The sequence below is a fragment of the Diabrotica virgifera genome, chromosome 7 (assembly GCF_917563875.1).
Source record: "Diabrotica virgifera virgifera chromosome 7, PGI_DIABVI_V3a".
Classification (NCBI taxonomy): Eukaryota; Metazoa; Arthropoda; class Insecta; order Coleoptera; family Chrysomelidae; genus Diabrotica; species Diabrotica virgifera.
The window spans coordinates 111,511,855-111,800,212 of NC_065449.1; the positions used below are offsets into that span (position 1 = coordinate 111,511,855).

Here is a 288,358-nt window from a genome sequence, read left to right on the forward strand (position 1 = left end):
CCTTGAGAATAAGTACGGATTTGGTGTCTAGGTGGAGGATCTTTATAAGGCGACAGGTACATTACACAGATTTTTTTTCTTTAGACACTCTGTTCCTTTCACACTATACAGGGTGTCCAGAAACTCTACCGACAAACGAAGACAGGAGATTCTTCAGATAATTTTAAGACAATTTAGCTCAATTCGCCTGTCCGAAAATGCTTCCTAAAGGAGCTAGAGCTCTTTGAAGATGGCTTCTTGTAATTAGTTTTTCTTAAATACCTCCAGAACGCTTCAATTTAGAAAAACGAAAATCGGTACGTATATTTATATTTCAGAGATAAATCGATTCCATCCATTGCCAATTTCTAGTACCGATCATAGGCGTCCGTTTTGGGTAGGGCAACGGTTATTTTATCACATAACTTTTTTGTATTTAACTTTTGAGCATTTTTGACACTGGATTATTAAATTGTGAGGTATTCTAGTACTAAAAGGTACTCTTGGTTTAAGTCCGTAGGACACACGGTTTTCTAGAAAAATCGAATTGAAAATTTTTCGTTTTTTAAATTTGAATAAAAATTGAAAAAAATTTTCAAAAAAACGGTGTATTTTATCAACTTAAAGCAAGAGTAACTTTTAGTATTAGAATACCTCATAACTTAATAATCTAGAGTCAAAAATGCTTAAAAATTAAGGACAAAAATATTATGCGATAAAATAACCGTTGACCTACCCAAAACGGACGCATATGACCCGTACTAGAAATTCGCAGTTAATGAAATCGATTCATCTCTGAAATATAAATAAACGTACCAGTTTTCAGATTTCTAAATAGTTTTTTTTTTAATTTTTTTTTGGAAATTCAAAAGAAAAATTTTTCAAATCGATTTTTCTAGAAAACGGTGTATCCTATCGACCTAAAACAAGAGTACCTTTTAGTTGTAGAATATCTCACAATTTAATAATCCAGAGTCAAAAATGCTCAAAAGTTAAAGATAAAAAAGTTATGCGATAAAATAATTGTTGCCCTACCCAAAACGGACGCCTATGATCGGTAATAGAAATTCGCAATGCATGGAGTCGATTTATCTCTGGAAGATAAATATGTGTACCAATTTTCGTTTTTCTCAATATAAGCTTTCTGGAGTTATTTAAGAAAAACTACTTACACGACGCCACCTTCAAAGAGCTCTAGCTCCTTTAGGAAGCATTTTCGGACTAGGTGAATTAGGTTAAAATATCTTAAAATTATCTGAATAATCTCCTGTCTTCGTTTGTCGGTAGAATTTCTGGACACCCTGTATATGTAGAAAATAATTTCATTTTAGTGGTATGACAAGACATGGCCTCTTCACATATCGCATGTCGTCAGTTAAAACACATAAGTATTAAAGAATAAAACCGTCTAGTTTCCTTGTTATTAAAGATGTCAGAGAAATTAAAAAATTAAATATTCGCAAAATATGAAACTACAACATAATATCGATGTATACACACCTTTGTGTCTTTTCCTCCCTACAAGGCGTCTCAAACTTTTGTTTCGGTTAAAACATAATATTATGTTAAACTACAAAACCGTATATTTTCTTTGTTTCAAGATATCAGGGACATTCAAAAAACAAATAGTCCATTCTTTAACGGTAAAATATTGCAAAACCTCTAAATTTTAAAGAACCGCTTGGATTGACATGAAATTTGGCATACACATAGCTAACAAGTCAAAGAAAAAAAGTGATATTGTGCCGATATGTGCTTTTGCCCCGGGGGTGCTTTTCACCCCCTCTTGGGGGTGAAAAAGTATTCGTCCAAAGTAAGTCCGGAAATTGATAAACTGACTAATTTTAAGTAACTTTAGTTCTATAGAGTTTTTTCACAAAGTCAATACTTTTCGAGTTATTTTCCAGTGAATATGTTCATTTTTTCAACAAAATAACCACACTTTTAGATGGTTTTTTGCAAATAACTCAAATAGTACGTATTTTGTCGAAAAAATATTCATAGCAAAAATATAGCCTGTAAAAAATTTAAAAAAATGGTGTATATATCACGTTTCTATACCTAGTAGAAGCAGAGTTATAGCTAATTAATAGTAGGTTCATATTCGTCAAATTCCAAATGGAATATTTTAACGTGAAAAAAACCAAAAATTATGCACATTTCGGGGAAAACTCATCACAACTTGTTTAAAGTGTTTAAAAAAGCTTCATTTTTGTTTTATAAAAAAAATTTCTAGCATCAAAAGTAAACAAGTTACGCTCAAAATAAAGTTATTCCCTTTTTTTTTGGTAAAAAAATCGGGAAAATCACCTCCTAATTAGTATTTCAAATGAACTTAATCGTTTCGACTTCAAAAGTTTCTTGACCCGTGTATGTATTGTTTATATGATCTGTAAGTTTCATCGGTTCAAAGTCCTTATTTTTGAAAGGGCTGTAGTTAAAATGTGTTGGACGGGTCACTCATCACGAATGTATGCAAATTTAGAAACACCAAATCTCAATCAATTTTTGTCTAACAGAAAAACAAGAAAATACATGATATTCAGAAAAGCAATGCTGACTTTTTTTGTTTTTAGAGGTTTTTGGTATCTCTAACAATTTTTAAGTTATTTTGAAAGAAAGCATATTTTTCAAAATTAAAATTTTAAAACCAAATTTTTTCCAAAATAAGCACTTTAAATCGATGAAACTTACAGATCATATAAACACAACATAAGTAAAATAATTTGTGAAGCGGTAACGATTAATTTCATTTAAGTGGCTAATTAGGGGGTGGTCGTCCCGATTTTTTTTTGCCAAGACAAAAGCGACCAACTTTATTCTGAGCGTAACTTGCTTAAATTTAACGCTAGAAACTTTTTATAAAAACGGAAATAAATCTTTTTTTAAACACTTTAAAAAAGTTTTACTGGGTTTTCCCCAAAAAGTGCTTAATTTTTTGGATATTTCACTTCGAAATATTCTATTTGAAATTTGGTGAATATGAATCTATTTTTCATTGGCTATAACTCTGGTTTTACGAGGTCCAGAGACCTAACGCGTACACCATTTTTTTTACTTTTTTACAGGCTCTATTTTTGCTAAGAACGTTTTTTTTCGACAAAATACTTACTTTTTGAGTTATTTGCGAAAAACCGTCTAAAAATGTAGTTATTTTGTTGAAAAATGAACACATTCACTCGCAAATAACTCGAAAAGTCTTGACTTGGCGAAAAAGCTCTATAGAATAAAAGTTACTTAAAATTAGTCAGTTTATCCATTTCCGGACTTAGTTTAGACTTATATTTTTTCACCCTCAAGAGGGGGTCAAAGTCACCCCCAGGGCAAAAGCAAACATCGGCACAATAGGCACAATATCACTTTTTTCTTTGACATGTAAGCTATGCGTATGCCAAATTTCATGTCAATCCAAGCGGTTCTTTAAAATTTAGAGCAAAAACCGTGAAAGAATGGACTAAAAATGTTCACAAAATATAAGACTACAATATGATTCTTGTGAATACTCACATTTGTACTTCGTCCTCCCTACAGGGCATCTCAAACTTATCATAAGAAAAACATGTCCCTTCTTCCACCCTGTAAGTAAACATTTGCGCAACGGTGTAAATACTAAAGAAAAATCTAAAATAATAAAAAAATTAGCGGAATCCGTTAAACTGTTCTCGAAAAAATCAACTATGAAAATGAGAATAATTTTCTATATCCCTAACTTTCGACGAGCAGTTTATTTTAGGTGTCATACAAGATAAAATAATTGACGGTTTAGATAGAGCTATTGGTACGAAATACGGAACAGTAAACATACTTTTTTCAAGAAATCAAATAAGAGAATGAAAAGAGAATTTTCTTAATCTCGAAAATGTTCCAAACGTTATGCTGAATGAAGGCGCGTTGTTTAATCCCCGTTTAGGTCTATGTCTCTTCAGGGTAGACGTTACGCTGTCTCTAAAAGAAATTATTTAAATAACTATTTTAAATATATCAGATTTTTTTATTTTAATTACGACAATATAAAAATAATAAACTTTAAAATTAAAAAATGACGTCTTATTAAACCTAATTTAACAAATTACGACATTTTAAATAGCTGATCGGGGTTTGACTAGTCAAACCCCGATTTCATAAAATTAAATTCCGATCTTTGCCTGACCAACTTAGTCTCTCCTAGGTTTGACTAGTCAAATGCCGAAACTGTAATTTATTTCGGACTTTGACTAAGACCGTCGGTCAGACCTGAGGATTGCCTAGTCAAACCTAGGAGTGCCTGAAATTCGGGCTTTGACTATAACATACAGGGTGAGGCAGATAACTGGCCTATTAGAAATATCTCGAGAAATAAAGGCAACAGAATAATGAAATTTGGAATACAGGGGTTTTGAAGGATGATCTATTAAATGAAAATATTTTTATCTCTTTGCAACTTCCGGTTATACCGGAAGTTGCTTATAACTTCGTTTTTTTAAATCGGACACCCTGTATATTTTTACATTTTTTGGTTCTCTTCGATGTCTTCTTTCTTAAAATATGAGGTTTTGTAATGTTATACAGGGTATTTTAAACGATAATTACGTTTTTTTTTTATTAATTTCGTAGCAATATTCACACCCTGTAGAATTGTAGTAGTTTGACAACTAAAACTCTACTTACGTTCAAATGATTTTTAATATAGTCTACTATTGTTAACAATCATTAGCACAGCTATATTTTCAATTTTAGGATACAGGGTTGGCCGAAACTCGGAATGAGTATTTTCTGAGTTTTCTTAAATGGAACACCCTGTATTTTAGTATTGTAATGAAATGATATTTTATGGTACTTTTTATTTCTCAAGCATTCCCTATACCTAACTGCTTTAATTTGTGCTTAATTGTTAATCGCACCAACAATCTTAACTACGTAGGTATTTTGATAGCTAAACCATTATTGGTAATTTTAAGAATCAGTCTGGATTAAAATGTATTTATTTCTGAAAAATTATTAATAATTGAATATTTTCACGGCCAACCTAATAAAATTTTACGTATTTTTTTGTTGCAATTAATGTTTAGCTTGTATCACCAATAACTCACAAATTAAGGCAGTTAGGTATAGGGAATACTTATAAAATAAAAAAGTACTATGAAAAATCATTTCACTACAATACTAAAATACAGGATGTTCTATTTAAGAAAACTCAAAAAATATTCATTCCGAATTTCGACCAACCCTGTATACTAAAATTTCAAAATTAGCTATACTCATGATTCTTAACAATAATAGACTATGTTAAAAATCACTTGAACGTAAGCAGAGTTTTTAGTGTCAAAATATTACAATTCTACAGGGTGTGAATATTGCTACGATATTAATAAAAAAACGTAAATATCTTTTAAAATACCCTGTATAATATTACAAAATCTCATATTTTAAGAAAGAAGATATTGAGGAGAATCCAAAAATGTAAAAATATACAGGGTGTCCCATTTAAAAAAACGAAGTTATAAGCAACTTCCGGTATAACCGGAAGTTGCAAAGAGATGAAAATATTTTCATTTAATAGATCATCCTTCAATACCCCTTTCTTCCAATTTTCATGATTCTGTTGCCTTTAGTTCTCGAGATATTTCTAATAGGCCAGTTATCTGCCTCACCCTATATACACTCCTGGCCAAAAAAACTGGGACACCTTAAAAATGGGTCATTTTTGATCTGTCGAATCTCCTAAACCTGTTGTCCGATTTTAGTGAATTTTTTAATATGCTATTATAGCCTTATTCTCTAAGAATATTGATGTAGTAATATTGTTGCTGAACAGGTAAACGTTATTGTATACCGGGTGTAACAATAATACAGTGTTTTTTCCTAAAAGTTCGTAACACCCTGTGGAATATTCTAGCATTTAAAAAAAATTATAATTAAAACTCAATTGTAGCCTTAGCCTTTCTTAACATTCTGTTTTTGACTCATTCACTTATGTTGGATAATGAAAAAGTTAGGTACTTTGACAACTAGCCAGGTTCTTCATCAATACAGGGTGTTTCTAAATAAGTGCAACAAACTTTAACGGTTAATTCTACATGAACAAATAATGACAGTTTGCTTTATAAACATATGTCCCCAAATGCTTCGTTCCGAGATACGGGATGTTGAATTATTTCTTACAAACTGACGATTTATTTATTGCTTTAAAACCGATTGAGATATGCAAATGAAATTTGGTAGATTTTAAGAGGTAGTTATTTCACATTTTTTGACATACAATTAAAAATTTTATATTTGCCATTGGCGCGCATACAGGTAATATGACCGGGTAATATGACCCGAATGCAGGCCAATTGTGAATATAAAATACATAATTGGATGTCAAAAAATGCGCAATAACTGACTCTTACAACCCACCAAATTTCATTTGCATATTCGAACTGGTTTTAGAGTAATAAATAAATCGTCAGTGTGTAAGAAAAAATTTAACATCCGGTATTTCTGAAACGAAGAATTTGCTTCTGAAACGAAGCATTTGCAGACATATGTCTATAAATCAAACGGTCATTAATTTCATGCAGAATTAACCCTAAGGGCCGGTATTTCAATAGCTACTTAAGCTTTTGCTTAGCTAAGCCTATGTCAAAAGTTAAGGAGAAGCTTAAGCTGGATGCCGTATTTCCATTACTTCCTTAACTAAACTGATGCTCAACTGTAAAGTTAATTGGTTTGGTACCTCTGAATACGTCAAAATGCCAGAACTAAACTGTTCTGAGGTAGAAACCAGTACTGTTGACATTTAATTTTATCTTGTCATCTGTATCAATGTCATTTACTTCACTTAATTTTGTGTGCATGGTACATGTGTTTTTAGTTTATTGTCTATATTTTCTCTGGTTATATTTTTATTGTTATGTTGCATATGCAATAGATCCGTCTTTGTAATTTTGTTTATTGCATATATAGGAATATAGGAAATGTCAAATTGGAATGTAAGTTTATTTTTGTAAAATAAATATACCTACCAAGCATGGTAGAAATAAATAATTTTTATGTGCCTACACCTTCCAAAAGTAGTAAGAATTCTATTAATCGTTATTACGATTAATACATTAATAGATTATTAGATTATTATTTAATAACCTAATAATAACGTTACTACTCAAAAGTTGGTTTTCAAAATAACTCTATAATTGATAATCAATAGAAATAACCTCAAAAAACAGAAAACAAATTTTAAGCAAAGGCTTAAACCAACTCCCGTGCGAGCTTAAAATTATTTGGTTTAAGCATAGGCTTAAGCCTCAAATTGAAGTGGAAATACAGGCATTTAAGCTTAAGCAAAGGCTTAAAGTAAGCTTTGGCTTAAGTGAGGTTGGAAATACCGGCCCTAAAAGTTTGTCGCACTTATTTAGAAACACCCTGTATTGATGAAGAACATGGCTAGTTGTCAAAGTACCTAACTTTTTCATTATCCAACATAAGTGACTGAGTCAAAAGCAGAATGTTAAGAAAGGCTAAGGCTACAATTGAGTTTTAATTTCAATAGGTTTGTTATAGCAAACAGTCAAACTAGTCAAAAACCATCAGCAAACAGTTGGTCAGTGAGAAAACATAATACAGTCACCAGTGCTATCCCTCTACTCGCGCTGGTCCACTATTCGCTGATGGTTTCAAACCGTTTGAAACTGATGCTAGAACAAGCCTAATATTTTTTAAATGCTAGAATGTTCCACAGGGTGTTACGAACTTTCAGGAAAAAAACACAGTATTGTTGTTACATCCGGTATACAATAACATTTACCTGTTCATCAACACTATTACTACATCCATATTTTTAGAAAATAGGGCTATAACATATTAAAAAATTACTAAAATCGGACAATAAGTTTAGGAGATTCGACAGAACAAAAATGACTCATTTTTAAGGTGCCCCAGTTTTTTTGGCCAGGAGTGTATATATGCTATTTTAAATTACAAATAATATTAATAATACATAGATATTATATACATAATACAACAATATATAATATGTACTAACTCGATATGTTACTGACTTACTAATCGTGGTATTTTCTTTCTATTGACTTCCTCTTTCAGTATGGGTAGCCACATCCTACTGCATTCTACTGGGGAATTTGCGACACAATTACTTTCATTTAGCATAATTAGAGCCGCTTCTTTGATTTTTCTCTTTTTACTATCTGTTTCTTTCAGGACTATACTTGATGTTTCACCTAAATAAAAATGTTCGCATTCAAAAGGTATTTTATAAATCCAATTCTTTGTTCTTTCTTGTTCGTTGTTAGGTTTAGTTTTAGATAGAATAGATCTCAACGTGTTTGTTGTTTTGAATGTTGTTGAAATGTTGAATTTATTTCCTATTGTTTTAAATTTCTCGGATAGTACTTTTATCTTATATGTCCAAAATATTATAAACGATCAAGAAGGGACAATAAAATTTAAAATGGAAAAGGAATATAATAACACTCTGCCTTTCCTCGATGTTTTAGTCTCAAAGAAGGATACCGAATATGAGACTAAAGTGTATAGAAAACCAACACACAACCAACAGATATCTCAATTACAAATCAAATCACAACATCAACATAAAAAGGGAATCATTAAATCTTTATATGATAGAGCCAAAATTACTTGTTCTAACGAAAATTCAATGTTAGAAGAAAAACAATAATTGTTAATATCTGTTTTATTAAAAAATGATTATCCTTTATCGTTTATAAATAAGAAAGTTTCAAGATTGGATCTAATAGAATAGAACAACGTAGAACAGGATCCTATAACAGCCACAAGAAATAATACGAGGATAATATCAATACCATATATAAAAGGACTATCCGAGAAACTTAAAACAATAGGAAATATATTCAACATTTCAACAACATTCAAAACAACATACACGTTGTGATCTATTCCATCTAAAACTAAACATAAAAATTAACAAGAAAGAAAAAATAATTGTACATATTTATAAAATACCTTGTGAATGCAAACAATTTTATTTAGGTGAAACATCAAGACCATTAAACGTTAGAATAAGTGAACATCAGTCTAATATTAAAAATAGAGAATTTGATAGAGTTTAAATATGTTAACACGCATGGGATAATGAACATAGAGTTCAGTGGAGAGATTCAAGTATAGTCCTGAAAGAAACAGATAGTAAAAAGAGAAAAATCAAAGAAGCTGCTCTAATTATGCTAAATGAAACCAATTGTGTCGCAAATTCCTCGGTAGAATGCAGTAGGATGTGGCTACCCATACTGAAAGAGGAAGTCAATAGTAGTATGGTATAGTTAGACCCAAACCCAGACATCCAAAGTGAAAGTTATCCTCCAACACCGAATTGTTCTATATGGTCCACATAATGTTCAGAAAAAAGTCACACCATTTTGAGCGTCGGGTTTGGGGGGGAGAGGGGGGAGAAATCTGCAAATTCGTAGTTTTTTACGTTTTTCGTCAATATTTCTAAAACTAAGCGGTTTAGCATGAACAACCCTCTGCATAAAATTGTTCTACATTAAATTTGAAATAAAAAAGTCCCTGCACATAACCCTTCTAAAATGAACGGTTCCAAAGTTACGGAGGTAGTATAGTATAATTGGTCCAAAAAAAGGCCTAACCCAGACATCCAAAGTAAAAGTTTTCCTTCAACACCAAATTGTTCTATATGATCCACATATTGTTCAGTAAAAAGTTACACCATTTTAAGCGTCCGGTTTGGGGAGGAGATGGGGGAGAAGTCGGTAAATTAGTAGTTTTTTTTACGTTTTTCGTCAATACTTCTAAAACTATGCTTTAGCGTAAGGAATGTTCTATAGAAAAATGTTCTACATAAAATTTAAAACAAAAAAGTTCTATACATAATTGTTATAAAATCAACGGCTCCAGAGTTACGGAGGGTGAAAAGTGGAGATTTTCGATAATTTTTATATTTACCGATTTCTCCCCTCTCTCCCTCCCAAACCCGACGCTCAAAATGGTTTGACTTTTTTCTGAACATTATGTGGACCATATAGAACAATTTGGTGTTGGAGGATAACTTTCACTTTGGATGTCTGGGTTTTTGGTATAGTTATATCATAAATATTGCCCAAAAAATAAAAAAAGTATTAAATACTCGACTTTTCACCCTCCGTAACTCTAGAACCATTGATTTTATAACAATTATATATAGAACATTTTTGTTTTAAATTTCATGTAGAACATTTTTGTATATAAAATTGTTTACGCTAAAGCATAGTTTTAGAAATATTGACGAAAAACTTAAAAAAAACTACTAATTTACCGGCTTCTCTCCCATCTCCCTCCCAAACCGGACGCTCAAAATGGTGTAACTTTTTACTGAACAATATGTGGACCATATAGAACATTTTCGTGTTGGAGGAAAACTTTTACTTTGGATGTTTGGGTTAGGCCTTTTTTTGGACCCGTTATACTATACTACCTCCGTAACTTTGGAACCATTCATTTTAGAAAGATTATTACGCATAGGGCCTTTTTTATTTCAAATTTAATGTAGAACAATTTTGTATAGAGGGTTGTTCATGCTAAACCGCATAGTTTTAGAAATATTGGCGAAAAACTTAAAAAATTACGAATTTACCGATTTCTCCCCCCTCTCCCCCCCAAACCCGTCGCTCAAAATTGTGTGACTTTTTTCTGGACATTGTGTGGATCATAATATGATGAACCATTTGGTGTTGAAGGATAACTTTCACTTTGGATGTCTGGGTTATGCCATCTTTTGGATCAACTATACTATATTATAGAAAGAAAATACCAGGATTAGTAAGTCGGTAAGATATCGAGTTAGTACATATTTTATATTTTAGTACCTATTATCTACATAATATCTATGTATTATTAATATTATTTATAATTTAAAATAGGATATACCTATATATTAAAGTCGGAATTTGGTATTAGATTTGAGAGTAAACTAAATGTAAGACCAAATACTTACGATATCGGGATAGTATCACGAGGTTTTTCCTGGTTTTCCCTCGTGATTGACTATGGAGTCTCTAGCGCGAGAATTTTACTGCCACCGTTGCATGTGGTTGTCTTTTTAAAGACAGATCACATGCTATGATTTTTGTGGCGGATGTTATTGAGTTGGGTTGATTTCATGTAATCAAATGAACTATCTTTTAGCAAAGTCGTCCCAGGATCGCAACTCATCAATATTGGCCATATCATTTTAAAGTCTTCTATATAAAAGTTTTCTTCTTTAAAATGTATAATACATGTCTGAATTTCCGATATAAATGAGTGAGATTAAATAAATTATTAGAATTTTTTACTAAGCAACACCATTTTTTTTAATCTAGAATTATTTAGTATTTTGACAACGACACCCGACTTGGGCGTCGAAAAGTTAATAAACTCATTTTTTTTGTAAAATTGTGGCTTATTTGCCATTGAAAACAGTTGATCACAAAAGTCTTCTTGATATTTTGATTCTAGATATTAGGTTTTTATCAGAGGCACAATTTACATTTAACTAGCTGCTACGGTAGGCACTTAAAATTTTTTACACGTCCTATCTACTCTCCATTAAGAGAAAGTCAATCTTGATCTACATTATTCTTTCCAACTGCCGTCCACTTTGTCTTAAAAATATTAAATTTAAAACATCTTACGATAACTTGATTCACTGACCAGATTTACTACTATCTGGAGATCTTGTAAATTTTCTGTAAGATCGATTGTATCGTTAGCGTATTTCATATTGTTGATTATTTTTCCACCTAGTTTTACTCACTTCTGTCTGACGTCCAAAGCCCCCTTTAATATTTTCCAGAGTATAGATTAAAAATGTGTGGTTAAAAGACTATCTCCAATTTGGATAGAAGCTACTTGATTTTAATATAAGTGGTATTTTAGCAGTCTTATATCAAAGTGGTATCCTTTTGCCTACAGGTAGTCGAAGAATGTATTAAGTAGTACTCGTTCGAAAGCCTTCTCGAAGTAGATTAAACAGGTGTACACGCTTTTTCAGAACTCACAATTTTTTTGTAAGAGAACGCGCACACAAAATAGTGCCTCACAGAAGGAAAACTCAGCTTTGTATAATTCGTAAAACTATCTTAACTGTGTGGCTCATAAAACTAATTAGTCTAAGGTCGCTGCATTTAGTAGGCCTGCTTTTCTTTGGTAATGTTATAAACAGTGACAGTAACCAATCATCTAGTATTTTCCTTTTCTTCCAACGACAATGGAGTCGGTTGGAAGTACGATTGATCATGCAACGGACAGGTGTGGCTTGCGGCTAAGCCGATGCCGCACTGCAGGATGCTGGATGGTGATTTGGAGGGTGGATTTTAAAGGTGGATGGTGGAGGGGCGCTGCATCCTGGACGCAGTGAAAGAGTGAAATGAAGTCAGAAGTCGGTATCCAACTGACTGCTGAGGAATCGTTTGTTACGTTACATTTGGTTTGTTTTTTAGCATATCGTAATATTAGAGGTAAAACTCACTCACTACACTTTTCAGAAAGTGGAGTAAAATCGACTTAAAGGGACAAATTGTTTTTTATATGAGGGGATTAGATGCTAAGAGGTACAGGTGACAAAATATTGTAAACTGAGTTAAGCGCATAAAATAATACTAGATAGTACTAAAAATTTAGTGGCAAAGAGATAAAGGTAAATTAAACTACTGGTGGCGACATATCGCAGGTTCTAGTTTGACTACTTACGAAATATTTAAAAAAAATTAGCTGCAAATAGGTATAACTCCACTTGTATCTCTTTGCCTATAAGGTGTTTGATATTATTTTAGTGAATCGTTTAGCATCTTTGCACATCAAGATCTTAAATAAGTATAAAATTAACAAGTAATTTTTTATAATTAAAAACGTTTAATTTTTACTTAATTTTTCTTTTCTTTTGCTTTAAGAAATTCCTAAGGTACTCAAGTAGTAAGTAGCAACGAGAAACAAGAAACAAGAGCAAAATTTGAAGCAAAGAGGTACAAGTGCGAAGGTTTTTTCAAAATTCCAAATATTTTAGTTGAAAGACTGATAAGTTTGTACTAACTTTACAGAAGCTTTTACAATTAGATAAATAAAATGTACAAAAGTAATTTAAAGTAAGTTCATAATAGCTCAGTATATGAACGGGAAATTCGGCGATACCGTGTAATTTTCAGGGGCAACTCCGAATTGCATAAAAATTTGGATTTAGGTTCTATTTACCCTCCACTTCAAAGTTGAAATTGTGCCGTTGGTTGCTTTTACTTAGGGGGTGACAGTCAACCCTTCTCGGGGCGTGAAAAAACATACGTTTAAGATAAGACCGGAAATGGATAAATTGACTGATTTTAAGCAACTTTTGTTCTATAGAGTTTCTTACGTAAGTCAATATTTTTCGAGTTATTTGCCATTGAAAATGTTGATTTTTCAACAAAAAAAAACTACGTTTTCAGACGGTTTTCGCAAATAACTCAAAAAGTAAATATTTTATCGAAAAACATATCTTTAGCAAAATTGTAGCTTATAAAAAACCCAAAAAATGGTGTATCAGTAAAGTCTGTCAATCAAATAAAAACAAAGTTGTAGCTCATGAAAAATACATTCTTATTCGTCTAATTCCAAATCGAATATTTCAAGGTGAAATCACCGAAAAATTAGGCACTTTTCGGAAAAAACCCGTTTAAACTTTTTTAAAGTGTTTATAAAAAGCTTTGTTTTGATTGTTAACAAAAGTTTTAGCATTCAGAGTAAGCCAGTTACGCCCAAAATAAAGTTGGCCCTCTTTTTTCTAGTAAAAAATTATGAAAATCTCGCCGTGTTTAGCTCTCCAAATGAAATTAATCGCTACCGCTTTACAAACAATTTACTTACCTATCTATTTTTTATATGATCTGTCAGTCTCACCGGTTTAAAGTGTTTATTTTTGAAAGGGTTATAATTGAGAAAGCTTGAATGGGTCACTAATCACGAGTGTATGCAAATTTTGAACATCCATATCTTAATCAATTTTTGTCTTACGGAGAAACAAAATGAAACTGGCATATTTATAATAGAAAAACCTACATTTTTGTACTCTTTAAGATTTTTATTATCACTAATACTTTTTAAGTTATTTTGAAAAAATAAAATTTTTCAAAAATTTTTAGAAATTTTTTTTTAAATTTAAAACCAAATGTTTTATAAATAAGCACTTCAAACCTCAAACTTATAGATCATATAAACAATACACATACCGTTAAAATATATGGTAAAGCCAAACGATTAATTTTATTTAGGGTGCTAAAAAGAAGGAGGTTTTCACGATTTTTTTTACCAAAAAAATATTTTTATTACCAAACTTTTTTTTTCAGTGTAACTCGTTTATTTTTGATGCTGTAGACTTCTGTAAAAAACAAATAATAAGCTTTTTCGATACTTTAAAAATGTTAATAAGGTTTTCCCGAAAAACGCTTCTTTCTTCGGTGATTTCGCGTTGAATTTTTCGATTTGGAATTAGACGAATAAGAACGTATTTTTCATGAGCTACAACTTTGCTTCTACTCAATTTGTAGACTTTACTGGTACACCATTTTTCTTTGTTTTTTTATAGGCTACACTTTTGCTAAAAATATTTTTTTCGATAAAATATTTACTTTTTGAGTTATTTGGGAAAAATAGTATGAAAACGTAGTTATTTTGTCGAAAAATCAACATTTTAAATCGAGAATAACTCGAAAAGTATTGACTTACGTAAAAAACTTTATAGAAGAAAAGGTGCTTAAAATAAGTAAATTTATCCATTTCCGGCCGTATTTTAAACACGCGTTTTTCACCCCCCGAGAAGGGGTAAATGTCACCCCCCAAGTAAAAGCAACCAACGGCACAAATTCAACTTTGAAGTGGAGGGTAAGTAGAACCTAAAGCCAAATTTTCATGCAATTCGGAGTTGCCCCTGGAAATTACACTCCAAAACGATCATTTATTGGGTTATAAGTGGTTAATTCGCTGTAGCATTTGCTATGTAAATTTAACTTTGATTTCGTTTTCCTCAACTAAACCATTTTATCACTTGTACCCCTTAGCATCTAATCCCCTCATATTCGACTTGAATATTGGATTTTTTTTAATACAACTGCAAAGAATAAATAAAACAGATATGTTAAGCCATGTTTCGTCACATAGGGGGTTTGCTGGGTCCCAAATTGGCCTTCTTTTATACATAGCACTTATTACGCTTTCCTCCATAGCCAGGCTACCCGGATGGAATATCAAACACGACTGATTAGGGTGGATAGATGCCTGGCGGACCACCGGATGGTTAGATGGTAGCGGGTAGGGATGGCGGTTTTTGACAAAACACCGGTTTTCGGTTATACCGGTTTTTTTTGCTTACGGTTTAACCTGGCGGTTATACCCGGCCAAAAAAAACCGGTTTTTGGAAAAACCGGTTTTCGGTTTTTTTAATCCAATAGGTTACAAAGTTACATTTACAATACACTTTAGTTTGCGATACTCCATTCGACTCGATATCAATTATGATTAAAATTAGTACTAATCGAAATTTTAGCACGTTTGTATATTTGTAGAATAGGTATATTTTAACTCATTTAATACTTCCTGTATGAGTATATCGTTTTGAAAACGTAGCGAAATTCTTGGAGATTCGTATTCGTAATCAGTAATTCGATATTAGCATTATTTTTGGTAATCAGAAAAAGTCATTCATCCACTTTCAATGTCAAGAGTTAAGTGTGAAAAGTAGATGATGTTTGCATCTAATTCAACCAGATACTTCTTATGTAAATATTATGATTACAAATACCTTTTCAAGGAAATATTATAATAAAACTTAATAATTGTTTCTGGGTGATGAGAGATTGCACTTTTAGTTTGCTTCTGTATTTTATAAAATAAAATTTGAATTATAGTTTTGTTTGGAATAATTACTTGAGAATAATAATTATGATTGGGATCCGAAATAATACCTAACCTAATCCTAATCACCGCAAAAACCTAATAACCGGTTTTTACTTTAAAAAGAAAAAACCGGTTATAACCGGGACAAAAATACAACCGGTAAAACCGGTTATTGCGAAGTAAAAAAACCGGTTTTAGGTTTAAACCGGTAGGTTTTTCCCATCCCTAAGCGGGAGGCCACTGCGGCTACTGTCATTTTGTTATTCGTGGTATAAGTAGCTGGATGGTCGCCAGGCAGGTATCTACCATCCACCATCCTACCACACTTCCTGCAGTGCGGCATCGGCCCTAGGGATTGCCATCCAGCAGCATTTTCAATCCAGCTGGATTTATGCAAGATTGGCCTAAATCCAGCTGGATAAAGCGCGGTTCCAGCAAAATGTGAAATCAAAATAAAAACATAATTTTAATTAGTTTTTTGTCTATATTCTAAATTTCTAAACGACAGAAACATGAATTCATTATTGCAGAATATATGTAATTCGCACAGGATTACACATATAGCCGGTTGCCGAGAAAACCTTTTCGGCCTCTATGCTGGTCCATGTTAGGGACATCAAACAGTTATAGACCATGCACAAATGATCGCCTTTTACTTCCTCTGTCTCATAATCGACCATTTTCTTTTCCAAATTATTTTCGTAATAGGAGAGGACTAAGTTTTCACTCTAATTAATATGATAGATTTGATCCAAAAGATGGCATAACCCAGACATCCAAAGTGAAACTTATCCTCCTACACCAAATTGTTCTATATGGTCCACATACTGTTAATAAAAAAGTCACACCATTTTGAGCGTCGGGTTTGGGGGGGGGGGGAAGAGGGGAGAAATCGCTAAATTCGTAGTTTTTTACGTTTTTCGTCAATTTTTCTAAAACTGTGCGGTTTAGTATGAAATACCCTCTATACAAAAATGTTCTACATTAAATTTGAAATAAAAAAGGTCCTATACATAATCCTTCTTAAAATGAACGGTTCCAAAGTTACGGAGGTAGTATAGTATAATTGGTCCAAAAAAAGGCCTAACCCAACCATCCAAAATAAAATTTTCCTTCTACAATAAATTGTTCTATATGGTCGACATATGGTTCAGTAAAAAGTTACACTATTTTGAGCATCCGGTTTGGGGGGGAGATGGAGGAGAAGTCGGAAAACTAGTAGTTTTTTTACGTTTTTCGTCAATATTCCTAAAACTATACTTTAACGTAAACAATGTTCTATAATACAATTTAAAACAAAAAAGGTCCTATACATAATTGTTATAAAATCAACGGTTCCAGAGTTACGGAGGGTGAAAGTGGAGTTGTTCTGAAGCTATTTCCTTGTGGTATTTTTATAATAAACTATTTTTAATGGGAAATAAGCCACAATTTTACCAAAAAAATGATTTTATTAACGTTTCGAAGCCCGAATCGGGTTTCGTTGTCAAAATACAAAATATTACTGAGACGTTAATACAATCATTTTTTTGGTAAAATTGTGGCTTATTTCCCATTAAAAATAGTTTATTATGAAAGTGGAGGTTTTCGCTACTTTTTATATTTTTTGGGCAATTTGATGATAATTTTGGGTGGTGAGGTTGACGTTTCTTCAAGGGCTTATCACTAACATACCATCGGCCACTGAAATAGCAAATTTGATTTTTAAAACACAATCCTGTTAAAGAAAATCAGTAGGGAATTGCCCAAAAAATATAAAAAGTATCAAAAACCTCCACTTTTCACCCTCTGTAACTCTGGAACTCTTGATTTTATAACAATTATGTGTAAGAACTTTTTTGTTTTAAATTTTATGTAAAACATTGTTGTATAGCACACTGTTTACGCTAAAGCATAGTTTTAGAAATATTGACGAAAAACTTAAAAAAACTAATAATTTACCGATTTCTCCCCCATCTCCCCCCCCCCCAAACCGGAGGCTCAAAATGGTGTAACTTTTTACTGAACAATATGTGGACCATATAGAACAATTTGGTGTTGGCGGAATACTTTTACTTTGGATTTTTAGGTTAGGCCTTTTTTGGACCAATTATATTATACTACCTCAGTAACTCTGAAACCGTTCATTTTAGAAGGATTATGCATAGGGCCTTTTTTATTTAAAATTTAATGTAGAACATTTTTGTATAGAAGGTTGTTTATGCTAAATCGTATAATTTTAAAAATATTTGCGGAAAACCTAAAAAAAAGTACGAATTTACCGATTTCTCCCTCCTCTCCCCCCCAAACCCGACCTTCAAAATGGTGTAATTTTTTTCTGAACATTATGTGGACCATATAGAATAATTTGGTGTTGAAGGATAATTTTCACTTTGGATGTCTGGGTTTGGGTCTAGGTATACCATACTAAATGGTATGTAAAACAACATAATGTTACTCTACATCCCACCAGACTGAAAACAATGGGAACCTTCTCTGGTTACACCTCCGAGGCTTCTACAATTTGCAAGCCATACTGATGCTGAGACTAAGAAAGATGAGGGAATTTTACAATTTATAATTCACGTCCCATCTGCTCAGCGCGGTAAAGTTCCAACGAGAATGGTTCCCTTCGTACTCCAATCAGAGTAAAATGCAAATCAAAAATGAATAACCATTTTCATTTTCATTGCAAAACGAAAATACAGCCGCATCATATTCTAGTTCAATCAGAGAGTGCAGCAAGCACCTCTACCGGTTTCGGAACTTATTAGTCTCTCATCAGGAGGCGCATATGCTGCTCTCTCTGATCCAACCAAAACAAGCCCCGGCGTGCAGTCCCGGATTGCAACGAACGAAACGGCATAGATGCCCTAGCGGCAACTGCTAGCGAAAGACTAAGTTTTCACTCTAATGGCATGTAAAATAACATAATTTTACTCTACATCCCACCAAACTGAAAACAATGGGAACCTTCTCTGGTTACGCCTCCGAGGCTTCCACAATTTGCAAGCCATACGGATGCTGAGACTAAGGAAGATGAGGGAATTTTACAATTTATAATTCACGTCCCATCTGCTCAGCGCGGTAAAGTTCTAACGAGAATGGTTCCCTTCATACTCCAATCAGAGTAAAATGCAAATCAAAAATGAATAACCATTTTTAATTTCGTTGCAAAACAAAAATACAGCCGCACCATATTCTAGTCCAATCAGAGAGTGCAGCAAGCACCTCTACCGGTTTCGAAACTTATTAGTCTCTCATCAGGAGGCACATATGCTGCTCTCTCTGATGCAACCAAAACAAGCCTCGGTGTGCAGTCCCGGATTGCAACGAACGAAATGGCATAGATAAACTGCTAGCAAAAGATTAAGTTTTCACTCTCATTGCATGTAAAACAACTTAATATTGTTCTCGTTGGAACTTTACCGCGCTGAGCAGATGGGACGTGAATTATAAATTGTAAAATTCCCTCATCATCCTTAGTCTCAGCATCCGTATGGCTTGCAAATTGTGGAAGCATCGGAGGCGTAACCAGAGAAGGTTCCCATTGTTTTCAGTTTGGTGGGATGTAGAGTAAAATTATGTTATTTTACATGCCATTAGAGTGAAAACTTAATCTTTCGCTAGCAGTTGCCGCTAGGGCATCTATGCCGTTTCGTTCGTTGCAATCCGGGACTGCACGCCGGGGCTTGTTTTGGTTGGATCAGAGAGAGCAGCATATGTGCCTCCTGATGAGAGACTAATAAGTTCCGAAACCGGTAGAGGTGCTTGCTGCACTCTCTGAATGAACTAGAATATGATGCGGCTGTATTTTCGTTTTGCAATGAAATTGAAAATGGTTATTCATTTTTGATTTGCATTTTACTCTGATTGGAGTACGAAGGGAACCATTCTCGTTGGAACTTTACCGCGCTGAGCAGATGGGACGTGAATTATAAATTGTAAAATTCCCTCATCTTTCTTAGTCTCAGCATCTCAGTATGGCTTGCAAATTGTAGAAGCCTCGGAGGTGTAACCAGAGAAGGTTCCCATTGTTTTCAGTCTGGTGGGATGTAGAGTCACATTATGTTGTTTTACATGCCATTTAGTATGGTATACCTAGACCCAAACCCAGACATCCAAAGTGAAAATTATCCTTCAACACCAAATTATTCTATATGGTCCACATAATGTTCAGAAAAAAGTTACACCATTTTGGTGGTCGGGTTTGGGGGGGGGGGGGAGGAGGGAGAAATCGGTAAATTCGTAGTTTTTTTAGGTTTTTCGTAAATATTTTTAAAATTATACGATTTAGCATAAACAACCCTCTATACAAAAATGTTTTACATTAAATTTTAAATAAAAAAGGCCCTATGCATAATCCTTCTAAAATGAACGGTTTCAGAGTTACTGAGGTAGTATAATATAATTGGTCCAAAAAAGGCCTAACCTAAAAATCCAAAGTAAATGTATTCCTCCGACACCAAATTGTTCTATATGGTCCACATATTGTTCAGTAAAAAGTTACACCGTTTTGAGCGTCCGGTTTGGGGGAGGGGAGATGGGGGAGAAATCGGTAAATTATTAGTTTTTTTTTAAGTTTTTCGTCAATATTTCTAAAACTATGCTTTAGCGTAAACAGTGTGCTATACAAAAATGTTTTACATAAAATTTAAAACAAAAAAGTTCTTACACATAATTGTTATAAAATCAAGAGATCCAGAGTTACAGAGGGTGAAAAGTGAAGGTTTTTGATACTTTTTATATTTATTGGGCAATTCCCTACTGATTTTCTTTAACAGGATTGTGTTTTAAAAATCAGATTTGCTATTTCAGTGGCCGATGGTATGTGAGTGATAAGCCCTTGAAGAAACGTCAACCTCACCACCCAAAATTATCATCAAAGTGCCCAAAAAATATACTTGGCAACTATAATACAAAAAAATATTATGGAGGAATACTTTTACTTTGGATTTTTAGGTTAGGCCTTTTTTGGACCAATTATATTATACTACCTCAGTAACTCTGAAACCGTTCATTGTAGAAGGATTATGCATAAGGCCTTTTTTATTTAAAATTTAATGTAGAACATTTTTGTATATAAGGTTGTTTATGCTAAATCGTATAATTTTAAAAATATTTACGAAAAACCTAAAAAAACTACGAATTTACCGATTTGTCCCTCCTCTCCCCCCCAAACACGACCCTCAAAATGGTGTAACTTTTTTCTGAACATTCTGTGGACCATATAGAATAATTTGGTGTTGAAGGATAATTTTCACTTTGGATGTCTGGGTTTGGGTCTAGGTATACCATACTAAATGGCATGTAAAACAACATAATGTTACTCTACATCCCACCAGACTAAAAATAATGGGAAACTTCTCTGGTTACACCTCCGAGGCTTCTACAATTTGCAAGCCATACTGATGCTGAGACTAAGAAGGATGAGGGAATTTTACAATTTATAATTCACGTCCCATCTGCTCAGCGCGGTAAAGTTCCAACGAGAATGGTTCCCTTCGTACTACAATCATTGTATATGTAAATCATAAATGAATAACCATTTTCAATTTCGTTGCAAAACTAAAATACAGCCGAACCATATTCTAGTCCAATCAGAGGGTGCAGCTATTTCACACTTTTACATCATTTTCATAACAACTGAAATATTCAGGTAGCTGACTACTTTTTTAATTATTGTAGACCTATAGGAAGAAAACCTACCCGTGTCCTGTCTTAGAGTTCGCGTCCGTTTTTTTAATTATTAACAATTTAATTTGTATGTAATTTCTACATACATTACATTTATGCAATTTTATTATAAATGTATTAATTAATAAAGGGTCTACTTTGTTTAAACATTTCTTGAAATAAATATTTTTTTCCAAATACCTATTTTCTTAATCATATCATTATAATACGGTATAACTAGATCCAAACCCAGGCATCAAAAGTGAAAGTTATCCTCCAGCACCAAATTGTTCTATATGGTTTACATAATGTTCAGAAAAAAGTCACACCATTTTGAGTGTCGGGTTTGGGAGGGGGGGGGGGGGGAGAAACCGGTAAATTCGTAGTTTTTTACGTTTTCCGTAAATATTTCTAAAACTATACGATTTACCATAAAAAAGGCCCTATGCATAATCCTTTTAAAATAAACGGTTTCAAAGTTACGGAGGTAGTATAGTATAATTGGTGTCCAAAAAAGGCCTAACCTACACATCCAAGAGGTTTGGGGGAAGAGGGGGGAGAAATCGGTAAATTCGTAGTTTTTTAAGTTTTTCGTCAATATTTCTAAAACTATGCGGTTTAGCATGAACAACCTTCTATACAAAAATTTTCTACAATAAATTTTAAACAAAAAAGGTCCTCTGCATAATCCGTCTAAAATGAACGGCTCCAAAGTTATGGAGGTAGTATAGTATAATTGGTCCAAAAAAGGCCTAACCCAGACATTAAAAGTAGAAGTTTTCCTCCAACACCAAATTGTTCTATATGGTACTATGATATTATTCAGTAAAAAGTTACACCACTTTGAGCGTCCCGTTTGGGGGGTAAATAGAGGAGAAATCGGTAAATTAGTAGTTTTTTTATGTTTTTCGTCAATATTTCTAAAAATATGCTTTAATATTCTATACAAAAATGTTCTACATTAAATTTAAAACAAAAAAGGTCCGATACATAATTGTTATAAAATCAACGATTCCACAGTTACGGAGGGTGAAAAGTGGAGGTTTTCAATACTTTTTATATTTTTTGAGCAATTTATAATATTTTTACTGATTGAAATAAATTTTCTTTAACATTATTTGCTATTTCAGTGGCCGATGGTATGTTAGTGATAATCCCTTGAAGAATTAAACGTCAACCTCACCACTCAAAATCATCTTCAATTGCCCAAAAAATATAAAAAGTATCGAAAACCTCCACATTTCACCCTCCGTAACTCTGGAACCGTTGATTTTATAACAATTAAAGATAGGACCATTTTTGTTTTAAATTTTATGTAGAACGTTTTTGTATAAAATTTTTACACTTAAACATAGTTTTAGAAATATTGACGAAAAACGTAAAGAAATAACTAATTTACCGACTTCTCCCCCATCTCCCCCCAAACCGGACGCTCAAAATGGTGTAACTTTTTACTGAACAATATGTGGATCATATAGAACAATTTGGTGTTGGAGGAAAACTTTTACTTTGGATGTCTAGGTTAGGCCTTTTTTTTGGACCAATTATACTATACTACCTCCGTAACTTTGGAATCGTTCATTTTAGAAGGATTATGTATAGGACCATTAATAAACGTCAAATACGGTTGCATCTAAAATAGCTCCAGAAAAAATTAATTTTTTAGTAGTTTAACTTAAATTAATTTTATAGTGGTTTTAATTATCATTGATAAGAAGTTTCAGTCCTATGGGTTAAACAGCCTAGGCTTCTTTTCACGGTGTTTAACTTTTGTGTGAACAGTTTAAAATTTGGCCATGGTTAAACGTACCTAAATATTGACATTCAGCTCGCAGTTTTTGTGACAATTAAAACATTTAAATTTCATCGTGGGTAAAAACATTTACATATTGTAGAATAGTGATACAAAAGTGAAAATATTCTCCCCAGATGGGGGAGAATATAAAAAAGACGCCAGTGTGCGAACTAAATACTGCTGAAGTTATTAGTGATAGTAATCAAGACATGGATACAGGAACTATCACCACAAATTCTTCTGCTACAAGGGAGGTAAAACTTTTTAATATTAATTGTAATAGTTACGACTTTCAAAATTGTTGTGTTTATGTTGAGAAGACCAATGATCAGAATATTTCCCGTTTGCATCCAATGGTTGTTGCAGATATTTTACATCAAAAATTAAAGATTAATAATATTAAGCAAATTAAAAGTATAGGAAGAAACCGTGTTAAAGTAATCCTCAAATCTATTTTGGATGCAAACAATTTAGTCAATAATAGTCACTTAAAGGACGATAATTTAAAAGCGTACATTCCAAATCACCTCTTGGAAATCAAAGGACTGATACGCGATGTTGATACCAAATATAATATTGACTATTTGAAAAAACATATGAGCTCTAGTTTACCAATTATTGATATTAAAAGAATGCACAGGAAAGTAGAAAAGGATGGAAATACAGAATACGTCCCTAGACGTAATGTTATAATTACTTTTGAAGGCAATTGTTTGCCAAACTATGTTGTGATAAATTATGTATTTTTCCAAGTGGAAAAATTGTTGGGTAAAGTGACGCAATGTTATAAATGCCTCAAATATGGACATATTTCTAGACAGTGTAAAGGTACACAGGAATACTGTATACAATGTGGACAAATTAAAAATGACATACATACATGTGATGAAACAAAAAAGTATTGCATACACTGTAAAACTGATAAGCATATATCGATCTCTAAAAACTGTCCTTTTTTCGAACATCAAAAAAAAAATAAAAAATATCATGATTGAACATAAAATCTCATATTTGGAGGCAAAAAATTTGAGTGACTCATCATTTTCTGGTCTTATTTCTAATAACAGATTTGAAATATTGTCAAATTCAGACAAAGAATTTCCAAAATTAACTAACTCCTCTGAAGTTAGTACATCTCCTTATTTCAAGCCATTGAGGCCTCACCTACAGAAACCCAAAAGTTTTAGCCAACCAAGCTGTAGTACATCAAGCACTGAGTATAGTGCAAATAAAAAAAGAAAAGTATCATCTCCAACTTCCGAAGATCCTACACCATATCTCATCCCTTTCAGATTTGGACCGTCTCAACCTTTACCTCCCTTAAATAAGGAAAGTTTTCCTAATACAGACAATGATAAAAATAAGTTAGTAGATTCCTTAGTACTTCTTTTCTCAAGTTTTATTCAAAATATTAATTGTTTAGAAGAGGCAAAATCACTTGACATGAATTTGTTAGCCAAAGGTATTAATAATGTTCTAGATAATATTTAAAAAAATAACTCATCTAATGACGAACAAATCTAAACTCAAAATAATACAATGGAATGCTCGATCAGCTGTTGCTAACAAAAACAGCCTTATTAACTTTTTAATAACCGAAGATATTGACATAGCTTTAATAAGTGAAACTTGGTTTAAACGGGATGTTGTATATATTTATAGAGGTTATAATGTGATACGCGAAGATCGCGATGACGGCTATTCTGGAGTTGCTATTTTAATTAAAACTGGTATTCCTTTTGAGCGCATAACAATTAAAAAAAATTATATTCAAGACTTGCTTGCTTGTGGTATTAAAATCAACTATAAACAAAGTTATTTAAGTTTACTCTCTGTATATAGGTGCCCAAAAACTAAAACCAAAACCGAAGATTGGGATAAGTTATTTTCTCAACTAAAACACTCTTGTATCATTGGAGGAGATATGAATGCACATAATTCTTTGTGGGGCTCATATAAAAATGATAATATAGGCCATCAAATTGTGGAGACAATTCAGAATTTAGATTATGTAGTAATGAATAATGGACAACCAACTTGCCAAACGAGTCCAGGAAACTCAGATTCCATGATTGATGTCACGTTTTGCTCACCATCCCTTTTTGATAAAACTTCGTGGTCTGTAGATCTTGATACCTTGGGATCAAATCATTTCGTTATAAAGGTTGTGATCGATGTCTTGGGAACTAATGCTAATACCATTTATCCCAGTACTAAGTGGAATATTAAAAAAGCAAATTGGTCATTATACTCTCAGCTTGTTGATACCTTATTAAACGAAAAACCTCACACATCCTTAAATACCCAAGAAAAATATAATTTCCTTATTGACTGTATTAATGAAGCTTCTAAACAATATATTTCTGAATATAAACCATTTAAATGCAAACGGACTCCCCCTCCGTGGTGGGATTCGGAATGTGATCAATCCGTTGCAGAAAGAAAGAAGGCATTAATAAACTATAAAAACAATTCTTCTCCTGAAAATTTTTGTAAATGCAAAGAAGTAAATGCTCGTGTCAAAAAATTCCTGAAATTAAAGGCCAAACAAAGTTGGGTTGCATGGTGTTCAAAATTAAATAAACAAACTCCATCTAGTCTTATTTGGAACCAAGCAAGAAAAATGAATAGGAAAAAAGTTAATTTTTCATTACCTCTAAGTAATTCATGGGTAGACGATTTTTTCGATAAAATAGCTCCACCTTACGTAAATAACCAGTTAGATGTTATTAATTCTAAAACGCTTCCATCTGATCAGAATCATTTTCTCCTTACACCTTTTTCGAGAACTGAATTAGAATTTGCCCTTGATAATCGCGTTAGTACCTCACCAGGATACGATGCAATCAAATATCCTATGATACAACATTTACCAGATAACGAAAAACAATTACTTTTAAATATATTTGACCAGATAATTATTGAAGGCAACAGCATAGTAGATTTCAAGCGTATTATAGTCGTTCCTATTCCCAAACCGGGGAAAGACCCTAAATTAGCTGAAGCTTACCGACCGATATCATTATTATCATGTATATTGAAGACTCTCGAACGGATGGTTAAGATTAGGTTGGATTGGTGGCTAAGGGATCAAAATCCTTTACCCGCTAACCAACATCGTTTTAAAAAAGGTTATGGAACTTTAGATTCCTTAACAACTCTTGTTGTAGACATTCAGAACAGTTTTTCCAGGAACAGTTATGTGCCCGCTTTATTTTTAGACATCGAAGGTGCTTATGACTCTGTCTCTCTTTCAATTCTCCAAGAAAAAATGATTACATTTTTTAATATTCCATCACAGTTTGCTTCTAACATTGTAAACCTGTATAAAAATAGAATAATTTATTTAAAAAATAATCATACTCTTATAGGCCCTAGACTTAATAATAAAGGATTACCTCAGGGCTCCGTTTTGAGCCCTATTTTATTTAACATTTACACAGCAGATCTACACAACATCACTATTAACAATATTGCATTTAATGTTGTACAATATGCTGACGATTTCTGTTTGTACACAGAACACAAGAAATATCAGCAATCCATTGAAAACTTGAATAGTGTCTATGGTCTCCATAAAAAATGGTTTATTGAAAATGGCTTTGAATTATCATGCAGTAAATCACAAGTTTGTTTATTTACCAGACATAACTTTCCTAATATTAGCACAATCACCTTAGGTGGGCATAAATTTTCTTTTAAAAATAAAATTAAATATCTTGGAATGATACTCGACCAAAAATTGACCTGGAAGTTACATATTGACGACATGTTGAACAGGTGTAATAAGGGAATAAACTTTCTTAAATCAATTAATAGAACTTGGTGGGGATCGGATGTTGAAGTAAGTTTATTATTTTATAAAGCTTACATACGATCTATTTTCGATTACGGCAGTGTTTTGTATGGATCAGCAAGTAATGCACTACTAAACAAAATCAACGTTTTACAGAATTCAGCCTTACGAATATGTCTAGGAGCTATGAGATCCACTCCAGTACAAGCTTTATATTTGGAAGCCTTGGAACCTCCTTTAAATCTAAGACGAAGTTTTTTGTCCAAAAAATATTTAATGAAAGTATACTTAATTAACCCTCTTCTATACCAAAAAATAGTGACTTTAAGTTGCCATGATCTAACCAATAAATATTGGCAAAAAAAGAAATCTCCCTTACTGTGTGAAGCTTATAATCAAAATATAGTACTCTTAAAAAATATAGATAAAACGAACGACTTATTCAAAAACTACGCGTACTCTTCTTTCTTTTCTCCTACAGATATTATTGTACCAAATTATAGTGAAAACATATATTTAAATAAAAATATTCTTTTATCCATAACGAATAGTTACAATGAGTCAATAGCTCTATATACAGATGCGTCTAAATCTGCAGATGGAACTGGATGCGCCTTTTTTATACCATCGGGACATATAGAAAAGAAATTCAAACTGAAACCGGAGACTTCGATTTATACAGCAGAGGCTATTGCAATATATGAAGCTTTACTATATGTAGCTGAATTTGATTTCGCCCATATTATAATTTTGTCTGACTCCTTAGCAGTATTGAAATCTCTTGGTAAATATGGACCCCCAAACATCCAAGACTGCCCATACATTTATAAAATTAAACATATTAAACAAAATCTTTTAACCAAAGGAATCAATGTACATTTTATCTGGATTAAAGCACACGCAGGATTTGAACATAATGAGTATGTCGACTTATTAGCCAAAGAAAGCGTTTCATCCGATACCAGTATTCTACATAAAATAACACTGACTGATAGTATAATCTCTTTCAAGTCAACACTGCATCGGGAGTGGAGCTACCAGTGGAAGGAATACTCTTTTTTGAATCAAAATAGATACTCGTTAATTCAGCCCGATATTCCCAAATTTCCTTGGTACAAGTCTTGTAGAGCTTCTAGAAAGTACATAACTTCTATTATTAGAGTACGATTCGGGCACGCATGTTATCCAAAGCATTTATTTAAAATACAGGTTTTGGATAATGATAAATGTGAGCATTGTGAAGAGGAAAGTGATTTAGATCATATATTTTTTGGTTGTTCTAAAAATACAATTTACTCATCTAAATTAATAAATGATTTATTAAAATGTAAAGTAGCAACTCCTTGGAATATACTATATTTATTATCACTTGGTTCTGTAGATGTATACAACTCTTTAATTAACTTTTTAAAAGACAGCAAATTATCATTATAATTCCCTTAAACATTTTTAATTAATACCTTTGGTAGTTAGTAGTTTTAGCTGTTAAGCTTAGTGTTACTTAATACCTTTTAGTTGTTATCTTTGTTTTAAACCTGTTTTGTATAACTTGTATTCCTTATGTGTCTGGCAGTATGACGGTAAGTCTAAGCCAAAATAAAAAAAAATAATAAAAAAAAAAATGTATAGGACATTTTTTATTTCAAATTTATTGTAGAACATTTTTGTATAAAATTTTGTTCATGCTAAACCTCATAGTTTTAGAAATATTGACGAAAAACGTAAAAAACTACGAATTTACCGACTTCTCCCCTCCCCCCTCTCCCCTCCCCCTCTCCCCTCCCCCTCTCCCCTCCCCCCTCTCCCCTCCCCCCTCTCCCCCCAAACCAGACGCTCAAAAAGTGTACCTTTTTTCTGAACATTATATGGACCATATAGAACAATTTGGTGTTCGAGGATAACTTTCACTTTGGATGTCTGGGTTATGTCATTTTTTGAATCAATTTTATCATACTATTAATGATCACAGAAAAAGTTAAAGTATTGTTCTGAAGCTATTTTCTTGTGGCATTTTTATAATCAAGTATATTCAAATTGGAAATAAGCCACAATTTTACCTAAAAATGATTTTATTAACGTTTCGACGCCCAAGTCGTGTGTCGTGGTCAAAATACAAAATAATACTTAATAAACAAAAATGTTGTTGCTTAGTAAAAAATTCTTCTAATAATTTATTTAATCTGACTCATTTATATCGGCCATTCAGACACGTATTATACATTTTAAAGTAGACGACTTTAAAATGATATTACTAATATTGATGAGTTGCGTTCCTGGGACGACTTTACTAAAAGATAGTTCATTCGATTACATGAAATCAATCCCAACTCAAGAATATCCGCCATAAAAAATCATAGCATGTGATCTGTCTTTAAAAAGACAACCAAATGCAACGGTGGCACTGAAATTCTCGCGTTAGAGATTATTAGCAAATATTAGCAATATCATTTTAAAGTCGTCTACTTTAAAATGTTTAATACGTGTCTGAATTGCCGATATAAATGAGTCAGATTAAATAAATTATTATAAGAATTTTTTACTAAGCAACAACATTTTTGTTTATTTAGTATTATTTTGTATTTTGACAACGACACCCGACTTGGGCGTCGAAACGTTAATAAAATCATTTTTAGGTAAAATTGTGACTTATTTCCCATTTGAATATACTTGATTAAGTTAAAGTATATTTTAATAAATAAATTATTTTTATTAAATAATCATTTATTGAACATAATTTATTCATTAAAATATACCTTAAGTTTTTCTATGATTAATAATAATAGTATCATTACAAAAAATGGATTTTTGAGGAAATATTATTTTTTCAAAAATTATTTAAAAAATTAGACTGTTTATTATTTATTAAGTGTCTAGGCAAATTGCATATTTGTAATTTACACCAAAGTACATACAAATTAAAAGAAGAAATATCAAAATCCATTGAGTAGATCCCAAGATATAGAAAATGGTAGTAGTTTTAAGTAGCTTTTTTAGTTTTTGAACTCGTGCATTTTTCGGCTCCCGCCTGGTAGCTGACAACTGTTTTAATTATTGTTGACCTATAGGATGAAAACGTACATGTTTCCTGCCTAGAGTTCGCGTTCGTTTTTTAATTATTAACAATTTAGTGCAATCAACGCAGAAGCTCCCCCTTCACTTACTATGACTAATCATCATTTGAACTACATTTTTAAAAATTCGGGTAAAATATCAACTTTCCGAATACCTATGTAAGAAGATGTTTTCTACGGAAAAAATTTTTATAGTTATTGTAAATGTTTATAAACTAATATTTATTATATATTATATATATTTACTTTTTTTTTTTTTTTTTTTTTTTTTTTTAATTTGATGGCTTTGGTAGGGACCAATTAGCCAGACAATTTTTTCTTTAACTATAACAATTCTTTTTGTTTTTTATTTTTTTTTTAATTTAAAACTCATCCTTCCTCACGATTACAATGCTCAAAATATTAGTAAGGTAAGATTAATGTGTGCAAATTTTTCTTTTGTTTTCTTTATAATTTCATTTTTACTTATCTTTTTATATGTATAATTTATTTTGCTTTTTTTTTTCTTTATATTCTTTTTTACTATTGTTTTTTTTTTGTTTTTTTTTATTATTTTTTTTTTTATTTTTTTTAAATTTTTTTTTTTTTTTTTAATTTTAATTTTTTTTTTTTTTATATTTTTTTTGTTATATTTTTTCGGTGCACACGTACAAAATATAATTAGTTGCAGAATTGCTAACAAAGATGTGGTTAGTAATTTACAATTTCATTTTGCACCTCTTGGTGTGATTATATAAGAAATACAATATATTATTATTCGTATTGAAAATTATACAATTTAAATTTATGGGTAAAAAAATGTTGTTATTAACTATTTCATTATAGAATTTATCAGTGCTTGCACTATTTAATGAACACCCGAGTATAATATGAGTTAAGTCTCCCAGTTCACCACATAAACATGAAGAATCATCAATTAAACCAATTTTAAATTTATAAGTTGGTGACATTGCATGATTTGCTCTTATTCGGTTAATGGTAATAATAAAGTTTCTGTTGTTTTGGTTGTGGAACCATCTTAGCCTCGGGATCTGGACTTGACATGATTTGTAATTTAGTCCTGTTTGTTTGCTGTTATACAATTCTTGCCATTTGGTTTTGAGCTGAATTTTAAGTATGGAATTCAAATCGGTATAAGGAATACGCTGATTAATACACTCTCTGTCTAAGTCTGACGCAGCCTTTGCAAACTTATCGGCAATTTCATTTCCTTGAATACCCGAATGTCCTTTTATCCAAACTATTATCACCTTTCGTTGTGAGCTACGTATTTCGTAATTGGTCTGTAATATTTCTACTTCTAGATGATTTAAGTTCTTCGACGCACCTATATTCTTTAGTCTCTCCACGACACTTTTGCTATCTGTAAACATAATACTTTTCGATCTATCAGTCCTAAGTATATACTTTAGAGCTTCACTTATTGCAAACATTTCTGCTGTATATATCGTTGCCTCATCTGGTAATCTGATCTCTTCGTGATATTTTGTGGTGTGATCGTAAAAAGTGGCGCCTGTACGAATTTGTTTTGATCCATCGGTGTAAATCTGGTTGTAGTCGGGCCATCGTTGATTAACCGTTTCGAGAAAGTGGTGTTTGTCGATCTGAAATGTCTTGATTTGTTTAGAAAACAGAATATGTGGACGTTCTGAAAATATTGGTTGGATTTTTGATGTGTATAGTGACAACCTGTATTGAGAAAGAGTGGTGTAACTTTCACAGATAAGTGGAGTTTTCTTTTTTAGCCAATACGACTGAGTGAGTACTGAAACTGAAAGTTCATGGATAAGTGTTATATAACTTGCGGATTTGGAAAATGCTTTCGTGATGAACTTGTTACTAATTAGTTGCCTTCTCAGTTGTAATGGTGGTTCTACGGCTTCTGCTTCCATAATATTTATTGGAGTTGACTTGAGATATCCAAGACATATTCTCAAGCTTTTGTTTTTTTGGTTTTCTATTTTATCTAAATGCGTTTGTGCCGCTGATCCATACAAATGGCTACCATAATCCAGGATTGATCTTATCATAGTTCTATAAAACAACAAGGCAATATTTGGGTCAGCTCCCCATTTGGTATAACAGAAAGCTCTCAGTATGTTAATAGCATTCTCAGACTTTTTAGTTATTTGATGTATACAGTCTTTCCATAGCAGTTTCCGATCTAGATATAATCCTAAGTATTTCACTACATTTTTTATTTGGAAATTATAAGGTCCCAGTTTTACATGATCCTGCTCAATGTTTCGTTTTCGGCTAAATACACACACCTCTGTTTTTTGTTCAGAGAGTGTAAAATTATTTTCATTCAGCCACTCATTAAAGATGTCATAGGTTTTGTTCAGTTCATATTCACATGTTTCAAAGTTTTTCCTGGTACAATAAAAAACAATATCATCTACAAATTGTATTGTTCGTATATTTTTGAGTTTAACACTGGCATCCATTGTATATAATATAAACAAAAGTGGACTTAAAATGCTGCCTTGGGGGAGTCCAAGGTTCGTGATTCTAGGTTTGGTGATTTCTTGATTTATTTTTAAATGAATTTTTCTGTTGGTGTACAGGGAAGTTATAAAGTTCGCTAATTGTTTATGAAATCCAATTGAAATCAGTTTGTTCGTTAGAACATTTAGGTTAACGTTATCAAATGCTCCTGTAATATCGTTGAAACCTGCCATAGTCATACAGTTACTAGAAAATCCAGCTAAAGTGTCTGTTACTATTACTGTTAATGCCTCCAATGCTGACCTAGATTTTCTGAAACCATATTGTGTGTCAGGCAGAATATGTTCTTCCTCTAACCATTGCTCAAGACGATTTTTGATAAGCCTCTCGAAGGTTTTCATTACACATGAAGCTAATGATATGGGTCTATAAGAAGTTGGAATGGAATCCGGTTTATCATATTTTTTTATTGGGATGATAATATACTCCTTCCAGCTTTCAGGGATTGTTGTTTGTCCTGTCCATATTGCATTATATATACTTAAAAGATATTTTTTCTGATTCATTGGCAAATTATAAAGCATGGAATATGAAATATTGTCTATACCAGGAGAGCTATTGTTGGTATGTTTCATACATCGTTCCAGTTCCCACATAAAAAAACTATCGCTTAGATTGGTCATGTTCCTTGGTACTGACGAAATTTGGGGATCATATGCAACTTGGTTGGTTGGTACCCATGGCGGTGAAATTTTGATGTGAAATTCTTCTATCCAATTCGCATTTGGGTCTATTGGTAGTCTATTTTGGACTTTCCGATTTTTATATGAGTTTACCTTTTTCCAAATTTGTGAAATTGGTGTATGATGGTTTAAACTTTCACAGTACTCAATCCATTTTTGCCTTTTTGTGAGTTTGAAAGTGCGTTTGGCAAAAGCGTCCATTTTTTTGAATTCTATTAAATTTTCACGATTTGGAGTTCTCTTATATTTGATGAAAGCTATTTTTCTTTGATGAGCAGCGTTGTTACAAGTTTCGTTCCACCAAGGCTTCGGACAGTGATTACGGTGCTTAGTCTGACTAGAGACTTTTCTTGGGATGGAGATTTCTGCAGCTTCATTAATCATAGAAAGGAATTCATCATAATTTTGAGCTATATCTCTGGATTCAAGAATAGCTACATATAGATTCCAGTTTGCATTTTTTAACTGCCATCTGTTGTGCTCCGAGGATACAGCTACCTGATGATCATCTTCCACATCGAGTGTAATTAATATGGGTAGGTGATTTGATCCATGTGGGTCCTCAATTGTGGTCCATGTAAAAAATTGTACAATATCGTGAGAGCATAGAGTTAAGTCGATTGCGCTTTTACAACTTAAAGGAACTAATGTTGGAGATCCGCTGTTTAGATAAACAAGGTTACATTGATTTATTGCATCAGATAAAATATTCCCATATGTGTCATTAAAATCGCAACCCCAAGAAACATGGTGGGCATTAAAATCACCTGCTATTACAAAAGGTTTTGGTACATTATCAAAAAATTCAGTCCACTCTTGCAGCGCTATCTTCTTTCTTGGCTCAATATATAATGAAACTATATGAATTGTTTTTTTATTAGGTAAAAGCTTAAGAGCAATGCATTTATGAGAAAAATTGACTTTAGTATTTATTATTATTTCTTTATATAAAATGTTTGCTTTAATTAATATTGCTACCCCTCCAAATCCGTCTGGGCGATCCTGACGACAACATTGTAATTTTTAAAGTTATAATACTTTCCTTGTTTGAACCAAGTTTCAGATAACACTGCAAGAGCAGCATCATACTCGTGAAGAAGGAATTCCAAGTTCTCTTTATTTGAAACTGCTGATCGGCAGTTCCATTGAATTATATTTATTTTTTGTATTGTATATGCGAATTTAATGTGTTTTCTGATGAGTCTATATTTAATTGTTTACTAATTATATATTCTAGTTCCGTTTTTGAAATATCATAATTATTGGTTCTCCTAATTGTTGAGATAATGTTTGCCACTAATTCTAAAATAATTTTGACATTTTCTGAGCCTAACCCTGAATGATGAGTTGAAAAATCTGAGGTGTTTAAATTCTTAACGTAACTGTTATTGGTTAAAATATTAGAATCTGGCCCTAGAGTCCTAGGTTGGGAAACAATATCTCGATGTGCTATTTCTATGGGGTCTGGGCTATTTGGCCTCAGCCTTTTAACTGGTTTGTGAAACGTACCAGTTGATTGTTTATGATGAACTTTACTGTATGTTTGTGTGTGGTGTGAAGGGCTTTCTCCGAAGATGTTATAGTTTGGAGGAGGTCGAGTTGAACATGAGGGTAGAAGCTCAAAACGGGTTGGAGGTGGGATGGACATATTTTGAAAGGTCATGTTTTTATTTGGGATGTTGCTAGTGTTATTTGAACGATTTGCAGTAATAGAAGCGTAGGTGTTTCTAGGGATTTGTTTATTAGCATCATGATAATTTAAATTTGTTGATGACATAGTTTCTTTGATTAATTTTTGTCGGTGAAACTCCGGGCAATCTTTCAAATTAATAGTGAAATGATCTCCCATGCAACTGAAACATTTTGGTGATATTTCTTCTTCCGTACACTCTTTTGAATTATGATCCTTATTGCATTTGAAACAGCGGGGATGAGACTTACAGTGCCCCCCCAGGTGCCCGTAACGCAAACAATTGAAGCAAAGCAATACTTTTTGTTTGTATGTCTCTACCTCTTTAATAACTTTATTGATAATTACATATTTGGGTAATATTTGTGTTTTGAAACTGACAACACACGATTTGGTTGGCACAAATTCTGTCATTTCATCTTTTGTAACCTTACGATTTATTCTCTTAACATTTAAAACCTCGAAAGGCAGATGATTATCATAAGATTTAATTTTATTTTTGAGATACTCTTCAGAAAATTCCGTCGCAATATCTCTTATTACTCCTTGCCTGACAATAATAAATTTAGGAACATAAATATCTAAATTGTTGTCGATAAATACTTTAGCGTTTTTGTTACTGACAAGATAATTAGCATTTTTTGGGTCCTTCATTTTTATTCGAATTCTATTGCGACCTATTGTATCTATACTTAAAATTTTATTGTCAAGTTCAGGAAAATTTGATAAAATTAAATCCCCGACTTTTAATGAATTTAGCCTACCCGAAAAGTTCGTTTGATTATTTTCAACATATAAATGGTAAGGTCCTTGATCGTTTGATTCATACTTAAATACCTGTTTCTCCCTTTGGGGTTGTAATTGGGAGGTGTTTCCGTCTTTCAAAGGATTAGTTTGCTCGATATTTGAAGAAATTGGTGTACTTACGTTTTGATTTCCCTGTGTATTGAATATACCTGAATCCGTAACTTGCATATTAATATCTTGCGGTTCTGTAGAATCGATTGGAGGATGAGTGGGGGGTCTTTCCCCCCCGAATTGACACTCATTGTGTGTCCCTACACTACCACTATTTCAGTTTGTTTTTTATAGAAATAATTTAACAAGTTTTAATACAAATCTGTTGACTATTAAGCACTCGATATCACCGGCCGATGTAAATAGATACGTGTGGTTCTCTCGAAGATCCGTACCATATATTTACTATATTAGATAATTTTTTATCTTTTCTTAATACATTTTGATAGGATCACTTTTCTACTTTCATTTGGCATACGCAGAATTGTCCTATCTTCATTATTTTCTGTCATTTGTTATTGCAAAACAAAGGTCTCTGGGATAAACAAATAGAATACCTAACTTTTAAACTAATTAATGGATCGGTCTCAAATTTTGGGAGTTTGTTATGTACCCCAATACCCAACTTTGAGTAAAGCGAAACACTACAGCTCTAAGTTAGTTTTAGGAAAACTTATTAATAAATAACGATTTTCAGTTATTTTGCAGTTTACGAAGCTACAAATTAACTTTTTGACTTTCAAAAATCGTCATTTTGAAGGTTTTCAATCTTCTAAAAAAATAAATTTTGTAATTTTATGTCAACTATTTAGCTTTTTAATTAAGTGCAAAAAATGGAAAAAATCGTGTTGATTGCACCAAATTGTTAATAATTAAAAAACACGAACTCTAGGCAGGAAACATGATGGTTTTCATCTTATAGGTCAAGTCCACAATAACTAAAAAGTAGTCAGCTACCTTGATATTAATTTCATTGTCCTGAACATGGTCTATTTCTTGCTTATTTCCCTGGCTGGAGTATTATATCAGTGCGACGACACGAATATTATCTCCCTGTAATAATTCAGTTTGAAAATCCCAACTCTAACTCGATTTCCTACTAGTAATCTTTAGTTTCTGCAATATGTGCAATATTGATGTGATCAGTCAATTCACCGTCTTTGCGAAGCTTCTGGCGGCCCAATAATCACTAAATTTATGACTTCCGTTTTTTTTTTGGATGAATAGTGTTTAAGGTAACAGAATGTTATGTTTGTTTTATTTTTGATATGAATGCAATTTCTTTTATTTAGAAACGAACGCCCACTTATATTTCATTGATGGATGAATGATGAATATACATATTTGTTATTCGATTTTAATTTTTAAATACAAATATTTTTTTGTACAGTATTTTTGCCGCTCCAGGGGCGTCATTTGATAGGGTTAGGGGAGGCAGTTGCCCCGTCCCCTGAAACTGAAAATGACTGAAATTTACAAAAAATACTTTCAGTTTTCATCATTACATCATATAATATAATGTATTGTATATTATATAATGCTTGCCCCCCCCCCAATCAAAATTTCAAGCCCCTGTGCCGCCCTCTCACAATTTGCCGCCCTAGGCAACTGCCTATATTGCCTAATGGATAAAGCAGCCCTGATGAGCACATTGTGAAATGTTATGAAATAAGGAGTTTAATGCTCATAATATTTTTTAGGGTTTTATTAGCTACAATTTGTGAGCGACCGGTTTCGGTGTTTACAATTTGTACGCCATCATCAGGCCCTTAGAAACTGAAAAAAGCTTAAAAATAAATGACGCTGTGTCAAAATGCAATTGCCCTTATTTCATAACAGTTTATTAAAAAGACTAAGTTTTCACTCTAATGGCATATAAAACAACATAATGCTATTCTACACCCCACCAGAATGAAAACAATGGGGACCTTCTCTGGTTACACCTCCGAGGCTTCTACAATATGCAAGCCATACGGATGCTGAGACTAAGGAAGATGAGGGAATTCTACAATTTACAATTCACGTCCCATCTGCTCAGCGCGGTAAAGTTCCAACGAGAATGGTTCCCTTCGTACTCCAATCAGAGTAAATGTAAATCAAAAATGAATAACCATTTTCAATTTCGTTGCAAAACTAAAATACAGCCGAACCATATTCTAGTCCAATCAGAGAGTGCAGCAAGCACCTCCACCGGTTCCGAAACTTATTAGTCTCTCATCAGGAGACACATATGCTGCTCTCCCTGATCCAACCAAGACAAACCCCAGCGTGCAGTCCCGGATTGCAACGAACGAAATGGCATAGATGCCCTAGCGGCAACTGCTACAACAAGACTAAGTTTTCACTCTAATGACATGTAAAATAACATAATTTTACTCTACATCCCACCAAACTGAAAACAATGGGAACCTTCTCTGGTTACGCCTCCGAGGCTTCCACAATTTGCAAGCCATACGGATGCTGAGACTAAGGAAGATGAGGGAATTTTACAATTTATAATTCACGTCCCATCTGCTCAGCGCGGTAAAGTTCCAACGAGAACAATATTAAGTTGTTTTACATGCAATGAGAGTGAAAACTTAATCTTTTGCTAGCAGTTTATCTATGCCATTTCGTTCGTTGCAATCCGGGACTGCACGCCGAGGCTTGTTTTGGTTGCATCAGAGATAGCAGCATATGTGCCTCCTGATGAGAGACTAATAAGTTTCGAAACCGGTAGAGGTGCTTGCTGCACTCTCTGATTGGACTAGAATATGGTGCGGCTGTATTTTCGTTTTGCAACGAAATTAAAAATGGTTATTTATTTTTGATTTGCATTTTACTCTGATTGGAGTATGAAGGGAACCATTCTCGTTGGAACTTTACCGCGCTGAGCAGATGGGACGTGAATTATAAATTGTAAAATTCCCTCATCTTTCTTAGTCTCAGACAGAATAGACTTAAACTCTCCGAACAGAGAATAAACTCTCATGCAAAAATCAGACTGCTATTTATCACCTGTCATAATTCGTGTCATTTTATATACTCTACATGTTCCACTCATTATAACGCCCATTTAGTGATAATTAGCAGTCTGATTTTTGCATGAGAGTTTAATCTCTGTTCGGAGAGTTTAAGTCTGTTCTGTCGGACAAAACACATGTGCCGTTTTCGTGGTCTGACCGTTCCAAATTTTTAACCTCTTCCATAATTAAAACTTCCCCTGTTCCAGTGTTCCCATATATCAAAGTTTGTTCCATAATTAAAACTTCCCCTGTTCCAGTGTTCCCATATATCAAAGTTTGTCCAACTAGACACCCTTAAGCTATGAACAAACTTTCAGCTTGCTATTAATCAACTTTTTTTTTTCATACGCGGGATCCAGACTTATGAAAACTTAGTCTTTTGCTAGCAGTTGCCGCTAGGGCATCTTTTTTTTTTTTTTTTTTTGGGAGGTGAGAATCTTCTAAAGACCGTCTGGGAAGGTGTCCCAGGTGTGTTGGATTCAATCCGCCACGCTTCACCGTGCCGGATCGCCTACCAACTAAACTCACCTCCTCTTTCTCCAGGACGAGTCCGGGACCACTCTTAGCGAGTATATACACTGACCCGTCGACCTTACTCTTAACTCCCCCCTGGCACTTTTCGCGTGCGTTCCGCAGACTAAGTGACCCCCTAGTTGCCGCACCCCACACACACCTCGCAAAAGATCGGTCAGTGGAGGCGACCGTCCCATGCAACCCATGTGTGGGTGAGGCAAACCGGGGTGCCCCCCATCCAGCATGAAACTAGCAAGAAGATACCAGTCGGCAATTACGAGTAACTCCAAGCATTCATATTTTCATTCACTCACACTCACTCTCACACTCATACCTTATAAATTATTACGTAAATAGACTTCCCTATGAGAAATAATGAAAAACGATTATAAAAAAATTTTGTATGGATAAAATTATGGTACGATATTAAATAAAATAAATAAAATTAAAAGGTAAAATCGATAAAATATTTGTATACATAAAATTAAATAAACAAATAAATAAAATAAAGTAAAATAACATGGTAAAGCAGTCAGTGTAGGTTGGATGTAAAAGGTCCTCCCACCCTGGCTGCCCTCTACAACACAAACACGTTAAAATAAATAAAATAAATAATAAGGGTCATCCTGCTTGCAGTCGCCTCTCTTTTTCCTCTTTGTGCTTCATTGTTTTTGTAACAAAGGCAATGACCAGGTCGAAGTCACTCTTGCTACTGATAGCTTTATCCATAAGCTCGTGAGGCTCGCCTAGAGGAGACCCCAGACCCAGCTGCAGCTCGGTACGCCCCGTACGGTATGCCGGGCATACGAATACGACATGTTGCGCGTCATCCACCACTCCACACTCGGGGCATAGATCGTCCGCGGTCTTCTTTATACGATAGGTATATGATCTGAACGATCCATGTCCCGTCAAGAACTGTGTAAAGTAGTAATTGACGCGCCTGTGCCTGCACCCGCACCACCTTACTACATCCGGAATCAGAGATCTCGTCCAGGCTGCCTTTTCGACCTCGGCTGCCCATTCCCTCTGCCACATCTCTAAACTTCTGTTTCGCTCTTGAGGTCCTGAACCAATTGCCCCGTTACCCCTCTGATACATTCGGACTCTTTCTCTGGCCAGAATGTGCACCGGCACAGAACCAGCCACAACCTGTAAGGCAATAGTTGATACGGTTCTGTACGCGCTGCACACCCTGCTCAGAGGTTTTCTCTGTACTCTAAGAAGCATGTCTTTATATTTCTTCTTCTCCAGGGCCTCGTGCCATACTGGGGCCCCGTACAGTGCGATGGATAAAATTGACTGCAATATCACCGCTCTTTTATGAGATCCAGGACCCCCTATATTTGGCATTAACTTGGTTAGCGTGGAGGTCCTTTCTTCCGCTTTCCGACATGCCTCTTGCACGTGTGGTCCGAATGTCCGTTTGTCATCAAAAGTAATTCCTAGATATTTAACTGTCTTCTGGGGTCTTATTTCGGAGCCTTTATACTCAAATACTATATCTTTTCTATCTCTCGGTCCCCTCAAGATTATCGCTTCTGTTTTCTCTACTGCTAGCTTTAGGTCATTTCTTTCTATCCATTCCGCGGTTGTCTTGATTGATTTGTTTACTCTCTCTTTTATACCCCAATTCATGTCGTCTTCTACTAGTAGAGCCAGGTCGTCCGCGTATGCAATTGCTCTTACTCCTCTCATCTTATTTACTTCTAGTACCCCGTTGTATAGTATGTTCCATAGTGTGGGTCCCAGGACCGACCCTTGGGGTACTCCCCCGGTCATTTCCATCTTCTTTTTTTTTGATATGCATACGGTTCTCTCGGACAGATAGTCCTTTATTATGTTGGACACATAATCTGGAGCCCCAAATTCGACGATTCTGTCTACTATGAGGCCCCAGTTTGCTGAACTAAAAGCGTTTTTTATGTCCAACAGAACAAGGACCACCCATCTTTTTTTGCTTGCTCTAGCCGCGTCTCTTATCCAGGTCGCGGCATCGACGGTCGATCGACCTTTTCGAAATCCGTATTGTTGTTGTGATAATACTCTCTCATTTTCCAACACGCCTTCCAGCCTCTTCTTGATAAGTCCCTCGTAGAACTTACCAAGGCAGTCCAGGAGGCATATTGGCCGATAAGAGGATGCTGAATCGGGGGTTTCCCAGGCTTTAAGAGCAGAACAAGGTTCGTTTCTTTTAAGTCCCTGGGAAACTCTTGCTTCTGCAGTAGGTCGTTGAATATTCTTCTGATCAAACCTGGTTTCTCCGTTGCTATTATCTTAATTGCCTCTGGTGGCAGCCCGTCGGGCCGGGAGCTTTCCCCGTCTTCATCTCCTGACCAGCGGTTTTTATTTCCTCTTCCGTGAACTCCTCCACCATCGTTGGAAAGATTTTTATAAAAGTTTGAATGTCCTTAGTGGGGAAGAGGAGTTCAGCCGATTCCATCCGCTGGTCCTCGTCCAGTTTATATGGGGCCATTATCCTTAATGACTTCATGGTAATTTTGTAGGCATCACCCCATATATCCTCATCCAATGCTTTTATCAGGGTCTGCCACTTTTCCTTTTTTTCTTGTTTTATTTTTTTATTCAGTGTTTTCTTTAGTTCTTTGTAGATTTCTTTGAGCTCGAGGTTGCCCTGGCTTCTCGTCTAATTCCTTCGAGCTCTGAGGCATCTTTCCCGTAGACCTTCTATCTCATCCGTCCACCAGTAGGGGGATTTTTTGTTATTCTTTTTCTTCACGGTGGCCAACTTTGCTGCATTTTCTAATGCTCTTCTCAGTTGGCCAAGGTCAGAAATCTCTTCCTCATTGATCTTTCTGACCTCCGATAGGTATGTGGTTTTGTTAAAATAGATTTCGGTGTTTCCTATCGGCCGTCTTAGTTTCCCTTTCATCTTAACCTCGTACTGGATGTAGCGGTGGTAGGTAAATAACTGGTCGTCGAGGACATCCCATCCCTGCATTCTTTTGGATAGCCCTTCAGTTGCGATAGTTACATCAATATGTGTCTGGCTGGCCCCTCTTACGAAAGTTGGTTTATTATTATTTAAGACTTGGAGGCCAGCCTGGGCTATCCATTCGTTCCAAAGTTCCCCCTTTTTGTCATTTATGGGGGAACCCCATAACCTCGATTTAGCATTGATATCCCCGGCGACCAAGATTTCTTTTTCGCTTGTGGCGACGCTCATTATCTCATCTACAATAGTCTTGTATCTTAACATAGGGATGTTCGGTGATATGTAGCATGCCAGGAGGCTGAAATCCCTCAGTTTGATGAGTATGTGATTTCCGCCCCTGACAATGCCCCGCACCCCTAGATCCCTATTTCTCATGAGCACCGCCACATTTTTTCCTTTATCTTGTACCCATCCACCGTCCGATGTTATTTTTTTGTTTGGTTCGGGGACGATGAGCAGGTTAGTTTTCAGCTTGCAAGCTTTTAAGTGGACAAGATTGTGCGCTCTACGTGCTCTGCCCACGTTCACCTGTAATATCCGTATACCAGGTTGATCCTTGAGGTCCGTTTTGGTTCAGTTCCCTAGAGTCGTCCATGCATCGGATTCGCCTTTTTTGAAAAATTAAAATAGTTAAAAACTAGAATAAATAAATAAATAAGTACAAATAAAATGAATAAATAAAATAAATAGGTGAAATGTGTATAAATAAAATAGTTAGGTAAATAGAAATAGTTAAAATAGTAATATAAAGTTAAAATAGGTAATGTAAATAATAAAACAGATCTATAAAATAATAAATTAGTAATTTTAAAATTTGTATAAATACAATGCAACCTAGGTGGGCTGTATATGGGCCCACCCTCGTTTTCCAGGAAGTCTATTTTGTTTTTTTTATTCGTTTCTTGGGGGTTCTCCCTCATCCCCCCTTCCGTACACTAGGGCTCCATAGGTTGGACAGGCCATCCTGTCCATTCTATGCCCTTCCTCTTTGCAAACTGAACAATATGCTTTATTGTTACAGTTTGCGGCAGTGTATCCTGTCTTCAGGCAGTTATAACAGCAGGCCACCCTGCTCTCCTCTTTACACTCGTAGGTACTGTGGCAAAACTTTAGACACTTAAAGCATCTCACCGGGGCGTACCTCTCCATTACCGGGCATCTTGTCCATCCGATCTTAATTGTGCCGTACCTCCTCAGTTCTTCTGCTTTGGAGGGTCGTACGGCTATTGTGGCCACCTGCTCCCCGTGTTTGTTCGTCCTCAGTACTTTAATGTCAATTTCTCCTTCCGGGATGCCCGTATAGCTTTTGATCCCTTCTCTCAGACTTTTCTCACTCACTCCTGGGTCTAAATTAGCTATAGTGAAGAAATTTTCCTTTCTCCTTATCGTTGTATTTATTCCTTCCATTTTGTTGTTAAGTTCTGCCCTCAGTTTTTGTGCTGCTCCCCTCCCCTTTAGCTTTACTAGGAGATCCCCCCCATTTGTTCTTTTTAACCTGTCTACTTGGATCCCCATCTTTCCTATATCTATCTTATTCTTCATCTCACTTAATACCTCGTTGTATTTTTTTCCTTTGTCCATTTTTATAAGGAGAGCTTCCTCTTGTTCCACTTTTCTCTCTACACCGAATTCCTTGCCTCTTACTAAAATCTCCCAGGATATAGTTTCTCCATGTCCTACATATTCGAGGGCTTTCCTTATAGTCTCTTTATTCAGGTCGTTTGCGACTACGACCCTCATGACCTCTGGGATTTCGTTTGTTTCCTTCCTTATTTCCTTTATCGCCTTTACTGCCATATCGCATGCGTCTCCCCCCTGTTCTTTTTCTAATCTGGCAACGAAAGTATACCATGTTGTTTTTTTATTTGCTTTTCTTCTGATGTTCTCCAGGTAATTTATTTCTCCCTCTTCTATTTCTTCTAGCATCTCCGCTAGGTCCTCCCCTACGTCTTTAATTGTGTTTTCTACGCCTTTATCTTTCGCGTCCTTTTTTGTAAAAACTAAACAGTTCTTTTTTTCTACTGTTTCCAGTAGACCCGCTTGTTCCCACTTTGTCTTTTCATATAGTTTCTCTTCCCATTTAGTGTCGCATATGCTCATAAAAGTTTTTTTCCCTCTCCCCATATTTAAGGCTCTTTTGATTTTTTCTTGTTCTTGTTTCTGCCTCTCTTGCTCCACTTTTAATTTACAGTGGTCACATTTTAATTCGTTTGGTGTTTTTTCGTTTGTACTATCCTCCTCCTTTTTATTGTTGGTGGATTTTATAATCCCTATCAATTTTTTTACATCGGTGTCCATCTCCACCTTTTTTTAAGCTGCTCGCTTAATTTATTGAACATTTCTTCGAGTTTTGTATTTAATTCCTCCAATTTCCTATTTATTTTTTCTTGTTTGGATTCATTTGGAAACCGTATGCTCTCCTCCAGCCTTTCCCTCTTGAGGTCATTTATCCTCTCCATGCTTTCAGCTTTCCTTTTTTTGTTGTTTATGATCTCCCCATCCTGATATTCATCCAGGAAGATTGTCGCCAGCACACTTTCTTCGATACTCTGCCATCCTTCTTTAATGTTGTCTACTTCTTCTTCCTGTGATTGTTTCTCCCCTATCTGTTCTTCCTCGTTTTCACTATATTCTTTCATTTCCTCCTCTACTAATGTCGACTGCTTTGCAACAGTTCACCTATTCATTTTTTGTTGCCGATCGTGTCTTCTTACAAGTTCCCTCTCAAAACTATTCATCATCTCTCCTTCCAATTCTTTTATTAAGTCGTCTTGCGACTGTTCTTCCCTATTCTTTTTTTCAGTTTCCGTTGCATTGTCCATATTATCTCGCGGATGGTCGTCATTGTTGTCACCTGTCAGTTTTGTTTTTTTATATTACTCATAAATGGTCCCACGAGCCGGGACGTGCTATACGTCTGGCGCGGCAGTGCGCCCTTACCGCGCTAAGGCTTAGATACTTCGGGAGGTCGCCAGGTATCCCGAAGGGATCGTTTGTGATGCTCTAACCCTCGCATCTCTCATATCTTTGGCACGATGCCTTCCACCGTGATAGTGGGGATTATTTTATTGAGGTTTACTCCTCTAGGCTTTTTATCACGGTTGCCTCCGGATGCAGTGGCAGTCTGTATTCACAGGCTACCTGGAGTTTCCGCGTAACTGCTGCCTGCCCTGTTACGCGGGATTTGGGATGGATGTGTGGTGGAAAAGGTACATTGGTGGGGTAAGACATGGCGGCTACACGCAGTGGGTAGGTCGAAAAAGTTTTCAAATAGAGGTTTGTGATCGAAGTCCGACGGCGGAGGCCCCCGCGATGTGTTTGGGTCCCACCATCGACCCTCGGTCACAATGCTGAGGTGGACGAGATTAACTTTTAGGGACTAGAGTAGCCGTAGGGAAGTTGGAGGGTGAGATACAACTGCTGAAGGCGAAGGCGTCGCAGGCTGCTCGTCTCAGTTGCGACGCCTTTTAGCATCCAGCGGCGGTGTCCGGCGCCCACCCGGTGCACAGTCGCTGGACGCTGGGACTGTTCTTGGTTTCACCGATCGTGCTCCCCTCACAATTTTAGGGACCACGACCGGTTACTCGGCTCTCCCACCGTCGTCGAGGTAAAATACAATCCCAGGGAGAGCCAGGAAATACTTTACCGCGCTGAGCAGATGGGACGTGAATTATAAATTGTAAAATTCCCTCATCTTCCTTAGTCTCAGCATCCGTATGGCTTGCAAATTGTGGAAGCCTCGGAGGCGTAACCAGAGAAGGTTCCCATTGTTTTCAGTTTGGTGGGATGTAGAGTAAAATTATGTTATTTTACATGTCATTAGAGCGAAAACTTAGTCTTGTTGTAGCAGTTGCCGCTAGGGCATCTATGCCATTTCGTTCGTTGCAATCGGGGACTGAACGCCGGGGCTTGCTTTGGTTGGATCAGAGAGATCAGCATATGTGCCTCCTGATGAGAGACTAATAAGTTTCGAAACCGGTAGAGGAGGATTTTTTATTTTTTTTATTTTCGTAATCTTTTAGAGAACCAGTTTTTTTGGTTATAACAGTTTTCGTTTTCTTGTTTCAATTCAATCTCAAATTCTTGTTCCAAATTAAAATTCACGGGCTCCGAATTTGTTAGCCCATCTTCTTTCATTATGTCCTCTTGCACTGGTTCTACAATCACTTGTTTATTTATACGACTCAACAAATTTTTCATCTTTTGTCGCATTGCATTCTTTTCCGGCATGGGGAAATAACCAGTATTGTTTAGTCCTTCGTCACACTTTTTTGGATCCCGCAATTGCAATCTATACTTGCGGCATTCACAGGACACGGTCCATTCCTCTGTCGTAGAGTCGTCCGGCTGTATGTTCGTAGTTGGATTTGAAGGCTGTATTATAGCTGTGGCTGGCTAAGCCTTTAATCGTAATAAAAAAATTTATAGCAAATATCACTCAACCTGTCGACCATAAACTAAGTGTGCGTGAAGAGGATCCACAAAAAATGCAGTCACGTGTGTGTTAAATTATTGAATGATTTTAACGTTTGAAATTTTCGGATCACACTATTAAGTTCTATTGTTAGACACAAGAAATGCGGATGTCATCAGCTAATAAGGCCGCAAAATGTACCATAGTAGGAAAATTATGTAGGAATATGATTATTAGGTTAGGTAACGCAACAAATGCTTTTTATTAATTTTATTACATCAGGTACAATAACAATATAATTTTAACTCATAATCTGAAATACAAGCACTTTGTTCGCCATATAAATTTAACCTGCTAATTGAACCAACAATACTGTAACTTTTAAATTCTGACATATACCTTACGGTTGCTTCAAACGAACCATTTCCAGGAATTGTTGTAAAACTTATCATATAATCTAATACATGATGATCTCCTGTTATTTCTTTATTATGTTCCATACGTCTTGCACTTGATATGCTACTTAAATTTAGATGTGCACATTGAGAATGAGCAGACAGTTGCTTGTTAATATAGCTAACAGAGAAATCAGCTACAGCTTTAATATTTTTATCGTCTATATCAACTTCTACACTTTTTTGACAGGTGCACCAGTGGCTTACAATGCCTATATCATCACAAGTTCTATGTTCACTAATTTTTCTTAGTAAACTTACACCTCTAGACTTATCGGAACTATCATTTTTAGTATTGCTATTTTCTATATTTAACAAATGAACAAAAGTCTCATATAAATCAAAAGGTGTTGTTAAACGCAAAGAATTTTGTTTTAAATTATTATATTCCTGATGGTATCGTTGTTTATACCAATCTGGAAGATATACAAATAGTAACGGTAATCTTTCTTCCATCATGCCTTGGAATGTACTTCTTATTTTACCAGTTCTTATTCCATGATCGCTCATAACGAAGAGAATTGTATTATTGAGATAACCATTTTTCCCAAAATATTTAAACATAGAGTAGTAATGATCATCACCTATTCTAGGTAAATTTAGATCATCATGAGATATACTGTTCTGCCAGAAAAAGCCAAAATACTTTAGTAAGTTATCTTCCATCGTTCGAACGAAATTGGATAAGTAGTTCAAATGAACTTTATATACCCACCTTGCTCCTTGACAAATTTCAACAGTTTCCAACCCAGTATTTCCCAGTAATCTTATAGCCTCAAAATCAAAATAGTTGAAAGCATAGTCCGTTGGTTGTTTTTTGAAACCGTTTTTTATATGATTAAATGTTCCCACCCAAGAAGAGTCTTCGTCGAAAGCTGTTACATATCCTAAAATAATAAACTTATATAAGATATTAAGACCTCTTCGAACCTTAAAATTATGTGGGATGGAATTTTAGGAAATGAGTGTTAAAGGTTAGCTATTATCGATATACATTAGGTAGGAACTTTTATAGTAGTAGACAGTAGACACAAATATTTTTTACTACCAGAGAACGGCAGTTCTAGCCAGTAGCGCACACCCACACCCCCCTACAAGCGAAATTATATATACACGAAATTTTCGATTTTCTAAATCTGAAGGAATTGAAAATTTTGGTAACTCCCATCTTAAAGTTCAGAAAAAGATTCATCCATTCATATGTCAACCATCCATTTTGGTCTAAGGATGTGGATTTTACGGCCCTTCCTATTTAGGGCCTGTTTTTCGTTCTCGTCCCCAAAACTCCCAAAAACTTCGAAAATTTAAGTACCACCTTTGCGGCTTCTAATAATACTGACCATTACCTTTCCAACGCATGTCTAATTTTGAACATCGGTTATACCATTCAAAAGTTACCGAGCTCAGAAATATGACTCAATGTCTAATTAAAAAAAGGAAAATATTTGTGGATATGTATGTATGTATGTATGTATGTAGGTATGTATGTCACTGAAAAAGTTAAACCGATCTGAATTTTTTTTCTGTTTGAAGAGAGGGTCAGGGCCGTTTCAGAACCGGTGTAGTCTGTGACTTTTGACCACCCATAAGCCAGCTATAGGACTTGGTAGGTACAAAACGGCATATTTTTGGGGGTATATATCTTCGGTTCAAGAAGAGACAAATTCCTTAATTCAAATTGCTTAAATTAGGTAAAATATCTTAAGGGTGACTACAGCTAGAGAGGATGAACTTTACAACTAGTCTGTGCCAGTCTAACTGACAAATACAACTTTGGTTTATTCGAGCAAGGAGGCCATGTTGCTCTTTAAGTATATCAAAATCCGTTAACATCCACCTAGGCATTACTAATTTTAAATATAATCTATAACCATATATTTTTGATGTCACAAATTTAAATAGTGTGCTAGTTTCGTTTACTACACAAAATGCACTGAGGATGATCTGATTGGATCAAAAACGTACTGTTTTATTCCATTTTGATGACTTTTTAAAAGTTATATTAGTTATTAACTATTTAATATTACAAGTAATTTTAATTTATCCATGCCATCTGCTAGATATTTTTTTTTATTACCTTTTGAAGAATGGCATGGAACTTTTCAATTCTTTTTAATGTATAATACACAATATGTATTCTAGTGTTTTTGCATAATAAGAAATTGAGTAGGTAACCCTTCTCTTTTCGGTAGAATTTCCGGAATCTGAAGCCTCCTCAATCGCCGGCGATACCACTACCAACCAAGATGCATCTAACCAACAACATCTAACCAACCAATGCAGTCAATGCAACCAATGCAATGCTGCAGGTTAAGAACACCAACAACCAGCAGTCAAGACATCAAGAAGCTGCCGACTGATACAAAATGCCATAAGTGTATTCTTGAACTTTTAGCTTTCGGCGAGATTTTGTATATATCTTTGAGTTAATTATATCTCATAGATCATTTTCTTTATATTTTTAATGAAAATCAAACATTATTAATTAACTTGTCTTTATTTGCCTCAATCTAGTTCTTCGTAGTTTATATTTTTGATTGAGACAAGTCGTACTCACAACTTGAGATTGAGCTAGGCTGGCATAAACGAGGACTATCATAGTAAATTGAAATGATATTTTACAATGGTATTTCAATTTTCTGTGGTAGTTTATTGTTACACATTTACTGGAGTATCTCAACTTTCACTGGATTTCGGGCTTTCAGAGTAAAATATACAGGGTGTCCAGAAACTCTTCCGACAAACTAAGACGGGAGATTCCTCAGATAATTTGGAGATAACTAAACTCGATTCACCTAGTCCGAAAATGCATCCTAAGGGAGCTAGAGCTCTTTAAAGATGGCGTCTTGTAATTAGTTTTTTAAAATACCTCTAGAAGGCTCCTATTTAGAAAAACGAAGACTGGTACATATGCCTATTTATCTTTCAGAGATAAATCGATTCCGTTAATTGTGAATTTCTGGTACCGGTCATAGGCGTCCGTTTTGGGTAGGACAACGGATATTTTATCGCATAATTTTTTTCTTTATCTTTTAAGCTTTTTGACTCTAGATTATTAAATTATGAGGTATTCTAATACTAAACGTTACTCTTACTTTAAGTCAGTAGGATACACCGTTTTCTAGAAAAATAAATTTGAAAATTTTTCGTTTTTTGAGTTTGAAGGAGAAATTTCACAAAAAAGCTATTTTAGAATAATGAAAACGGGTATGTTTATTTATCTTACAGATATGAATCGATTTCATCAATTGCGAATTTCTAGTAGGTACCTATCATAGGTGTCCGTTTTGGATAGGTCAACGGTTATTGTATCGCATGACTTTTTTTCCTTTAATTTTTAAGCAATTTTGACACTAGATTATTAAATTATGAGGTAGGTATTACAGCACTAAAAGTTATTCTTGCTTAAAATCGCTGAAATACACCGTTCTATTTTGAAAAAATTTTTCTAACTTTTTCCAATTCAAAAAAAAAATTTCAAATCGATTTTCCTAGAAAACGGTGCAGTCTTCTCCTTCGACTTACATTACCTATCTCAATTTCATCGCTACTTTGATATCAGACTACCACATATTACAGTCTCTCTAATTTACTATGTCACATCAATTAGTACAATTAAACCATCAACCCCCCTTTTTAATTCGTAGCAAATTGACAAGATAAGAATCTTGATAAGAATTTTGCTATTTTTGGCAATTTTCACTCGTAATATCGATAGTTTTTATTATAATAATACCTATATGTTATGAGTATTTTAGAGACATGAAAATTGGTGCGGAGACAGGGGATAAAAATAAAAATATCTCATATCTTTGCCGTAAATGGGGGTCAACTTTGACCGGTTGTATCTTAGGAACCACTCATCACAATTAAACGTTTTTTCTTTTAAAAGAAGAATCCTGCAGCTTTGTTTCCAATACCGTTTTCATGATTTAATTTAATGTAATATTTCCCGAGATATTCTATTTGCTTATAAGCCAAAAAATTGTTTATAATTTTAAAATATTCCTGAGGCCGCTTAAACAGTCCAATTTCAATTCTGTAAAGTAGGTACAGTGTCTTTTTATACAAAAATCATAGTTATTCTTATGTATAATAATTATTGTGGTTATTATAGCGACCGTAAATTGTTAATTAAATTCACTTGTTGCTAAACTGTTTATTCAATTTCCATCGGCTTCTGAAATTATAATCTATACGAAAAAAGCTTTTAAATTACCAAGTTATTTAATTATTGATATACAATTACTTATCTAAAATTTTAGTTGAAAATTAAAGATTTTGTTGGAAAAACCCGCATTTTCCGGGGGAAATTTTCGTCGAAGTAAATCGGGAAAAACACGTCTATGTGCATAATTTATGTACGGTCAATTTTTATTTGCGTGATTTTGGTGTAAAGTTAAAGTCTTTGGAGTTATAGAGCAAAAATTATAAAAAAACACGATTTTCGGGTGCCATTTTGTTTATAAAAAAAGTAGCACACTATCTGCGGACTTTGCATACCTATATTATTAATTATACAATCATAAGATTCGATTCTAGCCATACAATTTATGGAAAATACCTTTTCCCAAAAATGGCCTATTCTCCGATATAATCTGTCCAGACACGCCCGGTTTTGATAATCAACTTAAAGTGAACATTAACTAAAGTTCACTTTAAAGTTGACATTTACCCATATATGAATTGCATTGATAAAGGTACCAACTTGAAATTTAACAAGTTGACGGACAGAACGTCTATAGACGTCTAATTTCCATTGATGTAATGTGACACAACGTGTGTAGACGTTGCATGTTCCCCTATTCCCCTTTGCAAAACACATATAGTGTCACAACACTTGCTTATAAATTTGACTATTTGACACACTCTCCGTCAACGTGTTACAGTCCACTTTAACTGATTATGAAACCGGGCGTTAACGTGTAATCGAGAAACATTACATCATCCATTTAATTTATACAAAACTTGGAAAATCTCCTGATATAAGAATAAAAAATCGCTAAACGCCGCGCCGTAAAAACAGCTGATAATAATATGAATATTACGTGGCGCGAAAATGTATTTTTTTACGAGCGTGCAAAAATGTCTACTTTCGCGCACGCATTTTAGTTTAGAAAGTTTCACTTTTCGGCACTCGTGTTACTTTTCCGCACTCGTGTTACTTTTCCGCACGCGTATTACTTTTCCGCACGCGGTTTTTACTTTTCCGCACGCGTGTTAATTTAGATATGTTAATATGTCCTTAAAGTAATTATAATACATGCAATAAACTAATATTTAGATATTATTTACTAATTTATTTAAAATATATCTTATTGTGTTATTGTTTTAATGAAATTAACGCGACAATTCGATGAAATAAAATTATTTTGACATAATATTCGAAAGTCAAATCGGTAGACAATAACAGTCGTTTTGAATCATCGTCATGGAAACCGAGATCGTCGTCATGCTAACTAATTATATTGAAAGTTTGGTGTTGACAACCTTTTCAAAGAATTAATTTGTGTATGTATTTTCATATTAATTAAATTAATTGATTAATATTTGGTAATTTTTTAAAGACTCCTAGAAAAAATATTGTTCCTAACTCTTGCAGAAAGTCTCTTTTTCGCACTCCACTGCTTGCCAAACTCCCGCTTCGCGTCGTTCGGCAAATTGCAGTCGCGTGCGGAAAATAATGATTTTCTGCACTTGTTAGGAAAATAACTATTTTCTACGAGCGTGCAAAAGTCTACTTGTCCGCACGCATTTTAGTTTGGAAAATTTTACTTGTCCTTACTACTTTTCCGCATCACTTTTCCGCATTACTTTTCCGCACTGAATTTAGATATTTTAATATAGCCTTAAAATAATTATAATACATGCAATAAACTAATATTTAGATATTATTTACTAATTTATTTCAAATGTATCTTATTGAGTTCATGTTTTAATGAAATAACCGCGACAATTCGATGAAATAAAATTATTTTGACATAATATTCGCAAGTCGACTCAGTAGACAATATTTGTTCTAGCAAACAGTCAAACTAGTCAGAAAACAGTTGGTCAGTGAGAGGAGAGAACATAATACAGTCACCAGTGCTATCCCCTCTACTCGCGCTGGTCCGCTATTCGCTGATGGTTTCAAACCGTTTGGAACTGATTCTAGAACAAACCTAATAACAATGGTTTTGAATCTTCGTCATGGAAACCAAGATCGTTGTCATGGTAACCAATTATATTGACAGTTTGGTTTTGACAGCGTTGTCAAAAAATTAATTTGTGTATTTTCCTATTAATTCAATTAATTGATTAGGATTTGGGCATTTTTTAAACGCCCGTAGCAAAAATATTGTTCCTAACTCTTGCTGAAAGTCTTTTTTCCGCACTCGACTGCTTGCCGAACTCCGCTTCACGTCGTTCGGCAAACTGCAGTCGCGTGCGGAAAAGTATGACTTTTCGCATTTGTTAGGAAATAACTATTTTCTGCGAGGGTGCAAAAATGTCTACTTTCGCGCACGCATTTTAGTTTAGAAAGTTCCACTTTTCCGCACGCGTGTTACTTTTCCGCACGCGGTTTTTACTTTTCCGCACGCGTGTTAATTTAGATACAGTAGGAAAAATGAAAGAATACCCATGAACGAACATATAAAACACGCTGTATTTTCCTGTCACCGTGTCACACAAAAAATTGGCCAGCGCAAGTACATGTAATAATTATTGTTACATGTACTTGCACTGGATAATTATCTTTGTGACACAGTGACAGGAAAACACAGCGTGTTTTATACAATGTTCGTTCATGGGTATTCTTTCATTTTTCCGACTGTATGTTAATATGACCTTAAAGTAATTATAATACATGCAATAAACTAATATTTAGATATTATTTACTAATTTATTTCAAATATATCTTATTGTGTTCCTGTTTTAATGAAACTAACACGACAATTCGATGAAATAAAATTATTTTGACATACTTAATATTCGAAAGTCAAATCGGTAGACAATAACAGTCGTTTTGAATCATCGTCATGGAAACCAAGATCGTCGTTATGCTAACTAATTATATTGAAAGTTTGGTTTTGACAACCTTGTCAAAGAATTAATTTGTGTATGTATTTTCATATTAATTAAATTAATTGATTAAGATTTGGTAATTTTTTAAAGACTATTAGAAAAATTATTGTTCCTAACTCTTGCAGAAAGTCTCTTTTCCGCACTCGACTTCTTGCTGAACTCCCGCTTCGCGTCGTCCGGCAAACTGCAGTCGCGTGCGGAAAATAATGACTTTCTGCACTTGTTAGGAAAATAACTATTTCGCCCCACGTTATATTTATATCAAATATTTTGTAGCTGGAATATTGTTGTATGCGTCACTCATTTTTACGGCGTTTAGCGGTTTTTTATTTTTCTATTTATTAAACTGTGAAATTCAACGGTGAACAACTACTAAGAATCAAGTTCCTAAAATTTTATGTGAATCTTATACTACTATATTTATGTGAAACCTAAATCATGAAATTTAATATGATGGTAATTGGTAGAAAGACATATTCATTCATGAACCCGAAAATTTTGTCAATGGACTGACTTATCAGCAGATGAATTGTTACATACCGCGCAAGATCGGGAACAATATTGGCAAATTTTTGTGGTTAAAAGTTCATAACTGAGTGTATTTACACAAAGATTTTACTAGACCATTTTTTCGTCACTGTCTATATTATTTCCCTACCTCAGTTTGTACTGCCACATGTCTGAGCTAATTTTGTGTACTCACCATAAGTAGGTTCATTGTAGTGGTTCTGTTTCAAGGGCAGCCAGATCTACAGATCTATATCCTCTTGATTTCTGTTGTTAGGAATGAACGGAAAAGTTTACGCAAGCATTAAAGATTAAATAGAAATTATTGGATTCGATTTACGAAGCTGCTTAAAAAAGGCGAAAACGGAATAGAACGCGTTACCACTTGTATAGAGTTAGGAGCACATGTGTCACAACCACAGGGGAGAACATTTTGAAAATTTCCCAAATTGAGAGAAGCTACCTGCAATATAATATAATATAATTAAGATTTTGTTTATTAATATGCTTGGATATACAATTTTTCTCTATGTAACCAGGAAGTAAGCTAAAATTAACATACAACTTTGGTGTTTGTTCGTATTGAAATTAAACCTTCATTAAATTGGATGAAAGACTGATAAGTTTGTACACACTTGAATGAATAAAGGAAAAGAAAATGTAGTATGTCAAAGTGTGTAAATAATTTATTTCTTTAGCTGAGCGCTTTCGACATAAACGTCATCATCGGAGCTAATGCTAAAGTAAAAAAAGGAGATCTTGTAAGAAAAAGAAGTACAAAAGTCTTTTTTTACTTACGTCAAATAGTACAAAGTACCGCCACAATTGAGGTGTAATCATGTGCATCTTATGAATATAAATGTGATTTTTGATTGCAAATGTTAACTTCTTTGTCCTCCATACAACACCAAACAGTAAAAAACAGAAAAACGGCCACATACACGTTGCACAAAAACATAAAGAGTTTTTTCATGGTATGGGTGTAGGCATCACCCATCCATTCTTGGCCTAGTAGAGACAGCTGACTGACAAAGTCGGATATTCAAATCTGCTTTTATCTGTTCTTCGTTGACGTTCGACGTTTGACAGCTGACATTAAAATATGAATATTTTTAACATATTGAAAGGAAAATTGAAAATTTTACAATGAAATTGATAAGGAAATATACCTTAGATGTTTGTACTAATCAACTAATAAATTACTTGATAACATGATTAATTTTAAGACTAATTGGCCCAACCTACATACACACTGTGTTAGATTAAAAAATAAAAACAGAAAATAATGAGAAAGATCAATTTTAATTGTGAGATCTCAAATTCAATATTTCAGAAGTTATTAGAATATTGAAATTATAGATTGAGATAATATTAGATTGTTGTTATATATCATCTTTTTGTCAATTATGTAAGTCATTGAAATGACCTTGACTGGGTGTATGGATATTTTATTAAGTTGAATCCCTAATGTTTATAGTAGAAATATTAAATGATTTTATTAAATGTAAGATGTTAAAATGGGTGTAGGTATTCAGTTTCTGCTGTTGTAAGACATTGATAACTAATTAACCCTGTAAGCGCGCATGATGCTCTCAAGCAACGTTGACTTCAAACTCTAAAATTTCGATATACGTCGAATTTTACCACAGTAGGACGGTGTGGTATCCAAGCGACAACCGTTCGTCTATGATTCCGGCATGTGCGCCATCTGTATTAAAAATTTTTAACTTAGTAAGCATCATTTCGAGTGTGAGGTTTCAATGGAAGTGTTGTAGTGCCGACGTTGCTAGTTAAATATAAACAAATCGGTAAGTAAAAACACGTATTTTGCTGTAATATTTTTAGAATATATTTAGGAAAGGTTTATTTATAATCTAAAACATACATCTACTTTGTACTTTGAGTATTTTTAGCAAAAACTGCCTAAAAAGTATGTTGCTTAGAATCAACGTTGACGCTAAGTGGTAATGGTAAAAACTAAGCTAAATTTTCTTTTCAGAAATATGGACATCCCTCCTGTTACGTTTTATGAAAAAAAAAACGATCTACATACATAGTTCCTGTTAGAGCAGATGTATCAGATACAGAGAGTATATCCGATGATGAGGACATCGAAAGTAAGCATTTGGATGAGTGTTTAGTTGCAGATTCGGGAGATGAATATGATGAAATACAAATAGGTAGCCAAAAATAGATAGCTACAAATAGGTAGCTAAAAGTATAACCAATGCATTTAAAAAAATTTTAAATGGACATAGCTGAATCTTTTCACCAAACAGGTAAAATAAAAAAGAAGGGGCGGCCTTCACTGAACGAGACGGTCGAAAAAATTGTAACTCATACGAAAAGTCGACCACATGACATCACTAGGAAAGACAACGTGGGACACTGGCCCATCTATGGACCAAAAGGAAGATGCCGCTTTTGCAAGAATGGCTACATGACAATTATGTGTCAAAAATGTGACATGAGATTATGTTTTACACCGGGCAAGGATTGTTTCTTTAATTTCCATGACTCTCCATAAATTTTTATCTTTGTTTTTTCTTGTAACTGTGTAAGTAATAAAGTTCATGTTTGATTATTTTTGTAGCTTTTTCTAAATATTGTAAGCCCTAAAAAAATTACTTTTTCCGCAAATCGCCAGGAAATTTTGACATTCCTGTCAAAATTTCTTGAAGAAAAAGTCAGGACTTCCTTACTGTAAGGAAATGTCATTTCCTTACTGTAAGGAAATGATATTTCCGTACAGTTGTTAGTGTTCTACATAAGTGATAGAAAACACATTGCTATTAAAACCTTGTAAATTACCTTAATCATTAAATTTTCTTTATCTGGAGCTTCCTGGATAAATTTTTCAATTTCTTCCTTCGTTAAAATCTTAGATTTCTTTGCCCTATAACCTTGAGCTTGCCGTTTCAATAAAGAACGAAGTTTTGAGTATGTAGATATATCTACATTGTGTTTAAGTGCAAGGGTTGACTTCAGCATTGAATAATTGGCCCATAATGTTGAAGATTTCATCTTTAAACAAAGGTCTAGGAAGTATGCCATTACAACATTTTCTGAGAAAGAACTCGTATTTTTACTCATGCGATAATCCATAAAACGTCTGTATGCATTTTCGTACTTTTCTCTTGATTTCTTTGGCAATCATTCTAATGAAGCAATATTCACTGCCTCAACCAGCTGTGGAGGAGTCCCAGGAATGGAAATTTCATCATCACTTATCATTTTACTTTCGAGAACACCAGAAATTAAATTTATAAGCGTCAAGTTTGACAATTCAACCTCAATACGTTTCCATAGTAACCCAAGTAATTTTATTAGGAATTTCAAAGCACCATTTATTTGGGAATAAAATTATCGCGTTTTTTTTAAATCAATCAATATCTGTCGAATTTTAAACGATTTGCGGAAAAATAGTATGTTTACCTCGTAGGAAAAGTCTCGGCTTGCGCCTCGACTTAGCAATCTTCACAGTCGTCCAGGAATGTTAAGCTTTTCCTACCCGGTAAACAATGTACTATTTTTGATGGTGATTCCTCGTTTGCACAATGCAAAAATTTTAACCTCAAACTGATACTGATGCTTTGGAGCAACGTTCTCATTATACCACTAATGGACAATGTTACTTGAGGGCAACGTTTCCAAACTCCACTTTTTATACAAAAATTGCATATACCAACCCCACCGATACGTTCATAGCCGCTTAAAAAACGCCCACACAAATTTTTATAATTTTATTTCAATGAATTTAATGTGTGACGGTTACAGGGTTAAAAGGATAGTGTTTAGTGGAATTCAATTCTTAACAAAATAGTTTCGAACACTTTTGTTGTTAGGTGTTTTATTTCTAAAGCTCTCATTACTTGTTAATAGAAGTATATTGTGTAAATATCTGTAATACAAAAATGCATATATAAATCTGGCCAATAGTCACATGTTTTCCTTATTTCAAGTTATAAAATTAAATGTTAAATGTAAATACAATAGTTTATATATATATTTAAGATTGTATGAGGTTACTACTCCACTGTCTCCCAAAGATACTTGAATCAAGGTTTATAATTACAATTCAAATTGATCTGAGTATTAACACAAAAATCAGGATTAGATTTCATCTCTCTTGAAATCTCCAGGTCCTCCAACAAATTCATTAAAATCTATAATTTTTAGATGGAATGTTATGCAAAATTTGGCTGTCTTTGGTGGGAGAGAAGGAATGATTGGTAGATTTAACATGATAGCCAAAGTTTGATTTTTCTGGAGTTCTGACATGCTCCTTGATTCTTTGAGAAAGGGTTCTCATTGTCCTTCCTACATAGGTGGTACTACACTCACCACATGATAGCTTGTATATGCCACTCTTATTTAATTTATCTATTTTGTTTTTGGTTTTGCTAAACAGTGATTTGATGGAATTTTTAGTTTTAAATGAAATTTTGAGGTTCTCAACTTTATTTGATATTACACTTGAAAGTTTATGTCTATTAAGCTAGAAAGACCATTTCATAAGGGAGCCATGAAACACACCCCATATTTTTTTGCCATTTTATTGCTAATTTATTACGCAAATTAAAAATTTATTGCTTCATCCCCTTCAGAGAAACAGGTGGCCATTCCAGCTTAATATTAAGCTAGAAAGGCCAACATTCATATATCCGGAACGAAAGTAGATAGAGAGTTGCTTCCGGTGGCCTATTTTATTGCTAATTAATTGCTAATTTATTACGCAAAACAAAAATTTATTGCTTCATCCCCTTCAGAGAAACAGGTGGCCATTCCAGCTTAATATTAAGCTAGAAAGGCCAACATTCATATATCCGGAACGAAAGTAGATAGAGAGTTGCTTCCAGTGGCCTATTTTATTGCTAATTAATTGCTGAAAGATTGAGTTTACAAGAACTTACAAACTCACCCCCTTCAACCCCTACCGATATCATCGTTCCCCGGAATCCACAAAAAGTGAAAATAACCAGTTTAAAGAGCTAAAACCAAGTACGTATTTTTTGCTTATTCATTGCTACAGGTCTAAGCCAAAAATTAATTTTTTGCTTCCTCCCCTAACGAGCCACAATGGCTACTGCGGTTTAATACTTAAGGCTACAATACTCAACACTCCTATTTCAGGAAATAAAGCAGATAGAGGGTCGTTTCTGGCGGCATATTTAATTTTTAATTAATTGCTGAAAGATGGGGTATACCAGAATTTACAAACTCACCCCCTCCAACCCCTACCGTTATCATCGTTCCACGGATTTCACAAAGAGTGAAAATAATCACTTTAAAAACTTAAAACCAAGTGAGTATTTTTTTCTAATTAACAGCTGCAGGTCTACGCCAAAAACCAATTTTTTGCTGCATCCCCTAACGAGAAACAATGGCTACTGCGGTTTGATCCTTATGCTACAATACCCAACACTCCTATTTCAGGAACGAAAACAGATAGAGGGTCGTTTCCAGCGGCATATTTTATTGCTAATTAATTTCTGAAAGATATGGTATACAACAATTTGCAAACACACCCCCTCCAACCCCCACCGTTGTTCTCATTCCCCGGATTTCACAGAAAGTCAAAATTACTAGTTTAAAAACCTATAACCAAGTGGGTAATTTTTCCTAAGCAACTGCTGCAGGTCTACACCAAAAACGATTTTATTGCTTCATCCCCTAACGAGCAACAATGGCTAATGCGGTTGAATACTACAACACTTAATTCTCCTGTTTCAGTAACGAAAACAGATAGAGCGTCGCTTCTGGCGGCCTATTTTATTATTAATTAATTGCTTATTTATTACGCAAATTACAAATTTATAGCTTCAACCCCTTCAGAGAAACAGGTGGCTATTCTAGCTTAATATTAAGCTAGAAGAGCCAACATTCATATTTCTGGAAAGAAAGTAGATACAGAGTAGCTTTCGGCGGTATATTTTATTGCTAATTAATTGCTGAAAGATTGGGTATACCAGAATTTACAAACTCATCCCCTCCAACCCCTACCATTATCATCGCTCAACGGATTTCACAGAAAGTGAAAATTACCAGTTTAAAAATCTAAGACCAAGTGGGTATTTTTTTCCTAAGCAACTGCTGCAGGTCTACGCCAAATTCGATTTTATCGCTTCATCCCCTAACCAGTAAAAATGGCTACTGCGGTTGAATACTTAAGCTACAACACTCAATTCTCCTATTTCAGTAACGAAAGTAGACAGAGGGTCGCTTCCAGCGGCCTATTTTATTGCTAATTAATTGCTTGTTTATTACGCAAATTACAAATTTATAGCTTAAACCCCTTCGGAGAAACAGGTGGCTATTCTAGCTTAATATTAAGCTAGAAGAGCCAACATTCATATTTCTGGAACAAAAGTAGATACAGGGTAGCTTCCAGCGGCATATTTTTTTGCTAATTAATTGCTGAAAGATTGGGTATGCAAAAATTTACAAACTCACCCCCTTCAACCCCTACCGTTATCATCATTCCTCGGAATCCACAAAAAGTGAAAATAACCAGTTTAAAGGCCTAAAACCAAGTGGGTATTTTTTGCTTATTAATTGTTACAGGTCTACGCGAAAAAGGAATTGTTTGCTTCATCCCCGTAACGACCAACAATGGCTACTGCGGTTTAATACTTAAGCTACAATACTCAACACTAATATTTCAGGAACGAAAGTAGATAAAGAGTCGCTTGCGGCGCTATATTTTATTGCCAATTAATTACTGAAAGGTGGGGTATAGAAGCATTTACAGACACTCCCTCTCCAACCCCTACTGTTATTTTCATCCCCTTAATTTCACAAAATGTGGAAATACCCAGTTTAGAGGTTTAAATCAAGTGTGCATTTTTTTGCTAATTAATTGCTGCAGGTCTACGCCAAAAATGAATTTTTTGCTTCATCCCCTTACGAGCAAGAATGGCTACTGCAGTTTTATAATAAACCCACAGTACCCAACACTCATATTTCATTTATAATTTTCTTAAATGCTCATTAAGAATATCTGTACAGTTCAATATTGATTTGTAGAGTTATTTATACTTTAGAGTCTATGTTAAATTGTGGATATCCATTATCACATATCTGTGTAGCACGTGACCCAATGCTCAGATTTTGTATATCGTTTTTTAATAACTAAATGGTAATATTATCAGATATTCTAAAATCTGTACATTTAAAATAAAGTATGAAACGTCCTTAAAAAACGAATATACTAAGACAGTTGACCATAATTTTTGCATTTATGCGTGCTAATAATAAGCTGCGAAAGAATTTAAGCATGGGTACCAAAAAATTAAAGCAAGTGTTGTTTATTTAATTTTAATTTATTTTATCTTTAATGTACATTAATAATCTGAGCGCTATTTGTTTTTGTTTCTTTAACGAAAAATGATTTTTCTAGTAAATCATCGAAGCCCATCCAAGATGTGTTTCCTCTTCGATAGGTATAGGTTATGTAGTGAACACCTCGATTTTCATTAAAATCAGGCAAACTGGTTCCTCCTACACCAGTGTATCCGATAGCACCCATTAATACTAGCTGGTGATCGTCGTCGTGAAGTATGTTTAAATTTTTATGGAGTGTCTTTAATAGTATGGTTTTAATTTCTTCATGTTCATTACAGACTTGAAAAACCACAACATCCCCTGCAATGAATGTAAATTAATTAACTTTTGTTTTTTATAAAATACCTGTAGAGAATTTGGAATGAAATTCAGTACAAAAAAGATAAAAAGGGTGGTCATTAGCAAGCACCTAAACAGAAGTGTGAAGGTCAATGTCGACAAAACATTGACCTTCACACTGTGACAAAACAAAGATCTGGAAGGAGTGAAGGAGTAACAAGAATAACGTGCCTTAGAACCAACCTTGATGAAACTTTGTACCACTTACTGGAAGTAAGAACACATCTGGAAAAGGAACGTACAGTGTTTTACGAAATGCAAAAAGTTGTATGCAACCTCCAGTTGGATATCTCATTGAGAACTAGAATACATAAGTGCTATGTTTTCTACATCTTCCTCTATGGGGTTGAAGCCTGGACAATGACAGAAGTAACACAAAAAAAATCCAAGCATTCGAACTTTGGTGCTACTGTAAAATGCCCAGAATGTCCTACATGAGCCATACGACAAATGCGGAAGTCTTTCGGAGGGTGAACAAGGAAACAGAGCTTATGCTTATAAGAAAAAAACGGAAAATACAATTTTTTTTATCGTAAGAAATCAAAAGTATGAACTGCTCCAACTTAACGAAAATAATCGAAAGCAAAATCAATAGCAAAAGGGTACCAGGAAGAAGACGCAACTCTTGGCTTAAAAAACTACGACAATGGACGAATATGACCTCCACAGAACTATTTAGGATGGCTGCAAATAAGATTAAATGGGAAAATGTAATGGTCAACGTCCTTAAGGATAAGGCACCGTAAGGAGAAGATAAAATATATGAGTAATTCCACATAAATTCTCTATATTTCTGTCACAGATTGTGGATTTTTTGAAATTTAGGGGCATGCTTCTGAAACCCCTTTTTGTTCGTTCTTTAGGACCTGAAAGTTAAGCTGTTTTGGGAATTGAAATCGAAACTTATGTCAAATGTCCGAATTATTTTTCCTATCCTTGTTTGCATTCATTAAATGCTATTTTGTAAATTGTTTGTTACAATATATCAACACTGTCGATGTAAACTTGCACGTTAAAGCAGATGGCCTTAACAGAATTTGTCTAAAGTCCAAAGTAACGTTTCTATTACCTATTTTTGAAAAAGAGACAAGTGTATTTTAGCATGTTTTTAAAGCGAAGAAACATTCCTACTAGCTATTTTTAAACAAGCGTATTTTAGAATTTTTTGCGTTTTTCTCTACTCCGACTATAATTTCAACACAAAAAAAAGATACAAGAAACATTTCAATATGGCATAAACAGAATTTACCTAAAACCGTAAGGAACTATCCTACAAGCTATTTTTTAATGAGACATTAGAGTATTTTAGCATGTTTTTTTTCATTTTTATGCATTTATTTGTACTCGGGCCATAATTACAACGATAAAAAAGTAACAGGTCGGTAACATTTTCGATGTAAAATTTTACACTGAAAAACGTGATACTAACAGAATTTAGCTAAAGCCTGAAGGAACTTTCCTATAACCAATTTTGGAAGGAGAGATTAGAGACAAGTGTAGTTTAGCATCATTTTTCATTTTTATGTATTTATTTGCACTCTGTCCATAATATCAACCCTAAAAAAAGGATCAGGTAACATTTTGGATTTAATATTGCAGGATAAAGAAGATGACGCTAATAGAATAATTAATACAATGCTCGTAGGAACATTCATAAAAGCTATTTTTAAAGTAGATGTTAGTGGATTTTTTCTACAATCCATCTTCATGTGCCGTTCTCGTGATCAATTGATTTAAAAATAATACTTTTATAATTAAAAGTAATTTAAGAGAATACCCTTACTGTTCTTAATATTGTATTCAGCTAAAAATCTCAAACTAAATCACCACCAAAATGGCTCATCAAAACGGATTGTAGAAAAAGTAATTAAGCTTAAAAAACATCTTAAAATCCACTAATCTCTCCTTCCAAAATTGGTTATAGGAAAGTCCCTTCAGGCTTTAGCTAAATTTTGTTAGTATCATGTTTTTCAGTGTAAAATTTTACATCGAAAATATTACCGACCTGTTACTTTTTATCGTTGTAATTATGACCAGAGTACCTACAAATAAATGCATAAAAATGAAAAAAAAACATGCTAAAATACTCTAATCTCTCATTAAAAAATAGCTTATAGGATAGTTCCTTACGGTTTTAGGGAAATTCTGTTTATGCCATATGGAAATGTTTCTTTTTTGTGTTGAAATTATAGTCGGAGTACAGAAAAACGCAAAAAATTCTAAAATACACTTGTTCAAAAATAGCTAGTAGGAATGTTCCTTTGCTTTAAAAACATGCTAAAATACACTTGTCTCTTTTTCAAAAATAGGTAATAGGAACGTTATTTTGGACTTTAGACAAATTATGTTAAGGCCATCTTCTTTAGCGTGCAAGTTTACATCGAGAGTGTTGATATATTGTACCAAAAAATTTACAAAATAGCATTTAATGAATGCAAACAAGGATAGGAAAGATAATTCGGACAGATTTCGACATAAGTTTCAATTTCAATTTCCAAAAAAGCTTGACTTTCAGGTCCTAAAGAACGAACAAAAAGTGGTTTCAGAAGCATGCCCCTAAATTTCAAAAAATACACAAATTGTGACAGAAATATAGAGAATTTATGTGGAATTACTCATATATTTTATCTTCTTCTTACGGTGCCTTATCCTTAAGGCCGTTGACCATTACATTTAACCATTTAATCTTATTTGCAGCCATCCTGGATAGTTCTATGGAGGTCACATTTGTCCATTGTCCGTTTTTTTATTATAATCATAAGCTCTGTTTCCTTGTTCATCCTCCGAAAGACTTCTGCATTTGTCGTATGGCTCATGTAGGACATTCTGAGCATTTTACGGTAGCACCAGAGTTCGAATGCTTGGATTTTTTTTGTGTTACTTCTGTCATTATCCAGGCTTCAACCCCATAGAGGAAGATGGAGGAAACATACCACTTATGTATTCTAGTTGTCAATGAGATATCCAGCTGGAGGTTGCATAGAACTTTTTGCATTTTGTAAAACACTGTACGTTCCTTTTTCAGATGTGTTCTTACTTCCAGTGAGTGGTACAAAGTTTCATCAAGGTTGCTTCCAAGGTACGTTATTCTTGTTACTCCTTCACTCCTTCCAGATCTGTTTCGTCGACATTGACCTTCACACTTCTGTTTAAGTGCTTGCTAATGACCACTCTTTTTGTCTTTTTTGTACTCAATTTCATTCCAAATTCTCTAGAGGAATTTTATAAAAAACAAAAGTTAATTAATTTACATTCATTGCAGGGGATGTTGTGGTTTTTCAAGTCTATAATGAACATGAAGAAATTAAAACCATACCATTAAAGACACTCCATAAAAATTTAAACATATCCCACGACGACGATCATCAGCTAGTAATAATGGGTGCTATCGGATACACTGGTGTAGGAGGAACCAGTTTGTCTGATTTAATGAAAATCGAGGTGGTCACTACATAACCTATACCTATCGAAGAGGAAACACATCTTGGATGGGCTTTGATGATTTACTAGAAAAATCATTTTTCGTTAAAAAAACAAAAAAAAAATAGCGCCCAGATTACTAATGTACATTAACGATAAAATAAATTAAAATTAAATAAACAACACTTGCTTTAATTTTTTGAAACCTATGCTTAAATTCTTTCGCAGATTATTATTAGCACGCATAAGTGCAAAAATTACGGTCAACTCTCTTAGTAAATTCGTTTTTTAAGGACGTTGCATACTTACCCTCTATCTACTTTTGTTCCGGAAATCTGAATGTTGGCTATTCCAGTTTAATATTAAGCTCGAATAGCCACCTGTTTCTCTGAAGGGGTTGAAGAAATATATTTTTATTTTTCGTAATAAATTAGCAATTAATTAGCAACAAAAAAGCCACCGGAAGCAACTCTCTATCTACTTTCGTTCCGGATATATGCATGTTGGCTATTCTAGCTTAATATTAAGCTGAAATAGTCACCTGTTTCTCTGAAGGGGTTGAAGCAATAAATTTTTATTTTGCATAATATAGCAATAAAATAGGCCGCCAGAAGCGACCAGCTATCTGCTTCCGCCCCTGAAGTAGGAGGGTTGAGTGTTGTAGCTTCAGTATTCAACCGCAGTAGCCATTGTTGCCCTTCATGGGATGAAGCAAAAAAAGCGTTTTTGGGGTAGACCTGCAGCAGTTACTTAGGAAAAAAAATACCCACTTGGTCTAAGGGTTTAAACTGGTAATTTTCACTTTCTGTGAAATCCGGGGAATGATAACGATTGGAGTTGGGGGGTGAGTTTGTCAATTGTTATATACAACATATTTCAGCAATTAACTAGCAATAAAATATGCCGCTGGAAGCGACCCTCTATCTGCTTTCGTTTCTGAAATAGGAGTGTTGGGTATTGTAGCTTAAGTATTAAACCGCAGTAGCCATTATTGCTCGTTAGGGGATGAAGCAAAAAAATCGTTTTCGGCGTAGACATGCGTAGAAGTTAATTAATTAGAAAAAATACCCACTTGGTTTTAAGTCTTTAAACTGGTTATTTTTACTCTTTGTGAAATCCGGGGAACGATGATAATGGTAGGGGTTGGAGGGGGTGGGTTTACAAATTCTGGTATACTCCGCCTTTCAGCAATTAATTAAAAATAAAATATGCCGCCAGAAGCGACCCTCTATTTGCTTTCTTTCCTGAAATAGGACTGTTGGGTATTGTAACCTCAAGTATTAAACCGTAGTAGCCATTGTGGCTCGTTAGGGGATGAAGAAAAACATTCATTTTTGGCTTAAAACTGTAGCAATTAATAAGCAAAAAATACCCGCTTCCCTCTATCTACTTTTGTTCCGGAAATGTGAATGTTGGCTATTCTAGCTTAATATTAAGCTGGAATAGCCACCTGTCTCTCTGAAGGGGTTGAAGCTATAAATTTGTAATTTGCGTAATAAATAATCAATTAGTTAGCAATAAAATAGGCCGCCGGAAGCGACGCTCTATCTGCTTTCGTTACTGAAACAGGAGAATTGAGTGTTGTAGTTTAAGTATTCAATCGCAGTAGCCATTGTTGCTCGTTATGGGATGAAGCAATACAATCGTTTTTGGTGTAGACCTGCAGCAGTTGCTTAGGAAAAAAATAACCACTTGGTCATAGGTTTTTAAACTAGTAATTTTGACTTTCTGTGAAATCCGGGGAATGATGACAACGGTGGGGTTTGGAGGGGGTGAGTTTGCAAATTGTTGTATACCATATCTTTTAGAAATTAATTAGCAATAAAATATGCCGCTGGAAACGATCCCCTATCTGCTTTCGTTCTTGAAATAGGAGTGTTGGGTATTGTAGCTTAAGAGTTAAACCGCAGTAGCCATTGTTTCTCGTTAGGGGATGAAGCAAAAAATTGGTTTTTGGCGTAGACCTGCAGCTGTTAATTAGAAAAAAATACCCACTTGGTTTTAAGTTTTTAAACTGATTATTTTCACGCTTTGTGAAATCCGTGGAACGATGATAACGGTAGGGGTTGGAGGGGGTGAGTTTGTAAATACTGGTATAACCCATCATTCAGCAATTAATTAAAAATTAAATATGCCGCCAGAAGCGACCCTCTATCTGCTTTCTTTCCTGAAATAGGAGTGTTGAGTATTGCAGCCTTATGTTGAGTATTGCAGCAAAAATACGTACTTGGTTTTAGCTCTTTAAACTGGTTATTTTCACTTTTTGTGGATTCCGGGGAATGATGATAACGGTAGGGGTTGAAGGGGGTGAGTTTGTAAATTCTTGTAAACTCAATCTTTCAGCAATTAATTAGCAATAAAATATGCCGCCGGAAGCTACCCTATATCTACTTTCCATCCGGAAATATGAATGTTGGCCTTTCTAGCTTAATATTAAGCTGGAATGGCCACCTGTTTCTCTGAAGGGGATGAAGCAATAAATTTTTGTTTTGCGTAATAAATTAGCAATTAATTAGCAATGAAATAGGCCACCCGAAGCAACACTCTATCTACTTTCGTTCCGGATATATGAATGTTGGCCTTTCTAGCTTAATATTAAGCTGGAATGGCCACCTGTTTCTCTGAAGGGGATGAAGCAATAAATTTTTGTTTCGCGTAATTAATTAGCAATTAATTAGCAATAAAGTAGGCCGCCGGAAGCAACTCTCTATCTACTTTCGTTCCGGATATATGAATGTTGGCTTTCTAGCTTAATATTAAGCTGGAATGGCCACCAGTTTCTCTGAAGGGGATGAAGCAATAAATTTTTGTTTTGCGTAATAAATTAGCAATTAATTAGAAATGAAATAGGCCACCCGAAGCAACACTCTATCTACTTTCGTTCCGGATATATGAATGTTGGCCTTTCTAGCTTAATATTAAGCTGGAATGGCCACCAGTTTCTCTGAAGGGGATGAAGCAGTAAATTTTTGTTTTGCGTAATAAATTAGCAATTAATTAGCAATCAAATAGGCCGCCGGAAGCAACTCTCTATTTACTTTCGTTCCGGATATATGAATGTTGGCCTTTCTAGCTTAATATTAAGCTGGAATGGCCACCTGTTTCTCTGAAGGGGATGAAGCAATAAATTTTTAATTTGCGTAATAAATTAGCAATAAAATAGCAAAAAAATATGGGGTGTGTCCCATGGCTCCCTTATGAAATGGTCTTTCTAGCTTAATAGACATTGAAAGTTTATCTGAAATTGGTCCCAAATAAGAAATAGATCTGTAAATACAGTTTTTGGTATTGTGTTCATCTGTGTTAAAGGCTTGATTTAATTCTATTTTGAGCAATTTCTTTCTTATAATGTCGTCTATTATCAAAGGAGAGTAACCATTGTTGACTGCTAACTGTTTTAGTATAGAAACCACATTATGGCAGTTGTCTTTAGACATAGGGATGTTCAACAGTCTATGTATGTAACAGTGAAAAGCTTTTTTTTTTTTTGTTTTTTTTTGGGAGGTGAGAATCTTCTAAAAACTTCTGGGAAGGTGTCCCAGGTGTGTTGGATTCAACTCTCTACGCATAACCGGTAGCAAGCCGCCTACCGACTAAACTCACCTCCTCTTTCTCCAACCGGCGGGCCAGGAACCCACCTTAGCGGGCATAGCTCTGACCCACCAGCTTTGCTCGTCACCCCCATCTCGCAATCTCTGCGTGCGCTCTGTGACTGTCATGACAACCCGGTTTCGCTACCCCATCCACGCATGCAGCCAGCCAGGGTCCGTAAGGCAACCGACATATCTGCATGATAATGGGTGAGGAGGCGCGACCACGCTATCATCCCATCCACCGTAAACTGGCAAAGAATTACTAAACAGCCAGTGAGAACAACTAAACTTTCATTCCCCACCCCCTGTAGGAGTGGCCCATTCATCTATACACTCACAACACAAGATATAAACACATGAAAAACAAAACATCTAACATTTACTAACACTAGGATTAAGATTCTTTTATTTTAAAGGACTCTGCCCCGGCAGAAGTGGGAGTTGTATATTGGCTACTCACCCCGGTCGGCGCAAAACGACACATGTTAAAAAGAAATACAAACAGATTATCTTTGTTGGAGTCTCCTCTCTCTTTCTTCCTTATGCTTCATCGTTTCAGTGACAAATCCAATGATCAAGTCAAACATTTTTTCATTCATAATGGCTTTATGCATTAATTGTTGGGGCTCACCCAGAGGGGACCCCATCCTCAGCTGCAGCGAGGTTCGCCCTGCATGATATACAGGGCATACGAATATCACGTGGTACGCGTCATCCACCACTCCACACTCGGTACACAGATCGTCCTCAGTGTTTCTTATACGATATGTATATGCCCGAAAGGATCCATGCTCCGTCAAAAATTGTGTGAAATAATAGTTAACGCGCCTGTGTCTGCATTCATACCACCTCGCTACATCAGGGATAAGGGTCCTCGTCCAGGCGGCTTTGCCTGTTTCTCTTGATCACTGATCCTGCCAACTTTCCAGGCTTCTTCTTCTTTCTTCTGGTCCTGAACTTATAGCTCCGTTACCCCTTCGATGCATTCGTACCCTCTCCTCTGTCAGAATGTGCACCGGCACAGCTCCGGCCACTACCTGTAGAGCAACGGTTGATACGGTTCTGTACGCGCTGCACACTCTGATCAGGGGTTTTCTTTGTGCTCTGAGAAGCATGTCTCTGTATTTGGCTTTATTTAAGACTTCATGCCATACTGGAGCCCCGTATAATATTATCGACATTATGGATTGTAGCATTACTGCCCGTTTGTGTGATCCAGGGCCTCCTATATTCGGCATTAACTTTTGTAGGACTGAGGTCCTTGCCTCCGCTTTCCGACATGCTTCATGTATATGTGGGCCGAATGAACTTCTGTCGTCGAAGATTATTCCCAAATATTTAAATGTTTTCTGGGGTTTTAGTTGGGAGCCTCTGAACCGAAAATTAATGTCTTTTCGATCCCGCCGTCCCCTCAAGATAATTATCTCAGTCTTTTCTACTGCCAATTTTAAATCGTTGTTCTCTATCCATTTCGCGGTTTTTTCTATTGCTGTGTTTACTTTATCTATGATGCCCCGATTCGTGTCGTCCTCGATTAGTAGGGCTAGGTCGTCTGCGTATGCTATTGTCCTTACTCCTTGTGTTCTATTTACCTCTAGTACCCCATTGTATAATATGTTCCATAATGTGGGTCCCAGGACTGACCCTTGGGGTACTCCAGCAGTCATATTCATCTTATTTTTTTTTCGATATGCATACGCTTCTTTCCGATAGGTAGTCCTTTATTATATTGGACATGTAATCCGGGGCCCCCAGCTCGACAATCCTGTCGATGATGAGGCCCCAGTTCGCCGAGTTGAAGGCATTTTTAATGTCCAATAGAACAAGTACCACCCACCTCTTTCTACTTGTTTGTGCCGCATCTCTAATCCAGATCGCTGCGTCTACTGCTGATCGACCTTTTCGAAATCCGAATTGTTGACTGGATAGAGCTCTCTCACTTGCCAATACCCCTTCGATCCTCTTCTTCCCAAGAATTTCATAAAACTTGCCAAGACAGTCTAGAAGGCATATCGGCCTGTAAGAGGATGCCGAGTCGGGGGGTTTCCCAGGCTTGAGTAGCAATACCAGATTTGCTTCCTTTAATTCCCTGGGAAACTCTTGATTCCGCAGTAGATTGTTAAATACTCTTCTGATCAAACCTGGTTTCTCTGTTGCTATTATCTTCAGTGCCTCGGGTGGCAGACCATCGGGGCCGGGAGCTTTACCCGATTTGATTTCCTGACCAGCGGCTTTTATTTCTTCCTCCGTAAACTCCTCCACTACCGTGGGGAAAATCTTCAAGAAAACTTGCTCCTGCTTGGCAGCAAAGAGAAGTTCCGCAGATTCACGCCGCTGGTCTTCGTCTAGTCTGTATGGGGCGATAATTTTGAGAGACTTCATTGTTATTTTGTATGCGTCTCCCCATATGTCATTTTCTAGCGCGTCTATCAGATTCTGCCACCTTTCCTTTTTCTCTTTCTTTATTTTGTTGTTTAGATTTCTCTTCGCTGTTTTATATATCTCATTGAGCTCGGGGTTGCCCTGGCTTCTTGTGTAATTCCTCCGAGCTCGGAGGCACACTTCCCGTAGCTTTATTATCTCATCCGTCCACCAATAGGGGGTTCTTTCGTTATTTTTTGTCTTTTCTGTGGCCAACTCAACGGCAGTAGCGAGTGTCTTCCTGAGTTGGACGAGATCTGTAATTGCATCTTCGTCGATTTTTTTAATCTCCGACAGGTACCTGTTTTTGTTTAATATTTTCTCTCTTCGACCTATCGGTTTTCTTAGAACCCTCCCTTTAACCATCAGCTCGTACATTATGTAACAGTGGTAGGTGAATAACTGTTCGTCGAGGACATCCCAATTTTTTATGCATCTGGATAGCCTTTCGGTTGCAATGGTTACATCAATATGTGATTTGCTAGCCCCTCTTCCGAATGTGGGTTTGTTGTTATTGAGTACATGGAGGCCAGCCTGGGCTATCCATTCATTCCAGAACTCTCCCTTCTCATCATTCATGGGAGAGCCCCATGACCTAGATTTTGCGTTGATGTCCCCGACAATCATTATTTGCTTCTCTCTTGTAGCGATGCTCTTTAATTAATCTACTTTTTGTTTGTAGTCTCTGATGGGTATGTTTGGAGATATGTAGCATGCCAGGAGACAAAAATCCTTCATCTTAATGAGAATATAATTTCCGCCCCTGACTATGCCACGCACGCCAAGATCTTTATTTCTAAAGAGCACCGCCACGTTTTTGTTTGTATCCTGCACCCAGCCACCGTCCGACGTTATTTTTTTGTTAGGTTCCGGGACGATGAGTAAGTCTATTTTTAGCGTGCAGGCTTTCGCGTGGACGAGATCGTGTGCCCGTTTTGCGCGGCCCACGTTCACCTGCATTATCCTTATACCAGGTTGATCCTTGAGGTTCATTTTTGGTTCAGTTCCCTAGAGAGTTGACCCATATCCGTTTGTATATATTGAACACAATAAATATAAATAAAATAAAGGTGTAAATATAAAATGAATAAATAGGTAAATAAATAAATAAAAGATTAAAATGGTATACTTGACAATACACAACACACTAAGATTTTTAAAATTATATGTGAAATTACATTTTATATAAATAAAATTTATATAAATAAAATATGTATAGATAAAATTTTCAAATAAATAAAATAAATAAATATAAATATGTATGATTAAAGTCTATAAATTTACCTCATGAAAGGTGATTTCCTGTTTCACTGGTGGGCTGTATAGGGGCTCACCTACGTTCTTCAGGAAACCACTTCTCACCCTTTCGCTTTTGTTTCTTTTAATGCTTTATGGGTTCCCTTTCCCCTCCCCTGCCGTACACCCACGCCCTATAGACTGGGCATGTCATGCGGTCCATTCTATGACCCTCTTCCTTACAAGTTAAGCAGTACGCAGTGCTGCTACACTGCACCGCTGTATGCCCGTTTTTAAAGCAGTTGTAGCAGCATGCTAACCTGCTCTCCCCTGTGCACTCATAGGTGCTGTGACCATAATGGAGGCACTTATAACACCTTATCGGCGTATGGCGTTCCATTATGGGGCATATAGCCCAACCTATTACTATCGTTCTATACCTCCGTAGCTCTTCTGCTTTTGAGGGGCGTACGGCTATGGTCGCCACCTGTTCCCCATACCTATTTATACGTAGCGTTTTGACCTGTATTTCGTCCTTGAGGATACCGTTATATGTTGTTATCGCGCTTATTAGTTGTTCTTCTGTAAACCCAGGGTCTATTGCCGTGATGGAAAAATAATTTTCTTTCTTCCGAAGAGCCATGCTCATTCCCGTTATTTTACTGTCCATCTCCTTCTTCAGTTTCTCCGCTGCTCCCTTCCCCTTTAGTTTTACGAGGATGTCTCCCCCTTCTGTTCTTTTAGCCTATTTACTTTTAAGCCAATCTTCCCTATATCAATTTTCTGATTCATCTCTTTTAATACATCAGTGTATGATTTTCCCCCCGTTTTGATTAGGAGCGCTTCTTCCTGCTCATGCCTCTCCCCTTTATCCATCTCCATACTATATTTTCTTTTCTCCGCACAAATTCGAGAGCTTTTCGCACATCTTCCTTATTTATCTCATTGTTAACGATGACTCTGACGGTTTCCGGGGGCTTCTCCCTTTTTTTTATTATATTTATGGCCTTTACAGCCATTTCATACATTCCCTGTTCACCCACTTTGGTTATATATGTGTACCACTGCCTCCCTTGGTTGGCCATAGAGCTTTTCTTTACATTTTCTATGTACTCTATGTCGCCCACTTTGCATTCCTCAATGATTTCTGCTACTTCTTCCCTGAGCGTTCTTATGACGCCCTCTACCCCCCGTCTTTTATTTCGGTTTTAGTTGTTATTATGCATTCTTTTTTTTCAATTGTCTCTTGCAGTCCCCCATGTTCCCACTTCGTTTTTTCAAGCACCTTGTCCTCCCATTTCTTCTCGTGGATTTGAATAAAGGTGTCTATGTCTCCTCCCTTGTTTACAATTCCTATTATTTTTTCTGTTTCTTTTCTTTGTCTCTCTTGCTCGATCTTAATTTTACATTGTTCGCATCTTATATTTTTCTCCTCCCCTTGTGTTGTTTGATTTGGGCTAATTTTTCTGTTTTGTATGGAGTTGATTTCCCCTATGAGTTTTTTCATTCTTATTCTTTCGTCCTCTATTGGGCCTTTTGTATTAAGTATATCGAGTATTTTTTTCATTTTCCGTTGGACCTTTTCCCTGTCGGTTTCTTCTGGATATTTTTTGCTTTCTTCAAGTTTTTCTTTTTTGAATTTTTCATTTATCTCAAGGCTGTCCCCTTTTCTTTTTTTTATTTGCTGCATTTCTCTTCTGTCCTCTTCGTCGAACAAGAAGGCTGTTAAAACACTCTCCTCTATATCTTCCCAAGTTCCTCCCCTTTCTTCTTCCGTTTTTTCTTCGTGGCTTTCTGTGAAAGCTTTCGCTTCCAGGATTTTCACCGAGGGATCTTCCTCTTCTTTCTCTTCCTCCTCTTTTTCTTCTTCTTCTCTTGTATTAATTTCTTCCCCTACAAGTGTCGAGTGCTTTATGGCACCCGACCTGTTTAGTTTAGGCTGTTGATCGTGCCGTTGTAGCAATTCCCTCTCAAACTTTCTCAGCTCATCTTCATCTATTGTGCCGTCTTGCGACTGTTCTTCCCTATTATCAATTTTACTAATTAATGCCTTTGTCGTCATTGCCGTCATTGTCCTTTTGCCTTTGGTCGTCGTTATTTTTCCCTTTAGGTTTTTTTGGGTTGGTTTTATTCATACGAATTCCCACGAGTCGGGACGTGTTACGCGTCCGACGTGGCAGTGCGCCCTTACCACGTTAAGGCTAGGTTCTTCGGGAGGTCGCCAGGTATCTCGAAGGGATCGTTTGTGATGCTCTAACCCTCGCATCTCTCATGTCTTTGCACGATGCCTTCCACCGTGATAGTGGGGATTATTTTATTGAGGTTTACTCCTCTAGGCTTTTTATCACGGTTGCCTCCGGAGGCAGTAGCAGCCTGTATTCACAGGCTACCTGGAATTTCCGCGTAACTGCTGCCTCCACTGTTACGCGGGATTGGGAGTGGATGTGTGGTGGGAAAGGTACTTTGGCGGGGTAAGACATGGCGGCTACTCGTTATGGGTATGTCGAAAAAAATTTCGAATAAAGATTTGTGATCGGAGTTCGACGGCAGAGCCTTCGCATGGTGCGTGGGGCTCCACCATCGACCCCCGGCCACAACGCTGGAGTGGGCGAGATTAACATTAGGAATTAGAGTAGTCGCAGGGAAGTTGGAGGGTGAAATACAACTGCTGAAGGCGAAGGCGTCGCAACTGCTCGCCTCAGTTGCGACGCCTTTTAGCGTCCAGCGGCGGTGTCCGGCGACCACCCGGTGCACAGTCGCTGGACGCTGGGACTGTTCTTGGTTTCATCGGTCGTGCTCCCCTCGCAATTTTTTAGGGACCACGACCAGCTACTCGGCCCTCCCACCGTCGTCGAGGTAGAATTAGAGTCCCAGGAATCAACAATAGTATTAACTTTTTAGATCTAACTATTGAAAAGACACCTTCTAAACTGGAATTCTCAATCTTCCGAAAACCTACACAAACTGACCACATTATCCCAAATTCATCTAATCATCCATACAAACAAAAAAGGTCAGCTTTTCACTGTTACATACATAGACTATTGAACATCCCTATGTCTAAAGACAACTACAATAATGAGGTTTCTATACTAAAACAGTTAGCAGTCAACAATGGTTACTCTCCTTTGATAATAGACAACATTATAAGAAAGAAATTGCTTAAAATAGAATTAAATCAAGCCTTTAACACATATGAACACAATACCAAAAACTGTATTTACAGATCTATTTCTTATTTGGGACCAATTTCAGATAAACTTTCAAGTGTAATATCAAATAAAGTTGAGAACCTCAAAATTTCATTTAAAACTAAAAATTCCATCAAATCACTGTTTAGTAAAACCAAAGACAAAATAGATAAATTAAATAAGAGTGGCATATACAAGCTATCATGTGGTGAGTTTAGTATCACCTATGTAGGAAGGACAATGAGAACCCTTTCTCAAAGAATCAAGGAGCATGTCAGAATTCCAGAAAAATCAAACTTTGGCTATCATGTTAAATCTACCAATCATTCCTTCTCTCCCACCAAAGACAGCCAAATTTTGCATAACATTCCATCTAAAAATTATAGATTAATGAATTTGTTGGAGGACCTTGAGAGATGAATTTCAAGAGAGATGTAGTCTAATCCTGATTTTTGTGTTAATTCTCAGATCAATTTGAATTGTAATTATAAACCTTTATTCAAGTATCTTTGGGAGACAGTGGAGTAGTAACCTCATACAATCTTAAATATATATAAAAACTATTGTATTTACATTTAATATTTAATTTTATAACTTTAAATAAGGAAAACATGTGACTATTGGCCAGATTTATATATGCATTTTTGTATTACAGATATTTACACAATATACTTCTATTAACAAGTTAATGAGAGCTTTAGAAATAAAACACCTAACAACAAAAGTGTTCGAAACTATTTTGTTAAGAATTGAATTCCACTGAACACTATCCTTTTAATTAGTTATCAATGTCTTACAACAGCAGAAACTGAATATATCCATTTTAACATCTTACATTTAATAAAATCATTTAATATTTCTACTAACTTTTTAATCTAACACAGTGTGTTTGTAGGTTGGGCCAATTAGTCTTAAAATGAATCATGTTATCAATTAATTCATTAGTTGATTAGTACAAACATCTAAGGAACATTTCCTTATCAATTTCATTGTAAAATTTTCAATTTTCCTTTCAATATGTTAAAAATATTCATATTTTAATGTCAGCTGTCAAATGTCAAACGTCAACGCAGAACAGATAAAAGCAGATTTGAATATCCGACTTTGTCAGTCAGCTGTCTCTACTAGGCCAAGAATGGATGGGTGATGCCTACACCCATACCATGAAAAAACTTTTTGTTTTTGTGCAACGTGTATGTGGACGTTTTTTCTGTTTTTTACTGTTTGGTATTGTATGGAGGACAAAGAAGTTAACATTTGCAATCAAAAATCACATTTATATTCATAAGATGCACATGATTACACCTCAATTGTGGCGGTACTTTTTACTATTTGACGTAAGTAAAAAAGAGTTTTGTACTGTTTTCTTACAAGATCTCCTTTTTTTATTTTAGCATTAGCTCCGATGATGACGTTTATGTCGAAAGCGCTCAGCTAAAGAAATAAATTATTTACACACTTTGACATAATACATTTTCTTTTCCTTTCTTCATTAAATTTCCATAATTTCTACATTCATCTATACAATAGTAGGTACGCCCAAGCGACAATTTTTGCAGTAACTCGAGCGCGTCAGTTTAGCATATGGGGAGAAACCTTGTACCCTGTAAATGTACCTCTACCATATTTATATTGGCTCTTAATACAGGTGAGTTCGTTAAAGGGGTCAAAAAAAAAACATCTATCCTTAGAAAAACTCGAAATCGTCAGATTAAGATAAGGTAAGTTAAATATGTGCAAAAGAGTGTATATGTAAAAAAATCTGACGATTTGAGCGGGGCGTAAGGAAATGGGCGAGTCACAAGATTTCACAAAAAAAAAGAGAATATTTCGCGAAATGAACGTCAAATCTAAAAACTAAAAAATACTTGTTCAATATTTTTCAAAAATCTATCGAATGATACCAAACAAGACCACTACAGAGAAGGTTGGGGGTGAATTTAAAATTTTAAGTACGAACCCCGCGATATTTCGCAAAATGAACATCAGATCGAAGAACTGCAAAGTACACACGTATTCAATATTTTTCAAAAATCTATCAAATTTCACCAAAGACGACCCCCTAGGGAGGTGGGGAGGGGGTTACTTTAAAATCTTAAATAGGAGTCCCCAAGTTTTATTGCAGATTTGGATTCTTTACGTAAAAATAAGCAACTGTTATTCGAGACATTTTTTCGAATTATGGATAGATGGCGCTATAATCGGAAAAAACGATTGTTGGAAATGGAAAATTGAATTAAAAAATAGAAAGTCCCCACTTTATGGAAAGCTTTACTTAACTATTTTTGGTTATACGACCTACTCTTCACAACCCAATGGGTCTCCATAACGCTCGAGTAACTGCAAATTTAGCATACTTTCCTCCCCTACTACAAGGTTGTGTCTTGGTATGTTCAAATTTTGGGAATAACTCAATCTAGGTTTAGTTATAACCCAAAGTGACGTAGATATATGTTTTAGAATAGGTATATTTTCTGATAAAAACAGTACCAATCCGCGACCAATTCTCCTACGGTTTTTATCATATAAAGTTAGAAGAAGTGCTTTTGATAGGAAAAAAATGTTGAAGAGTTCCGGAATAAGTATTAAAGAAGATTTAACCACTACTGCTAGTAAGATTTTGAGGGCGGCTATGGAGAAATACGCGAAACATCGAGTTTGGACATTGGATGGAAGAGTTTATGCGTTAATTAATAATATAAAAAAGTGTCTTTCTGGTCATTCATTCAACTAATTTTAAATGTTAATAATTACTTTATCGAACAGGTACTACTACTAGTTTTAGTTTCAATATAAATTTGTTTTAAACATGAATCAATTATTCTTAATGGGTTTTGTGTTTTATTAGTGATAAAAAATATATGGGTTTATTTTATGCTCGTTATTTTAACTGGAACGAAATTTCTGCGTATTATCATTGTATTTATTATAATATTTCTTTTTCAATACTAGTTATTTATTTATTTAGGAACTATGATGGGTATTTTGTCAGGAGCAGCGTGCTCATTTTATTTGTTATATTTAATAGATTTCATACAATTTTTTTTGTGTTGTTATTTTAGATATCAGGTACTTTTATGAAAAAATTTTCTTTTGCTTTCTTTAACGCAAATTCATTATGTAATAAATTTAACGAATTTAAATCTTATGTTTTAAGAGAGGAATATGATGTAATAGGTATTGGGGAAACTTGGTTTAATCAGAATATTACTTATCATTTTGTGCACATTGACGGATTCAACCTTATAAGAAATGACCGAATTACAAGAGGGGGAGGAACTGCAATATACATTCGATCTTCACTTAATTATAATATTCTTTGTGATTTTTCTAATACAGATTCTGTTGAACAATTGTGGATTAGTTTCAAATTACATAATACAAAATACGCATTTGGAAATATATATAGACCCCCGGATAAAAATTTTTACTTCGGCAAAAATTGAGTGAGCTATTGACAATTAAAACTTGTAACAACATGCAAAAACCACCTTTACCAACCCTTTCAAAGTCAGCTCTTTTTGAGACTAAGAATTTTAAAAGGATTTAATAATAATAGCGTTATAGATGTTGTAAAAACCTACAAAATTATTTTTTACTAAACTTAAAAAATCAATATATTTTTTTGAAAAAAAAAAAGGAGAAATCCAATTGGAAGCATAATAATGTAAGTTGGCGCTGTTTTTAGTCATTAGCCTTATTCGTTCTTCTTTATTTATGCATTAATAATAGATTCTAGAAGTTTGACTGGCTTAGAATGATAAATTTTAAAAAAACAGGAGTTAAAAGCTAATAAGGAATTTTTTAATTTTTGTAATTAACTAAAAATTATAACTACTTTCAAACCAAAAAACTGTCAAAAATTTTGTTGTAAGTCATTGCTCATATTGTCATCACCATGACAACGCGAAAGTTAATAATATTTGATTTTATGAAAGTGTGCAAAAAACTCATTGGAAGTGTGCGAAAAAGTAAATCCCATTTCAAATACATTGTTACTTCACGCACACTTTAAACCCTTTACGCACTGCTATCTATAATGACAGTTTTCACAAACTAAAAACTTATACATAATACGACATATAGTAGATAAATGCAATTTTTTGCACTCCATACGAGCGTTAAAAATGCTACTTTAAGGCACTAGTACTTTAAAATATTTTTAAGGCGCTGCAGTTCGTATTGACCGTATAGGCAATTTTGATGCAATGTCAAAAAAAATATAAAAATGGAATGTCAGTCAAGTTCAAGTAAAATTTTTTGTAGATATTGTCCTGTAATTACGTTTGTAGAAAAAATATTGTATAATATGCGTGTTAAAAAGTACATTTTTAAGGCACTCATGTGAATTGCAGAACTCGCAACCGCTAATTCTGCAAACTTTCACATGCGTGCCTTAAACGTGTACTTTTAACACTTATATCATAAATAACTATTATCTACTCTATGTCATATTATGCATAAATTTTTAGTTTGTGAAAACTGTCATTATAGATAGCAGTGCGTGAAGGATTAAAAGTGTGCGTGAAGTAACAATGTATTTTAAATGGGATTTACTTTTTCGCACTGTTTTAACTTTCGCGTTGTCATGGTGACAATTCTTAACTTTCGCGTTGTCATGGTGATGACAATATGAGCAATGAATTACAACAAAAGTTTTGACAGTTTTGTGGTTTGAAAGTAGTTAGAATTTTTAAATGTCAAAGTTCTAAAAATTGTAGAATAGAAATGAATTCCAGTGACGAACAGTAACGGCTTTTTTTAGTTGCTTATCGTAGATAAAATATTGCATAAAACTGTGCGTGAAGTACTTTTTGCGAACTTACGCGATTTATAGCACTCGCTCCGTTGTCGCTCGTATTCTAAAAGTCGCGTGCGTTCGCAAAAAGCATACTTCACGAACTGTTTAATAAATAACTATTAAATATGAAATTGTAGGTTATTTTATTACCCAGAAATTGGTTTGAAAAAATTTTTCTACGGCAAAAATTCAGTGAATCATAAATGAATATAATAATATCGAAAAACATTGATTTTTTCGATATAAAACTAACACTTTCGATAGCGAATAAATCGAAAACGGTGAATTTTATCAAAAAAATGTATAGAACATTTTTTGCTTAGAATGAATGTGTTTATCAACTTTTGTGGTCAAAATATTATAAAAAATTTCCACCTCCGAGATTGGGTGGCAACCACCCCCATCGTAAAAGCGCCTTTCGTTATCATATAGATTTTGATGCTTAGACTATCCACTACTTATTTTCAAATTTTCAAGCAAATCGATCCATTCTGTAAAAATTGCGAGGTGAAAAGCATCGGTTCCTGTATGGTGGAGTCGCTGAAGGTGGATATGAGCTATTACCTCCGATTTCGTTCAACCTCTATCGATTTGCATGAAAATTGGTGAGTGGTTAGAGGATATCTCAAGAAGCAAAGGTGACATGAGCCAACTTGCGATTTTATCCTGGGGGTGGATGCCACCCCTTCTCGGGGTGAAAATTATTTTATTAAAATTAACTCTATAATTAGGTAGGGGGACAAATTCTAAGCAAAATTTGTTATATAAAGTTATTAAAATAAATCAAAACTTTTTGAGTTAATAAAGATCAAAAATTTTAATTTTTCGTAAGAAAAATGCATGTTGTTAACGGATTTTTCATAGATAACTCAAAAACTATAAATTTTTACAAAAAAGTTATTATTACTAAAATTGAAGCTAATAAAAAATTAAATAAACTCCTTACTAAATAAACCTTTTAGTATTAACTAAAAGGGAGTTATAGGTAATTGAATGCATATTTTTTTCGGCGAGTACCGAAATCTAAGTATCCAAGATCAAATAACGGGAAAATGATGCATTTCATAACATAAACTTATTTGTGAAATTACTCAGAAATATCTATCAAATGAGATACCGGGCAAGTTAATAGCATTAAAATTTATGCTCCAAAAATTTTTTAGACTTTATCTTTTAAAATTTTTTCCAAAAAATGTTATCGTTTTTTTTAATAACCGTTAATTTTTAAGATATCAGGTTCACCTAAAAACGGTTTGAAAGGTAATTTCAAAGGCTATTAAAAAGGCGTTGGATTTAATCTTTTAAACTTCTTACTTTTTTAAAAATCAAAGATTAAATCAAAAGAAAATGAAATCAAAGAAATTTAAACATTTCATTGATTTAAATCAATTTAAAAATCAAAGAAAATGAAAATGACGAAATTTTAAAAATTCTGATTTTTTTAAATTAAATTTTTTTTCAAAAATATGCAGTCTAAATCGGTGAAAATTGTTATAATCATTACTTATGCTAATACAAAGAAATTGTTGTAAGGATTACTATAAATTTTAGTTTTTGTGGAAATGGCGTATGCTTTATTTTTCACTTTTTCCTAATAAATTCGAAAGGGTTCTCTTAGTTTCATCATAACTTGCTTAATTTTGATGCTATTAACTTCTTCTGGAGCTCATTTGTTAGGTATTCTGAAGTACTTTGATAAGAGTTTAACAGGTATATTTTATAAAATGCATCGTTTTCCCGTTATTTAAGCTTGAATACTTAGATTTGAGTACTCATCGAAAAAAATATACATTCAATTACCTATAACTCACTTTGAATTAACATAAGTTTAGTACTTTGAGTTAATAGTGTATTGAATTTTTTAATGTCTTCAATTTTGGTAAGAATAACTTTTTTGTAAAAGCTAATAGTTTTTGAGTTATACGTGAAAAACAGCTTTAAAACATGCATTTTTTACGAAAAAATAAAAATTTTTATCTTTAATAACTCAAAAAGTATTGGTTTATGTTAATAACTTAATATAACAAATTTTACTTAGAATTTTTCCCTCTATCAATTTATGGTATTATTTTTAATAAAATAATTTTCACCCGAGAAAAGGGGTGGCATCCACCCCCAGGGTAGAAGCGCAAGTTGGCAACATATCACCTTTATTCCTCGAGATATCCTCTAACTGCTCACCAATTTTCATAAAAATCGATGAAGGTTCAACGAAATCGGAGGTGAAAACCTTCAGTGACTGTACTAGTACTAATTTATTATTATTAAACACAATAAAGGCTTTAATAGACACATTCAATGGAGTAATCTTTGCTAATAGCTAATAAAGTAATTTGACTAATGAAGGAGTTACTAAAATTACTAATCATGTATGAAGTCATAAAGAGGGTCAATAAAGAAAGACGACCCAGAAAGCGGAACAATGAAATTAAAATTCTCTCTTAAGACTAGTTCAAAGATAGTTCATACAGATTTTACTAGTACAAGAGCAATAGAGTTAAACATTATGCGTAATCAGTAAATAATCAAAGAGAAGCATACTTGAAATCGATGGAGCTAGAAAAAGAAGTTCACCTTGAAAAGGAAGTTTAAGTGCAAAGAGCAAATAGATTAGCAGTACGTCCTAATAATAATATATGGCTTAACCGAGACATTAACTGTGACATGAAACCAATAATATATAGGGCCGGTATAAGACCAATAATGACTTACACATCAAAAACCAGACTCGATATAGCCAAAATATAGAGAATGCTGGAAACGACACAAACAAAAATATTCAGAATTACAGGAAACAGGCTGGGAGACTGCCTAAGGAGTGAGGAAATCAGAGCAAAATCTAGAAAAAGGTTGTAATCGCATCCGTAGAATAGCCGACACACTGAGTTTTTAAAGTAGCAAGGGACAAATCACCATGTGGTAGAAGTAGAAGAAGAAGAATTGGCCGGCCTCGCAACAATCCGCCAATGAATAAGCAAAATTGCTTAGATAAAGGAAGAAGAAGAATATATTTTGTATTTGAAGAAAAAGTAATGCTATTTTCTTGTTTTTATAAACCTAGCTTAAGATGTAAACCCATCACTAGGAAGAAACGTTATAACATCACTTATAAACAAAAATGGAGGGGGCAAATCGACCCAAGGAAAAGGAAAACTAATTATATGACACAAAAGAAGAGCCTGATAATAATCACACAAAAAAAATCTAAAAAGAAAAATTAAAAATGTCAACTTTGAAATTCTACCAGATATAGACGTACCTACCTATATGAAATCGAAACCGCCCTATCTCAAATGAAAAAGAACAAAGTTGCCGGTCCAGACGGTATCCTTGCTGAAATGCTTAAGGAACGTAACCAAGCTATTATAGAGGATCTAGAATCCCTATTTAATCGATGTCTACACAACGCAGAAATAACTCACGATTGGAATGAGAGTACTCGCATTCCAATACTGTTATTCAAAAAGAAGACAAAAAAGACTTCAAAAATACAGACCTATCTCATTACTGTCACAAATTAGAATTATAACCAACAGACTAACAGAAATAATGGACAGTTATCAGCCAATTGAACAAGCAGGTTTCAGAAAAGGGTTTAGTACCATTGATCATGTCCTCACTATGAAAATATTGATATGGAAGGCAAACGAATACAACCTAGAATATGTTTAGCTTTTGTAGACTATGAAAAAGCGTTCGATAATACGAGATATGGACGATAGAGAAAGTTCTAAATAACAGAAGAATAGACTCCAGGTAGAGGCAACTCTTACATACCATCTATAAAATAGCAACTATGACAGTCTAATGGGAAAATAGGACTAATCCCATAGCAATGCGTAGAGGTTTATGACAAGGAGATGTAATATCCCCAAAACTCGTCACCTTAGCTCTGGAAGACGTATTTAAAGGACTGGAATGGGAAGCCATGGGTATCAACATAAACAAAAAGAAACTAAATCACCTCAGATATTGTGTAATGCTGTTCTTATTACAACCAACCAAGAAGAACTTGCCAAAATGCTGACTCAACTAGCACAACTATTAGTCTAAGAGCTGGGAGCGGATTTTGTGCGTGATAAGTAATATGGAAAAACTATACGGGGATATGTTGAATTAGTTGTGTACCTGACTTTCCCCAACTACCGGAAACCAGAGTGGGGGACGAGGGTAGTTATAAGAGGTCAAAGTCGCGGTTTTTATTATTTTTTTTGTGACGCTCATGATCGAGAGAGTGCACCAAAATTTGGGAATAAGTAGGTCATGATGTAACTAAGTAAAATTTCCAGGGGTGGAGTGCTGCGTGGCCGACAAAGTGGTGGGGCAGGGTAAAAGCATTTATATTTAAAGAATTACATTAAGACAACTCAACCGTGCACTTCGCCGTACTCTAGTTTACAGTGCGCCAATGTTTGTGAGAAAGGTGACTTAGCGTTATAAATAAAAAATTATAGAAGCTACCGCTTTAATTTTAGAAAAATCTTTATATAAGGTTTTTTTTGTAAAATTTTCTGAATTTTTTAATGGCCTAGTCAGTTTTTTTCAAAAATTTATATTTTCGGAGGTATTTAAAAAAACATCTATTTTCGCAGTTCATTTGTTTAATAAAAAATTAAGCACCCACTTCTCGAGTAGAACTTTTTGATATGTTGTTTATTAAACACTTCTTAATGAAATTGCAAAAAGTTCTATCTTGTTTGATTTTTTCCGAAGTGAAAATCTATATGCACTCCCCTATTGTGGCATTTTTGCAATTAACTAGTTTGATGGGAAATAAAAATAAGCCACAATTTTACTAAAAAAAAAATGATTGTATTAACGTTTCGACGCCCAAATCGGGTGTCGTTGTCAAAATACAAAAAATATTAATGAATTAAACAAAAATGTAGTTGTTTATTAAAAAAATCCTTCTAATAATTTATTTAATCTGACTCATTTATATCGGTAATTCAGACGTATATTATACATTTTAAAGTAGAAGACTTTAAAATGATATTGCCATTATTTATGAGTTGCATTCCTGGGACGACTTTACTGAAAGATAGTTCATTCGTTTACATGAAATCAACCCCAATATTTAAATATTCTTGAGTTGGGGTTGATTTCATGTAATCAAATGAACTATCTTTCAGTAAATTCGTCCCAGGAACGCAACTCATAAATATTGGCACTATCATTTTAAAGTTTTCTACTTTAAAATGTATAATATATGTCTGAATTGCCGATATAAATGAGTCAGATTAAATAAATTATTATTAGAAGAATTTTTTTACTAAACAGTAACATTTTTGTTTAATTCATTAATATTTTTTTGTATTTTGACAACGACACCCAATGAGGGCGTTAATAAAACCTTTTTTAGTAGAATTGTGGCTTATTTCTCATCAAAACTAATTAAAAACGGTCACTGTTCTACTTGGACCTTGTAACGTTTATTTATCACTTATAATCTTGGAAAATATGGCAATGAAGTCTTTAAAACATACGCAGACGCTACCTCGAAGTTTGCAACTTTTTAGGTTTTTGGTATAAATCACAGTTTCCTTGTTCGGGAGGCACCTTTTGGTGAACCACAGCTAGTCGAAGATGAAATAAACCTGCCGCTGCCTTTTAAAACACAATGGCTATCTGAAGACACATACATGGCAAGCCTCTTATTTACCTATATCCAAGCCATCGTCTGATGCTAGCAACTGCACCATCTAGGCCAGGGTGTAGTTCCTTTTAGCTCTCTTATTTTGAAGATAATCAATAGCCTACCGCGATATTTGATAGAGATCACATCTTGTGAACCTCATAAATTGGAGGGCCGTCACTTTTCCGGTCGATTGGACAGTCTTCGCCCTCCGCGGAGCACGTTCCCGGGGTGATATCCACTGTATCGACTGTTCCTTGCCCAAGTAGCAATTTGTCGACGCGACAACGTTGTCTATCGCGTGGCAACGTTTTGTTACAACGTTGTTATTGCCTAGAAGACGACCCAATTCTGCACTAATTTGGTGGACGATTTTTGAGTTGTCTTGACGTTGCCTAGGCAACCTTAAGCGTTGCATAAGACAACTGAAGCGACTATAAAAAGTGCCTGCGTGCAATGGTTGCTCAAAGAGTCGGACTGGTTATGTTTTTTTACCTATATAAAAAGTAAACTATTTTGACATCATATCAGGTATTTAAATTTATATAAATACATAAATAAGGACTTAAACAAAATTACCTGATGTGAAATTTATAAACGCATCTCAGATTACCGTCAAATATGGATATTCCACCTTTAAAAAACACACGCGCTCATTTTTATCACCTTTTTAACAAAAAATATGTAAATTTAAAAAATCTAATTTTAATATAAAAGTCAGAATTTATGTTAAATATGTTTTGTATAAATTTAATGTATTGATGGTGCTTTTAAAGGTATTAGAAAATGCCTGCATTTTTTATATTTTGTGTTTTTATTTTCTTTACATCCCAAAAAAACAAAATGGTGCATTAAACAACATTACCAATATTACTTAAAATATACCTTATAACCAACCATAGACGGATGAGACAACCGATAAGTCCAATCGCCGACCAAACACGGCCTGGACCGACTATCCCAACCAAGGTCCCTATACCATAGGTTGTATGGTAACTTTGACATTGACAAATGAAATATTGTCATCGTGACGTCACCCAGACGATCAATTTTACGAATTGTTTGTAAACATAATAGGATACGGGGTTTGGAGGCTATATTTTGTTATTAAATATCGTTATTGTTTTAATTTGTGTTTATATCTTGAGATATAATGTATCTATAGATATCGTTAAGTGTTTTTAGTATAATAACTTAAACCCAAAACTCTTTTACAAGTGTTAAGATACATTTTAATGTGTTTGTATTAAGTACCTACTTACTTACTGGATTTTCTTTCTGCTGTATTGTATAGTAAAGGACATTCTTGTATATAGACATTACAGTTCTGGAATGTCTCTTGCAGTTCTTCAGCTTAGACTGCTTAGACTTATTGAACAATATATCTAATTAAGTCTAAGTAATAGATCTATTATATGTAATTGTTTCATATAAAATTATAACCAATATTGCAGCCATCTGAAGATCGTTTGAATAAACAATTATAAACTAAATGAATATATAAAATGGGGAAAATTCCCTTTATTGCACTGAAATTGTATTTTTTTATAATTTACTGTTAATGTAAAACTTCACAGGTACCTATTGAATGGAAGCATAATGTTTTAATAGTTTTAGATATTATAATCCAGTACCTAACGTAATCAGATGCTCTTATGTTAAACTTAAGGGAAAAACTACTAATTTTGATACATAAATCTTTAGTTGAATCTCTTTTTCACCATGGTTTACATGTTAGGAGGAATTTATAATAATGTACTACATGCATTATCCCCAATTCAAAATTATTATATACCTACTCAATCAAAATCATTTAAAAAAGTAAATTGTATTCATCCCATTACTAATATACCTAGGATATTTGAATGATTTAGTCCCATATATACACAAGAAAGAATCTCCTTCTGCTTTAATTAAGTAGTAATGCTATTCTACTGCATATATTTAATTGCAATTATATTCTATGATTTTTGTACCACATTTTTTTAAGAATATATGAAATAAATAGTCATTAAAAATCCAAACGTATTTTTTTTAAATATACACATTTTCAATACATTCCTACTTTCCGAGTTCATTTCAATGAGTGAAGTGAATGAATTTGAATGCAGCATTCTGGGTGACGTCACTCCCGCCATTAGATTCTCGACGCTGATTGGTGGAAAGTTACCATGCAACCTGTCTATTTATGAACCTTGTATCCCAACCACTTTAGAACGCACCCTCTTATTGGGTGACAGAGGTCATGTGACCAGTGCAATGAAGTGCATCATTCTCCTTAACAGCGTTGCCACATTTAGTAGATATCTACTGTTTTGGTATATTTTTGATATTATTTAAAAAATTCTAGTAGGCAATGTTTTTATTAGATGTTAGGTAGATTTCAATATTTTGTTATCACTAAAATAAAATTTGCTTTTTAATAGTATTCACCCCATTTCTAAATTAATTTTCAAACATTTTGTTACAATTTCCCAATGTCATTACCGAAAATAAGATTCAGGACGTAGATGATGATAATAGATGGACAGAGAAATGAAACTGGTAAATACCAGATCTAAATAAGGAAATCTTCATATAATTGGTTTTAGTCCAGTAAATGAACGGGAAATTCGGCGATACCGTGTAATTTTCAGGGGCAACTCCGAATTGCATGAAAATTTGGATTTAGGTTCTACTTACCCTCCACTTCAAAGTTGAAATTGTGCCGTTGGTTGCTTTTACTTGGGAGTGACAGTCATCCCTTCTCGGGGGTGAAAAAACATACGTTCAAGATAAGACCGGAAATGGATAAATTGACTAATTTTAAGCAACTTTTGTTCTATAGAGTTTTTTACGTAAGTCAATACTTTTCGAATTATTTGCCATTGAAAATGTTGATTTTTCGACAAAAAAACTATGTTTTCAGACGGTTTTTCGCAAATAACTCAAAAAGTAAATATTTTATCGAAAAAAATATTCTTAGCAAAAATGTAGCTTATAAAAAACCCAAAAAATGGTGTATCAGTAAAGTATATCAATCAAATAAAAACAAAGTTGTAGCTCACGAAAAATACGTTCTTATTCGTTCAATTCCAAATCGAATATTTCAAGGTGAAATCACCGAAAAATTAAGCACTTTTCGGGAAAAACCTATTTAAACTTTTTTAAAGTGTTTATAAAAAGCTTTATTTTAATTGTTAACAAAAGTTTTAGCATTAAAAATAAGCGAGTTACGCTCAAAATAAAGTTGCCCTCTTTTTTTTTGTAAAAAATCATGAAAATCTCGCCGTGTTTAGCTCCCCAAATGAAATTAATCGCTACCGCTTTACAAACAATTTACTTACCTATCTATTTTTTATATGATCTGTCAGTCTCTCCGGTTTAAAATGTTTATTTTTGAAAGCGTTATAATTGAGAAAGCTTGAATGGGTCACTAATCACGAGTGTATGCAAATTTTGAACAGCCATATCTTAACCAATTTTTGTCTTAGGAGAAACAAAATGAAACTAGCATATTTATAATAGAAAAACCTACATTTTTTTACTCTTTATGATTTTTCTTATCACTAATACTTTTTAAGTTATTTTGAAAAAATGAAATTTTTCAAAAATTTTTAGAAATTTTTTTTGCACTATAAAACCAAATGTTTTCAAAAATAAGCACTTCAAACCAATCAAACTTACAGATCATATAAACAATACACATACAGTTAAAACATATGGTAAAGCCAAACGATTAATTTCATTTAGGGTGCTAAATAGAGGGAGGTTTTCACGATTTTTTTTTACCAAAAAAAAGGGGCCAACTTTTTTTTCAGTGTAACTCGTTTATTTGTGATGCTGTAAACTTTTGTAAAAAACAAATAATAAGCTTTTTTCGATACTTTAAAAATGTTAATAAGGTTTTCCCGAAAAACGCTTCTTTCTTCGGTGATTTTGAGTTGAATTAGTCGATTTGGAATTAGACGAATAAGAACGTATTTTTCATGAGCTACAACTTTGCTTCTACTCAATTTTGTAGACTTTACTGGTACACCGTTTTTTCGTTTTTTTATAAGCTACATTTTGCTAAAAATATTTTTTTGATAAAATATTTACTTTTTGAGTTATTTGGGAAAAACAGTCTGAAAACATAGTTTTTTGTCGAAAAATCAACATTTTAAATCGCGAATAACTCGAAAAGTATTGACTTACGTAAAAAACTTTATAAAACAAAAGGCGCTTAAAATAAGTCAATTTATCCATTTCCGGCCTTATTTTAAACACGCGTATTTCACCCGCCGAGAAGGGGTAAATGTCACCCCCCAAGTAAAAGCAACCAACGGCACAAATTCAACTTTGAAGTGGACGGTAAGTAGAACCTAAATCCAAATTTTCATGCAATTCGGAGTTGCCCCTGGAAATTACACTCCAAAACGGTCATTTATTGGGCTATTTGGAGAATTTTCAAAATTATTGTAACGCTCGGTTTCATAATCGGTTAAAGTGGATTTTAAATTTTAAGTAAGTTGGTACCTACCTTTATCACAATTCATATATGGGTAAATGTCAACTTTAAAGTGAACTTTACTTTGAGTTGATTATGAAACCGGGCGATTTTGACAGGTAACCGTTAACACAGATTTTACTGTATTTACAGGGCCTAAAAAGAATCTACTGATTTCTATTGATTTTTTGAAAGCAAAACTACTATCCGCTGCAAGATAATTCGGATGGAATTCAGACAAAATATGTACAAAAAGTACATATTTTGTCGGAGTTTCAGCCAAATTATCTTGCAACGGATATAGTACTGAAAGAGTAAGAACTGGCCTGGCAACCCTGTCTAGCAAAGCTGATACAAAGATTTAAGCTTATCAAATCTACTGATAAAACAATGGACAATGGAGAAAACAGCTAATAAAAAACAAATAAACAGGTTGTTAAATAAATCGAAAATTTCCAGCAAAATAAAATATAAAATAATAAGAAAAAAGTAAGGTTATAAAGTAAATTCTTTTTTTGCTCCTGAAGTTGCCGTAAACGTGTCACACATCTATAGAACTATACGTAAAAGCCCTGGGTCGTGAGAGACAACTACCTAGTCGGCCAGAAAACCCATGGGCGTAAATTAGTTTAGCATTATAACGTTTTTAAGTAGTTGCGATTGTTGAAAAAACTTAACTGTGATATGTAGTTGTCACAATAGTAATAACTTAGTTGCCCATATAACTAAAGATATTACTTAACGTTGTAACATCGTAATGTCAGTCGGGTTAGGGGTCGTTGGCCGAAACAACTGAAAGTCCACTGTGGCAACGTTATATACAGTGCATTTGTTTGTACTGACAACCAATGCGTCGAAAAACTGCTACTTGGGTGGTCTTAACTAGTGGAACCATGACTTGTCGACGGTTATTAAACAACACAGAAACTCATTTGGATTACGCTTAAACCCCCTTAGCACTGCTCTGAATTGGTTTCATAGTTGCGCTTACCCCCTGGAGTGAGCAAACACAGCACTCATAGCGCCGACAGCTTTCTTATGCAAAATATTTCATGCAGGGCATGACCCACGCCATCTTTTGAGATGTCTACTGTCTTAGCCATGGACGTATAAACACAGATGGACTCAGTTATTTACATAAAATTATGAAGCCAAATTTTTTTTTAATAGATTACAATCTATTCTCCTTCACATGTTGTCACGTTTTTTTTTTATTAAAATTTCTTATTCGCGTATCGCTGAAAATGTTACTCCTTATTTTATACTCTACAGATGCTATCAAACTAAAATAAGAATTTTTCAGTTATATTAATTTTACATATTGAATTGTAATTAAAATATCAAGTGTTCATATCATTGAATATTAGATATCAACCAATTATTGCACAATATGTAGAAGCACTGAAAAATATTTATAAACGGCAACGGTGTTTACATTTCTCTGACTTACAAACGTCTTGAAAGTTGTCAAAAGTTTGTTTACTTTCTAAGTTAGATGAGGACGGGTTGTATTTCACTATTTTTGCTCTATTTTGAGTGATTTTTTATTCATTTCACTAATTTCTTTAAATCCAGGAGAAATATTAAATTAAAAAGCTACTAAACAGATTTTTTTAATCAGATGATGTTTACTTACAATTTAAAAATGTCCATACTAATTTAATGAACTAAAATCTTGTTCAATACAATAATATGAAGGAACCCATTGGTACGCCTATGAAAGATATATTTTTAAAATGTAAACAAACTTCCTCATCTTCTATAACGTAAATAAACAGTACTTACAAATGAAATGATATAAATATTTCGTTTTCTTGCAAATGCAACACTGTTGGACAATAATTATTATGATATTTATGTTTATTTCACTTTTCACAAATTTTGTGATGATATTTGTTTAATTAAATTCTTTGAACGTGTTTCTATAAATTATTACTACTTCCAATTATTAATGTCTGAATAATTATCCCCGAGTAAAAATTCAAAGCACGCTTATGCTCATTGAGGAAACATCACATTCTATCGAAGCTTCAAAACAGTGTGTGTTCAAGTTATCTTATTGCTGGGTCCATCTGTGTTTATACGACCATGGTCTTAGCTATCTCGCGCACCTTCAGTCGGCAATCTGCGGGGTAGCCGTTTTCGAAACACCTGGACGTGACTTAGGCTGCACCTACATTGGATCCGTATTTCTCCGATCCGATCCTACCTCGGATTTAAAAACAAACTCATGGTATTAAATGGCTGCGCCTACATTGGATCCGTATTTCTCCGATCCGATCCGATATCGGCCGACGTCGATATGCACCATAATTAAGAGTACATTGGTATACGGATCCGAAAGATGGAGAATAAAGCAACATCAAAAAAGAAAAATAGAAGTTACTGAGATGAACGCCCTAAGAAAAGCAAGTAGAACATCGAGATTAGACCGGGTTAGGAATGAGGAAGTAAAGCGAAGAATGAATTTACTGCAGAGGGTTGTAGAATGTATTGAGAAGAAACAATTAACGTAGTTCGGACATGTTCAGAGAATGGGGAAGGAAAGATTGCCAAAGAAAATTATGAAATGGATATCTACAGAAAACAGGAAAAGAGGAAGGCCAAAAACGACCTGTAGGCCAGGAACAAAAGCTTTTTACCTCGCAATTTTTACAAAATGGATCAATTTGCTTGAAAATTTGAGAATAGGTAGTAGATAGTCCAAGGATCAAAATCTATATGATGCCGAAAGGCGCTTTTATCATGGGGGTGGTTGCCACCTCATCTCGAGGGTGGAAATTTTTTATTATATTTTGACAACAAAAGTTGATAAAAACATTCATTCTAAGCAAAACATATTCTATACATTTTTTTGATAAAATTAATAGTTCTTGATTTAGAGAAAATCAATGTTTTTCGATATACTCCTTTACGATTCACTCAATTTTTGCCGAAGAAAAAAGTTTTTCCAGCCAAGTTCGTGGAAATTAAATAACCTACATCTACAATTTTATATTAAAACATTTTTTCGTATGTCTGATGCTAATCTTTCTATTCTGAAGAAAATGGCATTTTTTACCAAACTACACAAACTCGTTATTCGCTTTTAACTCCAGTGTTTTTAAAACTAATCATTCTAAGCCAGTCAAACTTCTAGAATCTATTATTAATCCATAAATAAATAAGAATGACTAAGGGCAATGACTAAAAACACCGCTAACTTAGATTATTATGCGTCCAATTGGATTTCTCCTTTTTTTTTTCAAAAAAATATATTGATTTCTTAACCGTAATTTTTTATGTTTTATACTAGAAAGTTTGTAGGTTTTTACAAGATCTATAAGTCTGTTATTATTAAATCTTTTTAAAGTCCTCAGTCGCAAAAAGAGGTGACTTTGAAAGAGTTGGTAAAGTGGTTTTTGCATGTTATTACAAGTTTTAATTGTCAATAGCTCTCTCAATTTTTGCCGCAGAAAATTTTTTTGAAAACCTTTTTCTTGGGAATTAAATAGGCTACAATTTCATATTTAACATTTTTTAGTATCTCTGATGCTAATCTTGCTATTCTGAAGAAAATGCCATTTTTTCCAAACTGCAAAAATTTGTTATTCGCTTTTAACTCCATTTTTAAAAAAATAATCATTCTAAGCCGGTAAAACTTTAAGAACCTAATAATACATAAATAAAAAAAGACCGAAAAAGGTCAATGACTAATTTAATTAGGGTGGTGATTAGGGGGTTGCTGGCGATCACTTTTTCGCTGAAAAATATATGGACTGACATTCTTTTCATTATAAGTAACTTAATTTTTGAGCTAGAGGCTTTTTTTATTTCTGGACATAGATATTTTTAAGTACTTTAAATTAGTTTGAACAAGTTGTCCTCGAAAAATGCATAGTTTTCCCGTCTTTTGAATTTGAAACTACAATATTTAGCATTTGACGAAGAAGAGACAACATATTATAAAGTATAGCTCGATTACTATTGGTCTTAAAGAAAATTAAAAAAAAACGGTTTTGTTAATTTTTTCAAAATGTACATTTTTGTTAGGTAAAGTTCTTTTGACAAAAGAAAACTTTTGGAGTTATTAGCAGAAAACTTATTAAAAACATTGATTTTTTCGATATAAAACTAACACTTCGGATAGCGAATAAATCGAAAACTATCAATTTTATAAGAACGTTTTTTGCTTAAATGAACGTTTTTATCAACTTTTGCTATTAAAATATAATAAAAAATTTGCACCCCCGTGGTGGGGTGGCAACCACCCCCATAATAAAAGCGCATGTCGGCATGATATAGATTTTTATTCTTGGACTATCCACTACTTATTCTCAAATTTTCAAGCAAATCGATCCATTCTGTAAAAATTGCGAGGTTTTGTCCTATTTTAAGCATCATTACTTGGACTAATGGATACAAGGAGTAAGACGATCAACGAGTGTACGAGGATTAGAAGATGAAAACTGCAATGACAGAAGATATTGGCAACAAGGCATCGAACAACGTCGGAGGACGTTTTGAACCCGAATTTATATATATAAATTTTTTTTTGGTCGCCATAGAAGGAGAAGACTTAACCGTAGACAGGATTTAAGCGGTCTTTGATTTTGATGAGAAATGTCCCTTTTAAAAACAGGAGTCGAATCACCGACCGATATAGCTCTTTTTTATTTTTCTAAAATCTTCAGACACACTTCCTTCCACACGCGGTCAAAACAAAACTATAGGTTCGATTCGGCTGAAATTTTGACATTAGCCGTATACAAGAATCTATTACACGATAGCATATTTCGAAGAGGCGAAGAGGCTATCAAGTACTTAAAGGACCACAGTTGTAATTTTTAAATACCAATATTACCTTTTTGTTTGTAGCTCTTCCATATGAACGGACATTTATCAAAATGGTGTGTTTTAGTTGGCCAGCAATCGTTCTCGATTTCCTTTACAGTTTTTCCTGTTAATGCTGGAATTAGATTGGGAAATGTATTGTCACCAACCTTATTATATCCCATCATTTCTACGGCTCCAATTTGTTCTAAATAACTTAATGTCTTTGGCATTTGTCTATGAAAATTTAATCTTGAAATAGCATCTAAGCCCAACACTAAAATATTTAAAGAGGACTCGTCTTGGATCAGATCGTTTTTCACATTTTCCGATAGGTTTTTTACAGGGACAAAAGCAAATAAATCAGTATAAATATCACGATTGTTGTAGCTGCATGTAACTTTTATAAACTCTTCTTTTACTTCAGTCGTATTAACAAATGCTTGACAATCTTCACTGTATCTTACTTTATGGTCTGCAACATCATCATCAGGATCTTCTCTCCAAAATGTTTTGTAACAACATGTCAGATTATTTATGTCAGTTACATTATAAAAGGGCAACGATTCTTTTATAACTCTTATGGATTTCCTATCTGATTCAAATAATGCTGGTGTACCATTATTACAAACATATGTGGCTGGCTGCTCTATAAAATCTAAGATACTTTTATCATAAGGATGCAGATATGGAATTGTACAACCAGGGGTATTAATAGTAAACAGTCCTGAGTCAGACTTTTTCTCCACTACCGTAAATTTTGGTTCCTTTCTACAAATTTTTTCTTCAATTTCGATTCGGGCAGTTACATTACCTTGTTGATATACACATACCAATATTGTAATACATATTAGGACAAGTATTAAATATTTGAAGTCCAACTGTTTGCCCCTGAAAAAAAAAATAAAACAAATAAATAAAGTTAAGAAAATATAACTTAAAGTGAAGAAAAAACTCCCTGGTTAGTCCAGGGTAATAAGGTTTTTTCCATGACACTTCAACAGCCAGGGTACTGAAGCGTTTTTTCGACAGATAATACCTATAATAATAAATTGTAACTATTTCCTGCGTAGGATCTAGCGGACATTTTTATTTATAAACAATTTAGCGTCAAAAAACGGCCTTTTTCTTTTTTTTTCAAATTAATGGAAAACAGGAAGACCTATGGGTTTCTTAGTACAAAGATCTTCGAGAGAATAGAAAAAGCTTTAAAATGACGTATGACAAAGTTTAATTTCATCATTTATTGTTAATATAATTGCGAAAATATGTTGAAATTTCCAAAAAAATTAATTTCGCAATAACTATTGTAAAAATAAGTGTACATCTTTGAAATTTGTGTCAAATAAGGGTTCTGTGGTTCAAACCAAGGCTAAGACTATGTAAGGGTGCGTTCACTATGGAGACCAAAGGATGGTATCCTCGCCTAGAACAGAGTATCCTACTCTTTATATTCGATAATATAGTTTCGATCGCCAGGTAAAATAAATACATTATTTTAAATACGAGAATTTACGAATATGAAAGGTAGGATACTCTGTTCTAGGCGAGGATACCATCCTTTGGTCTCCGTAGTAAGCAAACCCTTAGGATAAGGAGGGGCACATACTCAATACAAAAGAAGAAATATTGAAAAGGTGGGTGGAATACTATAAAGAACTACTTACCATCGAAGTAGAAGATCCAAATCAACCAAACCCAAGAGCAACCAACCATACACCATTAGAGCCTCCATCAATTCAAGAAGTACGGGATGCAATAAAACACCTAAAAAATAATAAATCTCCAGGAAGTGATGGTATATCCGCGGAATTTACTAAATATGGAGGCGCTACTCTGAATAATCAAATATATAAAATAATACTGAGAGCCTGGAATGAGCAACAAATCCCGGAAGAGTGGTGTATTGGAATCGTTTGCCCGCTACACAAAAAGGGTGATCAATTGGAATGTAGAAACTATACGGGAATAACCCTTCTTTATACAGCTTACAAAATATTTTCGAGTATCTTATAATAAGGTCGTCTAAGTGTACATTCAGAGGAGCTGCTTGGAGAATATCAAAGTGGTTTTAGGCCTGGTCGATCAACAACAGACCAGATCTTTGTGCTAAGGCAAATACTGGAAAAAACCAATGAATTCAATATCGACACATACCATCTTTTCGTAGATTTTAAATCGGCCTAAGATAGTGTTCTAAGAAATAAATTGTATGAAGCCATGAATGAATTCCACATCCCTGATAAACTGATAATATTGGTTAAGGTTACAATGCGTAAAGTCGTTTGCAAAGTCGAAATACAGGGCGAACAATCACAGGCATTTGAAACAAATGTTGGGCTGCCAGAGGGAGATGCTCTGGTGTATCTCCTCTTCAACATAGCTCTGGAAAAGGCGGTCAGAGATGCACGAATAGACAAAAGAGGAAATATTTTTAATAAATCATCCCAAATTTGGCATATGCAGATGACGTGGACCTAGTTGCCCGCACAACACGCAAACTAGAAGAAATGTATACCACCTTCTCAAATGCCTCAAAAAATATGGGCCTGAAAGTAAACGAGGAAAAAACTAAAATGTTGGCATCAACACTCAACAATAGAGCCAGAAATATCGGTCTCCAATTCACTGTTGATAACTCTACCTTTGAAGTGATCACCAAAGAGAACGTCATGACGGAAGAAATCAAGCGAAGGATAATCCTAGCGAACAAATGCTATTTTGGACTGAGTAGACATATGAGAAGCAGAAACTTAAGGCAAAAAAAAATAACCATATACAAAACCCTTATACAACCAGTGTTGACATATGGATCGCAGACATAGACCATCTCCAAGGCAGACGAAAACCTTCTGCTTATATTTGAACGAAGGATCCTGAGAGGAATATTCGGTGGCATCTGTGAAAATGATATTTGGAGGAGGAGGTACAACTACGAGGTATACCACAGATATAAACATATATTTGGTGGTAAAGACGTAGTATCTCTTAATAAGAATAGGAGGACTCAGATGGGCAGGACATCTAGCAAGATCACAGCATAACAACCCTCCTAGAAGAATCCTTATTTCATAACCTATGGGAAGTAGAAATAGGGGTAGGCCAAAATTTAGATGGAAGGATGGTGTAGATGAGGATGGGAGAAAAATAGGCGCAGCAAACTGGCAACGGTTGGCAATGGATAGGACTGACTGGCGTAATAGACTTGGGAAGGTCGAGGCTCCTTCATAGGGCTGTAGCACCATTGATGATGAAGGGTTCTGTGGTGCTTAATATGTGACAAAAATTTCAAAGCGATTCATTCAATTGTTTAAAGGATCTGCCCTTTGCAATACTGGAAGGTTAGAAAAAAATACTTACAATTTATGGAAAAATCCACGGGTTTCCTGTGAAAATTAGATTTTTCATGAGGAAAAAAATGGTGAGTTGCGATGACCTTCTGAGTCCTGCCATATCCATAGGATGAGAGGATACTATCAATTTTATGAAGAAAATATTTGGGGCAGGAGGGTTGCAAAAGAACTAATGGAGTATATAGATATACAAACATGTAATGTAAATAATGAAATTTTCATATTTTTCTGAGTCCTGCCAACTTAATCAATTAAACAAAATTATTTGAAAATGATCGAAAAAATGTTGGCATGACGTCTCCTAATGTTTAACTGCATTTGTCCCTTTTAAAATTCTGTGGAAAATTTTCACCCTGGTTCCATGATTTTCTGAGTCATAAAATAAATTTTATTATAAAATAAATAATTTAAGTAGACATTTAAAATGGCAGGATGTTTAGTTACACCTTTTTTCCTATACATACATAGTTAAAAAATGTGTAAGAAAATTCGTGGAAAGTTACACGATTTTCTGAGTCATACCATTTGGCACATATGTCAAGAATGTTAATATAAAGCTCTTTACAAAGAGGCAGGATGGTTGTGTAGTTATTTCGTATATAAAAATAAAATTTTAAGCCCGTAAAATTATTGCTGGTTGTTATACAAACATATTCATATCACCACAATTTTCTGAGTCTTGGCATGTCAAGTATCCTTAAAAACACTAATCTAAAACCGTTTACAACGTGGCAGGATAATCACAAAGATATTGAATAAAAAAAAATTATTTTTACATCGTTAAAACAATCGTACGGTATTAAATATTATTTTCCTGAGTAAAGTCTCGGATTTTTACACACCTTTCAAATCTAATACCAAACTGTAAAATCTTTTTTTTTTTGAGCGATTAGATTATATTTGTATCTAAGTAAACGTAATAAAAGTAATAGGAAGAAAATCAATAATTTTACAATTAATTGGTTATAGTAGGGATTGTACCTATTATACAGGGTGTCCAAAAACTCTTTCAACAAACGAAGCCCGGAGATTCCTCAGATAATTTTAAGAAAATTTAACTCAATTCAGCTAGTCCGAAAATGCTTCATAAGGAAGCTAAAGCTTTTTAAAGATGGCGTATTGTAATTAGTTTTTTTTTTTAAATAGCTCCAGAACACTTCTATTTAGAAAAACGAAAATTGATACACCTATTTATCTTTCAGAGATAAATCGATTCCATCAATTTGACAATTTTTACTACCGGTCATAGGCGTCTGTTTAGGGTAGGGAAACAGATATTTTATCGCATAACTTTTCTGTGTTTAACTTTTAAATATTTTTGGCACTGGATTATTAAACTATGGGGTATTCTTGTACTAAAAGGTTCTCTTGCTTTAAGTCGGTAGGATACGCCAAGTTCTAGAAAAATCGATTTGAAAAATTTTGCGTTTTTTGAATTTGAAAAAAAAAAAATAAAAAAAAACTATTTAGAAAAACGAAAACTGGTACGTTTATTTCTCTTCCAGAGATGAATCGATTTTATTAATTGTGAATTTCTAGTATCGGTCATAGGCGTCCGTCTTGCGTAGATCAACGAAATCTCATAATTTGCTTTAATTTTTAAGCATTTTTGACAGTAGAGTATTAAATTATGAGGTATTTTAGTACTAAAAGTTACTCTTGCTTTAAGTCGATAAATACACCGTTTTTTTATTTTTTTTTATTCAAATTTTTCTTAAATTCAAAAAACGAAAAATTTTAAAATTTACTTTTCTAGACTTAAAGCAAGAGTACCTTTTTTTTTATATTTCATTCTGGCCTTGGTTCAGAACCTTTAGCCACGTAACTACATATTATTATACAATTATTATTCGTTCATAAGTATAAAATTGTCCAGTATACACTTAAAAATAAAAAATAAAAAAAATAAAGCTTACAAATAACAATGCCTACGTACTATGTTAATAAATACAACTATATTATTTTTTTTTCTTTTTCACTACGGTAAGAACTAAAAACATACATAGGTTACAAAATAATATAATTAATTACAGTAAATATCTCATTCATACATTACATAATACAAAAGAAATACCTATTCATTCAAACGATTAGTTTTACATTCACACTTTTAATTTAATTTTTTGAAGAAATGTCATAATTAGTTTAAAAATTTTAATGTTATCCACACTTAATAGCACATTTAAGTCTAGGGGAGTACTTAAACCTGCTTTCAGCAATTCTTGTAGCAGCCACATACTTGCATTGAGATTTAAGGGACAGTTAAAAAATATATGATTTAGATTACCTATGCTAGTTCCACAGTCACATCTGCCTGTTGGGAGAACTCCGATTTTATGTAGATGCTTCGGGAGTACCTTTTAGTACTAGAATACTTCACAATTTAATAATATAGTGCCAAAAATGCTTAAAAGTTAAAGACAAAAAAGTTATGCGATAAAATAACCATTGTCCTACCCAAAACGGACTCGAAATAGGTACTAGAGATTCGAAATTGATGGAATCGATTTATCTCTGCAAGATAAAAAAGCGGACCAGTTTTTATGTAACGAAATGGAAGCGTTCTGGAGATATAAAAACACTAATTACAAGGCGCCATCTTCAAAGGGCTCTAGCTCCCTTAGGAAACATTTTTAGATTAGGTGAATTGTGTTAAATTGTCTTAAAATTATCTTAGGAATCTTAAAATTATATACAGGGTGTTCCATTTAAAAACAACATAAGTTTGTGTCGCCCTGTCAATACGAGTAGCCCTGTATATTAGAAAATATTTTTAAATTATGATCCTATCTTTGCCCAAAGCTTTACCTAAATAACTTTTTTTCGTATCTCTTACGACAAACGAGTAATTGGACTTTGTCACACTAATGCCCCACCCTGTATACGAAATAACTATAAAACCATCCTGCCTCTTTGTAAATAGACTTATATTGAGATTCTTGAAACTATGTAAAATGGCATGACAGAACATCGGGGAATTTTTCACGAATTTTCTTACAAATCTAGGACTCCTGCCGTCTTACTAGAACCGTTTAACCTTCCTGCCGAGTACCGAAAAGTACTGATTGAATTTGAGTATTAAAACTTTTGAAAGGCAGGACTCAGAAAATCACGGAATCAGGGTGAAAATTTTCCGCAGAATTTTCCAAGCGACAAGTATACTTAAACATTAGGAGACGTCATGCCAATATTTTTTTTTGATCATTTTTAAATAAATATGATTAATTTATTTAGTTGGCAGGACCCAAAAAATTTCATATTTTCCTTACATATTTGTATACATAAATATATACTCCGTTAGCCCGTTTGCAATCCTCCTGCCCAAAAAATTTTCTTCATAAAATCGATAGTATCCTGTCATTGTACGGATATGGCAGGACTCAGAAATTCATCGCAAAACCCTATATTTTTTATATTTTTTGGGAAAATCTAATTTTTACAGGAAAATGTCACAGGAAATTTGAGGATGTTTCCACAGATTGTAAGTACTTCGTCTACCCTTCCAGTATTGCAAAAGGCAGGACTGAGAAAATCGTGGCTGAACTTCTGTATAATATCTCCCGGTCTATATGGAAAAGTATTCCCCGTCAAATTTAACAAAATTTTGGTCAATGATAGTTCTCAGTGAGTAGAATAAAAAAGTCCATCTCTTTTTAATACAATACAGTTTAACTATTTATGAAGTAAGTTTGATGACTACTTTTTTTTATTTTCATATTGAAATTTTGTTTTTTTTTATTTTCTTACTAATTTACTCACATTTTAAATATTGACGGTTATCCAGTATTATTGATCCTTTTATTTTACTTACATTTATATTTTATTATAATATTTTATATGTTATATTTTTTATATTTGGTATACTTAACGGCAATGATAAGCTTTACTAAGTAATTGCAACTTCGAGACACTAGGCCATACTATTGGGTAACGTAGTCAGGCCAAGCCGAATTTATGTTCGAGGAAAGATTTCAACGTATTCTGGAAGATATAACTACATTAAATAGGAATCGCACAAAAGACACTATAGAACGAAGGAAAAATAAGCTAATCACAGACAAATGGGTGTAAAAACTCAGGACTATCACGGAACAGCTTAGGACGGTGCGCATAAAGTATACAAAGTTGACAGCTGTAAGGCAGCGGAAGACAAATTTATTGCAGATATTATTGCAAAAATTAGAGAAAAAATCGAAAAAGTCCAAACAGAACTACGGAAAAGGCAATTGGAACATAACAACGACAAGATGGGAGAGAAATTCGAACTGAAAACAGCAGGGAACCTGATCCCTCACATAGGGAACACCGAAGAATCAATAAGAGCATTCATACACGCAATTGAACTGTACGATTAATTTTTAAATAATGAGGGAACACCGCAAAGCGAATCGGTCAATAGAAAAATTTGGAAGAAGTTTAAAGGACCTCATGGCAAAATTAACAATCGCACAAGCAGATGGAAACAGAGATGCAGAAAAAGTGCTGGACAAAAAAGTCGCAATAAACTTGTTTACTAACGGTTTAAAAAAATGACGAGATAAAGACAGTAATGAAAGCCAAGAACTTTAGTACCTTAGCAGAAGCGATCACAAGCGCAAAGAACGAAGAATCGCTAACTCGAACGGAAACTGCAGGAATGTACCACATGAATAAAACATATAGAGGCGGAAGAAGAAATACAACAAACGGATACAAAAATAGTTTTGACAGAAGAAAAGAAGGTAACAAGACATATAATAATAGGAATACAAATGGAAACGAAATAAGACAATATCACAACAGAGGTAGGTCTCAAAGAAACAGAGGAACAGGACATGTTCAGCGAGGGAGAAATAATAATAATTGGTCGCAAGGTAGAAACCCCAGCAACAGAAATTCACCAGGAGCATATTTCGCAACACATGAGCAGCCTTGCCAGAAGCAGCCACACACAAGCACAATACAAGAAGTATATTTTTTTCGTGGCCCATTGAATGGAGGCAGATAATTCCACAGCAAGTGGATTAAATTATATTTAATGTTTATTACTGAGGAAAAAGCAAAAAATTATTAATTGACACTGGCGCAACAGTCAGCGTTTTATTTAAAGAATGTTTAGATAATAACTACACTGACATAAACAAAAACAGACGGATCAGCTTGCAAGGTGTTACGAGAAAAACTGTATTCACAAGCGGAACTTTATTGTGTGACCTAGAAATATTATATGACTCGAAAAAGATAACATTGAGACACGAATTTGCAATTATGAAAAGTTTTACAAATAAAGTCGATAAAGTACATTGGCAGCGATTTTTTATCCCAATATTTTGCTACAATAAATTACGAAACTTAAAAATTACGTCGTTGCATGTAAATAGAAGGAATGAGAATAGCAAGAACCCCACCTACACCCAACCAAAGAAAATTCACAAACGACGAAAACATTGATCTAGAAAATAAAGCAATGCATATAAACACTGATAAAGCACAAAACAAACGCACAATATCCCAAATCTCTCCAACAGCTACCACATCTACAGAGGAACCTACTTTCATTACACCAAAAAATTAAGAGACAAAATAAAATCAGATCAAAATATCACACAAAAAAAAACACTGGAGGAAATGCTAAGTTACACTAAAATATTATTTGATAACCCAAACTCCAACTACCCTATAAATTACGAAGAGTTATTAGTTACATATTAGACTTTTTGAAAATTGTGAGAACCCACCAGCCCCTTTGAGTATCGCAAAAATGTATACAGAAGAGACAGAAGAAGTCACAAATATATTATCTGAAATATACCCTTACCTGAAGGATCGAAAAATTAAAGTCAAATGCACTAGAATAGCTAGTCCCTAGCTGGACTGTTTTCTCTGTTCTTTGCCCACTGACATGGAAAATAAGACAGCAGATGTTAATCAGCCTTGTTAAGCTCCATCTTTGACTGGAAAAGATATCAACAAGCTTTTCTTGGTGTTGCATTTGGTACCTGAAGCTGCTAAATTGTCCTACGCCATCTATATAATCTATAAGGTATTCTACTGTTTATCACTTGCAACCAAATCAGCCCAGGATTGTTCCGAGCCTTAGAATCCCCAGTGACCAGTCTAGGTTGCCAGGTTTTAGGTTGTTGGCTTCTATTAACCTAAAGGTTCTTTCCAGAACGATTCTAAGATACATCTAAGGTAGCAGCAAGGCACTATCTCATCACAACTGATTCTTAGGCAATCGAGTCTGCCCTTTTTGTAAACTCCTTACAATCTTTCGCTGTCTTATTTTACTCTAACAAATATATAAATATGACCAATAGGTAATTTTAGGTTCCACACTCGATATAAAGATAGTCAGTAGTTTGATATAACTTCAGACTCGACTGACAGAGATTAGAATGCTGAATTTTGAAAACTGAAGGGGTCAGGCCATGGAGTTGGAGTATCTACATTGTAAAAATTTCGTGTACCCCATCCTCCATACTATGGCATGCTGGACGAGCCATACAGTCTGTAGTCAACACCCCGAGGTATGAGCGGAAACACAAAGTGTATCAATACTCTTACGCTTATGACGCGCACCTGGCGGGCCTTCACATTTTACTCTTTTTCAGCTTGTCTTGAGTAAAATGCCTTTAATCTTTCCTATCAGCCTCTCTTGGCTAACTCTTGTTTCTTCTGACCCCGAATGGCGATTAGGTTTCCGAAAGCAGACGGGTCACTATATTTCCTTCTACTACACCCTCTAGTAACCGAGCGATTACCGGTATAAGTAATCCCCCATCTACCGGCCAACGGCTTCGGCCGAATGAGCTGGTAAATGGCAGGGCACTCTGTTGTCCTGAGACTGAGAAATCGGTCTCGAAGGCGGAGGAACCAAGACAGTGGTCAACGGCATCAGGATGCAGAAGGCAACGGGAAACCACTGCATTAAATATCCAAATGGATTCCCTTGTAAAAAACCATCAATGGCAATGTCCAAAATGAAATATTCCGGAGTAAAATGTTCCCCAATCGGATCTTCGGGGGGAACAGTGGCGAAGGAAGTCGTGAAACTTAAAAATAAAGTTATGAGAATAGCTACTTGAAATGCAAGAAGCTTGTATGCAGCCGGAAAATTAATAAACGTAACAACAGAAATGGAAAGACTACATGTGAAAATACTTGGTATAGCGACGTACAGTGGAAAGGATCCGGCAAATGTCCAACTAGAAACTGCATGTTCTACTATTCGGGAACTGATGATACAAACCACCGTTATGGCGTCGGAATAATAGTCGAAAGGGAAGTCAACAAATCGGTACTAAGTTTTACCCCATATTCAGAACGAATCATAGCAATCCAACTAAATTCGAACAAAGGAAAAATTAACATTATTCAAGTCTATGCACCGACAGCAGAGAAAGAGGATGAGGAAATTGAAGAATTCTACAAGCAACTAGAATACATTTTGGAATCGACCAACAAAGAAGAGGTCACCGTAATCATGGGCGATTTCAACGCTAAAGTTAGTAAGGTGAAAACTGATGGATGCACTGGTGAATTTGGACTTAGACAACGAAACGACCGAGGTGAACGTGTCGTACAATTTTGCCAAGAATAAGAATTTGCAGTAATGAACACAATGTTCAGATTGCCAAACCGTAGATTGTACAGGTGGACATCACCAAGGGATAATGCAGACAACATCGTCAGGAATCAAATCGATTATATACTAATCAGAAGCCGGTTTAAAAACTCCATCACGTCTACAAGAACCTATCCAGGCACTGATATAGAATCGGATCAAAATCCGGTGGTGGCTGTATTAAATATAAGATTCAAGAAACTACAGAAAAATGCAGCTAAACAAAAGATAGAGGTTGAGCAACTGAAAGACGCAACTATACTGGAAAGGACAAGAGAACAGGTAAACAACAATCTTAGAAACCTCGCTGCAAAAAATAGGAACACAGGCAATGTAGAGGACAAATGGATGAAGATAGAAAAGGCCCTTATGACAGCTGGTGAAGGCTCCTTAGCTCTAAGCAAAATTAAGAAAAAGGAATGGATGACAAACGAAATTTTGTACCTCAATGAGGAAAGGTGAAGAAATAAAACCAACAAGACAAAATACAAAGAAGTGGACCGTGAGTGTTCGCTGCAATATTTAATGAAATGTCCTGAGACGGCCCTGCTTGCGTGCAAATATGGCTTATTAACGACAAGTTCATTTTTTCATCAGTCTGTTTGTTGTCTGTTGTCTTCAAAGAGTTCACATGTCTTAGTAATAAAAATATATAATACAGTCCATTAAAGTCAGCAGTTTTAATCATTTCGGAACAAGGTTGCGTGGGCAGCCTAACATTGGTCTATTCGAGACAGATCAAGTTTCACTATAGTGCCGATGTATATTGGTCAAGGGAGCAGTTAAGTTTTTAATTAGAAGATTAAATACACTAATAAGACATACTACTGTACATCGTCAACGTGGTGACGGTGACGCAATAAGTTTTGGTTCAAATTCGGTGAAGTCAACAAGTGGGACTCAAGACGGTTAAGTGTTTTTGCTTTGTAAGTTCAACGGAAAACAAAGAACATAAAGACGGGAGTTGGAATCAGCGGATCAGGTTTCAGCTAATAGCGGCATGGTATTACGACGATAATAAAATTAACAGTGGATGAGCCAATATCCTACTTATATTTTCCTTAATTACATTAGATTAAAAACAGCATAATTTGGTCTGTGTTTATTGCATGTTATTCATTTGCCATAGGTATAGGCTATTGATTATATACAAAATAAGATAGCTAAAAGGAACTACAACGTTAACGGGGTTTTATTATTTCATATGGTCAATGGACATCTATATATGAAAAAACCGCGGAGTGCTACCATCTAAAGGGGTGCGTTTTAAGAAATGGGTGAATTAGTCCCTGGGCACAGGTTCCATTAGGGTGAGTTCTATGCACTTTTAGTAGAAAAACGTCTACATAAAAATTGTTCCTGGTTAAATTTGCTATCTAAATATCACTTTTTAAACTCAATGATACTTTTTTTTACAAAAATATATTCAAAATAAAAAGCACAAAGAAACCTGAAAGAAAGAAATTTTGTTTTTTGTCCCATAACTTTTGTCCACGAGGATATAGGTATAGACACTGCTTTACAGAAAAAAAACCTACATATTTCTTCTTTAAAATGTTGTTTAGTAGAGGTAATTAGGATTTATAGTTTTCGAAATATGATTTTTCAAAATTCGCCACTCACAGCAATTTTGGGCAATTTTCCTTCTTATTTTGCAAATACTGTTCTGTAACTTTTTTCTACGTAATTTAGGTATATGCAATGGTACAAGTAAAAGGAATAGAAATCAATTACCTTTAAAATGGTCTACTGTATAACTTTGTACGACTTTTTTTAAAGAGATTATGGTTTTTCAAGGTTTAATATTTTAACTATTTTTTATAATATAATATAAAAATAAAATAATATTATTATATAATATATTATATATTATATAATATATATAATATATTATATTTTATAGAGTATATATAATATAATATTATATATTATATATTATATAATACCTAATATAAAAAATATTATTTTTTACATTTTTTACGGTTATTTTTGAAATTTCTCATTATAACTTTTTTTTCTTGTACATGAATATACTACCTATATATTGCTCAATAAAGAGGGCTTACTTTCTGTTCTTTAAAATGATGTATCATCTATATTTAAATACATAATGGAAACCGAGTGATTCTTTGATATTTTTTTACCTGTATTATTTAAAATTATTTTTTTTTACAAAAATTACATAAACATTATTCTTAGAAAACATCGCTTTAGTTAAAATTATTTAAACGTTGACATTTAAAAATTTTCAAAATCAAAATCCATCTCTTCGTTAGCATTAGCTTCAATATCTTCCTCTGACACCACAGTTATCTTAGAGTTCCCACAATTAGTACCCATGCACATGCACCCTTTGCAGAATATTGAACAACTATTTCCTATCTTTCTACAACCGCAGTTTTTTGTACATCCTTTGGTACATTTACAGGCTATTTTTTCAATCAAAGTTTGTGGTGCAGGAGCTTTGACAGTAAATATTGGAATTATCCATATTTTGAAGTTTGCCCGACCGAGTCAAGTGGATCCAAAGTATTACCTATAAAAAATAAGATTCAATCATAACACACAATCACATAAAAAAGTTATAATGAGGAATTTAAAAAATAATCCTAAAATTAAAAATCATTGCAAGTACTTATCACATTTTGAAAAAGCATATCTTATTCAAAAGTAATCTTAGAATTTTTTATAATACACTATTTTAATGTAAACAGAATAAGCTTTCTTTTTTGTTATATAATATATACCTAAATGTAGAAAAAAAAGTTATAATGGGAAATTTAAAAAATAATCGTAAAAAATATAAAAACTCGTTAAAAGTATAGTCTTAAAAAAGATAACCTCTTTAAAAGAAGTCGTACAACATTATACAGTAGAACATTTTAAAGAAAATTCCACACCTGTAATTTTGAACCAATCAAAATACGTTATTTTGACAGATCACCATGGCAACGGAGGTATTTTATCGGAAATTTTTTGCTCGTGGGGTACCCAACAGCGAATTATAGTGGAAATTTTTTGACGTTTAGAATAACAGAACATTTTTGACAGACTGGTTTTTATTTGTTTACATAATTTAGTTTTGATTCATTTTCTATCACTTGTAGTTACTCAAAACTTATGTAAAATTGAAGAATATACTACCTTGAACTATACTATCTTGAAATGGTATTCCCATGCAACTACAATGAGTAGAAATTACGAATTTGAAAGCCTAAATAATTGCTGACAAAGCTATGGCGCGCTATTAATCTGTTCATGCAGCTTTGGATTTTCAAATGCAAATTTGGTGTGGAATTTTCTTACCGAATACCACGCGAAGTCAAATTAATATCCGGAAATTTTTTTTTGATCATGAATATTTTTAGAAAATTTCCCTCGTCTGCGACTCGGGAAATTTTCAAAATATTCGTGATCTCAAAAAAATTTCCGGAAATAATTTGACCTCTAGTGGTATTACTAGTGATAATTGATTTCTATTCCTCTTACATGTACCATTGCATATGCCTAAAGTTACGTAGAAAAAAGTTACAGAACAATATTTGCGAAATAACAAGGAAAATTGCCCAAAACTGCTGTGAATGGCGAATTTAAAAAAATCATATTTCGAAAACCTTCGTAAATCCTAATGACCACTACTAAACATCATTTTAAAGATAAAATATGTAAGTTTTTTTTTCTGTGAAGCAATGTCTATACCTATATCCCCGTGGACAAAAGTTATGAGACAAAAAACAAAATTTCTTGCTTTTGGGTTTCTTTGTGCTTTTTTTTTGAATATATTTTTGTAAAAGAAAAGTATCTTTGACTTTAAAAAGTTATATTTAGATAGGAAATTTAACCAGGAACAATTTTTATGTAGACGTGTTTCTACCAAAAGTGCATAGAACTCACCCTAATGTAACCTGTACCCAGGGACTAATTCACCCATTTCTCAAAAACGCACCCCTTTAAATGGTAGCACTCCGCGGTTTTTTCATATATACAGATTCATTGACTATATAAAATAATAAAACCCCGTTAACGTTGTAGTTCCTTTCTATAGTACATAATCAATAGACTAGTACTAAATTTTGATTTTAATTACTTTTATTTCGAAATTTATAATTGGAGAATTTAATTTGATAATACATTTGGTTAATTATTTAACAAATGTTGGTTAATTAATTTTCGTTTATAATGGATGATCTAGCAGAGTTAGTTGCTAGAAGGGGGGTTGCTAGAAGGGGGGGAATTACGTCTTCGGAAATCGAAATGTGAAGAAAATTGGGATCAATTTGCAGACATTCAGTCAAAAATTGAAATGTTAGACGGTTCAGGGAAACAATTAGATGAAAGGGTTAGTTTCGAAGATAATTATATTAGGATTATTGCTTTATCTGAGGGTAAATTACAAAATTCATACGATGGTTCTAAAAATGCGGGTATTAGCAAAAACACGGAAAATCGGGCTCCAACGGAAAGAGGAAGATTGGTAAAAAATACGGATAATCGGGCTCAATCGGAAAAGCGGAATCATAGGGTAGAAAACTGTACTATGCCAGGTTGCAGTGCTTGTGGTAGAAAATTTAATGTTCTGCCACAAATTTCAGGGAATTTCGGTAGAAATAGTTCGAATTCGGTAAATACAAATGTGGTTGGTCGCGGGACACCACAAACGGAAAATAATACGGTACCTGTTTTTTTCGGGAACATGTTACGGAATACGGTTTACGGGAAATACGGTCACGGAAAATGAGGTTACGGAAAATGAGGTTACGGAAAATGAGGTTACGGAAAATACGGTTACGGAAAATGAGGTTACGGAAAATACGACTGCGGGAAATGCGGTTACGGGAACCCGGGTTAATAATAACAATACGGCAAATAATACGGTAAATCGGATTAACTAGGGTAATAATAATGATAGGGAAGACACTGCTAAAACGGCACATAATACGGGAAATCAAGTTAATAATAACAACATGGCAAATAATACGGTAAATCGGATTAATTCGGGTAATAACAACAATAGGGAAAGCACTGTTAACACAGCGGATAATTCGGGAAATAATTATAATGAAAAATCGAGGGCTCAAGGAAATATAGAAGGTACGCGGACCTGTGAACAGGATATTGTTCACAGTTACAAATCTGTGAGGATATCGGAAAATACGGATTCAAGGGAGATTTTATTATCTACGTAACAGTTGCAAATAATGGAAAAATCGGAAAAATTAAGTGACTGTAAAGCATTATTAGACGGTGCTTCAAAATCAAACTTTATGACTAAAGAATTATGGGAAAAGACAGGACTAAAGTCCTTTAAACTAAATATACCGGTAAAAGGGATATAGTACAATTATTGCGCAAGCATAAGAGATTCGGTTAACTTAACGGTCTGGTCTAAATGTAATAGTTTTCAAATGGATGGTTGTTTCCTAGCCATTGATAAAATATCTGACGGTCTACCATCACATAGCATGGATTTAGTAAATACTTTTAAAATTTCGGAAAATGTTACTCTAGCGGATACTGAGTTTTGGAAAACAAATAAAATAGATTTGCTGCTTGGAGCAACTGTATTTTGGGACTTAGTTTGTACAGGGCGGTTCAAGTTGAATAAAGAGGGACCTTTTATTCAAAAAACCAAATTGGGTTTGATTGTATCGGGGCTAATACCAGGGGTTAGTGCCCAGCACAAAAAACGAAGTTGCAATTTTACGGAAAATAAAAATATTGAAGCACAATTAGAACGGATTTGGAGCTTGGATGCATGTGAGGAAGCTACACCTCATACAGCGGAAGAACGAAGATGTGAGGAACTATTTGAAAATTCTAGGGAAAGAAACTGGGAAGGCAGGTTTGTTGTGAAATATCTATTTAAGAATAATGTGGATAAGTTGGGCCAATCTTATGACACGGCGTTAAAAAGATTTAGTCGTTTGGGAGGGAAATTAGAAAGGAACGCCGACATGAAGCAGCAATATAATGACTTTATGAAGGAATATATCCAGTTAGGGTACATGTCCAAGATTGAGGATGTGAATCAAGTGTCACAAGCGGCTCATTATCTTTGTCACCACGGGGCGCTCAAGGATTCTTCTATCACTAAGAAATGTAGGGTTGTTTTTGACGCGTCTGCGGTTAGCGATTCGGTAATCTCGCTAAATGATAAATTAATGACGGGTCCTAAATTACAGGATAATTTATTTAATATTTTGTTACGGTTTATGGAACATGCGGTAGTCATTTTAGCTGATATAGCTAAGATGTACCGGCAAATTTTGATTTATGATCCAAACGGGGAATTTCAGGGAATTCTATGGAGATTTTCAACGAAAGACGAAGTAGGAGTTTATAGGTTGAACACGGTCACCTACGGGTAAGCTCTATCTAGTTATTTAGCGGTTCGATACTTATTACAGTTAGCTAGGGAAAAAAGGGATAAATATCAAAGGGCAAGTGAAGTTATACTTCGTGATTTTTATATGGATGATTTAATAACGGGTACAAACACGGTCGAAGAAGCTAGAAGTTTAAAAGGGGAAATAAGTAGTATTTTGGATTCAGGATGTCTTCCATTAAGAAAATGGAAGTCAAATCATCCAGAGGTTCTTATGGATGAGTTTAATTCAGAAGGGGATATAGAACATTATCTAGCGCAAGATGGGATTAATAAAACACTTGAATTATTATGGAATTTAAAGGAAGATGAATTTAGAATCACGATTGGTACAAGAAAAGATAAGAAAGGCATTCTATCGGTCGTAGCTCAAGTATTCGATCCACTGGGCCTAGTTAGTCCAGTGATGATAAGGGTAAAATTAATAATACGAACATTATGGCAGATGAAATTGGGATGGGATGAATCATTACCTCAGGAACTTTACTCGTCCTGTAGCAGGCTCAGGGATAAAATAACGGCTCTGGAAGAATTAAAAATAAATCTAAAATTTTATTGGGAAAAATCAACGGATGTTAACGGTATGGATAATGTAAATTTCGTTTGTTCAAAATCTAGGGTGGCTCCTTTGAAGTCTGCGTGTTTGCAAAGACTGGAGCTATGTGATGCTTTTTAGGAGAAAAATTGACTAAAGAGGTAATTAAATCTTTAAATATTAGGTTTACCAAGGTAAGACTCTGGACGGATTCCACGATAGCATTGGCATGGATACGGGGAGAACCGTGTCAATGGAAAACTTTTATAGCGGATAGAGTAGGGGAGATTCAACGGTTAACGGATAAAAATTCTTGGGGACATGTTAGGTCAGAGATAAATCCAGCGGATGTTTTATTAAGAGGAATAGAACCAGAGCAATTAAAGTATTTTAGATGGCGGTGGGATGGTCCTAATTTTTTAAGACTGCACGAAGAAATGTGGTCTGAAACAGAATCAAGTGTTAAAGTAGAGGAGCTGCCAGAAATTAGAAAGCGGAAATTGGTATTTTCTTCAATTGTGGTACAGGACATATTAGGTAAATATTCTGGTCTTAAACGGTTAAAAAATGTAACAGGTTGGATATTTAGATTCTACAAAAATTCTAAATTAAAAAGGGAACAAAGGGTTTTAAGTAAGGTTCTCTCAAATGACGAACAGGAAACAGCTTTGAGACGACTAATAATATTATCGCAGAAACGGAGTTTTTATGGAAACTGGCAAGCTCTGAAAAAATCAAAAGGGGTTTTAAATTCAAGTAAAATAATATGTTTAAATCCATTCTTGGATGATTCGGGTATAATAAGGGTATGAGGAAGAATACAGAATGCTGAGGTAGCGTACGACCAAAGGCATCCGATTATACTTTCGAAATCACATAAGCTAACATGACTCATAATACAAAACGAACACTATCGGAATTTTGCATGCGGGTGCGAAAACGTTATTAAATATTTTAAGATTAACTTATTGGCCTATATCGGGTAGGAGCGTGGTTTGGGATATATTACGTAAGTGCATAACGTGTTTTCGGGCAAAGACGTTGCACCTTAAAAACAATGGGAGATTTACCGGGTAGTAGCAATAGTAAACTTTTGAACGGTGTGGAGTTGACTATGAAGGTCCGTTTCATATAAGGGCTCATAAGCTTAGAGGGCAAAAAATTATTAAGGGGTATTTGTGTATTTTTGTTTGTTTGATGACAAGGGCTTATCATTTGGAGTTGGTCAATGATTTAACTACACAAGGATTTTTTAATTGTTTTAAAAGGTTTATATCCAGAAGGGGTTTACCACGGGATATATATTCGGATAATGGTAGTAATTTTGTAGGGGCTAACCACCAACTTCAGGATTTATTTAATTTTTTACGGGATAGGGCAAATCGAGGTACTTTTGCTGGATATTTTTCGGAATTGTCTATTAACTGGCATTTTGTACCAAGCTATTCTCCTCATTTCGGTGGTTTTTGGGAGGCAGCTGTAAAATCGGCAAGGTATCATTTGAAAAGGTTTGTTGGGGACATTAATCACACCTATGATGAATTGAATACGGTAATTGCGCAGACTGAAGCCTGCTTAAATTCCCATCCTTTGACCCCTCTTTCTGAGGATCCTACTGATTTTAATGTTCTCACTCCTGGGTATTTTTTAATTGGTTGTCCATTGGTGGCGTTACCTCAAGAGAACATTCTACATCTGTATCCGGGTCGTATTCAAAGGTTTCAATTGGTAACTCTCCTAATAGGAGAGTGGGGTACCACCCATGAAATGGCCTTTGGCAAGGGTAATGGAGGTGCATCCTGGAAAAGACGGTATTGTGCGGGTAGTGACGCTCAAAACGAATAATGGACACTTTATTAAGTGTGTGGTGGCAAAAATTTGCGTGTTACCGATGGATTATTAGACATAGGGGAAAGAGAAACTTTCGTTTGTTTTAGGATATCATTTTTCTTTTTAGGTTATATTGTTGCATTGTTTTGTTGGTATAATAGGAACTTTAGTTTTAGTTATCTTGAAAGACGGTGCTTTCAAGGAGGGCGGCATGTTCGCTGCAATATTTAATGAAATGTCCTGAGACGGCTCTGCTTGCGTGCAAATATGGCTTATTAACGACAAGTTCATTTTTTCATCAGTCTGTTTGTTGTCTTCAAAGAGTTCACATGTCTTAGTAATAAAAATATATAATACAGTCCATTAAAGTCAGCAGTTTTAATCATTTCGGAACAAGGTTGCGTAGGCAGCCTAACAGTGAGATTAAGAGAAAAATTAGAGAAGCCAAAGAGAAGTGGGTTCTGGAAAACTGCAAGGAAATAGAAGAATATGAAAGAAAGTACGATAGCTTTAACATGCATAAAAGATCAAGGAAATAACAGGTAAAAAGTGAAACAAGCATCCATCGTAAAGGACAAAAAAGGTAAAATAATTACAGATTTAAATGAAAAACTGGCAAGATGGACAAAATACATTGAAGAACTTTTTGCAGACGAAAGACCAGAAATAGCAGTGGCAGAAACTACAGACGACACAACAGGGCCTCAAATCCTAAAAAGCGAGATAGAATATGCTATAAGGAACAAAAAAGGGGGTAAAGCTGCAGGACCAGATAAAATTCCTGTAGAATTGTTGAAACTTATAGACGACGACACACTTGAAATAATGGTGAACCTCTTTAACACAATTTATAGAACAGGCATCATACCAAATAAATGGCTCTCCTCTACTTTTGTCACAATTTCGAAGACGAATAACGCCAGAGATTGTTCAGACCACAGAACTATTGCATTGATGAGCCACACACTAAAAGTATTTTTAAAAATAATTCACAAAAGAATATTTAATAAATTAGAAGAGGACATAAGCGCCACACAGTTTGGATTCAGAAGTGGACTGGGAACACGGGAAGCTTTGTTTGGTCTGAGTGTGTTAATGCAAAGATGTTTGGATGTAAACCAAGACCTCTACGTAGGTTTCATAGATTTTGAGAAGGCCTTCGATAAAGTCAGACACCAAAAGCTGGGTCTAGGACGTTTCATCGCCGCCGTTTCGATGCCGCCAGTTCGATGCCGATGCCGGCCGATTCATCGCTAGTCAATTAATCGCTATCTGATATATTTCCGAATTTTCGACAGTTACAATTATTAGTTATTTTTAGTATTAATTAGGAGTTCTAGAAATTGCGAGATATGACGGCGATGAAATGGACTGGCGATGAACCGGCGGCATCGAAACGGCCGGCGATGAACCGGCGGCATCGAAACGTCCCATTCCGCCAAAAGCTGTATGAAATCCTAAGAAGCAAAAACATTGACAGTCGCGACAAATTGAGATTCGTCGAGGTGTGCGTTAGGGTTGTGTGCTTTCTCCACTACTACTCAATATATATATATATATATATATATATATATATATCAAACAAATGAAATAGAGAATGTGGAAAAATCCCCTTACGAACAATTCACACATCCACCATTTCAGGTTGGGAAAAATTTCTTGAATAGAATCAAAGATCCAAACACCTGTTCTTAGAAATGTGTTTCGCCCTCTTAGAAATTTTTCCCAACCTGAAATGGTGGATGTGTGAATTGTTCGTAAGGGGATTTTTCCACATTCTCTATTTCATTTGTTTGATTTAGTTACGTTTGGTCGGTAAACCAATAACTTAGATCTTTTGATCACTGAGTGTGTTTCAAAGATTTACATCTTTTGTGTTTTTGTTTTTCAAATATATATATATATATATATATATATATATATATATATATATATATATATATATATATATATATATATATATATATATTGATACATGTATCCATGTGACTTCCAAAGTAGATTCTCGTAATACGTTGTTACTTCATATATACCGTTATGACTTCCGATTTCGGAAGTCACAACGTTTTGCCTATATTTTTACGAATTTGGCTACTAGATGGTATCAGAAGGCTTATATTAAAAATTTCGCTGGAAGTCATATCGTATCTAACATACTCATAAGATCAGATTTTAGTTCGACGGTATATCACCAGCGCTAGTGTCCCTCCCGTGCTACTATACAGGTTATGTACACAACGCGTAGCGTCTTCCGTATACCACACCGCTCGGTGTGACTTCCGTTTTTTGGCAACCCTGTGTAACGGTTTCCAGACATTTATCTGTTGTAGATTCGCGGTCCTAATCGTACTTAGTGTTTTGTGTGCCTTTTGTTTTTAAACATGAATAATAGCAGATCTGCTTTACTTTTAAAGTTTTACTTTTAAAGTACTTAGTAAAGCAGATCTGCTTTACTAAGTACAATAAGTGATTATATATCTCTATAATTATATATTTTCTGTACTTATTTCAATCTATAATATTTACTTACCTATTTACTTATATAAATTCATTTTTCTCGTGTTTTTGTTTACTTCCTTTTTTACAATGAACTTCTAATTTAATCTACACTCACCGGCACGAAAAACGGGCACCCTAAAAAAATGGGTAATTTTTGATGTCTCGTATCTCCCAAACCTTTGGTCCGATTTAAGTAATGTTTTTAATATGTTATAGCCTTATTATTTAACAATATAGCTATGATAACATTGTTGATAGACAGGTAAATTTTCATTGTATACCGGGTGTACCAATCAAACTGGGTTTTTTTCTCAATTTTCACAACACCCTGTGGAATATTCTAGCCTTTATAAAATATTTAAATTAAAGCCTAACTATAGCTCCAGGTTTTATTAACATTCTGTTTTTTTATTCATTCGCTTACGTTGGATAATAAAAAAGTTAAGGACTTTAACAACTAGCCATGTTCTTTATCGATACAGGTGTTTCTAAATATAAGTGCGACAAATTTTAAGGGGTAATTTCTGCATGAAAAAATAATGATCGTGTGGCAAAATAATTTTATATTTGCAAGCATTTGCGGACATAGCTTTATCAAGTAAACGATCATTATTTTTTCATGCAGAATTACCCCTTAAAGTTTGTTGCACTTATTTAGAAACACCATGTATTGATAAAGAACATGTTTAATTGTTAAAGTCCCTAACTTTTTTATTATCCAACATAAGCGAATGAATAACAAACAGAACATTAAGAAAACCTGGGGCTATAGTTGGGTTTTAATTTCAATATTGTATAAAGGCTAGAATATTCCACAGAGTGTTGTGAAAATTGAAAAAAAAAACCAGTTTGATTGGTACGCCCAGTATACAATGATAATTTACCTGTCTAGAAACAATATTATTACAGCGATATAGTTAAAGAATAAGGCTATAACATATTAAAGAAATACTTAAATCGGAGAATAGGTTTAGGAGATACGAGCCATCAAAAATGACCCATTTTTTGGGGTGCCCGTTTTTCGTGCCGGTGAATGTATCTATTAAATAATCTAAATTATTTTTAAAAATCTTATTAAAAGCTTAAATACAAGAAATGTAGGTAAATGTTCTCATTTAACGAAATTTCCGAAAATTGTGTATTTTTTTGACCCAAGTAGGCTGAAAAATCGATTTTATAGTTATTGTTATTTCGAAAGTAATAAAACGTGTAAAAATTACAAAAAAATTGAATGTACAATTACAATTGAATGGAATTAAATACACGATAAAATGAATCAAGAGCGATAAAAAGTTTAAAGTAATAAATTCTAGTAATAATATAAAATGCAGTAAACTCTCTCTTAAGGGGGTAGGCGCAAAATCTCTGTCCAATGCTATTTTAATACATTTATTTTTTTCGAATCCTGAGAAAACTAATAAATATTTTTTAAAACATACACCCAGAATGAAAGATAACATTATTACGGGGGACCGAAAGTCCCTTAGAATAAAAAAAAGTTTCTTTTGAATGAAATATTCGAAATTAAAAATCACACTAACTTTTCTCTTGTTTTTTCATCCCATTATCTTTATTAAAATAAACATATATTAGGTATATAAGTTATTAAAATAAACATTATATAAGTTTTCAGGGACTTTCTGCCCTCGGTAATAATGTAAGCTTCCATTCTGCGTTTAAATTTTTCAAAAATACTTATTAGTTTTCTCAGAATTCGAAAAAAATTAATGCATTTAATTAGCACTGGACTAAGATTTTGCGCCTATCCCCAACGAGCACCTCCTCTATACGGACGGTATTTAAAACAAAATTAATTTGCCGATATATTGAGCCTGTACTCTTCCGGACAATCCCTTAAAATGATGTGTACCTAAATGAAAAAAAAAATACATAGATATTTTTTCCAAATATTTTAGAATACAAAACTACACTATTTATATTTTATTATTTCAAATTAACATAGAGATGACAACGAGTGATATTTAATAACTCTTTACCTTATCAGCAGTAGGTAATAAAAATCTGGTTCTAGTGGGGATCCGTCATTAAAATATTTTGTGTGTCGGTCATTAAAAGAAATGTGACACCATAACGCGTTGCTCTAATAATACTTTAACATTGATATTATGTTGTGACTAAAAATGTTAACGGAATGTCTGCTTGGCAAAAGAAAACATCGGCACAATATCAATTTTCTTCTTTGATATGTTACCTATGTGTATGCCAAATTTCATGTCAATCTTAAGTGGTTTTTTAAAATTTATGGGTTTTGCAATATTTTACCGTCAGCGAACGGACTAATAGAAGAGGATCCGATATAAGGCCGATCTGCATCGATCTATTTAATGGATAACAATAATTATTGGATATGTAATTTAGTATGTTAACAATTATAAAAAACAAGGGGTGCATGATCTAATTTTCTTCTGACTATAATCAATTAATAATTAATAAATGACTTTTATCTACTCTATGTCATATTATAATTGATAAATTTTTAGTTTGTGAAAACTGTCATTATAGATAGCAGTGCTTTAAAGTAAGCATGAAGTAACAATGTATTTTAAATGGGATTTACTTTTTCTCACTGTTTTTGACACACTTTCATATAATTAAATATTCTTTCTTAACTTTCGCGTTTCATGGTGATGACATCTTCTTTTTCTTCAAGTGCCATCTCCGCGAAGGAGGTCGGCAATCATCATAGCTATTCGGACCTTGGAGACGGCTGCTCTGAAAAGTTCGTTTGATGTACATCCGTACCATTCTTTCAGGTTGCGCAACCACGATATTCTGCGTCTCCCTATGCTTCTTTTTCCTTGAATCTTTCCCTGCATAATGAGTTGGAGCAAGTTGTATCTCTCTCCACGTGTAATATGTCCGAGATATTCCAATTTTCTGGTTTTAATTGTATTTAAGACTTCCATTTCTTTATTCACCTTTCTCAGAACCTCTTTGTTTGTGACGTGTTCTGTCCATGATATTTTTAGAATTCTTCTATATACCCACATCTCGAATGATTCCAGTTTTTTCATTGATGCCGCATTCAAGGTCCAAGCTTCCATTCCGTAAAACAGAGTCGAGAAAACGTAGCACCTAGCCAACCTTATTCTTAGCTCTAACCTTAGATCTCTTGTGCAGAGCACAAGAGAGGTGATGACATAATGAGCAATAAATTACAAAAAAAAATTTGACAGTTTTGTGGTTTGAAAGAAATTAGAATTTTTATATGTCACAGTTCTAAGAATTGTAGAATAGAAATGAATTCCAGTGACGAAGAGTTACAGTATTTTTATTTGTTTATCGTAGATAAAATATTGTATGAAATTGTGCGTGAAGTACTTTTTGCGAACTTACGCGATGTATAGCACTCACTCCGTTTCATAAATAACTATTTTCATATATTAAAAAAAAAATGTTTCGACCCGGGTAGATATTATTCCAGATTTTCTGATTTGGGCACAGAGTTGGATTGTTGGGGCATATATGGAGAGCAGGTAGCACAACAACTATAAACTCAATTTTACAATGGAGACCAGGAGTTAGAAGGAGACGCGGAGGAACTAGAATAAATGGTTACAGGAATTAAAGGAAGATTTATATAGGGCAGGAATTAGAGACTAGCAGAAAAACAAAAGAGGATAGAAAGAAATGGAGAAGCATAGTCAATAGTATCGAGTAGCAGATTGGGAAAAATCTGCTCGAAAAAGATGGATCTAGATAGCTTTTTAGCGGGTAATCCCCACCTGGAGGGTTTAGCCATTTAATTTTTTATTACATATTATTATTGGTACATCAAAAATTAAAAGGACGGTGCCTGTAATAAAATCTAAAATATTAAAATTTTCTATAAGTTCAAATTTATTTATTAACATTTTTGATATAATTTTCGTAAATAAATGACTTACTATTAACACTTTTTTAATTAATTCCAATAAATCCATTTTACAGCAATAATAATATATTAGTATTTTTGTAAAATAAATATCAATCATATTATCATAAATAACACAGGTTTACAAAAAAAACTAAATTTCGGACAATTTGACGAAACCATATGACAAGGGGGTTTTTGGAGTGGCTGATCACAAATCCGGGGTCTGCTCACCTCTATCGCGTCAGGTAAAGGTCATTTCAAGGTCAAATCAAGATAAATAGACAGTCGCTCTGAAAAAGTATATTAGGGGGTTCTTGGGGTCGCTGAAGATGAATCCGGAGTCCGCTGACCTCTATCTCGTCTAGTTCAACGTCATTTTAAGGTCAAATCAACATAAATTGACACAATTGCTCTGAAAGTATAGGGAGTTTTGCGGTCGCTGATCATGAAAACTGCGGTCCGTTGAGCTCTACTACGTCATGTAAAGGTCATTTCAAGTTCAAATCAGGAGGAGTTAACAAAATTGATTTGACCTTAAATGGCCTTTACCTGACGTGGTTGAGCTCAACGGGCCCCAGTTTTGTGATCAGGGACCCCAAAAACACCCTAATATACTTTTTCACAGCGATTGTGTTGATTTATCTTGATTTGACCTCGAAATGACCTTCAGCTAGACGTGATAGAGGTCAGTGGATCCTGGATTCGTTATAAGCGACCAAACCCTCCTAATATACTTTTTCAGAGCGACTGTCGATTTATCTTGGTTTGTCCTTGAAATAACCTTTACCTGACGTGATAGAGGTTAGCGAACCCCGGATTCGTAACCAGCGACCCCAAAAACCCCCCTAGTCATATGGTTTCGTCAAATAGTCCGAAATGTATTTTTTTGTAAACCTGTATAATCAAAAGAATATCAATATTTTAATTTAAATAGACAACTTTAAAACACAGACAACTGTATTCACAGTAAAAGTTTCAAAAGATCACACATTACGCTCAAAATAGGAGGTAAATCTAGCAGACGAGTCGTTGTGACTTCCAAAATATGACAACACCGCTGGAAGTGACAACGCGCCTTGAACTACCCTATATATGGAAGCCATAACGTATGCTGTACGCTTCGGTATATACGTATATATATACAAAATTTATTTTGGTAAATCCTTTCCCCTCAATAGGTAGACCCATTTTATAAGCCCCCCTTTTACCAAATACACAATTTTTTAAAAATAATTCCTAGTAGAAAAGGTGGAAGTCGGACAGCCTCTTCTGTATACCGGAAGTCACAACTTAACGTGCATCAATATATATATATATATATATATAGCGAAACAATATGTTAGGAAGCGCTCCTAGAGCAAAACATTGGTATGAACATTAACGGAGAGTTCATTAACAATATACGATATGCTGATGACACGCTAACAGTAACAGATATCCTAGAAAATTTACAGTATTTGATGGAAAACATAAACACTCATACCAATAAGTATAGTCTTAAACTGAACATCAAAAAGACTAAATTCATGATTGTAACAAATAAGCTATACACCAATGTGAATTTAACCATAAATATACAGCCAGTTGAAAGAGTTACGTCCTACAAATATTTAGGGGGTTGCTTCACTGATACTAATGACCAGACAATAGAAATCAAGAGGCGAATGGAGATAGCGAGACAATCGTTTGTCAAAATGAAAAAGTTCCTATGCAGCCGGGACATAAATATAAACTTAAGAACGAGAATGCTAAGATGCTATGTTTTCTCCGTTCTGCCGTACGGCATGGAAGATTGGACACTGAAAAAGATAAGCATCAAAAACATTGAGTCATTCCAGATGTGGTGTTACAGGAGAATGTGGAAAATACCATGGACAGAAAGAGTAACAAATCAAGATGTTTTGCTGTGGGGAAGTAATGCGAAGTCATAAAAACCATACAAACGAAAAAACTGGAGTATCTAGGCCACATAATGAGAGGAGAAAAGTACTCTATGTAAGTATCTAGGCCACATAATGAGAGGAGAAAAGTACTCTATGTTAAGACTCATAATCCAAGGAAAAATCTAGGGAAAGAGAAATGTGGTACGTAGGAGGATTTCATGGTTGCGAAATTTAAGGGAGTTGTATGGGTGCAGTTCAATAGAGTTGTTCAGAGCTGCAGCCAACAAAGTTAAGATTGCTGTGATGGGAACCAACCTCCGATAGGAGACGGTACTGCAAGAAGAAAGAAGAAGCACTAGAATAAGAAAACAAATATTAAAGCAAGACATTCACACAGACTTAGACAGCGATGCAACTACAGAAACTTATTAGTATGTACATCATCTTCAACTCTCTAATTCAATGGAATATAAATGGGTATTATACCCATTTAAAAATGTTAATATTATTAATTTCAAAATATAAACCTAGTTTAATATATTTACAAGAAACCAATTTCAAAAATAGCGGAGCTCACAACTTAAAGAACGTCAATTGTTTCTTTAGAAACCAAGAAAATGCAAAAATTGCCAGCGGAGGGGTCGCAATCTACATAAAAGATAACTTTGACGCTAAACCAATGAAACTCAGAACAAGCATCGAAGCAGTTGGAATTAGAGGCACAGACACAATTTCATTTTCAATTTGCAATATTTACATTCCCCCCAATAAAGAACCAGATTCAAAGGAAATTTTAAACCTATTATCAACTACTTGCTCCACGGATAATAGTTGGAGATTTCAATGCAAATAACCCGTTATTGGGTTCAACAAACTAGCATCTCTATGTCGAAAAATAAAAAAAATAATAAAAGAAGTCAACCTAAATATCCTTAAGGCCATAGGTACATAATTCGCAAATATTTTACGGGTATCCCTACTTAGTACGGTGCCAGCCACCGGAGGAGCAACACGTGCCAGCCAGCGGAGCGGAAGAAAGCCGAAGAGTAGCCGAAGGGGTGGGAGTGACTTTGACTGTTGAACTTCTCAGTTCAGCTACGAATGTAAGCGTAGCAAACAGTCGGGCGCTTCTCACTGTCTGAGGCAAGAAGAAGAGGCAAAAACCAATCTACTGGATGTGGTGAACTTAGGGAGTTTGATTTTTATTGTATTCTCTGAGACGCCACAGCTAGAGATTGATTAGCGGAAAAAGCAAAACGGGCTCGACGCGAGCCCGTTACGGGATTTCTACTGTGCCTCCGTAAGGGTATTGACACTGCAGGGTGTAGTTTTTAGAAACCTACATCGGGCAGCCCCAGCCCCTTGGGTCAGTGGAACGAGAATCAGCAAGAGGAACCCTAATCCAGTTCTGTCTGGGTTAGTGATCAGCCGCGATAGGTCCAGAGAAGCCGACACTGAAACCGTGCTGGCACAACGGGCCAAATGGCTGAAAAAAAGGCTCGTAAAAATTAGGACAGTCCGTCCCCAGATGACTGATCGAGCTAGGTCTCGATCACCTCCCCTTTCTATGGCCACTCCGCCAACCTATGAAGATTCACGTAAAGTGAATCTTAACCGGTTTCAGGAGTTAAGTTCCAATGAAGCCGACGGTTATTAACTGTGGATGACAAAAGTGAGAGAGACGGGGATTTTAAACTCCCTAGCAGTGAGAAAAGTCTAAAAAGAAGAGAGAGGAGAAAAAGAAAAAAAGCGTCGAGGAAAATAAATTGGAGGAAAAGAAGAAAGATTAGGAAAACCTGGAAGTAGAGGCCACGGAGGAAGAAGTCCCCGACGAGGCAGGCAGAGGTACCATCAAAAGGGCTAGGACAGCAAATGAAGCGAGTGACGAAGAAAACAATGACAAAGAAGAGCTCCTAAAAGAGCTAGCAGCCCAAAAAGAACTGATAAGACAGCTGTTCGAAGCCTCCAATACCAGAGAAGCCCAGTACGAGGTACGGCTGGTGAAAAAGGATGAAGAGATATCCCAGCAGAGGGCCGAAATAGCGGAGCTGAAGAAAGAAATATTGGAGATTAAAGACGCGATGGTCAAGTCACAAAAGCAGGTGGTGGACCGGTTAGACGTGCTAATGAACGTGCAGTTTCGAAAGAAGAGGCGACGGCATGGGACCTTCAAGCAGACAACGCTATAAGGGCTGCTTCACCCCCAATACAGGACACTCTCAACCTGCCCCAAGGACCAGCTCCACCAATCCACCCACCTACGATCACGGGTGGAGATACGCCTGCCCCGCGGCGTCCTAGCGATTCAGAGACTGAACAAATGGAGACAAACCAACAAGAAGACACCACCGTATTGCCCGAAAAACAGGCAACACCATACCAAAAGCCGTCTTTAATTAAATTACAGACCGTCAGCGAAACAGGGGCCATCCTAAACATAGCCCAAAAGGAAAAGGTATATACAGTCAACAATATTTACAGGAGTGGTACAGAAACCCTCATTCAGGCAATAAGCCCTGAAGACTACAGGAAAATGGTAAGGATAGTAGAAGAATATGCGAAGGCATATGACGCCAAAAATAAAACCAAGAGACTACAATGGATAGCCTTCCCGTTAGACGAGGACGTAAAACCCAGAGTCGTTTTAAGAGGGTTGCCCACTAACACTACCGAGAAGACAATACAAGAAGAAATGGCAGCACAATATAATCGGGGGGACATCGAGGAAGCAAAGCGGATCACCAACTTGTGCCATATGAAGGTCGTGGTTGAGGACCTACGGAAGGCAACAGGGCCTACGCAGTGTTTCAACTGCCAAGGCTATCACCATGCACAGAACGCGTGCCACAAAGATCCCAAATGTGTGAAATGCGGAGAAGATCACCCGACGAAGCTGTGTAAAAGACCGAGAGAAACCAAGGCAACCTGCGCCAATTGCAACGGAAGTCATCCCGCACATTACAGAGGATGCCCGAGCTGCCCAACCTGGGGATGACCACCACCAAAGAGGCCACAACAACAGACGCCCAGACGAAAACAAGCAACTGGGGTTTCATACGCTTAAGCTACGCAAAACAACCAACAAACGCAGACCAACACAGCGATCCCCCAAGACGAAGACTACCTAGTCAGAATGGTCACCAATATTGTGACTAAGGTAGTCCAAGAAGTGATCTTAGGCACCAGGCAGACACAGTAGTAATGCAGGCAGACAGGGGATCCTTGAGGATAGGCTCCTGGAATCCGGGCGGCATATCAACAAATCAGAACATCATGGATGAACTCGCCAACAGATACGAGATGGACATCTTAGCAATACAGGAAACCAAGCTTACAAACAACTTTAACCTAAAGTTTCCTGGGCACGATGTATATAGGAACGACCTCACAAGAAGATTAAGAGGAACGGCTATCCTAGTCAAGAAGGGAATTAAACACACAACATTTACGACCCCATCACTTGTAAACAGGGAGTCAACAACAATAGAAGTGAAAATGAGGCAAGGCGTAGTCAGAATAACATCAGCCTACGTAAGACCGCGAGACCCATTAATGGACGATGACCTAGATACGTTCCTAAACATCGCTGAAACATCGATAATAATAGGAGACCTGAATGCAAGATCCCCCAACTGAAACGATAGAGCTACGAACAGAAACGGGCGACTACTAAATAACTATATAGAAAATAACGAAAACATAGTGGCAATGGGCCCAAAAGAACCAACATTTCCCAAGAAATAGACTTCCCACCCACATCGACATCGTTGTGGCTAAAAACCTAGGACTACAAGCTGAACTAATCACCCTGAACGAAGGAACAACAGATCACAACCCCATTCTACTAGAACTAGGAACATGGGAACAGACAAACCCGCCGAAAAGAATAAAAAAGAACATAAAGTGAACGAATTACAAAAGATTAGTGAGTGAAGGAATAAACATAGTGCCAGTTACAAATAAACCTAAACAAATAGAAGAAAAAGTCCTAGAGCTAGAAAACATCATCCAAGAAGCAATCAGAAACAGCACAACAGAGGAAGAAGTCAAGATCCACACGGGAAGGTTCAAAGACATACCACAAGAAGTACAAGACTTGATAAGGGAAAAAAACAGAGCGAAGCAAATAGCCAGAAGAACAAGAAACCGAGTAGACAAAACCTGGGCAAACACATTAAACAGAGAGGTCAAAACGGCCCTTCGACAACACCGCAGTGAAAAATGGGACAACTTCGTACAAGAGATGGAAGAGCTAGACTCAAACATGAAAAATGTCTGGAATCTCCAGAAAATGATGAGAAGTGACAGAAAACCCATCCCTCCATTACATGGAGAAAACGGCATGGTGTATACCATAGAAGAAAAAGCAGAGGTGATGAGGTCTACACTCGAAAGAGAATGCAGGTTAAACTTCCACCAAGACGAGGAAGAAATCAAGGAATATATATGAAACAGTTCAACGAGAAAAGCGCCTGGTCTAGACGAAATAACAAATAGAGCCCTAAAGTATTTGCCTATAAGGGCTATAGTGTACTTTACAAACATAGTGAACGCGATATTAAGATACAAAATATTCCCGAACAGATGGAAAGAGGCCCATGTCATCATGATCCCAAAACCTGCCAAGAACCACACATTCCCGCAGAACTACAAGCAAATCAGCTTACTCCCAGCGATCAGCAAGATAGTGGAAAGAATTATTCTCAGCAGACTGCAAACGGAAACAAACAGATTAGAGATATTCCCAGATGCTCAATTCGGATTCAGACCAGAGCAATCCAGCGAGCTACAAGTACTCAGGTTAACTGAGTACATACATAGCAGCTGGATTCAACGACAAGCAGTACACTGGAGCAGCATTCCTGGACGTAAGCAAAGCTTTCGACAGAGTATGGCACAAGGGGCTCATATACAAAATGCGAGGTTATGGCTACATCGGAGCGATGACGAGGCTGATCTCCTCGTACTTAGGCGGCCGAAGTGTCAGGGTTCGGATAGGACAAGTCCTGTCCGAGCTCGGAACCCCGGAGGCTGGAGTGCCGCAGGGAGCGGTCCTGTCACCTCTGCTGTACACAATATACACCGCTGATGTACCTAGAACACCAGGTACCCTAATGAGCCTCTACGCCGACGATACAGCGATAGCGGCCAAACACAGAAACGTAGACATCGCAGTGACCAACCCGCAAACAGCGTTAGAAGACATCGAGGAATGGTGTATAAAATGGAAGATAGCCATCAACTCCGAAAAGACGCAAGCGGTACTACATAAGAAAGGAAGACAACAGCCAGAAGAACAGCTGACGGTGCTGAATAACCCCATCGAGTGGAAAAATGAAGCTAAATACCTGGGAGTCATCATGGACAAAGGGTTAACCTTCCAAAAATACGTAGAAGTCACAGTCCAGAAGGCTAACATGGCGAGAGCAAGATTAAGAGGACTCAGAGGAAGAAAAAGTAAATTAAAACTAAAAACGAGGTTAAGACTAATAAATAGCATGATATTACCGGTATTAACATACGCATGTCTCGCATGGGGACAAGTATGCAACACCCACAAAAAGAAGATACAAGCGGTCTACAACAGCAGCTTAAGAGAAGCTGCCAGAGTCCCAAGATACGTCGCAGAAAGATTCATGTTCAGAGAACTTCAACAGGTGAGAGTCACCGAAATGATGAGAGATAAACAAGGGTCAAATTCGCGGAGCTGGCGCACCACCCAAGTCACATACTGCGAGAGATGCTAGGATATGACGCGTTCCACTGATGAAAGCACAAACGTCCTAAACAGCAAATAGTGGATTAAAGTAAATCGAATAAAGCAAACAAAGAGTCACAAAGTAAAAGAAAAAGTAAAAGTGAAAGTAGTAGTCAGTTCGTAGCTCGAACCACCTAGTGCCGAAGAAACACGAAATCCAAGCGTAGGTCCAATACCACGACTAGGTAAGTCAGCTAATAAGAAAATGGAGGAAAAAGCGCAAGCCAACAAAAAAACACAAACAAAAAAAAAGGCGTAAGCCACCAAAAAAAAAACACAAAAATCATAAACTTCTTGAGCACCAAGCCATTGGACCGAGCTCAGTGGGACTTGGTACAGCGACTTGGGGCCCAATCAAGCAATTTTACTACCGCGGATAAGTAACTAGAAGATAAAGGCATAGAGCGCTTCACGCTGGCCTACTGTTGTAATTCGATTAGGGCACCACATTGGAATCTTATTACCCAGGATTCCATTGTGAAGAGCATTTGGCTACGATAGTTGTGCCCCCATCGCGCATCAGCGTGCTATGGGGGGAAGGGATGGCCTGGGGCATTGGAGCGAGGTGGGGTGATCCCTGTTTTTACTCGAGTCAAAACACCTCGCCCCAATGAATTGTTACACCCGAATGTACTTTTTCGATAGGATGGAAATCTCCCACAGGTCGGGTTGAATCAAATTGCTTGCTTGCTTGTGTATCCCTACTTGTTCTGTCTTTACACGGCAAATTACGTGTAGTAAAATTCACACTGGTATGGATATGTAAACATTACTAGAATGTCATTCTACTTGAAAATGTCATCATTAATTTAAAGAGATGGCTTCTGAATGTTCTTGGGTAACTGTTATTTTTATTTTATAATTGCAAATTATTAATTAAGTTAATAAATGTGATAATTTTTTCACTAACTATGTATTCAGTGATTGTAATAATTTATATGTACAACAAAAACTAATACTCAATCGAGGAAAGGGGAAAAGTGTTTAAGTGATTTTTTAATAATATATTGTTACTATGGAACGCTTACAATTTTGAACATCTTTAACGACAAAATACTTGGATCACAGAATATATTATGCTGATGTATTCTCTGCTTGGATCTTCTACAAATAATACACAATAAATAACTTTTTATTAAGTTCACGTCTTAAATCAATTATTTATCAAATACACTATATTATCAATATTATTTAATCAACAACTCAAAATATTCCCGATGCCATGTCAAATATTTAAAATTGTTACTGATTGTCACTGTCTGCCTGACAGTATGCTCACAATATTCTATTCGACTGAGTGCGTTGTATGACAAAGATAGATTTGGAAATATTACTACGGACATTGTGTTCATTTTTTTCGAATCCTGAAAGAACCAATAAATATTTTTGAAAAATTTAAACGCAGAATGAAAGACTATATTATTACCGAGGGCCGAAAGTCCCTTAGAATAAATATAAAGTTTATTTTGAATGAGATATTTTAAATTAAATATCACACTCAATTTTCTCTTAGCTTTTCACCCCTGTAACTTATTAAAATAAACATTATAGAAGTTTTCAGGGACTTTCGGCCCTCACCAATAACGTTATCTTTCATTCTGCGTTTAAATTTTTCAAAAATACTTATTAGTTTTCTCAGGATTCGAAAAATATGAATCCCCATTTGAATAGCATTGCACCCGAAAATACGTACCCATCCTCTTAACGACGGACAACATACGCGCTTCGATATAAGAACAGGTGAGGACTCCATTATAGATCTAAGTATATGTGAACCATCAATAGGGCTTTTCATTCACAGACATTTGTTTCGAGCTTCTGTCACATGCCGTATAATCCGTGTATATAAATATTATACACAGATTATACAACATATGACAGAAGCTCGAAACAAATGACAATCGATGAAAAGCCCTATGACACATGCTCTTACTTGGGATGTGTTACCAGACCTATATGATAGCGATCACTATCCTATTATAATAGGGCTTTTCATCGATTGTCATTTGTTTCGAGCTTCTGTCATGTGTCACATAATATTAATATATCTACGTCATACGTTTTTGGTTTGTATTATGGTATATACCAATAACGTATTTCGTAGATATATTAATATTATGTGACTTATGACAGAAGCTCGAAACAAATGACTGTGAATGAAAAGCCCTATAAGTAATGAATCGCAATCAACAACCCCACAACAACCCAAATGGAACTTAAAAGGTGCAAAATGGACACAATTTCAAAATTATGTTGAAAATAATCTGAAAATTTTAAATTAAAATGCAGATACAGTAGAACGTCGATAATGCGGACGTCAAAAATGCGGATCGTCAATAATCCGGATATAATAGAATAGAATAGAAATATGCTTTATTGCCATGAAAAATTTTACAATTTTATCGACAAAGCTTATAAATAGTAAAAAAAAAACAAAACAGTAACAATCCAATTTACTAAAATTACATAAATCGTCAATAAGTTAAATAAAATAAATAAATAAATCGAAGTTAAAACAGAAATAATCAATTGCAAAAATTTAAATAAATTGCAAATCCATAGTCTACCTAATAATTAATAAAAAAGGTTTAAAAGTTAAAAAATTAAAAAGTTAAGCTGCTGCATATGACACCCAAATATAGATAAAAAAATAATAAAAATACTACTTGTGCAAAGGGTACTGTAATTTCTTAGTTATTGACTAAACAAATCTTCTACTGAATAATATGGTCTTTCAGACAGGTAGGCTTTTGTCAGTTTACGGAATTTGGGAAAAGATGGTGCAGATTTTAGTTGTAGGGGGAGATGGTTGTACATTTTTTTTGCGGAATATAATATCGATTTCTTTACTAACTCCGAGGACGGGGTCGGCAAATAGACGTCAAACGTAGAATTTCTCGTGAAGTAGTGATGATTAGGTCTTGGTGGAAAGACATGTAGATGTTTACGAATTAAGCAAACAGTTTCTAAAATATACAAAGATGGAAGGGTTAAAATTCCGTGATCTTTGAAGTAACTTCTGCAGTGTGTTGTTCTTCTGAGGCCAAACAGATATCTTATAGCTCTTTTTTGTAATTTGAAAATAACATCGAATTGGGCAGCTGTACCAGAACCCCAAAAAGGAAGACCATAACGAAGATGTGACTCGAACAAAGAAAAATATATTATTTTGGAAGATGCTAAATTGAGTTCATTCGAAACAGATCTTATAGCATAGCAGGCTGAAGAGAGTTTCTTCCGTAACAAATCGATATGGAGGGACCATTTAAGGTTGCTGTCTAAAAAAATGCCAAGAAATTTTACAGAATCAACGGTACTGATCTGGCTGTTATTAAGAGGTAAGGGTTGAAGAGCTCCTTTATAAGACAATGCTACTGTTTTATCTACGTTAAACGAGAGTAAATTTGAGTCAGACCAGGTTTTTATTGTAAGTAGATCAGAAGTTATAGTAGCATGAAGAGTTGCAATATTTGAGTTGCTCCAAGTGATACTGGTATCATCAGCAAAAAGAAAGATGTTTCCATCGATTTTTAAATTAGTGATGTCATTAATAAAGATAAGGAAAAGTAGAGGACCCAATACTGAACCTTGAGGTACCCTACATACAATGTTTTTGAGACTAGAGTCTTTATCATTTGCTCTAACCAGTTGTTTCCTATCTTCCAAGTAAGATTGGAACCAATCTAAAGAAATGCCTCTAATTCCGTAGAAATTTAGTTTTTTTATCAAAATGTTGTGATTTACACAATCAAAAGCTTTGGCATAGTCACAAAAAACGGCAGTGCAAAGATTATTGTTCAGTGCTTGATATACCTCATGTAGTACAGAAAACATGGCATCAGTGGTGCATTTATTATTTAAAAAGCCAAACTGATTTTGTGATAAAATGTTGTTTTCAACTAGAAAGGACATAAGTCGGGCTTTTATGAGTCTCTCAATAATTTTGGAGAGTACGGGTAGTAGTGCAATAGGTCTATAATTGTAGGTATTAGATATTTCACCACCCTTATGAAGAGGAATAATGATGGCTGTCTTCAGGCACTCTGGAAATTTACCTTTCTCAAAAGAATCATTAATTAGTGAGATGAGGACTTCTAACACATTTTCTGAAAGATTAGAAAAAATTTTGATCGATAGACCATCAGTACTACAGGAAGATTTGCTTTTGATACTGTTAATTGTTTGGATTAGTTCAGATTTAACGACTGGTTTTATAAAGAATGAATTCGAGACCTTTCTTGAATTAGGGAGATATGAAATGGGATCTTGTTGTGGCAAAATAGTTGATGTAATATTTTTACTCACATTAACAAAGTATTCATTTAGATTTTCAGGGTCTGGAAGGGAAAATGTTTGAGCAGTGTGGGTTTTATTTCGAAGATCGTTTATTATGGACCAAGTTTCTTTTGCAACACTTTTGGAGCTTCCCAGGTGGTTCTGGTAGTAGACTTTTTTAGCTGATTTTATAAGTTTAAGATAGGTTGCCCTGTACTTGATGATATATTCAGTGAGAGAGACGTTGGTAGTAAATTTCTTGATATAGAGAAGAGAACGCATATTCTTGGAAGATATTCGGATACCTTTAGTAGTCCAGGGTTTGTGATGTTTTGGCTTAATTGCAATTAAAGGAAATGCTTTATTGAAGATACAAATAAGCTTATCTAAGAATTCACTGAAATTATTATTCACGTCCATGGCAGGAAAGCGCCACTCAGAGGTTAAGCATAAATTTTGGAATTTACGAAAGTTCCGGGTGGAAAAAATCCTGCCTAAACGTCGGGTTTTCGAGGAGGGTTTGCTGGAGATATTAAACTTCGTATAAACTGCTTCATGATCAGATAGTCCAGCATTAATAATTGTAGAGTGGACATCAAGTGGTGAGAAATCTGAGACTGTATAATCAATTATGGTAGATGAAGTTTTTGTAATCCTTGTAGGAGAATCAACGTGCATTGTTAGACCATACGATTCAAATATGTTGACCAAGGATATTCGTGTAGCACAAGCAGCAGCATAATCAATGTTAAAGTCCCCGCATAAAATTTTTCTACTTTTATGGGGCAGGTCATCTAACAAATTTATCAGGTTCTGAAAAAATAGTTCCACGGAAGAAGCAGGTGATATATAATTGCAAATAATATAAAGATTAAGATTCTTATTGTAAACTAACGAAAACTCAAAGGAGGCTTCACTTAACAGAAAGTCATATTTTGTTACCAAAGAAAAATCATTACTCGTAGACAAAATTAGTGTGTAAGCTGAGCTTGGACGATCATACCTAGCAATTGTGGTGTATTTATCTACAAACAAAGGCTCGTTGACTTCAAGCCAGTGCTCTGTAACCGCAACTACCGGGGGAAACCCTAATTCCTCTAGGAACAAAAACAATTCATCAGTTTTGTATCTTATAGAACGAATGTTAATCAGAACCATGCTAAAGTAGTTATCACTAAAACAATTTGAGGATTCTAGTCCCTCAGAACACGTCGTGATGTTTAAAAATTTAGTTTTGGAGAGGCAGCGGAATAGTAATTTCGGTGACATTCCCTTGATTTTTGCAGGTGGATAATTCTTTCAGAAGTGAGAAAGGACCTATAAGCATTAAGATCAGCTTCCACCTCATCTGGACCAATTCCATAGGCATTGTTGAAGTCTAGCAGAATTTGTCGTAGATCTTCTGTCTTAGTGGGAAGTCCCTCGGAAGCCAAAAAAAGTTTAACGCTTGTGTTGGTAAATCCATCGTAAAACACTGAAGCTGGTTGGTCATGTAGATAAGAAAGATGAAGTTTAATGGCTTTTAAGATATCCGGTTCCCTTAATCTGGCTAGAAGATATCGACTATTGGAGTTATTGGTTAATCGAACTCTTGGTGGGGTCAAAGGATCCAGATTTATCGATGGTTCTAAAGTATCCTTCTTAACGAAATTTATTGGCGAATGGAACGGATTCTTAGATTTACAAACTTCGATGGCTTGCTTGTCTGTACGTATGTTTGTGTTTTCTACTTCATCCTTGTTCTTGCGAAAATTGGTAATTGGATTTTCCAAGGTGACAGGGCTCCTGAGATTCTTCGGATTCTTATGTGACTGAGATGAAAGCGTTGGTTCAGAATAGGAAGATTCTATAGACCATTTAATGTTAACACCATGTGGCCAAATTTCCTTATTAAATAATAAGTTAATAGATGTTTTAGATTTTATACCTATTTTGAACGAAGAGCCAGTTGTTGTGTCGGCATCTTTAAGGAGTGCGTAACATCTAATATATTCCTTAATGCCTAGCCTCTCTTTAATATAGTGCACCACTTGTATAGGGGTGTACGTTGGGGACAAGTTACTAATAACTACAAAGTGACATTTATCTTCTGTACTTTTTAACTTTTGCTCTGGACTTGGTTCTAAATGTCGGGACTCTTCAGTTTGGGTACTTGCGGTGGTATAAGATATATTTTTCTTCAATATCTCTTTTTTAGTTGGTATAGTAGATATATTTTTAGTAAGACTGCTCATTTGATTTGAAATTTCACCGATATTTGAAGAGAGTTTTTCTAATCCCAACTTAATCTCAGTTGAATTTGTGTCTTGGATTTCAACCTTGATAGTCTCGTCTGAAGAGCCGAAAAAAACTGACGATATATTAAAAATGTCGTGTTCCATCTGTCTTAGCGATTTTAAAACCTTTTCAGGATTCAGCACGTTGTTTAGTTTGTGGATCTCGTCAATTTTTTTCGTAAGATAGTCCAGTTTACCGTCATTTTTAGTTAATAGATCATAAGTCTCGATGAAAACAGGCAAATTGTCATTTAGTTTTTTAGTAACTTGAATTAAGGCCTCAAAGTTCTCTAAAGGTATCTGATTTTTTGATAAATTTGTAATTTTGTCGTTTAAATATCTTAAACTTGGAGAGTCACATATTGTACAAAAGAATCTAAGATGGGAAAACTTTTGGTCCAATAGGGCTTTAGTAGTGGTTTTATTTAGTCCCGTACATCTCATACAAAAATTTCTTCGGCAATCTCCGTTACATCTTAACTGATTGTATTTATCTGAGTCAGAATATTGGGTAAGACAATGTTCACAAGTATACGTCATTTTCAAGGTTAATTGATTACGATGTGCAAAAATTAACTAGGTCGATGTGATGGTACTAATAAAAAAATTGAAACACTTACAGCTAGTATTCACAACACATAAATCAAAACAAATAACAAAATGTGTAAACACAAGAAACAAATCAAAACATACATCCGTACACTTCCACTGCTGGAAAACGAATGGATTTATATCTAGGATTATAATTAAGGACTTAGCTGCGAAAAAACGAACCACTACAGCAGTTCAAAAACCTATTACACATTTTTTTAAAGCTCAAATAGTGTCTGATGTTTTCACTAATAATACCACTAGAGGTCAAATTATTTCCGGAAATTTTTTTGAGATCATGAATATTTTGAAAATTTCCCGAGTCACAGACGAGGGAAATTTTCTAAAAATATTCATGATCAAAAAAAAATCTCCGGATATTAATTTGACTTCGCGTGGTATTCGGTAAGAAAATTCCACACCAAATTTGCATTTGAAAATCCAAAGCTGCATGAACAGATTAATAGCGCGCCATAGCTTTGTCAGCAATTATTTAGGCTTTCAAATTCGTAATTTCTACTCATTGTAGTTGCATGGGAATACCATTTCAAGATAGAAAATAGTATATTCTTCAATTTTACATAAGTTTTGAGTAACTACAAGTGATAGAAAATGAATCAAAACTAAATTATGTAAACAAATAAAAACCAGTCTGTCAAAAATGTTCTGTTATTGTAAACGTCAAAAAATTTCCACTATAATTCGCTGTTGGGTACCCCACGAGCAAAAAATTTCCGATAAAATACCTCCGTTGCCATGGTGATCTGTCAGAATAACGTATTTTGATTGGTTCAAAATTACAGGTGTGGAATTTTCACTAGTAATACCACTAGAGGTCAAATTATTTCCGGAAATTTTTTTGAGATCATGAATATTTTGAAAATTCCCCGAGTCGCAGATGAGGGAAACTTTCTAAAAATATTCGTGATCAAAAAAAAATTTCCGGATATTAATTTGACTTCGCGTGGTATTCGGTAAGAAAATTCCACACCAAATTTGCATTTGAAAATCCAAAGCTGCATGAACAGATTAATAGCGCGCCATAGCTTTGTCAGCAATTATTTAGGCTTTCAAATTCGTAATTTCTACTCATTGTAGTTGCATGGGAATACCATTTCAAGATAGAAAATAGTATATTCTTCAATTTTACATAAGTTTTGAGTAACTACAAGTGATAGAAAATGAATCAAAACTAAATTATGTAAACAAATAAAAACCAGTCTGTCAAAAATGTTCTGTTATTGTAAACGTCAAAAAATTTCCACTATAATTCGCTGTTGGGTACCCCACGAGCAAAAAATTTCCGATAAAATACCTCCGTTGCCATGGTGATCTGTCAGAATAACGTATTTTGATTGGTTCAAAATTACAGGTGTGGAATTTTCACTAGTAATACCACTAGAGGTCAAATTATTTCCGGAAATTTTTTTGAGATCATGAATATTTTGAAAATTCCCCGAGTCGCAGACGAGGGAAATTTTCTAAAAATATTCGTGATCAAAAAAAAAAATTCCGGATATTAATTTGACTTCGCGTGGTATTCGGTAAGAAAATTCCACACCAAATTTGCATTTGAAAATCCAAAGCTGCATGAACAGATTAATAGCGCGCCATAGCTTTGTCAGCAATTATTTAGGCTTTCAAATTCGTAATTTCTACTCATTGTAGTTGCATGGGAATACCATTTCAAGATAGAAAATAGTATATTCTTCAATTTTACATAAGTTTTGAGTAACTACAAGTGATAGAAAATGAATCAAAACTAAATTATGTAAACAAATAAAAACCAGTCTGTCAAAAATGTTCTGTTATTGTAAACGTCAAAAAATTTCCACTATAATTCGCTGTTGGGTACCCCACGAGCAAAAAATTTCCGATACAATACCTCCGTTGCCATGGTGATCTGTCAGAATAACGTATTTTGATTGGTTCAAAATTACAGGTGTGGAATTTTCACTAGTAATACCACTAGAGGTCAAATTATTTCCGGAAATTTTTTTGAGATCATGAATATTTTGAAAATTTCCCGAGTCGCAGACGAGGGAAATTTTCTAAAAATATTCGTGATCAAAAAAAATTTCCAGATATTAATTTGACTTCGCGTGGTATTCGGTAAGAAAATTTCACACCAAATTTGCATTTGAAAATCCAAAGCTGCATGAACAGATTAATAGCGCGCCATAGCTTTGTCAGCAATTATTTAGGCTTTCAAATTCGTAATTTCTACTCATTGTAGTTGCATGGGAATACCATTTCAAGATAGAAAGTAGTATATTCTTCAATTTTACATAAGTTTTGAGTAACTACAAGTGATAGAAAATGAATCAAAACTAAATTATGTAAACAAATAAAAACCAGTCTGTCAAAAATGTTCTGTTATTGTAAACGTCAAAAAATTTCCACTATAATTCGCTGTTGGGTACCCCACGAGCAAAAAATTTCCGATACAATACCTCCGTTGCCATGGTGATCTGTCAAAATAACGTATTTTGATTGGTTCAAAATTACAGGTGTGGAATTTTCACTGTAATACACATGTTGCTATAAATATATTACAATACAGTGTTTGAACATAAAAAATGTTTTGATTAATTTCACCTCTAGACTATTCACAGTAGTATAGATTCACGTACCTAGGAATGGATCTGGTTGCAAGCAATGAAGAAGAACCGGAAATAAATAGAAGGCTTGTGCTGGCAAATAAAGCCTATTTCGCGATGGGCCACATATTCAAATTGCGAGACGTACACCGGAAAACAAAACTCCGGGTATATAAAACAATAATCAAGCCCATAGTAAGTTATGGCTGCGAAACATGGGTGGTGACACAGAAATCTGTCAATGCATTAGATGTGTTTGAAAGAAAAGTGTTACGTAGGATACTGGGCCCAATAAGTGAAAATAACAACTGGCGAATTAGGTATAACAGAGAAATATACGAGCAATATAGCGAACCAACTCTAGCACAATACACTAAACTGCAGAGATTACGGTGGGCAGGGCACGTGGTCCGCATGCATGAGAATAGAATCCCCAGAAAATTACTGAATGCAAGAATGCAGGGAAGAAGACCTGTTGGAAGACCTAAAAAGAGATGGGAAGACGAAGTCGATGAGGATGCCAGGAACTTCCTGGGAACGCGTTCATGGAAAAGAACAGCGGTAAATCGAAATGATTGGAGAAGCTTGTTGAAGGAGGCCAAGGCTCGATTTGGGCTGTAGTGCCATTGGATGGATGGATGGGTTCAACTGTATAAGAGAAAATATAAAAAAAATTAATGTTTGTTGTAATTAAATGTGTATACTGACCTTTTTAAAAAGTAATTTCGATAATCCGGATAATTTGATAATCCGGATGGGGTCTGGTCCCAATTAATCCGGATTATTGACGTTCTACTGTATAGACAAAATAATACATTCTCTGACAAACCTAATCACTAGGTCGCGGAATATTTGTAAGTTACGACTGTTAGACGATGCATTCAAGACACTTTGACAAAAATCTTTTTGTCAGATGCCATTCCATTAAATAAATTTGTGATTTTCTTATCGGGTGCTGCCCCATATACAGGGTGTGGTAGTGAATGGGCCATAGCTTAACCTTAGATTCCTTAGCTTAAAAAAGTCGATTAAAGCTAAATACCTTACCTTAGTACGAAAGTTGATAATAACCGAAATACAGCGTGTCGAAGTTAAACTTCTATTTTATTTATTTAAGAATATTAATTTCCCGACAGATATAGGATAACCACACGAAATTTTGGAAGCGGGGATTTTTTGGGACGAGAAATCTAAATTTGCCACCAAAAATAATGTGTTTCCCTGAGGGCGCTACAGACGTCTTTCAGCGCTGATTTAATACGTTCAATTTTTTTTATCCCCCACTCTACATACTTTTTGAATCAAAACTTTTATTCTCTTAATATTTTTACTTTAAAAAGGTATACTAGATTCATCTCGCTAAACTAAACTATTCTCGAGATAAACGTGTTTTAAATCTACGATGCAACATAATTTTCTGAACAATATTTTTGTGCACAATATTTTTTCGGTTGTAACTAAAATGATACTATGCAAAAAAATAAGTTGCATCGCAGATTTAAAATGCGTTTATCTCTAAAACAGTTGAGTTTAGAGAGATGAATGTAGTACACCTTTTTTAGGTAAAACTATTAAAAGAACAATAGTTTTGATTCCAAAAGTATGTAGAGTAGGGGATAAAAAAATTTACTGAGGTAATACATCATTTTTGGTAGCGAATTTAGATTTCTCGGCCCAAAAAAACCCCGCCTACCAAATTTCGTGTTGTTCCCCCATGCCTACCAGGAAATATTCGAGAATAAATAAAATAAAAGTTTAACTTTGACACCCTTTATTTCGGTTATTATCAACTTTCCTACTAAGGTAAGTTAGCTTAAATCTACTTATTTTAAGCTCAGGAATCTAAGGTTAAGCTACGGCCCATTCTTTACCAAACACCCTGTATGGTTTGGGGCAAACTTTAAAATATTTAAAAATGAAAAAGGTTCCGCCCCACCTATATATAGAGGTGAGGCAGAATATTTTTCATATTATAGAGCCCAATTTCCTCTTGTGAGCGAATTAATTAGCAACGTAAAGAAGGTGTTCCTTAAGGCTCCTTTGCGAGTTCAATTAAGTATACAAAGAGGGGCTTCGCGACGTACCGCGACCTCCCCATCCTGTATTAACTCGATAGGGAACTTGGCTAAGTGCAGCTATTTTTTACGCTGAAAATTATGATAGAATAAAGGACGTAATAAAGGACATATAAGACTCTTTACAGGCTGTCGCATCATCAAAAGCAGTTTTTGATAATAAGGAGGTGCGTAAAAGTCGTTACGTTACATACTAGAAAAGAAGTCGCAACTTTTAGTTTATGCTGTTGAACTACTTAAAAATTTTCAGATGGAATGCCAAAAAGTAAAAGGCGACATTGGTACAAAAGTTTTGGGGAAGCTTAAGCACGTTTTGGAAAATAATGAAGGCTTCAAAGCTATTCAGAATATGTCATACAATTTTAAAGGCCATTTTGACATAGAAACGTGTATTGCTGGAAACCTGTTGCAAAAATTAAAATATGCCCCTATTACCTCAGTAGATGTGGAGCGAAGCTTCTGTTTATATAAACACATGTTTTCTGATAAAAGACAAACCTTTACGCTAGAAAATTACATTTTTTATAAATTTATTTATTACATATTTTCGACGAATGTTTACATATATTTTTCTACAACCGTGTTAAAAATGCAATTTTTAGCACTCCATACGAGCGTTAAAAATGTTATTTTAAGGCACTAGTGCTTTAAAATATTTTTAAGGCACTGCAGTTCCTATTGACCGTATAGACCATTTTTGATGTAATGTCAAAAAAATATAAAAATGGAATGTCAGTCACGTTCAAGTAAAAGTTTTTTTAGATATTGTCCTGTAATTACGTTTGTAGAAAACATATTGTATGATATACGTGTTAAAAAGTACATTTTTAAGGCACTCATGTGAATTTCAGAACTCGTTATCGCTCATTCTGCAAACTTTCACATGCGTGCCTTAAACGTGTACTTTTAACACTTATATCATAAATAACTATTAAAAAAAATCTTTACATGTATGTGTACCTACATATTTTCATAAATTTTCATACATATAATCCTTTACTAATCACAGAATCAGCAAATAAAATCGTTGGGACAATTAACTACGATCACAAACATCGGTTGGTACCTTGGTGGAATCATGATTGCAAAGAAGCATTAAATCAATCGAAAAAAGCTTTTAATAAATTCAAACGATACAAAACAAAAAAACTCAAGAATATTCTATTGACTTTAAATAATTAAGAGCAGTTGCCATATACACTATTAGTCTGGGCTGATTATCGGAGAATAGGCCATTTTTGGGAAAAGTTATTTACCAGCAATTTTATTGCTGGAATCGAATTATAAGATCCTATATATCGATACATCAGTATCAGACTGCACCAACTCAAAATTTTTCAATATTGAGATAAGTATGAGGAAGTGGTTAAAATATGTTTATTTATCAGTTTCAAATTACACCATCTCAAAATTCCCACCCCATTGTAAAAATTTTGACTTGTCAACATGCAGAATCGAATATCTTTTTACAACGTCCTAGTTTCATACCGCATCAATTTGAGTTAGTGCATGATGAAACTTGATCGGTAGAACTGTTGTCAGCTACTAACTCAAAATGGTCTGTGAAAGCTGCTTGCACTGACCGTTGCTAAATTAAATGTTCGAAACAATTTAGTGATACAGAAAGAGAGGAACTGTTAAGTAACTACTGGAGTCTTGGTGATTTAAATAGGCAGCGAGATTTTATAGTTAACAATGTAATGCCGGTTAAGCCAAAATATCAATATAAGAAAGAAGGGAGTCATAGAAGCGAAAATAAAACTTATTACTTTAGAGTATGTAAAGTTTTCTTTATGAATAATTTAAACATTTCGAATAGGATAATAATGAAAAAGCATGCACAGCAATTAAAAAAAAACAGAGCTAGGGTTTGTACAGCATGACAATCGCAGAGAAAAAAAAATGCTGGGCGACCAAGGGTGCTAGATGATGAAAAAGAATTCGTGAGGTCCTACATCAAATCTTTTCCAGTAAATGATTCTCATTATTGCGGCGGAGCAAGAAAAATCAAATCTCTAAACTTAGCCACCGTGTACAGACCGTACCAAGAAAAATGTAGAGAACTGAAAATTCCCGTAAAACTCCATTATTACACCAAGACTTTCAACAGGGAATTTAATATTGCCTTTTTTCAGCCAAAAAAGACCAGCGTTGTAAAAAGTATTACAACAACTTAAGTATGATGCACACATCAGAAAAAAAGTTAGATTCGGTTAAAGAAGGAGTTGGATATCAAGGATTCAAAGGAAGATGACAGTACTGTAGTCTGTTGCTTTCATCTCCAAGTTGTATTATCACTACCAAATGGAGATCGAAGTGATTTTCTTTTTGCATGAGATGTCTATCATGTTACAACTTCACTATATTTGATATTTCTCACAAACATAGCTATAGTTTTTTGTGGCACGAACGTATCGCAAGCAGAGGTGTTGGTGAAATAAGTACGTGTCTTTGACAGTATCTAAAGAACCATGGGACCTCAATATGAGCACATGTTTTACTCCGATAATTGCCTGGGCCAAAACAAAAACAAGTTCATTGCTTGCTTGATTTTATATTGCTGTCAAAACTTAGCAATAAAAAGCCTAACATACAAATGCTTAGTAGTTGGACATACTCAAAATTGAGGGTGATGCGATGCATGCCCTCATGGAAAAAGAAAAAAAAAGATACCTAAAAGGAAACCCGCTCTATATTTTATCGCAAATGGTACCGATAATAATTAGCCTGGCTAAGAAAACTTCCAAAAAAATATCTGAAAAGAAATGAAAGGCAGAATTTACAAAACAGTCACCAGACCAATAATCACATACGCGGCAGAAACACTACCCGACAGTGCCCGACACAGAGAGGACAAAATGATTGCTCGAAATAGCGGAGATGCAAACCCATCGAAAAATCGATGGTAAGACTCTATGGGACAGAGATAGAAGTACAGATATACGACGGATATGCAAGGTGGATAACATTAATAACTGGGTAAGAAACATAAGAATAGAATGGAGTGACCACATAAGCTGAATGACAACAAATATAGTAGTATAGTAGACAACAAATATAGAGAAGAATAAAACTGGACGGCCTGATACGCTACAGAAGAAATTGCCGAAGTGTATGAAATTTACAAAAAATTGGGAACATTTTTAATATAAATGAAGCCGGAGACAAAATAAAATGGAGAGAATCTAAGAGTTAAGAAAAACCAGCAACACAAAATAATGTAAAAGAAGTCTTATTTTGACGAAAATTATAATGACATAAATATTCGATAAAACAGAACGAGCATGGCTTATTAAGAACCATCTCTCATCTTCTCCAATAAACCTCTTGGAGTGCCACCACTTAAAAAATGTTATTTTTTGTTGTCGCTCTGCTCCTCGGGTGCAATACCCAGAATTCACTGTGAGTTTTTCCAGAACTTACCAACTTCTGCCGCTGCTGAAGAAAGTGACAATTCAGAATTATTTTGATTTTATTATATTTTTTCATAACAAGGAAACAATAATGATATTATAAGAAAAAAAATACTTAAATAATTTTATTTGATTTCCATGCAAATACCCTATACAAAATGCACTAACTGTTAAAAAATCATGTGTCAACAGTTTCATAGTGCATTAACTCAAAAAAACATCTGAATTATTTAAAAAAACATAAATCAAAAATTATCATCTAAAAGAACCATAAAATAAACATCTAATTCCAAAATTTTGTTCCATTTGAAAAACAAATGGACCATTTAAAACAGATTAAAAATATTTGCTCCCAGAAAAAATAAGTTAAAGCTGAGTTGTGAAGAACTATGTTTTTTGAGTTGGTGCACTCTGATACTGATGTATCGATATTAATAATCATCATCATCATCATTGGCTCGACAGCCCTTTCTGGGTCTTGGCCTGTTCCAGGCTTCTTCTCCACTGTGATCTGTTTCGTGCTTTTTTTCTCCAGTTTTTTATTTTTAAGGCCTTTATATCATTTTCTATTTGTTCTAAATATCTCAGCTTCGGTCTTCCTCTTGTTCTTTTTCCTACTGGCATCTGTTTGAATATTTTGTTTAGTATTTCGCCTTCTTCCATTCTTTCTACATGTCCCATCCAACGCAGCCGTAATATATTAATAATATAAGTATGCAAAGTCCTCAGATAGTGTGCTACTTTTTTTATAAACAAAATGGCGCACGAAAATCGTGTTTTTTTTCAATTATTGCTCTATAACTCCGAAGATTTTAACTTTACAACAAAAACACTCAAATAAAAATTCACCGTGATTAAATTCTGCATAGAGACGCGTTTTTCCCGATCTGCTCCGACGAAAATTTTCCTCGGAAAATGCGGGTTTTCCCAACAAAATCTTTAATTTTCAAATAAACTTTTAGATAAGTACTTATCTACCAATAATTAAATAGTTTGGTGACTTAAAAGCCTTTTTGGTTTAGATTATAGTTCCAGAAGCTGATGAAAATTAAACGAATATTTTAGCAACAATTCAATTGTTAATTAATAATTTACGGTCGCAATAATAACCAAAATAATTATGGTACACTGATCAAGCTTTGAAATCTTATAAAGATGAGATGCCTATTTAATATTTTGTGGACAAAATATGAATTTTTTATTTTTTTGCATAATCTTTAAATGTTTAAAAAAATAGTTATAAACAAATTAACGTTTCTCAGAAAGTTTTTATTATACTATAATTTTAAAAAATACCTAAAATGCGCATTTTAAATATCTTTAAAATGAATGCTTTAAACCTTTTTTGTAACCATTTGTAAAAAAGTTATGAAACAGCAAAATAAACATACAATTACTACTGTCTTTATAATTTTTTTTAATTCTTTCAAAGCGTAGAAGTGAGTTTAACGTACAAGCTAATTATTTACAAAAAAATATCGATTATCAGTTTAATGGTTATATTTTAATTATAGATTATAAATATATTTTTTTGTAATTTACACGCGCGAAAGTAGAGTAACACAGTACTGTAGCTAAAACTTTCACTCGGAGCGACGACCGGCCGCGTGATGTACACTTTTAATAAATAATGCATGCTGCGTGTCAGTCGTTTCGAGTGAACATTTTAGCTCCGACTCTGTATCAGGCCTACGTTTGCGCTAAAAATTACAAAAAAAGTATATTTAATCTTTGATTAAAATATAACCATTGCACTAATTTTTGACATTCTTTGTGAGTAATTAGGTTATACCATAGACTCACTTTTAAGCTTTGAAACAATTAAAACAAATTATAAACAACGGAGATTTGGTATATTTACTTTGCTGTTTCATAACTTTTTTGCAAATGGTTGGAAATTTTTTTAAAGCATTCATTTTCAAGACCTATGAAATACGCATTTTAAGTATTTTTTTAAATTAGAATATAATAAACAATTTCTGAGAAATGTTAATTTGTTTATATCAATTTTTTTTAAACATTTAAAGATTATGCAAAGAAATGAAAAATTTATATTTTGTCGACAAAATATTAAGTAGGCATCACACCTTTATAATCTTTCTAAGTTTGATCAATGTCTTATGATTATTTTGGTTGTTATTGCGACTGTAAATTGTCAATTAACAATTGAATTGTTGCTAAAATATTCGTTTCATTTTCACCAGCTTCTGAATTTATAATCTATAACAAGAAAGCTTTTATTTCACCAAGCTATATAATTATTAATAAATAATTACTGGCCCAAAAAATTTATTTGAAAATTCGAGATTTTGTTGGGAAAACCCACAGTTTTCGAGGAAAATTTTCGTCTGAGCAAATCGGTAAAAACATGTCTCTATGTAGAATAAATTGGGGTGAATTTTTATTTGAGTGTTTTTGGTGTAAAGTTAAAATCTTCGGAGTTATAGAGTAATAATTGAAAAAAATACGATTTGTCGGCGCCATTTTCTTTATAAAAAAAGTAGCACACTATATGCGGACTTTGCATACCTATATTAATAATATATAGGATCTTATAATTCGATTCCAGCAATAAAATTGCTGGTAAATAACCTTCCTTTGTACTTTACTAATTAGACCAGCGTATTATAATTTTTTTTTTTCAAAATTTAAAGATTATGCAAAAAAAAGAAAAATTTATATTTTGTCGATAAAATATTAAATAAGCATCTCATCTTTATAATTTTTATAAGTTTGATCAATGTATCATGATTATTTTGGTTATTATTGCGATCGTAGTTTGTTAATTAACAATTGAATTGTTGCTAAAATATTCGTTTAATTTTCACCGGCTTCTGGAATTACAATCTATACCAAGAAAGCTTTGATGTCACTAAGTTATTTAATTATTGATTATTAATTACTTACCTAAAACTTTATTTGAAAATTAGAGTTTTTGTTAGGAAAACCCGCATTTTCCGAGGAAAATTTTCGTCGGAGCAAATCGTGAAAAACATATCTCTATGCAGAATTTAATTGCGGTAAATTTTTATTAAGGTGTTTTGGTTGTAAAGTTAAAATCTTCGGAGTTATAGAGCAATAATTGAAAAAAATACGATTTGTCGGCGCCATTTTGTTTATAAAAAAAGTAGCACACTATCTGCGGACTTTGCATACCTATATTATTAATATATAGGATCTTATAATTCGATTCCAGCAATAAAATTGCTGGTAAATAACTTTTCCATGAATTTTGCTAATTAGCCCAGAGTGTATTAAAAAAGCCAAACGCGACTTTTGGAAAGGATATGTCACCCCAATAGACAGTTCAACCCCTATAACAACTAAATGGGAAAAAGTCAACAAAATGTCTAGATCGAAACCTCATAAATCAATCAAGTTTTTAACTCAAAATATCATCATTTATAAAAGCCCACGAGAAATATCCAACATACTAGAGTCTACTTATGAATATAACTCAAGTAACTTAAATTATACCACCAATTTCTTCAGTATCAAAATAAAAGAAGAAGAGAAACCTATAGAATATTACGATCAGAACAATAACGATCTAAATATACCTATAATAGAGGAAGAATTAGAAAATGTACTTCAGAATGGTAAGAAAACTTGTCCTGGACCCGATAATATACCGTTTATATTTCTTAAAAATTTAGTAGACCCACAAGCTAACCAAAATCTACTCAAATTTTATAACATAATCCTATCCAGGAACGTATTTCCAAAGTCATGGAAAAACTCAATCATAATACCTATTCCAAATCCAACTAAATCAAAATCAGATCCACAGACATACCGACCGATATCACTCATATGTAGCATAGGTAAAATATTAGAAAAAATAATAAGCAACAGACTTACGTGGTACTTATAGAATCAAACAAGTTAATTATTCCAGAACAATGTGGTTTCCGAAAACATCGCTCAACTTTAGACAACATTGTTGATTTAGAATCAGAAATTCACGAAGCATTCGCAATAAAACAGCACTGTGTTGGAATATTTTTTGATAAAAGCAAAGCATATGACACAGTTTGGAAATATTCAAGCATTAAAGCTCTCAGCAACTGGTTAATAAGGGGTAACATATTAAAATACATTTCAAACTTTCTTCAAAACAGACAATTTCAAGTCCGAGTTGACGGAACATATTCTCAAACAAAAATTTAACAAAATGGTATTCCACAAAGGTCAAACTTAGGCACAACTTTATTCTTAGTAACAATTAATTCGATCTTAACAAAAATTGAAAACCCAGTTAAATCTAGATTATACGCTGATAACCTAGTTATTTTTTGTAGAGGAAAAAACATAACAACAATTCACAATCATATTCAAAAAGCATTAACACACATTGAAAATGGTCAGCCACAAATGGTCTTCAGTTTAACACTTCAAAAACAAAAGGAACACTTCAGTTTCTCAAAGAGAAGTCAAATCCAAATAAAAGAATTATATCTAAACGGACAAAAACTCGATTATGAAGAAGAAATCCGATTTTTGGGTATGACTTTTGAAAAAAAGTTAACTTGGAAGACACACTTTCAACAGCTAAAAAAGTCCTGTCTACCTGGTATAAATTTACTACGACCACTTGCCTACAGAAACTGGGGTGCTGATTATTCAAGTTTAATAATTATTTTCAATTACATAATTAGATCAAAACTCGATTATGGATCCATTGTCTATAATTCTTCAAAAAAAAAACATTTAAAGTCACTGGATACTATCCAAAATACTTGTCTACGTATTTTTTTAGGCGCTCACTATACAAGTCCTATTCAAAGAGTCTATTGGGAAACTGGAGAATTTCCTCTTTGTTTTAGAAGACAATATCTGAGACTATCTTATCAAAACTGTTCAGTTTTGAAGCTATTAACAAGTATACCCTTTTTTGTTGAAATATCGTATCTTTAATATTTTATCAGAAAAATGGTGTTAACTCGAAGAGCAAAAAAGTTAAGCGCAAATTTATGTCAAATATGTGGCATATGTGGCGTCCTCTATGAGATACATCAAAATTATGCATCAAATTATAATTCCTCATACTCAAAACCTCTACTTATAAATTTTTGTAAATAAATCTCCATAAACATGAAAGTTATGGCGAAAAATTAAATTTCAACTTTACCACCCTGTATCTTTCTTAATATCAACATTTTATTAAAGTAAGTTGGGTTAAATCGTAATATTTTAGAGTGTAGAATCTACTTTTTCTTTTTGTACAATTACTTAAGGACCACCCTGTATATAGGGTGTAACAAAAATACAGGTCATAAATTAAATCACATATTCTGGAACCAAAAATAGATCGACTAAACTTAACTTACCCTCTACAATTACAAGTACAAATGTGCATATAAAAAAAGTTACAGCCCTTTGAAATTACAAAATGAAAATAGTTTTTTTTTAATATATCGACAACTATTAGAGATTGTTCATTGAAAATGTACGTGTGGCATTTTTATGACAGGAACATCTTAAAACAAATAACAGTGAAATTTGTATACTATGTACGCCCCATAAAAATTTTATGGGGTTTTGTTTCCTTAAACCCCCCAAACTTTTGTGCACGTTCCAACTAAATTATTATTATGGTACCATTAGCTAAACACAATGCTTTAAAAACTTTTTTGTCTCTTACTATTTTTTCGATAAGCCAGTTTTTATCGAGTTGCGGCTTCTTTTGTAATATATTTACATATTAATTTTGTGGGATATTGTTCCTTTAAACCTCCCAAATGTTTGTGTTCCTTTCAATTAAACTAATATTGTGGTACCATTAGTTAAACATAGTATTTTTAAAATATTTTTGCCTCTTAGTATTTTTTCGACAAGCCACCTTTTATCGAGATGTGGCTTCTTTTTTAATATCTTTCAAAATATACTTAAAAATGTAAATTATAAATTTTCCATATTATTAACAGGTCTTTATAATCATACTTAACGGGACATGCGCAAAATGTCGGCTGTCAAAATGTTCAATGTGTTTTAAATATATTCATTTTTTGCGAATCCTAAGAAAAGTATTTTTAAAAATGCAAAAGCAGAGTGAAAGGTGACGTTAATACCGAGGGCCGAAAGTTACTTAGAATAAATAAAAACTTTCTTTTGAATGAAATATTTGCAATTAAAAATCACAGTAAATTTTCTCTTTTATTTTCACCCTTGTAACTTATTAAAATAAACATTATAGAAGTTTTCAGGGACTTTCGGCCCTAGGTAATAACGTAATATTTCATTCTACTCCGGTCAACTTACCCATCCGAGGTTACAAAAATTACCATCAAGCTGAAAATTGGCAGGATTGTTTAAAATACATACCAACATAAATGAAATCTAAAAAGTCCTCATAAATCCGACCCGAGCTAAAAAATTTACGTGGGGTCAAAGGTCACAAAATATCGTTTTTAGCGATTTTCAGCGGAACGGTAAGTTTTATCATAAAATTAGTTTGAACAAAAAATGTAGAATTGATAATTATCTATAATAAATGTCTTATTACTTTTTTTTCCTAAGAGCCACCGTTTTTGAGATACGATTCAAAAAGTTATAATCGTCATAATATGCGCAAACGTTTCCACACCACCTTTAAGGTAGTGTACTTAGCGCGTTTTTTAACGTGGTTTCCAGTAGGCCTACTTCACGGATCTATTTAATTTGAAGCTATTGATATTGGCAAGGGTTAAAAATGATAAAAGTTATAAAAAGCGGTATAAATTTAAAAAAGGGAAATTTATCCAACTGGTTCATAACTTTCTAATACTTCTGCTTCCTCTTCTCCTTGTTCTTCTTCATCTTCACCTTCTAGTTCTTCTTCTTCTTCTTCTTCTTCTTGTTCATTGTGCGTGCAAGTATATTGCCCAACAATGACACATCGCATGGCTCCGCGATAGAATCAAATGAATCCTCAAATTATTGGTGATTCAACATTGGAGCACGACCAGTTTTTACAAGTAGTGAATGCTACCGAACAGACCATTCCAACTTTTTTGCAACCACATTTAGCTCTACATTCCTTTTTACAGTTGCAAAAAAAAATTTTTTTTAAGTTGAAAAATCGAAAAGCCCCTTGGAAGGATGGAATAGCAAATTTACTGAGCACTATACTGAAACTCACAACAAAAATACTTATGGAGAAAATAATGGCGTGCATAAATATATCGGATGAACAACATGGATTTAGAAGTGGAAGATCATGTAACGATGCAGTTTATGTGATAAGGCAAATAGCGGAGAAATCATTAGAATATAATAAACCAGCCTTTTTCTGTTTCATAGACCTAGAGAAAGCGTTTGATAGAATCCAATTAAAATATGTGATACACCTACTATATGAGAAAAATTTACCACTGGATATCATAAAACTGATAAAAAACATATATGTAAGAAATAAAATAGAAATGAAAGTCAATGGAATAATAACAGAACCCATAGAAACAAACACAGGAATTAGGCAAGGAGATTCACTAAGCCCTCTACTGTTTAACATAATATTGGATGCAATAATAAAACAAGTGAAGAAAAAAGAGGTTCAAAATTGGCAATATAGAGATAAAAATACTCTGTTAAGCTGATAACACCGTGTTAGTAGCAGAGTGCGAAGGCGACCTACAAAGATTATTGCACGAGTTCAACATTTACTCAAAAGAAATGAATATGAAAATATCAGCCCCAAAAACAAAAAGATTAGTGATTGCCAAAGAACCAATTAGATGCAAATTGGAGTTAGACAATCAAATTATACAACAAGTAATGACTTTCAAATATCTGGGAATTAATCTATCAGCCGACACCAATATCGAAGAAGAGGTAAAAGAACAAATAATTAAAGCCAGTAGAAACACCTAAGATTGGAAACAAAGGCCCGAATATATAGGTCAGTTATTAGGCCAGTTATGACTTACATGGCCGAAGCAAGGCCAGATACAAGCAAAACACGAAGACATCTGGAAACCAACGAAATGAAGATCTTAAGAAGGATTGCTGGAAAAGGACTACAGGAGAGGGTAAGAAGTGAGAAAATCAGACGCATATGTGGGGTAGACAATATAAATACCTGGGTAAAGAACAGAAAAGAAGAGTGGAATGAGCACATAAGCAGGATGTCTGAATCAATGATAGTAATAATAGCCAGGGACAAGTCACCGTTAGGCAGAAGAAGTATAGGACGCCCAAGAAAAATATGGAATGACAACTTAGGGGCAAAATAAAAGGCACCGTTGAAGAAAAACAGGCAGTACTGCCTATATACAATAAGAAGAAGAAGAAGAAGAGAAAAAAAAAAAAAGAATGTGTGTGTACTTTGTACGCACGTAAGAAGTTATACTTCTATTATATGATTTAAACGAAATTAATATACTTTTTATTTATATTTTGTTTAAATATTAAACTAATTTATACTTACTACTTCTCAAACATGCATATCGAAACTTATCTAAGCACGTAGTTTTTTTACGCGCTCCAAGCATAGAGAGAAAAAATCTTATTCCGTTGGAAATAACTTTTTGTGGAGTTGAATTAGTTTTTTTAAAAACTTCAGCACATTCAAATAATCTTGTTTTTAAACATTTTAAAACCAGTCATTTTACCCCTGCCGATGTCGTATCACAGCCAGTTATTGCGTGTAAAAATAGTACATTATGATTTTGACACTTTGCAAAATTAGATTATAAACTTTTCGATGAACATATTTCCGATTGGTGTTGAGCTTTACCAGGTTAAAAAAAAAGATAATTTTTTCGATTGGAGTTCGAGCAGTGAGTAATACGAGCTACGAGCAAGTCTACATCTTCACCTACAACAATAGTTGTATTTGTTAAATTGAATTGCTCTATGGCTGTCTCAATTACCATTACGTCGTCCACCTGAAGGATTTCGCCACCCAGGAAGATTACGGTGTAATTTGCATAATAGTAAACAAACTAAATTTGCATATTTATTGTATAATTAAATGTTTCAATAGTACTTAGCAATAAACATTTTCATGTATATTCCGACAAAACCCATCTTTACAAATGGAATAAGACGCATAAGTAAGACGAATTATTATAAGTTAATACTTTGTCATATCAAAATACTATTTTTGTTGGGAATAAGCCGTAAAATTGAAATAATTCTTATTATTTTCGCGTTAAATTCACTTTGTAAAAATTTTTTTGTTGGCACTGTAATATAATACAGCTTATACATTGCATCCCACGGTACACCGCAAGCTGTATGGTAGAAACATTATCATATATTTATAATATCTTATATTATTATGTGTAATATAAGTTAAGTTGACCGATAGAATATTAGTTTTACTTGTATTATAGCTTCAGTGATACGTCGTGTACTAATACATACATATTATGACGATTAGAACTCTTTCAACTCTTTGAATCTCAAAAACGGTGGCTTTTAGAAAAAAAGTATTAAGATATTTTTTATAGATATTTATCTAATCTACATTTTTTTTAGAATCAACTTTATGATAAAACTTACCGTTTCGCTGAAAATCGCAAAAAACCATATTTGGTGAACTTTGACCCCGAGTAAGTTTTTTAGCTCGGGTCGGATTTATGAGGACTTTTTAAATTTAATTTATGATGGTATTTTGAACAATCCTGCCAATTTTCAGCTTGATGGTAATTATTGTAACCTCACTCCTATTTTTGAGTCTGACTAGACCGGTCTATTCTGCGTTAAATTTTTTCAAAAATACTTATTAGTTTTCTAGGATTTGAAAAAAATGACTACATTTAAAACACAATGAAAAATTTGAAGGCGACATTTTGCGCCGTTTTCCTTAACCATTAAACATGGTGGATTTGAAAAATATTCAAAGTATCTCGATAAAAACTGGCTTACTGAAAAAGTACTAAGAGACAAAAAAGTTTCAAAAACGTTGTATTTAACTAATGGCAGCACAATAATAATTTAGTTGGAACGTACACAAAAGTTTGGGGGATTTAAGGGAACAAAACCCTCATAAAATTTTTATGGGGTGTACAAATTTCACTATATTTTTTAAGATGTTCCTGCGATAAGAATTCCACCAATATAAGAAGCAAATGACTGTCAATCTGAATGAATGGTAAAGTGGACAGTGGAAAGGAATGAAAAATCTTTTCACACTGTGAAGCTTGTAGATATCAATCAAAAGAGAGCATGAAAATTTTTATTTTTTTTTATTTTTTTTTATTATTTTAATATATATGTATACTTGCTTCACATCTAAAAATTGTGACAACAATTCTCACATAGTAAGTATACTATTAAGAAATCATCTTTTGTACCTAATTAGCATCATTGCAACTTTCCCTGAACATGCCTATGAAAATAGGCGATATATATATTGGAATTGTATAAAGAGTACTCTTTTGTCAATATTCAGCTGGTTACCCAATTATCTACTCTTAAAAATTTAAATTTGAGTTAGCTGTTATTCAACCAAGTCTCGTGATGCATATTATATATTATATTATTATAATACACATACATATAATTTACATACATTATAATATACCTTACCTACCGTAAATAAAATGAAATTCAGATGACAAAAGATTTTATAAAAAGAATAATATAATTAACAAAAACTTACAACATGAGGATAGTCCGTAAGTCCATAAAATTATTAACACCGTATATTGTAGAATTGTGCAGCGTGCAATTTCTGTTTAGTTAAGTAACACAGTAAAGTGGCGCCAAGTGCCAAGCATAAACAATAGAAAACTAGTTAACGACAACACGAAATATAGTAAACACGAGCAAATGTACCTACAATTAGCAACGCGACTAGTGATAACAAAAAACTTAATAAGCCACAAAAAAAGATAAACAAATGCAATTACCTGACAGAACTCCAAACATCAACAGCGACTTAAAATTAATTTTATCGCCAACCGTCACTAATAGGGCTTTTCATTCACAGTCATTTGTTTCGAGCTTCTGTCATATGTCATATAATCCGTATATATTAATATTATACACAGATTAGAAACATATGACAGAAGCTCGAAACAAATGACAGTCGATGAAAAGCCCTATAGTCTAGTCGCAATATAGGGGGTCCCGTGGACACTTTTAGTTCGCCGCGATTTGATTGTGGTATTATAGGTTTTTTGGGTCGCTGAATCCAACGGAAGTGGTCTGGAAGCCCAAATGTGGTGCGTTTAATTGTTATTAACACATTATGGTAAAATTAGGTGTTTTTCAGGAATTATTAGAGGCACTGTAAATAAATTAATAGTGTTAAGGCCTTATCTGCTGTATTTTTGGTCGCTGAATCGAATGCGACTAGTCGCGAGTACTCAAAATGTGTTCTTATTTTGTTAATAACAAAATAATTGTTTATTCGCCGAAAAGCTGGAAATGCGTTATCTACAGCAAGTTTGTAGTCTTTTTCATAGTATTTTTATACGCTAAATCGATTGTCACTAGTCGTGATAGCTTAAACCTCGTTCCGACTTTGTTATTAATAAATATTGCAAAAGTAATTAATAATAATATTTTGCTCTATATTTAAAAAAACCACTTGGAATGACATGAAATTTGGCATGCACGTACCTAACATGTCAAACAAAACAAGTGATGTTGTGCCGATGTGTGCTTTTACCCTGGTGGTGAGTTTAACCCCTTTTTGGGGGTGAAAAAGGAAACCTTTAAAATAAGTGCGGAAGTGGATAAACTGCTTAATTCTAAGCAACTTTTGTTCTATACAGGTTTTTCACTAAGTCAATACTTTTCGAGTTATTTGGTTTTTTTGTTGAAAAATGAACATATTATTCACTCGCAAATAACCCGAAAAGTATTGACTTAGTAAAAAAACTGTATAAAACAAACGTTGCTTAGAATTAATCAGTTTATCCAATTTATTTTAAAAGTTTCTTCTTTCACCCACGAAACGGGTTGAAATTCACGCCCAGGGTAAAAGCACACATCGGCTCAATATCACTTGTTTTGTTTAACATGTTAGGGACGTGTATGTCAAAAGTCATGTCATTCCAAGTGGTTTTTTAAAATTTAGAGCAAAAACCGTGAGTAAACGTACCTACTATAAACCGTTACTTTTGCAATAATTTATTAATAACAAAGTCGGAACATGGTTTAAGCTATCACGACTAGTGACAATCGATTTAGCGTATAAAAATACTATGAAAAGACTACAAACTTGCTGTAGATAACGCATTTCGAGCTTATCGGCGAATAAAAAATTATTTTGTTATTAACAAAATAAGAACACATTTTGAGTAATCGCGACTAGTCGCATTCGATTCAGCGACCAAAAATACACCAGAGAATACCTTAACACTATCAATTTATTTACAGGGCTTCAAATAATTCCTGAAAAACATCTAATTTTACCATAATTTGTTAATAACAATTAAACGCACCACATTTGGGGTTCCAGACCACTTCCGTTGGATTCAGCGACCCAAAAAACCTATAATACCACCATCAAATCGCGGCGAACTAAAAGTGTCCACGGGACCCCTATGTTGCGACTAGACCAGGGGCTCTCAAACTTTTTGAGTCATGTACCACCTACAGTTCTTTTTATTATTTTTCGTACCACCTATATTTTTAGATTGTATTATCAAGACTTACTAAGCACTACTATTTTAATTTTTTTTGTGTCTTGTGTACCACCGCAAATAATGAGATGTACCACCAGTGGTACATGTACCACAGATTGAGAACCACTGGACTAGACTATAAAGTAATTCAGTATTGTACTGATTTGCCTCATTTGCGACAGTAGAGTAACACTTTATTGTACTGAAAGAAGAATTTTACTTTACCTGCCGCGATTAATAAACAAATTAACCGAGATTGAATGTAAGTGGTCGATGGCAGTAATCGATTTTATTTATTTGAGTGAACTTAAAATTTATTTACTTTAATTATTACAAATATTGTATAACATTTACGTTATTATTATAATAGAATAGAAATATGCTTTATTGTCATAAAAAATTTAACAATTTTATAGACAATTCTTACAAGAGACATAAATAAAAACAATAACAAATACAATTCACTAAAATTATATAAATCGTCAATATAAGTAAAATAATATATTTAAGTGAAACAAACAAACAGTAACAATCTATTGCAAAATTAAAAAAAAATACGAAATTTTTAAGCAAACAGTTTCTAAAATATATAAAGAAGGTAATGTTAGAATCCTGTGATTTTTTAAGTAGCTTCTGCAATGTGTCGTTCTTCTGAGGACAAACAGACTTCTTATTGCTCTTTTTTGTAATTTAAAAATAACATCGGATTGGGCAGCTGTACTAGAAACCCAAAAAGCAAGACCATATCGAAGATGGGACCCTAATAAAGAAAAATATGTTATTTTGGAAGTGGATAAATTAATTTCCTTCAAAACAGATCTTACTGCATATCAAGATGAGGATAGTTTTTTGCTTAACACATCGATATGAAGGGACCAGTTAAGGTTGCTGTCTAAAAAAATATCAAGAAACTTTACAGAATCAACGATACTGATCTGGCTGTTATTAAGAGGCAACGGTTGAAGAGCTCCTTTATAGGATAATGCTACTGTTTTATCTACGTTAAAAGAGAGTAAATTAGAATCGGACCAGGATTTTATTGTGAGTACATCAAAAGTTATAGTAGCATGAAGAGTTGCGATATTTGAGTTGCTCCAAGTGATACTGGTATCATCAGCAAAAAGAAAAACTTTTCCATCGATTTTTAAACTAGTAACGTCATTAATAAAGACAAGGAAGAGTAGAGGACTAAATAGTAAACCTTGTGGTACCCCACATACAACATTTTCGAGACTAAAGTCTGTATCATTTGCTCTAACCAGTTGTTTTCTATTCTTCAAGTAAGATTGAAACCAGTTCAAAGAAATACCTCGAACTCCGTAGAAATCTAGTTTTTTTTACCAAAATGTAGTGACTTACACAATCAAAAGCTTTGGCATAATCACAAAAAACAGTGGCAGTGTGAAGATTATTGTTTAATGCTTTATAAACCTCATGTAGTACAGAAAAAATGGCATCGGTGGTACATTTATTATTTGAAAAGCCGAACTGATTTTGTAATAAAATGTTGTTTTTAACGAAAAACGACATAAGTCGGGCTTTTATGAATCTTTCAATAATTTTGGAGAGTACCGGTAGTAATGCAATAGGTCTATACTTGCAGGCATTAGGTTTTTCACCACTCTTATGAAGGGGAATAATGAAGGCTGTCTCTAGGCACCCTCGAAATTTACCTTTCTCAAAAGAATCATTAATTAGAGAGATAAGGACTCCTAACACATTTTCTGGGAGATTTGAGAAAGTTTTTATGGATAGTCCGTAGTTTTTTTGAGATGATTAACTCCGAAAAAAAAAACGACAAGACAGATCTTAATAATCCTTTGCATTCTATTCGTGAATGCGCCAGGAAACTTTGTGACCCCTAGCCATGGGATAATATTAAAAAACTGTATACAAAAAATGCATTCTTAAAGTGCATCTCAAACAGACAATAAAAAAATTCAGAACTCGTCAATTATCGACTAAAATGAGTTCAATTTTGTTAATCCGGGTTTTGGGGTCGCTAAAAACAAATATGATGTCGAAAGTAATCTCCTGAGTACCTGGTGCCCAGGGTACCTACTGTTAACCTCGTCTTATGGAGTTTTCGGCAAATTAATTAAAAAATTAGTAAAAAATCATTACTCGGGGGTTTTTGGGGTCGTTAATGAAGAACATGACATCGGAAGTGATCTGCGGAGTACCTGGTGCCCAGGGTACCTACTATTCACCTCGTCTTGTGAATTCACCTCGTCTTGTGAAGTTTTCGGCAAAAAATTTATTAAAAAATTAGTCAAAAATCATTACTTGGTGGTTTCTGGGGTCGCTAACGACTAACATGACATCGGAAGTGATCTCCAGAGTACCTGGTGCCTAGGGTACCTACTGTTTACCTCGTCTTGTGGAGTTTTTGGAAAATTCATTAAAAAACTAGTCAAAAATCATTAGTTACGAGATAAAAGGTAGGTGCCCTGGGCACCAGGTATTTCGGAGATAACTTCCAATGTCATATTCGTCGTCAGCGACCCCAAAAACTCCCTGAGTAATGATTTTTAATTAACTATTTCAATGAATTTGCCGAAAACTCCAGAAGACGAGGTAAACACAAGGTACTTTGGATAGCAGATAGCAGGTACTCCAAAAATCACTTCCGATGTCTTATTTGTTATCAGCGACCCCAAAAACTACCGAGTAATGAATTTTGACTATTAATTTTTTAAGGAATTTGCCGAAAACTCCAGAAGACGAGGTAAACAATAGGTACCCTGGCTACCAGGTACTCCGTAGATCACTTCCAATGTCATATTCGTCGTCAGCCACCCAAAACCACCAAATAATGATTTTTGACTAATTTTTTAATGAATTTGCCGAAAACTCCATTAGACAAGATAAACAGTAAGTACCCTGGGCACCGGGTACTCCGGAGATCACTTCATATTCGTTTTTAGCAACCCCAAAAATCCCCAAGTAATAATTTTTGGCTAATTTTTTAAAGAATTTGTTGAAAACTCCAGAAGACGAGGTAAACAGTAGGTTCGATGTGCACCAGGTACTCCGAAGATCACTTCCGACATTATATTCCTTTTCAGCGGCCCCAAAACACCGAAATAATGATTTTTGACTAATTGTTTAATGAATTTGCCGAATACTCCATAAGACGAGGTAAAGACAATGTACTTTGGATACCAGGTACTCCGAAAATCACTTCCGATGTCTTATTATTTGTTGTCAGAGATCCCAAAAACTACCGAGTAATGAATTTTAACTATTAATTTTTTAAGGAATTTGCCGAAAACTCCAGAAGACGAGGTAAACAGTAGGTACCCTGGGTACCAGATACTCCGGAGATCACCTCCTATGTCATATTCGTCGTAAGCGACCCCAAAAGCCCCCAGGTAATGATATTTGACTAATTTTTTACTGAATTTGCCGAAAACTCCATTAGACGAGATACTCCGGAGATCACTTTAGATGTCACCTTCGTCGTTAGCGACTAGAGTTGCAAAAATTTGACTTAAATTTTTGAAATTGAGTTGAGTTTGACAATTTCAAGTCAAACTCAAGTCAATCCTTCTGACAAATAATTCAAGTCAAGTCAAACTGGCCAATCGTACAGGTTTGAAAATTCAAACTGTTTGTCAAACTAGTTTGAAAGAGTTTGAAAAATAATTTTTTCTACGAGCGTTCAAAAATGTCTACTTTCGCGCACGCATTTTAGTTTAGAAAGTTTTACTTTTCCGCATGCGTGTTACTTTTCTGCACGCGTTTTACTTTTCCGCACGCGTTTTACTTTTCCGCACGCGTGTTAATTTAGATATGTTAATATGGCCTTAAAGTAATTATAATACATGCAATAAACTAATATTTAGATATTATTTACTAATTTATTTCAAACATATCTTATTGTGTTCATGTTTTAATGAAATTAACGCGAGAATTCGATGAAATAAAATAATTTTGACATAATATTCGAAAGTCAAATCAGTAGACAATAACAGTGGTTTTGAATCGTCGTCATGTAAACCAAGATCGTCGTCATGCTAAACAGTTATGCTGAAACTTTAGTTTTGACAACCTTGTCAAAGAATTAATTTGTGTATTATATGTATTTTCATATTAATTAAATTAATTGATTAAAATTTGGTCATTTTTTAAAGACTCGTAGAAAAAATATTGTTCCTAACGCTTGCAGAAAGTCTCTTTTCCGCACTCGACTGCTTGCCGAACTCCCGCTTCGCGTCGTTCGGCAAACTGCAGTCTCGTGTGGAAAAGTATGACTTTCTGCACTTGTTAGGAAATAGTATATTGTGCAACAAGTGCAGAAAGGTACTAATTTCTCACGAGTTTGAAAAGTTGCGGTACGAGCGCAAGAGAGTGCCGCAATTCAAACGAGTGAGAAATTACCTTTCTGCACGTGTTTCACACTATACTTTTTCTACAAGCACAGTTTTTCCTAAAAATAAAAACCACAATTTCCAAACGACGATTAATTATAATAGGTACCTATGTGAAAAATTTAAAACTGTATTTAATTAATACCTACTAATCAATTTAAATTCCTTATAACTAAATAAATTGCGCAGAAATCAGTTAAAAAATTAATGCACTGCCTTAATTTGTTTAAATTTAAACAATTATTACACATTATTGACATTATATTTATGCAGTCACGGATTTACACAAAACCTACTTCATTCGAAGTCTCTTGCACAGGTTGCTAAATCCTTATTGGTTATTTGATAATTATAAAATGTTTAATAAGAATAAAATTGTAAAATAAAACAGTTGTAACATCCATAATTTAGTTTCTATGCTATAGTTAAATATAATAATTGTCTTATAGGTTATATATTTGTCTAAAGTTTAACCACGGATGTAAACAGAATATAACGTTACTCAGAATGCGGTAGTCCACCGATGTAAACAGAATATAACGTTACTCAGAATGAGGTAGTCAACTGTGCAGAAAAGAACTTTGCGGCACGGAAACGTCACTTTGCGGCACAGAACGTCACTTTTCTGCACACTAATGTCAAATATCTTATACTGTGAGAAAATATCAAGTTTGAATACCACTTTGAATAGTGGTTGTAGAAAAATAACTATACAGGGTGAGGCAGATAAATGGCCTATTAGAAATATCGCGAGAACTAAAGGTAAGAAAATCATGAAAATTGTTATACAGGGGTTTTAAGGTGTGAACTATTTAATGAAAATATTTTGGTCTCTTTGCTACTTCCGGTTATACCGGAAGTTGATTGTAACTTCGTTTTTTTAAATGAAACACCCTGTATATTTTTACATTTTTGGATTCTCCTCGATGTCTTCTTTTTTTAAATATAAGGTTTTGTAATATTATACAGGGTAGGTTAAAAGATAATTACGTTTTCTTATTAATTTCGTAGCAACATTCACACCCTGTAGGCTTGTAGTAGTTTGACATAATAAACTCTATTTATGTTCAAATGATTTTTAATATAGTCTACTATTGTTAGGAATTATGGTATAGTTACATTTTTCGTTTTAGTATACAGGGTTGGTCGAAACTCGGAATGAGTATTTTCTGAGTTTTCTTAAATGGAACACCCTGTATTTTAGTATTGTAATGAAATGTTGTTTTATGGTACATTTTAATTACTTAAGCACTCCCTATACCTAACTGCTTTAATTTGTGAGTTATTGGTGATTCAAGCTAAACATTAATTGCAATACAAAATATGTGAAATTGTATTAGGTTGGCCGTGAAAATATTCAATCACAAATAATTTTTTGGAAATAAATACATATTAATCTAGACTGATACTTAAAATTGCCAATAATGGTTGAACTGTCAAAATACCATCAAAGTTAAGATTGTTGGTGCGATTAACAATTAAGCACAAATTAAAGCAGATAGGTATAGGGAATGCTTAAGAAATAAAAAAGTACCATAAAATATCATTTCATTACAATACTAAAATATAGGGTGTTCCATTTAAGAAAACTCAGAAAATACTCATTCCGAGTTTAGACCCACCCTGTATACTAAAATTAAAAATTTAGCTATACTAATAATTGTTAACAATAGTAGACTATATTAAAAATCATTTGAACATAAATAAAGTTTATTGTGTCAAACTACTACAATCCTACAGGGTGTGAATATTGCTACGAAATTAATAAGAAAACGTAATTATCTTTTAAGCTACCCTGTATAATGTTACAAAACATTATATTTTAAGAAAGAAGAAATCGAGGAGAATCCAAAAATGTCAAAATATACAGGGTGTCCCATTTAAAAAACGAAGTTATAAGCCACTTCCGGTATAACCGGAAGTACCAAGTAGATGAAAACATTTTCATTAAATAGATCAGTCTTCAAAACCCCATTATTCCAATTTTCATAATTCAGTTACCTTTAGTTCTCGAGATATTTCTAATAGGCCCTTTATCTGCCTCACCCTATATTTAGTAGATATGTTACAGTTCATGTTGATTCTCAGTTAGAGTTGACTATGCCTAGTTCAAGTCAAGTCCAACTAAAACGATCAGTAAAAGTTGATTTGAAAAATTTAATTCAACTTTTACTAGTTGGAGTTGACTATTCCTGGATCGATTCAGTAAATCCACAGAGAACGACAGTTCTCACCAGTGGCGCACAACACCCCTACAAGCGACACTATATATACACGAAATTTTCGATTTTCTAAACCTGACTGAATTGAAAATTGGGCCAAATCCCATCTTAAAGTTTAGGAAAAGACTCGTCCATCCATATGTTACCTCTCCATTTTGGTCTAAGGGTGTGGATTTTACGGCCCTTCCCATTTAAAGCCTGTTTTTCGTTCTCGTCCCCAAAACTCCCAAAAATTTCAAAAATTTAAGCCCGACCTTTGCGGCTTCTGATAGCACAGATCATTACCTTTCCAACGCATGTTTAATTTTGAAAATCGGTTATACCATTCAAAAGTTATCGAGCTCAGAAATATGACTCAATTTTTATTTAAAAAATGGAAAATGTTTGTGGATATGTATGTATTTATGTATGTATGTATGTGTGTGGAAAAGTTACACCGATCTGAATTTTTTTTTCTGTGTTTCAAGAAGGTGTGAGGGCCGATTCAGAACCGGTCTAATTTTTGACTTCTGACTACCCGTAAGCCAGCTAGAGGACTAGGTAGATACAAAATAGCATATTTTTTGGGCGTATATATCTTAGGTTCAAGGAAAGACAGGAAAACCGCAAATACACCAAATCAATAGGGTTGAGTTAAGCTTTCAAGTGGCGCCTAAGCGATCAAGCTGAGACATACACACTGCTCGCCATAGCCAAAAAACTGAAAAATTAAACTTTGAAAATTTTGGTTTTTCGACAATTACTCAAAATTTCAACCTACGAATTGCACCAATAACTGAGCGTTTGTAGAAGGACTCAGGACGCGTCTAACGGTGTATAACTCATATCTGGGAAAATTCGAATTTTTAAGTTATAGGCTTCATAAGTATAATCAAATCTATTTCTTACGGGAAAAACGGTTTTTCAAGCTCAATAATTCCTGTAATACGTTCAGTTATCATACTCGATCTTGGATGCTGGTCAGATACTACTTGTCAATACGTTTCAAATTCATGTTTAGTGATCAACATCAGGTAAACCGTTCAGAAGTTATGGAGCTCCAAAAGTATAATTAGTCCAGGAACTGAAATTTTTCACTTCGCAATTTTTACAGAATGGATAGATTTGCTTGAAAATTTGACAATAAGTAGTGGATAGTCCAAGGATCAAAATCTATATGATGCCGAAAGACGCTTTTACCATGGGGTTGTTGCCACCTCATCTCGAGGGTGAAAATTTTTTATTATATTTTGACCGCAAATGCTGGTAAAAATATTAATTATAAGCAAAAAATGTTCATTATACATTTTTTTGATAAAATTAATAGTTTTCGATTTATTGGTTATCGAAGCTGTTAGTTTTATATCGAAAAAATTACCAGAGAACGGTAGTTCTCGCCAGTGGCGCAGAAATACGCCCCCCTACACGCGACACTATTATATACACGAAATTTTCAATTTTCTAAATCTGACTGAATTGAAAATTGTGCCAACTCTCATCTTCAAGTTCAGAAAAAGACTCACCCATTCATATGTCAACCATCCATTTTGGTCCAAGGGTGTCGATTTTACGGCCCTTCCTATTTAGGTCTGTTTTTCGTTCTGGCCCCCAAAACTCCCAAAAACTTCAAAAATTTAAGTCCGGCCTTTGCGGCTTCAAACAGTACTGATCATTACCTTTCCAACGCATGTCTAATTTTGAAAATCGGTTATACCATTCAAAAGTTATAGAGCTTAGAAATGTGACTTAATTTTTATTTAAAAAAGGGAAAATGTTTGTGGATATATATATGTATGTGTGTTTGAAAGTTAAACCGATTTGATATTTTTCCTCTGTGTTTGAAGAGGGGGTCAGGGCCGATTTAGAACCGGTGTAGTTTGTGACTTTTGACCACCCATAAGCCAGCTATAGGACTTGGTAGGTACAAAACGGCATATGTTTTGGGGGTATATATATTCGGATCAAGAAGAGCCAGGAGAACCGCAAATACATCAAATTAATAGTGTTGACTTAAGCTTTCAAATGGTGTCTAAGCCGTCAGAATCAAACATACACACGGCTCAGTATAGCCGAAAAACTGAAAAACTAAACTTTGAAAATTTTGGTTTTTCGACAATTACTCAAAATTTCAACCTACGAATTGCGCCAATAACTTAGCGTTTATAGAAGTACACCAGACGAATTTAACGGTGTATACCTCATATCCCGGAAAATTTGAATTTTTTAGGTTATAGGCTTCATAAGTATGATAAAATCTATTTCCTGTGGGAAAAAACGGTTTCTCAAGCTCAATAATTCCTGTAGTAGCTTCAATTTTCATACTTCACCTTAGATCCATCAGATACTACTGGTCAATACGTTTCAAACTCATGTTTACTGATCAAAATCGGTTAAGCCGTTTAGAAGTTTTTAAGCTACAAAAGTATAATCCAATTTACGATTATTCCCGAAATGGTTTATGTAGTTGTAGTGGTTACGACGCTAAATTTGATCTGGCAACGGGCAATGCGACTTCATTTACCGGCCATCTCAATTTTTTTTCAATCTATTTCGAATAAAAAAAAATCTAGTGTACATTCGATGGACACTAGATCATTTGGGAGATAATGCAACAAAGGTGACCATTTATAAAGCTTGACGTGTAATAGAGGAACATTGCATTCAACTTCATACATTTAATTTATAAATAACTTTGAAAAACTCCTAATACAAGAATAAAAAACCGCTAAACGCCGTAAAAATGAGTGGCGCATAAAATATTCCAGCTACAAAAGATCTGATATGAATATTACGTGGCGCGAAAATGGATTTTCATTTGATGCAAAACAAAATTCTAGTTTTATTTTAAAGATTTTTCCATAATATTTGCTAAATTTGAAGTAAACGCGCCACAAAAGAGTTTCAAAATTCAAACTGTATCAAAGTTACTCTTTTGTGGCGCGTTTACTTCAAATTTAGCAAATATTATGGAAAAATCTTTTAAAATAAAACTAGAATTTTGTTTTGCATCAAATGAAATCCATTTTCGCGCCACGTAATATTCATATCAGATCTTTTGTAGCTGGAATATTTTATGCGCCACTCATTTTTACGGCGTTTAGCGGTTTTTTATTCTTGTGTTGATTATACGAGTATAATCTCACGTGCTTTTTTGATGACTGCGTCTCTTTGTTTTGACCGTGTCAACTACATACTTATAATGATTTGCAAATATAGGCCAGTAAATGAAGGTGAAAAATGTCAAAACCTCGCAATTTTTTCTTCCAGCATCGATTTGTATAAAAATTTTGGGATTAGACTAATTTTACCCTCTAGTTCATTTTCTATATTGATCCGTTGTACACTTTTGGTTTTTTAAGGGTGATAACTTCCTCTAATTGTAAAAAAAATTATAAAATAGCATTTTAAACTTTAATATGGTCAACATTTGGTTTCATTAGTTAAATAATGATTGTTTTATGCTTTTGGATATAATATCATAATATTTCAACTCTTAAAACCACCCTTGTTGGAGCTATATATATATTTTATCTTTAAACTCCAATTTTTCTAAATTTTAAATAGATCAAACTTCTTGGGTGTATTGATAATACATATACAGTGCACTGGAATAAGTGTTAACCCCCTTACTAACTTATTAATCTTGCAAAGCGCTTGGACAGTATCTCAGTTTCTATTGGTTGTAGAAAAATTATAAAAAAAGGATTTTGTTTGTGTTTCTAAAAGATACAATTTTTAAAGCTCCAGTTTTTTTATTAAATGTATATATATGTATATATATGTTTTGAGTTATTCTCAAAAAAAGTCGATTTTTTCGTCAAAAAACTGTTACTTTCAACTGCGAATAACTCAAAAAATACTAGTTTTACAAAGAAAACGTAAGAAACATGTTTTTGTTAGAATTACATTTTCCATCGATTTCCAATATAATGAGAAATTCTCGCCCCGAGATGGGGTGGCAACCACCGCTAAGGTTTTAGCGTATAGTGGCATGATTTAGAAAATGATCCTTGAACTATTCCCTACCTTTTGTGAAAATATCAAGTAAATCCATGTGGGACGAAAAAATTGCGAGCCAAAATGCTTCATTTCCTGGCCTAAGTAACATTTATTTAATTTCTAGAATCGGTTGTTTGTGTGAATCAACTTTTACTAAATGACATTGGGAAGAGTATACTTTAACTAGTTGGAATCTACTTTTACTAGTAAAAGTTGAATAAAAATCTTCATTTTATATTTATAATCAACTTTTACTGGAACCCGCCGTTTGAGATGACTCGAACTGGGAATAGTCAACTTCAACTGGATAATCAATTTGAACTGTAAAAGATATAGTTTTTTGTCGAGATAGACATGTTAGTTGCCAAAACAGATAAGAAAATTAATAATACAATGAGTGTCATATAAAAGTAACTTGATACAAGAAGCGATTATAATCAAAATATGGTCGTAAATTTCTTGAAAATGATTTCTGTATGCTTAAGGTGTATGATAATCAAAGCAAACACGAATGAACGAACGAATTCGTTCGCTAGCTTTATTGTATTTGTACAACGAATCGAGCACAACCGAACGAATTTGTTCGCATCTGCACATGTTCCAACCGATGTCGGTAAGTGAGCGAATCATCAAAGTAAATCGTTGTTGTTCTATGTGTACAATGGATAAACGGTAGCAAACGAATTTGTTTAGAAGTGTTGATTTAATTTATTTACAAAAATTATTGTGTTTATTGTGTAGTCGTGAAAACATAATTTCGCAATATGGAATGGACCAATGAAAAGATACTTCAACTAATTGAGTTATATAGAAATAAAGAATGCCTGCCTATGGAGTCCGAAATCGCAGGTATATAAAATAATAAATAGAAAAACTGATGCTTGGAATAAGATTTCTTCAGAAATGGATTGTGATGTCTCTGAACTAAAAAAAAAAAAATGAATCCGTTTCTGGCATCATTTAGACGAGAAAGACAAAAAGAGGGCTCTTCAAAAACGTCAGGGAGTGGTATTGACACTTATAATTCTAATTGGTTTGCTTTTAAAAGCCTAATGTTGTTATTGGATAAATTTCAACCCGGAAAGTCTAATAAGGTAAGCAAATCAAACTAATAATAATTGCTAAAATGCAAATTTATTTTGATACACCAATTTTACAATTTAGATATTATTTGAACAAGTAGTCATAATAGCAAAACAAGAACAAGCAACTTTTTAAGTGCAAACAAGGGAAAAACCTTCTCAGGATTCAGCAGGTTTTTTAGTTTATGGATATCGTTAATTTTTTTCTGTAAGGTAGTCCAGTTTGTCGTCATTTTTGGTCAACAAATCGTAAGTCTCAACGAAAGCAGGCAAATTATCAGTAAGTTTTTTAGTAACTTGAGTTAAGGCTTTAGAATTCTCTAGGGGTATTTAATTTTTTGATAAGTTGGTCATTTTTTCATTTAAATATCTTAAGCTTGGCAAGTCACATATGGTACAAAAAAAATCTTAGATGGGAAAATTTTGCGATTTTAATTTTGCAAATTGCAAATAAAAGGTACAGTATTCTTCTATATGTAAAAAAATTTCAACTTGCTACCTGTTTTATTTTCAGTCCTGCAACATTTTGAAAAAATGAATTTTTTTTACGAAAGCTGGATTGCAAAATTTATTCTGCAAAATCTGTTAAACCTATCATAATGAAATTTACAGAACTATTTTATTATATGATATAGTTTTTCTGGATGAAATATGAAGGTTTTAAGGTTAGCATAAATGGTTGAAAAACGTAAAATTCCAATACTTGTTTTATTATGTTTTTTTTTGCAATTATTGATATTTTGCAACAAGGGTGACAATTTTGAAAATTTTTAGCTAATCTTATATTGTAGTAAATTTAATTACGCAACTTTTATGTCAGTACAGTTTTCTCGAAAATTACTGCTTTTAAAGTTATAATCAAAAAACGAAGAAAAAAATCGAATTTTTCCTTCATTTTTTGACATTTTGATTATTTAAACAATGTTCCGGACCTTTTTGAGTGGGAGGATAACTCAAATATTATTATATGAGTTATTTTCAAGCAATTTCTACAAAAAAATATAAGTCACCTCTCAACATCCAAATGTACTAATATTTTTACAGATGCGCTCTGGTCTAATTAGTTAAATTACATATAGACCAGTAAGGATCTGTGAAAAAAGGTCTATTTTTGGATGTGAGAGGTGGCATTCGGATTTTTGCAGATAAAGTTAGGTGACACCTTCAGTAATAATAATTGACTTATGCTCCTTCTCAAATATGCCCGGAACATTAACAAAAAAATAAAAATATTTAAAAATTTCGAAAAACGTCGATTTTTTTCTGCTTGCTTTGCTCATAACTTTAAAACTAGTCGTTTTGGAACAAAGTCGTACAAAAGTAAAATAAAGACAATTGAAATTTTGTATGATATACGACTGATCAAAAATGTCTTAACGTATTACCTTTTCTGCAACTTTTCTGCAATATAGCAATAAATACAAAATAAAGGGGCAAAATACGCCTGTTGTTATTCAATGTTTTTAACCACTTACTTTGGTGGCACTTAGGACCTTATTAATTCACTTAGGAAATTCTCTGTAACATACTTAAACCGTGTACCAAATTTCATTAAAATCTACTTAATAGATTTTGTATAATAAATTTGCAATCTAAATGTTTTTAAAAAAGTTCAAATTTTTTAAAATCTTTCTGAACAAAAAGTAGACCATTTAAAACTTGGCTAATTTTTTTACATATAAAGAGGTGCTCTACCTATCTAATACACCTTACAGAATTAAAATCGGATTATTAAAGGGGCCTCAGCAATGTTTTAAACTTATAAACAATTTTTTGGCTTATAAATAAATAGCTTTGTTTAATAATAAAAAAATTATTTTTTAGCAATGCAAATAATTAAAACCGGTATAATTTGACTTAAACTTTCAAATGCTGTCAGCAGAATTGCTATTTTATTTTTTAATCAAAAGTTATTCGCGTTCAAAAATTGCAATTTTTTCGATTTTTTGAAAGTTCCACTGCGTTTATCTCGAAAACTATGCATCCTACGAAAAAACTTGTAGGAACATTTTTTGCTTAGAATTACCCAAGAAATACAAAAAATGTTTTATTTTGCGAAAAATCGATGTTATGTAATTCCTCAAGTTCTTTGTTTATAACAATCTTGTCGATATCCTGATTAATTGTTACCCAAAATAATCGTGTGCTACGGGTCAAAAAATACATAAAAATCTTGGGTAAGTCCATCTAAATAAAGGAGCCCGTAGCACCCCCTCCTGGCCACAGCACTAATTTGTTTATAAGCCAAAAAATTGTTTATAACTTTAAAACATTGCTGAGGCTGTTTAAATAATCCGATTTGAATTCTGTAAAGTGCATTAGATAGGTGGAGTGCTTCTTTATATGTAAAAAAATTGACAAATCTTTGCATGTTCTATTTTCAGTTGTGCAAGATTTTAAAAAATTTTAATTTTTAAAAAAAAAGTTTAGATTGCAAAATTATTATTTAAAATCTAGTAAGTCAATTTTACTAAAATTTGGTGTACGATTTTATCACATTACAAAAATTTTCTAAGCGAATTAGGAAGGTTCCAAGTGTAACCTAAGTGATGGAAAATCATTGAATAAAGACAGGCTTGTTTTGCCCCCTTATTTTATATTTATTGCTATTTTGCAGCAAGGGTGATAAATTAAGACATTTTTAACCAATCGTATCTGATAGAAAATTTAATTATCTTTGTTTTATTCCTATTCGACTTTGTTTCAAAATGAATCGTTTTAAAGTTATAAGCAAAAAAATAGAAAAAAATCGAAATTTTTTGAAATTTTTAAATATTTTCTTTTTTTTATTAATGTTCCGGGCATATTTGAGAAGGAGCATAAATCAATTATTATTAACAAAGTTATCACCTAACTTTATCTGCAAAAATCTGAATGCAACCTCTCACATCCACCTAAAAACAGATCCTTACTAGTATAATATTCTATTCTATTACGGTACATAAATGAACTGTATTGGTGTATGAGTTGTAAGCGAAATTTTTGATTACGTATTGAGTAAATGTCTACACTGTTTCAGTCATGTAAGTAAAACTGATCAAGTATTTACTTAAGGGGATAGGCGCAAACTTTCGGCTTCAATGCTATTTAAATGGGATTAATTTTTTCGAATCCTCAGAAAACTAATAAGTATTTTTGAAAAATTTACACGCAGAATGAAAGATTACGTTATTACCGAGGGTCGAAAGTCCCTAACTTCTATATTGTTTATTTTAATAACTTACAAGGGTGAAAAACTAAGAGAAAATTTAGTGTGATTTTTAGTCAAATACCTTATTCATATTTTTATTCTAAGGGACTTTCGGCCCTCGGTAATAAATTACTATTTATTCTGCGTTTAAATTTAAAAAAAATATATTTATTACCTTTTTCAGGATTCGAAAACATGAACACCATGTCCGTGGTAATATTTTTCAAATCGGACATTCGCTATCTTTGTCATACAACACACTCAGTCGTAATGTGCTGACAAGACAGTGACAATTTTAGATATTTGACACGGCTTCAGGAATATTTTGAGTCCTTTATTAAATAATATTGATAGTGTATTTCATATATAATTGATTTAAGACGTGAAATTAATAAACAGTTATTTATTGTTTATTATTTATGGAAGATCCCAAGCAGAGAATACACCAGGATATAAAACATTCTCTGATCCAAATATTTTGTTGTTAAAGATGTTCAAAATTATCTAAGCGTTACATAGTGTTTTAACAATATATTATTAAAACAGTCACTGTATCACTTTTCTTATTTTCTCGATTAAGTATTAGTTTTATTGCATAGTATTTAGGGGAGATCGGGTACAATTGTAACGTGGTACAAATGCAACATTGCTTCTAAACATCTTGTTTCTGGTCGACTAGAGCTGGCAACGCTGCATGTGAGAAAGTATTTAGTGGTGTAATGTTGACCGTGGTTTGGCGATGTTAAGTGAGGTGGTTACGTTGTTAGACGAAAATATTGGTTTTTACACCTGACGAGTAAAATTAATTAAATTTTGTATTTTTTGGATAATTGCTCTAGTTTTAGAGTTATTGTTTAGAAAGGGTGGTACAAGAATTGTGTCATATTATACATTTATAAATATATTTATTAAATTGAGATTAGATTTCGTGATCTGTTATAAAATTCTGACAAATCATTGGCATGTCGTTGTGGTACAATTGTAACCCTAGCAACGGGTACATTTGTAACGTATATTTTCCATACCAGTATATACATACATATTACATAGTATGTGTGTGTATCACTATGTGTGTATACATAGTATGTGTGTGTATATATAAATATATACATAAATATATTTATTATTAATATATATGTATATATTATATCATAAATGTGTGTGTCTGTTTTGGAAAACAATTTTGATTTATATGTTTGATTTTATTTCAAGTAGTACCTAGTAAGTAGGTCTTTATATAATATTTAATTCTTTATTGATTTGCAAGACACCTGTTTATAAATATTTAATTTGAGAATAAGTTGGATAAAATTTCATGATTTCGTTCGACATTGTTACATTTGTTCCCTTTATGTGTTACAATTGTCCCTTGAATGAGTACAGATGTAACACTTCTTGTTAAGTTAAAATTATGCATTTTTCTAGTTACTTAACTAGTCAATAAAACTTGCAAAATTAAATTGGAAATTGAAGTCAAATGTTCAACCTATAGTCCTCTATGTTTATATCCCACCTATATGGAACCAATTTTTAAATAAAAAATTACAAGTAAAAATTGTTACAATTGTACCCGACCTCCCCTACCTAAATTATTATAATCACTGAATACATAGTTAGTGAAAAAATGATAATATGTATTAATTAACTGAATCAATAATTTAAGCTATTATACAAGTAACAGTTCTCCAAGAACATTTAAAAGTCATCTGTAAATTAAATGTGACAATCTCATTGTCAAGTAATGTTTATGTACATATCCATACTAGTGAGAATTTTACTACACGTAATTTTCCGTGTAAAGAAAGAAAAAGTAGGGATAGCCGTAAAATATTTGCGCCTGCGCTCTTAAGTGGATTTATTTTATATCATAAAATTTATTTATTTTTGAAAATTAAAAATAAATGAATACCTACTAGTTTACGAGTATATAAGTTATGAGCACGCTAATAACCAGTCAATTAACGCAAAACATAAAAGGCATAAGACATTGTAAAATCAGAAGGGATGAAACTTATAGAGGTGGAAATTATCGATATAAACGTATAAATTAACAAAAATCCACGAGGAAAAAATTTTTCCTGTAGTTGGCTGTATACCATTTATTACAAATAACCATGAAATCCTTTATAAAAGGTATATTTGTTAAAATCCCTATACAGGGCTACATCATAAAACGAACTAGTTTTCAATCGGTTGACCGATCATCATCAGTGTTTCCTAAAAAGTGATAAAATGATGCAAAGTATTTAACATTTTGACTATGATTTTAAAAAGTTATAGGTTATACTTACTTGAATCATACATGCTAGCCACCAAAGTAAAAATATTAGGGCGAAAACCCTTTAAAATTAATCCGTCATAGGAACATATAAAATTGATGTGATTTTACATATGGATGTACAAAATATCCAATGTTTCACGCTCTAGGTACCATTGAGCTAAATATGACTTGTTCATATCATGGCTGTGTAGAAGCAAGTGACTTTGATAGTGGAAGTCCTGAATAGTGACCTGACAGAAATGACAGTTCCCAGGAAGTTAAAATTTCCGTTGGTTTTGTGATTCTAAAGTTTGTTAAATTATTAACAATAAAAACAGTCGCTCCCACTGTGGTAAATACTCTGTTACCATAAAAGATCACAATGGGGGAGACACAGATGTAGAAATGTCTCAAAATCAGGGAGGAATGTATAAGATCAGCTCATATTCATGCGACCATTTCCCAAGGTCCATGCAGGCTACCCAATCAGAACTCTAAGGGTTCGACAAAACAGACCGTCATATGATATAGTCAACCATAGGAGAGAGGGTTGAGTGTTGAGGAAAGCCTGTAAAGGAGTCAGTAGAACACTTCATAGGAAGAAATCTGAAATTAGAGGTCAGACTGAGAGGAGCGGTGAAGATCGGCGACCAAATCTTTGTAGCAGAAATGGAAAACCTAACGGATAAGATGAGTGTACTAAAAAACAAAGGAAAACTGAAAAATCTACAGGGACAAAAGGTGTATATAGAATCAGATTTAACAAGAAAGGAAAGGGAAATACAAGCAAAAATTAGGAAAATGGCAAAAGAAGAAAAAGACAAAGGTAATACTACGAAGATAGTATATATGAAACTGGAGATTAATGGAAAGGAGTGGAAATGGGACCATAATAAAGAGAAACTTATACTAACTCACAGAAATATCGGGGAAGGGACTTCAAAAAACTAAAAGAAAATAATGAGACCGGACCCACAACAATGACAACCAAGGCAATGAATGGGAAAAGCGATAGGGAAAAAGATGATGCAAAGGTAAACAAGGATGAAAATAGGAAAAAGGGGAAAGCTAGATTGCAGAAAAAAGGAGAGATAAAAAATGGGAACATGGAATGTGAGAAGCATCAATGGAAAAGAGGAAGAACTGGTAGAAGATATGATAAGACAAAAAATAGAAATACTAGGAATAACAGAAACGAAGATGAAAGGAAAAGGTCTTAAGAAAATACACAAAGGATATTGGTTACTTTGGGTAGGAGCGGATACAAAAGAGAGAGCAAAAGAAGGAGTCGGGATAATAATTGCACCGAATAGACTACAACACGTTATAGAAGAAACATATGTTAACCAGAGAATATTATCGGTGAAAATTAAACTGATGGACGAAGAAATATGGACAATAATAACAGCCTACGGAGTAAATGAAGATGCAAGAAAGGAAGAGAAAGATAAATTTTTCGAGGAGCTCCAAATGCAAATTGATAATGGGGAAGAAAATATAATTGTAATGGGAGATCTAAACGGTAGAGTCGGAAACAACAACAGCGGAATAGAGGAGTGCATGGGAAAAGAAGGAGAAGAAATGCTAAACAGAAGTGGTGAAAGAATAATAGAAATATGTATGGAGAATAAACTAGTTATAACAAATACAAAATTTAAACATAAAGAAGTACACAAATACACGAGAGTACAAGACAGCAGAAACGAAAAATCAATCATAGATTACTTTTTGGTAAGCAGCAACAAATGGAAAAGAGTACAGGATACGAAAGTGAAAAGAGGCTCGGAGATTGGCAGTGACCACCATCTAGTAATAATGAGAATGAGAACAACAGAGGAAAAAGAAGAAAAGAGAAGAAAGGTAGTAAATGAAAAAATAAAAAGTTACAAATTAAAAGAGGAAATATATAAGAAGAAATTCCAAGAAAAATTAGATAATACTTTGAAAGGTAGGGCAAAAAATACAAATATAGAAAAAAAATGGGAATATCTAAAAACCAGCATAATCAAAGCAGCTGAGGAAACTTGCGGGAAAGCAAAAATAGCAAACACTAACATGAGGAGAACAGAATGGTGGACGGAAGAAATACGAGAGAAAATAAAGAACAAAAAAGACAAATGGAAAAGATACCTAAGCACAAAACACCCGGAAGATTACGAAGCATATAAAGAAAAAAGGAAAGAGGTTAAAATAGCGGTGAAAGCAGGAAAGGAAAGGTCATGGGAGATATTTGGACAAAAAATGACAAAAAATTATAGGGAATACCAAAAACTCTTCTACGGCGCATTAAAACAACTCAGACAAAAGAAAGAGCACACGATGCCGAATATAAAAGACAAGAATGGAAACGTACTAACAGAAGAAAAACAAATAATGGAAAGATGGAGAGAACATTTCAAAGAGCTAACTCATGTAGACAAGGACAACATAGGGGAGATACAAGAAAGGAATGAAGAACAACAAGTGGAATCCATAACAAGAGAGGAATTAGAGAAAGCAATAGAAAGAGTAAAACTGGGCAAAGCACCAGGCAAGGATCATATCACCCCGGAAATGATAAAATTCATGGGGACAGAGGGAATGGATAGCATGAAAGAACTAATGAATGATATCATAAATAGAGCAGAATTACCAAAGGACTGGAAGAAAGACATTATATTACCAATACACAAAAAGGGAGACAAGAGAAACTGTAATAATTACCGAGGTATCACCATATCAAGTATCCCTGGGAAGGTATTAGCAAGAATACTAGAGACAAGAATAAAAACACAAATAGAAACAACTATGGAAGACACACAGTGTGGATTCAGGAAGGACAGAAGCACGCAAGACCTAATATTCACATTAAGACAAGTAAGTGAGAAGGTAATCAAGAAAAATAGAGAGATACATATGTGCTTCATTGACCTGGAAAAGGCGTTTGACAGAATCCGAAGAAAGGACGTTTGGAAGACACTAACAGAAAGGGGAGTCGACAGACACATAATAGAAGTAATAAAGGATATGTACAAAAATAATACAAATACAGTAAGAACCAATAAAGAGGAATCCAGAGAATTTTCTACAAGTCAAGGCGTCAAACAGGGATGCGTGCTGAGTCCACTGCTATTCTCAGTGGTACTGGATGAAGCGATAAAGAAAGCCAAGAGAAGAATGAGAAAACTAACATTAGGATACTGGCAAATGAAACAGACTCAACTATCGGAGCTACTATTTGCAGACGACATGGTATTGATAGCAGAAAACAGAGAAGACTTACAGAACAATCTTGAAATCCTAGAAGAAGAACTATCAAACATAAATATGAAAATTAATACAGAGAAAACAAAAACAATGATAATTTCAAATACGAGGAAGACACACGCAATAGAATTAGACGGGAAACAACTAGAGCAAGTGGAATATTTTAAATACCTAGGAGTAATAATCGAATCAAATGGTAAACAAGACATGGAAATAACCGAGAGAATGGGACGAACAGGAAGCTTATTTAACACTATGAAAACAACATTTTTTGGGAAAAAAGGGATACCGGAAAAAGTAAAAACGGCAGTCGTTAAATCAGTAGTTAGACCAACAATCATGTATAGCAGCGAGACATGGACATTGACGGGGAGACAAAAATCCAGAGTAAATGCTATGGAAATGAGGTTCCTGAGGAAAATAGCAAACAGAAAAAGGACAGACAAAATACGAAACGAAACAATTAGACAAAACCTAAAACTAGAACCAATCAATGAAAAAATAGTAGAAGGACAACTTAGATGGTTCGGGCACGTGTGTAGAATGTCGAACGAGAGGCTAACAAAACGAGTGTTCGAAACGAGAGTGCAGGGGAAAAACAAAAGAGGGAGACCAAGAGTTATGTGGGTAGATGAAATCAGGAAAGAAGTCGAGAAGAAGGGATTGACATTGGAAAGTGCAAGAAACCTAGCGCAAGATCGGAAAGCATGGAGACTACAATGCCAAACTCAACTCCACCAGCCTTACACCTAAAGGTAGAAAGGCTTAGGACTAAGTAAGTAAGTAAGTAATTTTCCGTGTAAAGAAAGAAAAAGTAGGGATAGCCGTAAAATATTTGCGCCTGCGCTCTTAAGTGGATTTATTTTATATCATAAAATTTATTTATTTTTGAAAATTAAAAATAAATGAATACCTACTAGTTTACGAGTATATAAGTTATGAGCACGCTAATAACCAGTCAATTAACGCAAAACATAAAAAGCATAAGACATTGTAAAATCAGAAGGGATGAAACTTATAGAGGTGGAAATTATCGATATAAACGTATAAATTAACAAAAATCCACGAGGAAAAAATTTTTCCTGTAGTTGGCTGTATACCATTTATTACAAATAACCATGAAATCCTTTATAAAAGGTATATTTGTTAAAATCCCTATACAGGGCTACATCATAAAACGAACTAGTTTTCAATCGGTTGACCGATCATCATCAGTGTTTCCTAAAAAGTGATAAAATGATGCAAAGTATTTAACATTTTGACTATGATTTTAAAAAGTTATAGGTTATACTTACTTGAATCATACATGCTAACCACCAAAGTAAAAATATTAGGGCGAAAACCCTTTAAAATTAATCCGTCATAGGAACATATAAAATTGATGTGATTTTACATATGGATGTACAAAATATCCAATGTTTCACGCTCTAGGTACCATTGAGCTAAATATGACTTGTTCATATCATGGCTGTGTAGAAGCAAGTGACTTTGATAGTGGAAGTCCTGAATAGTGACCTGACAGAAATGACAGTTCCCAGGAAGTTAAAATTTCCGTTGGTTTTGTGATTCTAAAGTTTGTTAAATTATTAACAATAAAAACAGTCGCTCCCACTGTGGTAAATACTCTGTTACCATAAAAGATCACAATGGGGGAGACACAGATGTAGAAATGTCTCAAAATCAGGGAGGAATGTATAAGATCAGCTCATATTCATGCGACCATTTCCCAAGGTCCATGCAGGCTACCCAATCAGAACTCTAAGGGTTCGACAAAACAGACCGTCATATGATATAGTCAACCATAGGAGAGAGGGTTGAGTGTTAGAAGTTTATGAGATTATAATGGAAATGTGACATGAAGGGGACCCAGAGAGAATAGTGAGACTGTTGAATTTGGTTATAATGTGAAACGATGGGGTGAAGATAGTCATAGACAATTATGGATGAAAGTTTAGAGATGGAGATGTATGTGGGTGATGATAGCAGATGTTAGTTTGTATGTGTATCATTGGACAGATGATAATGGTTAATGGGTAGAGATGAATAAAAAAGAAAATCATTATAGATTGTGCCAAATCAACTGTAGATGTAACTGTAGGAAAGTGATATTGTACTTAAGAAGAAGTTAAGAAAATACTTGTCGATGAAGTGGATGGAAGTCCCGGTTGAACGAAACATGGCGGTTGACACAATTTGGACTTTTTTGTTTATATTTAACTATTTCTAGGTCCTCGTACAAGTCCAACTTTAAGAAGTCTCTCTGTGGGATGTTGTGTAGAAGAGAGACGTCATCTGGGATATTCAGGGTATGATTTTTCTCTTTAAGATGTTGTGAGAAGGTAGAGGTGTTCTCTCTTTTAGTCCAACTTTAAGAAGTCTCTCTGTGGGATATTGTGTATAAGAGAGACGTCATCTGGGATATTCAGGGTATGATTTTTTTCTTTAAGATATTGTGAGAAGGTAGAGTTGTTCTCTCTTTTAGTGTGTTCAAGAGAGCAAGAAGCAAGTGATCTATAACTTTTTCCTATATAAGGGGCATCACAGTTAGAACATTGTAGCCTATAAACACCACTACGATTCATATAGTTGATAATATCTTTGGAGTTGGATATGGACTGTCCTAAGTTGTTGGATACCTTAAAAGAAATTTGGATATTATCAACTGATCTTTTTATAATATTTCAAATATCCCCAGTCTATCTTAATGGAAAGGTATGGAAGCATAATTATTAGGTTTGGTTGTCAAATCCCTAGGGAACGCAGCATGTCGTAAAACCTTGAACTGTCTTTTATGAATTAGCATACTTATGATGTGTGGATAGTATCAGTTATTGTAAGCTATTTGACGTAGTATACTTAATTCTTTCTTGTAGTTGGATTATGATAAGGGGATGGTTTCAAGAAGGTGTATGTAACTGTGAAAAGCAGCAAGTTTGTGTGACATAGTGTGGTTGGAAAATGATGGAATAATATGGTCGGTCTGTGTTGGTTTAATATAGATACTGAGTTCGAAGTGGTCATTTGATCTGGTAATAGTAAGGTCGAGAAAATTTATTGATTTGGAAGACTCTAATTCCATGGTGAATTTAATATTGGGGTGGATTTGGTTGATTCTAGAAAGTAATAGTTCAGCTGTATTTGAGTTACCTGAGATGATGAGAAAACAGTCATCAACATACCGATACCAATGGAGATTTTCAGGATTTTTCATGATATGTACGGATTCTAAATGATCCATAAAAATGTCAGCTAGGAGAGGAGATAGGCAACTACCCATGGCTAAGCCATCAGGTTGTCTGTAATATTTATTGTCAAATACGAAGAATTTGCATACAAAACAAACTTTTTTAGATAATTTTTTTTCTTTAGCTAGGCATAAGTTCCTAATCAAAATCAGAGGTACAGGACTCAGACTCAAAATTCATGCTGACCTGTATTATATTTTTAATTTCGATATAGTTTTAGAATTTTACGAGTGTTTGCGGGTTATTGAGGAGTTAATTACTAGCGGGTTGTTTTGGTGCTTCATTCCTTGTGCTTTGAGATTTTAGCATGATAAGTAACATATACGGATACATGTAAGTAGGGAAACCTGTTTGTATCTGCTATTAATAAATAAATAATTCCTTAAAAACCGACATTTAAGCGAATGCATTATATTCTTTTATAGCGACATTAAATTCTACTTCGCAGCGTAAAACAAGGAAGACTACAAGCAATTATTTGGAGAAGAAAATGCATGAGGATAACTTAGTATCAAAATAGCAAGGGAGTTTAAAGAGTTAAGAAACTTACCTCATTTATGTCTTAACGTCACCGACTATTGAAAGTATAACTATGGATTACCAGAAAAACTTTTCCTATACAAACGTTATTACAAGCGATGTTTACTATTAAATGCCCACTAAATATCATTTGTCAAAATATAGATTATGTCATTCTGACATAATCTGTTTTATTTTGCACGTTTGATGATCCTGTTATTGTTATTTGATATTTGCATTACCTAATTACCAGAAACAAAATATTTTCGATACTGAAACTAATATTTATAAATATGTTACATTCATACTTTAAATTAATTATTAGTTGATTAAAAAAACCTTTATATTAGGTATATTTTTATTCAAAAGACCACTTTCGAGCTACATTACAAAACGTTTTCGGAATGACAATTTCATCATCGATGCTGCTTACCGGGAATAAGTATAACCATTTTAATTAAGGCAAAAATATCAATTCAATTTTGACTTTTGCAGGTTGTAAAACATGTGGTTTATTACTTATAAGGTATGCATGGCCGAGCCACTTAAAATATATGGGTGAAAACCCTATAAATGGTATAGTTGTTATTATGTTACATCTTAATAGATAATATTATAGTAGGGGAGGCAAGGATGCTAAATTTGCAGTTACTAAAGCGTTATGGGGACCTATTTGGTTGTGAAAACTAGGTCCTAAAACCAAAAAAGTTAAGTTTTCCATTTAGTGGAGACTTTCTATTTTTAATTTAATGTTTCATTTCCAACAACCGTTTTTGCCAGTTATAGCGCCATCTAGCATAATTCGAACAAATGTCTCAAATAGAAGTTACTTATGTTTACGCAAGGAATCCAAATCTGCAATAAAAAAAATGATCCAAATATGCAATCTATTCAAGATTTAAAAGTAGTAATCCTCCACCACACCCCCGTGGGGGGGGGTCGTGTTTGGTGTCATTGGAAAGATTTTTCAAAAATATTAAATACGTGTATTTTTCAGATTTTCGATCTAATGTTGATTTCGCGAAATATCGCGGGATTTCTATTTAAAATGTTAAATTTCATTTCATTAGCAATTTTGAAGAGTCGATTAACTTCGCTCTATCAAAAACGACATAATACCTTGGTGCCCAAGAACCTTTGGGTTTATATCACGTGAGCCATTTTTAGGGGGGGGGTCAGACGTGAAGGTGTTGCACATTACATTTTGTATAGTTTTATATGGCTACGAACACTAAATCCATTTGCCAAGTGCTAACCATAATCTAAGAGACTATCTTAAATATGTACATAATATGTATTATATAGAAAGCGCCAAGCTAGCAGACAGACGGGTACCTACTAATCCGGCCCGTTCCTACCTGTGACTTTCATGTCTGTCATGTCATGTGAATGTCATGAAACTATTCAAAATAATTGTTTTTCCATGCAAAAAATATGTTACTTAATAGAGTTACTTAATGTTCACAATGAGGGGATGGCATTAGATGAACTTTTTGCCACAGATATTTTCTTGAAATGATGTAGATTGTAAATAAACATAATTATAAAAAAAACACCAACAATATTACAATACATTATAACTTTTACAACTTTAACAGAATGACAACTATAAACTTCAAATACAACTACTGTTATACAAGGTGTAACAAAAATACAGGTCGTAAACTTAATCACATATTCTGGGACCAAAAATAGTTCGATTGAATCTAACTTACTTTAGTACAAATGTACACATAAAGAAAGTTACAGCCATTTGAAGTTACAAAATGAAAATCGATTTTTTCCAATATATCGAAAACTATTACAGATTTTTTATTGAAAATGGACATGTGGCATTCTTATGGCAGTAGTTTCTTAAGAAAGAACTATAGTGAAATTTGGACACCCCTTAAAAGTTTTATGGGGGTTTTGTTCACAATGTTTTAAAAACGTTTTTGCCTCTTAGTACTTTTTCAAAAAGTCAGTTTTTATCGAGATATTTTGAAGATTTGTCAAATCCACCATATATTTGTAAATGGTTAAGTACGACTATGGAGACTTGGTAGTAATATGAAAATTTATTTATGATTTACATTTTTAGGTATATTTTGAACCATATTAAAAAAGAAGCCACATCTCGATAAAAGGTAAATTATCGGAAAAATACAAAGAGGCAAAAAAGTTTTAAAAACACTGTGTTTAACTAATGGTACCGCAGTAATAGTTTAATTGGAACGTACACAAACATTTGGTGGGTTTAACCGTTAAACGCCCAAGGGTGGGTAAAAAATGTCCACCTAATGCTTATTTCCTTGTAACATATTTATTTCGTGTTTAAAAATTTTTAAAAAATTATTTATTGTTAAAAAGACAGCCCTTTATCGAATGTTAATTTGGCTCTACCGATATTTTTGAAAATAAAAGTAGCATCTTGAGTTAAATATGGGTGGGCATAAAAAGTACACCCTTGGTAAAACGTGTTACTAAAGCTGTCTATATAATTTCTCGTTGGTAGGAAGATAATTCATATAATTATCGACGTATAATTACATAATCTACATAATTCCCCGCCAATGAGGAGGTTGAAAGGAAGAATGTGGAGAAAATCGACAAATTTGAATTACTGGCTTTTACTGGTATGTTAATTTTGATGTACATTGTAATTTTGTTGTAAGGTTTGTAAATTGTTTATATTACTATTTTAGAAGATGCTGTGTTTATTAAGCATAAGATTCTTAAGTTTAATTCATTTCCAACAATTCTCAATAAATATATTGGCTATTTTCGAGGTGGACATTTTTTACCCACCCTTGGGCGTACATGGAACCTAAAAAAGGTTGGGCGTTTAAGGGTTAAAGGAACAAAACCCCCATAAATTTTGTATGTAAAGATTTATAAAAACAAGCCGCATCTCGAGAAAAACTGCCTTATCGAAAAAATACTAGGAGGTAAAAAAGTTTTGAAAATATTGAATTTAACTAATGGTACCACAATAATAATTTAATTAGCACGTACACAAAAGTTTGGGGGGGTTTAAGGGAAGAAAACCCCATAAAATTTTTACGGGGTGCACAAATTTCACTAAAATTTTTTTTAAGATGTTCCTGCCTTAAGAATGCCATATGTCCATTTTCAATAAAAAATCTCTAATAGTTTTCGATATATTGGAAAACATCGATTTTCATTTTGTAACTTCAAAGGGCTGTAACTTTTTTTATGTGCATATTTGTACAAGATTAAGAATCAGTATGAAAGTTACGCTCAAGCTTCAGCAAATAATCAGAACAATAACGAAGATACAGCGAGTATACTTACCAAATTTCTAGAAGAGTTTAAAAATTTATTTAACCAGCTAATGCAAAAAAACAGTATGGTGCTCAACATGATTTCCATGCTAGTAAATAAAGTAAACTAACAATGTCTAAGTGCATAAGAATTGCCCAATGGAATGCCAATGGTCTTCCTAATCATAAAGAAGATATAAAACTATTTCTGGAACAAAATTTCATAGACATACTACTAGTAAGTGAAACCCATTTTACAGACAGAACCTACTTCAAGATACCTAAGTATAAATTATATTACACAAATCACCCAGATGGTACAGCCCACGGAGGTTCAGCCATATTGATAAGAGAAACTATAAAACATTATGAAATGCTAAAATATGAGACAAATCACATTCAAGCAACATCGATAAAAATACAAACTCTTCCATATGATATAACTGTCACAGCAATTTATTGTCCTCCCAGGCATAGATTTACAAAAGAAAATCTTCTACCCTTTTTCAAACTCTGGGGCCAAAAACAACCACTAAAGGCAGAGAGCTAACAAAAGTTATCCAGGATAAAAGCTACTCATTCCTATCGACGGGATCACCGACATATTGGCCAACCGATCCAAATAAAACACCAGACCTATTGGATTTCTTTATTACAAACGGAATATCTCAATCATATACAGATGTAGTACCAAGTTTTGATTTATCATCAGATCATAGTCTCATAATTGCCACAATTAGCACAACGGTGATAATCAAAAAACCAACACCTCGACTGCGTGACCCGTCAAAATAGCCCGGTCAAAAGAGCCCCGTCAAAAAAGCCCCGTCAAAATAGCCCGAACACAAAATAGCCTCGACAAAACAGCCCGCCAACAAAATAGCCCCGTCAAAATAGATCGCACACAAAATAGCCCCGGCCAAAACAGCCCCGGCTAAAATAGCCCCAGGCAAAACAGCCTCTTATAACCAATTACATAATTATTTATACAAGGTGTCCAAAAACTTTTTTTTAATTTAAATTGTTTGACGAAAAGGAAGAATGTATTTAATTTATTTAATTTAAAATGCATTTTACTGTTGCCCGAAAACAGAAAAAAATGTTTATATCATAAATAAACATTGATTTTCGCTTAACTTAAATGTTCAAACTTCCAAGAGGCAGGGAAGACAGGACTCGAGTTCTCTGAAAAGACCGTTTTTATTTAATGTGGTTAAGATAAACATCTGAACAGAGGATAATTAAATTACCATTTCCGAAAAAATGTATTTTTAAGGAATTATTTCATGATGAATTCTGAAAGGAGCTTTTTTGTCGGGGCTATTTTGTCGGGGCTATTTTGTCGGCGGGCTATTATTCCGCGGATATTTTGTCTGCAGGCTATTTTGTCGGAGCTATTTTGTGTGCGGGATATTATGTCGGGGCTATTTTGTCGGAGCTATTTTGACGGGGCTATTTTGACGGGGTACCCCTCGACTGCATAGCTTCAAAACAAACTGGGACACATACCGGCTAATCATAGAAGAGGAAGTAAATCTACTAGTGAGATTGCAAACTCCCGAACAAATAGAAATAGAAACTAGTAATTTAATCAACTTACTTCAAAATGCTGCCAAACAGTCTACCCCTCAACCTGGACAAAAAAAATTTTCAACCAACATTCCTCTTGAAATAAAAAGACTTGTAGCAGAAAAACGAAAAGCCAGATCAATTTGGCAAAGAACTCACAGACCAGACGACAGGACAATTTATAATAACAAAACTAGAAACTTAGAAACAGCTCTAGAACAGATGAGAAACAACTCATTTGAAAACTATGTATCAAACCTTTCGCGTCAAGATAACTCTATCTGGAAACCAATCAAAAACAAAAATAAACCAATAAATACTTCACCTTCAATTCGGAAAAACTCAATACCACCAGGACCATGGGCAAAAAGCAACAAAGAAAAAGCTGATTTATTTGCTGAACATCTAACTGAAGTCTTCAAGCCACACGACAATGACCAAGTACAAGAAGTAGAGCAGGAACTAGCCTTACCAATTAATCAACGAGAGCGACTAGCTTTAATTACACCGAAGGAGATCAAAGATGAAATTAATCATTTGAATGAAAAGAAGGCACCAGGCACTGATCTTATAACAGCAACAATGCTAAAACAACTTCCTAAAAAAGTATAATGAAGTTATTGTACATATTAAATGCAATATTAAGACTTAATTATTGGCCTATATCACTAAAAATTGCCCAAGTAATTATGATACCGAAACCTGGTAAAGCTTTAACGGATGTTTCATCATACCGCCCAATAAATCTACTGCCAATAATGTCAAAAGTTCTTGAAAAGCTGTTACTTAAAAGAATTATGAGCGACCTAGAATTCCAAAACTGGATCCCGGAACACCAATTTGGATTCCGGCAAGGTCATTCTACAGTGCAACAATGCCATCGCATATCAAATGTAATTAATAGAGCTTTGGACAAAATAAGTATTGCAGAGCAGCCTTTCTGGACATCAGCCAAGCATTTGATAAGGTATGGCACCCAGGATTACTTTATAAAATCAAAAAATCCCTACCCAACAAATACTTTGACTTATTAAAATCATATCTAAATCACAGAGAAATTGAAACTAAAGTGGAGGATGAACTATCAAACCGTAAAAAAATTCATCAGGAGTCCCACAAGGTAGTATATTGGGTCCACTTCTTTATGTACTGTACACATCCGATTTACCAACCTCTCCACAAACCACCATTGGAACTTTCGCTGATGACACAGCAATATTTGCAACTGAAGAGGGTGCAAGAGCTGCAGTATTAAAACTTCAAGAACACCTAGACCAAATTGGACAGTGGTTAAAGAAATGGAAGATAAAAGCTAATGAAACTAAGTCAACACATATAACTTTCACACTAAGGAAAGACCAATGCCCAAATATTAGCCTTAATCAAGTCAACATACCACAACAGAATATCGTCAAATACCTGGGGCTTCATCTTGATTCTAAATTAAACTAGAAACAACACATTTTAAAGAAGAAGAAACAAATTGATGTTGAGAGTGAAAGAAATTAATTGGCTTATAGGTAGAAAATCTCGACTCTCAATTGAGAACAAACTTCTGATTTATAAAACAGTCATCAAACCTATATGGACGTACGGTATAGAACTATAGAGTTGTGCCAGCAAATCAAACACAAAAATTATCCAAAGAACTCAATCAAAAATTCTACGCACCATCGCAAATGCCCCGTGGTACATTTCCAACCAAACCCTTCATACAGACCTAAACATCCCTTTAGTCAGCACAGTAATTCAAGAAAGAGCCAACAGACACCACGAGAAATTGGAAGGCCACCCCAACCAATTAATATTACCACTACTGCAGCCACTAAATAACAGACGATTGCGAAGATTATGGCCCATAGATCTTCGCTGAAACTGAGGTGAAACCGCTGGGTGATGTACCTCATAACGCCATTTTAGTGTACAATACTACAGTGATATAAGTTATTGTACTTGTTATCAAATTAACTCATAGAATATGTAATTCTGATTGTTAATAAATGCTTACAAAAAAAAATCTGTACATATTATGTATTTTTTTTTAATTTTATTATGGCCTTGGTTCATAACCTTTAGCCACGTAACTACATATACAATTATTATTCGTTCATAAGTATAAAATTGTTCAGTATACACTTAAAAATAAAAAATAAAAAAAAATAAAGCTTACAAATAACAATGCCTACGTACTATGTTAATAAATACAACTATATTAATTTTTTTTTCTTTTTCACTACGGTAAGAACTAAAAACATACATAGGTTACAAAATAATATAATTAATTACAGTAAATATCTCATTCACACATTACATAATACAAAAGAAATACCTATTCATTCAAACGATTAGTTTTACATTCACACTTTTAATTTAATTTTTTAAAGAAATGTCATAATTAGTTTAAAAATTTTAATGTTATCCACACTTAATAGCACATTTAAGTCTAGGGGAGTACTTAAACCTGCTTTCAGCAATTCTTGTAGCAGCCACATACTTGCATTGAGATTTAAGGGACAGTTAAAAAATATATGATTTAGATTAGCTATGCTAGTTCCACAGTCACATCTGCCTGTTGGGAGAACTTCGATTTTATGTAGATGCTTCGGGAAACATCCATGATCTACTTTTAATCTTAGGATGGTCGACACTGTATTTCTACTTAGTGCAACAACTTTGTAAAATTGGTTAACAGCTACTGTTGGTTCTAATTTAAACAAATTAGTGCCTGTACTTTCACCGAACTGAATCCAACGTTTATCCCATTTACATTTAATATGCTGTTTAACGTATGCAAAAAGATCACATGTGTTAAGTTCTTCAATCAATATTTGAGGGTACTTTAGTGGATTTTTAGCTATTGAATCCGCAATACTATTACCTAATATGTCTGAATGTCCCTTAACCCACACAAATTTAACACTATATGTTGAAGCTGATAATTTTAGTAATTGTTGCAATATTTTTAATATAAATATATTGCTGTTAATTGTGACTCTAAAGTTTTGTAATGCATTTAATACTGATAGTGAATCACTGCACACAAAAATTTTGTTCCATTGTTTCTCACAACACCATTCAAGAGCTTTATATATAGCACATGCTTCGGCGGAAAAGATGCTGGATTGAATATTTAGAGTAAATACTTTTTTTTTATTTATTTTTGGTACAAAGTAAGCACTTGTTGTACAGTTTACTGATTTTGACCCATCTGTATAGATCGTGGTGTAATCTGAATAATTACTTAAGATTTCCTTGAGAGTATTATGACAAAATTTAGTTTGGTATTTAGGGATAATAATATTTGTAGATAGAACGCTTGTTAAGTGTGGTATATCCAATGATTCCCAAATAAGTTAGCAAGGAGAGTTTGTTAAATTAAGTTCATGGCAAGTTACAAATGCTGTCACTAGTAGTGGAGAATTCTTTTTTGCAAAATGTGTAGATGTTAAATCAGTTGTATTTAATTGACTAATTATTTTTGCATTATACGTGCAGCGATAATGTTGGATTAGGAAATATTTGCTTGCCAAATATTCTCTACGTAATGGGAGTGGATTTTCAGATGCTAGAACTAGTGTAGCTTCATTTGGAGTGCTTTTCATCAACCCTAACACATTTTTCAAAGCTTTCAATTGGATTCTATCAAGTTTACTTATATAATATGTATTATATAGAATAAACGGTGACTTCCGTTCCTACCTGTGACTTTCATGTCTCTCATGTCATGTGAATGTCATGAAACTATTCAAAATAATTGTTTTTCCATGCAAAAAATATGTTACTTAATAGTATTGCTACTCTGCTTTAAAAACGCTTTACTCAAACACCAGCAATCAACTCCTCTTACTCTACACAGTCGATATACCAGAGTCTCATAATACTAAGATCTCTTCCTTTGCTGATGACGTAGCAATACTAGCTGTAAATGAAGATCCCATACAAGCCTCAAAAAAACCTGCAACACCATCTGGACAGACGCAGTGAATGGTACACAAAATGGCGAACAAAAGTAAACAAAACAAAATCATCTCAAATAACGTTTACCAACCGCCACAACACATCACCATCCAGCCTCAAAAGTCCACTGCTGAACATAGGCCTCCTCCCCTCGTTTCCAACCCCATCTATTCTGCGCCGTCCTCATCCAGTTTTTATTTACCTTTCTTAAGTCGTCAGTCCATCTTGTAGGCGGTCGACCGACGCTTCTCTTGTCTTCTCTTGGCCTCCATTCCAATAACCTCTTCGTCCATCGCCCATCTGTCATTCTGGCTACGTGTCTTGCCCATCTCCACTTCAACCTGGCTATCCTCTCGATGACGTCAGTCACCTTTGTTCTTCTCCTGATTTCTTCGTTTCTGATTTTGTCTCGCAGAGTTATTCCTAACATTGACCGCTCCATTCTTCTCTGCGTGACTCTTAGTTTGGTAGCCGAGGCTTTAGTTAAGGTAAGTGTTTCTGATCCGTACGTCAAGACTGGGAGGACGCACTGATCGAATACCTTTCTCTTTAGACATGTGGGTAACTCACTTTTAAAAGTTTCTCTCAGTTTTCCAAATGCTGCCCACCCAAGGCCGATTCTTCTCTTCAGCTCATGAGTCTGGTTATCCCTGCCAATCGTAATTTCATGTCCCAGGTATTTATATCTATCTACGAGTTCTATTTCCTTCCCACCAATACTGATGTTCTGGTTGGGTACCAAATTTGTCATTATTTTTGTTTTTGAGATGTTTATATTTAAACCTACATTTTCTGTAGCTACAACGAGTTCTTGTACCATCTCTCTTGCCATACCTAGATCCTCAGCTACTATGACTATATCATCGGCGAAACGTAAGTTGTTTAGGTATTCTCCATCTATTTTTATTCCCTTTGTCATCCAATCCAAACTCTTGAAAGCATGTTCTAAGACCGTATTAAAAAGTTTAGGTGACATTGGGTCTCCTTGTCTAACCCCCCGTTCTATTTTTAAGCGATTACTGTTAGTATGTAATTTGACAGTGGTTGTTGCCTGTAAGTATATTTTGTGTAATAACTTTGTATACTTATAATCTAGCCCAGGGCTTCCCAAACTGTGCGTCGCGACGCCCTGGGGCGTCGCGGCTTTGTTCCAGGGGCGTCGCGTGTCAGCGCGTACTTTTATTCGATATTTTAAACTGATATTGACTGAAAATAATATTAACTGGGATAACTGTGTAGGCGTGTGTACGGATGGTGCCCGAGCGATGCCTGGACAGTATGGAGGAATACAAGCTCTCATCAAAACCAAGGCTCCAAGTGTAAAATAGACACATTTGTCATACATAGAGAGGCCTTAGCAGCAAAGAAATTACACCTGAATTAAGTGTTGTGATGGATAGCATTTAGTGGTGAACTACACACGACCCGTGAAATCAAGACTTTTCAAGAACTTTGTGAAGAAATACCTTTAATTTATTAATGCAACTCTCGTTGGCTGTCCAAAGGCAACGTACTCGCACATGTATACGAATTAAGAAATGAATTTTACATAAATCTACCTACAGAATCGCATAATATTGCGCAAAACTTTATTAATTCAGAGTTTATAATAAAATTAGCATACCTCTGGATATATTTAAGCAATTAAATGATGTTAATAAGTCTTTGCAGGGAAACAATACTCATATCCTGCAACTGGAAGATAAAATTACTGGGTTTCAGAAGAAGCTAGACTTTGAGAAATATTTTGCCGAAGATCGGGAGCAATATCACTGGGTCAGAAACCCTTTCCAGTCATCCACACAATCGACACTTTCAACAGAGTAAGAATAACAACTGACAGAATTGTCCTGTGATTCTAGCCTAAAGCTTTTGTATCTTAGTTTCTCATGAATATCATGCCATCAGTACTTCTGCATTAAAGGTTTTATTACCATTTGGGACTTCGTACTTGTGCGAAACGGGCTTTTCTGCAGTTGCAGTAGTAATTAAAAACAAGTACAGGTCAAACATAAACGTAGAAAAAGAAATGAGAGTGGCAATTTCCAAACTGAAGCCCCGGTTTTATAAGCTGTACTCAAAAAAAGCAAGCACATCCCTCATCCCTCACATTAACCAGCCAGTTACATAAATAAATATCCCTTTTTATTTTTGTGCCTATGTTTTGATTTCGTTCTTAATTTCTAAAAAAATTAAGTTCAAAAAGTGTTTTTTTTTATAACTACTCGTATAACCTGTTAGTAGGCTAGTACTAAAATTTGTAAATATTATTGGGGGTTGGGTTCAGGAGCGTCGCAAAAAATAGCAGAGTCCCAAGGGCCTCACAGTACGAATAAGTTTGGGAAGCCCTGATCTAGCCTGCATTCTTTAAGCGCCTGTAATATTTTGCTAAGTTCAACTGTGTCAAAGGCTTTATGAAAATCGATAAAAACTAGAACTAGGGGTTTATTGTATTCCACTACTTTCTCTATCAGGGTTTTTATACTTTGTAGATGGTCATTTGTTCCGTAATTTTTTCGGAATCCTGCCTGTTCTCTTGGTTGATAAGTCTCTAACTTTCTTTCCATTCTCTTAACTATTATTCGCGTAAATAACTTATATAAATGGCTGAAGAGGCTAATCGGTCTGTAATTCTCTAAATTGGCTGTGTCTCCTGCTTTGTGTAATAGAATCATAGTAGCGTTGTTCCAGTCTGTTGGAATATTGGCGTTGTGAAGGCAGATATTGAAAAGTTGTTTAATTTTTTCAAGTAGTATATTTCCTCCAATTTTTAGTGCTTCTGATACTACTCCATCTTCACCTGGGGTTCGATTATTTTTCATTTTCTTCAGAGCCTCTTTGATTTCTGATTTTGTTATATCGGGCATTAAATCCGATCCTTGATTTAATACCCCAGTTTTTACTGTAATTGGAGGTTGCGCATTGTCATCTTTTTTTCTTGATTTGTATAACTCTGTGTAGAACTCTTCGACTATTGTTAATATTTCATCTCTGTTTGTAGTTTCTTTTTTCTGTTTCTTAGTTTGTTGATTTCTATTTTTCCTTTTTGTACGCTTACGTTCTTCAAAACTTTCATGTTCTTATTTTGCTCTATTGCTTGTTTTGTTTTTTCTACATTGTAGTTTCTTATGTCTTTTTTCATTGACTTTGTGATAGTCTTATTTATTTGATTTAGCGCTTCTTTGCTGGAACTTGTATCTCCTTTCATCTGTCGTCTTAGTTCTATAAGGGTTTTAGTAGGTTGACTTAGTTTTTCATCTTTTTGGTTTGTTGGACAATATTTAGTTTGAGCCTGTTGTATTGTGGTGATTATTTGCTTGTTCAGTATATTAATGTCTGTTGTTGTTGTATCTTTCAATGTATCATTAATATATTTTTCGAACTCCTGAATATTAGTTGGTTTTACCAATTTCTTTGGGTGTTTCTTATTTATCATTTTGAGTCTTTCCTTTTCGATCGATATCGTTATTTTAGCTCTTACTAACCTGTGATCACTGCTTGTGCTGAACTGGTTTAACACATTTACATCTTTAAATAATTCTTTTTTATTTGTTAAGAAATAGTCGATTTCGTTCCTTGTTTTTCCACTGGACTTTCCCAGGTCCATCTTCTGTGTTTTTTCTTTTTAAAGAAGCTGTTCATTTAATAGAGATTGTTTTCCAAAAGAAAAGTTAACAGTTGTTTGCCTCTATCATTTCTGCCTTCGCTTCCAAAATTTCCCAATATTATTTCAGAGGGGTCTTCCTTGGTACCTATTTTGGCGTTGAAATCACCGCCTATTATTAAGAAGTGGCCAGGATTTTCCTTGATTGCACAGGATATTTGGTCGTAGAATATTTGGACTTCTTCATCTGAATGGCCTGTAGTAGGTGCGTATACTTAAATAAACTTTAGGATATATCTGGTGCTCATTTTGATGTTTAAGTAGACCACCCTTGTTGATATTTGGTTTATTGGCACAATTCTGTTCGCAATTCTTTTGTGAACAAAGAAGCCGACTCCTCCGACTGTCGATTCCTCTTCTCCTTTGTAGTACCACAGATGGCCTGATGGGAGTGAGATAAGATTCTCTCCTTTTTTTCGAACTTTGCTGATACCCACAATATCCCAATTCACTTTTGAAAGTTCTTCCTCCATTTCTTCGAACCTTTCTTCGGTAGAGAGCGACCGAGCATTATATGTGGCGATGTTGAGGTTTATATTTTTGACGCACTTTGAATAGGGTTGGTTTACACTGGTCGGGTGTGTGGCATTTAAACACCGTGCTTGCCTTGCATGTTGGTGAGTATTCATATTTATTCCCACGAGTAGCTGGGGACCGTTGTCGATTCCTGTAGAGCCCCGCGTACAGGAACAAGGCTAATTTTCAATGAGATTTCGCCCGGTGTCCCAAGAGCATCGTTAGCGGCCGCGTGACGTGCGACCATTCAGTTTTTAGCACGATAGCTTCCACCTTAACTTACAGATTTTTTGCATCTGGTTTTCTCCATATTTTGTTGGGTAAGATGGGGAGGGAAAAAGGTGTATATGGGAAGAATCTGTAGTAGAAAGAAATATAGTGACCCGTCTGCCTTCGGAAACCTAATCACCATTCGGGGTCGGAAAAAAACAAGAGTTAGCCAAGAGAGGCTGATAGAAAAGATTAAAGACATTTCACTCAAGACAAGTTGAAGAAGAATAAAATGTGAAGGCCCTTATGATGCGCCAGGTGCGTTTCATAAGCGTATGAGTATTGGTACGCTTTGTGTTCCCGCTCATACTTCGGGGTGTTGACTACAGACTGTATGGCTCGTCCAGCATGCCATAGCATGGAGGATAAGGTTCACGTAATTTTTACAATGTAGACACCCTAAACTCCATGGTCTGACATCAAAAGTTACGCACGAAGAAGTTCTGCGTAGAATATGTTCTGCAAAAGATTGCAAAAACCATCTATTGTAGAGTCCTCTAATACTACTATACTGTAATACTACTGATTTGTGCAAGTTTCATCATCCCATTTTGAGCGCGCCAACATTTGGTGGTCTTTTAAATGTCCAGATATAGTGACAATTGACTTATTTACAAATATATAAAAAAAGTAAAATAAACAAATGTATATGCATGAACTAGAGGTGTAGAGATGAATGGACAAAGAGGTAGGGAGTAGGGAGCCACAACACATGCCTACCATAAATAGAATAAGGTGAGACATCATTGGAAGTCTCTCCTTCATGCGCAAAGACATGGAACACATTAATTTACTTAATACTCTTAAAATGATGTGTGTGTGTGTGTGTGTGTGTGTTCACAAAGAGGGGATGGCATTAGATGAACTTTTTGCCACAGATATTTTCTTGAAAGGATGTAGATTGTACATAAACATAATAATACAAAAAAAAAACACAAACAATATTACAATACATTATAACTTTTACAACTTTAACACAATGACAACTATAAATTTCAAATACAACTACTGTTATACAGGGTGTAACAAAAGTACAGGTCATAAATTTAATCACATATTCTGGGACCAAAAATAGTTCGATTGAACCTAAATTACCTTAGTACAAATGTGCACATAAAGAAAGTTACAGCCCATTGATGTTACAAAATGAAAATCGATTTATTCCAATATATCGAAAACTATTTGAGATTTTTTATTGAAAATGGACATGTGGCACTCTTATGGCAGTAGTTTCTTAAGAAAAAAAATTATAGTGAAATTTGGACACCCCTTAAAAATTTTATGGGGGTTTTGTTCTTTTAAACCCCCCCAAACTTTTGTGTACGTTCCAATTTAATTATTTTATTGTAGTACCATTAGTTAAACACAATGTTTTAAAAACGTTTTTGCCTCTTAGTACTTTTTCGAAGTCAGTTTTTATCGAGATATTTTGAAGATTTGTCAAATCCACCACATATTTGTATATGGTTAAGTACGATTATGGAGACTTGGTAATAATATGAAAATTTATTTATGATTTACATTTTTAGGTATATTTTGAACCATTTTAAAAAAGAAGCCACATCTCGATAAAAGGTAAATTATCGGAAAAATACAAAGGGGCAAAAAAGTTTTAAAAACACTGTGTTTAACTAATGGTACCGCAGTAATAGTTTAATTGGAACGTACACAAACATTTGGGGGGTTTAAAGGCACAAAAACCCCATAAATTTTGTATGTAAACATTTTTAAAAACAAGCCGCATCTCGAGAAAAACTGCCTTATCGAAAAAATAATAGGAGGCAAAAAAGTTTTGAAAATATTGAATTTAACTAGTAGTATCACAATAATAGTTTAATTAGCACGCACACAAAAGTTTGGGGGGGTTTAAGGGAACAAAACCCCATAAAATTTTTAGGGGGTGCACAAATTTCACTATAATTTTTTTTTAAGATGTTCCTGCCATAAGAATGCCATATGTCCATTTTAAATAAAAAATATCTAATAGTTTTCGATATATTGGAAAAAATCCATTTTCATTTTGTAACTTCAAAGGGCTGTAACCTTTTAAATGTGCATATTTGCACTAAGGTAAGTTAGGTTCCTTCGAACTATTTTTGGTCCCAGAATATGTACTTTAATTTATGACCTGTATTTTTGTATACACACCCTGCATAAACTGTCAACTTTCTATGTTTATACTGGTTTCTATACATTTTCTGACTTTCTAGATATCACTAGACTTTAGACATGTAAACAGTGCAACAAGATCTAGGACTGTATAATAAGGCACGTATCCACTATGTTCGTGGCAATGACGTCCTTGATATTGGCGTTACACCTAGCGTTACAGGTGTCCCGATTTGCGCGGGACGTCCCGATTTTCAGGGGTCTGGGGACGTGTACCGATTTCTACCTGATCGGGACACTAAATGTTCCGATTTTCACCAACGAAAACCAATTTCAGGAGGACTTGCAGTGAATTTTATAACTAGGTATGTTATAAAAACAAGGCACTCTTAAAAGCTGCAAAATCAAAAAATGAAAAAGACAATTTTAATAAAAAATAAATAATTTACTTAATCTAAGATTTTTTTGAAGTTATACTTCTTTACGCGCGATATGAGGGTGAATTTTTATATGTTAAAACGTACGATCCGGGCGCATGCGCATTATAAGTTTGTTCTGATTGGATGTTCAAATGACATGTCAAAAATTATCCAATATGGCAGCTGTAGCACAGCTGTGGTGTGGACGGTTGACGGTTTGGTTATGTATGGTTGTTGCGTTTTAAAATTTGTGAAAAGAGAAACAACAAACAAAGGTTAGTTAATATTTATACTACCTTTTTGAAGTTATACTTCTTTAGGCGCGATTTCATTGAGGGTGAAATTTTAGTAATCTGCGCACACAGGCAGTATGGAGTTCGTTACTAAATGTTTTAATTTATGTATTTATCAGTCCAGAAAAGATGTGGAAAGAATATATTAGTGTTTTTAAATATATTTTTCCACAAACGTGTTAAAAATGCAATTTATAGCACTCCATAGGAGCGTTAAAAATGCTAGTTTAAAGCACCGGTGCTTTAAAAATTTTAAGGCACTGCAGTTAAAAGTTAATTGTCAAATTGTGAAACGTCAAAATATTTATATTTCATTTAGTAACATTAATAGATATTAATAATACCTATTTAGGAATGTTTCTTCTAAAATTTAGGAATATATTAATTTTTTAATAGATTTAAGTATGTAGTAATTTTCTTTACAATTTTTACTTACCAATTTGTTTTGTTTACACCTAATATCGCCGTTGTCTAGCAAGTGTCTGCGTAGATTAGTGGTATGTGTATTTAGCTACGGATCTGTTAGTACTTGGTTCGATCCCCACATAAGGACATTTTTTTTGTTTATTATTAATGGTTATTGACATCTTAGACTATTATTATATGGACTTATAAATGATTAAAAATAATTAAAAATAATTAAAATAATTAATCGGGATGTTGCCCAACTATTTACCGGGTTGCAAATTTATAATAATTGCCTATTTCAAAATGCACTTTTGAAATGAATTTTTCTTATGCACAAATGCAATTTCAGATTTCTTATTCATTACAATAGTTCACAAAATTTCCTGACATTCTCACGAATCCAACGCACCAAACTGCATTAAAATCTCTCTTACTGCGCCAAAAATCGAGAGAAAGGCCTTTTTTGTGCTTCAATGCCTCGACTAATTCGGCCAGAGATCGAGAGGTCGTGAGTTCGAATCCAGTGCAATCCTATAATTTTTTTTATTTTTTTGATAGCGGTAAGCACAAAATTAGTTTGGTGTTTAAAAAAAAATTAAAACAAACTGTTTAAAGTATATTTATTTTTAAGAAATCATATAATAGAAGTATCAATTCTTACGTGCGTACAAAGTACACACACATTATTTTTTTTTTAATTTCGTCTGATTATTATTATTATTATGTAGGATTAAATACAGATTATAGAAACACCTTGTAGTCCAGTAAATGAACGGGAAATACGGCGATACCGTGGAATTTTCAGGATCAACTCCGAATTGCATGAAAATTTGGACGGTTTGTGCCGTTGGTTAATTTTACTCGGGGGGTGACAGTTACCCCTAGTTGGGGGTGAAAAACCGCGCGTTTAAAATAAGTCCGGAGATGGATAAATTGACTAATTATAAGCAATTTTAGTTCTATAAAATTTTAACCTAGTTAATACTTTTCGAGTTATTTACGATTGAAAATGTTTATTTTTCGACAGAAAAATCACGTTTTCATGCTATTTTCACAAACAGCTCAAAAAGTAAGTATTTGATCGAAAAAAATATTCTTAGCAAAAATGTAGCATAATATAAAAAAAAATGAAAAAAATTGTGAACTCGTAAAGTCTATAGACCCAGCAAAAGCAAAGTTGTAGCTTATGAAAAATACGATCTTATTCGTCAAATTCCAAATCAAATATTTCAACGTGAAATAACCAAGAAATGAAGCACTTTTCGGGAAAAACCAATTAAAACTTTTTTAATAAAGCTTTATTTTTATGTTTTAAAAAAGTTTCTAGCATTCAAACTAAGCGAGTTTTGCTCAAAATCAAGTCGACTCCTTTTTTTTGGTAAAAAAATCCTGAAAATCTCCCCCTACTTAGCACCCCAAATGAAATTAATCGTTACCGCTTTACAAACAATTTACTTTACGTATGTATTTTTTACATGATTGAAAGGGCATGAACGAGTCACTAATCACGAGTGTATGCAAAATATGAACAGCCATATTTTAAACAATTTTTGTCTTACAGAAAAACAAAATGAATCTATCATATTTATAAAAGCAAAACCTACCTACTTTTTACTCCTTGAGATTTTTAGTATTCCTAATACTTTATAAGTTATTTAAAAAAAAAATGCATTTTTCAATATTTTAGGAAAATTTTTTTTACTATAAAACCATTTTTTTCAAAACTAAGCACTCCCCACCGGTAAACCTTACAGAAAAGTATTGACTTAGTTTAAAAATTATATAGAGCAAAAGTTCTTTAGAGTCAGTCAGTTGATCCATTTTGGGACTTACTTTAAACGCGCGTTTTTTTACCCCCGAGAAATGGGGAAAAAGCACTGTCACCCCCAAGTAAAAGCAACCAACGGTACAAGTTCATCTTTGAAGTAGACAGTAAGTAGAACCTAAAACCAGATTTTCATGCAATTCGGAGTTGACTCTGAAAATTACACTTTAAAACGGTCATTTACTGGGCTGTTGTTGTTTATTTGTCCCGATATACAACCCTGAATCCCGATTTGTTTTTGCTTATGATAGTATAAACAATACACATATAAAGTAAATGGTAAAGCGGTAACGATTAACTTTATTTACGGTGCTAAATAGGGGGAGATTTTCACGATTTTGTTTACCAAAAAAAGGAGCCAACTTTATAGTTAGTTTTAATGCTAGAGACTTTTATATAAAACAAAATTAAAGATTCTGTTAAATACTTTAAAAAATTTTAATAGGGTTTGCCCGAAAATTGCTTAATTTTTTGGTTATTTCAAGTTGAAAAATTCGATTTGGAATTTGACGAATAAGAACGTCTTTTTGATGAGCTACAACTTTGATTTTACTGGTTTTATAGATTTTCTGAACATACAATTTTTTTTTTGCTTTTATGAAAGCTACATTTTTGCTAAGAATATTTTTTTCGATAAAATTACTCGAAAAGTATTGACTTAGTTTAAAAATTATATAGAGCAAAAGTTCTTTAGAGTCAGTCAGTTGATCCATTTTGGGACTTACTTTAAACGCGCGTTTTTTTACCCCAGAGAAATGGGGAAAAAGCACTGTCACCCCCAAGTAAAAGCAACCAACGGTACAAGTTCAACTTTGAAGTAGACAGTAAGTAGGACCTAAAACCAGATTTTCATGCAATTCGGACATGACTCTGAAAATTACACTCCAAAACGGTCATTTACTGGGCTGTTGTTGTTTATTTGTCCCAATATACAACCCTGAATCCCGATTTGTTTTTGCTTATGTACCGATTAAAACCAAATCGGACCTGGCAACACTAGTTACACCTCTGTTCACAGAGCGGCCCATACCTTACCTAGTTTATTCTTATTATGTATATGGTGTCTAGTAGCGCGGCGGTTACTGTATAACTTATTTGGTCGCTAATAACCCATTTTGTTTATGCTACATTTTTTCTAAAAAAGAAAATTACTTAAATTTTATTCGTTCACTAAAAATCAATTTAAGACAGTTTTCAAAATTCAACTATTAATATTTTGACGTATTTTTATTAAAACGTGTTTAATTTCATAAAAGTGTTTTATTTTTGTCACACAATTAAAAAAATATATGAAAACTTTGAATTATCCACGTCCGTCCGTCCGCCCGTCTGTATGTCCGTAAACATAACTTTTCCGTCATTATACCAGCTAGAACGAAAAATGAGGTGTCGAATGAAAGCAAGGATGGTACTAAAGGTGAGAAATTTGACCTAGGGCTTCTGGTTTTAGAAATTCAACCAGAAGTACTGTTTTAAAATCGCCGGAATAGTACAATGTAATAATACGACATATTATTCGACACGCCTTACCAAGACGAGAACAAATATATACTTCAGGTTTCATGACAGTCTGTCCGTCTGTCCGTCCATCCGCGAATATAACTCCTCATTATTAATATAGATAAAGTTGTCGAATTAAAGATTATAATTCAAGGATAACATTAAAGATGAGAAATTTGCCTTTCGGTTTTAGAGTTGCAATCGGTAGTACCGTTTTAAAGTCATCAAAATAATATAAGCAATATATTGTTCGACGTGCCTTAGAACGATGAAGACAAATGTATAGGTACTTTTGGTTTTTATATCATTTTCGGTTAAAATGTTCTAACCGGAAGTGCTATTATAGTTGCAGAACTAGTACATGTGACACAGCAATCGAAGCTTATTAAAAAGTCAAGCTAGAATCTTTAGTTCCGGTGTTTAAATCCTTGCAGTTTAAGCAGTTATGACCGAAAGTTTAGTAAAAATGACTCAGAGTTAGTGAAATCGTATATCAATCGACGCAAAGTTACACGAACAGTTCCGGTTCTACTTTCGGTCACTTTGAGTGAAGACCTAGGACTTACGACCTAAGTCCAATTACTTGTTTTATTTTAGCTCATGTTTTAATAAATTAATTCAGAAAATGACCCCCCTATGGCTGAGTGGTAAGAGCGCATATCTTTGGATCCAAAGGTCCGAATGGTCGTCAGTTCGAATCTCAACAGGGTCAGAAATTTTTCGTTTATTATAAATTAATAGATGAAAATTGTTTCTGTCATTGTGGGATCGGTACTCACCGGAGGGACCGCAGACAATTAACGTCTCTTTGCAAAGAAAATGACGTCGACTTTGCAAAGTAACAAGACACTTACTCAACACACACACTACACGTGACACTAGGTACCTAACTGCAAAAATTCACCGTACCTACTATGTCAATGGCCATTAATTGTCGAGGCATTTGCTAAAAAAAAAAAAAATTACGGCACTCGTGCGAGTGCCGACAGAAGTGAAAACTTCTTATGAAGAAAGCCCCCTCGGGTACACACTCTATCCCTCCTCCAACCATTATAACTTCGGTCGAATTTATACGAAATTCAACCTGTAGTATATAAATTAATAATATCTGCCGTGTCGATAACGATCGCGAGTTCAATGCTTTTCCCATAATACATAAACGTACAGAATTTATTTCGGCGAAGCGATGACAGTCACGAATTCAATGCTTTTTCCCCATCCAGAAAGTGCACAAAATCGCTACAGAAGTTTTCACTTCAAAAATACTTTAAACACTAATCACTTATAATGATTGTAGGGACCGTGTGGCCCCTTATGCGCAAGCTCCTTCGGGTACACACTGTATCCCTCCTCCAACCATTATAACTTCGTTCGAACTTATACATACGCAATTCAACCTACAGTATATAAATTACTAATATCTCGCCGTAGCGATGACGGTTGCGAATTCAATACCTTTTCTCAATCCAAAAAGAAGTTCTATACCTATATTATATACACGCGTTGCGTGCGTCCTATACTATTTACATATAATAATAATAGTCTCCCGTTTTATACCGCTCACGTGGCTTTGGGAGTATAGCAGGGTAGTCTGCTATATCTAGGGCCTACGGTGTACAAGGAAGGTAACAGGGCCAGTGCTACGCTTCAACCGCCTATTATTACCCCTGGTTTTACCCAAGGTACTCATTTTATTCAGGCTGAGTCGACCTGGGGCCTATAAACATTTTAAAAATGTCTAGTTGTTCTTGCCGGCGGTAGCATTTGAACTCCGGACCACCGGCACGCTAGCCTAGCACAGTACCACTCGGCTACGCCGGCCCTACTATTTATATATACATACACCTAATATGTAGGTACCACAAACGCGAAAATTTCAAACCAATAAGCCTGTTGCCACATCCGTACAGAATGCTTGCCAAAATAATTCCTAACAAGCTATCAAATAAATTCGGTAGTTACCAGCCTGTTGACATAGTATCATAGAACATCTACAGACAATAACGACACTTATCAAAAAGTGCAACAAATACAATGAACCTCTTCATTTGGCATTTGTGGATTACAATAAAGCATTCGATTCTATAGAACTCTGGGCCGTATTCGAAGGAATGAATAACGCAAGGATTGATTCTAGATATAGAATACTCCTCAAATACATATACGACAATGCAACTATGCAAATAAATGTATCAGAAGGTCTAACAACAAGCAATATAAGAACGAAGAGAGAAGTTAGACAGAGGACAAAAACAAATAAAACAAAAGTGATGACAAATCAATATATCACAATCGACTTAGATGGAAGTGATAAAGAAAGTGTCGAAAAGTATACATACCTAGGTCACACGATCAAACTAGGCAGACAGAATCAAATGGCAGAAATATCTAGAAGAATCCGAATGACTTAGGCAGCACTAGCAAGACTCAGTGATGTGTTGAAGAACAAAAAGATATCAATAAATCTAAAGAAAAGCATATTCAACAGTTGTATTCTACCAATTATGACCTACAGAATGGAGACGATGACACTTACAGAGGTATCAGCCAATATATTGAGAACGACATAGAGGGCGATCAAACAAGCTATGTTAGGGATATCTCTGAGGGAACATATACAAAATGAGGACGTGCGAAGTAGGATGAAAGTGGAATATGTAATTGGAAGAATTGAAATGCAAATAAAACGAACCTGAGTAGGACACGTGTCACGACAAAACATCGAAACGTGGACGAGAAACATTGTACATTGGAAACCACGCGAGCACAGTCGTAGTAGAGGAAGACCACAAAAATGATGGCTAGATGACATCAAAGCAAAAATGGAGAGAAACTGGCACCAAATAGCACAAAACAGAGAAGAATGGAGAATTCATGGGGAGGCCTTTGTCCAGGAGTGGATGCAAACAGGCTGAAGAAGAAGATAATATATATACATACAAAATTTATTTCGACTAAACGATGACGGTCGCGAAATCAATTCTTTATCCCCATCCAAAAATAGGTGTTATTCCAATATTATATACGCTTTGCGTGCCTTCTACACTATTTATATGTACATAGATACACAAAATAATATACATATACGTACAAAATTTATTTCGCCGAAGCGATAACGGTCGCAATGACGGTCGCGAATTCAATGTTTTTTCCCATCTATAAAGTGCACAATGTCCTTAAAGAAGTTTTCACTTCAACAATATGACTATTACTATACGTACATTATAATAATATACGTTCAAAATATATTTCGTCGAAGCGATGACAGTCGCGAAATCAATCCTTTCTTCCCATCCTAAAATAGATTTTACATTTATTTTAAATTTAATTACTTCTACACGTTTTATATATACATACACATAATAAATATACGTACAAAATTTATTTCGCCCAAGAGATGACGGTCGTGATGACGGTCGTCAAATAAATTCTTTTTCCCCATCCAAAAAGAGGTTTTACATTTATTTTAAATATAAATATTTCTATACAATTTATATATACATACACATAATATACCTACATACGTACAAAATTTATTTCGCCGAAGAAATGACGGTCGCGATGACGGTCGCCAAATAAATCCTTTTTCCTCATTTTAAAATAGGTTTTACAGTTATTTTAAATTTAAATACTTCTATACAATTTATATATACATACACATAATGTATATACCTACAAAATTTATTTAGCCGAAGAGATGACGGTCGCGATGACGGTCGCGAAATAAATCTTTTTTCCCCATCTTAAAATATGTTTTACATTTACATATTTAAAATTTAAATACCTCTACCCAATTTATATATATACATACACATAATATATAGCATAAGCGATAACGGTCGCAATGACGGTCGCGATGACGGTCGCGAATTCAGTGCTTTTTCCCCTATCCAAAAAGTGCACAACGTCCCTAAAGAAGTTTTCACTTAAAAAAATCAGAGAATGAAGTGCTCACAACACAGAATATAAATTGTTTTTCATAATACGAAAAACAGTTTTTTTTTTTGCAGAGGTCCCGTTATGTTTAGTTGCCGATAGATATCTGAATAATTCTACGATGCTAATTGGAAATCTGCAAATCAATCTAATCGATTTTAACCTTGAATGATATCATTTACATATAGGGTGATAAGAACAGGAAAAGAAGGTATTAATATTATTTGGCAAGCGGATAAAAATTAAATATATTATTTAAGATACGTATAATAACAATATAAACATTATTGGAATATAATAATATTATACTTACAACATTTTGAAAATATTAATGTGATTTTCGACACTATTTTCTGCACCACTTCTACATCACCCACTACACAACTTCGATTGTGCTTATATGTTTACCATGGTACCGATAATAATACTCGTTATCAAATTTAGATAAAGAACGGATTTATTTTAATTTTTTGATAAAACATTCGTCGTCCTGGAAGAACAATGACGTCACTGAAATTATTTTCAATTCCTTGCGTCAATTTATTGCGTCATTCTTCTTCTTCATATGACTTATCGTTTAAACTTTGTCGAGCGGCATAATATTTGACAACGGAAACAGACAGCATAGGTACAACTATTGTACCTGTTATAATATACAGTGCGTCCATAAAGTAACGCATAAATTCATTATTAGCTAAATAAACAACATTCTTAGAAATTCCCGAAACTGGTCCAATTTTTTTTATATTACGATTTTTTCGTGTATATATCATACTAGTGATGTCATCCATCTGGGCGTGATGACGTAGTAGATGATTTTTGTAAATGAGAATAGGGTCATGTGATAGCTCATTTAAAAGGGTATTCAATTCTCTATTCCAGTGGTTCCCAACATTTTATGTCTGGCGACCCATATTCTGATGTTTTTTCATATTCGCGACCCATCCCTCACCCATGATGATACGCAATTCTGTATTCTGTGCGCCACTAAACTACTGTAAGGGCCACGCCGAGACCCACCTGAAATCTGCCCGCGACCCACTAGTGGGTCGCGACCCACCGGTTGGGAAACTCTGCTCTATTCAGTAGTATAATATTAACATAATTCTTTTTTATACACGGCATCCAAAATTTTTTTTTTAATTAAATTAATTGAGACAAAAAGAAGAATATATGTAATTTATTTAATTCAAAATATGTTTTACTGTTGTCAACAAACAGGAAAAACATGTTTACTTGACAAATCAATATTGTTTTTCGCTTAAAGGGATGGGAACGAACTTTCGGCTTCAATGCTATTTAAATGGTATTCATTTTTTTCGGATCCTGAGAAAACTAATAAGTATTTTTAAAAAATTTAAACGCAGAATGAAAGATTACGTTATTACCGATGGCCGAAAGTCCCTGAAAACTTCTATAATGTTTATTTTAATAAGTTACAGGGGTGAAAACCTAAGAGAAAATTTAGTGTGATTTTTAATTTTAAATATATCATTCAAAAGAAACTTTTTATTTATTCTAAGGGACTTTCGGCCCTCGGTAATAAAGTAATCATTCATTCTGTGTTTAAATTTTTCAAAAATACTTATTAGTTTTCTCAGGACTCGAAAGAAATCAATACATTTAAAATACGTTGAAAATATTGACAGGCGTCAAAATGTTCCTTTCCTTTTAAATTCAATGTTAAAGCTAATACCCTTTCAAATGAGCTATCACATGACCCCTTTCCTTATTTAAAAAAATCATCGATTACGTCATCACGCCCAGATGGATGACGTCACTAGCATGATATATATGTCAAAAAATCGTAATTTAAAAATAAAAATCGACCTGTTTCGGGAATTTCTTATAATGTTGTTTGTTTAGCTAATAATGAATTTATGCGTTATTTTATGGACGCACTGTATTATTGTCTTAAAACTTTCTTAATCTAAAGAGAAATATTAATTTGTTAGTTTTAAGATATTATTATATAGGGTGTCCCAAAAGTAGTGGAACGGTCGAATATTTCGCGAACTAAACATCGAATCGAAAAACTGAAAAATACGTGTTCAATCATTTTCAAAAATCTATCCAATAACACCAAATACCAACCCCCACTACACCCCCTGGAGGTGGGGTGGGGGGTTACTTTAAAATCTCAAATAGAAACCCCAAGTTTTTCTTGCAGATTTGGATTCGTTACGTAAAAGTAAGCAACTTTTATTCAAGACATTTTTTCGAACTGTGGATAGATGGCGCTATAATTGGGAAAAACGATTTATCCTGATACCATAGGTAAATTATAGAAACGGTCTAATATCTCGAGAAATACACTTCCAAATGAGAAACCAAAAAACAGGTTTTTAATATTTTTCGAAAACCTATCGATAAAAACCAAAAATGACCCTCCAAACCACCTCCTGGAGACGGGGTGGGGGTAAATTTAAAATCTTAAATAGCAACCCCTACTTTTTATTGCCGATTCGAATTCGTCATGAAAAATTAAGCATCATTTACTCGAAACATTTTTTAAAATTGCTGATAGATGGCGCTAATAAATCGTATTTTTCCAATTAAAGCGCCATCTATCAACAATTCTAAAAAATGTTTCGAATAAATGTTGCTTAATTTTTCATGACGAATCCGAATCTGTAATAAAAACTGGGGCTGCTATTTACGATTTTAAAGCTACCCCCCACCCCACCACCAGGGGGTGGGTTGGAGGGTCATGTTTAGTGTTATTCGATAGGTTTTCGAAAAGTATTAAAAACCTTCTTTTTGGTTTCTCATTTGGAAGTGTATTTCTCGAGATATTAGACCGTTTCTATAATTTACCTATGGTATCAGGATAAATTGTGTTTCTCAATTATAGCGCCATCTATCCACAGTTCGAAAAAATGTCCTGAATAAAAGTTGCTTACTTTTACGTAACGAATCCAAATCTGCAAGGAAAACTAGGCATTTCCATTTGAGATTTTAAAGTTACCCTCCACCCCACCTCCAGGGGGTGTAGTGGGGGTTGGTGTTTGGTGTCATTGGATAGATTTTTGAAAATGATTGAACACGTATTTTTCAGTTTTTCGATCCGATGTTTAGTTCGCGAAATATTCGACCGTTCCACTACTTTTGGGACACCCTGTATATTACTAGCATATTGGTTAATAATTGTTTGATATTGCAATAAATAAATAATATTATTATTCAAATAATGAATGGGTATACAAATAATATTATTATTGTGATAAATAATATTAAATTAATAATAATATGTTAATCCTGAAAATATACTGGCCGGATAAAATAACAAACATAGATCTATAGAGAAGAACAAAACAAAAGAAAATAACAGTCACGATTAAAAGAAGGAAATGGAAATTGATTGGACAATATATACTCTAAGGAATAGATATACTCTCAAGATACTCTAAGGAATGACCGAAATAATATAACCAGACAAGCACTCGAATAATAAACTAGACGGAAGAAGAAGAAGAAGAGGAAGACCCGATAATAGCTGGAGAAGAACTGTAACAAGAGATCATGAAAGAATTTGCCTGAGATGGAGAGAAGTCAAACAGAGAGCCAGAAATAGGGGGAATGGAAAAGACTTGTAGAGGAAATCTCGAAAGAATAAAACAGAAGAGGAAGCGCTGATTCAGCCAATCAGCCATGTTTCACTTTTGGATAAAAAACGCAATAGCGCCCAATACTCCATAAGGAGGAAAGGCAATAGAGAGAAAGATATAGGTAGATTATTATTGTTATTAAATAATAATATTCGTAATTTGTATTTGTACGGATTTACAAACAAAGTTTAGAAGCCGCTTTTAAGTGGCCCCTCTCCTCTATCGTAAATTATTGAAATTACTGCAACGATATACTTATAAATAATGGTCTTAAACAATTATAGATAGAGTACCATTGTATTGTATTTCAATTAGAAACGTATAGTTCATCCACATTTAGTTGTTTGGTGTTTGTCAATACGTGTAGGGGAGGAAAGGGCAAAGTGAAATAGTGGGGTAAAGCGAAATAGCTCGTTTTAAAATTCTTACGCAAATGGAGCCATCACTGTTTACAATCCAATCAATGTTTAGAGGTAGTACGTGCTTATCGATCATTTTGTAACGGTCGTCTGTCGATGTTATTGAAAATATCATTATATGTACATTTTTGGACGACTATTTGTAAAATCTACAGGTGAGTGTAATTGCTAGTTCTTCTATCTTATTTAACTCAACATATTTTTGAAAGCAACACACAAAAGCAATCATACTAAACTATCTGTTATATTAAAATATAGATTGTTAGGTTAGGGTTAAAAATTTTGACTGGGCGAGTTTGCTTTTAAATCCATTTGGGGCAATGTGAAATGTTAATAGATGGGGCAAAGTGAAATATCGTTTCACTTTACCCCACTTGTAATTATACTTGATTACTACCATTAAGAAAGAATATGTATATTTCCAGGTGTAAAATACGAAACTATAAACGAAAAACGACTCAACAACAATAGTCTGTGGAGCCAATGACATCTGGAATCAAATCTTAGCGAACGGGGAACTTTGCCATAATTAAGCTGAAATGCAACACGGAATTTTTGTTGCTACGTTAAATTGGAAGATTAAATCCGGAAAAAATAAGGAAGAAGCGCCAAGTAAGAAGCTAGGCCGATTTCAAACCGTACTCTAGACTATTTCACTTTACCCAACCATGCGGGGCAAAGTGAAAAAAAGACAATGCCTGACAAACCCACGCATAACAAAAAAATTATTAACTTAATTTAATTTATATTTCGACATGATGATCTTAAACTATACTGTAATAAGATGTGTTTTTTACAAAATTTCATTTCGAAAATTGTAAAATTTATTAATTTCAAAGTTTAACTATTCCACTTTACCCTACTCTCCCCTATACCTAAAAATTATCAGGAGTAATAATGATTCTGTAATAATAATGAGTAATAATGATATGTACATATTTGGGGGTAAAACTGACAAAGACAAGAAGAAGTGATGAAGCCATAAAAGACAGAATAACCAAAGGAAAACAAGTTATAGGTGCGTTGAATTCAGTATTATGGCAGAAAAATATAAGACCGGAAACGAAAAAACGAATATATAATACCATATTAAAACCAGTAATCGTCTATGGCTCAGAAGTGTGGCAGTTATCACAAAAACTTAAAGGTTACTTATTGGCAGTTGAAATGGATTTTTGGAGGAGAGCAGCGGGAAAGTCTAGATTAGTACATGTGAAAAATGAGGACATCAGGAGACAAATGAAAGTACAAAGATCAATTATATAAGACATCGAAAAACAACAACTAATATGGTACGGACATGTTAGACGTATGGGGGAAGAAAGACTACCCGAAAAGATATTAGAATGGGTACCACCAGAGAAAAGAAAACGAGGACGACCACCAACAACATGGATCCAAGGAATCTCAAAAGCAATGTCAGCAAGAAATCTATCTGAAGAAGACTGGCAGAATAGACAGGCTTGGCGAACGGGAACCCAAAGGCGTATTACGCTGTGAACGGGATATATTATATATATATATATATATATATATATATATATATATATATATATATATATATATATATATATATATATATATATATATAAATCCTACTATCAATTTGGCATCGATACATTATGCATTTACCATCAATTTGGCATCGTCTTGCAAAGTGGCATCTGTATATCGATGCCACTTTACACTACCTTAATAACTTTTTTCCTGTACTTGTTAGCAGAAGTCTAATCAACTCTGTAGTTAGAGATTTGATTCCTTGATGTTACTTTAATATATCAGCTTTCTTTGTTTATTCCTTACTGACTTATATAAGCTTATTCCATAAAATGTTTGAGTTCAAAATGATGGCACAGTGAAAATATTATATACATTTAGTTCAGTGTTTTACCGTTTTGTCGCTGCCGCTATATACATGAAAACGTATATCCCACTTTCATTATCAATCATTTTGGCATCAGAAATTTGGCATCACTGTTGAATACAATATTATCCACAACGAAAAATAGGCAATTTGAGAATGTATATATTATTTTCATCAACAAATCATTCTGGCATCAAGTTGTTTTCACCCAATTTTGAAAAAATGTGAAAGCTTATAATCCAAGGATGGTACTAAAGGTGAGAAATTTGACCTAAACTATCTGTCCGTCGGTCTGTCCGACCGCGAATATAACTCTTACGTCATTATACCAGGTAGAATGACAAATGAGGTGTCAAATGAAAGCGTATAATCCAAGGATAGTACTAAAGGTGAGATATTTGACTTAAACTTTCTGTCCTTCGGTCTGTCCGACCGCAAATATAACTCCTCCGTCATTATACCAGGTAGAATGACAAATGAGGTGTCAAATGAAAGCTTATAATCCAAGGATGGTACTAAAGGTGAGAAATTTGACTTAGGCTGTCTGTCCGTCGGTCCGACCGACCGCGAATATAGCTCCTCCGTCATTATACCAGGTAGAATGACAAATGAGGTGTCAAATAGAAGCTTATAATCCAAGGATGGTACTAAAGGTGAGACATTTGACTTAGGCTGTCGGTCCGTCCGACCGCGAATGTAACTCCTCCGTCATTATACCAGGTAGAATGACAAATGAGGTGTCAAATGAAAGCTTATAACCAAAGATGGTACTAAAGGTGAGAAATTTGACTTAGGCTGTCTGTCCGTCGCGTCGGTCAGTCCGACCCCGAATATAGCTCCTCCGTCATTATACCAGGTAGAATGACAAATGAGATGTCAAATGAAAGCTTATAATCGAAGTATGGTACTAAAGGTGAGACGTCGGTCCGTCCGACCGCGAATATAACTCCTCCGTCATTATACCAGGTAGAATGAAAAATGAGGTGTCAAAAGAAAGCTTATAATCCAAGGATGGTACTAAAAGTGAGAAATTTGACTTAGGCTGTCTGTCCGTCTGTCCGTCCGACCGCGAATATAGCTCCTCCGTCATTATACCAGGTAGAATGACAAATGAGATGTCAAATGAAAGCTTATAATCCAAGGATGGTATTAAAGGTGAGAAATTTAACTTGGGCTGTCTGTCCGTCGGTCCGTCCGACCGCGAATATAACTCCTCTACTATACCAGGTAGAATGACAAAAGAGGTGTCAAATGAAAGCTTATAATCCAAGGATGGTACTAAAGGTGAGAAATTTGACTTACGCTGTCTGACCGTCGGTCCGTCCGACCGCGAATATAGCTCCTCCGTCAATATACCAGGTAGAATGACAAATGAGGTGTCAAATGAAAGCTTATAATCCAAAGATGGTACTAAAGGTGAGAAATTTGACTTAGGCTGTCTGTCCGTCGCGTCGGTCAGTCCGACCCCGAATATAGCTCCTCCGTCATTATACCAGGTAGAATGACAAATGAGATGTCAAATGAAAGCTTATAATCGAAGTATGGTACTAAAGGTGAGACGTCGGTCCGTCCGACCGCGAATATAACTCCTCCGTCATTATTCCAGGTAGAATGAAAAATGAGGTGTCAAAAGAAAGCTTATAATCCAAGGATGGTACTAAAAGTGAGAAATTTGACTTAGGCTGTCTGTCCGTTTGTCCGTCCGACCGCGAATATAGCTCCTCCGTCATTATACCAGGTAGAATGACAAATGAGATGTCAAATGAAAGCTTATAATCCAAGGATGGTATTAAAGGTGAGAAATTTGACTTGGGCTGTCTGTCCGTCGGTCCGTCCGACCGCGAATATAACTCCTCTACTATACCAGGTAGAATGACAAAAGAGGTGTCAAATGAAAGCTTATAATCCAAGGATGGTACTAAAGGTGAGAAATTTGACTTACGCTGTCTGACCGTCGGTCCGTCCGACCGCGAATATAGCTCCTCCGTCAATATACCAGGTAGAATGACAAATGAGGTGTCAAATGAAAGCTTATAATCCAAGGATGATACTAAAGGTGAAAAATTTGACCTAGGCTGTCTGTCCGTCGATCCCTCCGACCGCGAGTATAAATCCTCCGTCATTATACCAGGTATAATGGCAAATGAGGTGCCAAATGATAGCTTATAGTTCAAGCATGGTATTAAAGATGAAAAATTTTACCTAGGCTGTCTGTCCGTATGTCTGTCCATCCGCGAATACAACTCCTCCGTTATTAATACAGATAGAATGACAAATCGGGTGTCGAATGAAAGCTTTTAACTTAAGGATGGTATTATTAAAGATGAGAAATTTGACGTCGGAGTTCCGGTTTTAGAGTTGCAACCGTAAGTATTTACTATTTTAAAGTTGCCGAAAGAGAATAAGTGATATATTATTCAACGTGGCTTAGCAAGATGAGAACAAATGTAAAATTTTGGTTTTTACGTAATTTCCGCTTAAAAAGTTATAACCGGAAATGCCATTATTCGCGGTGTGCAAGTACTTGGAACGGATACGAGAAACGATCGTGCGCGAATAGCGGAGAAATATTGCAACTTTCTTAAATAATTCATATTGTCCATTGAAATTGTCAAATTGACGTACATTTCATACCTACTGTCATTGAAGAAGAAAAATTATATGTTGCTCTGCAATATTGATATTATATGCAATTATTATATGAAGGCAAATTAAATTAATTGTATTTTGCTTGCAGTACTGCATTTTAATAACTAATTTTATTTACTACATACAATTGTTTACGTTTTAATAACATAACCTGAATCTTATTTTTTCTTCTTATTATTTTTTTGGATTATGGCCTTGACAATTATCCAGTAACCAGGACTAATATAATTGGCCAATATAATTAAAAGTGCGAATAAAGTTGCAGAGCGTAGAAACCAGGTGTCGTTTTGCCGAACTTGCACGGTCCCAATAGACTCAGAAATAGTATACGAACACATAAATCGAAGCGTATTGAAAGGTTTGAATCTTTAGAGTTATTTCTGTGTAAACAATTTAGTAAAAATGACTCAAAATTAGTAAATTTGTATATCAATCCACGCAAAGTTACACGAAGAATTCAAATATCGACTTCCAATTCTACTTTCGATTACTTTGGGTGAAAACCTAGGACTTACGAAGTCCAATTACTTGTTTTCTTTAAAAATAAGACATGTCATAAATATGCCTTAGGCATCATAGAAGACAATGACACAGAAAAATCAAACAAGCAGCAGGTCAAAAGGGCCTTAGTTATGTATCTTCGGTCCTATTGGTTCAATCGTGACGTACAGCGCCTGAAACGATGGGATTTAACTGGCAGAATACGATGGTGTAGACAAATGAAAATGACGGCATGTAATAACACTTTAAAATTGTAGAAATAAAATGGATTAACGCACATGGTATGACATATTATGTGAGAGTATTTAACAAATAGAATACGATTACATACGTCCAGTTTTTGACAAGCGACTTCTCTACATATGATAAACGCGAAAGGGCCCCAACGTTCACTGTTCGACATAGGCCTCCCGTTCACTGCATATACCCACTGCTTTCTGACGCTGTGACTTAAGAGGATAGGATTTAACGAATAAAACGACAAAGAAGACTAAACAAGGCAGATCACGGGAAAAACACAACTGTCCGTTTTATACTCCACAGGGAAGCATCAAATATTCAACGTACGGATATATTATAGTATAACGGTATGATAAATCTTTTTCTTTTTTTTTTTTTTCATTTAGTGCATTCCGTACGTTTTTTAAACATAATCAGGAGAAGTTGTTGAATTTCTGAAGTCTATAAAAGAATTTCTTAACAAACCTTTTTTTAATTGTGTTATGGATTATTTTTAAGAATGTGTTTAAAAGGTAGCTCACAGGCTTATTGTTCAATGGTCTTATCACTTTTAAACGCCTGTCTTTTTTGTAGGACTATTAATTGTGATTTCAAACATTCTAGCGGGACAATGCCTTTTGTGTAACTGAAATAAATATTGTTATCCATTTAATTTTTTTCCTCAATTAATTGAATGCCTCCTACTGGTGTTTGGTCTAAGCTTACCGCTTTTCCCCATTTAAGCTAAACTGCTCGTCAAAAGTTAGGGATATAGAAAATTATGCTCATTTTCATAGCTAATTTTTTCGAGAACAGATTAACGGATTCCACTAATTTTTTTTAATATTTTAGATTTTTCGTTAGTATTTACACAGTTGTGCAAAAGTTTACCCAAACTTTTTTTTGTACTTTTACCGAGTGGTATAAGTACAAAAAAGAAGTTTGAGTAAACCTCTTGTTAGGTATTAGTTACGTATCTTCACTCCCATTGGTCCAAACGTGTCGTACGGCGGCTCAAATGATAGGAATCAGTCAACAGAATACAATGACACAGAAAAATAAATTACAGTAAAATATTGAAAGGGCCTTAGTTACGTATATTCGCTGCTATTTTTCCAATCATGACGTACGGTGGCTAAAATGGTAGGAATTAACCAACAGAATACAATGACACCCAAATCCGGTGTCGGAAAGCTGGTCGAGAACACTTCGTCGACGGAAAATTGGTCGACAACAGTTGGTCGACAAACAGTTGGTCGAATGCACAATTCATCGAATGGACAATTCATCGACGAACATTTGATCGAATGGAATTTTCGTCGACAAACTGTTATTTATCTTTAGGATAAAGGGATTAATGGTGACAAACGACGGGTAACTGGAATATTGTATTATATATTTTTTTTTGGGTTTTGTTAATTTTGTACCTAAATCTTACCGGAGGTATTGCGCCTTTTATAAATGTGTAGTTGTGAATTAAGTTTTTGATAATAAAATCAAGAGGGTAAGAATCGCTTTACTTTTAAACTCTTCACTTTTGGCGCATCATGGACGGCTCGTTTTTAAAAGAATCGTTTTAATTTTTTTTTTGTATAAACATGCTCTTTCATTCGTTTAAATGTTGCTTTTCAAATTTTCTAATATTTATAAACAAAGCCCCGGTGAATTTTTGAAAAAAGTGGCTAACTCGGGTTTTAAGGGTTGTAGGGCATTAAATTTTTGTTTCAGTTTCTATAAGAATACCAACATGTCGAATAAAAAAAATTAACTTCCTACGTGTTGTTGTTCTGAAGCTATTTTCTTGTGGCATTTTTGGAATTAACTAGTTTTGATGGGAAATAAGCCACAATTTTACTAAAAAAACTGATTTTATTAACGTTTCGACGCTCAAATCGGGTGTCGTTGTCAAAATAAAACCATTTTTTTTAGTAAAATTGTGGCTTATTTCCCATCAAAATTAGTTAATTCCCACATGTTAATGCGGTTGTTATTTTAATTGTTTATTCGCGAACTCAATCGACTATAGGTGGCAGTGCAGTTGCATGAAAATGGCCGATGTAATTGGGATAATGCATTTTGATATAATTAATATTTTTATTGATGTAATTAATTAATATAAATAAATCATTCATTAAATGAACACACCAGACAAGCATTCAATCGACATTGATATATAGGTTAACGGATGTTTTGTTTAAATCTTCATCCCAATTCCTCTAGTTCAAAATAAGCGGCAGCACCCTCGCTTGAGTTCGCGAATAAGCTTAAAATAACACTACTTTTTCAAAATTATTTTATAATTATTTATAATATTTATTATAAACTTTTTATTCAAGACTTGATCTAATTTGATAAATTGAACCTTTCTCTTTGGTTTGATGTCTTTAGAATTTATGTTGACCTAATAGTTTATGCATAATAACGCTGTAGATAGAAGCTTTTTGGGATAAAAAATTTCAATTTTGCAATAACTATTAGGTAAAACTTCTTGAAATTTTAACGGCTGAATACTTCTAATATTGTTCCTTTACTTACGCGAAAATAAAGCTTTTAGTGTATTTTTAGAAAAGTTATTAATTATTTTCAAAAAATCGACTTTTGAAGCTATTTTCCCAATAACTAAGCAACAAATTAACAAAAAGAACTTTCCAAACACTCATTTTAAAGAATTTTCTATGCTCTTCAGTAAAATTGTATCACCTTTCCATACAGCATACCGGTCTCCACCTTTAATATTTACAATCAAATAGCGATCTTTAATTGTTTATATATTGTTTATAAGTTAAAAAGTACGTTTGATTTTTTGCATAATTTTTATATTGGATACTGTTGTAACTAAATTTACCCTAATGCCATAAGCAGTTCTTAGATACCTGTATCAACGGATGTCACGAAAGAGGCCATTTATTTGCTAATTTCTCTGGTCTATCACACCCTTTCTTATCTGTCTTTACAATCCAAATCATTAAGCCACATAAAGAGGTAGGGCAATAAACTCACTATAGCTATAGAAATGCTTTTACTACAAAATTTTAAAAGATAAGAGTTATAACGGAACAAGTATGCATACCTGCATTTTAAGACCCAGGTAGATTTTTGGGGATGACACAATGACACTAAAAGATGGCTTTGCCGATGATTGCATTCAATTGAGATGGTAAGTAGGTATGAATCACCTCTAGTTATATTTTAATGGCTTTGTAATTTAACTTCATGGGGTACGAAAGAATTAAGAAACTTTTAAGAATTTGAAAAAACATAGTTTTTGGGGGGTTTAGGTGTTTTACACAATTTTTGAATATCCCTAAAAACTCAGTTATTTCAAATTATATATACGTAACCTATAAAAAACCTTGAGTTAGTCTATTTTGAAGTATATAAAATGGAGAAAATCCCAAAAAACTACCGAAAAAACCAGTTTTCCGGATTTTTGAAGATGGCGCACCTTACGAATAAATCTGAAAAAAGTCAGAAATACAGATTTTGATAAAATTCACAAAACGCAAAAAAATTAGACATGCAGCCATCGCCAAAAAAAGTTATACGTACCTATTAAAAAAACAAAAAACATTGAGGTTATGTACACTCGACCTTCGGGTCCATAAAAATATATGTTTTGTAAAAGCCTCAGCTGTGCGTGTGAATTTTTTGTAATTTATAATTTAATTGCAAACCAACTTAAAAAAAAATAAAATCGAAAAATTGACATTTTTTGATGTGGGGAAAGGGGAAGGGGGTGGTGGGCTAAAATTGCGGTGATTCTTAATTTTTTTAATCACATAGAACGTAAAAAAATAAAAAAAAATATTCAGGCTGTATCGACTTCAAAATAATACAGCATCATGCCAAAAGGGCCTTAGTTATGTATGTTCGGCCCTATTGATCCAATCGTGACGTACGTCGGCTGAAATGATAGGAACTAACCAATAGCATACAATGACATAGAGAAATCAAATACAGCCTCATGTCAAAAAGAATAGAATAAACAAAAATTTCTTTTGAATTAAATATTTGAAATAAAAAATCACACTAAATTTTCTTTTTTTTTCACCCTTTCACTTATCAATATAAACATAAAAGTTTTTAGAGAGTTTCGCCCTCGGTTATAATGTAATCTTTCATTCTGCGTTTAAATTTTTCCAAAATTCTTATTAGTTTTCTCAGGATTCGAATAAACTGAATGCATTTAAATAGCATTGGTCATAATTTTGCGCCTACTCCCTCAAGGCTTAAAAAATGTAACATTTCAAAGGAATGGAGATATTTCAAAGATTCGCTGAGACTATAATTTTTATCTAATATACATATATCTGTAGTCCATCCACTCACGGTAAATATTGCAAAACCTCCGAATTTTAAACAACCGCTTGGATTGACATGAAATTGGGTATGCACATAGCTGACAGGTCAAAGAAAAAGTGATATTGTGCCGACGTGTGCTTTTGCCTTGGGAGTTAGTACAACCACTTTTATAATGTGAAAAGACATACATTCAAAATAAGTCCTAAAGTGGATAAACTGAGTAATTCTAAGCTAGTTTTTGTTCTATAGATTTTTTCTTAACATACTGTTTGAGTTATTTGCAAGTGAATATATTATGTTCGTTTTTCAACAAAAAAGTCACGTTTTTAGACGGTTTTAGAAAAGAACTCAAAAAGTATTTTAACGAAAAATATTCTTAGCAAAAATATAGCGTATAAAAAAGTGAAAACAATGGTGTATGTATGAAGTCTGTAGACCCTGTAAAAGTAGAGTTGTAGTTAAGAGGAAACAGTAGCGATCAACAGGTAGCGAAAACGCGTTCCAAGATTGCGGCTGTAATTTTGAATATTTTTTCGAGATATTTGGCACACGTATTCGTAATATAATAAAGAATGGCGGTACAGAGCCCAATTTGAAAAATATATGAATATGTGGAAATTACTCTGTAATTAAATACAATATTTAAAAAACGAGCCTGTACCGCCATTAAGAAGAACAAAAAAATACACTTTCTTCAAATGAACTTTTTTATCCGATGCCTAGATTTTGTGTCATTTTGGAACTACTAAAATTTTGTATTTCATTAGTAGTTCCAAAATGACACAAAATCTAGGCATCGGATAAAAAGTTTATTTGAAGAAAGTGTATTTTTTTGTTCTTCTTAATGGCGGTACAGGCTCGTTTTTTTAATATTATATTTAATTACAGAGTAATTTCCACATATTAATATATTTTTCAAATTCGGCTCTGTACCGCCATTCTTTATTATATTACGAATACGTGTGCCAAATATCTCGAAAAAATATTCAAAATTACAGCCGCAATCTTGGAACGCGTTTTGGCTACCTGTTGATCGCTACTGTATCACCTTAATGAAAAGCAGGTTCTACTTCGTCAAAATACAAATCGAATATTTTAACATGAAATAACCATAAAACGAAGCACTTTTCGGGAAAAACTCATGACTTACAACTGTTATAAAATGTCTAAAAAGTTTTATTTGTATTTTTATAAACGTTTCTAGCATCAAAAGTTAGTTAGCATCAAAATGAAGTCTCTTTTTTGTTAAAAAAATGTAAAAATCACCGCCTAATTTACTTATGTATTGTTTATGTGATATGTACATTTTTTACTCTTTGAGATATTTAGTATCACTAATGTTTAAGTTATTTTAAACCAAGGCATTTTTTTTCAAAATTAAAATTTTTTTATTTTAAAACCAATTTTTTTTAATAAGCATTTCTTGCCAATAAATCTTATAGATCATATAAACAGTATAATATAAGTAAATTAACTAGGGCGGTAACTATTAATTTCATATGGAATGCTAATTAGGTGGTGATTTTCACGATTTCTTTTAGCAAAAAAAGGGACATATTTTATTTAAAGCGTAACTTACTTTTGATGCTGATGGTGATAGAATAGATACTTTTTAAATAACAAAAATAAAACTTTTTTAAACACTTTAAAAAACTTGTGGCGAGTTTTCCCCGAAAAGTGCGTTATTTTTTGGATATTTTACGTTGAACTAGTCGATTTGGAATTCGACGAATAAGAACCAACTGTTGTTCAGCTCCAACTCTGTTTTTATTGTGTGTCCAGACTTCATACATACATAATTTTTTTTACTGTTTTATAAGCTTTATATTTGCTAAGAATAGTTTTTTCGATCAAATACTTACTTTTTGATTTATTTACGAAAAACCATCTAAAAACAAAAAATACAAGGAATTTAATTAGTTTATCCACTTACGGACATATTTTTACCTATATTTTTTCACACTCGAGAAGGGGGTGGTACTCATCCCCAGAAAAAAGCACACACTGGCACAATATCACTTTTTTCTTTGACATGTTAGCTATGCTTATGTCAAATTTCATGCCAATCCAAGCGATTTTGTAAAATCCAAAAACAGTGAGTAAATTGTCCAATGATATCTTTAAAAAAGACTAGTGCATTTTACAAAAACTTAGGTCAATAAATAATATGAAAACAGCGGAATATCAACCAATGTTGAATGTTTTTACAAAGTATTGTTTATTTTTCGCTACTCGAAGGGGACAACTATTAAACTGGTTTCTTCCACTTCCAGACAATTTTTTAACCGCATATGACATCAAAACCAGAATTAAAAAAATTCGGTTTCGACCTCTTAATACACGTAAATTGATCAAGTATATTTTTCTGTGACTATGTGTGTCACTTCCGGGTACACCATTTTAACCGGAAGTGGTGTAAAACTAAAAAAAGTATTTCTTTGTTCTCATTTTTCTAATGCGCGTCAAATTTCTAATCGCTAGTACCATCTATGGGTTATAATCTTTCATTCAACCTCTGTGATTATATCTGACAGACGGACGGACAGACAGGCATAAAACCGGACAGGCATAAATATTTGTTCTCGTCTTTCTAAGGCGCGTCGAGTAATACATAGTTTGTACTATTTCTGCGAATTTAGAACAATACTTCGGGTTGCAACTCTTTATCCTGAAGTCGGAGGCCAAATTTCTCACCTTTAGTACCATCTTTGGGTTATAAGCTTTCATTCCACATCTAATTTGTCATGTTTTAACCCGGCATCCGACAGGTGAACTTTTTTGCCACTAACAGACAGGTGGGATGTGACAAACCCCAGCATTGAAAGAGTTAAAGAATCTCAAAAAATATCTCTACGTTTAGATTAGTTAACAGAAACAGTAAAGATGCAGTAGAAATAAACAAACCAAGACACGTTAAATGATACTAGGAGCACTCCCGAATCATAATTTACAATGTGTAAACTTTGGAAATCATGACTTGGAATTTACAATGTATATACTGATGTGATCTTGATTATTGATATGAGATAATATTCTTATATGTCACTTAATTTAATCAATGTATTAATACTAATCTAATTAATTAACCAGATCACATATCAATATGTTTTCAATCTCAGGGCGAATTATAAATTAATTACTTACTTTCGTGGCTTCTGAATATTTCTTAATGGTTCCTAATCGGGATAGAAAAGAAAAGAGTAAAAAAAAATACAAATATGGGTTACAATTATAATCAAAATATTTTTTATTTTATTCAAAAGGCAATCAATGCTTAATATTTGCTATTTCTTATTATTCTTAAACATAACATTTACAACTGGGAATTTTATTTCCTTTTGGTTTTCTATTGAAAGTTTTTATTAACATTTAACTATTAGGAGTTATTAGGGACAACTCTATTTAAGTTTGATGAAGCTTTTCTGATATTATTGATTATGTTATTCAATTTTTTATGTGGAATTTAATACGAAAAACCCATACATTCATGTCCAAACAAATGAGACTGACCTTTTCCTGGTGAACTGAAAATGTCCTCACACAAAACCCTTTCCTGCTATCCTTGGCTGCGATCAAACCTCGTCCTGGCTTCCAGTGATGTTCTCCTTTGAAAAACTAGCTCGAATAGCTCTCGTTCCTGCTTTTGTCGTGATGCTGTGTTCTACCTTTTTCGAAACTGCTATCAGCTACCGGGACACTCTGGGCTCAAGGAGGTTCTTTTACTCTCGACCTGGCCTACTTCTCGTTCCACGATAGATACTCCACACTCACGGAACTACCGGCTTTCTCACTCCTCGAACACTACCGTCTACTACTCGACTTCACTTCTCGACAGCTCAAAACATTCTGATCCCACTTTGTCATTCATTCACCTACTTTCTCAATATCCCTTCCAGATTCACAAATCAACCTTCCACCACCAACTCTCATTCTCAGTATTCCTCAAAAACCAATTTTTAATCTTTCTAAATATGCTTAATGGATTTCAAAAGAAAATATTTAATTCCCATTCTAAAATCACTTTCTACTATTTACAAATTTTAATGACCTATTCTCTCTTTCAAATGAGTCTTATTTAGCATAGGCTAATGATCGAAACCTTCCGCGAAAAACGATAATGAACTATCATCTATTTCACTGAGTTTTATTTAGCATAGGCTAATGATCGACCTTCCGAGAAGAACGATAATGGTACGCGTCATTCACTTTGTTTATTTTAAGCGCACTGTCCCGAGTTCCGTCTAATCACTTCTTAAAATTAAATATAACAATTTGTTGTATACAGGGTGTTCTAAATTTATATGCCCGTGGTTGAGAAAATTGAAAATATTTTATATTAAATTGAATCCTGTTTACAACCATCAAAATTTAATTTTCATATCAAATAGAAATATAACAATACATTGTAAATAACTATGATTCGGGAGTGCTCCTAGTAGCATTTAACGTGTCTTGGTTTGTTTATTTCTACTGAATCTGGATTTTAAATTTAGTATAAATTTCTACGTATTATGACTGTTTCTTGTTGAGAATAAAGAAAAAACTTCACCAATTATGGTTTCATTTCGAAAACAACGCACACATCTTATGGAAAATATAATGTCACTCAAATTCAATAAAATTTATACGAATAGATCCGTTTTAATTTACCGATCAAATCTTATCATTGCGCCAACTCTCTATTTTCAAAAATAAGAGCAGAAATTGATACAAATAAATCTGAAATCAAATGGGTAGGTAGATAAGTTAGAGAGAGAAAAAATATTTTAAACTACCCAGATTTTCGGTACTCCATAAATCAGCGGATTAGTTTCACTAATCCGCTTAGGCCCAGCGGGATTTAAGCTCTTATGAATAGCACTCGGAGCAATAATGATTGTAACTTTAACACTTTTAACACTTTATGGACTCCAAAAATGTGATTTCGATAAACTTTAATTGCAATTTGCGCCGTAATTAATCATAATTAAGAGTTGGCGCAATGATAAGATTTGATCGGTAAATTAAAACGGATCTATTCGTATAAATTTTATTGAATTTGAGTGACATTATATTTTCCATAAGATGTGTGCGTTGTCCGTATTATGACTGTTTCTTGTTGAGAATAAAGAAAAAACTTTACCAATTATGGTTTCATTTCGAAAACAACATAAGTCCACAAACTTTAAAACATAATATCAAAAAAATAAGCAACATTTAAACTTTTTTGGTCTTTCAGATATAGGTCTGGATCCCGCGTATGAAAAAAAAGTTGATTAATAGCAAGCTGAAAATTTGTTAATAGCTTAAGGGTGTCTAGTCGGATAAACTTTGATATATGGGAACACTGGAACAGGGGCAGTTTTAATTTTGGAACAGGTTAAAAATTTGAAACGGTCACACCACGAAAACGGCACATGTATTTTGTCCGACAGAACATACTTAAACTCTTCGAACAGAGATTAAACTCTCATGCAAAAATTAGACTGCTATTTATCACCAAATGGGCCTTTTAATGAGTAGAGCATGTAGAATATGTCAAATGACAGGAATTATGACAGGTGATAAATAGCAGTCTAATTTTTGCATGAGAGTTTAATCTCTATTCGGAGAGTTTAAGTCTGTTATGTCGGACAAAATAAATGTGCCGTTTTCGTGGTGTGACCGTTCCAAATTTTCAACCTGTTTCACAATTAAAACTGCCCCTGTTCCAGTGTTCCCATATATAAAAGTTTATCCGACTAAACACCCTTAAGCTATTAACAAATTTTCAGCTTGCTATTAATCAAGTTTTTTTTCATACGCGGGATCCAGACCTAATAGATGCATTTATAACCCATAATACTTATATAAAATATAGTATTACTATCAGAATCTCTAACTACTAATGGAAAGATTTTTACGTTTCCTGAAAAATTTACACATTGTAACATACAGTGCTTCCATAAAGTAACGCATAATTTCATTATTTCGTAAACCGGCGACTTTAAGGAAAATTTTCGAAACAGGTCGATTTTTATTTTTAAATTACAATTTTTTGGCATATTACATATCATACTAGTGATGTCATCCATCTGGGCTTGATAACGTAATCGATGAATTTTTTAAATGAGAATAGGGGTCATGTGATAGCTCATTTGAAAGGGTATTTAATTCTCTATTTACTAATACAAACAATAACATAATTATATATACAGGGTGTCCAAAAAGAATTCTTTAATTAAATTAATTGAGACAAAAAGAAAAATGTATGTAACTTATTTAATTCAAAATTCGTTTTACTTTTGTCAGAAAATTAAATGTTAGAGCTGCCATCCACCTGCCTCTTGGAAGTTTAAGATTACGCTTAAGCGAAAATCAATATTTAGGTTTTAAATAAAACATTTTTATGTTTGCTGGCACCAATAAAATATATTTAGAATTAAACAAATTACATACATTCATCTTTTTATACCAATTAATTTAATTTAAATAACATTTTTTGGACACCCTGTATAAATAATTATATTAACAAGTATATTATTGAATAGAGAATTACATACCCTTTCAAATGAGCTATTACATGCCCTTTATTCTTATTTAAAAAAATCAACGATTACGTCATCACGCCCAGATGGATGACGTCACTAGTATGATATGTATGCCAATAAATTGTAATTTAAAAATAAAAATCGACCTGTTTCGGTATTTTTCCTGAAAGTGTCCGGTTTGTGAAATAATGAATTTATGCGTTACTTTATGGACGCACTGTATATTGTTTCGCAATGACCCATTAAATTATTATAAATGCAATTAACCATTGACCATGTCATGAAAATGGCAATATAAAATTAATTTTTCAAATGTCAAACTTTAAAATTTGTTTTTGTTAACAAAAAAATAATTTAAATATCTATTATGAAATTCGTTACAAACAAAATCTGATATTTCAACTAAACGAAACAAAATACACAATAAAAGTGAATTATTAAACTCATTCAGGGACCCGTTCAGACAAAAGAGCCTACAACTGGTTTTTACCTGAGTGCGAGTGGAAGACTTGTAACGTGAAGCGATCGATATTATGTATCTAACTAGGTACTGTCTTTTCCGTAAAAATGTATATCTTGGCAACATCCTGTTGTTGCCAAAGTGATGTTTAAGCAATGTTTTTGACCTACGGGGGTCAAATTGTCGTTATAGTGTAAGGAATAAAATATATAAATAAATCGGATTACTGAAAATCCGACAACGGTGCCAAGCTTAAAGAAGTGTACTAAGCGAACATTCACGGATTATACCTAGAAAATGATAGCATTTCTAGGTGATGCCAAATGACTGCAACGTGAAAAGATGCCAATTTAATAGCGGGATGTATATATATATATATATATATATATATATATATATATATATATATATATATATATATATATATACATACAAGTAGTATTTTTTTTTATCTTATTGCATTGTAGACATTCTTGAAAAAGGAAATAAACATTTCCGAAAGCTCGAATATTAGACAATAGTATACTTTAAAGCCCCAATTTGACTTCAATACCCAAAAAATTTGTGAAATTCGTATATGTGAAATATATTTATATATATATATATATATATATATATATATATATATATATATATATATATATATATATATATATATATATATATATATATATATATAAGAAATACTGGATATTAGTGACTGTCAATATCAACAAACAAGTGGTTTATTAGGGTTGCAGTCAGAAGTTTGGCCAGGATATCAAAGAAACACTCTTTTGACTTTTTGTCTAGCTTTCGGGGTTGTTTGACCCCTTTATCAAGACTCTGTAATATAAAACAAAAATGTAAGTATTTTAAAATATTACATTGTTTTAGTAAACCTACTAGTCGTTGAGATTATTAAAGAGAAGCTTGATGATGCTCAACATTTCAAATTAACACAAATATTGAAAACAGAAAACAAAGGACACAATACATTTTAAAATTTTTTTTTTTTTTGAATAATTAGCAGAAATACAATATATTATTATTATTATATATATATATATATATATATATATATATATATATATATATATATATATAATGAATAATTTTGGGGAATGCAGTCAATGTGTTTTGGGCTGATTAGAAGAGAAACACTTTGAACTTTTGTCGAGCTTTCGGACAATTTATTTCCTTTATCAAGACAATCTAAAAATACAAATGTTTAAATTTAGATGAAAACTAGAAAAATAACAACTTACTGCTCGTGGTTTACAAAATAACTAACATACTTATAAAAAACATAAAAATTCTTTCTAAAAAATATAAATTGTAAATGTAAATTAATTTTGAAATATGTCAAAAGGACATTAATCAAATGTAGTTAGACTACTTTAATAACTCGATAGATTGGGAAAGAAGTTAGTTATCAGTGTATAAAATAATGATATAAAGATGTAAGCAAATTTGAAGTTATAATTATTAGTAAAAAAAAACTGATAGTAATGTAAAAAAAGTTGATTTAGAATGTTATAAATATTTTTCTTTTGATACTATTTAGTGAAATTTTAAAAATTAATAAGACCAAATTGTTTATAAAATGCATAAATTAGTAATATCAGATCTCAAAATTAAAGTCAAAGTTAGTAAATTACAGTCAAAGTTAGTTAGTCAAAGCCAAAATGTTATTATAAATAATGCTTAGATTATTGATATCAGATCTCTTATTAATACAATTTGATTTTTTTATCCAAACCATTTCTTTAAATTCTCTTTTACGTAAATTTACTTCTCTTTCCAAAATTGTTGCTTCTTGAAAAATGAAAACATGATCCTCATTAATAACATGCTCTGCCAATGCACAAGAAGGGATATTTCTCTTGATGTCACTTTTATGAGACGTTAGTCTAAGAGATAGGTTACGTGAAGTTTGTCCGATGTAACATTTACCACAAGTACTACAAGGTATGGAGTAAATAACATTAGAACTCTTGTGCATTGGCAGAGCATGTTATTAATGAGAATCATGTTTTCATTTTTCAAGAAGCAACAATTTTGGAAAGAGAAGTAAATTTACGTAAAAGAGAATTTAAAGAAATGGTTTGGATAAAAAAATCAAATTGTATTAATAAGAGATCTGATATCAATAATCTAAGCATTATTTATAATAACATTTTGGCTTTGACTAACTAACTTTGACTGTAATTTACTAACTTTGACTTTAATTTTGAGATCTGATATTACTAATTTATGCATTTTATAAACAATTTGGTCTTATTAATTTTTAAAATTTCACTAAATAGTATCAAAAGAAAAATATTTATATTCTAAATCAACTTTTTTTACATTACTATCAGTTTTTTTTTTACTAATAATTATAACTTCAAATTTGCTTACATCTTTATATCATTATTTTATACACTGATAACTAACTTCTTTCCCAATCTATCGAGTTATTAAAGTAGTCTAACTACATTTGATTAATGTCCTTTTGACATATTTCAAAATTAATTTACGTTTACAATTTATATTTTTTAGAAAGAATTTTTATGTTTTTTATAAGTATGTTAGTTATTTTGTAAACCACGAGCAGTAAGTTTTTATTTTTCTAGTTTTCATCTAAATTTAAACATTTGTATTTTTAGATTGTCTTGATAAAGGAAATAAATTGTCCGAAAGCTCGACAAAAGTTCAAAGTGTTTCTCTTCTAATCAGCCCAAAACACATTGACTGCATTCCCCAAAATTATTCATTTTGTATTATTAACAGTCACTACATATTAATAATCATATATATATATATATATATATATATATATATAATAATGATTCTACATTTCGTACATGGACAAAATACCAGATCTACTTGACTTTTGCGTAACAAAATGAATTCCAAAAAGATCGGAAAGAACTAAGAACTGAATCTTGCTTTGATCTTTCCTCAGATAACTCGCGTGTATTGATCACGATAAGTAGATACAGAACCTGTCGAGATACAGCTACCACCGAAGCTGAACAACAAATATACGGATTGGGAAAGGTTTCGGCGGCTGATTGAGGTCAGCCTTAGCCTAAACATACCTTTAAAAACAAACTGTGAAATAGATGATGCCGTACAAAATTTTAACGTTATTATACAGAAAACAATCTGGCAAACAACACCGCTAAAAAACACGACGCACATGAAGCAAGAGCTAACAAGTATAATCAGACAAAAATTTATGGAAAAACGAGATTTAAGAAAAACATGGCAAAGAACGCATGCGCCCAGGACAAAACTAGACTCAGCCTGGCAACACTTCCACTGAAAACTCTCCTAAACATCTACAAAAACGATGAGGTTAAAAAATATCTTAGAAATCGATCAGCAACAGAAAGTACAGACTCTCCAACAGTTTTTAGAATTCCCATACCCGAGTTATAGTACAACGACCGCTACCATCCAGTATATTCTACCACGTGAAATCAACACGAGGCTACGCCGCGTCACAGCGTTGAACATTCTGGACCTAATTGCGACGTATTGGACAGCAAGATCAGCAATTATAAAATTATAAAACACCATGTAAAAATCAATATTTTTTAGTCTGATTAAAAATAGTAAAAAGTAGTTTGATTTAAATGTTAAAGTAAAGTCTGATTTTAAATTATTGAGTTGTATCTAAAATCTTTGTTTGTCGAAATAAAAGTTTTAATTGTGAAGTTCAGTTTTTTAAAAAAGTGTTTTTCCAAAGAACATTCATAATTGGCGCAGAGTCAGTACGGAAGTGGAAGAGTCTTTACAGATCCTCGTCACTTTTAAGTGTTTGTCCACTGTTGCAAGAACCAGTCCCAGGGAAACCGTTGCAGAGTTCACCCAAGGGAATTAGCAGTTAGAAATAGAAGTTAGGAGCCTTCAGGAGCAAAGGAATGCACATCGGCATCGTCTTTATCCTGTAAGCGATTTTTATTATTACTTAAAATTAAGATTAATTTTTGAAAGAGATATTATTAAATCAGACTCCTCTGAGTCCTTAGATTGAATCAGAGCTAGATTAAGAAGATAAAAACAAAGATTTGAATAAATTAATAGAAAGATTAAAATAATTTAGAAATATCTCCTCTAAGTCCTTAGATTGACTTTAGAGCCAGATTTAGAAATTTATTTAAAGAAAAATTTGAATAGCTTAATAAATACTATATATTAATAAACACTAGAGATTAATAGATAAATAATAAGCAGTTTAAGATTGATATATTTGAAATTACTATACGTATTTGACTATTGACTATATATATTGAATTTTTTTTTAAATATGGCAGTTCCACAATTTGACGTGAAAAATTTATGCATTCTTCCAAATTTCGACGGAAACCCAAATGAATTACATGAATTTATTAAAGTTTCTACAATACTTCTAAACCATTATTATGATAGACTAAATGCAGCTAATATCCAAAATAAATTTTTGCTTCATGGTATTATAAGTAAATTAACAGGTAGAGCCAAAGAAGTTATATCTGTATATGGATGCGAAACTTTTGACGAAATAAAAAATGCATTAATTCAAAATTTTGGAGACCAAAGAGACGAAAATTCGCTTACAAGAGACTTAGTAAATTTAAGACAAGGAGCAACAGAATATATCATGCATTTTTACGAAAAAATAATGGGACTTTTAAGCTGTATCAACAATTACTTAGAATTACATACTGTAAATGCCGACATTAAAAGAAGCAAACAGGAATTTTTCCGTCAACAAGCTCTTACAACATTTTTAGCAGGCCTACGAGAACCAATGGGCTCTGTTATCAGAGCAATGAGACCAAGAAGTTTAGCTACGGCGATACAATACGTACAGGAAGAAAATAATGTTAGATATCTTCAAAAAAATCAAATAAGTCAACCTTCAACATCAGGAAGAAGCGAAAATTATCAAGAACGCCGACCTCAGAGACAGCAAATGCCTTTACCTGTCCAAAAACCATTTTATCAACAGCAAAATTTTGCACCTTGATTTTTTGATTTCATCAAATCGAAATGGCTGAAGAAGACATTCCCAAAACAGCATTTAATGTGGAAAATTGACACTATGAATATTTAAGAATGCTATTTGGACTTAAGAACGCTCCGTCCACGTTCCAACGTATGATGGACAACGTATTGAAGGGACTTCAAGGAGAAATATGTCTCGTCTATATGGATGACGTAATAGTATACTCAACATCATTACAGGAACACATAGTAATTCTCACAAAAGTATTCCAACGATTAAGAGAAGCCCGACTAAAAATCCAAGTTGACAAATGCGAATTTTTAAAAAAGCAAGTTAATTTTCTGGGACACGTAGTCACACAACAAGGAATAAAACCGAATCCAGCGAAAATTGAAGCAATAGAAAAATATCCAATACCGAAAACAGCAAAAGAAATTAGAGGATTCCTTGGACTCTTGGGATATTACAGAAAGTTTATTCGAGACTTCGCAAAAATCACAAAACCTCTAACAAGATACTTGAAAAAGGACGCAAAGATCGAACATACACCCGAATTCGTAGAATGCTTTGAAACATGCAGGAAATTATTAATGAATGAGCCTTTATTGCAATATCCAGATTTTTCCAAACGGTTTAACCTCACAACAGATGCCAGCAATTTTGCTATCGGAGCAGTACTTTCCCAAGGACCAGTTGGCAGTGATAAACCAATTGCCTTCGCTTCCAGGACACTAAATGAAACTGAGACCAAATACTCAACAATAGAAAAGGAAATGCTAGCAATGGTGTGGGCAACTAAGTATTTCCGACCCTACCTATTTGGAAGGAAATTTAAAATACTTTCAGACCACCGTCCCTTGCAATATCTATTTTCCCTAAAGGAACCCAACTCCAAACTAGTACGTTGGAGATTAAAATTAGAAGAATTTGACTACGAGGTAATTTACAAAAAAGGAAAAGCTAATACCAATGCCGACGCACTGTCTCGAATCGAAATTCACACAAAGGAAACTAAGGACATCGATTCACAAATTAAGGAAGTCTTTGACGACTTAGTAGACATGGAAGACGATGGATGGTCAACGACTAATAATCCAGATGCAGATCGAATACTCGACGAGATTGTAGAAGAAAAAGCAACAGAATTAATCCAAAAAAACATCCCAGAAGACACTGTTGAAAACGAAGATCAAAACATCCAAGAAGACACTGTTGAAAACGAAGATCAAAACATGGATGAAGACGGAAATGAAACAATACATACAGCAGTAGAAAACCCAATTCTTGGTATACCTATTTCGGAAAAACCACTTAACTTTTACAATAACCAAATTATAGTCAAAATCGTCAACTACAATCCACGACCTCCAGCAATTATACAAACCTTTCCGAATAAAAGACGTTACCATATCCAGCTATCGAAAGATCAGCTAAAAGCTGATACCATAAAAATTTTTAAGGAACATCTCAACCCGAAAAAGAAGTATGCAATTTTATTTGAAGCAGAAGAAGAAATTTTTGCAGAAATTTGCGAAATTATCAGAAAAACTTTTAAAAACAACGCATATGACTTAGTAAAATGTAATCTTTTATTGGAAGATGTTAACCTAGAGGAACAACAAAAGGAAATTATAAAAAACTATCATGAAGGTAAAACGAACCATAGAGGAATAGCTGAAACAGAAAGCCAAATAAGAAGAAAATATTACTGGCCTAATATGAAGAAAGACATAGAAGATATCATAAACTTCTGCGATATATGTCAAGAAAATAAATATGACAGACTTCCTCCCAAACCAAAATTTATGGTTACACCAACTCCCACTAAACCACTGGAAATAGTTCACATCGATTTATTCCAGGCTGATGGACAGAAGTTTCTAACCATAATAGACGCATTTTCGAAGTATGGACAAGCCTATCCAATAAATGGAGGAAACGCAATCAATGTACTCAACGCCCTACTAATTTTTATAACCCATCATGGACTCCCAACAATGATAGTAGCCGATAATGGTACGGAATTCAAAAATGGAGTAATACAAGAATTTGTAGACTCTCATAAAATCTCAATCCACTATACGACACCAGAGAATCCGCAATCCAACGGGATGATTGAGAGATTTCATTCTACATTAATCGAACATCTTCGAATCATAAGGAACACAAAGGCAAAGCTCCCGATAAAAGAACAAATTCTATACGCTATAATTGGGTACAATAATTCCATACATTCCGCAACGAAGTTACGACCCATTGACATATTAAACGGCCATATCGACGCAAAAGATCCCTTTGACGTTGACATACAGAAAGTAATACTGAATAATTATATTCAAAATCATAGAGAGATAACAAAGGAATTATACAAGGAAGTAAATCAGCATATACAAGAAAATAAAAATAAAGTCATCGAAAGTAGAAACAAATCGAGACAAGACCCTATTACGTATAAAACAAGCACAAAAATTTATACCCGAAAAACAGTCACTAGGAATAAATTACTTCCACGATATTCTGCAAAACTTATAAAGAAAAATAACGAAGTTAGTGTAAAAACATCAAAAGCTACAGTACATAAGAAGAACATAAAACATTAACCTAAATCAAAAACTAATTCGGAACCTTCTCCACAAGATCAGCCAGACGATAGGAAAGAAATTAAAGATAAAGAAACTGAAAAACAAACCAGAAATAATTCCCCTCAACCTGGGACAAGCAAGGATTTAGATTACTAACAGACAACAAAAAAAAATGATAAAGAAAAAAATAAATTTAACTTTTCAAAATATCCAGAGTTATTAAATTCAAGAGCAAACGTTCCAGATAAATCGCGAATACTTCCCAAAAATTAGGACTACAGAAATTCAAACCATTCAGGATAGACCACATCCCTTTAGAAAAATTCCATAAACTCTCCGAAGGAAGAAGAAGGAGAACATCCAGAAAAAATAACCCAAAATTATGGAACCATAGCCATAGCCATTTTTTGGTTAACTCCTGTATAGATTTTTATTAAAATTATTTGCCTTGTATATGTTACAGATACAAAAAACAAATTCTAGCAACGAAATTCCAAGAGATGCCAATCCAAAAGTTTTGTTCATCCCTTACAAAACTTCTTCAGGGGATGGAGTATTTATAGTACAACGACCGCTACCATCCAGTATATTCTACCACGTGAAATCAACACGAGGCTACGCCGCGTCGCAGCGTTGAACATTCTGGACCTAATTGCGACGTATTGGACAGCAAGATCAGCAATTATAAAATTATAAAACACCATGTAAAAATCAATATTTTTTAGTCTGATTAAAAATAGTAAAAAGTAGTTTGATTTAAATGTTAAAGTAAAGTCTGATTTTAAATTATTGAGTTGTATCTAAAATCTTTGTTTGTCGAAATAAAAGTTTTAATTGTGAAGTTCAGTTTTTTAAAAAAGTGTTTTTCCAAAGAACATTCATAATTCCCGCTAGAACGCCCACCGGAAAAGTTTAAGGTAAAGGAAGTGGTCAAGATAATACAAAATCTTAAATCGAAAAAGTCCGCAGGCTTCGATCTTATAACAAGCAAAATTATTAAACAACTACCCAGGAAAGCAATTGTGTATGTGACTCAATTATTCAATGCAGTATTAAGAACCGCATATTTCCGTCTCCTCTAGAAAGTCGCACAAATTATACTAATTCATAAACCAGGTAAGCCCCGAAAGACGTCAAATTATATCGACCCATAAGCTTACTGCCGATAGTAAACTAATCCCTGCACACCAGTTTGGATTCAAATCCCAACACGCAACCATTGAATAGGTTCATCGGATATGTATAACCGTGAATCGAGCATTGGAAGACAAAATGTACTGCACTGCTGCCTTTTTAGACATCTCGAAAGTCTGCCAAACAGGCCTTCTATACAAATTTAAAAAATGCTTGCTCTCACTCACTTCCTAATTTTAAAATTCTGCCTCCATAACCGTTACTTTTTTGTACAACATAGAGATGAGCGCACATCACTATTTCCAGTTGAATCTGGAGTCCCACAGGACAGTGCCTTGGGGCCAGTGTTATACCTATTGTACACAGTGGACTTACCAACAAACTTTCAAACCACGACAGCTACATATGCAGATGACACAGCGGTGATGTCAGTACATCAGGACTTCGGAAAGCTTCTCAACTTCTGCAAACCAGCCTCAACAAAATGCAAACTTGGCTAAAACGGTAGTGTTTTCAAACAAATGAAACAAAGTCGGTTCATATTATCTTTACAAACCGTAAAGGTCACTGACCGCCTGTATATCAACAACCACCAACTAAAACAGTAACCAACTAAAACAGTAAGCAACAGTTAAATACGTTGGAATGCAACTAGAACAAAAATTAACCTTAATGCACATTAACAAAAAATTAAACTGAAGAACATACATTTTTATGAAGCGTAAACAACTTGTTCTCAAATTACACAATCTATACTGGCTGATCGGTCACAAATCATCACTTTCAATGAGAAATAAAGTACTTGTCTACAAAGCCATTTTGAAGCCAATATGGAATTACGGAATGCAACTTTGGGGTATTGCATCAAACTCCAATATCGAAATCTTGGGGAGGTTCCAGTCGAAATTTCTTCGAATAATCACAAATGCCCCATGGTATCTTGCAAATAATATTATTAGACGCGACCTGGAAATTGCAATAGTAGAAGAACACATTACTAACTTCGCACAGAAATACGAAGACAGACTGACACAACATCCAAATGTACTAGCCAGAAACCTGATGAGACAACCAGTCAGGCGAAGACTTAGACTAAATACACCTAGTGATTTACCATCGCGATTTTAGATATATGTGCCATAATTCTCAGAGACATACAATTTTATATCTATGTAAAATATTTGTAAAGAATATGATTATAGAAAAAAAAAATAAAATAAAAATCTGTGGCTAACGGACCCGCATCCAAGCCATTTTTTCACACACACACACACACACACACACACACACACACACACACACACACACACACACACACACACACACACACACACACACACACACACACACACACACACACACACACACACACACACACACACACACACACACACACACACACACACACACACACACACACACACACACACACACACACACACACACACACACACACACACACACACACACACACACACACACACACACACACACACACACACACACACACACACACACACACACACACACACACACACACACACACACACACACACACACACACACACACACACACACACACACACACACACACACACACACACACACACACACACACACACACACACACACACACACACACACACACACACACACACACACACACACACACACACACACACACACACACACACACACACACACACACACACACACACACACACACACACACACACACACACACACACACACACACACACACACACACACACACACACACACACACACACACACACACACACACACACACACACACACACACACACACACACACACACACACACACACACACACACACACACACACACACACACACACACACACACACACACACACACACACACACACACACACACACACACACACACACACACACACACACACACACACACACACACACACACACACACACACACACACACACACACACACACACACACACACACACACACACACACACACACACACACACACACACACACACACACACACACACACACACACACACACACACACACACACACACACACACACACACACACACACACACACACACACACACACACACACACACACACACACACACACACACACACACACACACACACACACACACACACACACACACACACACACACACACACACACACACACACACACACACACACACACACACACACACACACACACACACACACACACACACACACACACACACACACACACACACACACACACACACACACACACACACACACACACACACACACACACACACACACACACACACACACACACACACACACACACACACACACACACACACACACACACACACACACATGATTATAGAATCATTTTCTCCAAGTCACCTTCCAAGTGCCTCTTAGTGGCGGGATATGGGCAACAATACATTGGCTTATAGGACAGTCCTTACAGTGGGGATCCTAGTCTATACAGAAAAATGGTGGGTGTGGGGTAATACTGCACTTTGGTTGTATTGGTGGTGTGTTTGCTAAATCGTGCAGGACATGGTGCTGATGGAAAAGGCATTCAGGTATCAAACGTTCGAAAATATTTTTTGTGCTTCTACAATGTAATAAATATTATACTGAAATGATGAGATATCTTCTAAAGTCCTAAAGTAAAATGTTCCGGAAGTAAACTGAGCCTCCGTTGTGATTTCCTGGTAAGGATTATTTCAGGGTGACAACCATTATGGTAGGGGATTCCAAGCGGGGATTTTGCGAGTTACTCGAGCGTGTCAGAAAATCACATGGGAGAAACTGTGTACTCTGTAAATATGGAGTCTTAATAAAGGGCGTGCGTTGGGGGCAATCCGTAAAAAAAGAAAAAAAAAGTCTAGAAAAACTGGAAAACTGGAAAACATCCATTAAGACAAGGTAAGTTAAGTACATGAAGAACAGAGTATGTACATTTTAAAAATCTGACGATTTGAGCTGGGCGTAAGGAAATGTGCGAGTCACAGAGTTTCACAAAAAAAGCGAATATGTCACAATATGAACTTCAGATTGAAACACTGAAAAATATGTGTTCAGTATTTATCAAAATATATTAGGCGAGCGAGAGATACTCCTAAAATGACCAGGTACTGACCACGGAGAGGTGAATGGCTAATTTTAATCATAGTTTATATTTTTTAAGGTGCTGAAAACGAAAATTAGGTTTATATTGAATTTTATGTGGGGGAATATTGTCAAAATCGCAATTTTAACCTAAAAATATAAAAAAAAAGAAATTACGTTTTTTTTGCGTTTAACTCGATACAACTCTGTTCAATTTTAATATTTTTTTCTGAAATTTTTACTGTATATAGCTCTAATATTTCTAAAGACAACGGTACCTGCTTTAAGCTTTAATTCTTATTCAGATAAAGATTATGCATTTTTCAAAGGAATAGGTGCGGATTTGTGCATTGCAAAATTTAATCGCAAAAGTTAAGTAACGAAATTTAAAATTTAGCCTTTTAATCAAGTTTATGTTAAAATAGAGAGTACAAAGAAGTTTTCTCGGAAATTTTAGATCAAAATGTTTTATAGAAAAAAAATAGTGCAACTTTTATTATCGACATTAGAAATCCCCAATATAACGGTTATTTTTCGAGATACTGACCATGGGTGGTGAATGGCTGGTTGTGGTCTTAGATAATGTTTTTGACGGTACTGAAAACGAAAATGAAATTTATTTTAAATTTTAGGTGGGGGAATATTTTCAAAATCGCAATTTAAAAATAAAAAAAGTGAAATCACGTTTTTTTTGCATTTAACTCGCTACAACTCTGGTCGATTTTAATATTTTTGTCTAAGGTTTGTACACTATATGTTGCTCACTTTTTTGGAGACAACGGTATCTGTTTTAAGATTTTAGTTTTATTCTAGTAAAAGTTATGAATTTTTTAAAGTACAAGGTGCAGATTCGTGAATTGCAAAGTTTGATCGCAAAAGTTAAGAGGCAAAATTTAAAATTTATCTTATTAACCATATTTGTGTTAAAGCAAAAAGTACAAAGAAGTTTTCTGGATAGTCTTAGTTACAAAATGTTTAATAGAAAAAAATGGCGCAACTTTTAATATAGACGTTATACATACCCAAAATAACGCTTATTTTTCGAGATAGTGACCATGGGAGGTGAATGGCTAATTTTAGCCTTATTTTATGTTTTCGATGGTGCTGACAATGAAAAAGAGGTTTATTTTAATTTTATGTGACGGAACAATGTCAAAATCGCAATTTTAACCTAAAAATGAAAAAAAAGTGAAGTCACGAATTTTTACGTTTAACTCGCTACAACTATGTTCCATTTTAATATTTTTTCTAAATTTTCTACCGCATATATTTCTTATCTTTTTGAAGACTATGAAAGTAACTGTAGTCTTTTAGTCTTTTTTTTTTATAAAAGTTATGAATTTAAAAAAATAAAAGGTGCAGATTCGTGAATTGCAGAGTTAAATCGCAAAAAATGAGTGACAAAAATTAAAATTTATCTATTTGATTACGTTTATGTTAAACCATAGAGTTCAAAGAAATTTTATGGGAAGTTTTAGGTCTAGATGTGTTATAGCAAAAAATATGATGCAACTTTTAATTTTAAGAAAAACGTTATTTAACTTTGGCTTTCACCTTTCTCTTTGTGAAGACAGAGAAATCAACTCAACCACCCACATGCTCGTGGTATAGTAATATGATGCTTTGAGGTATATCTTTCTTAAATTTCACCCATCGGCAGGGATTAATATATAACTCTCCAATGTAAGTATTTTAGTCGGCATTTTAAGGGTTTTAATCCATGTATTTTTGGTGGCTTAGCATGTAGAGCTTGTTTAGAACACTGATGATGCTCTCTTTAGAGCGAAAACATTCTGTTTTTTAATGTGGACCTTTATTGGAGTTTTAAAATAAATATACCTCTTACACAGAAGATCTTTTTCTTCAATTTTTGTAATTAATGGTATACAGCCAGCTACAGGAAATTTTTCCTTATGGATTTTAACTTTTTTTTTATTTTTAGGGCAAAATTTTCTCCCACCTAAAATTCAAAATAAACTTGAATTTCGTTTTCAACACCACCAAAAACATAAAGTAAGACAGAAATTAGCCATTCACCACCAATGATCAGTATCTCGAAAAATAAGCGGTAATTTGGAGATTTATAACGTAGATGTTAAACGCTGCACCATTTGTTTTCTGTAGCACATTTTGATCCAAAACTTTCCAGAAAACTTCTTTGTACTCATTTTTTATTTTTGAATTGAATTTAAAATCTATATTTCAAATTTTGTTAGTCAAATTTTGCGATTAAACTTTGCAATTCACGAATCTGCACCTTGTACATTAAAAGATTCATAACTTTTACTGGAATAAGACTAAAAGCTTAAAGTTGAAAACATTGTCTTCAAAAAAGTAAGAGATATATAGTGTAAAAACTTTAGAAAAAAATATTAAAACGGACCAGAGTTGTAGCGAGCTAAACGCAAAAAAACGTGATTTAATTTTTTTTTTTTTTTTAGGGTACAATTGCAATTTTGACAATATTCCCCCACCTAAAATTTAAAATAAATTTCATTTTCGTTTTCATCGTGGTCAAGAACATAATCTAAGACCCACATTAGACATTCTTCACCCATAGTCAGTATCTCGAAAAATAAGCGTTATATTGGGGATTTCTAATGTCGACATTAAAAGTTGCACTATTTTTTTTTCTATAAAACATTTTGATCTAAAATTTACCAGAAAACTTATTTGTACTCTCTACTTTAACATAAATGTGATTAAGAAGCTAAATTTTAAACTTCTTTAAACAACTTTTGCGATTAAACTTTGCAATGCACAAATCCGCACCTTTTCCTTTAAAAAATTCATAACCTTTATCACGATAAGAATAGAAGCTTGAAGCGTGTACCGTTGTCTTCAGAAATGTTAGAGCTATATACTGTAAAAATTTCAGAAAAAAATATTAAAATCGAACAGAGTTGTAGCGAGGTAAACGCAAAAAACGTGATTTCATTTTTTTTTATTTTCAGGATAAAATTGTGATTTTGACAATGTCCCCCACATCAAATTCAAAATAAACTTCAATTTCGTTTTCAGCACCTTAAAAAATATAAAGTATGAATAAAATTAGACATTCACCCCTCCGTGGTCAGTATCTCGAAAACCAAGCGCTTTTTTGAGGGTGTCCCGCTTGTGTATATCGAATGATACTAAACACGACCCCTATGGAGGTGTACGGGGGGTAACTGTAAAATCTTAAATAAGAAACCCCATTTTTTATTGCAAATTTGGATTCCTTTCGTAAAAATAAGTAACTTTTATTCGAGATATTTTTTCGACTGCTAAAATGGAAAACTTAACTTTTTAGATTTAGGACCTAATCTTCACACCCCAATAGGTTCCAATGACGCTTTAGTAACTAAAAATTTAGCGTCAAGACTCCCCTACTACTACAGGTAAAAAATATTTGAATAAGGTCTTCGAATTCTAGAATTCTTACAGCAATGGCTTGATTACACGTAACGAGTAAAGTGGCGAGACAGCAAACTGTTACAAGGCTGAGACAGTGGTGAGGGCGAGAGATGGTTTATACGTATGTGGCAATTTTTGAATTTGGAGGCGAGTCAGTTCAGTTTCTATTTACAAAAACAAGGAGTAGTGTTGTACTTATGGATCGTAAAGCTAACATTAAAAATATATCAAACAGCTTACACCATTGCTTATACAAGAATTGACGGATATCTTATGAGAAGGAGATAAGCGTTTTTGGACTATAGACAATGGATTTTAAGAAGACAAAATCTCGCTACTCCCGATTTCTTCGATTCATTGATTTATTTATTTCTTGTCTATACAGGGATCAACTTCTGCGACAAAGTCCAAAATATATGTTATTATAAAATATATGAAAAAAAGTTGTTAATAAAAGTTATAGACACCTTTAATGTACATATTTTAAAATTAGTGAGAAATATACAGGGTCCTCCATAACACGGTGCCAAACCAAAGTTATGTTTTTTTAAATGGAACACCCTGTATTTTATTTAAAATCTGGTTTCTCTACATTTTTTTGATTAAAAAGATATAACACTTGTCTAGGGTTATACTGAGTGTTTCAAAGTTATGAGCACTTTTATCAAAAAATCATACTGATTTTATCGCCCTGTATGATTCTAACAGTATAATATAAACTTATTTTTTTACTGCTGTTGACTGTCAATATTAAAGTAGTTTTGCAACAACGTACAATTTTTTTATCATTACACAAATTGTATACAGGGTAAGTCAAAATGCAAATAAAAGATTTTCTTCATATTTTTAAATGGAACACCCTGTATTTTATATTACCATCGAAAAGTTATTTCATTATACTTGCATATCTTTTAAATATTCCCTATACCTAAACTTATTAGTTTTCGAGATATTTTAGTTTTATTGTTGATAACTCATAGATACGTTTATTACAGTAAATTACCCTTAATATTAGAAACCTCCAATGAGTTTGTTATTGATAATTATCATTAGACTGCATTTCATTTTTTCTCCAAGTTTATGGTAAATTCCATACAATAACGACAATTTTATATTTACTACCAAAATGATACCAATTAATTTTCCGCGAAGAAATGGGAACTATAAATTGCTGCAAGTTCTTGTTCAAGGTGGCTTTGAAATAATTGTCACAAGAACTGTCAGATGTAAGATTTTAATTATCTATACGTTTTATTGATTATAATTGTTTGTGATATTGTTATAATTGTTACCTAACAATGAATTTTAGTCGTGAAGAAATGACAGATATGATATGGATTTTAGGAAAGTGTTTCAAAAACTCATTAGTTGCCACAAGAATTTATAAGAAACGGTGTCCATAGCGTCAACAACCAAATAAGAAAGCATTTGACAACTTCTTAGACAGGTTTAATCGTACTCGTTCTGTTTATGAAGCAAAGGAAAAAACAGAAATCATTATTACGGATGAAAATGAACTAACTGTTTTACTGCCTGTTACAGAAAATCCTCATACAATATTCAAAATATTACAAGAGAGCACGATATTAGTTATGTATCTATCCAAAACATACTCAAGAAAAACAACATGCACCCATATCATATACAATTACATCAGGAACTTGTTGGAAATGATTTCGAACGAAGAGTACAATTTTGTCAATAGTCACAACAACAAATAGTTATACAGAGAGATTTTTTTGAGTTTGTTCTTTTTTTGGAGACGAGGCACCATTCCACAAAAATGGTAGTGTAAACAGACACAATTTTCATTATTATTCCACAACCAATCCGTACTGTGCTCAGACACATAGTCAAACGGGATGGTCCCTTAATGTTTGGGGTGGAATCATAGGCAATTACGTTATAGGTCCTTTTCTCTTTGAGGAATCGGTAAATGGTGAGGCTTATTTAAATTTTCTAGTGAATCATTTACCTATTCTACTTGAAAATGTACCAGTAAACATCCGCCAACATATGTGGTACCTTCACGACGGAGCCCCTGCTCACCACAACGCACTTGTCAACGGTGAACTCGATGAACTATTTCCTGAAAGATGGATAGGAAGAGATGGGCCAGTTCACTGGCCACCCATATCACCAGAATTAAACGAAGTTGACTTCTTTTTCTGGGATTATATTAAAGACGTAGTGTATACGACACCTCCAACAATAGTTGACGACATGAAAATAAGGATTCAAAACGCCTTTTAAAGTGTCACCAACAAATCCTTACAAACATCATTAGTTCTTTCGAAACTCGTTTCCAGGCTTGTGTAGACGTTATGGGAGGTCATTTAGAACCCCTTTTATAATAAAAGAAGTACGTTTAACATTTTTTTATTTAATTTAGTTTTTTTAATAAATTTTAATAAATTAAAGTATTGTTATTAATAACTAAATAATACATGTTGTTATCAACAATAAAACTAAAATATCTCGAATACTAATAACTTTAGTTATAGGGAATATTACAAAGATATGTAAGTATAGTGATAGACCTTTTCGATAATAATATAAAATACAGGGTGTTCCTTTTAAAATTATGAAGAAAATCTTGTATTTACATTTTGACTTACCCTGTATACAATTTGTGTAGTTATAAAAAAATTATACATTGTTACCAAACTACTTTAACATTGACAGTCAAAAGCATTAAAAAAATAAGTTTATATTATACTGTTATAATCATACAGGGCGATCAAATCAGTATGATTTTTTGATAAAAGTTCTCATAATTTTGAAACACTCAGTATAACCCTAGACAAGTGTTATATCTTTTTAATCAAAAAAATGTAGAGAAACCAGATTTTAAATAAAAAAACAGGGTGTTCCATTTAAAAAAACATAACTTTGGTTTGGCACCGTGTTATGGAGGACCCTGTATATTTCTCACTAATTTTAAAATGTGTACATTAAAGGTGTCTATAACTTTTATTAACAACTTTTTTTCATATATCATATAATAACAGATATATTGGACTTTGTCACAGAAGTTGATCACACTGTATGTCGAATTTAAATTTTTAATTTAATTTGACTTCTTGAATTTTAAAACCAACAATATATTTATTTCTTCTACAATCAATACATAAATATGCTGCATCAGGTTTTTGTTTATTTTTATACTCCAAAGATTTGAAATTTCATAAGCACGGGTGTGCCTTTCTATACTCTATACAATTGAATTAAACTTTATTGTCCTATCTAAGTTTATTTCTTAGCTATTTTCGAGAACCACAAATCACATTGATTAACTCAAGTCAGCTCCTCTGATGAAGTGGTAATGTGCACAGTTACACAGCGAGTGTTGTTTACACACACCGAGTGGATTGGCGAGTATACGGTTGAAGGGTGGGAGGTCGGAGACTCGGCCTAGTAAATAGAACAAAATCCGAGTGACTGTCTCGCCATATGACTGGGTCGAGTGCTCGGCCAAGTAATCGTTAGTATGTTTATACCAAACGAGCACTCGTCCGAGAACACTGTCTCGCTACAATACTCGTTACGTGTAAACAAGGTTTAAGAGTGGAGTCGGTAGATGCGCTTATGTTCTAGAACAGTATAAATTGCTTGCATTTAAGAGAAAAAGTGGAAAGGACAAGGCGAAGAACTAGGTGAATGATACAAATTGTGGTGTGTAGGGAAAATAACACTAGGAATGGAGTTGGTATCATTACTGATCGTGAAGTGAAATATAACGCTATAGAACTTTTAAAAATGTGTGATAGAATAATATCAGTGATATTTCATTACAAGAAAAAGTCATAGGAAGTCATTTTAATGTACACAATATGGGTCAATTTATGGGCTTTGGAACTAAAAATAAAACTGTAGATGATATGCTTGAATTAGCAAAAGTATTAGATATGGCGATTGTTAATACATTCTTTTAAAAGAGAGAAACTGAACTTGTATTCACAAAACTGGGCAAAATCGCTCCCAAATAGATTATTTCATGACAAGAAAAGGAAGCTAGACACTAGACATGTACTAGTATCATTATAGATACTGTTATTGAAATATGTAGCTCTACAGTACAGTAGATCTAACTAATCCGACAGTACCTATTAAAAACCAGAGTAGTTCAGATTCCTAAATTGTATAGCAAAATTCATATTATAGTTATTTTTCTAACTAGTGCAGAAAGACATACTTTTCCGCACGTGTTTGCAGTTTGCAGAACGAAGCGAAGCGGAGTTCGGCAAGCAATCGAGTGCGGAAAAGAGACTTTCCGCAAGAGTTATATATTTTTCTATGAGCGTTTAAAAAATAACGCTAATAAGTTATAATAATCCTGAATTAAAGTCAATGTGGTGCCTAAATACCTGTTATGCAGTAATGAATGGTGTAAATCAATACCGGTTTTAACATTTTAAAGTCATAGCAACACGTCAAAAAGCACGTCACACACTTTAAAATTTCCACGCATCTTTACTTACGAATAATTTTAAATACTCCATTAAAATGTTACATTTTTTAAGCCGTACCTTGCATTTGTTAGAGGAGTTAATTTTATTTCTTTAATGTGTAGGGGGGATCAGTAGAAGCTTAAGTTAAAGTTTTTTGGGTCGCCACCCTTGTCCCCCGGCCGCCATCTTGGAAATGGTGTGCAAAGGGGTTTCGCGCTATATCTCGTAAACTACCAACCCTACGGAAAATCTAATTAAACATAAAATGTGGCCAATTAAATTTTCTACAATTTTTGTTTCTATTACTTTTTATCGTCAAGTGACCAACAAAAAAGATATAAACAAAAATATGTAAAAAAATTTTAACAAGATTTTTGGGAGGTTATAACTTTTTTCAGTTCATTTTAAAATAAAATAACATTTTAGCAATTTTGTAGAGGGTTTTTCAGCGAACAATTTTCACTATAAATTTGTTTAATTCTATTTATTTATATAGGTTTTACAGCGCTCCAAACTTGACCAGATTCTCGAATGCTCATAGGGATATAATAAAAAAAGTTAGGCTTACTTTTCTATCTATATGTATTTTTTATTCATACAATTTATTATGATTTTAACATTCCTATGCTATTATTAATCTGTTTTTGACCTTTTTCCCTACTATAAAACTTATAACCCTAAGCATATATACCTAGAAACGGCCCAAGAAGTTGTTTGAGGACAAATTTGCCGGTTCAGAAGAAGAATGACGCAACCGCATATTGCAAAATCCTCAAGAAGAGCAAAAAACGAATTTTTGTTATCAAAATCATAAAGTATGATCAACATTAGCCATTCACCACACCGTGGTCAGGATCTCGAGATATAAGCGTTTTTTGGGGTGTGCCGCTTGTTTATGAAGTAACATAACTTTTTTCCTATTGTATATTTTAACTTAAAATTTTCCAAAAAACTTCTTCGTGACTTATATTTTATTGTCGTGTTGGTTAAAATTATAAACTAAAAAGTTTGTCACTCAACTTTTTAAGTAAACATGAAACTAACGAAATATGATGACAAAATGTTTAAAAACTAACAACTCCTGTTTTAATGTGTTTAAATATTTAGGACAAATCCCATTTAGTCCATTCTTTCACGGTTTTTGCTCTAAATTTTAAAGAACCACTTGGATTGACATGAAATTTGGCATACGTATAGCTTACATGTCAAAGAAAAAAAGTGATACTGTGCCGATGTGTGCTTTTGCCCTGGGGGTGACTTTAACCCCCCGTTGGGGGTGAAAAAATATATGTCCAAAATAAGTCCGAAAATGGGTAAACTGACTAATTTTAAGTAACTTTTGTTCTATAGAGCTTTTTCGCCAAGTCAACACTTTTCGAGTTATTTGCGAGTGAATATGTTCATTTTTCAAAAAAATAACCACAATTTTTGACGGTTTTTCGCAAATAACTCAAAAAGTAATTATTTTGTCGAAAAAAATGTTCTTAACAAAAATATAGCCTATAAAAAGGTAAAAAAAATGGTGTATGCTTTAGGTCTCTGGATCTCGTAGAATCAGAGTTACAGCCAATGAAAAATATATTAATATTCACCACATTTCAAATAGAATATTTCGACGTGAAATATCCAAAAGATTAAATACTTTTTGGGGAAAACCCATTAAAACTTTTTTAAAGTGTTTAAAAAAATCTTTATTTATGTTTTTACAAAAAGTTTCTAATATTAAATTTAAGCAATTTACGCTCAAAATAAAGTTGGTCCCTTTTGTTTTTGCAAAAAAAATCGGGAAGACTACCCCCTAATTAGCAACTTAAATGAAATTAATCGTTACCGCTCCACAAATTATTTTACTTATATTGTGGTTATATAATCTGTAAGTTTCATCGATTTCAAGTGCTTATTTTTGGAAAAATTTGGTTTCAAAGTAAAATTTTGAAAAAATTAAATTTTGAAAAATATGCTTTTTTTCAAAATAACTTAAAAATTGTTAGATATACCAAAAATCTCGAAAGACAAAAAAAGTCAGATTTGCTTTTCTGAATATCATGTATTCTTTTGTTTTTCTGTTAGACAAAAATTGATTAAGATTTGGTGTTTCTAAATTTGCATACATTCGTGATCAGTAATTCGTTCAACCCCTATTAACTACAGCCCTTTCAATAATAAGGACTGTGAACCGATGAAACTTTCAGATTATATAAACAATATATACACGAGTCAAGAAACTTGTGAAGTCGTAACGATTAAGTTCATTTAAGATACTAATTAGGGGGTGATTTTCTCGATTTTTTTAACAAAACCAAAAGGGACTAACTTTATTTTGAGCGTAACTTGTTTAATTTTGATGCTAGAAATTTTTTTTATAAAACAAAAATGAAGCTTTTTTAAACGCTTTAAATAAGTTGTAACGAGTTTTCCCCGAAATGTGTTTCATTTTTGGTTATTTCACGTTAAAATATTCCATTTAAAATTTGACGAATATGAACCTTTTTTTCATTAGCTATAACTCTGCTTCTACTAGGTGTAGAGACGTGATATATACACCATTTTTTTAAATTTTTTACAGGCTATATTTGTGCTAAATATGTTTTTTGGACAAAATACTTACTATTTGAGTTATTTGCGAAAAACCGTCTAAAAGCGTGGTTATTTTGTTGAAAAAATGAACTTATTCACTGCCAAATAACTCGAAAAGTATTGACTTGGTGAAAAAACTCTATAGAACAAAAGTTACTTAAAATTAGCCAGTTTATCCATTTCCTGACTTTATTTGGACGAATATTTTTTCACCTCCAAGAGGGGGTGAAAACCACCCCCAGGGCAAAAGCACATATCGACATACTATCACTTTTTTTCTTTGATTTGTTAGTTATGTGTATGCCAAATTTCATGTCAATCCAAGCGGTTCTTTAAAATTTAGAGGTTTTGCAATATTTTACCGTTAAAGAAAGAACTACATTGTTATCTACATATTTCGAAGATTAAACTGTAAAATTTTCAATAGGAAATATTTACAGCGACCAAAGATACAGCGAGGTAAATTTGAAAAATCATCAAAATTGATTTTCGGCATTTTTGTATAAAATTTGATTTTTGAACATGTTCCACCAAATCTAGATAAAAATAAACTTCATATTCGGATTCAGCGACCTCGGAAACATAAAAATAGACCAAAATTGGTCCTTCACCTTAAATTTGATTTTCGTGGTCGGCATAACGATTGCTGCCGCTCGACTAATATATTAGTCGAAGAGATAGAAGCGGATTTTGTGCGTGATAAGTAATATGGAAAAACTATACGGGAATATGTTGAATTAGTTGTGTACATGACTTTTACCAACATCCGGAAACCAGAGTGGGGCCGAGGGTAGTTATAAGGGGTCAAAGTCGCGGTATTTATTTTTTTTTTGTGACGCTCATGATCGAGATAGTGCACCAAAATTTGGGAATAAGTAGGTAATGACGTAACTAAGTAAAATCTCCAGGGGTGGCACGCTGCGTGGCCGACAAAGGGATGGGGCGGGGTGAATACAAAAGATATAAGGTGTCTTTTGCGACGTTCGTGATTGAGAGAGTGCACCAAAATTTGGGAATATATAAACCATAACATAACTAAGTAAAATCCTTAGAGCCGGACACCCGAGGTGGGGACGAGGGTAGTTATAAGGGGTCAAATTAGCCGTTTTTATTATTATTTTTGTGACGCTCATAATCGAGATAGTGCACCACACTTTGGGAATAAGTAGGTCATGAGATAACTAGGTATAATCTCCAGGGGTGGAACGCTGCGTGGTCGATAAAGGGGTGGGGGTAGGTGTGAATATACAAAATATAAGGAGTTTTTTTCGACGTTCTAGATTGAGACAGTGCACCAAAATTTGGGAATAAGTAGAACATAACTTGGCTAAGTAAAATCCCCAGAGCCGGTAACCAGAGTTGGGGATGAGGGTAGTTTTAAGGGGTCAAAGTTGCAGTGTGTATTATTTTTTTTGTGACCTGGCACAACATTTGTCCCCCACGCAGCGTTCCGAACACGAACGGCAAAAAAACCCCCATATATTTTTATACTCACCCCTGCCTACCACCCCTTTGTACCCCAAGCAGCATTCCGCCGCTTGAGATTTTACTTAGTTACGTCATGACCTACTTACTCCCAAATTTTGGTGCACTATCTCCATCATGAGCGCCATAAAAAAATAATAAAATCCGCGAATATTACCCCTTATAACTACCCTCGTCCGACACTCTGCTTTCGGCCTCTAGGTATATTACTTAGTTATGTCATGGTCTACTTATTACCAAATTTTGTTGCACTATCTCAATCACGAACGTCGCAAAAAACCCCTTACATTTTTTTAGGTTCACCCCTGCCCCACCCCTTTGTCGGCCACGCAGCGTTCCACTCCTGGAGAATTTACTTAGTTACGTCATGACCTACTTATTCCCAAATTTTGGTGCGCTATCTCGATCATGAGCGTCACAAAAAAAAATAATAAAAACGGGATTTGACCCCTTATAACTACCTTCCTCCCCCACTCTGGTTTCCGGCTCTGAGGAGTTTACTTACTTATGTCATGGTCTAATTATACCCAAATCTCAATCACGAACGTCGAACGAATATTTTTTATATTCACCCCTACCCCCACCCCTTTGTCGGCCACGCAGTGTTGTGCTTCTAGAGATTTTACTTAGGTAGGTTATGACCTACTTATTCCCAAATTTCTAATAGCTTCATAAAAAAAATAATTAAAACCGCGACTTTGACCCCTTATAACTACCCTCGTCCCCCACTCTGGTTTCCGGCTGTTGGTGAAAGTCATGTACACAACTAATTCAACATATCCCCGTATAGTTGTTCCATATTACTTATCACGCACAAAATCCGCTCCCAGCTCTTAGACTATATCGATAGAAAAGTATTTTTTTAATTTTTTTTCCTATGAGAATTCGAGAATCTGGTCAAGATTGGAGCGCTGTAAAACCTAGATAATAAATAAAATTTTAAACAACTTTATAGCGAAAATTGTTCATTGAAAAATCCTCTACAAAATCGCTATGATATTATTTTATTGTGAAATGAACGGAAAAAAAGTAATAAACTCCAAAACGAAACTTCTTACAAAATTTTGTCATATTTTTATTTATAACATTTTTGTTGGTCATTATTTTTATTTATAACATTTTCTACATTTTATGTGTAATTAAATTTTTTGTGTAATTGCTAGTTTAGAAGATACAGCGCGAAAGCCCTTTGCACCCCTTTTTCCAATATGGCGGCCGGGGGACAAGGGTGGCGACCCCAAAAACTTGAACTTAAGCTTCTACTGAACCCCCTACACATTAAAAAATAAAATTGACTCCTCTAAGAAATGTAACATTTTAATGGAATAAAAATAATTCAGTGATTTAGACGGCATCAAGTGACGAAGAATCTTTCCCCCATCTATTCTCGACGTTGTCAATAATCTTGATCTGTGACCGGAAAAATCAGCAAACAGGTACAAGAAAGAATACAGCATTTTTATGAGTTGGTGTAAAGAAAAAAGTGTAAATAGATTAAAAGAAGATAAGTGTTTTTAGCTTATTTTATTAGTCTATCAAAAATTTGCAAACCAAATAATTTGTGGTCCCGCTATTCTATGCTCAAGGCAGTATTAAAAATTAATTTTTTTTTTAATTTAATGTCAATAGAGGCGATTATTTTAAGTTAACAGCATATTTGAAGAAAAAAAAACGTAGGATTCACGGCAAAAAAAAGCAAAGCTTTTCACCAAAGAAGAAATACAAATTTTTTATCTGTATTGATTGAAGCAATTGGGCATTAAATGCACAATATGTATGTAAATTCAGTGCGGAAAAGTAACACTTTCCAAACTAAAACGCGTGCGGAATTAGTTGTTTACATGACTTTCATAAATACGGGCGGACACCAGAGCCGGGGTCGAGGGTAGTTATCAGGGGTCAAAGTCATGGTTTTTATTATTTTTTTTTGTGACGTTCGTGATCGAGATGCGCCAAAATTTGAGAATAAGTAGATTACGACGTAATTAGGAAAACCTCCAGGGGCGGAACGCTGCGTGGGGAACAAAGGGGTGGCGCGCAGGGGTGTATATATAAATTGTAAGAGGTTTTTTGTGACGTTCGTGATTGAGATAGTGCACCAAAATTTGGGAATAAGTAGGTCATGACGTAACTAAGCAAAATCTCCAGGGGCGGACAGCTCCGTGGGGTACAAAGGGGTGGCGGACATGGGTGAATATAAAAATTATAAGGGGATTTTTGTGACACTCGTGATCGAGATAGTGTACCAAAATTTGGGAAGAAATAGATCATGCCTTAAACTAAGTAAAATCTCCAGGTGCGGTCAAGGGTGAATACCTACGCAAAATTTTTGGTTGATGCTCGTCAAGAATATGTCCGCAACTTGCATAATTGATTCATTTATATGTGTAGAATCAAAATTCAAAAACAGACATCTAGGTGGGGTTATTTTTCTTAACAATAAGGTCACAATATTTTTATAAAAAATGTAGAGAAAAAATGAACATTTCTTATACTTTTCTAATATTTATTATAACATTGATTTATGCAAATAGTTAATTTTAGCAAATTATTATAATTGTTTTCGAAATTTTTATTATGAATTTGTAGAAACAGTGATGAAATTAAAAAAAATTAATTATTTTATCATTTGATAATGCGTATAATATGTATTTATATTTTTTTAAATTTTAGCTGTCCGTCCCTAGAGATTTTACTTTGTTACGTCATGATCTACTTATTCCCAAATTTTGGTGCACTATAACGATCAAGAGCATCACACAAAAATCCTTATAACTTTTATATTCACCCTTGCCCGCCAGCCCTTTATTTCCAAGCAGCGTTCCGCCCCTGGAGATTTTGCTTAGTTACGTCATAATTTACTTATTTCCAAATTTTGATGTACTATCTCAATCACAAACATCACCCCTTATAATTTTTATATTCACCACAGCTTGCCACCCCTTTGTCCCCCACGCACTGTTCCGCCCATGGAAATTTTGCTTAGTTACGCCATTATCTACTTATTCCAAAATTTTGGTGCACCATCTCTTTCACGAACGTCACAAAAAACCCCTTATAATTTTTATGTTCATCCCTGCTCGCTACCCCATTGTCCTCCACGGAGCTGTGCGTCCCTGGAGATTTTGCTTAGTTACATCATGACCTACTTATTCCCAAATGTTGGTGTACCATCTCGATCATGAGCGTCACAAAAAAATAACTAAACCGCGACTTTGACCCCATATATTTAACCTCATCCCTGGCACTGGTGTCCGCCCATATGGAAAACTCATGTACACAACTAATTCAACATATCCCCTCATAGTTTGTCCATATTACTTATCACACGTAAAATCCTTCTATATCTCTGACTAGTTTATAAACGAATAGATACAACAAACTTTGACCACACACAAGTGGAATGCGGAGGGATTCACCCATCAATATTGCCAATATCTGAGAGTTGCAATTCATTGTTTAAATGAATTTGGGAAGATCCGTGTTTTTAATTTTTATTGATAAATGAGATAAATCCAGAACGCCAATTTTTGTCCACTCTGAAGAAATAGTTTCATTCTTTGAAAATACTAAACATCGAAAACAAAACAAAGAATGTAGTTTATCACATCCGCACAACCACGCAATTTTTTATATTGTTCAACTTTAAAGCAACATTTAAACATTTTATTTTTTATAGCACATTCTTGTACCTATCTCCGGCCGAAGTTGACCATTCGATTTTATAAGAAGTCGATTTTCAAAACTATTTGCATTTTCTTTTATAAATTCCACTGAATAAGGCTCCATCATAAAACTATTAATATTGTATTTAAGATTTAACCGTATTTAACTAAATCCCTCAACAGAAAATTCCAAACTGTGAACCGAAACGCTGCACTGGTCTCTGTGTGCACTGCAGAAATCCTTACTGTTTTAGATAGGCGAAATGCTTTTTCACCGATTTTAAGATTTCACTTTCTAAAGTTGTGCTCACTACGGAGAGCAATGGATTGTATCCTCGCTCCGACCCTTGCTCTCTGGTATTTGTATTCGTTATATTGGTGAATTTTCGCATTTAAAATAATGTATTTATTTTAAATGCGAGAATTCACGAATATAAATACCAGGGAGCAAGGGTCGGAGCGAGGATACAATCCATTGCTCTCCGTAGCAGTGGCGGCCCGTGAGGTAGTGCCATAGAGCCATGGCACTACCTTGCTAACTATCCATAAACATATTTTTTTCTTCAAAACTTTTTAATTCCTATTAATTTTTTTGTGTGTATTTCTTTTGATCTTCATAAATTATATAAAATATGGCAACTATGGGCGCAATACAATCCCTGCCGACAGCGGAGAGTATTCGACAGGAGAATCTCCTTCGCGCCGAAGTCAGTACTGGCACGAGTAAAGAGAGAAAGATTTTACGAGCATTATATGTAAGTGACAGAGAAAGAGCTATATTGGACTATTAGTATACCTTAACATTAGAATCTCTGTGCCAGGCACGAGGGTATGAAGCCAGGTCTATTTATTTTGAGTTTCTTTACGTGCTGGTTTGTCGCTTTTATTATGTATATTTTCTGTTAAAAAGTTTTTGTATTTATAATTAAACTTTTGGTGCATCATGATCGTGGGTATTTTGATAATATTTTGATTATTTCTTAAGTTTAATTTATTAATTGACAATAAAGATTAGTATTTTAAAATTTTTTTTGGTGGTTTTTCGCTAGAAAAAAAACTACAAATGTTATAAGGTGTTGTGGAGCTTTCGAGTTAGCTTTAAGAGGTCACGACGAAAAAGAAAATTCAGAAAATAGAGGCATATTTAAGGAGCTGGTCAATTTTAGCGCCGAATTAGACAACGACTTAAAGGTTCATATTATTCAAAGTACCAGATCTTTCAAAGGTCTACCTTCTCCGGACATTTAGTTGCTTCTAATTTATTTATGTCGGAGAAGTTTTCTGCTTATAAGCATCAGTTCTCCGAATCATTTCTTAATGAACCATGGAGACTGGAGACAATTTTAATTTTTAAGCAAAACTCGGTTTAAAACTGAATTAGAAGTAGGTACTGTATTAGCGAGACGAATTAAGTACTACCTCTGGGGCTGTTTCGCTATCGGTTTTATTGTAAAGGGAAGGTTCAAAAAGCACATTTGAAGAAACTATTAAACTTTTAAGTATTTTAGTTACCATTCCTATATCAACATCTGAAGCAGAACGCTGTTTTTCGATGTTTACATCGAAACCTAGTGCTTTAGGTATGCTATCTGCAGAAAAGCATTTTGTAAATTGTATTGATAATTTTAATTATAAAGTCATTGAAAACTTTGCAACCAAAAAATAGAAGAATGAACTTCATATATCGTAAACTTTAAAAGTGACATTACAAAAATTTGTGCATGTGTGTGAATAATGAAATAGTATTATTTTTATAAATTGGTAAATAGAGACTAAATCGTAATAACAATTTTCAAGCACTATCAGCAGTAAATGCTGGTGGTAGGTTAAGAGGTTTTTATTATTAATTAATTTACGGAACTGTTTTGATCAATGTTGGACCATTGCTTGGCACCTCAGATCAATAAACTTAAGATATGTACATAAGATAAAAGTATCCGCGCATATGTTTTTTAGTTTTTGTTGTCAGTATACCTTTTTTTGACAATATCGTGAATCCGTCACTAAAAATTTTGGCGGCTGCCCGAGTTGTGGCACTACCTTCTTAAAGTGGTACGAGCCGCCACTGCTCCGTAGTGAGCAAACCCTAACACAGGGGTAAGTTAGTACTGGCTGGTTCAATTTGAATTCTGCACCAGAGCATAGTATCTGTACTTTGCCACGTGCATCCAGCGGCGTAGAGCAAGTAAATAGATGATTAATAAATAAAGTTAAATTTTAATGATTCTATGAGATTAAAAAAAAATATTTAAATAATATTATAATATTTATGAGATTTTAAAAAAATTGTATTTTTATGAACTTTTAAGGGGTGTTCACTGCACAAGTGAACCAATGGAGAAACCGCCCCTGAACATATCTTATATGTAACTACTCATATAGATACCATAGTTTAAAATAATCTTTAATTGAAATTTGTTTTTCTGTAACTTATATTCCTTGTTTAAGACAACTTTCTTGCACGTTTCGAAGAATTATAATATCAACTAAAAGGGTTGTTCCCTAGGTTGGCTGTATACCATATAGTTAAAAGAACTCGTAACATGAAGTAAAACCATTTCTATGTAAAAGTATTAAATATATGTATTAAGAGTAAACAGTAGCGATCAACAGGTAGCAACAAAATATAACTTCGGGAGATAGTATCATAAACTTTGGCAACAGTGGTAATCTTTGACATTATCGAAGATTAATATTTTGACAATATCATAGTCGCGCTAAATGGAAGTAATAGAAAACGATTTTATTATTAATAAATCGATATTTGTAAAAATAAACCAAAATGGGTGAAAATTTTATGTTAAGATAGGTATTTAGAAAGGTATTTGCATGAAATATCTAATACTAAAACAATAATAAATAATCATTGTTTGTTGTGAAGCGAAATAAATTTCGATTTTCGAATAATTTTGGCAAGGTTTTTAATGTACTTTTTCTTGGAAGGTTTCACTTTAGTTTTCGTTTGATTTATTTTTCCATTTTGTTAAACTATTGATAATATTTCTAGAATAAAAAATCCACCTAAAACATTATATACTCGCATTAGAATTCGAAATATTGTTACGTAAAATATACTTACCTACCTACATATAACTAAAACTCACAATTAACAACAATCTATTCTTTCAAAGAGGCCAACAACTTATACAACAACAAAAAATATCTAATAAATTAACTATCAATAAACACTACTTTCCTATAAAACAACAAAAACGAATTCTTAAATTAACACACTACTGCACTGAACAGATATCGATAAAGATGGCAGAACAGATTAGAGAAAATCTGACGCAGGTTTGTCAAAATGACAGTGATAATTTCTCTATGTTCCTAATTAGTTATTTAGTTATAATATGTTCGATTTCTTGTTAGAAATAAAAAAATTTAGTAGTTTCAAGATTACACAAAATCTAGACATGGGATAAAAAGTTTATTTGAACAAAGTTTATTTTTTTCTTCTTCTTAATGGCTGTACAGGCTTCTTTTTAAATATTTTATTTAGGTATAGAGTAATTTCCATTTCCATTTCCATAACATATTTCTGAAGTTGGGCACTGTACCGCCATTCTATATTATATTACGAATATGTGTGCCAAATATCTCGACAAGACAATTTACTTCATGTTACGAGTTTTTTAATTATAATATCCTTAGCAGATATGCTATTTTCTTCAGCCTATGTTGTGTAGGTACTGAAACAAATAAATTGCTGTATTTGGTTTTATTTTTACAGTGTTGTAGTAGTTGGTGGCTCTAATATTTCTCCATTCATTTGTACATCCAAGTGTTGTTACCTACGCCATTGGTAGCAAATAATTTCTACTTTCATAAAACCTACCGATTAACTGTCCAGAGCAAATTCCCCAGGAATCCTTGTTAGCAAATATTTAAAAGCTGGTTTTTGGTTTTACCTATTTACTTCTAAAAATTTCGAAGTTGTCTCCCGTTAACCCCTTAGGCTTGGCTTGGCATTGCAATTATAATTTTAAGTCGTCAGTGTCGAATTGTAAGCGGTCTTAGATGGACTCTTCTTGGTTAGAGTTTTCAACTTTCGCGTATTTGTAGTGAAAAAGTATCTTGTTAGTATTCGACCAGTCGACGCATTTATTGTTTAGGGTTTTCAACTCTCGTGTATTTTATATAATTATTGTGTGTGTACCTAATAGTTTAAAAGCTACATGTTTAGCAAACGCTTATTATTAATCAAGTTTATTAATATCCATGAAAACATCCTTGGTTCATGTCTCAATCAGTGACATTTAAACTGTAAAAGTGCTCTCGTGTGGTGTGTCGCGGACTAGTGTAAATTGGACATCAAAACGTCAGTTTAAATGTAAGAACTTTACGCTAAAATTTTGACCAGATCTTAACTTAGTTTTGGTAACAAAGTCAGTCATTGAATTACAAATTTGTTAATTCTTGTGTTCTTATTTCCCACGTTAGTGGGTAGTCCTTCGAATTGTAATTTATTACATTGCTTATTACGCTCTAAATCAGGGGTGAACAAATACGTTTAAGCGCGGGCAAAAATGAAATTTTCAAAATGTGGACAGATGAATGTTTTGGTGGAGTTGTTTTCCTGCCCAACAAATTTTTTTGACAAAAATACTTTATCATGTCAAAGCATTTGGACAAAGGAATTTGGCTATTAATAATGGATAATAGTAATAATAAATTGTCTTACTTGGCTGTACATGCGAACGATTTATGTCCAGTCAAATATATCCATTTTGAAAGAAATATGGTCCTTTATATCATAACAGGGATCCAGATAACAAATGAAGATATGGAACAAGTGGACAAAATAAAATACTTGAGGAGTCCGAATTACGAAAGATCTTAATCCGAAATCAGAAATTCGATCAAAAATAGAGTAATCAAGAACAGCATTTTTTAAAATGAGGAAATTTCTGACAAACCAAAAACTCAATCTGCAAACACGATATCAGTTAGTAAAATGTTATATCCACTCTATTTTTCTTTATATTGCCGAAGTTTGGGCTACTAATGTGGACTTAAAATTTTGACGGACAGTGCGTCAAATGTAAAAGCAAGTGTTGTGACACTATGTAGATGGGGTCTACCCCAAAATCCCGACAGCCAAAATCCCGACACACTGAAAAAAATATTGTACATAGTACCAATGAACGCCAATCATTGACTTTTTTTACATTGACTCAATGAAAATTTCGTTAATACAATAAACACGTGGTCATTAAGTAATGACCATTTTCATTATTACAGTGTAATTCTATTCATTAAAAAATAATAAATAGAATCATTAATCCAATGAATCGTATTATCCATCCAATGACTTTTTTCATAATACTAATAATTTGTTCATTGTATATATGAAATTATACATCAGGATTTTGCGGTTAAATTAATGAATGAATGAATTAATGGATGAAACTCGTTTATTGAATCAATGTTTTCGTAACATTAAATCAATGTTTTCGACTTTGATTAATAACTAGATACATTGTTTTGATGTAACGCAATCATTGTATTAATGTAATATACCTGAATCAATTATCAATATATTGTAGCAAAAATCTTGTACATAAACCGATACATTTCTTAAAACTCTATAAGTGTTTTTATTGGTGTAAAAAAATCACGTGACAACAGCTGCAGCTTCCTAGCAGACAGTCACCCTGCAGACTCTGAGGAGCGGTGTTTGGCACTAGTGATTTGGTTGGTTTTTCTAAGATATGTGTTTACATATATTTTTAACTATTTATAAATTATTTTGTTGGATTTCTATAAAAAAAGTTGTACTTCTATTTCCAGTTTTGCAGATTGATATGGACTTTGGAGTGGCATTTGGAAATGGAAATGGACTTATTGATGGATGGGACAGCAATTTCGAAAGAATTATCTCCTTTCTTCGGCGTGAAAAGTCATAGCTAGGATAAAACCAATAAATTTTTATTTGAAAAGATTACCCATGAAGACATTACAGAATGTAAGTAAAAATAAATAGCTTATAATTGTTTATTATATACGCAAAATACCTACATGTCATAAATGTTCAAAATAAGAGGGTGCAACACGAGTCTCGGTAAAAAGGCGGTAAATACGATGTGTTCAATTAAAACGCGGCAAGTACATGATACTCGCTAGCACATACCGCTTTTTAGTTGAGTTCTCTGTAGATACCGCATTTTACTTAAGCAACTATTGAAATTTTCAGAAATTATTCAATCCTGCATACAGTCGGAAAAATGAAAGAATACCCATGAACGAACATATAAAACACGCTGTATTTCCCTGTCACCGTGTCACAAAGAAAATTTCCCAGCGCAAGTACATGTAATAATAATTATTACATCTACTTGCGCTGGGCAATTTTTTGTATGACACGGTGACAGGAAAATACAGCGTGTTTTATATATTCGTTCATGGGTATCCTTTTATTTTTCCTACTGTATCTAGTATGTATTAATTAATTTTTGTTCTCTGTAAATTTTTTCAAAAGCTAATTCTACACATAAGTAAAAGAAAATAGGAACCATTTGAAAATATTTCTAAATGGTATAATCTTATAAAAGATTAATAAATTAAATATTTAGGTGATTAAACCGTAAATAATTAACCAATACAGGAGTAAAAACTTCGAGATGTATTCTGGTATAAAATCGTTTATTTAAAACTATAAAATGTCATCGATTGCAGAACGTTTTCGTTCTAAACAGAACATCTTCAGTGCCTAGAATGAAGTATTTCCACGTTAGTTTAAAGCAAAAGGTTAAAAATGTGACTGTTAAAATGAAAAATGTGGGAATACTTACATCCTGCCGAGTATTTTGAAACTAGCACACTGTAAATAGTGTTAACATCATCATATATGGTTTACATAATGTAATACGTAAATAATTGAAAAATATTATTAACTCTTGCAGTCAGTAGTATCTATCAAAGTAAAAATAAACATCTCAACATCTAGCAATTTTTTTCAGGATAAATTAAAATATTTCTATAAAAAACGTAATACCCAAAAATACAACTATGTTCACTATTTAGATTTATTTTTTTATAATAATTATTAATATAAATTGTAGACGGCTAACATGCAGTTCTTCTTTGGGTTCTACATCGATATTTTGTACGAACTGATAAAATGGTGAAAAAAAGATCTTAATGGACAACCAAATATATAATAAAATATACCATCAGAGATTTCCATTAATCCTTCTTACATCGGGAAGACCCAGCAAGAAGTCGAAGATCATATTAGATGTTTGAAATGTAGAGATACAGAGATATGTATTTATGGAGATGTTATTGTAGATGTATTTATTTTCACGATATCAGGTATATATTTTTTATATAATATAAATATATATTTTTATACATTTTATAAGAACAATCAATTTCTGTTATATTTAGTTATTCAGTTTTTTCCAAATTACATTATAAAAAGTTGTTTGTGTCAATTAAAAATATACGTTTTTTTTTTCTTTAAACTTATAGATACTTAACATTAGTTTGAGAATCAGCAAAAAAATCGTTGCTTCAACCTATATTTGTAATATTTATGTAGATATTAAGTCGTCATTTTGTTTACTTATTAACTATTTGTATGTTATATCATTGATTATAAATATTCCTATACTTATTAATCAATGGTTATATACAAATTATAGATGAAGATGACATTCACTGAACCAAAAAAGTACGTAAATATAATAAAAAAACATTGATTCAACAACAGGGAGCATTAATTTTCGTCCAAAGATCAGTATCGTTGGTCCAATGTAAGTAGATATATTTACTAATGTTCAAAAACATTAACTTCTATGAATTAGTACGTTCATTCAATGTACTTTCTAGTTAAGAATTAATGTACCGATACATTGATTTAATGTGCCGATCCATTGATTCAATGTGCCGATACATTGATTCAATGTACCGATACATTGATTCTTAACTAGAAAGTACATTGAATGAACGTACTAATTCATAAAAATTAATGTTTTTGAGCATTAGTTAATGTATCTACTTACATTGGACCAATGATACTGAACTTTGGACGAAAATTAATGCTCCCCGTTTTTGAATCAACGTTTTTTTCATTATATTTACGTACTTTTTTGGTTCAGTGCAGCCACAATCCCGACGGCCAAAATCCCAAAACACCAGAATCCCGACAGGCCAAAATCCCGACAGGCCAGAATACCGACAGGTTTGATAAGTTTCTTTTTAACATATAATTACATTTATTTCTTGTTTTTTGTTTATGGCCGTCTGTTTTTATTTTGTGTTACTAAACAAAAGTGTTTAACATTTAATATGAACTAGTTCTTTAAATAAAATTTCTAACATGGGTATATGAATTAAATTATTTTTTTTGCGAATATATAGTCCAATAATATATTATGTATAATCAAATCCTCAATTCAAGTTTACTTTTATATAATAGATATTATCATGTCACTTACAACCTTCCATTTCAGTAAGTATAGCTTTTATACTATAAAAAGAAGTGTTTAATAATTTTTTTAAATACATAATAATTAGCACCCGTACTTATCAGTAAGTAATAATTTTTCAATTTCAATACTCTATAATATGATTTGGTATCGCATTTGAAAAGGAAACAATAAATATTCAAAATGTAGAGGTCGGAATTTTTACTTATGCGAGGATTATTGCATGTCGGGATTTTGGCCTGTCGGGATGCTGGCGTGTCGGGATTCTGACGTGTCGGTGTTTTGGCCGTCGGGACTTTGGCAGTCGGAATTTTGGCTGTCGGGATTTTGGGCGCCACCGATCTATATGTATTTTGCAAAGTAGAATAGGGAAAAAATCAGCGTCTTTAGACGTTGTGCCACATTACATCAAAGGAAGTTAGACGTCTATAGACGTTCGACCGTCAACGTGTTAATGAGCGACGATGTAGCTTTCTTAAGAGAATTTTGAAAATACCATGGACCGATCATATTACGAACAAAATGGTGTTGCACAGAATGGGAAGAGACAGAGAACTTTTAACCACCATTAAAAAGATAAAGACAGCAAATTTGGGGCACGTACTTAGAAATTATAAGTTCGAGTTGTTGCAGCTGATTTTAAAGAAGTAAAATCGAAAGGAAAAGGGTTCCTGGTAGACGAAAAATCCTGGCTGGAAACCATTCGCGACTCAACCGGGTTAAAGACACAGACGATTTTAAGAAAAGCAGAAGATATTTGTTTACGGCTGTTCAAAATTATAATACTCTATTACATACCTATTTCATTCTATTAGTGCGGCAGATTCGTGCAAATATTAGGCTATTGATTATGTACTATAGAAAAGAACTACAACGTTAACGGGGTTTTATTATTTTATATGGTCAATTAATCTCTATACATGAAAAAACCGCGGAGTGCTACCATTGAAAGGGGTGCGTTTTTGAGAAATGGGTGAATTAGTCCCTGGGCACAGGTTACATTACGGTGAGTTCTATGCACTTTTGGTACAAACACGTCTACATAAAAATTGTTCCTGGTTAAATTTCCTATCTAAATATAACTTTTTAAAGACAAAGATACTTTTTGTTACAAAAATATATTCAAAAGAAAAAGCACAAAGAAACCCAAAAGAAAGAAATTTTGTTTTTTGTCCCATAACTTTTGTCCACGGGGATATAGGTATAGACATTGCTTCACAGAAAATAAACTTACATACTTTCTCTTTAAAATGATGTTTAGTAGAGGTCATTAGGATTTACAGTTTTCGAAATATAATTTTTCAAAGTTCGCCACTCACAGCAATTTTGGGCAATTTTCCTTGTTATTTCGCAAATATTGTTCTGTAACTTTTTTCTACGTAACTGTAGGCATATACAATGATACATGTAGGAGGAATAGAAATCAATTACCTTTAAAATGTTCTACTGTATAATGTTGTACGACTTCTTTTAAAGAGGTTATCTTTTTCAAGACTTTATAGTTTTAACGAGTTTTTTATATTTTTTACGATTATTTTTTAAATTTCCCATTATAACTTTTTTTTCTACATTTAGGTATATATTATATAATAATAAACAAAGCTTATTCTGTTTACTTTAAAATGGTGTATTATAAAAAATTCTAGAATAATTTTTGAATAAGATATGCTTTTTCAAAATGTAATAAGTACTTGCAACGATTTTTGATTTTAGGATTATTTTTTAAATTCCTCATTATAACTTTTTTATGTGATTGTGTGTTATGATTGAAACTTATTTTTTATAGATAATACTTTGGATCCACTTGACTCGGGCGGGCAAACTTCAAAATATGGATTAATTCCAACAAAGCTCCTACACCACAAGCTTTCCTTGAAAAAATAGCATGTAAATGTACCAAAGGATGTATAATGTATAATGTTGTACGACTTCTTTTAAAGAGGTTATCTTTTTCAAGACTTTATAGTTTTAACGAGTTTTTTATATTTTTTACGATTATTTTTTAATTTCCCATTATAACTTTTTTTTCTACATTTAGGTATATATTATATAATAATAAAGAAAGCTTATTCTGTTTACTTTAAAATGGTGTATTATAAAAAATTCTAGGATAATTTTTGAATAAGATATGCTTTTTCAAAATGTAATAAGTACTTGCAACGATTTTTGATTTTAGGATTATTTTTTAAATTCCTCATTATAACTTTTTTATGTGATTGTGTGTTATGATTCAAACTTATTTTTTATAGGTAATACTTTGCATCCACTTGATTCGGGCGGGCAAACTTCAAAATATGGATTAATTCCAACAAAGCTCCTACACCACAAGCTTTGCTTGAAAAAATAGCATGTAAATGTACCAAAGGATGTACAAAAAATTGCGGTTGTAGGAAGATATTAGTTGTTCAATATTCTGCAAAGGGTGCATGTGCATGGGTACTAATTGTGGAAAATCTAAGATAACTGAGGTGTCAGAGGAATATATTGAAGCTAATGCTAACGAAGAGATGGACTTTGATTTTGAATATTTTTTAAAAGTCAACGTTTAAATAATTTTAACTAAGGTGATGTTTTCTAAGACTAATGTTTATGTAATTTCTTGTAAAAGAAATAATTTTAAATAATACAGGTAAAAAAATATCAAAGAATCACTCGGTTTCCATTATGTATTTAAATATAGATGATACACCATTTTAAAGAACAGAAAGTAAGCCCTCTCTATTGAGCAATATATAGTATATATTCATGTACAAGAAAAAAAAGTTATAATGAGAAATTTCAAAAATATTGTAAAAAATAAAATTTTTTTATATTTGGTATTATATAATATTATATAGTATAATATATTATATATATATATATAATGTATAATATAATATTATATAATATAGAGTATATTATAAAAAATCGTTAAAAGTATAAACCTTGAAAAACCATAATTTCTTTAAAAAAAAGTCGTACAACGTTATACATTAAACCATGTTAAAGGTAATTGATTTCTTTTCCTATTACGTGTTCCACTGCATATACCTAAAGTTACGCAGAAAAAAGTTACAGAACAATATTTGCGAAATAACAAGGAAAATTTACCAAAATTGCTGTGAGTGGCGAACTTTGAAAAATCATATTTCGAAAACTGTAAATCCTAATTACCTCTACTAAACAACATTTTAAAGAAAAAATATGTAGGTTTTTTTTCTGTGCAGCAATGTCTATACCTATATCCTCGTGGACAAAAGTTATGGGACAAAAAACAAAATTCATTTTTGGGTTTCTTTGTGCTTTTTCTTTTGAATATATTTTTGTAAAAAAAGTATCATTGACCTTAAAAAGTGATATTTAGATATGAAATTTAACCAGGAACAATTCTTATGTAGATATGTTTGTACCAAAAGTGCATAGAACTCACACTAATGTAACCTGTGTCCAGGGACTAATTCACCCATTTCTCAAAAACGCACCCCTTTAAATGGTAGCACTCCGGGGTTATTTCTTATATAGATGTCCATTGACCATATGAAATAATAAAACCCCGTTAACGTTGTAGTTCCTTTTAGCTATCTTATTTTGAATATAATCAATAGCCTATATTATAAGAATTGCACATTTAATGATACAAGCATATAATTGGGTCCATAATATACTGCACATACAAAGGTTCAAATTTAGATATGAGGCCATCTCAGATTTTGTATCTGTGTATCTTTTGCATCTGTATGTATTAATTTTTCAAAATGGTAATACCACCATTGAAAAAAGCGTGAGAATATGTTTTAGGAAATATTTTGATCTTTTAAGTTATGTTAATTACCATTTAATAAATGCATAACGTATCTTCACATGTACCTACGTGTTGCAGATTTGTACACATATTATAAGAATTATTGTGCATTTAATGGTAGAAGCATATAATTTGGACCACATATACTACACATGCAAAAGTTCAAATTTAGATATGAGGCCATCTCAGATTTTGCCTTTTACAAAAATGGCGAGCATTCAAAATGGCGGCTATACATATGTGACTAATAGCACGATAACATTTGAACTAAAAGTCCGAATTCAGCCAAATTTGGCATCAAGGTTCTTTTTTTTTATGAATAAGATCGAGGTCTTGAACCGGAAGAATCGGTTTACTAGAAGTTGTGTTTTTACTGTTTTTTTATGTGAAAATATGTTGTTTTTTTTTTCAATTCTTTCACCCTGTATATATTAATTTTTCAAAAAGGTAATACCGCCATTGAAAAGAGTGTAAAAATATGTTTTAGGAAAGATTTTGAACTTTTTAGTTATGTTAATTACCATTTAATAAATGCATAACGTATCTTCACATGTACCTATGTGTGGCAGATTCATTTTGAACGCCCGCCATTTTTGTAAAAAAACAAAGTCTGAGATGGCCTCTTATCTAAATTTGAATCTTTGTATGTGTTGTGTAGTGTGTGTTGTCCAAATTATATGCTTTTACCTTTAAATGCACAAAAATTCTTATATTATTTGCACGAATCTGCCGCACATAGGTTCAAAGGTACATGCGAAGATACGTTATGCATTTATTAATTGGTAATTAACATAGCTAAGGAGTTCAAAATATTTACTAAAAAATATCTTTACGCTCTTTTCAACGCCGGTATTAACTTTTTGAAAAATTAATATATACAGGGTGAAAGAATTGGTAAAAAAACAACATGTTTACACATCAAAAAAAGAACCTACATACCAAATTTGGTTGAAATCGGACTTTTCTTCCAAAAGTTATCGTGCTATTAGTCACATATGTATAGTCGCCATTTTGAATGCCCGCCATTTTGGTAAAAGGTAAAATCTGAGTTGGCCTTATATCTAAATTTGAACGTTGATGTGTGTAGTATATGCGGTCCAAATTCTATGCATCTACTATTAAATTCACAATAATTCTTATAATATTTGCACGAATCTGCCACACATAGGTACATGTGAAGATACGTTACGCATTTATTAAATGGTAATTAAGATAACTAAAAAGTTCAAAATATTTTCTACAAAATATTTCTACGCTATTTTTAATTGCGGTATTAACTTTTTGAAAAATTAATATATACAGAGGGAAAAAATTGAAAAAATAAAACACATTTTTACAAAAACAACCAATAAAAACACAACTTTTAGTAAACCGATTCTTCTGGTTCACCACATCCAACTTGTAAATCAAAAAAAGGACCTATATACCAAATTTGGTTGAAATCGGACTTTTCGTTCAAAAGTTATGGTACTATTAAACACATATGTATGGCCGCCATTTAGAATGTCCGCCATTTTTGTAAAACGCAAAATCTTACATGGCCTCATATCTAAATAAGAACCTTTATATGTGTAGTATATTATTATGTGGTCCAAATTATATGCTTGTATCATTAAATGTGCAATTGTTTCACATATCGGCCGCACTATTTATATGAATACTACGCACACTAGGTAATACCATTGATTTCAACTAAATCACATAAAAGTAATTGGTAAAAATTGGTTACGGGATTTTTTAAAGGGCTGGATAAAGTCAGCAAAAGGGTAGTATCCGGCCGGCGCGCGGCGGGCCGGCTTTTGCCCACCCCTGCTCAAAATTTTAGTAAAATTGCTATCCTAATTTGTTGTTTATCTTTTTACATTTTTGTTGAACAAATGTCTCGTTTATTTCTACCATTTTTGATGGTAGTCTTTGAACCTGATTTTGAATCATTTTTTCTGCAAGTATCTTGTGCCAATTTTTACTACTCTTTCTGCTTCCTTCTTGTACTGCTTAACATATGCCTTCATCTATTATATATATTTTCTTTGTTTCTTCGCTCCCTTCAAATCACAAATTTAAATCTTCACTTTAAAACTTTGAAACCCATCGGTAATGTAAAGATTAGGTTCAGTAACAAATTTTTCTGTTTTTTTTTTGTGATACAGCATTCAGTGTAGAATATTTTTTCATGAGAATCGGATAAGGTCAGGTTAAACAAAGATAAATCACTCTCAGAGATAGAGAGATGAGAGAAAGAGAGGAGAGAGGAGAGAGAGAGAGAGAGAGAGAGAGAGAGAGAGAGAGAGAGAGAAATACAACCTTCAAATGAGATTTTTTGAGTTGTCACAAATAATGGGTATGAGTGAGTAGTTTATGGATGAACAAGAACAGATTTTTAAAGTACAGGCGTAGTAGTTAATGTACATGCAGGTACATAATATTTAGCAATTGTAACAAAAATCTGTGTATGTATAACCAGCAAAACGTAAAATTATTCCTGCCAATATCATAAATATTGCCCAGCTCTGCATCGTGATATAATTTAGTTTTTAATAATAATGATTTTCGTTCCTAATATAAATAACTATTGTATTGATTAGATAAATAAAGATAAATATTTATTTATTACCTAATATATCAGATACAATAACAATATCATTTTAACTTATAATCAGAAGTACAACTACTTTGTTTTCGATATAAATTTAATCTGCCAATTCAACCAACAATATTGTTATTACTTTAGACATGTATACTTAAAACAGTACAAACAGTAACAGTAAGTCAAACAAACCACTTCCAGGAACTGTTGTAAAACATGTAATCTACAAAATTATTGATAATTTGGCTGTTTATGTTTTATGCTCATTACGTAAACAAGAAAAGACGTTGAAATCATCATTTGATGATTTGTAAAACGGGGAGTATACAAATAATAATGTAAACAACATTATAGATCGCATTTTAGATCTAAGATGTAGCTGAATTTGTATCAAATCAGTAGTTAGCCAAATAAACTCCATTGACCAAAGTTCCGCTTTTGCACAGAACGTTGTTAGTTTTGTAAAAATTATTTCTTTTTGGTCAATAAACTTAAGATGATTGGTTATTATCTTGTCTATACACCGCATAGCCAATATGCTCTTCACCAGTGAGGCTTTGTCCTGTGAAAGAAGGATAAGTAAGTTTGCAGCATAGTGCACAGCTTCACTGCCATTTTTTTCTTTTTTCCAATTTAGATAAGCATTCCTTTTCCTCAGGCTTACTGATTGGAAGTAATGGAATATTCTCGGTAATAGTACCGGGTAGGAAAAGCTTAACGTTCCTGGACGACTGTGAAGATTGCTAAGTCGAGGCGCAAGCCGAGACTTAGCAACACAGAGTCCAGGAATGTGGCTTTTCCTACGAGGTAAACATACTATTTTTCCGCAAATCGTTTAAAATTCGACAGATATTGATTGATTTAAAGAAAACGCGATAATTTTATTCCCAAATAAATGGTGCTTTGAAATTCCTAATAAAATTACTTGGGTTACTATGGAAACGTATTGAGGTTGAATTGTCAAACTTGACGCTTATAAATTTAATTGCTGGTGTTCTCGAAAGTAAAATGATAAGTGATGATGAAATTTCCATTCCTGGGACTCCTCCAGAGCTGGTTGAGGCAGTGAATACTGCTTCATTAGAATTATTGCCAAAGAAATCAAGAGAAAAGTACGAAAATGCATACAGACGTTTTATGGATTATCGCATGAGTAAAAATACGAGTTCTTTCTCAGAAAATGTTGTAATGGCATACTTCCTAGACCTTTGTTTAAAGATGAAATCTTCAACATTATGGGCCAATTATTCAATGTTGAAGTCAACCCTTGCACTTAAACACAATGTAGATATATCTACATACTCAAAACTTCGTTCTTTATTGAAACGGCAAGCTCAAGGTTATAGGGCAAAGAAATCTAAGATTTTAACGAAGGAAGAAATTGAAAAATTTATCCAGGAAGCTCCAGATAAAGAAAATTTAATGATTAAGGTAATTTACAAGGTTTTAATAGCAATGTGTTTTCTATCATTTATGTAGAACACTAACAACTGTACGGAAATATCATTTCCTTACAGTAAGGAAATGACATTTCCTTACAGTAAGGAAGTCCTGACTTTTTCTTCAAGAAATTTTGACAGGAATGTCAAAATTTCCTGGCGATTTACGGAAAAAATATTTTCTGTATCTTAAATGCCTCGACAACCTGGCATATTTAAACATACTTTCAATAAAGTACCTAATCCATTTCGCAATAATTGGTGTTAGCACAACTGCTACTTTTTGCAAGTTTTTGCATTTGATCATCCAAACAGTTATGTTTAAAATTCCGTGAAAATTTAAAATTTTCTGCCTCTATGACCTAAGCCTCGGTAAATCACTTTTAGACGCAATAATGTTATTTATATAATTTGTTAAGGATTGAGCCACATCTAGTTTTTACAGGAAGTTGTAATAATAAAACTTTATTGTTGTTTTTAATTTTTTCTTTTTATTTATTATTTCACTTTTGAAATATTCGGATGCATTATACCTATACTGCAATCACCATAAAGATGCACTAGAAATAAACAAGCCAAGATACATTGAATATTCGAGGAGGACTGTCAAATCATGATTTACAATTTATCCTATATTGTAAATTCCAAATCATGATTTGCAAAGTTTATACATTGTAAATCATGATTCGGGATTACTCATCAAGGTATACTCATTCAACGTATCTTGGTTTGTTTATTTCTAGTGCATCTTTATTGTTATTTTAATATAGCTTTAGTCATTTTTAGTAGGTATAAAAATAATCATATATTTAATACATTTTTAATATAATTCAAAACAATGTTCCTTTTGTACTATTAGCAGTGGTATAGTTTCGCCGCCGTGTGAATTAAATAGCTACTAATAGCTACTTCCATGTAAATTTAAATTACCTCACTGATTCTTATGTCCAAAATTCTCTTGAAAATATTCTCAAAAGTTCTCGGAAATATTACGGAAAGTTCTCGAAAACATTCTGGAAACTTCTCGGACTCGAATTTTCAATTGAAAGTTTCCGGGAATATTCGCGGTCAGGAGAATATTTCCATTTTTTATAGGCGAATATTCTCGGAAACTTTCCAATGTTCGCGAATATTCGCTTGGAAATATTCTAGACTCACATAATTAATTATGACTCCTTTCAGGCTGACACCTCAATGGATACAGGAAGTAGCAATAAGTGATGAAAGGGGAAAGTTAGTGCAGTCATTAAAGGTTTTCACCTCCTATTTTTTAAACCTTCATCGATTTATATTAAAATTGGTGACAGGCTAGAGCATACCTCAAGAAACAAAAACTGATTTGGTGCCAACTTGCATTTTTGCCCTGGGGGTGGATACCACCCCTTCTCGGGGTGAAAACTATTTTATTATAAATAACCCCACAAATGCAGCGGTGCAGAAGGCAAAGGGAAACCACTGCACTATTTTCCCAAGATAATTTCTTCCCATAACGATGACAATTTCGGTTAGTGAAGATGGAATATGTAGCGACCCGGCTCACGCTCGGCGCCATCTCGGTTCCGGGTCGGATGGTGTGAAATTTGCTACCGGCTGCCAAGGTGTGAGGGACCAGGCACCTGGCAGAAATTGTGCGACTGAATCCAAATTTTCATTTAATTTAAGAAAATGTCAGCGAATTGGTACATGGAACGTCCAGGGACTGATCCAAAACCCTGGAAAGTTACACATAATTGAAAAATAAATGGCAGACCACAATCGTTCGGTACTGGGACTCTCAGAAACTCACTGGAGAAGAAAAGGGTATTTTAAAACAACTGCTGGCAACGTCGTCTATTTTTCAGGCCCAGATAACAAAAGTACAAATGGAGTTGCAATAATTGTACCCTCTAAACTTAACGACTGCGTAATTGGATATAATACTATTGATGACAGGATAATGTCCCTGAAAATGAGAATATCCACCAATACCCTACACCTTGTCCAGGTATACGCTCCTACAACAGATGCACAAGAAGAAGACATCAACAGGTTCTATGGTCGTCTAGAAGAAACTGTTCGCGCTATTCCGAATCGTGAACTCGTCATAATTTTAGGAGATTTTAACGCCAAAGTGGGGTCATCTAATGAAAATATTGAAGAAGTGCTGGGCAAAAATGGACTGGGACAGAGAAATGAGAATGGCGACCGTCTAGTGGAGTTCTGTGTAGAACAACATCTTACAATTACAAACACGTTATATCAACATCATCCACGGAGATTATACACATGGCGCAGCCCAGATGGACGAACAAGGAATCAAATAGACTACATCCTAATAAGATCAAGATGGAAGTCGTCGTCCATCAACTGTAAAACATTTCCTGGCGCAGACTGTGGAAGCGATCATCAACTCCTGGTATTGAACGTTCGACTTCGTTTTAAAGTCCCCAAAAGAAGACCACAGAGAAAAGTCATTTTTTTAAGTCCATCAAAAATCAATGACTTCCAACAAAACCTAAAAGATGCTCTTTCTTTAGACCAAGTAGATAGTGACCCTGAGAGCACGTGGATCTATCTCAAAGATAAGGTAATCGAGGCTGCAAAAGACTGTGAGGCAGCGGATTCGACTGGCCGTAAGCCATGGATATCCGATAATACGTGGACTGTGATTCAACTCAGAAAGGAACATAAAACTAGATACGGAACAAACGATGAATACTAAAATATACATAATTTGGAAAAAATTTTGCGAATAAAAGTTGCTTATTTTTACGTCAAGCATCCAAATCTGCAACAAAAATTGGAGGCTCCTATTTAAGATTTTAAGTAACCCCACACCCCACCTCCGTGGGGGGTCGTGTTTTGTGCCATTCGATAGATTTTTGATAAATATTGAATACGTGTATTTTGCAGATGGAATTCATTAAGAAGCGACCGAAAAAAAAAATATATATTCTTAGATAAACTCGAAATCGTCAGATTAGGATAAGGTAAGTTAGCTACATGCAAAATAGTGTATATTTCAAAAATCCGACGATTTGAGCGGGGAGTAAGAAAATGGACAAGTCACAAAATTTCACAAAAGAAAAGCGAATATTTCGCGAAATAAACGTCAAATCGAAAAACTAGAAAATCCTTGTTCAATATTTTTCAAAAATCTATCGAATAAAACTAAAAACGACACCCCACGGAGAGAGGTGGGGGGATAAATTAAAAATTTGAAACCTGCGATATTTCGCGAAATAGGTAAACATCAGATCGTAAAACAGCAAAATTCAAAAATCAATCGAATTGCACCAAACACGACCCCCCACGGAGGTGGGATGGGGGATTACTATAAAATCTTAAATAGGAGCCCCCAATTGTTATTGCAGATTTGGATTCTTGACGTAAAAATAAGCAACTTTTATTCGCAACATTTTTTCCAATTATGGATAGATAGCGCTATAATCGGAAAAAAACGATTGATTCAAATGGATAATTAAATTAAATAATGAAAAGTCCCCCACTTTATGGAAAACATAACTTAACCTTTTTCTGGTTTTAGCACATACTCACTCTTCACAATCTAATAGGTCCCCATAACGCTCGAGTAACTGCAAATTTAGTATACTTTCCTCCCCTACTATGAGGATTTATTGATGAAAAACATGGATAGTTGTTAACACCCATAACTTTTTTATTATCACACATAATTAAATGAATCAAAAAGGGAAATGTTAAGAACGCCTAAGTCTACAATTGAATTTTAATTTTAGTATTTTACATGTACTAGAATATTCCACAGAGTGTTCCAAACTTTAAGAAAAAACACAGTATGATTGGTACACCCGGTATAAAATGATATTTACCTGTCTAGCAACAATATAATTACAACGATATACTTAAATAATAAGGCTATAACATACTAAAAGAATCACTCAAATCGTACCACTGGTTTAGGAAATTCGAGACATCAAACATGTCCCATTTTTAAGGTGTTCGGATAATTTTGCCGGTGTGTGTATTTTCAAATATTTTATTGCTGTATTATTAAATATATTAGTTAATGTATAACATTAACATTATATACCAAAATTAAATTTCGTTCGGAAACAATTAGCGTCTGTTTGCGAAGACAATGACGTCGACTTTGCAAAGTAACAAGACACTTACTCAACACACACACTACACATTACTCCCCTGACTTAGTGATAAGTTATACAATTACGTGGCTAAAGGTTCTAGTTCTAAACCAAAGCCAGAATCAGAGAAAAAAAAATTAAATTTAAACATAATTTTTAAACAAAATGGACTTGGAAGTGGAATAGCGGATTTTTATAAAAATTCACGGGTGGTGCATATTACCATTAGATCACACCCTTACTGTAGGTAGAAAGACCGTCAACCGTCATTTGGTTTATAGTTTTATGGTATAATGGTTCATCACGTTCCTCAAATATGATTTCCTGTTATATATTTGTGAACTTTTGGTTCTTTAAAAACCATTGAAAAATTATGTAAATTCCTCTTACATTTTATGGTGTAATGACTGTTCAGGGTTTTATTCCTCTAAAAGTGTCGGCACCGACACTTTGATCCGATTACTTCTCACGTTGCTTAAATAAATTCCAGGAAACTCGAATAATTGAATCTCTTTTTTTTTCTAATACCAACGAATATAATATATTAACGAATATAATAACCGGCCTTGGGCTATAATTATTACAGGATCTTACTTTTCTACTCATCCTATATTCTTTGCTAATATGTACTATGCAAATGTTCTATGTAGTTCACCCCGGACATTTGTGATTTTTACACAACTGAATATGTCAGATGGATAAAGAAACTACTATTCCATGAGAGGAATACATAAAGTCGAATTTGCGAAAAATGGGCATATCTGTTGTTTTTCAAATATGTAAACGCTTCAATTATTTATCATTCCAGTAAGGTAGCTTTATTTTGCACATTTGTTTAATTCCTTCTTCTTCTTTATTAATATACCTACCTAAATAGTTTTCTTTTGTTTGAATTTATTTTGTATTTCAATATGAGTTGAGTTGATAAAGCTCGTTGTTTTATGGACTTCTGAAGATTCCGTTTTCCTCACAGGTCCTTCTCTCCTTCTTCTCGTTTCCCAGGGTGGACGCTGCTGCTGTCGGTACTGCTGTTTTGATATTACTCCATTTGCCCTCTACGGAGTGTAGTTCTAGCATCCTTAACTCATTTGCGACTTCTTGTTCGAACTGCTCTTTACATTTCTGAATCTTCAGTTTTTCCAGGTACAGTTTGTTTGTTCTTTGTTGTCTTTCGTTTCTTTCTCTGTTAACTCTGCATCTAAATTTAGTTTGTAGCAAAAGATGGTCTGATCCACAGTATGCTCCTCGTCGTGTTCTCACATTGGATATACTACTGGCTGCCCTTTTGTCTATCAGCACATGGTCGATTTGATTTTGTGTATGTCTTTATATGGGAAGCATGTGGAACTTATATTCATGTTTTTACTGGTGGCAAAATTTATCCCCATTATGGCTTGTTCCGTTGTGCAATGAGTGTTTTCCTGTTGTGCCATAAAACTGCGGTCCCTTGCGTATTTTAGCATTCATATCACCCATTATAATATTGATGTCATTTTTTGGCGCATTGTCACATACTTACGAAAACGAAAAAATTACAAAGGTAAAAATTGTTTAAAATATTTTTTCTCCATTTTTTTTATATAGGTACATTTTCGCAAAGTTAATAATAAACGAGATAGTTCAATGATTATGCTTTGTCACTATTTCTCCCCCGCCCTTAAGCTCCGAAAATATCGACCGCACCAAAACATTTCCTAAGAAGAAATTGTAGAAAATTGCAATAGCAACAAGTGGTTACCATTTTGTCGAAATGTTGAAATGGCCGGGATATTAGGAAATTATTACAATCAGTTCTTACGCTCGTACTTTACCGCATACGTACTACCTTAAATATTGATTTCATCAAAAAAATTAAAAGAATCGAAATTATTTAAAATTTAATTTTATTCATTTTCATATGGGTATATTTTTGTCTTAAAACTAATAATAAACGAGATAACTCAATAAATATGCTCGAAGTGTCACTATTTCCCCCCTAATTTGGAAAATGTCGACTACACGAAAAAAAAATTGTAATAAAAGAAATTACAGAAAATCGCAACTTCTGTTCTTACACCTTTTGTCGAAAAGTCGAAAATGGCGGAGATATTGATCAAAAACGGTTCTTCTTTAAAATCGAAATGGCGGCTATTGCAACGGCGAAATTCAGTCGCGATTTTAAATTTATACTACTAATGACCTCTCCTAAAGATTAGAAAAATAAAATTTTTAGTAACTCGGCATGCAAAGTCAAATGCTAATACCCACTGAACTATACTGATTTTACTCCAGGGAAATAAGGCAAAAATATACCGTGTTTGGTACACTTGACCAGCCAGGTTGCAAATGGGTTTTTTGGGTACTATATACCTAATACATGCATGGGCCCAGGGGCGTAACAGAGGCCCCCGCAGCGTGAAGCGTGCGGGGGGGCCCGATCGAGCAGGGGCTCCATCTTGTCGTCTGATATTATGTAAAAATCTGTTATAGGTATATGATTTTACTTTGTGGGTTTAAATTTAAAAACGTAAATTTCTAAATAGGCATATTCGGCAAGTGAATCATCTCATATCTAGAAAAATATTTTCCGGTCTCACTAACTTTTATGAGTGGCGACAATAAACTATAATGCTTTGTACGTGACTATTCAAAGATTTTAGAATTGCAATTTGCTAATTTTAGAACAATATTTCTAAATCTAGAAATGGGTTTTCTCTGTAATCTTTACCTACGTTTTAGTATTTCGATACGATTATCCAGAGGCGTAACAGAGGCGCCTTGCAGGATGAAGCTTACGGGGGGCCCCAATATGTCAAGTGCCCCATCTTGTTGTCTAATATATGTAAGTGTTGTTATAGTATTTGCATACATACATTTTTTTAAGAAGTGCAGTATTGAAAATGAAGTTGTCCATCCGAATTAATAAAATTGTAGATATATTCGCTGATAGTAGATAGTGCACGAAGGAAGTTGTTCATCTCATAGAATAATACTTATGTAACCATTTAGTAATCTTTGTTCTATTTTATTCTATACCAATAAAGATGAAAAATGTAAGTCGTCATAAACAATGCATGATTACACCAATGCTCAGTAAATGAGAGTTTTGGAGTGAAATTATCAGCGTTGCGACGGACGTATTTGCTTGACAATTTGGATTTAGGTTCTAGTTACACTCCACTTCAAAGTTGGAATTATGCCGTTGGTTGCTTTTACTTCGGGGGTGACACCCCTCCTTGGGGTGAAAAACATAAGTTTAAAATAATCCCGGAAATGTATAAATTGACTAATTATAAGCAACTTTTGTTCTATAGAGTTTCTTTTTCTATGTTAATACTTTTCAAGTCATTTGCGAGTGAAACTGTTTATTTTTCAACAAAAAAAAAAACAATGTTTTCAGGCGGGTTTTTCGTAAATAACTCAAAAAAAAGTATTTATCGAATTAAATATTAGATATCGAAGAAATATTTGTAGCAAAAATGTAGCTTATAAGATATAAAAAATGGTGTACTTATTCATGAAGTCTATCGACACAATAAAAGCACAGATGAAACTCATGAAAAATTATTCTTATTCGTCCAATTCCAAATCGAATATTTCAACATGAAATAACCAAAACATGAAGCAATTTTCGGGGAAAACTAAATAAAACTTTTTTAAATGTTTCAAAAAAGCTTTATTTTTATTTTTTTGTAAGTTTCTAGCATCAAAACTATACGAATTACGCTCAAAATAAAGTTGGCCCCTTTTTGTTAAAAAAAAATCGTCAAAATCTGCCCCTATTTCGCACCCCAAATAAAATTTATTATAACGCTTTACCATTTACTTTAAAAATTTATTGTTTATATGATCTGTAAGTTTGACTGGTTCGAAGTTCTAATTTTTGAAAAAAATTTGATTTCATAGTAAAAACAGTTTTTTATTTCGGAAAATGCCTTTTTTCGAAATAACTTAAAAAGTATTAGTGATACGAAAAATCTCAAAGAGTAAAGAAATGTAGGTCATGCTTTTATAAATATTTTGGATTTTTTTTTTGTTTTTCTGTAAGACAAAAATTGATTAAGATATCGCTGTTTAAAATTTGCATATACTCGTGATTAGTGATTCGTTCAAGCCCTTTAACTAGAAACCTTTTAAAAATAAGCACTTTGAACCGGTGAAACTTACAGGTCATATAAAAAAAAAAATAGGTAATTTGTAAGGCGATAATGATTAGTTTCATTTGGGGTGCTAAATAGGGGGAGATTTTCACAAATTTTTTTTACCAAAAAATGGGATTAACTGTATTTTTAGCGTAACTGGCTTAGTTTTGATGCTAGAAACTTTTGTAAAAAATAAAGCTTATTTTAAAAACTTTAAAAAAGTTCTGAGTTTCCCTGAAAAGTATTTCATTTTTTGGTTATTTCATGTGAAATATTCGATTTGGTATTTGACGAATAAGAAAAACTTTTCAAGAGCTACAACTTTTTTTTTACTGAGTCGATAGACTTCATTTTTGTTAACAATATTCTTTTCGATCGAATACTTACTCTTTGAACTATTTGCGAAACATCGACTAAAAACGTGGTTTCTTTGTTGAACAATAAACATTTTTACTCATAAATAACTCGAAAAGTCTTGAGTTGACCACTTCGGTGGTGACACTGAAAATTACACGGTATCGTCATATTTTACGTTGATTTACTGGTCTGTAACACATAATTATTGGTATTTGTTACACATGTCGCATTTAGTAATTTTTTAAAGGGGGCCCCATTTCCTATTCTGCGGGAGGGCCCCTACAGAGTTTGTTACGCCACTGCATGGGCCTAGCAACCTCACTATCATACCTCATGCTACTTGAAACACCGCTAAGTACCCTTTGCTCCACTTGGAGATGTATGATTATGATGATATTATACCTAATACATTATTAAATAGAAAAATGCCCGTCACAGTTCAGACGAGAATTTTAGTGATTAAGAGGATCGGTACGTATTTTCGGCTGCAATGCTATTCAAATGGGGATTCATTTTTTTCGAATCCTGAGAAAACTAATAAGTATTTTTGAAAAATTTAAACGCAGAATGAAAGATTACGTTATTAGCGAGGGCCGAAAGTCCCTGAGAACTTCTATAATGTTTATTTTAATAAGTTACAGGGGTGAAAAACTAAGAGACAATTTAGTGTGATTTTTAATTTCAAATATATCATTCAAAATAAACTTTTTATTTATTCTGAGGGACTTTCGGCCCTCGGTAATAATTTAGTCTTTCATTCTGCGTTTAAATTTTTCAACAATATTTATTGGTTTTTTCAGGATTCGAAAAAAATGAACACAATGCCGTGGTAATATTTTCCAAATCTATCTTTGTCTTACAACGCACTCAGCTGAATATAATATTGTCAGCATATATTGTCAGTCAGACACTAACAATCAGTGACAATTTTAAATATTTGACATTGCATCGGGAATATGTTGAGTTATTGATTAAATATTATTGATATATAGTGTATTTGATAAATAATTGATTTAAGACGTGAACTTAATAAAAAGTTATTTATTGTGTATTATTTGTGGAAGATCCTAGCAGAGAATACATCAGGATAATATATTCTGTGATCCAAGTATTTTGTTGTTAAAGATGTTCAAAATTGTAAGCGTTCCATAACAATATATTATTAAAAAATCACTTTAACACTTTTCCTCTTTTCTCGATTGAGTATTAGTCTTTGTTGTACAAATAAATTATTACAATCGCTGAATACATAGTTAGTGAAAAAATTATCACATTTATTAACTGAATTAATAATTTGCAATTATAAAAATAACAGTTACCCAAGAACATTCAAAACCCATCTCTTTAAATTAATGATGACATTTTCAAGTAGAATGACATTCTAATAATGTTTACATATCCATACCAGTGTGAATTTTACTACACGTAATTTGCCGTGTAAAGACAGAAAAAGTAGGGATACACGTAAAATATTTGCGAATTATGTACCCATAGCCTTAACAAATAAGTGTTAAAAATAGCAGTATTTTCTTTTAAATCGCTACCGGTATAAATAGCGTAATTAGATAAATATTGTTGTTCTGAAGCTATTTTCTTGTGGTATTTTTGCAATTATTAACTAGTTTTGATGACAAATAAGCCACAATTTTACTAAAAAATTATTTTATTAACGTTTCGGATTAACAAGTAATCCATCATCAGTGATAAGACCTAAAATCATAAGTATAACCTAATTAATAAAAGACATTGTTGCAAAAGTTGACTAAGGTTAAGAATTGACTGAGGTCATACTTACAATAGCATGCATGCGTGATCCACCAAAAAGTTGTGGGTAAAAACCTGTAAAAGTGGCAAGATCTTAAATGATACTACATATTATTATTATTAATAAAATAGATGGATGTAATAAAATATTCCTGGATATCACCCAGGGAAACACAGGACTCTAACACACGTGGATGTGATTTGAAAGGAATGAACCTCACATATTAAAAATTGAGTGTCAACGAAACTGAAAGGTGAAAGAACTTTAGAAGTATGAAATATGTCAGTGAAAGATTGTCAATGTGACGTTATAAACTATTCTGTTACTTCAGCCAACGAATTTAAACTTCACAAAATTTTTTAAACAACATCAAGATATACTTTAAATTCGTTGGCTGAAGTCAGGCTGAAGTAACAAAATAGTTCATAACGTCACATTGACAATCTGTCACTGACCTACTTCTAAAGTTCTTTCACCTTTCAGTTCAGTTGACACTCAATTTTCAATATGTGAGGTTCGTTCTTTTCATATCCATCCACGTGGGTTAGAGTCCTGTGTTGCGCTGAGTAATATCCAGGAATATTTGCAACATCCATCTATTTTAATAATAATATGTAGTATCATTTAAGATCTTGCAATTTTTAAAGGGATTTTACCGATAAATTTTTGGTGGCTGACGCATGCATGCTATTGTAAGTACGGCCTCTGTCAATTTTTAACCTTAGGCAACTTTTACAACATTGTCTTGTATTAACCTTCCGATGACCAACCTTTTTTTGTTACACGGATGACCAAGGGGGGGGGGAAATGACCCCAGGTCAAAAATGACAATTAACAAAAAAATTAAATTTTTTTTTTATTTTTTTTTTATTTTTTTTAAATTTTTTTTTGCATGGACTTTATGTCATTCAGCCAGTCACAACATGAGTATTAGTGTCATGTGTAGTGTGTATGTTGAGTAAGTGTCTTGTTACTTGGAAAAGTCGACACCATTAGCGTAAAACTACTTGGAATTACACATAATAGACGGCATTTTATTAAACATCAACTTCAGAATATATTTTTTATTCGTAAAATATAGGGAATGTTTTTTATTTTAAAATATGAGGATATCTAGAATGATATTAAAGTCAAATAAAAAAAATAATGAGTTTAAAATTGAAAATAATTTTGAATTTATTAAAGAAAAACATACGCTGGGGTCACAATTTTCCCCGCTTGGTCATCCGAAGGTTAAGTAGATTATACTTACCATTTTAGAGCTTAACACTGATGATACGAAAACGTTTTGTTTTGTCATGTAACCCTTATTGGGGTCTTTTAAATATACCTATTACAAAGGATCCTGTATTTTTTTCCTACTATCTGTTCCGGCTTGTTTTTTACCTTCTTTATTTTTGTTGTGTTTATTTTCCCTGTATTTCTTTGCATTTGGTTGGGTTTGCTGTTCTGATCAATTCGATTTTAATTGCTCTTCTTTCTTTGATTTTTGTTGTACGCGTTTTTATACTGTAACGAAAAAGGCGATGGACTACCCCGCTAATTGAAATAATATTCGAAAATAGTACCCCAACTAACCAAGATAGCCATCGTTACACCCTTAGCTTAGCTCAGTCACTCAGGTGTGTGTTCGTCTTGTCCTAACCTTAGAATGAACTCTGAAAATTGGAATGGAAGCAAACAAAACATAGTTTTTAACTAATCATGTTTATTGTTCATAAAGATATAATAAATAAAATGACTTAGTAAATTGCATTAACAAATGTATTCAAATTCTTGCCAAAAACTAACAATTCTGGATTATACTTATGGCTTTTGGTAGCTGATGGTATCTCCCTGATGTCGTATGGTACTGCTGTGGACTTCTCGTAGGCCTGGACGGATCTTCGGCCCAAGGCCCCTGCAGCTAGAGGTGGTGGTTGTGCAGTCTGGATGTCATTGTCTTCGCCTTCAAGTGTGCATCACCGGTGATGTGAGGCTTAGGTTCCCGAAGAGGGAAAGGTTGATCTCTTTCCAAAAAACTATAAAACAGAGACACATATCAATCATCAAGAAGAAAAACCAAAATATACCTTTGCCAAATAGTATTCAGAAATAGTAATTGGCAAGGGTAAATTACATAGAATTTAGATGAGAATAGTTAAAATTCTGATTACTAAACGTGCATATTAATAGATGAAAAGAAATATAGAAACCAAACACATGGTTGAACATTTGAAGGTTAGATAAAAAAAAACATTAGAAAAACTGTTAGACGGAGAAATATAATTACTGTAAGAAATTATTAAAAAAAACTATGTGTAACTCACCCCAAGAGGAAGATGATTTGTTGAAATAGAAATGATTTATTTTTCGAATTACATGCCTTTTTAAGGATTAATTTTTCCCTTCCAGTGTATGTCAGGGAGTAGGGGGTCAAGTCGATGAAGTGACACTGTCATTGAAAACGACATTTAAAATGACAACCAAGTACTATGAAGTAGCGGCATGTTCCGTATTGAAAATACAGATATTTTGAGAGTATGAATATACGAGATATGTTCAGTATGATGATTTAAATGAAAGAGATATATTAAATAGAAGATAATAAAAGAGGGTAATAAAAGAGAGCGCCAACCGATTTTTAAAGGGGAAAATGGGTAAACCAATCAGAAGAAGATAATTATTAATGAAATATTAAAGGAAATAAGGTAAAATAATTATTTAAAAATAAAATATCAAAGATGTGACGTTTGTAACGTTACAATACATTCCCCATATAACTTCCTTGTTAGATTTTCCTACTTGTTTCAAGTTTTCCACATGCGTCTCCAACCTTTCTTGGTATTTGTTTGTTATGCGGGTCTCTTAATTTATTTGTATTTAATTTTTTATGCCTTTTGTTTGATCTATTATTAGCTCTGAGGCTAATTTTTATTTTTGCTCTCACTAATTCGTGGTCTGATGCACAGTCGGCTCCTCTCATTGCACTCACATCTTGTAAAAAATTTTCCACGTCTTTTCAATGAGAATGTGGTCAATTTCGTTCTTAAATTTCCCTCCTGGTAACATCCGTGTTGTTTCCATTATCATTAGATCCTAGTTTGGTATTCTAATCCCCAAAACGATTTTTGTATCTCGTTTGTATGTTTTTTGTATTTTTGCTAGAAACATATATGTCTGGTCATAGAACTCTTCCTTTGTTTCATCTTCTTCTCGATTTGTTGAATGCAATGGTACACGTTATGAAGGATCCTCTTGATTTTATAGATGCTAAAATATTTTTACTTTTTTCAGACGTTCATAATGATTTTCGGTCATAATTTTTCGTAGTTCATAATGATAATCTTGAAGTTGCTTTTTAAGCGGGCATTTCATAATAAAAACGGGACTCTGTTGGCTGTATATACATTCTTCTTTATATACATTCTTCTTACTACCATTACTGCTTATTTCTACAGCAATGCAAATTCTCATTGACGTAATAATCATCCTTAATGTTTCCAAATAACGGCTTAAATACTTGATTTATAATAATAGTGTCATACTCTTATTCTTGCGAATAGATAGCAGTATGAATTCATCTAAAAAGAGTTTAAGAGGGAGGCCAACCCTTCGATCGCGATCGATCAGTCGATTGGGGGCAAGAAAAAAATTATCGGTACCTATTCCAATCCCAAGAAAAAAGGAAATTTAGAGCGTAACTTGCGTAACATAATGCACAGTAAATACCAATCAGGGTCTCCACCTAACAGTGAATTGAGAAAGAATAAAAAAACATAAAATCCTTTATAAAAGGTATATTTGTTAAAATCCCTATACAAGGCTACATCACAGGACAGAACTGGTTTTCAATCGGTTGACCGATCATCATCAGTGTTTGCGTGAATCTAACATGATAACCACCAAAGTAAAAAATATTTGGCTAAAAACCATTTACAATTAATCCCTTATAGGAACATAGAAATAAAATGGGAAATCAAACATGGATGTTTAAAATATCCAATGTTTTATGCTTTAGGTACCATTTAGCTCGTATCTGACTTGTTCACATCATCACCTTCTACCATAAAGTCATGATGTGAACAAGTCGGATTCGAGCTAAATGGTATCTAGAGCATGAAACATTGGATATTTTAAACATATATGTTTAATTTAACATTTTATTTCTATGTGCCTATGACGGATTAATTGTAAAGGGTTTTTACCCAAATATTTTTTACTTTGGTAGTTAGCATGTTAGATTCACGCAAACACTGATGATGATCGGTCAACCGATTGAAAACTAGCTCTGTTCCGTGATGTAGCCCTGTATAGGGATTTTAACAAATATACCTTTATGATTTTTTGTAATAAATGGCATACAGCCAACTACAGGAAAAATTTTTTCCTCGTGGATTTAGAAAGAATAAACTGTAAATGAAGGCTGTAACTGAATCTTCATTCTTAGTTTGTTATAAAATTGCTCAAAAGTCTAAACCGTTTTCTGATGGAGAATATGTCTGCAAAGAGATGGATACTGCACAGTTACTTATTTTTATTCGGATGGTCTTTGATGATTTCTCCACAAGAGAAGTGTTGCCAACCATAAGCTCCTTAAAAAGCAGAACACATGGCATTGATTTATTCACGGGATTCAAACATTTTGTCGGTAAAGTTAATCTGCCTTTGCTTAAGCTCGTTTCAATGGCGACAGATGGCGTTCCGGCAAGTTTTTGAAAAGATTTCGAGATTTGTTAAATGACATTACTAAGTTTCTTGAGGAAAGAGGTGATGATTACCAGCAATTACATGACTTGGACTGGCAATGTGATTTGGCATTTCTAGATTTCACTGGTAAACTGAACTCATTGAATCTGGAACTGCATGGCAAGAACAAAACATTCTCAAAAATGATGAGCTCTATTGCATCATTCAAACTTCAAGCAATATCTTTGATAGTCGATATTGAAAACAAAAGGTTTTTAAGATTTACGAATACTCAAGATTACATGGAAAACACCCTAGCCACAGAAGTATACAGCAGAAATTCAGTCAGTAGTATCAGACTTTTATATCGGTTTTAGAGATTTCAATAAAATTGAAAAGTTGGTCTACTTTATCAATTATCCATTTACTGATACTATTTATGGCACCTTTGAAACATCCAAACAAGTTGTAAAGATATTTATTTGATCCACATACGTTGGATTCTTTAGTCCAGACTTTAAGAACCTCACAACAACTGTTCAAACGCAAGTCTCATATTAATGTGTTTTTTAATTTAATATACATAGTTGTAAAAATAAAGAAATAAGAATTACTACTTTTGTTTTATTTAGGTATTACTAATATACACTGGCGAGCAATAAAACTGGCCCATCCAGAATTTTAGCGTTCAAAGCCGAATCAAATATTTCAGAATCGGTTTTACTCACATTAAAAATTGTTTAAGAGCTCGAAAGCTGAACAAACTGTCTTTCAAAATCAATGATTGATTTTCTAAGATATACTGAGATATAGATACAGGCCCGGCCCCAGGGGTGGGCGAACTGGGCGGCCACCCAGGGCGGCGAATTTAGGGGCGGCAATTTTAAGAGGACAGCCAATTTTTGAAAATGAAGAAATAATAAATTATGTTTTTAATATTATAAAAAATTAATATTACGAACAAAAGCATCAAAAATGCAACTGTAAAAACGAAAATTATTAAGTGAAACAATAACAATTGCAAGGTTTATTTGACGGGAAATCGACAACACCGCCTTCTTAATCGCATAATAATAGTGGGACCAGAACTAAGTTAATTTCACTGAATTCACTTAAAATTAAATTTACTGAAAATGGATGTAGGTAATAATTTGAAAAATCTGGCTGAAGCTTATTGCTAACCTGACAGAAGTTATTTTGCAAAAACTGAATGAACTGAAACTGAGAATACCTTTGGAAGATATGAGAGGACAAGCGTATGATAATGGGGCAAACATCAAAGGGAAGAACTTTTTGTCCCATGTTCAAGCCATTCACTCAACTAAGTCGTGTACGATGCTCGTATATCCTCACTGTTTGCAGTTTCTTTCTATTCCTTAGTCACAAAATTGTACAACTTTATTTCACCATCTATTCATCGTTGGGCTATACTAAAAAATCATATTTCTAGCATAACATTGAAACCTTTGTCCGAAACTATGTGTAGATGGGAACTAGATGAGAATTGATTCCATTACTCCGATCAGATACTACCGAATTGAAGAAATCTACCTTGAAGAAATCTATGCTCTTGTAGAAATCACTGTCAATAAAGCAACGATAAAATGGTTGCTCATGAGGCAAGCTGTTCGGAAAATCGAATAGGTAATTTAATTGCTCTGTGGTAATAGGTATGGCATGACATTTTACTTCACATCAACGTAGTCAGCAAATCACTGCAAAGTATTGATATTAAGTTGAGTGTATCAAGCTGTCAGTTTATTAGAAAAAACAGAAATCCATTTTGGCTTTTCCAGAAAAGACGATTCGGCTATGAGGCTGAAGATGAAAGAATGGACCTAGATCCAGAGACACGATATATATATATATATATATATATATATATATATATATATATATATATATATATATATATATATATATGTTGACTTCTATTTGTGATAGATTTCAGCCATGTAGAAATTTTTGAGTTTTTGTACGACATGAACCAAATTAAGCATATGACTGCTAGTGATTTATCAGGTAAATGTTTTAAGCTATGTGTTGCTTTAACTTTTGATGGGTCAAAAGATCTAAATTATGCTAAGCTAAAAGATGCACTCAAAGTACTTTCCACGATTGTGAAGCCCAAGAGTAGGTACACTTCTAGAGACACTGAAAATGATTAGAGAGTATGATTTTGATTTCGCACCCAACGTTAGTGTGGCTTTGAGGATTTTTGTAACCCTACCAGCAACAGTGGCCTCCAGAGAGGGAAGCTTTTTAAAGCTAAAATTAATAAAAAATTACTTAATATCAACTATGTCCCGAGGAACGTTTGAGTGCACTAGCGACAATCTCTATTGAACACGAAATAGCGGAGTCCCTGGATCTTTGAGAATTATTAAAGACTTAAAAGACTTATTAAAGAATTATTAAAGATAAAAAGAGTAGTACTTACTTAAAAAAGTTAGTGTATAATTATGGATATGCATAGTGAGTTTTTAGACATTAAAGCATGTTTTAATATAATAATAGTAATGTAGTAAAATCTCATGAAAATATTGCAAATATATGTATTTCGTGTATCGTTCAAATACAGTGGAAAATGGCATATTAAATAATTTAACACAAAGTACACATCAATAAAAATACAATCGTGATTTAAGTTGGCGATCTCTGAAGGAAGGTGGTGAGTCATGGGTCTACCAAAGGGGGGGGGGGGGCCGGCGCGGTCGCCAATTTTGCCCAGGACGGCAAAATCCCTAGGGCCGGGCCTGTATAAATATTTAACTCACTTTTAACGTTAAAATTCTGAATTAAAAGTTTTATTGCTCGCCAGTATATTTAAAAAATTCTTAGTCGATAGATCGATAAGAATTACAAAGACATACAGTAGAGCTTGAGTCCCACTAAGTTGGCCACCTCTGATTTACAATATGTACAATCAAGATTAACAAGAGTAATTTAAGTCAAATATCTTAACAAATATAAACCTAAAAAGAGAATCAAGTCAATTATTTTTGACTACTATCCTATAATTTACAAATGTCAATAAAACTACAATAAAAACAGTCATGCCACCGAAAATTACATAAATAACTTAAAATAACTAACAGGCCTGGATCCCGCGTACCAAAAAAAAGTTGACTAATAGCAAGCTGAAAATTTGTTAATAGCTTAACCTTGTCTAGACGGAAAAACTTTGATGTACGGGAACACTGGAACAGGGGAAGTTTTAATTGTGAAACAGTTTAAAAATTTGGAACGTCAGATTACGAAAACGTCCCATGTATTTTGTCGGACAGAACATCCAATTGACTTGTTATACTTTCATTGAACTCTTATGCAAAAATCAGACTGCTATTAATAACCAACATGATTCCTGTGATTTGACATGTTCTTCATGTTTCACTTATTAAAATACCCAGTTGGTTATAAACACCAGATTGATTTTTGCATGAGAGTTTAATGAAATGGTAACAAATCAATTGAAATTTCTGTTTGACAAAATGCATGGAACGCTTTCGTAGTCTGACGTTCCAAATTTTTAACCTGTTCCACAATTAAAACTTCCCCTGTTCCAGTGCTCCCATACATCAAAGTTTGTCCGACTAGACACCGTTAATCTATTAACAAATTTTCAGCTTGCTATTAATGAACTTTTTCTTTTGGTACGCGGCATCCAGGTCTATAAATAATGCTGTTTTATGTAAAATAAACATAGTTTTATCTTTACACTTATAAACAATTTAAATAAATTAACTTTGCATTATTTGATCAGTTATTTTAATTCTTTATTTAAAAGCATAAATAGGTTCTCCC

The 288,358-nt window shown here is 33.6% G+C and overlaps 1 protein-coding gene across 2 annotated transcripts; it reads right to left on the reverse strand.

The window, feature by feature from the left end:
* Positions 1 to 46,961: 46,961 nt before the first annotated feature.
* On the reverse strand, positions 46,962 to 205,792 carry LOC126888176 (uncharacterized). 2 transcript variants are annotated; one of them, XM_050656166.1, is made up of 4 exons: positions 205,685 to 205,792; positions 97,676 to 97,775; positions 96,040 to 96,899; positions 46,962 to 48,060 (listed from the first exon to the last, which is right to left on the reverse strand). In XM_050656166.1, exons 2-4 carry the CDS (start codon positions 97,741 to 97,743, stop codon positions 46,997 to 46,999), a joined length of 1,992 nt encoding a protein of 663 aa, XP_050512123.1. In that variant the 5' UTR covers positions 97,744 to 97,775; positions 205,685 to 205,792; the 3' UTR covers positions 46,962 to 46,996. The 2 variants fall into 2 exon arrangements, with proteins under 2 accessions (XP_050512123.1, XP_050512124.1); XM_050656167.1 differs by lacking the exons at positions 97,676 to 97,775; positions 205,685 to 205,792 and adding an exon at positions 155,553 to 155,717.
* Positions 205,793 to 288,358: the final 82,566 nt, after the last annotated feature.

Bases quoted from the DNA above. Each gene is read 5' to 3' on its own strand.
- LOC126888176 (XM_050656166.1), bottom strand. From the start codon at position 97,743: ATGGAGGCTCTAATGGTGTATGGTTGGTTGCTCTTGGGTTTGGTTGAT. The intron at 96,900-97,675 runs GTAAGTAGTTCT...TTTTTTTTTCAG, and splicing joins TTGGATCTTCTACTTCGATG to GGGCAAACAGTTGGACTTCA. The intron at 48,061-96,039 runs GTAATATTGGTA...TTATTATTTTAG, and splicing joins GAAGAGCTACAAACAAAAAG to GATATGTAACAGCTTTCGAC.